The sequence below is a fragment of the Leptodactylus fuscus genome, chromosome 7 (assembly GCF_031893055.1).
Source record: "Leptodactylus fuscus isolate aLepFus1 chromosome 7, aLepFus1.hap2, whole genome shotgun sequence".
Taxonomy (NCBI): Eukaryota; Metazoa; Chordata; class Amphibia; order Anura; family Leptodactylidae; genus Leptodactylus; species Leptodactylus fuscus.
Window position 1 is genome coordinate 97168877 of NC_134271.1, and position 215689 is coordinate 97384565.

Here is a 215689-nt window from a genome sequence, read left to right on the forward strand (position 1 = left end):
GAAAAACAGCTGCAAGGTATAATTGAAGCTGAAAGTCCGCAGAGGAAACTCTGCTGACATTCTTTGACAAGTTCTGCTGGAAAAACCGCCATTTATTTCTGCCACGATTTTTGCCACAAAGCTTTTTGGGCAAGAATCGCTACATAGGTCCCTTAGCCTTAATATTATTATTTCTTTTTCAGACACTTTGAGTATTGCTTAATAGGAAAACCAACAGGTTTTATACCTATTTGCAGTGATTTGATACCTTGTAGCTCACAATCATTCTATCCCCAACTTGCCCTAACATTGTAGTGGGCTTGTGATCTACAGTATGTAAGCAGAGTTGCACTGTAAAGAATGACAAACAATAAACTAGGACAAATGAGATAACTTATTAACTTAATTTTGTTAATTTACAAAAATAACCTATTAACACTTCTATTTTAAAAGAATTTTGACTTTGCAGCATTACCCTAAATTTTTGCACAATACTATATATACCGTATTTTTCGGACTATAAGACGCACCTAGGTTTTAGAGGAGGAAAATAGGGAAAAAAAATTTTGAAGCAAAAACTGGTAAAATATTTAATATATGGGAGTTGTAGTTTTGCAACAGCTGCAAGGCCACATTGACAGGTGACCCTGCAGCTGTACGGGGATGTATAGGGCGTTTTTTTTTGCGGGGCCAGATGTACTTTTTAGTTATACCATTTTGGGGAATGTCTATTTCTTAGATCACCTTGTATTGAAAAAAAAACAGGTGATTTAGAACTTTTATTTATTTTATATTTTTATTATATATTTTAAAGCTTTTTTTTTTTTTTACTTGCTTGATTGCAAGTCCCATAGACGGCAATACAACTGTATTGCCGTCTATGGGACATTCTGTCTATTAGTATTACGGCTGGTCATAGAGACCAGCCGCAATACTAATATGGCAGTGACAGGCCTGGGAGCCTCATTAGGCTCCCGGCTGTCACCCGAACAGGTCGGCTCCTGCGATATCGCCGCGCAGGAGGCGGCCTGCAACGTCACAGGTACGGGGCCGGTGGGGACCGGCCCCGGGGGAGAAGAGGCCACCGATACTGACCCGGCATCCGCTGTACTAGAGAGGCGGATGCCGGGGAGGGATAGAAGCCATCACAGGTGCCGGGGCCTGAGACATCGCTGCGCTCCTCTGCCCTGCATGAAGCCAGCGGGGGGAGGAGTGGAATAGCATCACTCCTCCCGCTGCTGGCTTCATGCAGGGCAGAGGAGCGCAGCGATGTCTCAGGCCCCGGCATCTATCACTTGCCGGCTTCCGCCTCTCTATTACAGTGGATGCCAGGCGCCACATTCAGACTATAAGACGCACCCTTCTTTTCCCCCCAAATTTTATGTGTGTGTTTTGTGAGAAAGCGAAAGGCAGAGTGCTGGAGTCCCACTATATCAGCCCCAGATTCCAGACATATGTGTGGGTCTGGAGTAGGCCTCAGCCCCAGGTGTGGGTCATGGGCTTGTTACTGGCCCATAAAAGGCTGCAGAGCCTGCACTTCAGGGCAGATCCTGGGAGGAGAGGAAGTGGTTGGGTCTGTCCTGACACTGAGAGCCTTGTGACACGGTACAGTGTTTTTTGGTTGATTTTGTGTGGCTGGTAGTAAGCCACATGTACAGTTAGTATTTTCTGTTTAGTTAGCGTTCAGACGAGCAGGATTTTGGTTTGACATTATTTTGCTTGAAGTTAAGGCTGTATTATTTTTTGGTCATTTTTGTGCCTGACGTAAAAGTTTATTTGTTTATTTGTTGTTTTTCTTAAATAAACTGCTTTGCTGCAAGATTTGTGTCCCTGCCTTTGACTGGTTGGGTCCGCACCACAGCGTCTACCGAGCTACCTTCCCAACTACATAGAGAGAAAGAGAGATAATTTTTTTTACCTACATACTGGATATCCACTTTCACTAAGTAGACCATGAAGTGGCTAGTGGGCTTATACACCTTGATCAATATGTATACTAAGAACCTCATGTTCAATATTGTAGAATTTGCCTTCGAAGGACTAGATCAATGTATAACATTGGGATGTGTGGATCATGTCTTCTTCTCTTTTTTTGGCTTTGGCTCAAAAAAAAGCAACAAAATCTGCAACAAAAAAGCTGTCTTTCCGCAACGTGGAGCTAAACCCTAAGGTTGAGTTGAAGAGGCAAAAAGAGCATCATACTACTTTGAAGGAAAAAAACTATGCAATGCTATATTTTTCCTGTGGTGGCGCTGCACAAATATCAAACACCAGCTGCCAGATTCTCCGATGGATTACAGTTGATCACTTGTGACTAAATATTGTCCAAACTGGACATCCCCTTTAACCTCAGTAAAGAAGCTGCAAAGTGCATTAAAAAATGAAATATGTCACCAAGGCTTTACAGCTATATAAATAGGCAAACATAAAAGTCTTGATTTTCTGACAGCTGTACAAGCAAATTAGCAATATTCTTCATCATTTACTGCACAGAAGAGCATACAGCTTCCCGCCGTGTGCAGATGTGGCCAAGCTACAGGGGATCTCTGTGATGTTTATTTCCACTCTACAAACTTGGATGCTTTTCAGCATTTCTAAAATCTCCATCTATTTGCCAAGGTTCAGTACTGGCTGAGGTCCTCGTAGTAAATCCTACATGATCCAGGAAGATCATCCTGTTGAAAATAGAAATGTACAGATAGGCCACTATCATAATGTCAGCTTATGAACATGAAGGGCATTGTTTAGGTTACAAGCACTAGTGTGACAGCCTTCTTATCCAGGTTCAGATACTATATACAATGTCATTTAGTGGTATCATGAGACTATAACATTTTATTTCACAACAGGCTGTAAAGCAATTGCTCTTCTAAAGTGAATGCTTATTGTGATGACATCTAGTGGTCAAATAGGAGAGAAATGGGGTCCGTGTGATCTGTGTGCTGGATAGGGAAATAAACCAGGAAAGAACTGTGAGCCTGTAGTCTGAGGCTAAATAACGGAAGGGGTAGGGGTGTCAATGAATCGGGTAGAGGAAGTAAAAGATGGAGAGTCAGACCGCTATAAAAGAGGTTACCTGCGGACACAGGCAGACCCCACAGACTTCGTACAGGACATTTTTCTCTGCTGATTTCTGGCAGTTTCTGTGGCGGAGTTTCCAACAGAGATGGAGATTCGGATTCAGATGTAAATTTAGCCTTCCATTTTACTTGTTATGGGTGTACTGTCAGGTGGGTGGATTCAGGCAGGAACAGGCAATTAGGAGAGATTGTACTTTCCAATCAGAGGTGGCCAATGTTGAAGGTGGTGAGAAGTCTTTGCGTCATCGTAAGCATCAGAGTCGAAAGAGCATTGAAGGAGGTGTGAAGAAAATGGCCAGGAGACGGGAATGAACACTCTCAAGGGTATGACGCTGCGGTGCTCCGTGAGCTTCATTGGCATAAAAGCAAATAGCAATTTTATGCAGAAACGGCTGCCTGCATAGGAAAAAAGAAGATACAACTAGCATAGCCTTTATAAAGACCAGGGGCGTAACATGCGGGGATGCAGAGGAGGAGTCGCAACATGGCCCAGAAGCCTTCAACATCAGTATTGAGATTGTAGCTACCATTTGGACTATATACTAAGGAGACCCACAGATTACCCTAATCACACTAAAATGGTAAACTCCTAAACTCCTGTAACCGTCACTATCAAGAATTTGCTATAGGGATGAGGTAGGGGGCCCGGACAAAAGATTGTATTGGGGCCCACAAGACTTTAGTTACGCCACTGATAAAGGATATTCCAATGTGGAGTTAGTGAAAAATGTGATTTTTGAATGATAGACTTCCTTTTAAAGTTGCATAGTGCAGGGGTGCAGACAGATTTGGTGTGCAGTAGAAGACCTGGAGACGCAAGGTGATGGACAGTACGATACAGTCTTTGGATGGGTTTCCTCCTGATACTCCGGTTTCTTCCCACAAGCCAAAGATATACTGATAGGGAATGTAGATTGTGAGCCCTATATGGGACAGTGATTGACAATGTCTGAGAAGTGCTGCAGAATATGATGGCGCTATATAAGTAAGCATAAAATAAAAATACAGTGCAGGTATAGGGATGCAAAATAAAAGGACTAGGCATGCAGGGTGATTAATAGTTAGAACTATATAGTGAAGATTTGGAGGGGTGGGTGCAGGGTAATGATTTGGAGGTGCAGAGTGGTAATTTAGAGGTACAAGGTGATAGCTTGAAGGTGCAGACTGCAGGGTTGGGGGAGTGCAGGATTATAGTTTTGAGGTGCAGGATGCAGTGGTTAATGGTGGAAAGTGTTAGTTTGGATGCTGTAAGCTGATGGCTGGTCAGGTAATGGAGGGGGTGTACATCTCCCCCAGACTACTAAAATGGGTGAGATGAGAAAACTCCAGAAGGAATGTTTGTTCTCAGCAGACAACTTTCGTCTGCTGAGCATTTTGGTAAATGCTCAGTATTGGGCTGGATTTTTAGGAATGGCAGGTAGGTTGGTAGTGGGACCTGTGATTCCACCCCCCTCCAGTCCACAGTTTGGGGATGTTCTGGCAGCGACTCAGCTGCAGAGAGTCTGCTCATCAAGGAGGCTTAAGAAGTCAGCTCCAGCAGCAGACTTTGGGGCAGAGTTTGGCTGGAGAGTCAAAGAGAGAGGTCATATTTTTGGAGCTGTGCCCTGAATGATTCTACTGGCTTTTGGAATTCTGTTATTCTAGGTGAGGTAACCTATTCTATGTTTAGTTAGAGCCTAGCTGGACAGGTATTTATTTTTGTACTGTTTCCTTTTGTTGCTGTACTACCTTTTTGAGTGATATTAAATTCTACCTTTGTTTTGGACTAAAGAAACTGGACTTTTGTGTCTATGCCACCCCACCTAGCAACCCCAGACCCTGACAATGCAGAGTGCAGGATGATAGTTTGGAGGTGCAGAGTGCAGGGGTGGTGGTGCAAGGTCATAGTTTCGAGGTTCAGAGTGCAGGAGAGGGGGTGAAGGGTGATAATATGGAGGTGCAGGGTGGGGGTACAGGGTGATAGTTTGGAGGTGCAGAGTGCAGGGGTGGGTGTACAGGGTGATAGTTTGGAGGTGCAGAGTGCAGACTGCTGTGACTGACCCCCTCTTTAACTTTACCTTAACCTACCCTTAGGTGTAACTAAACCAAGAAAAGACTTACAGGACACCAGGCATGGTTTTAAGTGGGTTGGCCCCAGCTTTTATTTAACAGATTTCTTAACAAAAAATCCAAATCAAAGGGAAAACATATCTTCCGTGACAGCTCCCATACGGCCCGTTGTTGATCAGCGGGCCCCTCGTACTCGACCATCTCACCACGGGAAGTGGCATACTCCTGCCACGGAGGGGACAGTGTAAGCAACCTACTACTGGCACTAACCAATCCCACCAGCCAAAAGAAGGGCTTTCTCAAGGCCATCCTGCAGCCCGGCCAGAAAAATGTCCAAACAGAAAGCAGAAGGTCCCTATTGTCCCCATCCAGCTCTGCATGACAGATCGTCACACGAACATGTTTCGCAACCCGCACATTCAGAACCTTGCAAGATCGCTCCAAAGCCTGATGGGAACGAGCACCACGCCATCAAGCTCTGGGAATGATTTCAGACCAAACCGGAATTATGCTATCAAAAAAATTCATCAAAACGTGTAAAATCCTGTCTGATCACCGAAATAAGCTCGCCCAGTTTGACTTTTCCAAGGTCATTCCCCCTGGCATGAACGAACAAAATCAGTGTGCCCGTCACTGACCTGCTGATCTTCGCTACTTCTGCAAGGACTCTAATCCACCTCATGCCGCTTATCCCCAACCAATGTACCGAGATACAAGTGAAAGATCGACCGGACGCACAGCAGCCATGCGCTCCTCCCAGTAAATGAAGGAGTATCCCAGTATCCAGACAGAAATCAGGAAAGTGCCTGAAAAGAAGCAAAAACAAATAACAGGAAATAAACACACACATCAGGAAGCCAGCAGCCAAAAACACGTAACTACTTAGGCAAAAGGCTGATCTCACATAACGCCTAAAACAGTCGGACTTCCAATGCCCCAGCTTCTTAATATACTCAGAGTCCAAACCACAAAGGTCGGCCATAGTGGCCGCCCCGATGCGGAAGCCGTGTGTACCGAAATCACAGGGGTCCAGACCCAAAGCGGATTTAAAGACAGAAGAGAACTGATAACGAGTAAGAGGCAAGCCAGTACCATGAACTAAGAATGTAGGAGATCGACCACAGCGGCCCACAAACTCCCTAATTTCAGTGGTTCTTAACCAGGGTTCGATCGAACCCTAGGCCCTATGCACAGTTCATTTTGTGTACCAGTAAAAAAACATATAATGTCACAATGATTCACGGCTCGATGCTCCGGTAAAAATGTATATACGTGAAACTGGTTATGCACGGATATAGCCTACTGGGTTTAGGCAAAAGACATAATGCATGAGAAAAAAGATATATCCAGCACAACGATAGATCCAGATAAAACTTAGCTTTTAATGAATAGGAACATTTGGTCCCATAAAAAACCCAACACAGACATCGAACGAAAAAACAAATTAAGCGTTATTCAAAAAAATTCATGTAGACATACCGGACTAACAATGACGATGCCACATACTGAACCGCTTACGCGTTTCAGAGCCTGAGCTCCTTGCTCATAGCGATATGAAAAAAACCATATACGATATGTCTTGAATTTGGAAAAAAATCATATTTGATTTATCACTAAAGAAGGGTTCAGTGAATGTGCATAGGAAACTGGTGGGTTCGGTACCTCAAAAAAGGTTAAGAACCACTGCCCTAACCAAAACCACTGGACAGAATGGAAACCCCGCAGGACAGATGGGAACCCAAACACCTTGGCCATACACGTCCGTTTTGGACCGTCTAATACACACCCAGACCTCTGAACTGGAAAGGAAGATGTCCCGTACCTCCAAACCCCCACCTGAGGACCTACTGGACAGAAGGAGTTCACCAATCCTCAAGGCACAGAAAAAAGCCAGGGAAAAGGCGACTCTAAAGAGGAGTACTTCACTCTCATCTTTGCACACTAAAGGAAGAATTTTCAACAAGTTTTGCAGCAATAGAAAGGAAACGGGGCGTCGCATATCGCACCGCCTCGACTCCTTCCTCCAACCTCTCAAAATCTGTCTAACTACAAAGTATCTAGTAACATCGATCCGTCCCAACAATTTAAGCACAAAAGCTATCCCTGCCAGCTTGCGAGTCGCTGCCGCAGCAGAAACCCCCCTGTCCGGAAGAACTGTTAAAAAACCCAGAAGAAGGCGAGACAAGGCATCATCCTCCGCGGGTAAAAAACCATCAGAGTGAGACAAAAATTCCTTCCACACTCCAGTGTGACCCGTCAAGTCACAGGGGTAACCGATTGCTGTATAAGTGCCATGAAACTGTCTCCAATAAAGTCCACAAGACTTCCGGACATGGTACTCCCTCTTCCTCTGCTGATGGGTGTAACAAACGAAAGAGTTGAAAATTAGAACGGGACAGAGCATCAGCAATGCTGTTATGAATGCCCGGAATATGCCGGCCGCGAAACCAGATGTTGGCCTGCAGGCAGCGAACAACCAAATGTCTCAGGAGTACTAACACTTCCAAAGAAGAAGATGATAGGTTGTTCACTGCCTGCACAACCGCCATGTTATCGGACCAAAAGCAGACACTACAATTGCTGCGGCACTCTGGCCCTACAGTTCCATTGCAACTAGGATAGGAAAAAGCTCAAGAAGGGTTAAATTCTTAACCAACTCCCTGTCAACCCAAGAGGAGGGCCACTCGGCTCTACACCATTTGTTACCAAAAATGGCGCCAAAACCGTCGGACCTGGCCACATCCATAAAAAGCGAGAGTTCCGCACCAGACACTAAGTCAGATTGACACACGGCCCTTTCGTTAAAAGATGACAAAAAACGCCGCCAGACCCACAGATCCTCCCGTAACGTTCTGGAGATCTGAATAAAATGATGAGGTTGAGAGGCACCCCTGATAGCTAAGGACAGACGAAAAGGTACGTCCCATGGGGATAACCTTGCATGTGAAATTTAAAAGACCTAGCAGAACCTGCATCCTAGAGCTTTCCGCCTTCTGAACTTCTTGAACCAGCCGGTCCAGCTTGTCATCCGGCAAGCGGAAGACCATGGCAACTGAGTCTATTTCGATTCCAAGGAAAGACAGGCAGGTCACTGGACCAACTTTCTTCTCCTTGGAAAGGGGAACCCCACAGGACCACATTAATCCCTGAAAAGAATGTAACAAAAATTTGCAAACCGGGGAATCAGCCGGCCCTACGCAAAGGAAATCATCCAAATAATGTAAAACGGATTGATATCCTGTCTCGAAGCGCACAACCCATTCCAAAAAAAGACGAAAAAATCTCAAAATACGAACACTAAATCAAACACCCCATTGGCAAGCACATGTCAACGATAAAATTTTTGCACAATGAACAGCCAAGGAGGTGAAAACAAATAGGGAGGATTGGGAGCAACTGAAACGTGGTTCGAGATCCGACTTAGCTAGCATGGCCCCCTTACCCGAACGCCGAACTAAATAAACTGCTTTGTCAAAAGACGTGTAAGAAACAGCCACCACCTCCTTTGAAATACTGCCATTAACTGAATCCCCCCTGGGGTAAGACAGATGATGAATGAGGCGAAATTTACCCAAATCCCGCTGAGAAGCGGCAGGCGGATGGATGGATCAGCCTGCACTTTGGAGGCAGTAAGCTGCACCAGTGGTCCCAGGGGCCCAGGCAAAGCTGGACGGGGAGGGGTAGGGGGAACCATGTCTGTTCTGTCTGAATCCCATGATGTGGCACCCCCCCAACCCCCTCCTCAGTTAGGACAGCAAACTGGGTGTAATCTCACCAACTCCAGGGTCCTGCAGGGGGCAAGGAAAGCCAGTTGGACCTGAGCCAACGGCGTGGAGAGGCGTCCTCCAGGCGCTGCAGTTGTCTTTGCAGGACGGCCTCCTGATGTCTGCCGGGTATGGGTTGCGGCCTGGTGGTGGGCAGAGCTTGGCCTCCCGCTCCTGTGGGAGGCCTGGACATGGTAGCCGGCGCCGATTCCCCCCTCTGGACAGCCGCCCGATGACTGCCGGGTGAAGGCTGCGGCCTAGCCGGGGCCTTGTCTGGATGGCTGTTCCGGCTGGCCGGCAGGAAGCCGCCGGGTTGCGTGTCGAGGGCTGGACGTGGGCGGTACTTCACTGCTCCGGCAGGCCACGTAATGGCTGCCAGAACCCGAAGTAGGCTGTGTCCTAGCAGTGCCACGAGGAGATGCTGGACTGGCTCCTCTCCCAGCATGGCTTCGGGAATCCCTCGCATGCAGCCGACCAGCCACCGGCACACTTCGCTTGGCTCAACGCGCCGGCAGGCGATGGGGTCTTCTGGATGTCTGGGTGCTGTCCATGGGAGTGACGGCGTCTTCATCCCTGACTGGATCTTCTGGAGGGAGCTGGGCGGTTTCCCTCTGCAACATTGCTCTGATCCACTGGTGTCCTCCCACCTTTGCTTTCTCCAAGATAAGCTGTTCCAGGTCAGCCATGACGGGTAACTGGGAGCTGTTTCCTCACATCAGACAAGGACGAAGGGTAAGGGCTAGTTCAGACCCACGTGCCCCCGTAATATATAAGGTATAAATCCAAAACAAATTACCGCAACAAAACACGGGGCGGTTGTATTGATTCAAATCCGTAACCTAGCAACCCCAGCACAGCAATCCTAGCCCTTTTCCTTATAGAAAAAAAAAACAAAAAAACTTGATAGCCATTAAAAAGGTATCAACTACTGAAGACTAACTAATAACGATGACAGATTACAACGTTTTGGAACTCTAGGCTCATTTCTCAAGTAAGAAACGTTGTAATCTGTCGTCATTATTAGTTAGCCATTAAAAAGGTATCAACTACTGAAGACTATCAAGTTTTTTTGTTTTTTTTTTAAATATCTCTTACCCATCGGCTAACACAGTGCGAGAACAAACATTTCCCTTTTCCTTAGGCAGTGCAAGGGCTGCTAGGGGTGGGGGTGCAGGCTGAGCTCAGCCCAGGGGCAGGTCTTATTGCATAACAGGGACAATGTGCAGCTGCTGCAGATCACTGTGGAGGAACAAGCTGAATGAACCAGATCGAGTCGTAGTGTATCGCCTGTCAGGATGGGGCTTCCATGGGCTGCCTGGCTGCTGCTCCCGGCTCTCATGGACCAGGCCCTCTCCCACCCGCAGTGTCTGGACTTTAAGCCTCCTTTCCGTCCGCCTCAGGAGCTCACCTTCTGCGTCCAGTACAAAGATTTTGGCTGCTGCGACGCCCCCCGGGACAGGGAGATCATGGACACCTTCTACCGGGTGATGGGGCATGTAGATGAGGCAGGCTACGAGCTGTGCGCTGCCCATGTGCAGGACATCCTGTGCCAGGTGAGTGCCCCCTTCTGGGCATCAGAACGTTATAAGAACTGCAGCCACTAGCGCCGTAATGAACAATAACACTGCGGTTACTGCCAAGTGATCTGTGACCTGTGCCAGGTAATTGTGGGTATGCAGTCACATGATCTGTGCCAAGTGATGGTGGGTATGGAGTCACATGATCTGTGCCAGGTAATGATGGGTATGCAGTCACATGGTCTGTGACAGGTGTGGGTTGGTATGGAGTCACATGACCTGTGCCAGGTGATGGTGGGTATGGAGTCACATGGTCTGTGCCAGGTAATGATGGGTATGCAGTCACATGGTCTGTGACAGGTGTGGGTTGGTATGGAGTCACATGACCTGTGCCAGGTGATGGTGGGTATGGAGTCACATGGTCTGTGCCAGGTAATGATGGGTATGCAGTCACATGGTCTGTGCCAGGTGATGGTTGGTATGGAGTCACATGACCTGTGCCAGGTGATGGAGGGTATGGAGTCAGATGATCTGTGCCAGGTGATATTTAAACAGTGGTAGGTAATATGGAGTCACATGATCTTTGGCAGGTAATAGTGGGCATGGAGTCACATGATCTGTGCTAGCTAAGAATTTATCTAAGTCAGGGGCATAGTTGGGAAAAGGGGTAGGGGCTGTTCGGGCATTAGCCTTTGGTCCTGGGTGCCATCTAGCAATCAGATAGCTGAACAGAGTATTTAGATAAAGACCTATAGCAGGATACCAAATATTTGTCGTGGGTGATGGAAGGCTTGGCTATGGCAAAGATTTCTTTACTTCTTGCAGTGAGCTGGTGCCAATTATGTTGGCATTATAGAATCAAAAATCACCATTCTCAGAAATGCCCTACTGATATTTCCATGCCAGGGCAGATATAGACTTGGTGTGTACTTGCTGCCATAGCAGTCAGTCAGAGCTGAATTACATTTTTTAGAATTGTTCTGGAAAAATTAAATCTGCAATGTGATTGGTTGCTGTAAGTTTAACAAGGCCTGCCCTATTGTTGTACTGTATGTACTAGTTGTATTGCATGACTCATACAGTAGTACATTTGGGCACAATATTTTATACATTTATATTGAGAAACCTGTGGCCTTTTCCACCATTCATATCCAAAGCTGTTTTTTTTTTTAAATTCTGCTGGTTGCCCTTGGAAACAGACTACGTTTTAGCTCCTGTATGCTGTCAGACATGACATAACATTTATGCTTTAAAACTGGCCATACATATTGGACAAAAATCAGCTAAATCTGCCAAGTTTGGATTATTCTACTAACAATTCAGGGGGTTTCACTGTTGTCCCTTGTGGCAGATGTTGGGTATCAGTTGGCATGCCCCGTCCTTTGATGCTATGGTAGATACACTGCTGTCAGAGGGGTAGTGCCTGATTCCCCTCTACCCATTAAACAAGTATGCTTGAAGCATATCGGGAGATTCTAGGACATAACAGGAGACAAGAAGTGCTGGTATATAAGACTATGAGTATAGATCTATAGATGGGGTCAAAGGTGAAGAATGATAAGAGGGCTGTTACATGTTATAGGGTGACTTGTATGATACCGGAAGTGGTTACCAAGGGACAGATTAATTTACAGTCTCAGGAGATTATATTATGTTCCAGATGAGAGAGATGAGCTATAAGATATAGAGAATTTGTTATATCACATGAGAAATATACCGGTATATATTTCCTACCTTTCTTTACACTTTTCTAAAAAGTGAAAAAGTAAGTCGGAAAAAGGGAGGAAGTTGTGAATTTTTACAGTGCGCCAAAAGTGTACCAGAAAACTGGCATCCTTATTAGAGCAGTTTCCCCTCCCCCCCCCTTTTCGTAATTATTTTTTACTCCAGATAATTTTTCTGAATTGGGGAATGACCTTCTCTCTTATAAGTGAAAGTACCTAATAGGGTAATTCTAAGTAACTTCTAAGGCTGAGTTCAGGCGGGGTTTTTTGGTCAGGATTTTGACGCGGATTCCGCGTCAAAATCCTGACCAGAAAAACTTGTCCCATTGGAAGCCCGTCATTTTTTTTTTTTCCACGACCAGTTTTCTTCTGCTCGTGGGAAAAAGAAGCAACATGCTCTTTCTTCAGGGGGATTCCGCCTCTGATTCAGCTGTGGACGTCTGCCTGAAGACACTCCTTCCCGACTAGGCCCATTCATTTGGGCCTAATCCGGAGCAGAGTTCCGCGACTGGGTGCCGGTGCTTCCCGTTTTTTGGTCCGGTATCTGAGGCGGCCTCCTCGTCAAATTCCGGATCAAAAAACCCCGTCTAAACTCAGCCTTACTCTAGTCTAGTTTCACACCTGCATTCGGGTTTGTGGGGACCCCACAAATGGAAACCTAATCCGCTTAAAAAAAACATGGAAACCTGCTGACCCCACAAACTTTAATGGGGTCTACCAGGTTTCCGCCCAAAAAAAGCGGAGAGAAAAACTTTTCTATCCGCATTTTTGAAGCGGAATGTGAACAGAATCCCCGACCAGAATTCAAGCGCAGGTGTGAACCTGGCCTAACATACCATGGTGATAGTTCCTCACCCATGGAGAGGGTATTTTTTTGGATTGATCTTCTTACTCACAAGCAATAGTGAAAATCAGCTGAGTGCTCTTTACCCTCCGGTCAAAGGTCAGTATAGAGTACAAGCACTTGTCCTTTTGTGAGACTCTGTTAGTTTTGATTTTTGTAACAGAAATCTGTACTGCTGCAAGAAACTTGCATGTCCGGCTAGACTACTGTGTCACCATGATTGATATAAATCTTGATGGGACTTGGCAACAGCCATTATAGACCTCTAGGAACAGCCTTTAGCTAAATTTAGTGCTGCAAAGATATTAGGTTTCAACTCCTTTGTAGCACCCCTGTATATAAAGAAGTCTAATGAATGTATTTGGACGCCCTGGGCCTTGGTCTAAAAATACCTAAGACATCCATATACCTAGAAAAAATTGGGCAGGGATCATGGTGGGCCAGGGTAGACAGATTTACTGTAATTCACATTACAAAGTTTCATAATGCATCACATTCCTGAAAGTAGGTTGTTAATAAAAGAATAACTGGACACCCCTATTAGGCTTGTTTACTTATGCAAAAATAATTGGGTGACAATACTAGTGAGACTGGGAACCATACTGAAATTAATAAACCAATCTGGCCACCATTACACCTTTTACTTAGGGTATCATCCATGGTGGTCATTATAATGGTGGCCAATATAATGGTGGTCATTACCATGTAGCTTTCTCAAAAAGATCCCAAGGTGACAACGTAATAGGCAGGATCCACTGCTCACGTCTAGATGTGATTTTATTACTGTCATGTACGTTATGAATTTAAGTGTACAAAGAATAGGGCGTCTGATTTTGACTCTTTTCCTCCATTTTAGGAGTGCTCTCCATATGCCGCTCACTTATATGACGCTGAAGACTCTAGCACCCCAGTGCGCTCCATAGCTGGACTCTGTGATGATTATTGTGCAGATGTCTGGAAAAAATGCAGATCACTTTTCAGATACATGACACCTGACAAAGAGTTATTGGCTTTAGAAGGGAACATGGCCAAATTCTGCCGCCACTTGGCTCTAGATGACGTTGATTACTGTTTCCCTCGTTTGTTAGTGAACACGAAACTCAACCAGAATTTGGGCTTGGTGACGGCTGACTCAGAGGGCTGTCTGCAGCTATGCCTGGAAGAAGTGGCGAATGGTCTCCAGAATCCAGTTGCCATGGTCCACGCCAATGATGGCACATATCGCTTCTTTGTGGCAGAACAGATCGGCCTAGTGTGGACCTATCTCCCTGATCGCTCCAGGCTGGAAAAGCCATTTCTAAATATCTCCCAAGCTGTTCTGACCTCGCCCTGGGAAGGAGATGAGCGAGGTTTTCTAGGAATTGTTTTTCATCCAAACTTTAAACATAATGGCAAAGTCTATGTTTACTACTCGGTGGAAATTGGATTTGATGAGATCATACGAATCAGCGAGTTCAGAGTTTCCTCGCATGACATGAACACGGTCGATCACAGCTCAGAGAGGTAATTTTCCACACGTGTTCACCAGTCTGATGTGCAACTCTTTCAATTATTAATGAGAACTGCTCTTCTGGGCACAGCGCCACCTGTCTGGAACCTCCATGGTATAATAAAAACATTGAATTTGCTGCCAATTTTTGTGAGACCTATCCCATTACGAAAACCTAATGCCAGGAAAATAATAGAACGTTTGAATATGGGGAGTAATGTTTTTTCTTTCTTTTTTAATTTCAATGCTCTGTGTGTGTTCGTTTTGTGTCCATGTGTCCAAGATTTTAGCAGATGACCCTTGTATTCCATCACTAAATTTAGCAGCAAGTTGTAAATTCTGTAATAGGCGTTTATGATGGAAAATAAAACACTGGTCCTTATGTAACATGTCTCCATAAAAAGTGGTCTTGTTGCTCATAGCTGCCATTCTCAAACTGTCTTAAAGTAGCTGTCTGGTTTGGATGAGTCCATTTTGTGACAAGAGTTAGACCTGGTTCACATCTGTGTCCGGGCCATTCTGTTCCTGGTTCTTTCCGCATTTTTCATGCGAAAACCACATGGACACCATTATAGTCTGTGGGGTCTACGGATTTCCATAGGTAACCGCTTTTTTATGCAGATTAGATTTCCATTTGGGGGTCCCCAAGTGGATTTCCCCGAACAGAAACTCATGCTCAGTTGTGAACTGGGCCTTATAGGCTGATCATTTTTTATCAGGGGGTGCTTCAGATAGACCATTTTTTTTGCATTAAAGGGGTTGTCCAGATTTTTAAAATTGATGGTCTACCCCCTCCAATCAGCTGTACAGAAGTGGCCATGGTGCTTTTTTTTTTTTTTACCTATGAGTATGTCTTTTCGTAGAATGAGAGGAAATCCATGCAAACACGGGGAGAACATACAAACTCCTTGCAGATGTTGTTCCTGGCAGGATTCGAACCCAGGACTACAGCGCAACAAGGCTGCAGTGCTAACCACTGAGCCACCATGGTGCTTTTGTGAGCACCACAACCTCTTCATCATCATTACATACCAGGTCCTCTTTTACTCAGGACATCATCTTTTGCGTAGTAGCTATTCTGAGTATTATACTGCTAGCCCCTTCAAAACAGCTGATTGACTGGGGTCCTGACCATCGGACCCCCACCTAAAATTGATGGTCTAACTTAAGGATAAGACATCCATCAATTTTAAAAACCTGGACAACCACTGTAAAGAATATACCAAAGTGGTCTTATACTTGGCCTAGATTGAGAGCTGTTGTGTGTGGATAGTGAATGAAAGCCCCTCCAAGTGTTTAGACAGTCTTGGGCTGGGGCCCTTGGGCAAAGATCTTAAGGGCCACGCTCTGTCTATACAGAATATTTGCATTTCAACTTGTATAATAATTCTGGTTGTTATGGTACACAGAGCACGAACCATCATTAAGATTGAATTATGGTTATTTTGATTATGGTTGGTTATTTTTTTTACATACAGTATTTTAAGCCATAAGAAATAGACCCTTCAGAATTATCTTGACATGGGGTTGTCTGTTTCTTAACTAGAGTTTGGTCCTACTGGATGATCCTTGTACCCTAATGGGTTAATCTCACCATCTGCTTGTATATACTAAGTGTAATATCTTGAATTTCTTCTGAATATTAGGATAATCTTGGAAGTGGAGGAGCCTGCATCCAATCACAATGGTGGAGAACTGCTCTTTGGAGATGACCACTACCTCTACATATTTATTGGAGATGGAGGCATGGCTGGAGATCCATTTGGGAAGTTTGGAAATGCTCAGAACAAGTAAGAACATTTACTTATATCCTCGGGGAATTTTTGTGCCATGTTCTGTTGCTAATAATTTAGCAGCTATTTGTCCTCCAGATGTAGAACAAATTAAGAATGGCCCAGGAACCAAAATCTAATATATAATGTATTCAGCTATACCCAAGACTAAAGATTATTTGCTTGTTTTGTTTTTTGTTTCTTCATCAGTCTTTACTAGACTTTTTTTTTAGATTTTTACACATTTAGTCCCTGCTTCCCCAAAGTCTTGCTTACATTGAGACTTCTGAAATATTAGTCACCACCCAAACTACCCAAATATTCTTTTTTGGATCCTATGTAGTCCAGTTAAGACAGTATTTCTTCAGATGGTCATGTAGCGAGAACATTCCAGACCTTCACTTTTCAGGACCCCCTGTAGGAAAGTACAACTTTGAGTCATAAAAGCAGCCAACGTGGATCAGAAACAGAATTTCTGTATTTTCTGGCTGGATATTCTTTCTTTATTGTGACAATCCTTTATGCTTTTCTTACTTCCAGGTCTGCATTATTAGGCAAAGTTCTCCGTATTGATGTGAATAATAACAACCACGGACCTCTTTACCGAATCCCACCAGACAACCCATTTGTCAATGACCCATCTGCCAGGCCCGAAGTCTATGCTTATGGGGTGAGGAACATGTGGCGCTGCTCATTTGATAGGGGAGACCCCCAAACAAAGGAAGGGAAAGGACGCCTGTTCTGTGGAGATGTAGGACAGAATAAATTTGAAGAAATCGACATTGTAGAGAGAGGAAAAAATTATGGCTGGAGAGCCAGGGAAGGCTTCAGCTGCTATGATAAAAAACTGTGCGCCAATTCTTCACTAGGTAATGATGCCTACTATGTGGCAGCACTTCTGCTATATGATTCTGATTACATGATCATATGCACAATGTTATCTAAATGGGGGGGTCCTCTAAAAAACTCACAAGATGTTACTATGACATTTCTGAAGCTGGTACCTATTGGGGTCCATGTAATGGGGATTTCAGTGGGAACTGTGTGTAACACTTAAAGCGGTTTTACAAGATATACAGTTTTTCATAAGGAGGCCGTGGAAGGTTTAAAAAACAAAACATAGCCATACTCACCTGTCCCCAATGCTTCGGTGTTTCACACCACAGTCTGGTCCTGCTCCTCCCAGTGTTTCTTCCAGTTGAAGTCCTCACCACAGGTGACTGCTGAGGCCTCAACAATCACATTAGGTGAGGACCTCTGCTGGAAAAAGCACCGGAGTGCCACTGGACCGGACAGCGGCAAGGGGGCACTGAAACACTGGGGACAGCTGAGTATGGGTTGGTTTTTACGTCTTTTTTTTTTCACCTTCCCCAGCCTCCTTGCGGGAAAATTGTATTCCCTGTGCCACCCCTTTTCTGTACTATGGACTAAAAATATTGCTGACATTCCCTGACGACAGGTCATTAATATCAGGTTGGTGGGGGTCTGACACCCCATTGATCAGCTGTTCTCAGGAGCTGATACACAAAGAATGCAGCAGGAAGCAGACAGCTCCTTTCTCTATGTAGTGTCTGAATTGGGTCATTGCAGCTGAGCCCACTTTCAAATGAAGTGACTCCTTTGATTTAGCAGCTAAATTTAAGACCGTGATGGCACTGCCACATACCCCATAGAATGAAAGCAAAAACACATCAGTTTTGCTGTGATTTCTGAAAATACCTACAAAAGTCATGACCTGACCGAAACTTGTAAAAACAAAAAATCTTGAGATTGAATGAATTTGTAGAGCTGTGTATAGCTAAGGCGGGCAGCAATTGTAAAGGAGAATTTCTTCAAACAAAATCTGGAACTGGCCTCCCACCTACAACTTTTCAATTTTTATAAAGCTGATGTCTTCCTATGCGAACAAACGGTCCTTTGGACCCAGTCGAGTGCCAAAGCCCATGTACAACTCCTATATCTACACCCTGTAGGTAGCTAAATCCTTAATAATATAGTGTAATATAACAATTCCAATTAAGCTGAATTGGTCATTGACACGCATGTAGCTAAAGAGGTTGTATACACCAATGGTGAGCAGAGGTCGCCTACAGCAAAAAGATCAAATGGGGGTATCAGTTACCGCTCAGAACCCTTCAACCAAATTCCATACTCCGTACTCTGCTTCAATTCAGTACTCCATTCCCTGCTAAAAATGCAGTTCCTCTGGAGAGGGGAGTCCTAGAGACATCTCACCAGCAAACTATAATGAGTCTAACCCCTCTTAAAGGGGCCCATATCGTAGTAGTCACGTGGTCTGCCTTTGTGATACGTACACTCTTGGTTTCCAGACATTGCATCCCATAGGTTGGAAGGTGTAACAGAAGCATAAGAGTCACAAGCATTAGATAGAAATATTAGAATCAGATTCACATTGAGTCATCATGCTTTATTCATGTCCAGCCGTGTCAAATTATGTAAAAGAAATCTGCAAGGATTTCATGCTGTGTCTTGTAAGCTCCATGGCAACTCCCACTATTTCTGTGAGCTTCTTAGGTCACATCTTAGAATATGCTTGCAAAGTGCTGCAGTTTACTGTTAGATTCTCAACCAAGAACCCTGGTGCATTATGGGTCAGCTCCTGAATTCTTCACCTTTTTGGATCTGGCTGGAGACTAGGTGCATAATGTTACTTTTTAGAATTAGCCCTCTACATTAATAAGTAGTCATATGCCTGGATGTATAAAGCTGTCTTAAATTTGCAGCAGTCATATGAATGTCAGGAGTTTTTATTTAAAGGGAGTGTCTGCTTTCAATAACCAAATGTCAGGATGTATCCTATAAAACCACACATGAGGAGGGTGGATAACAGACTTCCTCTTTAAGGCCGGGGCCCCATGTGGCGTAAACGCCTTTGGGAAAAAAAATGCAGCATTTTACAGTCATAGCAAAGTGAATGGGATTCTAGCAAATTCCACGCCCACTTTGCGGTAAAATACGCGGTGCGGACACATGGCGATTTTTAAAACTGTTGTGTTTTTGGAAATCGCAGCATGTCAATTATATTTACATAAACGTCGACAGTTTCCCTATAGATATAATTGAAGCAGAAAGTCAGCAGAGGAAGCTTCTTCCATCTTTCCGTGCACAGAGCTGCGGGGAGAACCGCAATGCATTGACGCTGCAGCTTTTCCCACATCGCTTTTTTGCTGCGGGATGCCACGTGGGGTCTTAGCCTAAGATCATCTAATTCATTTACTTGATATGATATAGTAAATAACTGTTAGACCTAATTCATATAACTGTAATGGTGGGACCGCATTACAGCATCTTCATTGTGGCTACCTGAATCTCTACATTACAGTCATCTGAATAAGGCCCAAATTATGGTTTATCTGTTATTTTTTTTATCTAGTGATTTATAAATCTAAATTAACAAATATTTTTTCTTTGCAGATGACGTTCTTCCCATTTTTGCCTACCCTCATAAACTGGGGAAATCAGTTACCGGCGGATATGTGTACAGAGGCTGCGAATATCCAAACTTAAATGGCCTTTATATATTCGGAGATTTTATGAGTGGGTATGTGCTGTAAACTTCAGTAATGCAGTGAAAATCCTGTAGTCTGGCATATGATGATCAAATAAATCTCATAATCTGTAACAAGGCAAATTAGGGAATCTCAGAAGACTAGGAACAGGAGACTAAATTTAGGTTATCAGCAAGGAAATTCATGTGGCTAAAAGCAGTCTTAGTAGCAGATTTTAAAGGAATTGACTTAAAGAGGACCTTTCACCACCATCACTAATTCATGTGCTTAGCGCCTTTTAATAGGCACTGCTCCACAGATTCTAGTGCAGTTGAAATTTTCTCTCTAGCCCCCACTGTTTCTGAGCAACAAGTGCAGTTAGTTTTGGTGCCTGATAAGCTCTGTAATGTCAGAATGGCGGTGTCAGGTAGGGGGTGTGCTTTAGAGCTCCAATCAGAGGAAGCCAGTGTCAGAGCTCAGAATTGCATCCCTGACACTGACTTCCTTAGGGTATATTCACATGGTGGAAAAGGTGGCAGAAATCTTTTCCGCCTTGTGAACTTTCTGCGCGGTTATAATGTAACTCTAGGTTCACTCCTGTGCTTTATGGGGGACCCAAAAAATGGAAACTCAATTTGCTTAAAAAGCATTTATCCACGTAAACACATGGGCCCAATAAACTATAATAGAGTCCGCCAGTTTTTTACCCGGTTTCCACCTGACAAAGCAGATTCAGGGACGGAATCCCCGAGTGGAATCCAAGCGCTGGTGTGAATCAAGCCTATTATACAAATGTGGAGAACACTCATCTGCCATTATGTCTCTGGGCTGCCGGGGGTGCATATCAGTACATGCACTAGCGCTTTAACAACAGTAATTCATGGAATACATCCATAATAGATTTCCAGCTTTGTGGAATTGTGTTTTACTTGAATGTGGCAACATGTGCAGGGAATGAAAGAGGCTGTATGATATTTCTGTACATTACTTAGACTTCTTTGGAAATATCATACGGATTGATTTTTTTTTTTTTTTTTCTTTTTTCATTACAACAGAAGATTGATGGCGTTGAAGGAGGATCAGAACACAGGGGAATGGCAGTACCATGAAATCTGCATGGGGATGGGGCAGACATGTATGTTTCCTGGTCTCATCAATAATTATTACCAGTACATCATATCTTTTGCGGAGGATGAAGCAGGTAAATGAGATGAATTGATGCTCTAGCTCGCACATATCTTGCAGATCCATTGAAGTGAAGACTGTCCTGGCCAGATCTCATCCATCTGACTAGAGAATGAGGTTACTTAGTTTTCACCTTCAGCACATATGTCAGAGAGAATCTTTGTCTTTAGGGTATGTTCACATAATGCAATTTGCATTCCACGTGTGAATATCCCATTGCGGCATTCCGCTCCGGATTAGGCCCAAATGAATGGGCCTAATCGGGAGGGGGTCTCGTGCCACGGACACCGCGGCTGAGCCAGTCCTGGAATCCGCGGCAAGAAGGGTCATCTTGCTTCTTTTTTCCACTACTAGCTGGCGGAAGCAAGACGTAAGCAACTCCTATTGAAGTCAATGGGAGCTGTTTTTGGCAGCATATTTTGAGGCGGATTCCGCGTCAAAATCCGCTGCCAAAAAACACTGTGTGAACAGACCCTTAAAGGGGTATCCCCTTCTCCAGGATTATTCTACTACTTGTAGCTTAACCAGTTCTAGACCACTTGTTGACTTTATACGTCTGGACGGTCCACTCTTAACCTTGCAAGGATATATCTCTACACTCTTGCAGGGTTAAGCAGCTACACAAAATTGTGCATCTGCAGAACTGGGGAAAAAAATAAGAGTAAAATTATAATTAAAAAGGCAAATCCTACGCTCACACCACAGGTTCTAGCCCCACTCCTGGAGACACAACATTACATAATACATAATAATTACCATAATGGAGAGGGAAAACCATTTACATTTTTTAGTAGCAATTTGTTTTATTAAATTGCGAAGGTTAAAGATGTGAAAAACAGACATTCCCCCTCTCTTTTTTGTTTACATTTTCCCAGATATAAAAAAAGAATTAAAAATAACATTGAATAAAACCCTATGTGTCACCAAAAAAAAAAAAAGGAAAAATTATTTGGATAACCCCCCAAAAAAAGTAGTTATATCCCTGAAAACTGCATGCACGAAAAAAAACTGAAAATGTGCCTGGTTCTGAATCAGGGAAATTGGCTTGGTCCAGAAGCGGTTAAAGAAGATTTTCCTGAAAAAGCACCGCCATAATACATGACTAACATTTCAGAATTCACTTGAAAGGGCTGACATGAAATACAATACACAGCCTATGGACAATCCCAGATATCCCTTTAATGTGTGTTGTGTTTGCAGTTAGACAGTCATTGGGATCAGTCTTTTAGTGCATTCCCTTGTCCTGTTAGTGGTTCAGTGACGCTTGTTCCTCCTGTGACATGTGAATTCATACTTCAGGACACTGAGTGACAGATAACCCCACCGGGGGTTTGTTCTGCTTCTTCAGGTTTGTGCCTGACACGTTACAGCAGCGTCTCAAGGCTGGTTCTAAATAAATCCACTTTTCAGTGTTTGGTACTTGTGTCTACGAAATGTCTGGAGCTGGCAATGTTATTTGTAAATTAGATTTCTGTTTGCAGTACAAGGCTCAGGGCTTTCAGTTCTTGAAGGCGTTGTCCTTATGGGTATAGGGAACCCCTCTCTTAGAACCCTCTTTATTATCCAAAACAAAAAGTTTCCCCGAAGAGCATTCTGGTACATTTGGTGCTTCCATGCACAGAAAGCAAGATAAAAAAAATGAGTAAGAAAAATGAATTTTTACTACAACAGGGACTATATAGGTATATTATGTATAGTCTAAATGGGTCAACTGCTGACTACAATGATGTACAACCATTACCCTGAATTTTTGTCTTCTCTTTCAGGAGAACTATACTTTATGTCTACCGGTATACCAAGTGCCACATCCCCCACTGGTGTTGTTTATAAGATCATAGACACCTCAAGGTGAAGAGAACCTGAATTGTTAATACAGTGTAATTCCTTTAATCCAGCATCTGATAATGCAAAATGCCTACCTGTGATTTAAAGCAATTGGACTACAGACTGATATGTATTTTGTGAAGTGATACAGTGTAGCAAATTTTCAGGACAGGGGAAAGATTTGCACTGCTAAGGGGCGTTCACACCAGCATCTGCTGTCCGTCATGTTTCCGTCTTAATCCCCAGAGAAACTGAACAGGGAATGACTTGCTGGCGGTCAGTTTTAGGGTGCATGTACATGAGGTAATGCGGCACTGATGCTTGCACGATAACCTCCTAATGTGTTTAGCACTCAAAGGATTGTTGTACTAGTAGAACAAAATTACAAGTGTGAAAAGTAGGGGCTGTTTTTAGCATATTCATAGAATAAGTGATACATGTTAGATCAGTGGGGCCCCGTCATTAGGACCACCACTGATCACTAGTACAGAGCCCAAGGGTGCACTGAAATCCCCACAGCATGTCTGAGATGAGTAGAAGTTGTAAGGAGCAGTGGTCAATAACTCTGAGATCTTATCTTATCTATTAGCATTCTTATCTGCTGGCCCATACAACTACTGCTTATCACAGATCTGCTGGGGAGGAGAAATGGAAGACTTGGATTCCATTTTAAAGGAATACTCTGGCCAAAACTGTTACACCTAATGCGGGGCCTTAGGGGGCAGCACATGAAACCAGGTTTAAAAGAACTGTAGAGAATTCCTGTCATGTACCACTCTCTAAGCCAGGGGTCTCAAACTCAACTCAGCATGTGGGCCGCAGAGCAAGATCCCAGCCAGTCGGCGGGCCGCACCGCGGCAAATTTAGCTCCACCCACTTTTATGTTGACTCCGCCCATTCATTTTTCATGTGCCCCCACACTGTATAATCCTCCTACAGTCACCTGTAAACTATATGTCCCCCCTCCATCTTTCCCCCAGTTACATATACACCCTTCATCTGCCCCCAGATTCATGTCCCCCCATCTCTGCCCCCAGATTCATGTCCCCCCATCTCTTCCCCCAGATTCATGTCCCTCCATTTCTGCCCCAGATGCATGTCCCCCCCATCTCTACCCCCAGATTCATGTCCCCCCATCTCTGCCCCCAGATTCATGTCCCTCCATCTCTGCCCCCAGATTCATGTCCCCCCATCTCTGCCCCCAGATTCATGTCCCTCCATCTCTGCCCGCAGATTCATGTCCCTCCATCTCTGCCCCCAGATTCATGTCCCTCCATCTCTGCCCCCAGATTTATGTCCCTCCATCTCTGCCCCCAGATTCATGTCCCCCCATCTCTTCCCCCAGATTCATGTCCCTCCATTTCTGCCCCAGATTCATGTCCCTCCATCTCTGCCCCCAGATTCATGTCCCTCCATCTCTGCCCCCAGATTCATGTCCCCCCCCATCTCTTCCCCCAGATTCATGTCCCTCCATTTCTGCCCCAGTGTCATGCCGTTCTCCCCCCTCCCTTCGTCTGCCCCCAGTGTCATGAGCCCCTTCATTCCACCTCAATGTTGCTGTGAGAGCCGGGAGGAACGCCCGCAATTGACTGTGCTGTGAAGAAGGACGTCTCTGACTGACTGTCAGAAATGCCCTTCTGACCATAGAAGAGCTACGGTACCGGACCGTAAGCTCTTCACACTGGGCCCACATCGGGAAAGCCGACAGTGCACTGAACTCAGCGCCCTGTCAGCTTTCCAGCAGTATATAGAACTGCCTGTGGGCAAAATGGTGAAAGGTCCTCTTTAACACACAAAAAAACACTTATACTCACCATCCAACGCTCCCCCGCTGCGCTCTGCAGTTTCACTAATAGACCTGTAGGCGCGATGTGGTGATGTGACGTCATCACATCGCGCCTATATGTCCACTAGCCGGAACGTAGCGGCTAGTGGATATAATCATCTCGCAATGTATTCAACTCGGATCCGGCGTTCCTAGGCTTGTGCGGGCCGCACAAAATTGTTCGGGGGGCCGCATGCGGCCCGCGGGCCGCGAGTTTGAGACCCCTGCTCTAAGCCCTGGGACTAATCACAGGGCATTAATTATGCCTAAAAAATCCCTTTAAGGAGAGGCTATATGTTTAGTGACTCCAGCGGGTTACCCACCATGAACTTGCCAGTGACCCTCTGTGATCTACAGTAGCAGCTCTGTGAATGGGATTTATACAAATCTCATCCACATGCAGCGATTAAAACCTACATTGCAAAGTAACCTGCGCTGTGAGTTATAGACTAATGAGTTACGTTGCGGAAACATAGCAAAAAAAATGCAGCGTTTTCCAGTGCTAAAAAAAACGACCTACGCAATAAGAAGCAGGGGATAGCTCTTAATAGAGAAGCAAGGGAGAGAGTGAAAAAATGCAAGATTTCACAAAAAGGAAACAAAATCTGTTAATGGAGTATATTGCAAAATTTATTAACGACACAAAAGCTGGCAGAAAATCAAGCGTTGTTGGATACTTTAGTTACGCATTACACTTGCCATATTCCAATTCGGTGCAATGCAAAGATTGAAAGTACTTTTCAAAAACATGGCTGCCAAAGCTGTCCACAGATTGATTGAGTTGTAATACAACAAACATTCAGGTCTAATTCATTCCAATAGAGTAGAGCTTTTTATTTTTTTACCGTGGACAGCCTCTATAATACACGCTGGAACAAAATCTGCATATATATAACTGTTCCGGATCACACACTAAGACACAGTGAAGGCTTCCATCAAATGTCAGGATGTCCTGTGTGCTAATGAACTACACTAATTATCTCATTAAGGTTGTGACAACTGCTACATTAAAATAGCTAATGCGGCATCTCCCTACACAGTGCACATATTATCATGTACTCAGCCTCCTCATGTCTGCTAATGCTTAGATTGATTATCGGATGATGCAGAAAATGTGCGCTCTCGCAGATGTGGCGGGCTGTGATTATATCGCACGCTTCTCTCTTCTGCTTGTCGGCTGATGAATTTATTGCTCAAATTGTCCGTTGAACGCCAGCATGAATCATTAATATCCTGTAATTAGGAATACACATCAGATGGATAGTTCTTATGTTCAGTCTCTCAGGGCCTCTGATCGTAGTAAATGGCAGCTGATATCCTGGAAGCTTTCTCCTAGGCTCTGAATTTCACGGCTTGATAAATACTCTCTGTCGCCACAGGAGGGCCCCGCCAGGCAAATGCCGATTTCATCCCATACCAGTGAAGATGAAAAGCGCCATTGTGCCCTTTGTACCAAAAGAAAGTAAGTGCATAAATGCGCAAAATTTTTTTATTTTGTTTTTAATTTTTTTATTATTTTTGAATCCGTTTAGGCAACATTGAAGAATGGGTGATGTATATTTATATCAGAAGTTTTATCCGTGTGTAACCCGTCACATTGAACGTGCCATCAGCTGGATCTAGAACAGGAGGAGCTGCTCCTCTATGGCACTCAAATACCCTAGTTGGGTTTGTCCTGATGGCACAACCTCTAAAGTGAACAAGCAACACACAAAGTTGTAAATGAAATTCCTTTTTTCAACTAATGCTGATTTCTACCAAAGTTTTTGGATGAGGCCACACTACCCTATAGTAATGACTCCACACCTGACCGTGCCCCTTTTTCTAGACATGACTGACATATAAAGTGCCATATTACCTGTAAAAGGAGACACTCTTTCAGAACTGCAGGAGGTCCTTACTTTTTTGGTAGCCTCTGGAACATTCCAGGAGTGTTGGGAATGTGTCACTGCTACATTGACAATTCGGGTGGTTGCTCCCATCGGTAAGCTTGTAGTTATGACATCCTGACCAGTTTAACAGAGCTTGGAGAACGCATTATGTTCAGATTACTGTTCAGAGCTTGGTCTAAAGAGGACAGCGGCCATAATGCAAATTGCAGAACTGGTTTTATGCAGATACTGAACAAGAAGGTAGCGTTACACCAGGGATAGGGAACCTTCGGCTCTCCAGCTGCTGTGAAACTACAACTCCCAACATGCTCCATTCACTTCCATGGGGGTTCCAAGAACAGCAGAGCAAGTATGCATGCTGGGAGTTGTAGTTTTGCAACAGCTGGAGAGCCGGATGTTCCCTACTCCTGCGTTAGACCAAGGCCCCTGCAGATTGTTTGCTTTTTTGAGCCAAATCCAGGACTGACTACAAAATTGGAAATATATAGGAAGATTTTATTTCCCCCTTCTATTCAGTTCACATCAAGCTTTGGCTCAAAAAAAAAAAAAAAACCAGTAAAATGTTTAACAAAAAATTCATGGGCCTAGTCTTTGGGGGTTTAAGTTCTGAAACCTGCTGAAAAGCGTAAGCAGCTGTGGACTATAATAAGGGCAGCCGGAGCTCAGGGGACCTTCAGTTTTCACCTTTTTATGGGTAATAGTCTGCTCTCGTGTAGATTTTGTAGTGTGAATTATGTCTTTGTCATCAGCCAGGCTATTGTTATAGAGCAGTACAGAAGACTTTTGCTCAGAGAATGTGGTGCTGGTCCTCTGGCCACGGGCGTATCTAGGTCAGCGCTGCTCACAGAATAGTTCTTGAGCTGTGTTGGTTGTCTTGGCAACAAAGATCTTTTCCATGGAATCGTCTCTATACAAGTAATCTACATGCACAATGACCCATCGGCCCGCTTCTGTGAGACTCTGTGACGCAAGTCTGCTCTCGGATCGGCGCTCTCATCATAGACTCTATTAATAGCACACAAAGTGTACTGCTAGAGGGAGGTCAACGAGGAATTGGACCAGGTCAATTGCAGAACTCTGTGATCTTCTGACGTCCACTTAGTATCATGTTGTATCATGTCCATTTTCCACTAAATCTGAAACATTTGTCATTTTTGTGTTAATTTACAGTCGGCAACACAAAGTAAAATCATTAAATGGAAGATATATTTTGCAACTGTTTTCATTGCTTCACTACATCTAAAATAAAAAATGAGACAGGGTTGATAAATCTTGATTAGAAACCTCCCACCATTTTGTGTATACAGCTGCAGTGTGAACCTATTTGCATCAATGTTTACAGGCTACAAAAAATTGTGTAGTCTAATCTTGGAGTCAGGTGTTACTCCCCATTACTATATGTAGGGAGATTAAAAAGTTTGCATTACACACAACTAGATATTTGAAGAAGAACCCTTTTGCTAGCTCCAGCTCTTTGCACGTTTTAATAGACATGTCTGTGCTTTTTTGACACAGTTGGATTTTTTTTTCTCTAGCCCCCACCATTCCTCGAGCAAACAACGCTGTTAGTTTTATTGTCTGATATGATACTTAGGCTCTCTATATACTTAGGCAAGGGATCTTATACTAAACTCCTATCAGAAGTGGCCTCTGGTGTGCATTGGTTGCACAGGAATGGTGGGGGCTAGAGAAAAAAACAATCCAAGTTTACCAAAATCAGTGAAGCAGCGCCTATTAAAGTATTTAAAGCACCTGATGTGGTGGAAGGCTTCTTTTAAGACTATAAGCATAGTTGTATCTATAGAGATGAAAGGATTATCCATTTTCTTATATTGATAGCCTATCCTTAGGATAAGCCATTAATATTAGATCTGCAAGGGTCCAACACCCGCACAACAGCTGTTTAGGGACAGTATGGTCGCTGGTAATGTTTACTAGGGCATTAAATAACACCTTTAATTTTTCTGGTCTTTCCTTTAGGACATGCATTCAATATTTTATTTGTAAGATCTTTCCCATCTGCAAAAAACAAAAAATTATTAAAGTTTCAAAAAACTGTCGAAGAAAAAATAGAGTCTATACACTGTTATTTCAGTTCTCAAAAGTTCACGTATAAGGAACTAGATTTTGATTCCAAGTTGTGTTCACAATAAGCTAATAGCACATGAATGGCCCATACCACCATATCTGTATACCTGTACAGTGCTTGTCTCATATAATACATAGTTAATATATTTAACTCTTTCTTTTGTCAGAATTGATCATAAAAACAACTCCAACAAAACGGCCAAAAGTTAAAGCTACTTCTAAACCTTCAGGGAGGACCAGGGTCACAGCACAACCTCCTGTCAATCCAACACCTGATTGGGTGGAGCAGCTACTAAAGTTGATGCAGGGCGCTTCAGAGAATCAAAAGAATCCAATGTCCACCACAGCGAGACCACCCACGACAAGACCAGCAAAACCAAAGAAAGGTGGTAAAAGCAATGAAAGAAGAGGCCACAGAAAGAAAAGTAAAGTACAAGGAGGCGATTCCAAAGCAGCTTCTGCGGAGTTACGGAACGGTGCAGTACGATTAGCAAACAGCCAGAGATCTGACCGCGGAAGGGTGGAAATCTACATCAATGGAGAGTGGGGAACGGTATGCGATGACTTGTGGAACATCAAAGCTGCAAGTGTAGTCTGTCGACAAGTGGGGTTCCCACATGTTATAAAAGCCGCCAAACAGGCAGAATTTGGGGAAGGACGGAACCTCCGCATCCTCCTTGATGACGTTGACTGCACAGGAAAGGAGAAGACTCTGTTGGACTGCAAGCATAAGGAGATCGGCAAACACAACTGTAATCACCAGGAAGATGCGGGAGTTATATGTGGCCTCACAGAATATTCTGAAAGTTGATGGGTCTAAAGGGATTTACATCTCTCAGTATAACTCAGGTTGATACATCAAAGCCAAATTTTCTAAAAAGTACTTAATAGTCTAAATTTTCTTAAAACATGTAATTCTAGATTGTAGAATTTTTGCAACATGCTTGTGTAACATTGTATTTGTGATTGCACCAATTTATGGTCAATATCTTTTCTGTACATAGATAAACTGATTTTTAATCAATACCGGAGGTAAACATTGGTACTGCTTTACATTGAAAATGTACCTAGACCCTTAAGACCGAGGCCCCACGTTGTGGAAACGTTGTTTGGTATTTTTCTGTGTTTTTTTTTGTTTTGTTTTTTTTAGCCAAAGCCAGGAGTGGATTGAGCAGAAGGGAGAAGTAGAAGAACTTCCCATATATTTCCCAGTTGCTCTGTAGATATTCTTTGGCTTTAGCTCAAAAAACCACAGCAAAACCCCAAACAAAAAAACTGTTTCCGCAACAAGGGGCCTTGGCCTAACCAGGGGAAGCAGACATGTTGCAGTACTAGTTATTAGAGATGAGCAAATAGTATTCGATTGAATAACTCGCTCCCATAGAAATGCGTGTAAACGGCCAAAAACCAAGGGGTTAAGCGCAGTGAATATTTGATGCGCTTAACCCCTTGGTGTTCAGCCGCTTACACGCATTCCTATGGGAGCGAGGTATTCGATCGAATACTATTTGCACAACACTAGTAGTTATGTTGGATGATTTTAGCTTTTAAGCAGCACCGCACCTCCCATGAGGCGACCTGAAGCGACCGCTTCAGGCGGCGCTATGCCAGGGCCTTGGGAGGGCGGCATTTTTGCTGACCTAAGCCAGTCCAGGACAAACTGTCCTGGACTGGATTAGCGTCACCGTGTCGGCAGCCCGACATGACAAGCGAGCGGTGTATTGGGGCGGCCCTGCTGGACGCAGTGCTGCTCCAGCGGCCGCCCCTCACACTCAGGCAGAGAGCAGGTCCTCTCCCTGCCTGCTCTCTGCCTGCGAACGCCGCTCGCTCCGCTCGACCACACCTCCTTTCCGATCGGCCCGCCTCCTTCCGATCGGCCACGCCCCTTTCCGATCGGCCCCGTCCCCTTAGCTCCGCCCCTCATCCGGGGGGGATGGGGGGGCAGCTTTCTGACGCCGCTTCAGGCGGCAGAAAGCCCAGGTTCACCCCTGCTTTTAAGCTTTTACAATTTTAATAAGAACGACAGGTGAATGTTTTTCCATTAACAAATTAGCTCACAGTGTTTGCAGACGCAAACCTGATGAGTTTTTTGTACAAACACTGAATGAAGCAGCTCTCTCTCACACAAAGCGGGAAATCCCAGCACTACATGAAGCACAAATCAGGAATATACTTTCAATCTATGTATACCTTAGGAATCTTCTTCCCAAAAATAAAGGTACATTTACTCCTACACTCAAAAGAGGCTTCACTTTGGGTAGAAATTCTTATTTTTATTTTTCAAAATTTATATACACGAAAACTTTTTTTATATCATGCTAATTTCAGATTTGCAGGGATCTTTTTGAATTTTTGGCATACTTTACCCAATGGGGAATGGGGTTTTACTATGCCAGTCTTTAAGTGTAAAAGTAGCACATTTCTCCATATTTTGACCTGTTCTCGACAAAAAAAAGTGGGCAGGGCAAAGATCAAGGTGACAGATTTACTATAACTCACTCCAGAAAACATTTAGTATGGTATAGATTTCAGTTTTGGTGCATGGGAACTTGCAGAGCCTCTTTATAATCCATGCATATCTCACATCAGTGGGGGAATACATTAATACTGAGGTACAATTTACCAATCTTAATAACTTTTCCCCATAGTGTTAGTTTTAGGAAGTGTTCCTTTAAATAGTCTACCACTTTTTATGAAGTCTTAAATGTTTTTTATATAAAATATATTTCAAGAAATATGATGACTTTTCCCAGCATTTTTATACATAATGGTAAATCTTAAATGTGATTTATTTTATTAACTGTAAATTTTGAATTGTTAAACTTTGATTTTGATATTTTTTTTCTAATAAATCCAAGTACTCCTGATTTTTGCAATTTTTTTTATCAAGTAAATTTTTTATTGGTAAATTTGAAAGAAGTGTCATGATTACGCTACCCAAAATACGTAATTTGGCTAGCGTCATGTGGTCTACAATGCACACATATCAGTGATCCTGCTCAGTGCTTAACAAGTGTCTTGTGGACCCGCTTGCAAACTTTTGTCTGCCCCCCCCAGTGCCCCCTTTCCCCCACAGCGCTCCCACTCCCGACAGCGGTGGCCCTCACACAGTGTTATATACCGTCCACACAGTATTTCATGCCCAGCAGTATCCCCCCATGCACAGTATTTCATGCCCAGCAGTGCGCCCCCATAGTATTATATGCCCAGCAGTGCCCCCTCACAGTATTATATGCCCAGCAGTGCCCCCCACACACAGTACTATATGCCCAGCAGTGCCCCCTCGCAGTATTATATACCCAGCAGTGTCCCCCTTCCCCCACACAGTATTACATGCCCATCAGTGTCCCCCTTCTCCCCCACAGTATTATATGCTCCCCCAGAGTCTAATAATCGGAGGCCTAGGGAAGGTGAATAAAATTAACAAACACTGATACTCACCTTGCGTCACCTTTCCTGGGCATTCTGGGGCTCCAGCTGTCTGCAGCATCTTCGGCCGCCTTCCCGACATCTTTGCTGAGGCCTGTGATTGGTCCTCAGCGTTCACATGGGGGTCGCACTGACGTAATTATGCTGCTTTGCCCCATGTGACCGCTGGGGCCTGATCACAGGACTTAGGCACATGACAGAAGATGCCGGAGAAGTGAATATACCTAGTTATTATTTTAAGTCACTCTCTGGGCTAGTATCTATTGAAAAGGGGCCCAGCGACATGCCGGGGCCCTTTTTCATTTACAATATGTATAGCGGTATCAGACTGCTTCCCTGACCGGTATCGTAGTGGTACCAGGCCCCGGCCATCTCCAGCTGGCTGTGGGCCCTATACCTTGCCGGGCCCGGTTGCCCAATACTGTATCTGTATCTCTGAACCTATGATTTTACATATAACTCTACTGCATGTTGTATAATTGAATAGCTCACATGCACCATATGTTAATACAAGTAATATTTACAGGTACTAGAGAGGACCTTTCACCACCTCCACCAATTAAAGTTCTTAGTATCTGTTAATAGGTGCTGCTATGCTGATTCAAGTGCAGAATTTTTTTTTCTAGCTCCAACCATTCCCCAGCAGTCATTAGAGAGCTTATATAGTACATCAGGCACCCAAACTACCTGTCATGTCAGAAGGGTGGTGTCAGACACGAGGGCATGATCCAGAGCTCCAATCAGAGGTTTTTAGCTATATAGAAGCTTTGGCTTTTAATTCTTGATTTCAATAAATGATGATATTTCCTCCAGCCATCCTGTAACCCTGCTCTGTGCTGATGATTAGCAAGAACCCTGAAACCTTGCTATCTACAGATGGATGAGGGTGGTGTAAGTTAATTTGCTTACATTTCTTCCCATGGAGCATTGCCAAAAAGATAGGTCTCTTCAGAGAGTAACCCTAACCCCTGAGCAATAATCGATTTAGTATAGTAGTCAACAAAAGAACACTATCAATTTTTACTTCGAAGAGTTTTATTTTGCCAAACTACAAGTAAAGTTGAGTCGTTGCCTTTTTGTCACTCATGGATGACAACTGACTAAAAACTCACGTAACTGAACAGTTCTACATCAGAATTTACATTGATGGAAAGAACTTTCTGAATTGTAACTTTCTACTTAGCATTTTAATTCCATAGGACAAAGTCACTCAGATTTCAGGGCTTCTTCTGCATATTCTGCCTCCCATTGTTTTTACAGAAAATCTGCAGTTATAGTTCATATTTAAAAGTCCAAGCCAAATCTGTTTTCTCTGAGGGCAGAATTCACCTTAAGATTATTATTTTCAACTAGAGGAAAAGGAAACATCGACATCCCTTTGAAATGAATGGGAAGTGGAGTTTAGGTGGATTCTGTGAAGGTTATAAATATATGAATAACAAAAATAATGTTATCCTTAAAACTAAATGCAGTATAATTACTTATGTTTGAAACTGAATATTCCATAACAAGATGGCCCCTATACTTTGCTCAGATGTAGGCCTGACCATGTGGACACAAGGAGACTCTACAGGGTTTCCCATGAGAGGATGGGAGGGCCTGGCACTTCCGCAGAAAATGATATCACAGGAAGCGACATCACAGGATGGGGTGTTGTAGAAGGTCACTGAAAGACACAACGGGAAATGGAACGTGGGGATGGGAAGGGAAAGACAATGGGTGCTGGGGGTGAGTCTCAAAAAGTAAAAAAGAAAAATATATTAATCAACCAGGGGGTTCCCACAGGTGCGCTCAGGTGGGGTCCTTTGAGAAGGTATGCCATGGCACCCATATAGAGCTGAACTTCTGGTGAGTGCAAAGTTCAAAGGTGGAGAGTTCCTCCACACGTGCTACTTAAGAGACTTTCCGTAGAAAGTGAGATATTGTGGGAGCAGATTCGGATGCCCAGTATAAGGGGATCAAAGACTTGGCAATACATAGAAGTTGAAGCCAGAGTCGCTTGGGAGACCTAGGGGGAAGGTGGGCCATAAATTCAAAAATATGCCAACCAGGGTCAGGGGTTTGGAGAGTTTACAAAGCTGGTTCAGTACCTGCTGAACGAGTGACCAATGGGGGGATATCTTTTCGCATTCCCACCATATATGCAAATAGGAGCCTGGGGCCTTATGCCAGCGCCAACACAAAGGGGAAGCCTCAGGATAGAACTTATGGATTACAATGGGCATTTTATGCCACCTGGTGATCAATTTAAAGCGCGACTCCTGCAAGCGTACACATCTAGAAGGGCACATGGAGTTTTTGAGAACAGAGGATCTTTCCTCAGGAGTGAGGGACATTTGAAGTTCTGCCTCCCATTTTTGCATATATGAAGTAAGCTCCATGCCCAGTTCGTGCAGAAGGTTGGCGTCAAGAGTAGAGAGAGGTCTTGGCATACGTTGCTTCCAGAGTAGAAGCTGCTCTAGCCATGAAATAGTGCAAGTGTGAGATTCCTGCCTCAGCGCTCCCAGGTGTAGTGCCTTAATAAATTGATAGGTTAGAAAATTAGTCTGGAAGGAGAGGGGGTTTTGTGTGAACTCAGAGTAAGACGGAAAAGCCCCATCAATTAGTAAGGAGTCATAAGGTAGCCGCTCAACATGCTTCGGCACAATGGGAGCAGAGTCCAAAAACTTTGATTCCGATATGATCACGTCTTGAATGGACATGAGAGGGGAGAATCCTGGCCGTAGAGAAAATAGTCGCTACACCCACTGCTATGAGTCATAGACCGCTGATGTTAATACATTAGGAGCAAGGACTCGCTTAGCTGTGTGTCGGCGGAACCATAATATTGCTGTAAAGGGGAGATCTATAGTGGCTTCCTCCACTGGCACATGCAGCTTCGGATTCTCCCTCTGGAACCAGTCAAGGGTCCTTGCAAGTTGTGCTGCATGATAATATGTTTTGATATATGGTAGTCCAATAGCACCCAACTTCCTACGTCTGGTAAGAGTGTGGAACGCCACTCTAGGGTGTGAGTTATGCCAGACAAACTTTGAAAACAGTTTGTGTAGGGAGGAAAAGAAAGCTAGGGGAGGAGGGCTAGGGAGGGTTTGAAATAGGTATAATATTTTGGGCAGAACCATCATTTTCAGTAAATTTGTTCTACCCATCCATGGAATGTATGGTACGTGCCAAGATTCAATTGGTGAATTGATGTGGGAAAGCAGAGGGGCATAGTTAGATTCGTACCAGCGTCTGGGCGAGGGCGTTAAATTTAATCCTAAATACTTAAAGGGATCCTATCAGTCACACACAATTTTTTGTAGGTAACACGTCGGAATAGTCTTAGGAAAGGCTATTCATCTCCTACCTTTCGTCGTCTTCTCCGCGCTGCTGTTCGCCTACAATCCCGGTTTCTCTCGGTATGTAAATTAGCTCTCTCACAACAACATGACCAATAATACTAGAACCGACGAAGCCAGTGCGTGGCAAAATGCGTGTCGGGGGAGCAGTTCCTTAAACCCCCTTTCTTCTGGGATTTTTCTGCATTTGTGCTGCACTTTAAAGGGATCCTATCAGTCAGACACAATTTTTTGTAGTTACCACGTTGGAATAGCCTTAAGAACAGCTATTCTTCTCCTACCTTTCGCCATCTTCTCTGCGCCGCCGTTCACCTACAATCCCGTTTTTACTCGGTATATAAATTAGCTCTCTCGCAGCACTGGGGGCAGGCCTCAGCTGTGAGAGAACTCTCTCCAGCGCCGCCTCCTCTTCTTCAGCAGCGCCATTTTCAGCCTCTTCTTCCGACGGTGGCTTGTAACTTCTAAGGCCTTGGGCCTTGGGTAGAGCAGACTGCGCATGCCCACAGGCCACGAGAAAATGGCCGCTTGCCAAAAATTGTCTGACTGATAGGATCCCTTTAATAGAGTCGTGACACAATGGAAATGGGAAAGTGGCCTGTAGCTCAGATTTAAGCAAAGGGGTCAAAAGACACATGGCCTCGGATTTTGTGGTATTAATTTTGAAATTAGAGAGGGTACCGAAGGCCGTTAGGGTTGTGGCTATATGTGGTAGAGCAACTGATGGATTAGTAAGGATTATTAGAAGGTTGTCTGCAAATGCTGCTATACTATGACATACCCCTCCACTTACCAAACCCTTCAGCAAAGGGTCCTGTCGTATATTCTGTATTAACGTTTTGATGGTCAGTACATAAAGTAAGGGGGATAGTGGGCAGCCCTGCTTAGTGCCATTTTTAATATTAAACGAGGGGGAGAGGCATCCGTTAACCCTAACCTTGGTGCTAGGTCCAGAGTACAGAGTCATAATCTTCTGAACAAATATGTGAGGGAGACCAAAATGACGTGATGTCACTGTCATAAAGGTCCAGTCTACTCGGTCGAAAGCTTTTCCAGCATCTGTCGACAAAAGAACTAACGGGATCTGAGAATACTCTGAGAATATTGGATCAAGTAGATCACGCTCTGGGTGTTATGTTTGCCTTCACTACCAGTAACGAAACCTGCCTGTTCTGGGTTGATCAGGGAGGGGAGTAAGGACTTTAATCTATTAGCCACTAATTTAGCATATAGTTTAACATCTACATTTAGTAGGGAGATGGGACAGCAGCTACCGCATTGAGTCGGGTCTTTGCCTTCCATAGGGATAATAGAAATATGTGCTTCTATAAGGCCCGGGGGGGGGGAGTGTTTTGGGGAGCAATGAGCATGATCAACAGAGTTACAGACCAGAAGAAAATGGGGGAGAAGGACAGAACTGAATTTTTGATAGTAAAAAGGTGGGAGGCCATCAGGGTCAGGAGCTTTCCCCAGTGGGGTGTCAGCAAGTGCTGCCTGCAATTCTATTAAAGTAGAGGGGTTATAAGAGCGTCCTGCTGTTGGGGTGTGAGCGAAGGCAGGGAGAGAGATTGCAGGAAAGTCTGGATTTTAGCAATGCGATCTTTAGCAAATGTTTTATTCATTACTAGCAAATAGCTTAAAAATGGAAATGGAATAGAAACATAAAGTATACTATGGAATTTTTCCTAAATATTGAGATATTCTCTTTTTCTTGATGTCATAGAGGATTATAGATAGGCGACCTTTTAAGATTTGTTTCATTTTGGGTTTAGCCCAAATGAGTTTGGTTTAATACAAACTACTTCGTTCATCTCTATAGAGGGTGTCCATCGACGTGATGATAGCACATGGTACATATTTGATCAAAATAAAATTTTATTGTCCCTAGTAAAACAACTTATCGTATGCTCAAAGGATAGATGAAATGTGATTGCTTGCTTGGGGATTCACTTCTGGGACCCACCTAGATCATGAGGTCCTGTATCTCCCGTCTCAATGAAGGAGTGATCATATGTGCATGCTGCTCCATTCAATGTCTATGGGAATGATGAAGATAGATGAAGGCTGTCAGTTCCATAGAGACTGAATAAAGCAGTAATGCAGATGTGCAACCATTGCTTCATTCAAATTGCAGAAACAGAACCTCAATCCTAGAGATTAAGGGGAGTTCCAGTTATGAGACCCCCAGAGATCAGATACTTATTATCTATCCTGTGGATAAATTTAGAGCTGTTATTCTGGGACATCCACTTTACTTACCTAGAAAACGTAATTCAGTTTGTTCTGTAGTAATTGCTGCAAATGTTTACATACAAGCCATATTTAGCATTGAGCTAATATAAAATATGATGAGATTTGTGGTGGAGGGAATTAGTTATCACATTTGTTATGAACCTGCTGAAATAAAATGAGCAATTTAGTGTTTCATTACTACAGTACATAATGTTCTGCTCTTAATAATCCACATAAACTTTTATAGCTCATTATTGTACAGTACATCATGACAGAGCCATAGCGACACCTAATGTTGAGAGAAAGGTACTGCACATTGCTATCCCGTCTGTACAGGAATCGCTGAGGTTACCTGGCATGGTTTGTATTATTGTATTGTTTTACCTGAAAATGCCAGGGATAACAGTGAGTTAGCCATCTAACATGCCAGTGTGAAATATCATCTACATACTGTGACTAAATCCTGCAATGCTAATTGATTTGTTTTCCTAATCCTGTACAATCCTGGGTGATGATTTTTTTTGTAATTTTTATTATTATTATTATTATTATTATTATTATTATTATTATTATTATTCAAGCCTCTCGCCTGCCTCGATTGGACAGGCATTCTTCCCTAAGAGACAGAGTTGTAACTAGGGGTTTGGCATGGGGGAATCAAACATATCCAAGTGGGCCCCTTACCCAGGTATACCCTACTTAACAGTGACCATACAGCAGTAGATACTGGCTCTGCTGACAGTTTAAGTAAATACAGTACAGGAAAAATATTGTGACTTACAGGTAACATCTCTGTAATCTTTCACATTTCTCGTCTCTTCCTTCTGGACGACCATCAGGGCCAATTTTAGGCAAAATGGGGCCCTGGGCGAGTTTTCGAGTGGGGTCCTAAATTCTAAGATACCGTACCAACATCACTATTCGGTAACTGAATACAAATACAATCACTTTAAACTATATTTTAATTATATTAAAGAGATTCAGTGTAATATAAACCAAACATTATTTAATAGAACTTTAAGTTCTGCATCCAAATGGCTGGATTCACATAGATGCATAAAAAAAGCAGTGTCTACGCCACGTGGGGCCCCAGGCTTAGGCCCAGTTCACATCTGCATGCAGGTTTCCATTTGGGGAGTCCGCTTGGGCACCCCATTAACAGAAACCTGTACGTATTAAAAAGTAGTTACCGAAGGAAACCACATGGACCTCATGGCTATAATGGGGTCCTTGTGGTTTCCGCTTGATTTCCACACAAATAATGTGGAGAGGAAAGTGGAGCTTGCAAGAAACCAAGTGGAGACCACACAGACGACACTATAGTCTATGGGGTCTGCGGGTTTCCCTAGTAACTACTTTTAATCCTGATTAGGTTTCTGTTAGGGGTGTCCCCAAGCCGACTTCCCAAATGGAAATCTGAACACAGATGTGAATGGGCTCTTAAAGGGGTTTTTGTTACACCAGGAGCAGGCAACCTAATTTTAATATTGATGACACCTACACTAAAGTCATACCACAAACTGTAACATAGGGGTGCTGTCATACTGTTCTCCCAGACACATACGTTTACCACTATTTGCCTGGATATACAGTCCTATGAAAAAGTTTGGGCACCCCTATTAATCTTAATCATTTTTAGTTCTAAATATTTTGGTGTTTATAACAGCCATTTCAGTTTGATATATCTAGTAACTGATGGACACAGTAATATTTCAGGATTGAAATGAGGTTTATTGTACTAACAGAAAATGTGCAATATGCATTAAACCAAAATTTGACCGGTGCAAAAGTATGGGCACCTCAACAGAAAAGTGACATTAATATTTAGTAGATCCTCCTTTTGCAAAGATAACAGCCTCTAGTCGCTTCCTGTAGCTTTTAATCAGTTCCTGGATCCTGGATAAAGGTATTTTGGACAAACAATTCAAGTTCAGTTAAGTTAGATGGTCGCCGAGCATGGACAGCCCGCTTCAAATCATCCCACAGATGTTCAATGATATTCAGGTCTGGGGACTGGGATGGCCATTCCAGAACATTGTAATTGTTCCTCAGCATGAATGCCTGAGTCGATTTGGAGCGGTGTTTTGGATCATTGTCTTGCTGAAATATCCATCCCCGGCGTAACTTCAACTTCGTCACTGATTCTTGAACATTATTCTCAAGAATCTGCTGATACTGAGTGGAATCCATGCGACTCTCAACTTTAACAAGATTCCCGATGCCGGCATTGGCCACACAGCCCCAAAGCATGATGGAACCTCCACCAAATTTTACAGTGGGTAGCATGTGTTTTTCTTGGAATGCTGTTTCTTTTTGGACGCCATGCATAACGCCTTTTTTTATAACCAAACAACTCAATTTTTGTTTCCAAAATGAAGCTGCCTTGTCCAAATGTGCTTTTTCATACCTCAGGCAACTCTATTTGTGGCGTACGTGCAGAAACGGCTTCTTTCTCATCACTCTCCCATACAGCTTCTATTTGTGCAAAGTGCGCTGTATAGTTGACCGATGCACAGTGACACCATCTGCAGCAAGATGATGCTGCAGCTCTTTGGAGGTGGTCTGTGGATTGTCCTTGACTGTTCTCACCATTCTTCTTCTCTGCCTTTCTGATATTTTTCTTGGCCTGCCACTTCTGGGCTTAACAAGAACTGTCCCTGTGGTCTTCCATTTCCTTACTATGTTCCTCACAGTGGAAACTGACAGGTTAAATCTCTGAGACAACTTTTTGTATCCTTCCCCTGAACAACTATGTTGAACAATCTTTGTTTTCAGATCATTTGAGAGTTGTTTTGAGTAGCCCATGATGCCACTCTTCAGAGGAGATTCAAATAGGAGATCAACTTGCAATTGGCCACCTTAAATACCTTTTCTTATGATTGGATACATCTGGCTATGAAGTTCAAAGCTCACTGAGGTTACAAAACCAATTTTGTGCTTCAGTAAGTCAGTAAAAAGTAGTTAGGGGAATTCAAATCAATAAAATGATAAGGGTGCCCATACTTTTGCACCGGTCAAATTTTGGTTTAATGCATATTGCACATTTTCTGTTAGTACAATAAACCTCATTTCAATCCTGAAATATTACTGTGTCCATCAGTTATTAGATATATCAAACTGAAATGGCTGTTGCAAACACCAAAATATTTAGAACAAAAAAATGATTAAGATTAATAGGGGTGCCCAAACTTTTTCATAGGACTGTATGTGTACTTTTCCATTAGAAGCAATGTCAATACATGTGTAACCTACAACCAGAGGTAAATATATGTGACTGGGGGAAGAGCAGGGGCGGATCCACGCCGCTGATTCGGAACGAGTTACACGTTCAGAAACAGTGAGCACATACTCAGTGTGAATGCACCCTTATATTTTTTTTTAGAGCCCTCCTGGGCCTAAAGCAGCTTGAATTGAATATAGAACGCATTTTTAGGGCTAATTTTTTCAAAAAAATCCGGGAGGGGGGGCCCCCCAGACCACCCGGTAAGTAGGACCCCACCAAAGTCAATTGCCCAGGGCCCTGGAAAGCCTGGATCCGCAACTGGGGAAGAGTGAGTAGGATTGTGACACACAATGCTCCTGGTGCCGCATTCAGTCCCCGGCCACCAGTACTTGCACTTTTTTGTAAGTGAAACGCAGGTTAATTTCAGATACTTTTAATTCCTGACTGTGCGGCAACAGCAAAACCACAGCCAGGAATTAATCAGTGTCACACTTACAGCAAAGTGACAGCACTGGTGCCCGTGGACTGCATTTAGCTGTAGCCACATCTGGGTACACAGTGTGTCACCACCTGAAAAGAAACACCCTAAGGCTGAGGCCCCACGTTGCGGAAATGCAGCTTGTTTTTTGCAGATTTTGCTGCATTTTTTTTCAACCAAAGCCAAGAATGGCTACTAAAGGAATGGGAAATATAAATGAAGCTCCTATACTTCTATCTTCTGCTCAATTTACTGCTGGAAACTGAAATCAGAAAACTGCAACAAAAACGCTGTGTTTCTGGAACGTGGGGCCTCAGAATACCGAACGCTTTGACAAGTGGTGAGCAATGAAAGCTTACGGTCCTCATAGACTATAATAGGGTTTGTGTGTTTTCCGCATGGTGTCCACATGAGTCAAGTGGAGAGGAAAGTAGTTCACAAAGTATTTTCCTCTCCACATGTTCTGTGCAGCGGCCGCTGCACAGTGAGTGACCCGACTGTCTGTCAGTAAGAACAGACGGTCCGGCATTCCATAAACATGGTGGTGAAATATTAGGCAGCACAGGGGGACCCTTAAGCTGTGGGGGCCTTGGGCAATTGTCCAGTTTGCCTCCCCCCCATGCCGTCCCTGCAGACATGCCTTGGTCAAGTCACTGAGGCCCATTTATTATGCCCCGATGTGGAGTTAAAAAGTGGAAAAAACCCACGGTTTACACTCTAGACACATGCAGTATATATTGGACACATGTTACACACACATATACTTAATATACACATATCAGTCACACTACCTACATATTACATACAATATAAACAAACATCAATCCAACAGCACTTGTATTTGGAATACTAACCTGCCTAAGGCTGAAGCCCCACATTGCGGAAAAGCAGCTTTTTTTGTGGCAGATTTTGCTGTGTTTTTTGAGCCAAAGCCAGGAGTGGATTCAGCAGAAGGGAGGAGTATAAGAACTTCCTATACGGTATATTACCCAATCCTTGTGTAGCCATTCTTGACTTTGGCAAAATCTGCCAAGGAAATGTTCCTGCTGACAGCAAAAAGATTGTCTATTCCCACTCACTTTACTGAGAGGTTTGGGTGAAATGTACCTGAGGATCGGGCAGGATGATTCTTTTTTTCCACTTGCTGAAAGAAGAGTTTGTCTCCCAATAAATGAATGGGAAGCAAAATTCAACACACAAAATTTCTCTGAGTGAACTTACTTTAAAGTTGTCAGACACATCTAAGAACCATTGCATTTAATCTGTCTCCATTTGTACTAATAAGGCATGTGGCCTTGATAGTATAAAGACATGTTCTCATCAGCCGTGGCTAAAATTTCAAAGTTGAAACCTTTCCAAGTCTCCTCCACCTGAGGGATCCCATTTCATCAGCTCCCCATACATTAAAGTATATAGTGGTATCTCTGAAAATGGACAAAGATTGAACATGACCTACATTTTGATGGTCCGTTACAATGTACCAATAATTAGTCATATAAGTAGCTCCAAATCACTGACATATAATTTAAAGCTGCTGTGTGATGTCTGATAAAAAAATGGATGTCATATGGCCATTAATCACTACCATGTAAATATAGCTTAAAAGGGTTGTCCACGATAAAAACTAATCCCTACACGAATCTAAACACCCTCCCCCACATACTTCCTAAATAATATAATTTATCAAAAATGTATATTTACCCATGTCCCTGGTCAAGCGACCGCCCCAGGAACCTTTGCTGGTTATGCAGTGATGATCCCTTTCCCCATTTCTGGAAACAGAACATCACTACTACTTCCCGCCCATCCAACTCCATCTTACTTACCTATCTTCCTTCCATGCTTCCTCCTGCGGGACGGCTCCTTCCTCTTATCTGACTGCCGGTGTGCGCTATAGTCCCAGCGCTGCTCTGTGCTCTGCAGCTGATAGCCCACCTTTACTGTGTAGTTCCCACGCCTGCACAGTAGAGGTGGATTGTCAGCTCAGAGCACAGGGCAGCACTGGAACTATAGCGTGCGCTGGCAGTCAGAAAAGGAAAGGAGAATCAGAAAAGAAGGATGGGCTGTCCTGCAGGAGCGAGCCTGGAAGGAAGTATAATGAGGTCAGGGGTTGGGCTGAGTAGGTTGGGAAGGGCTAGTAGTGGGCGGGATAGCTAGAGAGACAGGGAGGGGGGGTGTATGGGAGGGAGGGGAGAGGATGGGGGGGAGTGAGGTGAGAGGGGTTAGTGTGGAAGTTAAAATGTAAAGGATGAGGTGGCACTACTGCATGCATACAAGCTATGCTATCGGAGGTCAGGGGTAAATTCCATATAGTTAGTGTGGAAGTTACATAGCAGAAAGCTAAACCAAGTTAACAAATGCAGAAGATACCAGTAGTTCCCAGAGACACCAAGAAATCACTCAAAACACGGCTAAAGGTATATGGGTGCATTTATTACACATTAACAGACCTTTTTTTTAAAAAAAAAACAAAAACATTTTTTGCCTTGAAAACCCCTTTAAGGTCATCTATATCATCCCTCCCCCCGAAGCCCGGGGCACCACTTTAAGTTAAGAGTTTGTGTTAAGTCAACAAAAATTCAAAGTGAAAATGGTGTCCAAAAACACAATTTTGTTAAAGAAACCTATTATATTAACTATTCCTAAAATTACTTCTATAGGAAACTATCATTGTAGCATTGTAAGTTACCATTGTGGTTTTAAAAAATGCCCAATTTTGGTTGCATTAATAGAATAGGAAACAATAGTAAGCCTGGACTTACATGCGTTTTATTAATAATTCTACACATACAGCTATTTTAGGCAGCTTTGGTGTTGGGGTTCTGCATCATGTGTTGGGATACAGTTTTTTAAAAGTGAAATTTACCATAGACTTCTCTTTATGACTTAAAAAGATGCTGCCAAAAATGTATGTAAAAGTTCTGTAGTGCCAGGTTCATACCCACATTTCTATTTTTGGACCGTCAGACCTAAAAAACGATCCATCAAATGACAGATAGCAACAGATGCTGTGGGACCCCTTTGACTATAATGGGGTCCTTTGGGCATCCATTATGTTTTAACAGGAATTGATGGATGAAAAAGTCTTGGCCTTGCAGAACTTTTTCATCTACAATTTCTGCTGTGAACATACTTAATACTGGTAGGTTTGTAAATAAAAAAATAAAAAAACTGTGTGAAATAGCCCTTAAACTCCAAGTATGAGCTTGATCTAGTGGATATGAAAAGAAACTTTGATCCTTGCAAAATAAAATGATATATGTATCTGAACAGAAATATGTATGTGTATATACAGAATATATATTTATGTAGCTATACAAAACATATGCTGAAATCCTATTGGTCAGTTTCTAGTCGCATGACCAGTGGCATGAGGAAAAATGGAATCTTGAGAGTTGTCGGTTAGAGATTGACGGTTGGAGTTGGATGCGGATGAAGAGGAGCTGCCTGCAGCAAAGCGACGAAATGGATAGCGAAGAGGAGGTGAGAAGAGGAAGGAAGAGGAGGAGAAGACTTTTGGACTCATCGGCTGATGAGAAGTCGTCCATCAAGAAGAGCCACAGGAGAGGAGTGAAGAGACTCGGCTCTGAAGAGGAGATCGTCTACCAGAAGACTGATCACCAAGGCCAGGAGGAAGAACAGGAAGAAAAGAAGGTCCTTGAGAGAAGACCTGGAGCCAAGAGAAGAAGACGCATCTTGGACTCGTCAGATGAAGAAGACTCTTCAATCAAGAAAGAAGAGGAAGAGCATCATGACCCCATGGATCCAGGTAAAGAAACCTATACACCAATTTACCATAGGGAAATCATCATGTAGCATACAGTAACTTCTCATGTACACTATGGGGCACATTTATCATATAGGGGTCTGAGATGGGGCTGGTACTTGGGATGTACACTATGGGGCACATTTATCATAAAGGGGTCTGAGGTGGGGGCTAGTACCTTGGCTGTACACTATGGGACACACTTATCATATAGGGGCCTGAGGTGGGGGCTAGTACCTGGGCTGTACACTATGGGGCACATTTATCATAAAGGGGTCTGAGGTGGGGGCTAGTACCTTGGCTGTACACTATGGGACACATTTATCATATAGGGGTCTGAGGTGGGGGCTAGTACCTTGGCTGTACACTATGGAGCACATTTATCATATAGGGGTCTGAGGTGGGGGCTGGTACCTGGGCTGTACACTATGGGACACATTTATCATATAGGGGTCTGAGGTGGGGGCTAGTACCTTGGCTGTACACTATGGAGCACATTTATCATATAGGGGTCTGAGGTGGGGGCTGGTACCTGGGCTGTACACTATGGGACACATTTATCATATAGGGGTCTGAGGTGGGGGCTGGTACCTGGGCTGTACACTATGGGACACATTTATCATATAGGGGTCTGAGGTGGGGGCTGGTACCTGGGCTGTACACTATGGGACACATTTATCATATAGGGGTCTGAGGTGGGGGCTGGTACCTGGGCTGTACACTATGGGACACATTTATCACATAGGGGTCTGAGATGGGGGCTGGTACTTATACTGTACACCATGGGGCACATTTATCATATAGGGGTCTGAGGTGGGGGCTGGTACCTGGGCTGTACACTATGGGACACATTTATCATACAGGGGTCTGAGGTGGGGGCTGGTACTTAGACTGTACACTATGGGGCACATTTATCATACAGGGGTCTGAGGTGGGGGCTGGTACCTGGGCTGTACACTATGGGACAAATTTATCATATAGGGGTCTGAGGTGGGGGCTGGTACCTGGGCTGTACACTATGGGACAAATTTATCATATAGGGGTCTGAGGTGGGGGCTGGTACCTTGGCTGTACACTATGGGGCACATTTATCATACAGGGGTCTGAGGTGGGGGCTGGTACCTGGGCTGTACACTATGGGGCACATTTATCATACAGGGGTCTGAGGTGGGGGCTGGTACCTGGGCTGTACACTATGGGACACATTTATCATATAGGGGTCTGAGGTGGGGGCTGGTACCTGGGCTGTATACTATGGGACACATTTATCATACAGGGGTCTGAGGTGGGGGCTGGTACCTGGGCTGTACACTATGGGACACATTTATCATACAGGGGTCTGAGGTGGGGGCTAGTACCTTGGCTGTACACTATGGGACACATTTATCATACAGGGGTCTGAGGTGGGGGCTGGTACTTAGACTGTACACTATGGGGCACATTTATCATACAGGGGTCTGAGGTGGGGGCTGGTACTTAGACTGTACACTATGGGACACATTTATCATATAGGGGTCTGAGGTGGGGGCTGGTACTTAGACTGTACACTATGGGGCACATTTATCATACAGGGGTCTGAGGTGGGGGCTGGTACCTGGGCTGTACACTATGGGACACATTTATCATATAGGGGTCTGAGGTGGGGGCTGGTACCTGGGCTGTACACTATGGGACACATTTATCATACAGGGGTCTGAGGTGGGGGCTGGTACCTGGGCTGTACACTATGGGACACATTTATCATATAGGGGTCTGAGGTGGGGGCTGGTACCTGGGCTGTACACTATGGGACACATTTATCATAGAGGGGTCTGAGGTGGGGGCTGGTACCTGGGCTGTACACTATGGGGCACATTTATCATACAGGGGTCTGAGGTGGGGGCTGGTACCTGGGCTGTACACTATGGGGAAGATTATTAAAAGAGTTTTAATTCAAAACTGTTATTTGTCCATAGCAACCAATCACAGCTCAGCTTTCATTTTGTATTCTGCTCCTGAAAAATGAAAGCTGCACTGTGATTGGTCGCTATGGGCAACCAAGGCAGCTTTCTGTGTGCTTAGGCAGAAATATCTCCATGTTTCAATGACTGTATTTCTTATATAGAAGTACCTGTTACATTGAATGTAAATGGCTTGGGCCTTTCTCCATCTCTGATCATTGTAAAATGTTTATTATTACCTTTAATGAATTATGTCTTTAATATGCATATAATAAAGATTTTGCTATTGATTATAATTTTGTGTGGTTACTTAAAAGGAATCATAGATTTAAGAGATTTAGTCTTGTGTTTATGGGTATCCTACAATGAGATATAAATACACATATACTGTACATACACATACAATAGCTACACATGTACAGAATAGTAACATACTATACTGCATACTAAGCCAATGAAATGAGCATGGAGATTTCTATTGATGTTGCACTTCCAGTCACAGATGATCTGCCCAGGCCCAGGGAGTAGGGTCACCTCAGAGTATAATAAATTGTGGCCCAGGGTCACCTCAGAGTATAATAAATTGTGGCCCAGGGTCACCTCAGAGTATAATAAATTGTGGCCCAGGGTCACCTCAGAGTATAATAAATTGTGGCCCAGGGTCACCTCAGAGTATAATAAATTGTGGCCCAGGGGAGATTGTTACAAATAATAAATAGTTATAGTCACTTTTCCTGGGAGTCTGGCGTCCTCTTCAGGCTCATGTCATGTACTCCATGGTCACTACTGAGTCCTGTGATTTGGCGTCAGCAGTCACGTGGGGTGCGACGACATAATGTCAGCATGATGACATTAAAGCACCAAGGCATGTGATGTCAGCTAGAGGTATATAGGTTTATTTCTATACTGTTAGGGTCCATTCACATGGAAGAAAATGGAGCTGAATTTGGTGTGGAATTTCCACGCTGAAAAAAAAGCCTCCCATTGACTTCAATGGGTTCCTTTTTCTGCTAGCATTGATCAAAAGCAGAAAAAGGAACCCATTGAAATCAAAGGGAGGCTTTTTTTTTTCAGCGCTGAAATTCCACACCAGATTCTTCACTTTTTTCCTCATTGTGAATGGACCCTAAGAAGAGCGGTGTCAGGCAGGAGCAGGTAAGGGGTGTGATTTTAAGCTCTGACACTGGCTGCCTCTGCTTAGAGATCTGAATCCCAGCCCCCTGCGTGGCACTGCCCTTCCGACATTACAGAGATTAAGTAACACATCAGGCACCAAAACTAACTGCATTTGATGCTTGATGGGGGCTAAAGAGAAAATGCCAACTGTGCTGGAATCAGTAGAGCAGCGACTATTAACAGTTGGTAAGAACTTGCTGGTACAGGTGGAAGTGGTGAAAGGTCCTCTCTAGGACTATTGCTCTAATAGACATTCACTGAACAAGCAAGAGGTGTTCTTAGTAACTCTAATATACAGCCAAAAAATGCTACCTTCTTGTTAGTCTGCTGGATTATACATTATAATCAGCATTACCTAGAAATAAGTGGTCCCAATGTTTGTTTATCAGTAGTAACAAAGGGGCAGACAGATGTCTATACCAATGCTGAGTGAAACAAAGTACAGGTAATCCTTGGGTTACGACGGTCTCGGGTTATGACGTTTCATGGTTACGACTAGAGATGAGTGAGTAGGTCCTTGCTAGTTGGGAGTGCTGGCAGCTTGCATTTATGTGGGAGCTGACTTTTTCTCATAGGAATGCATTGGCCAGCGTTGATTGGCCAGTGTACAGCATTCGGCCAATCAATGTTGGTTCTGCCGGAGGCTCGTCTATGAGGAGGCGGAGTCTAAAATCGGACCACAATGGAGACTGCTGTGGTCCGATCTTAGACTCTGCCTGCTCACAGACTAGCCTCCGGCAGAACCAGCATTGATTGGCTGAATGCTGTACACTGGCCAATCAACGCTGGTCAATTCATTCCTATGAGGAAAAAGTCAGCTCCCTCATAACAGCAAGCTGCCAGCTCTTCCAGCTAGCAAAGACGAGCATGCGGCAAATCAACGCTGATTCTGCAGCAGGTTCGTCCTTGCTAGTCAGGAGAGCTGGCAGCTTGCTTTTGTGAGGGAGCTTACTTTTTCTCATAGGTATGAATTGACCAGCGTTTTTTGGCCAGTGTACAGCCTTCGGCCAATCAACGCTGGTTCTGCCGGAGGCTCGTCTGTGAGGAGGCGGAGTCTAAGATCAGACCACAGCAGTCTCCATTGTGGTTCGATATTAGACTCTGCCTCCTCAAAGACCAGCCTACGGCAGAACCAGCGTTGATTGGCCGAATGCTGTACACTGGCCAATCAACACTGGCCAATGCATTCCTATGAGAAAAAGCCAGCTCCTGCATAAACACAAGCTGCCAGCTCTCCCTGTATATTACGTGATTTAGTGTGCAGCGGCTTGGAACAGAGGAAGACTGTACTGTACTGTATCTGGTACAGCCTTCCTCGGTTCTAATCCGCTGAACACTAAATCACATTGATTCGTTCCTATGCGGCATCATATGGTCCATGTTTCCGACTTACGTCGAAATTTGGTTTACGCCGCCATGTAAATATGTCTAATTTTATGTTTTATTCTTCTTTTCTCTTTTAGGAGACAGCGATGGACAGTCATCCTTCCCCGGCAGCACAATCTCTAACAACATCAAGAGATTAATATTCCATCAAGTGCTTGGCCGGGGAAGTTTCGGTAAGGTAAGAAACCATAAAACTACTCGTTGTTTACCATATAATAGGCACATCTAAGGGCCCCTTCACACTACTGATACGCTGCCTGATTCTGAACGTTAAAACACGGTCAGAATCAGCGCGTATACAGCAGATATCATTCATTTCAATGGGGAGCTGGCATACGAGCGCTCCCCATTGAAATGAATGGGCTGCTTTTTACTCTACCAGCGCTCCCATTGAAGTGAATGGGAAGCGCTCGCGTGTACGGCTCGCCGTGTGAAGGGGCCCAGCGCTCGGCTCAGGCCGAGCCGTACACGTGAGCGCTTCCCATTCACTTCAATGGGAGCGCTCATAGAGTAAAAAGCAGCCCATTCATTTCAATGGGCAGCGCTCGTATGCCAGCTCCCCATTGCAATGAATGGGATCTGCTTTATACGCGCTGATTCTGACCTTGTTTTAACGTTCAGAATCAGGCAGCGTATCAGTAGTGTGAAGGGGCCCTAAGTGTATTTACATCTTTGCATAAAACGAATCCAGCACGGCCAATAGTGGGAAATAAAATTTCTTCTTTATTACAGCATTCCGATTAAACACTTCATACACGCAAAAGAGTTTGTTTAACCCTTTCACTGCCAATCACGTAGCTCTACGTCCTCCCAGGGTGTCACTTGCATAGCCGAGGACGTAGAGGTACGTGCTTAACTTCTGATGCCCATATCTCAGGATTCGTTTGGCCTATGAAGATAATTTTAGATTCATTTTAAAGATGAGAATCTCATCTTTAAAATGACATCAAGATCTTCATGTTAACCTTTACTGTACCAAAGCGATTCACTGTTGAAAACGCTATTGGGGATTTAGATCTCATTGAAGATCTCAATTCCCGACAGCATTTTTAACAGCAATTCGCTAAAAATCTGTAAGGGCTATTATGAAGATCTTGGTGTCATTTTAAAGATGAGATTCTCATCTTTAAAATGAATCTAAAATTATCTTCATAGGCCAAAACGAGTCCTGAGATACAGGACTTTAAATTGTCCCCCCCCCCTCCTGTCTCTGGAAATATTAGTGAAACAGGAAGGGGAGAAGGACTTGCAGCTGCAGCAGCTTGCACAGAGACAGATAGAGAAGCATTTTCTCTAATCTTTGTGGACAACCTCTATGTGACCCTAGGAGGAGGGATTTAGTCCCTATTTCCCCCCCTCCTTTCAATCAGATAGCATACTGATTTGCTGTCTGATTGTCACATACAGGTATAATATAATTCCCCTGAGCTTTACTAGTGGGGTATTCTTATGTTATACCTCCTGAACACAACCAGGAAGGTTATTGGCGCTGTGACCCAGACATTTACCATTGTCCAGGTCGCAGCACCAAAAAAAAAGTCGCACCAAACACTTACACAACACATACAATTCATGAATAAAGTTTACATTTCACCCAATCCCTGTCCATATCTGAGCTTTCTAGAGCTTTCTGTTTGCCGCAACATTGCATGAAGGTGGTTGTATATATGAACTATTAAATTGTGTTTTTATATACGGTATGCTGTGCAATCTCAAAAAAGTTAGATTTTGGTATCACAGTCACAGTTTGGTAGGTGCAGTATAGCTTTATAACATTAGTGAATAACAGCAAAATCCTGCCTATCTTCTGTATTAGGGTTTTTGGGAGTCCGAGCTCTTGTTGTAGTTGATGTTTGCGGTACATATAGTATATATACACATTGTATACACCTTAACTTATTATTTTAAATGCATTTTGTATATGAATCTGAGATTGAACATGAGTTTTAGGTGCAAATATGTGTTTTAGTGCATTTTTTTAAAAAAATGTTTTGTGTTTTTCACAAAGTTGCATGAAGGTGGATGTGGCTATTGATGACCCATTGAGATATATGTAATCTTCAGGTTGTCTACTTTCAAGTTGCATTGAGACAATGCTGCAGGTGTCTACTTTAAGAAAATATATAGGTATGGGGGGGTTGGATGCTTTTTTAATGTTGCAATTTAGCTTTGATTTATCCATCTCAAAACTGTGAAAATTGCTCTGGCTACTGGAGGTGCAAAATTTCCAGAGACCCTTGGCAGCAAAAAGGTTAAACGTCAGACTGACGTGTTTCGGACTGTATGTCCTTTTTCAAAGCCTGAACTCCAATACCATTTCAGTCCTCTTATAGTGAGTCCACTGACCCAACTTATTAGATTCCAATTGACATCATCTGTTATCACTTTAAATCTCCCGTCTGGCTGGACCCACCAGAAGAAAAGAGAAATGAACTTTATGTGATAAAACCGCATTTGTTGCACACAAATACAAATACAAAAATTACAAAATTTAAAAACAACCCTTACAGATCTCTGGTGAAAAAACTATTGTACATTTATTACAATCAAATAATGAGAATTACCTTAAACTACAATCCCTCGTTCTATTCCTACTATCTTCCAGGGAATATCCTTTCACATTCATTTAGAGCATCTTCTTATTTAATTTTTTATTATTACTAGAGATGAGCGAGTAGTGAAATATTCGAGATTCGTTTCGAGTAGCCCCTCAATATTCGACTACTCGAATCGAATATCGAATCCTATTATAGTCTATGGGGGGAAAATGCTCGTTTCAGGGGTAGGCAACGTTCGATCAAATTGAACTTACCAAGTCCACGAGTGAGGGTCGGGCTGGATCCTCCGAGAAGTCTTCTTCATGCAGCGTCTTCGTGGCTTTTTCCGACTCTGAATTCACTCTGCCAGGCATTGGGCCTGGGCAAAGCCGACTGCGCATGCCCGCACTACAAGAAAATGGCCGCTTACAGTCAAAGCGGCCATTTTCTTGTAGCTCGGGCATGCGCAGTTGGCTCTGCCCAGGCCCGATGCCTGGCAGAGTGAATTCAGAGCCGGAAGATGCTGCGGGGAAGCTACACGGAGAAGACTTCTAAAGGTAGGAGAAGAACCAGCGTTGATTGGCTGACTGTATAGCATTCGGCCAATCAACGCTGGTTCTGCATCGAATTTTTCCATTCGAATAGTGAGTAGTATTCGATCGAGTACGAGTATTTCGAATACCATAGTATTCGATCGAATACCTACTTGATCGAATACTACTCGCTCATCTCTAATTATTACTATCAAAGAGCATGGGCAAAAAATAAATAAACTCATTGCAGTTAGTTATTATATATCCTTCCTTCTAAGTCACATGTTCCACTTGCCGACATTTCATTGGATCCCATTGCTCTTACTATTCTACCTACACTAGGGGTGTAGATTCCCTTACTAAACATGACGATGTCACGTGCTCAATTCCCCTGCATCTTATTGGTTTCTACTGCCCATACTGCATATTCTACTCACGTAGTGGGGATTCCCTTACTAAATAAGGCGATATCCGTTTATCCCATCTCAACTGCGCATACCCCATGTGACTTGTGTTCAACACTCTTCTCCACTACCAATCTAATAGATGGAACTACTTCTCCCACACTTACATAAGTATTTTCATGTTACTTAGATTAATGAGAAACATATATTCAACTAGTATGATATATATATGACAGTGATGGCGAACCTATGGCACGCGTGCCAGAGAGGGCACGCAGAGCCCTCCATGCTGGCATGCGTGCGGTCGCCCGGATCGCTCACCAACAGGGAATCCGGTACAGGATTCCCCGTTGATGAGCGATCACTGCCTTCAGTTGTATGTGCAAATGCACATACAGCTGAAAGCTGTCAGGGTAGGCCGCGGATCGCGCGACCGCGGCCTACACTGGCTGCAGAGTTTGACCTCTGCCCCGACGCGGGCACGATGACGTCATCAGCGCCGCCAGTGACAAGAAGGTGGATGCCGGCGGCTCTTCAGGGGTGAGTATGAGAGTGGCTCACTGTGTATATGATGTTGGGGGGAGCGCTTATAATACTTGGTGGGGTGTATGATACTGGGGGGGAGTGTATAATACTGGGGGGGCTTATAATACTGGGTGGGGTGTATAATACTGGGGGGAGTGTATAATACTGGGGGGAGTGTATAATACTGGGGGGGCTTATAATACTGGGTGGGGTGTATAATACTGGGGGGAGTGTATAATACTGGGGGGAGTGTATAATACTGAGGGGGCTTATAATACTGGGGGGAGTGTATAATACTGGGGGGGCTTATAATACCGGGGTGGCTTATAATACTGGGGGGTGTACTAAAGAGCATATAATACTGGGGGGGGGGGCTATTTATAAGCACACAATACTGTGTGTGGATGCCACTGTGGAGCATATAATCCTGTGGGGGGGGGACACCTACTGCGGAGCATATAACACTGGGGGGCTACTGTGGTACTGTGGAGAATATAATATTGTGTGGTGGGCCCACTGCAGAGCATATAATACTGTCTGGGGTCCCCTCACTATTTATATCACACAGTATCTGTTTTATAGCAGACGTGATATTAGTACAGGATGTAAGAATATTACACGGTAACTATAAAACAGATCCTGTGCGATGTAAATAGTGAAAATTAATTGTTCAAAGTACCAAATGCCGAGACCTTTACATTTCAGTACAACGTTGTTTGTATTATTGAAAGCTCTGTAAAGCCCCACATGACTGTAATTTTTGGTCAGTAACTGTCCGCAATTGTGGATCCGCATAGTATTAAGTCTATATTGTCGTGTTGGCACTCCGCGAAAATTTTGTGGGTTTTGGGTTGCAGTTTGGGCACTCGGTCTCTAAAAGGTTCGCCATCACTGATATATGACACGTCATTCTGATAATTCATCCCTCCTGGGAATCTAGTCCCAAGTCTCAAGATCCAGTAAACTTCCCGGATCCGCAGCTGTTGTTCCCAGTTTCCTCCTCTTACTGGACATTTGACCTGTTCTATTCCCTTAAATCTCAATCCTGCGGTATCTCCGGCATGTTTCATGTCAAAATGCTTGGACACTCCTAAGTTTTTGATACTATTTTCCCTATTGATACTCTGTAAGTGTTCCGAGACGTGTACTTTTAAAGCTCTTGTGGTACTCCCTATATAATGTACTTTACAGATTTCACATGAAATCATTTAAATTACATGATTACTGTTGCAATTAATGTAATCCTTAATTTTAAATTTCTTGTTCTTACCTGTATTGTAACATTCATCAGTGGTAATGGCCAACTTACAGACGTATCCACACTTGAAAAAGCCCGCTTTATGTAACCACGTTTTTGATTTATTATTTGTATCGCTGTTAAATAAGCTAGGCGATATATAATTCCCCAAGGTCTTCCCTCTTTTTGATGAGGAATTACATCCATTGTAGACAATGTCTCTCAATAACGGATTTTGTTTGAGTATCTGTAAATTATCTTTGATTATACTTACAATATCATTATACTCCATACTCTATCTGGTCGTAAAATGGACTTTTAGATCTCTATTTCTTTGTTTGTCCTTTTTTGTCCCATAGAACAATTTCTGTCTGTCTGTTTTACATGCTATATATATACACTCTTTTCACAGTCCATTCAGGGTAACCCCTCTGTCTTAAGGGTGCGTTCACACGATGTAAAATGGAGCGTGATCTGGCACGTATTCGGTGTGTCAGAGTTTGATCGCTCGAAAAGATCCCATTGATTTCAATGGGAGTTTTGAGCGTATACGCCGTGTTATTTTGCGCCCGTAATTTTGCGGACGCAAAATAACGTGGCATATATGTTTGTAACTCCGATTGAAATCAATGGGATCGTTTTGAGCGCTGAAACTCTGACACACCGTATACGTGCCAGATCACGCTCCATTTTACATCGTGTGAACGCACCCTAAGCCTGTTTTTAGTTATCATAGCTTCTTTCTCAAAGGCTTCTCTAGTTGTACTATTCCTTCTGACCCTGAGGAATTCTCCTACCGGTAGGGACTTTTTCGTGTGCTTAGGATGCAAGCTGGACGCATGTAGTAAAGTCTTACCAGCCTCCGGTTTGTGAAAATTCTCAACAAAAACTATGCCATTCTTTTCTTCCCCTATCAGGGTAACGTCAAGAAAATGTATTGAGCTGGAACTAATACAGTGTGTAAATTTTAAATTATATGGATTAGTATTTATATAATCCACAAAATTCTGTATATCTTCCTTCTTTCCTTTCCAAACCAATAAGCCGTCGTCGATGAATCGACCATACCGCAGGATTTGACTCCTATAAGGATTCATTACACCATACATATGTCTCTCTTCCCACAATGCCATAACAATATCTGCTAACGAGGGGGAAAAACAGGCCCCCATTGGTGCTCCCCTCGTCTGCTATTAGTACTAATAGTACTGGCTATTGAACAAAAAGAAATTGTGGTGAAGTAAAAATTCAACTACCTGGATTATATACTCGTTGAATTCAGGTTTAAAACTAGAATATGTGTAAAGATGATAGGAAAGTGCACCAATTGCTGTCTCATTAGGGATGGATGAGTAAAGTGCCGTGACGTCACAACTCACCCATGTATAGTCCCCCCTCCACTGAAACCCATCAAAGATCTTCAAGACCTCTTTTGTGTCTTTTATATAACTAGGGGTTCTTTGGACCAATGGTTGTAATAACTGGTCCACCCATTCATATAAACGCCCGTTTAACGAGCCAATACCTGATATGATGGGTCTCAGTGGAGGGGGGACCAACCCTTTGTGCACTTTGGGCAACCCGTGGAATATCAGAACAACCGGATACTCCACGAAAAGATAATTTGCCTCCTTCTCAGTAAAAAAACCCCTTAATTTACTCCCTCTTTCAACAGATCTCATAATTTTTGTGAGAAAATTTTGGTGGGGTCCTCCTTAAACACGTTATACGTTTCTATATCATTCAATATAGTGTATAGTGTACACTGACTTTAAATAATCTTTTGTATCTAGGACCATCACCATGCCCCCCTTATCCGCCATTTTCACCACAATTTCCTTGTTTTAAGTGTACGGGGGCATGAACATGTCAGAGGTATCATAGCAAGACTCAGAAACTTCTGACAAATCGCCAGCTGAAAAGTCCTGGAAGTTACCAAATATTTTAGTGCCCATGTTGCGAAATATCATTAGAGGTCAGCAATAGTGTCCCCTTGTACCTTAGAGTGAATTAAGACTTTTTATCGCCCATATCTGGTGGTCTTGGATACTTTATTGCTAAAATCCTAAAACTGTTAGTGCTCTAGAATGGTAACTAAACTAACTAAATTAATAAATAATAGTTATATTTCATTTTAATATGTTCACGGTTCTGTGCTGACTTATTTTACAATATACAGTATGTTTCAATACACAGCTCTAGTTTTAACCATATGTACAGCTTCCTGAAGACACCACTAGGGGGCGCCTAAAGCATTCTGATTTCTATAACTTCTGTGAAGTTCACATGTAACTGTATAGACCCTTATACAGAGAGCTCCCCCTAGTGGTAATTGCTAGCAGCATTGTTAATACTAGGACTGACTGGGTTTATAGATTCTTCCTGCTGCTAATAGAGAAATGCAGAAATACAAAAGGTGTAGTGTAATGGGGGGAATGGTGTCTTTAATACCAGAAAAAGTGTCATCAGTTCTCTGTCATAACTGTAGCCCCTTACCAGTTTATTAGGTATATTATTAAAGGTTCAGATATTTGTTCAAGATCTCTTTATTATTTATGGCCTATCCTTAGGGAGTGCATGTGGTCTATGTACTGTATAGAGCCTGGAAACAGACGCTTCTGTGCACTGTATAGCAGCTGAATAACTCTGCTCCCATTGAAGCCTTGGGACACTATGGGGTACAGAGCTATCTGCCTGCAGCTCCATGTACTGTATAGTACACTGACCATTTACACCCCCAAACAGCTCATCCTAAACATAGGAATAAATAAATAAAAGAACCATAGACAACTCCTTTCAATATATCACCTTTACATGTTTAGAACTATGGGTGGACAGTGCCTTGTGCTTTTTTATTGCTATGCACATCACATGACCCGGGGCTTACGTCGTGACGCAAAAGGATTCAGGCCTCAGCCATGTGATGTCAGGGACCTCACAAAAGTAGGCCTGAAGCCTGCCTGGAGCCAGTAGAGGTAAGTAACACTGTTTTTTTATGTTTCCTCATCTCCCCTTGGTCTCCAATCATTATACTAGGCGGTCTGAAAAGACCCCCCCCCCCCCCCAAGTATAATGATGGTGTTTGTGGGACCCGCAGCCTCATTTACTGAACCTGGCTCCTGCTCACAGCGGCCCATGCAGAAGGTGAAGTGACGGTGGCCATGAACAGGAGCCAGGATTGATAAGTAAATAGGGCCCGTTACCAGCTGGAGTTACTACAGCTGGTAAAGGCCTATTTATAAAAAAAAAAATAAATAAATAAAAAAAAATGCAGAGGTAGCAGCTGTCGCCTACCCCTAATGGCCCGGGCCCTTCCACTGTTAGCCTGGAAGTTACCCCCTGTAGTTATATGTTTACTTGCCTATGTGTGGCATTTTGAATTTGTAACTATGTGTTCATATTTGTTTGCTTTTTATACCCATGTTTTTCCTTATGACATCATTGAGGTCTATTATTATTTTTTAGCATATACTACAGTCCCTGACAAAAGTTCTGTCGCTTATCCGTGTTGTGGAATCCAAAGCTTATAACCTGACTTTAAATTCATCCATCTGTTTTAGAAATAACTCATATGAAAGCTCAAACCCTCCCAAATGTGTTTTGTTTTTTTTTGTTAAGAAAATAAATTGGCTTCACTGGCAAAATATTGATCATTTAATGAACACAGAAAGGTCTGATTTTGGCAAGACAAAAGTTTTGTCGCCCACATAAAGTAATGTGAAAATCAAACCAATAATTCAGTTCAAATACAAAGATATAACATTCATAACATTGGTGAATTCATAACATTGGTGAATGAAGTTGTGGTGCTATTAGAGCCATATTTAATATTTTGTGTGACTTCCATGAGCTTGAAGGACGGCATCCATGCGATTCGACAATGATTCATACAATTTATTGATGAAGTCATCAGGAATAGAATGCAGTCTTACAGCCTCCCACAGTTCATCAAGATTCTTTGGTTTTGTCTGCCAAGCTTCCTCTTTCATCCTACCCCAAACATGCTCATTGATGTTCATGTCTGGTGACTGGGCTGGACAGTCCTGGAGCAACCCACAGGCTGAGAATCGCTGATATGGAGCCTTGCACACGGAGCACTCCCTAGTGGTATCTGCTACAAGGATTTATTTAATTTGAAGCTGTGTGGCTGGGGTGGAATTTATAGACTTGTCCTGCTAATAGAGAAATGCAGAAATACAAAAAGGTGACATTAGTTTAGCAGCTTCATAGTGCAACAAACAAGAGAAAAAGTGGTTGAGCTCTGTAAGTTAGTACTTTTACTAAAAACACCAGTATGAGTACTACTCTTGTGATAGGGTCAGGTTACTTTATAGAGAAATATTTTTACAAAGTCATAAACTTCATCCAAGCATGCTTATCATGTAGGTAGGTAATGCAGATGCTATGTGGCCTATGTGGAAGGGGTCTGGGGCTGAACATATTCTCCTGCTTTACAACATTGATTCACATTGACCATATCCGAGGCTATTCCTGGCTGTACCCACTTCAGCCAAAGTGCTAAGCAGTAAATGAATGCCTGTGCAGTTACTGAATGTTTTTCACCTTGTCTTTGATGCCTACATATCTACAGTCATTAGAAACATGCCGCCATGTTGAAATGCATTCTTCTAGTACCACTATCTGCACATTCCCCCAATACAGCATTTATACATCTATCAATGTTCTCATTTCTGGACTATAGGACTAGAAGTTCACCCACATGTTCCCATTTTGCATAAACAAAGATCTATGTATAGATGTATCAGTATTTCTATTATTTTCCTACCCCTTACATAGAGATCACCTACTAATCTTTGCTTTATATAGGTGGTGCTGGCGGAAGATAGCTATTCCCGCCAGCAGTTTGCTGTAAAAGTCATCAGGAAGCGAGACCTGCTTGCAGAAGGAGAAGACCGTGTGATGGTGGAGCGACGAGTATTACAACAGGCATCGAGCTGCCCCTTCTTACTTCATGGCAAATTTGCGTTCCAGACCAAGGTAAAATCTTGACACATTAAATACACCATAATGTGCACTGATATAAGTATATATACACACATACATTTATTCACATATTTATGTTTTTTGTGAATTTTTCAGAATTGAAAATATTTTAACCCGTGATTCTGCTTAATCCCTGCTTCTTGCCTATGTAGTTGTCAACCCTTTGGGCATGACTGAACAAATCTTGGGAGTCAGGAAATGCGTCCTGAAATATGGTGCAGAACTTTTGGGTTATTTTCTATTGAAGTCTATGGGACATCTTGCTGGCTCTTGGAGTGGTCCAACTGGCTCATAACATCTACAGTCACTTGCCCACCCCTGCCCTGTGGATGTAAATCTTTATGGGTACTACACAATGGTAAGAAATGTGTCCTTCACAATAATGCCAATTACAACATTACAATGAACGGTATTGTCTTATATATTCTCCAAATTCATATATATCATATACTTACAATATCCCTGAAATCCAGAAAATACACAGAATAACAACATTTTTGCTGTTATAAAATTTAAATTATATTATCTGTGATCTGTAACACAATATAAAGTAATATCTTTATTATTATGTAACTATATTATATCTTAGTGACATCAAAGTAACCCAGTTTGACGCCATCTCACCTATGTCTATGAGGAATAAGAAATAATGTATTAGCGAGTGTGTTAGTAAATGTAGAGATACTACATGCACTATATTATATCACTGATCACTTCTATGTATCTGACAGGATCTTGTACTATTGGGAATGGAGTACGTCACCTGCGGAGAATTCCACCAGCTACTGAAGAAGAAAGGTTGTCTTGACATCCCCACTGCACGGTACAGTATAAATCATTGTGTAGTTGTGTTTTATGACTTTGCCTTGGACTACTACTACTCTTTGCATTCTTCCTTTTTGCCAGATTTTACGCCGCGGAACTTGTATGTGGACTGCAACACCTGCATTCTAGGGGCATCATTCACCGGTAACTATAAATGTATTTTATAACACTAATATAGCACCAACATATTTCACTGCACTGTACACAGAAACATAATCTGTCACATTGGTCCTTGTTCGTGGTCAGGCTCGAAGGGATACAATATAGACATTTACAAACAAAGGGAGAAAATATATACATTAACCCTCCTGATCCTGGTGGCCCACTGTTATGTAGACTATACTTTTGAGTTGTTAGTAGTATATTCCCTGTTCATATAGAAGAAGGCTACATGCAGACACCCAATTCCTACAAAGACTTCTGATTTCATATAACAGCCACATGAACAGACAGTAAAGGAATTAGGAGAAATACAATAGAAATAGAAAAATCACAATAAAACCGTATTGACTTATAGCGATCAATATCACTAGAACTAAATGGAGCATTATACACTGAACATTTAGGAGGAACACTAACAACAATCTATGTATTTTCTTGACAGAGATCTCAAGCCTTCTAACATCCTGGTGGCTGCAACGGGGCATATAAAGATCGCCGACTTTGGACTAGCTCTTGAGAACATCTTCGGAGACCGGACAGCCACCGAATACGCTGGAACACCAGGCTTCATTGCTCCAGAGATGCGGGCTGCGGAGGAGTACAACGCTGGAGTAGACTGGTATGCTTTTGGTCTAATTTTGAACATCATGATTACCGGCAGTTCCAAATACCAACGTGGACTTTTCAAGGCCTCCAGCAAAGAGGCGAAGAACATCATTAAAAAGGTCAGTATATTAATTTCTTGATTTCCATTTCTTATGAAGCTGTAATATACCTTTTAGTAAACCTTTTCTTATTTGCAGCTCCTCCGGGAAGATCCAGCCAGGCGTCTTGGAGTCAATGGCAACATCAGAGCCCATCGGTTTTTTCAGCGTATTGACTGGGACTCGGTGGAAACCCTTAGAATGCGACCACCACATATTCCTGAACCAGTAAGTATAGCAAGTGAAATTGTTCTGGACTCTATACACATTTTATGCACATTTATAGCATATAAATATATATATATATATATATATATATATATATATATATATATATATATATATCTTCCAATATCTTTAAGTTGTTTTCCCAAATTTATAATGAAAAATTACTGGGATACTGATGCATCCTGTTACATTTTATGTCCATTTTTGTGAATTTTGGTAATCTTATTATGTCTGGTATCATATCCTTATCATTACCCAGTTAGTTTTCCTGAGATTTAGTCACTGAGATCATGTGAACATTTTTTCTTGTTTTCTCTTCTAGCCAAGAAACATCCAGGACAGCTCTAGGACATTCGATCTACAGTTACTAGAAGCAGCAGAGGCTAACAACTCCGCCATTTCAGCAAACCACCAGGCGTTATTCAGTGGGTTTTCCTTTACAAACATCAGCTGGAAGACCCCAGACCATCTAGATGCTGGATGGACGGCACCATGAAAGGGAGGTAAGTGTCCCATATTTACTTTTATGTATGGCAATATGATGTGACTGGACATACCAGTCACACCACATGCCCCTTTTAAGTAAAACCTTATGATATTATATGTATAGTGTTACACTATATGTATACTACATAAGAGATAAAGATAAAAATACTCTAATTATATTTACCGGTGACTACCGGTGACTATAGTTACACTTTTCCCTCTCTCCCATGACAACTTATGTCATGAGCGATGTGGAAATTAGGTGTGTGATGGCTGGCTATTAAGGGGCAAAGGAGGAGGCCAGATTTTTTTTTTTTTTTTTTACCTCTTGCTAACATCCACCATACTATATCATGGATGTTAGCAATGACGGCCCTTTAACCCCTTCCCAACATCTGCTGTGCTAGTACAGCAGTTGTATCTTCTTTAAATATACGGAGTTGACCCAGAGGTAATGCTTGCAATCGCGTTTGGATATTATCGCAGACTTAGGGCCCATTCACACTACGGATACGCTGACTGATTCTGAACATTAAAACATATTCAGAATCAGCGCGTATAAAGCAGATCCATTCATTTCAATGGGAGCCGGCATACGAGCGCTCCCCATTGAAATGAATGGGCTGCTTTTTTCTCTACGAGCGCTCCCATTGAAGTGAATGGGAAGCGCTCGCGTGTACGGCTCACTCGGCTCATTCTGAGCTGTACACGCGAGCGCTTCCCATTCACTTCAATGGAAGCGCTCGCAGAGAAAAAAGCAGCCCATTCATTTCAATGGGGAGCGCTCGTATGCCGGCTCCCATTGAAATGAATGGGATCTGCTTTATACGCGCTGATTCTGAACGTGTTTTAACGTTCAGAATCAGTCAGCGTATCCGTAGTGTGAATGAGCCCTAAGTCTGCGATAATATCCAAATGCGATTGCAAGCATTGCCTCTGGGTCAACTCCGTATATATTTAAAGAAGACACAACTGCTGTACTAGCACAGCAAATGTTGGGAAGGGGTTAAAGAGCTGTCATTGCTAACATCCATCATATAGTAGGGTGGATGTTAGCAAGAGGTAAAAAAAAAATATATCAAGACCAAACCAACATCAGCAGATGATCGAAGACTTTCCTGTTCACAAGTATGGCCACCTGGATGGACGGCAGCATGAAAGGGATGTAAGTATCCCATATTTACTTTTATGTATGGCAATATGATGTGACTGGACATACCAGCCACACCACATGCCCCTTTTAAGCAAAACCTTATGATATTATATGTATAGTGTTACACCATATGTATACTACATAAGAGATAAAGATAAAAATACTGTAATTATATTTACCGGTGACCACCGGTGACTATAATTACACTTTTCCCTCTCTCCCATGACAACTTATGTCATGAGCGATGTGGAAATTAGGTGTGTGATGGCTGGCTATTAAGGGGCAAAGGAGGAGGCCAGATTTTTATTTTTTTTACCTCTTGCTAACATCCACCATACTATATGATGAACACGTGCGGTTTTGCTTTCTAACTACTCATCTCTTCTGTTTTCTTATAAAAACAAAAAATACTTAACTCCTAATGTAATAGTAACTGGCATTTAATTGTATTCATGCACATTCATTAATAAATACATTTACCTGAGAATCATGCTTACTGTTCTTTTGTCTTGGTGTCTTGTAGATAAATATACTATACTATAATCAGGAAAAGAACGTGGGCATTTTTATTGTGTTCACGTTTGCATTTTTTTTTCTTTAAGATAAATACTTCTGTAAGTATTAGAAATTATAAGGATCGCAAACCTATTTTTTATACAGAGCCCCAAATTTCCTGCATCCCTAAATTCCATAAATATGAGAGTTGGACAAAATTTTGGCCCTTTCATCCAATAAGCATTATTACTGTGAATCACCATTTAAGATATCCAGTGGCAGGCGTCTATCTACAAAACCCTCATTTGTTGTGTTGGAAAATTTAGGCAGTGGTCAACAAAAACTAAAATGTGTATGGCATGATTGGTTCAATTTGTTTGATCATTTGCTACTTTGCAGTTGGGCAATAATTGATTGGGCGGGGCGTGGCTTGCGCATGGAGCTGGACGGCCGCGAGTAGATAGAGCTCCGTCCCGAGCCGGCCTAATTATCCTGCTCCCATCCTGCATTCCTGGTGCCCTGGACCTCCTGACTTCTGCTCCTTCCCTCCTGTGCTGGACCTTCCGTCCGGGGGCCTCCGTGGCAGCGCTCCTTCCCGGCAACGCGTCTGTGGGGTTTGCGGCCTGCTACCTCTCCACGAGGCTGTCGGCCATCTTCACCACTTCCGGTGCGGCGGAGCAGCGTATTCCTCCAGCCGCGGTCCGGGTCCTACGGCGGCACGTCTTCCAGCCTGCCTGCATACAGGCACAACAGGCTCCTGCTCTCCCTGAGACCCTGGCTGCCTTCGGTTCATCCGTCGGATCCTGCCTCCTGACGTCGGCTGGTGAGTGCGGCCTGTGTTGGGAACCAGCTTCTGCACTGCCCCCCTGCCTGCACTTGTACCGCTGCCCTTCCACTGGTGTCTCCCAGCCTGCTTGCCTTATGACCCTCAGCTAGCTCCTCCGGTCAGTCTGTTGGGGTCTGCTAATTGACTGCTTGATCTGCCTGCTGCCCGCCTGTGCCCCTACCTGCGGTACCTTGGTGTCCCATCCATCTCCTGCTCGCCTAGCCATCCTGCTACTTCTTTATTTCTGGTGTTCCTCCTGACCACTGGGTAGCCTATAATGGACTATCGCTTCTTTTTATATTGACTGCCTGGGTTTGCCTATACTTCCCGCGGTGACTTGCCCTTGCGAGCTGGTACTGTATAACCGCCACCATACCTACCTCCGCAGCACGCAAAAAAGGCGGCAGTAGACTCTCCCAGATGAGTCGCCCGCAGTCCACCTCTACCAATGACCGTCTACAGAGGTTTGCTAGATCTGCCACCCCCCCTGCCCCTGTCTCACCTGCTGCCTCTCCTTCTGGCTCTTCCATGGAGGATACTGAACCCACCCTGAAACAAGTGACTGCTCAGTTGCTGGAAGCGATCCAAGCCGGCACTTCCTCCCTGACTGGCAAAATTGAGGAGGTTAAGATTGACCTCGGTCTGCTTCGCCAAGATTTTCAAACTCTACGGGGCAGAGTGGGCGAGGTGGAAGATCGCATTTCCCAGGCTGAGGACTCTTTACAGCCCCTCCCTGCCAAAATACAGGAGTTGGAGCGGGCGGCAAACCTCTGGACGCAAAGAGCGGACGATTTGGAGAACAGACTGCGTCGCAACAACCTTCGTATCCTGGGTCTTCCGGAGCGGGCAGAGGGCGCTGACCCTCGTTCCTTTGTTGAAAAGTGGCTGCGTGATACTTTTCCGGACGCTCAGTTTTCATCGATCTTTGCGGTTGAGAGGGCCCATAGGGTCCCCGCCAAACCTCCTCCGCCCGGAGCACCTCCACGCCCTCTGCTGGCCCGACTGATCAACAGTACGGATCGTGATGCTACTTTGCGAGCTGCACGTCAGGCCGGGGAAATTAAGTTCAATGGAGCCACGGTGGCGATCTTCCCTGATTTCTCGGCTGCTCTTCAGAAGACCCGGGCATCCTTTGTGGCCGTCAAGAGACGATTGCGTGAGAAGGCTATCCAATATTCCATGGTATACCCGGCCCGGCTTCGTGTTGTTCACGGTGAACGCTCCTTTTTTTTTACTTCACCTAAGGATGCTGAGGACTGGTTATCCCTCCTTCCTGGATCTCCGCGACGTTGACCCTGCGTCCTGGTGGTGAGAGGTCCTTCTGGATCGTATGTATGGCCTTGTGTTTTGGACTTATTTTGCATCGAACTCTTTGACATATCTGTTATGTATCCTTTTGATTCCACTGCACGGGAGGACGTTTCACCGTTTTGCTGATTTGCTTGGTCCAGGTGCCTAGGATGCTCCAATTGTTATGGCTCTGTATTTTCGGCTCTGCTACATGTTTGTGTCTAGCTTTACTGCGCTGATTTTCTTGAGAGAGTGCCCAGAACTACATCGGTATTGGGTGCACTTTCTCCCCCGTTGTTTGTAGCCGCAATGCTGGTATGTCCAGTATTCTAAGATTGTTTGCTCGATCTGTTGCACCCCCTGTGGGTGCGCTGTTGTGTTCTGTTTATGTTCTTATGTACTTTTTGATCTGCCACACGCTGTCTTGTCCTCGTGTCCTGATGTCCCCATCCTGTACTTATTGGGTAATAGATTGTCATGGCGTCCCTTAATATCCTCTCCTGGAATGTGAGGGGTATGGGTAACCCGCGTAAACGCTCCACTATCTTTTCCCAAATCCGACAGATTAACCCCCATATTTTGTGTTTCCAGGAGACCCACCTGGTGTCGGAAAACTCTGGTTGGCTGCGGAAACCATGGGTTCAATGGGCGGCTCACTCCATGCATACTTCCTTCTCCAGGGGGGTGTCTGTTTTGGTGCACCGTAGCCTGAGGTGGGAGCCGGGTGTGGTAGAGAGGGATCCTGAGGGGCGATATGTGTATGTTCAAGCATGGATTGACTCGACCTTGTATGTAATACTGGGTGTGTATTTGCCCCCTGCATCGGATCTTTCTGTGCTTCAAACAGCGGCCCAGTTTGTGTCCAGATTTCCTGGGGCAGTGGTTCTTTGTTTGGGTGACTTTAATAAAGTGATGAATGGTGCCCTGGATCGGTTTTATACTGGCTCAGATCCTCCGCCCTCCTCCCGTCCCACTCCCATGGCCAGGTTGGTCCAGGAGTTGGGATGGCGGGACCTGTGGAGGATGCTGTCTCCCGACTCTAGAGTCTTCTCCTGTCATTCAGCCCATAGACATGCCCTGTCCCGTATTGATTATGCCTTTGGGAATGTTAAAACGTGTTCTATCCTGCAGTCGGCATCTTATTTACCCAGGGCAGTTTCAGACCACTCTCCTTTACTAGTTACGTTAACTCATGGGGACACTGTTAGGACACACCAGAGCAGCCGCATTCACCCCTTCTGGCTCAAATTGTTTTTGCCAAACGATAGGATACCCGATCAGTTGCAAGTTTTCCTGGAGGTTAACTCCCCGGCTGCCCCTCCACCCCTTCTCTGGGAGACCACCAAGGCATACCTCAGAGGCTGTATTAAATCCTCTATTTCTTTCATTAAGAGGGAATCCTCACAGCTGGAGACTAGCTTAGCTACTCAGTGTACCTCCTTAGAGGCGGCCTATGTTGCCAATCCAACTGATGAGACTAGATCCCAGTGGCTAAATGCTGGTAGACAGTATTTACATGTATTGCATGACAAAGCACGTAGATCCATGTTCTTTAATAAACAGAGATTCTTTGAACTGGGTAATCAATCGAGTAGTTTGCTAGCCCATTTGGTGCATCAGAATACGGCCTCCCCTGCCATTCTCCGTGTGCGTTCAGCCACGGGTGACATTATTTCTAATAGCCAGGGCATCCGTGATAGATTTCACCAGTATTATGGTGAGTTATATTGCTCCAAACTTGGGGCTAGTGATCAAGAGCTGTCTGTTTACCTGGACTCCATCCCCTTTCCCACCTTATCTGCTGAACAGCGTGCTTTTTTGGACTCCCCCTTCACGTTGGAGGAGTTGACAGAGGCGCTGTCCGGCATGGCAACGGGGAAATCTCCGGGCCCAGATGGCATTCCTGTAGAGGTGTATTCCCAGTATCGGGATATGCTTCTCCCCGTGCTGTTGGAATGTTTTAAGTCCGCCTTTGATGGCCGCAGTCTCCCGGCATCCTTTTATGATGCTACCATTATATTGCTGCTTAAACCAGACAAGGACCCGCTGGATTGCGGCTCATATAGACCTATTAGCCTGTTGAATGTTGATTACAAGCTTTTGGCCAAAATGCTGGCCAATAGGCTTAATACGGTAGTCCTTGATTTGATCCATCCGGACCAAACTGGATTTATGCCGGGAAAATCCACATCTGATAATCTCCGGCGCGTCCAGGTGGTGACCCAGATTGGTTCGGTCTCTCCTGAGGATTGGGCGATTGCTTCCTTAGACGCAACCAAAGCCTTTGACTCGGTCGAATGGCCCTTCCTCTTGGGTTCCTTGCGTAGATTTGGATTTGGTGATGGCTTCATTACTTGGGTATCCCTTTTGTATCACTCTCCCAGAGCAGCGCTATCCATTAATGGTTCGCTGTCCTCGTATTTTTCATTGGGTAGAGGCACGCGACAGGGCTGTCCACTTTCGCCGCTGCTGTTTGCCTTAGCTATAGAGCCCCTGGCCATACTTCTTCGGAGGGATCCTGTTTATCAGGGAATAATTATTGGTCCCCGAGAGGAAAGAGTCGCGCTTTATGCCGACGACCTCCTCCTTTTTTTGAATCAACCCTCTATATCATTGCCCCGTGCCATGGAGCTAATAGAGATATTTGGCAATTACTCAGGTTTGCGCACTAACTGGGCCAAATCTTCTTATATGCGTATTGGTCGTGCCTCAGCGGCAGTGGAGGGGGGAGTGATGTGTGGGCTGCCAGTAGTCTCCTCTTGCAAATACCTTGGCATAGTGCTCTCTAGAGACCATAAACGGTTCCTAGATCTGAATGTATTCCCACTCCTTCCCCATTTTAGAATTAAGTTTCACACATGGGCTGCGCTGCCTCTGTCGGTGGCGGGTCGGATCAATTTAATTAAAATGATTGTCTTGCCCAAGTGCTTATACGTGTTGAGCCACTCAGCTGTACTTGTGCCTCTCCGATTCTTTAAGCAGCTAGACTCCCTAATGATATCCTTTGTGTGGGGCCATTCCAGATCCAAATTGAAATTGTCTGCTCTCCAGAGACCGAAACAGCTTGGTGGTGCATCTCTTCCCGACCTGTTCCTCTACTATTTAGCTAGCCAACTTCGATTTCTCAAATCTTGGCTTTCCCCGGAGCCTCTACGAGGCCCTGAGGCGCATTTGGCTCATCACCTGGAATTGCGTATCCTATGGCCGGTGTTGGACCACCCTCAGCTGTTCAGAGGCAAGCTCTTACCCTTACATGCTTTGGCGGCGCGGGTCTGGAAACAGGCCCGGGCAGTATCGTCCTATTCTGACGCACCTGCGGAGACCCCCCTGTGGGATAATCCTAGCTTACCCGACCTTTACAAGTTGCCCGATGCTCAATCCTGGTCTCGTTATGGGGTGTCCTTTCTGTCGGATTTATATGTGCAGGGAGTCTTCGTCACATTTGATTCTCTGCAGGTATCCCATGAGATTCCCCGCCATCAATTCTTCCGATTCCTCCAAATACGCCATGCCCTTTCCTCTATATTCCCTACCCAGCCTAGTGCTATTTCTGTGTATCCACTGATTGGTGTGCTACGCTCTCAGGGCCCAGGAGGTCTGATTTCGGTCCTTTACGAGCATCTGATTCACGCGAAAGTGTCCCTGATCGAGGCCCCGGCCCTGTCCCGCTGGCGCACCAATATTCCTGAGCTAACAGATGAGACGTTTCAGGACATTTTGGAATCTCCCCTGTATGTTTCGCCCTCAGCTAACAATAAGCTGATCCAAATTTTCATTTTGCATCAGTGCTACTTGACCCCTGCCCGTCTTTACAAGATGGGTCGATTGCCGGGCCCGAACTGCCTTCGGTGTCCGCATCCTCGAGCGGACTTCTGGCACATGATGTGGACCTGTTCAGTTGTGCAGACCTTCTGGAGAGGGGTGGTTGATCTCCTGATAGACGTCCTCGATCGCCCTGTCCCGTTTTCCCCTGAAGTTTGTTTATTTGGTGTATTGGATGAGGAGTTGTGGCAGCATCACACCCGGATTTTTCTTCGGGAATGTCTGTTCTATGCCAGGAAGGCCATCGCCCTGCGGTGGATGGCCCCGCGCCCCCCATCAGTATCTCAATGGCGGAGGCTGGTCAATTCTATTCTTCCATTTAACCAGATTATATATAAAGGTAGGGGCTGCCCCCAAAAATTCACCAAGGTGTGGGGAGCATGGTGTGATTCTCCTAATACCCAACACTCTGCCTCCTCGATGCGCTCAGCACTAGGCGCCTTCACATAGTAAGATGGTTACCCACCGGATGATGCTGTACTCCCCCTTGTCTGGACTGCTTTACTCTCTGTTCCGTCTTTTGTAGGCGGGGTGGGTTTAGCCTGGGTCGGGATGGCGGTGTGGTAGATCTTTGTTTGTTTAGACTTTTTTCCTTTTCATTGTATTTTATTTTGTATGTTTTGATTATGTGTACTCCTGAGTGTATTGTTTCATTGTTACATCTTTTTCAATAAAACGAGTTTAAAAAAAAAAAATAATTGATTGGGCAGTCTACTTGGATATGTTGATGGTGGGATTGTTCATACAATTGATCCCACCATAGACTTGCAGCATGATAGATGACTTATTTTATCTCCTGTGTATATATATATATATATTTTTTTTTTAAACTGCGATAAAGATGATGTGTGTGGCTCTGGCCTAACACAGGCACATATGTCAAAGGGTTATTAGTTTCAGGTTAGAGTTTCATGGCAATTGGTCAGACAACATCAAGCTGCATAGGTATATGTAAGATTTGTCTGCAGTTTGTTGTCACAGTTAAAGAGGTACTATTTGGCTGTTAAAAATACTATATTGCAGGTATGCATGCAACTTCTATTGAGACCTATGCCTGTAAAGTTGCATGCAATTTGCAACCCGCAACCCAAAATCCAGCAGATTTCACTGTCGGGTAATTACTCAAGAGTTACTAAAAAATCACTGTAGGAGTAAAACATAACTTTTAATAAATACTGATTAAAACAACAAAGACAATAATGTCTAGTCCTCTTGATAAATTTAATTCAGGGGGCTCCTCAGTTCGAAACTATTATCTTTAGGAAGGTATAATAACACATCCCAACCTCACAAAACTGCTTTCCCACTGATACTGATTATATATTCTTTGGTCAAAAATTGCCTGTTAGGGCCCCTTCACATGGCTGATACGCTGGCTGCTTTAGAACGTGTGAACGTTCCGTAGCAGCGGCGTCTAAAGCAGATCGCATTGTTTTCTATGGGAGCCGGCAGACGCGTGCTCGCCATAGAAATGAATGGGCTGCTTTTTCCATTCATTTCTATGGGTAGCGCACGTATGCCGGCTCCCATAGAAAACAATGGGAACTGCTTTAGACGCCGCTGCTACGGAACGTTTACACGTTCTAAAGCAGCCAGCGTATCAGCCGTGTGAAGGGGCCCTTACTATGTAGCTAAGTGGTAGCAGGCTATTCAGACTACCAAAAGGTCCTGCAGTCAACCATTATGGATCTTATGGCAAGGTTGCTGTGATGGCACTAGGCATATACAAAAGAGCCCCACCAGTGAGTCCATATGAGAATAACCTTCAAGCAATAAGTGGACTCCCAGCTGACCTAAGTCTCGTCCGGTAAAACTATACATTCCTCTAAAACCATACATTCCTCAACACGTTTTGCTAATCTAGTGTTGATATAAGCTCATCAGGAGGAAAGATAAGGTAAGTATCCAAAGAAAATAAAGTTCTGCGGTTAGAACCACATTTCCCGTGCCCTTGGTGGTAGGACACGGTATTCTCGTGAAATTGAGAACAGCACCCTATCGAAATGAATGGAGGCAGATTTTAGATGGAATTTGGAGTTGATTTTAATTTGAAAAAAAGTCTCAAAATCAGCTGCAAATTTTGTCATATGAAACTGGTCTGCACTTGTCGTGCACACTTAGTCATGTTATTTTAGATAAACATATGCCTAAATATTATAGGCTATTCAAGTTCTGCTAAACGTTTGTTAAAAGAACCTCCCCCCCCCGGTTTTAATGAATTACCTTTTATACATATATGTAAATGAGCCCTCTGTGCACTGTGGGCGTTTCCCGTGCACCCCTCGCATCATACTCTGTTCACGCCCTCCTGTCTTGGTTCTTTTATATAAGTCTCTCCTCCTGCTTTCCATTCGCAGCCTCTAACTGTCTCTTCCCTGCTTCTGGAAAATGACCTATGATGACGTCACTACTGCTCTGTGATTGGCTTGTCCCTGTGATGATGTCACTACAAGGTCCTTCGTCGTCTAAGTAGTGATCTGTGTAGAGCAGGGGCTGCAGCTCCCTGTGTCTATCACAGGTCTCCATGTGCAAAGTAGATCTATGCTATGATAGACACAGTGAGCTTCAGCCCCTGCTCTGCATAAATCTCTACTTAGAAGATGACAAAGGAACTTGTAGTGACGTCATTACAGGTCCTTTTCCAGAAGCAGGGAAGAGACAGTTGGAGGCAGTGAATCGAAAGGAGGAGGAGGGACTTACATAGAAGAACCAAGACAGGAGGGCGTGAACAGAGTATGACGTGAGGGGTGCATGGGAACGCCCACAGTGCACAGAGCGCTCATTTACATATACATTTAAAAGGTAATTCATTAAAACATAGGGGTCTTTTAACAAATGATTAGCAGGACTTGATTAGCCTTTTTATAGGCTATTTAGGCAAATGTTTATCTAAAATAGCGAAAATCCAGTGATAGAGCCCCTTTAAAGCTGAAGACTAATCAGTTTTCTGAAAAGTGGATGGTGAACGGGCACAGGTTAGTGACAGGTTTGGTCCCCACAACCCCACCAAATTTATTAGAGCTTACACCAGAAATTGGCATGAATGATAGCTGAAAACAATTCCAGCTGCTAATACTTAGTAATACCTTGAATATGATCAAAACTAGTACAAGAAAAGCATGGGCTCCACGTACTCTCTGGTGACATATGTGAGTGACGTCCTGGGTCTTTTCCTGTAACCACTGTGCGGCAAGGACTTATGCTGGAACAGACCCCCGGGTGATACTGAATCAAACAATGAAGCACTGTTTTTTTGTTTTTTTTTAATGTTTTTCCCAACAAATGGATAGTTTCACCCAGCCACACTGAGTACACCCTTAACATTCCAGTCTCCACAAGTCTTATACTGTAGGTGGGGTTTGGAGGTATACAACCTAGCACACTGTATTCCCACCGCACCTGCCTACAGAGTACAGGCTGTCATACAACCATATAGACTGCTGACAGGGTGCAAGGAGTAATCTAGGTTTATAGCCTTTGGACTAGTTCACACGGGGCAAAATGGTCAGGATTTTGATGCAAAATTCATGTCAAAATCCTGCCGCCTCCCATTGAAATGACATTTTTGACAGATAAGAACAAGGCACCTCTACAATATTAAGCTAGAGATTAAACATCAGATTCATGCACAGGCACTGATAACCAGTTATGTTTAATGTTTTCACTGGCAAAATTCAGGATAGAAAGGATAAGGGAATGCATGCAAGAACAAGGTACTTGCTGTAATTTCAACAAACAAGTAGACCTTCTTCAGTTCTCTCTCTCTTGCAGACCCCTCCAAGCTAGCCTGCCTTTGTTGGCTTTACAGAAAGTTCCATGGTCAGCGTGGTTAGTTACTTGATCAGCTTGGAAGTTCCTTGGTTAGCTCCGTCTCCAGTCTTTGCATGTTGTCTCATTCACTATAGTGGACTGCAACCAGTTATATCCTCCCTCGCCCCGGATTAACTCCTCGCCAACTTCTATCATACTGTTATCGGGGAAGGGGGGTTGTTGGCACTGTAAATATGGCTTCTACTCAGGAGCTGTAAAACACAGCAATGCCCACACAATGCTCAGACCTGACAGCAATGCAGACACAATTTTTTTCTAGGCACCACGTCAGAATAGCCTTAAGAAAGACTGTTCTTCTCCTACCTTTCGTTATCTTCTCAACGCCGCCGTTTGCCTACAATCCCGGTTTCTTTCAGTATGCAAATTAGCTCTCCCGCAGCACTGGGGGTGGGCCCTAGCACTCAAACAGCACTGGGGCGTCCCCAATTTTGCAAGAGAACTCTCTCCAGCACCGCCTCCATCTTCATCAGGAGCGTCCTCTTCCTCTCCTTCTTCCGGCGGTGGCATGTAACTTCTAGGCCTCGGGCAGAGCAGACTGCACATGCCCACAGGCCACAAGAAAATGGCCGCTTGCATAGTATTGTAAGCGGCCATTTTCTTGTGACCTGTGAGCATGCGCAGTATGCTCTGTGGAAGGCCCGAGGCCTAGAAGTTACAAGCTACCGCCGGAAGAAGAGGCTGATAAGGACGCTGCTGACGAAGATGGAGGCGGCGCTGGAGAGAGTTCTCTGGCAGCATTGGGGATGCCCCAGTGCTGTTTGAGAGGAATATCAAACATATTTTGACATCACAAGTAAGAAACACAAGAAAGAAAGAAGTTGTGGGAGGAAAGTGTAGAAGGAAAGATAAGGGGAGAAAATCAATCCCCTGGTGTGTCTGCCTTTCTATGGCCAAGGCATTGGGAAATGTCCAAATATGTGAAAAAACAAACACTTGTGGGCTTGTGAAAGCATCAGCATAATATGATGTAAAACAGATGTTAGTCAGATGTGGAGGGGAGCGTTCGTCCATCTTTGTATATGGTCAAGTAATGTACTAACAGGATATGTAGGGCCAGAGTCCCTCATGCAACAATCTCTTGTGAGGGGTCATTCTGCAATAAGTTGATATGGTTGAAGGCACTAGGGAGTACCTTAGTGGGACTTACCATACTATGGCTACCTATACACTTGCTATGAGTTCACACTATCAGTTGTTGTCAATGAAGGGCTCACAATGTAAATTGTTTGTTGGTAGACCACCATAGTTCTAATACTGGTCTGTATTCTGATGTGTGTTCCCAATATTTTGTCTATGTTCTCTCTGTCTAGATGGGGCAAAGATCCCTGTACCTGAAACAGAACTGAAAACTAAATACTTTTCTTGCGTTTTTTGTTAAAAAACTAAAATTAACTGCACATAAACATTATATTTGTATTTTTCAAAAACGTTTTTTAGTATCACAGAATTTATAGAAATAAATCAAAAGGATCTGCAACAGCGTCTGCACACACGATAGAGCTCAACAATAATGCTTTCACTAGGGGCAACACGCTGGCTCAGTGGTTAGCACCGTAGCCTTGCAGTGCTTGAATACTGGGTTTGAATTTCCCCAGGAACAACATCTGCAAGGAGTTTGTATATTCTTCCCATGTTTGCGTGGATTTCCTCCCATTCTACAAAGACATACTGATAAGGAAAAAATGCACATTGTGATCCCTATATGGGGTTCATAATCTAAAAAAATTTAAATAATGCTTTTACTATGCAAGACCCCATTGAACAGTAGGATGATCCGATGAAGGTCACATGAAGGAAAATGTTAATTGTGACCTATTGTCCTATGTTTTGAATTATCATATATTTCCTTTTGCCTAACCAGAGTGATCGACTTTCCTTTGACTGTAATGCCAGGAGCAGCTGTATAACCTCTGTTACATAGGAATTTGTACTGTTATAGGGATGAGAAAGTGTTTGTTCCTTTATATGGGCTGTTAATAATAATAAATTTTATTTATATAGCGCCAACATATTCCGCAGCACTGTACAATTTGTAGGGTTCAAATACAGACAAAGATAAATTACAAATAAAGTTACTTCACACAATGGGACTGAGGGCCCTGCTCGCAAGAGCTTACAATCTATGAGGTAGAGGGGGTGACACAAGAGGTAGCAGGGGCAAATGATATACTGAAAGTGCGGTCTGAGAGATAAGAGGAGAACCAGGAGAGCGCAGTGTCATTGAGGCCGACTGAGCGGAGCATAGTGAGGAGGAGTTAATGGTCAACAGTGTCAAACGCTGCAGAGAGGTCCAGAAGAATAAGAAGAGAGAAGTCACCATTGGATTTAGCCATTAGGAGATCATTGGAGACTTTTGTGAGAGCCGTTTCAGTAGAGTGCAGAGTGCGGAAACCAGATTGTAAGGGGTCAAGCAGAGAGTTAGCAGAGAGATAGCGGATCAAACGAGAATAAACCAGGCGTTCCAAGAGTTTAGAGATGAAGGGGAGGTTAGAGACGGGTCGATAGTTAGCAGCACAGGACGGGTCCAGGGAGGATTTTTTTCAATAGTGGGTTTATAACAGCATGCTTGAAGGAGGATGGGAAAATTCCAGAAGAGAGACAGAGGTTAAATATTTTAGTAAGGTAAGTTGTGACAGGTGTTCAACTGTGAGTGGGGGTAGAGCTTTGGTAAGATCCCCTCAGAGGATTCTGGAGCGGGCAGGAGACTAGGGAGTCTTCTCTGATCCCTGGAGGTTGTTCAGGGAGGGAATAGTGAGGCCGGGCTATACTACAGCCTGTTGCGTAGTACTTCCAGCCAGCATAGCATAGCATAGAGCAAGGCAGGAGAAAGATGGCTGACTGATTCAGCTGATATGGTTGGAGAGCGTCAAGGGTTGCTAAAGGGTTAAAAGTAATCTGCATGTATCAGTTTGTGCCATTTCCTTCTGGTTTCAGCTTTTTTGTGCGGAGAGAAAAGTAGAATGAAAAGTAGATCTTGTGAGACTTTGTCTCTGTAATAAAAAATAAAGATGGACAGCAACCAATCCTTTTTTTTTTTCATTGAAGTCTATGGAAAACGGATTACAAACTGATTAGAAACGGATAGCAATTAGTTTTTGTCCGTTTTGCAATCAGTTTTTCCCTCTGCGCATGCTCAATGAAGTAGAGGGAAGAAAAAAAGATGTATTGGTCAAAAATGGACACAAACTGACACAAGCAGCTAGTTTTTTTGAACGGACACCCACTGACTAACGCAGCGTTCACACTTGCACTTTGACCTGTCCGATATGATTTGGCCTAAATCTCCAAAAAAACTTCATAGGGACAGCTTGCCAGTGGTCAGTTTAAAAACTCTTTCATTTCAATGGGTTTTAAAGTAAACAGCCAGTGACCGAATGCAGCATCTCCACCGTGAAACCGTTTTTCAAGTCAGACATGCAGGACTTTAAAAAAACGGATTCGGGTATCCGCTGTGTAACCATTTGGAATCCTTTTTGTGCCAAACCATTTTTCTCTTAAAATGGTTTGCAATGACGGATACCAGATGCAGATGTGAACCCAGCCTTAGGGAATATATACACAAGACATGCATTCCCATTTTAAAAGTAGAAGCTTTATTTCTAATTTCAGATCTAATCTTGTAACTCATAAAGTATCTGCAATAGCAGAGATACAATATAATAGATAGGATATGAATGAGTGACATACAATGAACAGAACTATGTATAATGTTACCAGTCAGGGCCCCACTTCAGATTCTGAACTACAGCCAAGACTTTCACTGCAATCTTTTTATCAGATACAAAGGTCTGTCCCAGAGACAATCCTGCCCTCCTTCTCCCGTCCAGCCTGGCTGAATAGCATTACATAACAGTCAGCCCGAGGACACAGTTTTTATACAGTCCGCTTAGTGACTATGGATCTGCTGGGCCTCATTTCCTGGGTTCTTCTGTTGTTCCTGGCCCTGGTTGTTATCTGTTTCCTCCTGTACTGTGGATACATCCATTACCAACATCTGAAGTATGATCACATCCCTGGACCCCCAAGAGAAAGGTAAGGAATATAGATGAGCGAACAGTAAAATATTTGTTATTCATTTCGAATAGTCGCTCAATATTATATGCCCTATTATAGTCTATGGGCAAAAATGCTTAGTTTCAGAAGCAGGAACCCACCATTCGACTCAGGAGGACCACCAAGTTCACTATGACACCTCAGGAAATGATGACAACACCTCTAGAATGCAACTGGGACAGCAGGGGAAGCATGCCTGGGGGCATCTAACGCGCCCATGTCCCAGTATTACCTCAATATCACAGCCTATCAACTAGATACTTTCCATACTCAATAGAATCTCTATGAAAGTTGAGAAATACTTGGAAACCTTCTTTACTCTACAATAGTATGGATCAGAAACCACTTTCCCTTCCAACACCAATTAACCAAGCTTCACCAGCATCATCCTGCTGAGATGGAGCCACTAAAGGAAACCTTGCCTTCAAAGGCATGTTCTGGAGCTGCGACTAAGCCAAATCTAAACACAGAGTCCTTTGGAACTGAACAAAATTCACCAGCAGCGTTTTTGGCCCTTAGGGTGAGTTTAGCCTTGCACCAGCACGTGTCCTGTAACATCAGGTGGGCCCTAAGTTCTGCACTTTGCACAAAGTTCTACTTGACCACTGACGCGTGGACAAGTGCATGCGGCCAGGGACGCTACATCTCAATCACAGCACACTGGCTGAATGTAGTTGAGGCTGGGACCGGGTCACAAACTGTGGCGGCCTGCCTTGTCTCCCTGCCCAATATTTCTGGCAGGAGTGCTGAAACACCACCCTCCTCCTCCTCCGCCGTTAAATCGACCCCAGCTACGAGCTGGAAACGCTGCAACACTGGCATGGGGAGATATCAGCAGGCCGTGCTAAAAGCTCATCAGCTTGGGGGACAGACAGCACACTTCCTCCGAGGTGAGGGATGCCATCCTGGATGATATGGCAATGTGTTTTTCCCCGCTGCACCTGGGGCCAGGCATTTTTGTCATCTGTGATAATGGACCAAACCTGGTAGCGGATCTGGAGCTTGCCAGCCTCCAACACAGTCCATGCCTGGCCCACGTTTTCAACTTATTGGTGCAACGGTTTCTAAGATCGTACCCCAATTTACATGAGCTACTGGTTAAAGTGTGGCACTTGTGCACCCACTTTGGAAAGTCTACAGTAGCTGCTGCTAGCCTCAATACACTCCAGCAACGCCTACATCTGCCCGAAGCACCGGCTGTTGTGCGAGGTCACCACACGCTGAAACTCTAGATACCATATGTTGAGCAGGGTGTGTGAGCAGCAGAGACCTTTGATGGAGTTCCATCTCCAAAACCCAGGGTTCATCAAAGTCAGCTCCCTCAGTTTCTGCACCATGAGTTTCCATGGGTGGCAGACTTATGTGAAATCCTGTCCCATCCTTTACACTGGACAAGAAACATTAGCATGTGCTCATCACAATTCCTGATATGACAGCTGCGTTAAGCAGGGTGCAGGGTACAACGCAGACCAGGTCCAAGCACCAGGAACAGGTATTACAATGGCTAGCGGATAATGCTTCCAGCTGATTTTCCACCAGCCAGTCAGCCACTACCTGCAGTCGTGTTCATACCCAAGAGTCTGACCCTCCTTCCTCCCAACATGCCCAATCTTCCCAACAGAGTCATCCCACCCTTGCCCCCTCCCAGGATCTCTTTTCGGGTCCTTTGACTTTCTCTCCATCTGTTGAACTACTTCCCAAATCCCAGGAGCTACCAGACAACTGTGTATACTGATGCCCAAACACTGGAGCATCCACAACCACCTGGCAATTTTGTGGTTGTGGACCTGCAACCAGCATTTTCCATCCTCAGTGATGATGATGAGACACAGTTGCTATCAGGGCAGGCTGTTGTCATGTGCGGTTTGTAGTAAGAGGAGAGTGAGCAATTGGAAGAGGAGTTGGTGGACGACGAGGCCACCGACCCTAAACGGACAGGGGTGATGTCTAGGTGCAAAAGCAGTGTAGATATGGAGGTAAGCTAAGCAGGAAAAAAAGGTGGCTAGAGGCAGAGGCATGGATTGGGGTGATGTCTAGGGGCGAAAGCGGTGTAGATGTGGATGCAAGTGCAGCAGCAAAAAAGGTGGCTAGAGGCAGAGGCATGTCCAGAGGCAGCAAGGCCAAAGATTTTCCGTGTACTAGCCACTCATGCAAAACTCGCTCATGTTGCCAGACTTATGCGAGATCTCTCCGTGTCTTTGAGGATTCCACCAAGAGAGTCAGTTGTGACGACGCACTCATGAGTGTTACAATCCCGCTCCTGTGTGTAATACGAGAATCCCTCATCGCCATCATGGATAACGCATTGTACGCTGAGGAGTCGGGCATAGGAGCAGAACCTACCAGCAGGATAGTCAGTGCACACTCATGTCTGCTTATAGCAGCGTATATTGATGGGGGAAGAGGAGGATGACGAAGTTGTCACACAGGAGGCTAGCGTCACCCCCTGGCCAAACTACCGCCACTGAGGTGCCTAGTGTCGCCAGTTACATGACAAATTTAGTGCGGTTTGCACACTTTGCAAGTCTAAACTGATAAAAACTTAGCACATGAGAGGGAAGAAAAAAACGTGGTTTTTATACACATAGTGTGATCCCAAATAGAGGTCCTACATCAAAAATAACGAGTCTATACCAAAAACAAATATAGAGAAACAAAAAAAAAAAAGTAAACAGACACTCAAAATAATGAGGTCATAAAAGACCAAGATTCATCCTACTAATATTATAAATGTGAAAGTTTGCGTGTTTAGATGTTTGGATGTTTGCGAGTTTGGATGTTTGTTCCTCAATCACGCTAAAACGCCTGGACGGATTTGCGTGAAATTTTCCACAAACGTAGTTTTCGCTTGGGATTGAAACATAGGCACTTTTAGTGCCGCTAAACAACATACTTACTTGCCAGGAGAGTCACAAAAGCAGGACTACCAACCCCAGCTGTAGAATCACACACACTTCTTTGCATTTCCAGCCACAAACTACCTGCACACTCCTTATTGTCGCCTCAAGGGTAGCCCTAACCCCACTCAATGTCATTTACATGTATTTGCTGACCTTACACAGTCACGTTACAGTAATATACCTCAGCAGCCTACCAAAGCCGACGCTCCTGGACCGCCATGTTTGCTGAACATCAGCGCGACACTGCTTGGGCAGTGAGACGAACTACACTGCACTGAGGAGGCCGCACGCACACTTCCTGCGTACAGGTCACTACAGCACACACACAGCCTGGGCCGCACACTGCCATTCCACAGTCATCCCGACCCTCAAATTTACCTTACCTGGCTTGCTTTTTCCACGATCCTCCTGCTTTCCACGATCACCACGCTCAGCGGTAAGTTCGTAGCACACATTCTTCTATGGACAGCTGCTCCATATATAAGCTGCCCTGCTCTTTGTCCTGAGTCCTGAGTTCACACATCTGTGTCCACCCAATTCTCAAATCACCGCAGATGAAGTCGCGGGTAAAAGCTAGTAATGAATAAAATATACAAACTTTAATATTACCACATTAAAAAATTATACAAAATATATGATGCAAGTGGCAACAGTAAATATACAAAAATGAGCACAGCAGAAGTGTCCAATGGTGCCCTAAATAGATTTAGATAGATAATTAAACAATAATACTATTTAAGGCTGTATTCACACAGAGTAACGCCAGGCGTTTTTTGTGTGTTTTTTGCACATAGCGCCACGTTAACGCCGCGTATATGCCGCGTTAACGCCGGTCAACGCCACCACAAAATAGCGCGGCGTTTGCACTATGTGCAAAAAGCACACAAAAAACGCCTGGCGTTACTCTGTGTGAATACAGCCTAATTTTACTAATTTAATTACTTGTGCTCTAGAGCTCTGCTTGCTGTCATTCATTCTGTTCACTCCCAGTAGATGAGATCAGTCCATGGTCATTTAATAAACAGTCCATGGTTATGTGACGAGCACATAAGTACACAGACATATTAAGGCTGCATGCACACGGAGTCATACCGGACTTGTAAAAATACTCATTCACAGCCGTACACGCGGGCGCTGCGGACGGTTCTCGAACACTTCCCATTCACTTCAATGGTGAACTCCGTGTGCATGCAGCCTAATGGTGGAAATCTGAGGAGCTGTAATGTCCAGTCTCACCTTTCCCTCACTTTACGGATTATCAACTATGATTCCACCTGGGATCTATTAAAAACATAAAGGTGGTCAATGAGAGCTTAAAGGGGATGGCATTAGGAAGTCCTAGTAGCCAGGCCTCCACCAGTCATCATACTGTACATCTCTTTCTATTTGTGCAAATTTCCAAAATGCTTTTGCCACAATGCTTTTGCTTTTTTTATTTTTAAAAAATAATTGTACTTTAATATAAAAAAGCTTTGTGTTTTATGGAAAGCACCATGTAATCTCAGCCTTAAATGTTGAGGAATAGGGCAGGACGGCGCTCACAGGTCCAATAGATTTTATTAATAAGAATTGCAATAAGAAGTGCAATTCTTCTTATTAATAAAATCTATTGGACCTGTGAGCGCCGTCCTGCCCTATTCCTCTGCTGTTTCCCCGGTTGACACAACCAGTGCCTTTGAGACGTGCGGCTCCCCATACCTGGTATCATATACACCTTAGTACGGAGTTGTGAACGCTCTCACAACCAAACCAGGTGAGAGGTCACCAGGTCTGATACATTCATTACAATTATCTAAAAAGGTGAATAGACTAGCTACACTATAAAGTGTGCTCGGTGTTTTTCTATCTTTTACAGCCTTAAATGTTAGCTGTGAACTCTCAGATATAATGTGTAATGTAAGTTTACTGTGATTTCTTTGCCATTCCAGCTTTTTCTTTGGACATTTGCCCACCATACTGAAGTTAGAAAGCAATAACCAACTTGTATATGACTTGTTTTTGGAATGGTGAGTTATGTAAGAGTTCAATCCTTTAAATACATTGGGAGCAATAACTATTCAGAGTACCTGAGTCAAAAGAAAGAGGAAAAATAACACCTACATTTTGTATGTTCACTCTCCTTTGCCCCAGACCTAGTTTTGGCTTTGAATAATGCAAGCCAAAATCTGATATGTAGATACAGCCTTGATAGACACATTATGTGGTGTTTTGCACCGTATCAGTGTTGATTTACAACCATCTAAACTCCATAGTTTTGTGGATATGTCAGTTTTGATTAAATACAGTACATCAACAGTCTAAGGAATTATTCACATGTCTGTTATTTACATACGTGTACTGTCCATATCTCATACACATTGATTTTGTTCTAATTATTCCCATTCTATTAGCGGCTCATTACATATAACAATTTTGGCCTATTTTACTATTCTATATGTCCTTTACAGTCTATGGGTAAGTGAAAAAAGTACAGTATTCACCCGTTTTCTGTCTGTATTTCACTTTACAAACTCGGTAAAAAGCATAGCATTTTTTTCTAAAAATGGTTTATTCTTTTTTCACATACATGACAAACAGATGAGCCACTGACACTACACATTCAGAAAATCAATATATCTGTTTGCTGTCGATAGAAAACAGAAAATAGAACATGTACGTAAAAAAGGACCTATGGGTTGTATTATGAATCTGTGCTTCTACTCCCTTTTTTCCCACTCTTGTGTTTTGCATTTTTTTGAGGCGTTTTAGTCATTTTCATTGGTGTAGAAAAACAGCACATGCTTTAAAGCAAGTAAAACTCTAAGGTCCATGTGCAAGCCTAAGTATCTACAGTACATACTGTATACTGTATCTCTGATGGAGATGGTATTTATTATATTAAGGGATTTTTTTCCAGAATTATTCATTGATGTTAACTGTTCTTTATCAAACAACGCGAAGATGAGAAAATCTTTCTCTTACTGCACATTCAGCCTGACCTCAGCCAGGATGATTGTGGGCTGACTGGTGGCGGACCAGCACCCTCATTCTCCTTTTTCACTGGAGACTGTCCTCAGCTATTTCTGGCACTCCCATTGCCTTCAGTGGGAGCGCCGGAGAAAGCCAAAGTACAGCTGTTCACTATCAGTCACTCCCACATTCGAGCCTGGGTGCAGTCAGGCTGAATGCGCAGTAGGTGAAAGGTTTTGCCATGTTTGCTTCATGGGATAATCCCTTTACGATAGATCACCTATTGGAGAGCAGCAGGAATCCAACACCTAAGAAACCCACCAATCAGCTGTTAGAAGTGCCAGAGGTGTTCTTTGCATGTGATGTCATGTTCATATGGCTGGTGCGCAATTCAGTTCCATTCAAGTGAATAAGTTGAGCTTAGTAAGTAGTGTAGAGGCACTAAAATGCTGCAGCCTCTTTAAACAGCTAATCGGTTTGTCAGACCCACAACAATAAAGTGTCTTCTTGTGCCCCCATACACAATGTATTGCTTTATTGTACCCCAAACACAATATAGTCCCCCCTTGTGGTCCCCCACACTCTATAGAGCCTTCTTGTGCCCCCATATACACACAGTAAAATGCCCAAAAAAAGGAAATACTCACCGTTCCCTCTGAACAGGTCTTCTCCAGTTTCTGCTCTCAGTGGCTCAGAGTAAAAGCTGCCATGTCATCATCATACCCGCCTGAGTTACAGCCAGTGGTAGCAGAGACACTAGGCGAATGGTTGATTGGGGACTGATGGCTCCATTGCTTTATCATTATATCAACTCTGTAACCAGGACATTGCTGCCCAGAGTATTTACCAACTCTTGTAGGAGTCTGAGAGGTCTGGCGATTTTTTTGGAAGCCTCCCAGACGAGTGTTGTTAGAGTTGGCAAGTATGAGCAACAACTGCAAACTGAATTATATGAATCTGATTGAAAATACTGAATTTAATTTAATTTTTTTAAAAACTCCAGGACTGAGAAATATGGCCCAGTTGTGCGTATCAATGTTCTACACGAGGTAGAAATTCTGACAACCAGTCCAGAAGCAGTAAAGGTAAGAACATTGCATCATATATAATAGAGTGCTTTATGCAAGGGTAGATTAAAGGGGCTCTATCAGCAAAATTATGCTGTATGAGCCCCACATATGCGTGAAATAAAACCATAAAAACATATATGTAAATCATACCTATCGCGCACGGTGGGAGGTCCTCCACAGTCCAAAGTCATCATGCTGTCACGCCTTCCTCTTCTTTCTTCTTCCAGCGACACCCTTCTGTCCTCGCTCTTCACTGCCTTCATCTTCTTTTCTTCGGGAATGAAGAAGTTGACGAGCGTACTGCACATCTGCAGTACACTCGCGTACTTCTAAGGGGTACTTAGAACTACAACAAAAATGGTGCCAGCGCGTGCGCAGTAGCGCTCCGGAGGGAGCACTATTGCGCACATGCGGGATTTGAACACAAGAAGATCAGAAGATCAAGGCGGGGAACAGCCAGGACAGGAGGACATCGCTGGAAAAAGAAAGAAGAGGAAGGCGTGACAGCAAGATGACTTCGGACCATGGAGGACCACCCAGCGTGCACGATAGGTATGATTTACATATATGTTTTGATGGTTTTATTTTAAAACGGGGGGGGGGGGGGAGGTTTAAAATAACATTTGCGGTGCCTGAAAGGCTATTCACATATATGTGGGGCTCTTACAGCATAATTTTGATGATAGAGCCCCTTTAAAGCTGCCAAATGTCCTTGACTGTATGTAGATTGTGGGCCCTCACAAGTCCAAACTTTTTAAAGTGATCTGCCTAGAAATGGTACCAGAACCAAAATTACTCCATTGAACATTGAAATGGATAATGATGTTAAGTCTGAGAACATGAATCAAGATTCTTATACTTTATAAGAATGTATGTTATGTGTTTTGGAAATACTAATTTTTCCTACAGTTCTGAGACAAAGGACTTTGAATCCAAGATGGAGTTTATATCCTGTCTTCTGCCTCGTGGTAGAAGAGGCAGAAGTCTTCAGGTTACAGCAAGGAGGTGGTGCCCAGCTGGATGTCAGAGGTCTGAAGCCAATGAGAGATGGACAACACTCAGGAATGCCAAAAGGATGCATTAACCACTCCCTTCTTTGTTTCTAAAGTGTGTGGACTTTCAATAAAAGAGCCAGTAATGCTGAGCTGGGCTAAGGAACTGAGCATGGCTGGTTTGATACGGAAACTCAGTGTCTATCTCATTCTTAGCAATTGTGCACAAACATGCTCATTTAATTTGGACTGACTGATTGATCCAGGATATAGCCGAATACGGCTACGACAATGATATATAAATGAAAGGTTTTCTGTTTGTATATGTTCATGTGCCATTTTTATGCCTGTTTTTATGATCCTTTAATAGCTCAGAACGACAAACATTAGTGGGCCTCTTTCAGAGATTTCATAGGTGCCCACCCACCTAACCGTGTTCCCACAGACCTCCGTCAGGCTGTAGTGAGGTCTCCAACTCTGTTCTTCATGAACCTCCCTGCTGTAGACCTAATCAGCTGAAGCTTGAATGATGGAGCATGGAGCTCATAGCACTATTGTGTAGTGCCCATATATGTAGGAAAAGAGTAGTTGTACTGTGCCCATATATGTAAGATAAGAGAAGAGACACTCCATAAAGCCCAAATATGCACAAAATTGCAAAAAAAAAAAGAGTCTGTGTGGGCACAGTTTATGAGAGGTTATTTTTTTGCATTTTGTTCATGTTAAAATATATTTAAATATTTTAATGTAATTTTTGATATCTTTTTTGATCATTCATTACTATATTACACTGCAACACTTCTGCGTGTTAGGCCCAGTTCACATTTGTGTTCGGTGATCCGTTTGGGGAGCCCGCATGGGAACCCCCCATCCCCGAATGGAATACAGAACGCATTGGCAAGGGGTGCACTTATGAAAGCACACGGACCCCATAGACTATAATGGGGTCTGTGTGCTTTCCGCACAGTGTCCGCATGGAACATGCAAACATAAAAGTACTTCATGATCTACTTTCCTGTCTGCATGACTCGTGTGGAGAGCACACGGACCCCATTATAGTCTATGGGGTCCATGTGCTTTCACTGCTCACTGCTTGTCAATGCGATCAGTAGTCCGTTCGGGGGGGTCTCCATGCGGACTATCGAATGGATTACCCTACACAGATGTGAACCAGGCCTTAAGCTTGTTAGCTGTATGGTGGGGACACTACCGTTTTTTAATATCCCACGCTGTCATCCATCACAGGATGAAAGAAATGGACATTAAAAGACAGATGCAGATTAAACCCCTCTGTTTGGTATAAGATAAGATAAGATAATCCTTTAATAGTCCCACAATGGGAAAATTTCAGTGATACAGTTTCATAGATGGTACAGTGATGAAGGAGCCCCCAGTTTTGCCCTACTTTATGAGACTCTTTATAAGACCCTGGATTAAAGACTATATGTTTCTAATTTCTGTTATACATAAAATGGCGTGTAGCTGTTTGTTGAACTAGCTGACTCATGGATCTATGCTGGCTCAGTAGCCTTATGTTAAGATAAGATAAACCATTTGTGTGCTAACAATTGCTAAGTAATCATTGCTATTAGACACACTGTGAGAAACACAATATTGCATAACTCATCTAAAGCATTTGAAAATATATGTTAACCAATTGTATTTGTGGTTACATCTTGTTACACCCTGTCAAAAGAGTATAAATAAACAAGGCATCCCACCCATCTTTGGGAATGCTGAGATACCCTACATCTGCTTGTTGGCTTCTGTTATTCCCCCATTCACCTACAACATGTGATCTCATCCCCTGTGTGACAGACCACCTGTCCTGGTCTGCCACTACATTACCTGGTGGAGAATGCCACGGGCTCCACAACAGCACTCCAGCCATGGACATCGATACAGAGACCAGGACCCAGGAAGACCGCGGTAAGTAACCCATTGTGTTACTGCCTGTCTCCTGATCTCTAGTGGTAGGTATCTGTGGTGGGGGTGGGAAGTGGTGATTCTATAGTGTTCTAGGTGAATGATCTTTCTCTTTCCTCTTTTGCTGCTTTATATGTGCTTACAGTGTTTTTAGGCATGTAAATGCTCGACTGTGTGAGTGGCTGAGATAAGCTGAGCCCAGGTAGGGTCTGTTCTTCTACCACTGAGTTATGCAGAAAGTCTGAGAAAGCAGCCTGGCTTGTCCGGGGGCTTGTCTTGGAGGCCTAGGACTCAATAGTGGGGAGAGGTTGACGGACCTATCCTGGAGGAGGCTGTGAGAAGTGGCAGTGTATAAAGCTGTCCAGCAAGATTGTATAGGGCCCCTGCAATTCCTTGTTGGTACCTGGAAAGGTGCCAGAGGTCAGGGAATAATAATATATGTTGTCTCATGAGTCTATACATGTATGACTAACGTATAAGTGGACAGTGTATGTGAACGTATGACACAGGATTAAGGCTGATCTCGACACCTTGGAGTTACGCAAAAAGTCTGGGTATTTTGCTGACTGGCTTGTCCGTCCTGATGCCCAGAGGCCTATGACTCCCTGGTGGACAGGTAACAGCAGTTTCATCCTGTGGATGTTGAGAAGTTTGTCACTCAGTTCGTCACTCTGTTTGTCACTCTGTTTGTCCTGTCCTGCCTGTCCCATACGTATGAAATTTATGACATAGGTTTAGAGTGGTTTCTTACCATGATTTTTTGTTCTTACTGCTACCTTTAGTTGCTTTCTGTGCCATAGAAGGAACGTAGAGGGGTTCAAGGGGTTCCCAGTGGGGAACGCCGGTGGGGACGTGTGAGTTACTCTGTGTGTAAGCAAGGCTATATAGTAGCTTTGCCTCCAGTGGATTAGTGCTGCCTCGGAGGTGTGTCCACAGCACCACTGGTAGAGATTAGTGTTGTCTCGGAAGTGTGTCCACAACACTGTGGTAATTCAATAAGCTGGCCAGCATTTGAGTAGTGAATTACCTGGAGCCGCCCACGGGATGGGGGCTACACAGAGTAAACGTCCTAAGCAGAAAAATGGGCCTCTGCGATAGATATTGTGCAATGTGCAAAAGGAACAGAAGCAACTAAAACTTGCAGGCAAATGATAGATATTGGGGGCAGGAGTAAATGAGACATAGGATGTACAGACATGGCAGACATTCCTCACTAACTGTAAGGGTTGGTTAGAAGACCATGACAAACTTGACCAGGCCACAATGTGGTATGACGTAGCCCGGGCAATGACAATGACTGGACATAAAGCTAAAGATGCTGATAAAATGAAATTAAGTCGCCAGGAAATAAGCCTGTACATCCTCACAACCCATTTCACGACGGGACTATCAAACTGACAATTTTATAACACAGGCCCAAGTCTCTAAGCAGACAGTAGCCGACTATGCCACAGCTTTAGGATAGCTCTGGCTTGACAGTGAGTGTGAATCAAATGACAGTAGGACGTGAGACTTAAAAACACACATTCATGTATGGATTAAAAGTGCCCATACAGGATGCTGTCAAGAAGGCCCGCCCCGGTGGCGGACCTGCCAGTTCCCTGATCTAGTGGCCATAGCTAAGGGAGCTGGGCTCAGAACTACAGACTAAGAAAAGACTGTAATGGTTAATAAACCCTTCAGACCGAGGGATAGATTTCAGAAAAACAGAAAGAGACAGGCCCCACATGATAAAAGTAAGGTAGAATGTTGGACTTGTGGGTTGAAGGGACACTATTCAGCCAAGTGTCACCAAAAAGGTCAGGGTACTGGCCAGGCCTCCCAATGAAGTGAAGGCAATCCTGTAAGTTCAATCAATGTTCACCCGCTCTTTGACACCCCCCTTGTGCACCCTTGTGTCCTTAGCAGCACTCTAAAGCGTTGTACTGTTCTAAATCCAGCTGCCCTATTGCCAGTGGATTTAGAAAAGGAGGGGGAGTCAGATGAAGCCAGTTACACTGATCAAAGTGGTGAAGATCATGATTGTTTTTTTTTTGTTTTTGTTTTAAGTCCTATTTTATTAAATTTTTACAAATTTTTTACAAGTACAACTAGAAAACAATATCAGAAAAGTAATTGAGAACAAAAATCCACAGTCTAAACTTGTAGTCAAAAAGCATAAAACAATACTACATTCTGAGTCCAAGAAAAAGAATACAGCAATTATACAGAACAACAAAAATAAACATATCAAATCGAGTATCCTGATGAATTGTTCTTTTATACAATCCACTTATTGTAACCTAAAACAAAATACAGGGAATTAAAAGTTAAGTCACATAATCTCCGGGTAGAAGACAGAAAATATTAGGGGGGGGGGGGAGGAGGGATCAAAATGAGCAAATAAAACAGTATTTCCATCCACAGTATCCAACAGTGCAGTTCAAGACTCAAATCTACACCTACTAAATATGTCTTTAGCAGGTCTAAGATTCAACAAAGAGGTTTTCTTATATTGCAGCCACGGGGACCATACTTTCAGAAATTTATGATGCGAGAAGTTAGCCCAACTCGACAATTCTTCGAATCGCGCTACCAGATCCATGGTCGACAGAAATTGTGACATTGGTGGCGCTGAGGTCTGTAACCAGTACAAAGGAATGAGACACTTGGCGATTTCTATCATGTGGGTCTCTAGGTTAGATTTAGAGGGGGTGAAAGTAGTTGACGGTACAGATAGGCAAACTAATGCTGGTGTCAGTTGTAATGTCTTAGACGTAACCTCTGAGATCACGTTTGATATTTGTGTCCAATAACTTTCAATCTTGGAGCAAGACCACCAGATATGTGATATTGTGCCAGCTTCAATCCCACACCTCCAACAAAGATTTGAGGTAGCTAGGCCATGTTCAAAAAGCCAATATGGCGACTTATACCACCTGCTGAGCAGTTTGTAGTGCATCTCCTGCAACCTTGTACATGCTGTGAAACCATGGGAATGCTTTAGAACAAATTCTCTTTCCTCTTCTGAGAGGCTAATGTTAAGGTCTTCCTCCCATGATTGCAGGTATTTTGGACACATAGAAACTGCCATTGCCTCTACATACTGCTTACAAACTTTAAGAGAGCACAATAGGCGTCTATTGGCAAAAAGAGCCTTTTCAATTGGGAGAGATTCTCTAAACAAGTTGGACCTATCAGGGATATTTTGGAGCACTTTACTAAAGTGTGCACAATGTAAGAAAGACAACGGGTAATTCGGGATCATATCCTGTAGCTCTTGTGGAGTAATCGGGGACGTTAAAGAGAAGAGATCTCCTAGTCGTTGACCTTCTAATCTAGACCAGAAATCTTCATAAACAGAGGTATCTCTGGATATCAAATACGGGGTGAGTTCTGCTGGTAAAAGCTTTTGTCGTTCTTAAATGAAGTCTAGTAGACATGTCAAGCCAGATCATACAGGGTCCCAGTAAAAGGGGGTCAAAAGGAATCTTGCGAAACATCTCGCGAGTGGGCAGCCAAATCTGTCGTATCACCTCCCTCCCGTGAGTGGCTACTACCAATTTGCGTAACATACAATCTTTAGCGGGAGAAGCTAATGAAATCCAAGCATTTAAATGATTCGCCTTGTACAAAGTATCTACAGTCCTATGAAAAAGTTTGGGCACCCCTATTAATCTTAATCATTTTTAGTTCTAAATATTTTGGTATTTGCAACAGCCATTTCAGTTTGATATATCTAATAACTGATGGACACAGTAATATTTCAGGATTGAAATGAGGTTTATTGTACTAACAGAAAATGCGCAATATGCATTAAACAAAAATTTGACCGGTGCAAAAGTATGGGCACCTCAACAGAAAAGTGACATTAATATTTAGTACATCCTCCTTTTGCAAAGATAACAGCCTCTAGTCGCTTCCTGTAGCTTTTAATCAGTTCCTGGATAAAGGTATTTTGGACAAACAATTCAAGTTCAGTTAAGTTAGATGGTCGCCGAGCATGGACAGCCCGCTTCAAATCATCCCACAGATGTTCAATGATATTCAGGTCTGGGGACTGGGATGGCCATTCCAGAACATTGTAATTGTTCCTCTGCATGAATGCCTGAGGATTTGGAGCGGTGTTTTGGATCATTGTCTTGCTGAAATATCCATCCCCGGCGTAACTTCAACTTCGTCACTGATTCTTGAACATTATTCTCAAGAATCTGCTGATACTGAGTGGAATCCATGCGACTCAACTTTAACAAGATTCCCGGTGCCGGCATTGGCCACACAGCCCCAAAGCATGATGGAACCTCCACCAAATTTTACAGTGGGTAACATGTGTTTTTCTTGGAATGCTGTTTCTTTTTGGACGCCATGCATAACGCCTTTTTTATAACCAAACAACTCAATTTTTGTTTCCAAAATGAAGCTGCCTTGTCCAAATGTGCTTTTTCATACCTCAGGCAACTCTATTTGTGGCGTACGTGCAGAAACGGCTTCTTTCTCATCACTCTCCCATACAGCTTCTCCTTGTGCAAAGTGCGCTGTATAGTTGACCGATGCACAGTGACACCATCTGCAGCAAGATGATGCTGCAGCTCTTTGGAGGTGGTCTGTGGATTGTCCTTGACTGTTCTCACCATTCTTCTTCTCTGCCTTTCTGATATTTTTCTTGGCCTGCCACTTCTGGGCTTAACAAGAACTGTCCCTGTGGTCTTCCATTTCCTTACTATGTTCCTCACAGTGGAAACTGACAGGTTAAATCTCTGAGACAACGTTTTGTATCCTTCCCCTGAACAACTATGTTGAACAATCTTTGTTTTCAGATCATTTGAGAGCGGGCTGTCCATGTTCGGCGACCATCAAACTTAACAGAACTTGAATTGTTTCGTAGAAAGAAATGGTCCAAAATACCTTCATCCAGGATCCAGGAACTGATTAAAAGCTACAGGAAGCGACTAGAGGCTGTTATCTTTGCAAAAGGAGGATGTACTAAATATTAATGTCACTTTTCTGTTGAGGTGCCCATATTTTTGCACCGGTCAAATTTTGGTTTAATGCATATTGCGCATTTTCTGTTAGTACAATAAACCTCATTTCAATCCTGAAATATTACTGTGTCCATCAGTTATTAGATATATCAAACTGAAATGGCTGCTGCAAACACCAAAATATTTAGAACTAAAAATGATTAAGATTAATAGGGGTGCCCAAACTTTTTCATAGGACTGTATATCAGGGAGTTGTATGCCTCCGTCCACTTTCTTTTGAATTAACAATCGTCTGGACAGTCTCGGTCTCTTATACTTCCAGACATAAGAGTAGAAAGCTGCCTGTAGCATACGGAGGTACTTAGCTGGAAGGGGAATAGGTAGCATCCTAAAAGTGTATGCTAGTTTAGGTAACACATATGTCTGAAGGACATTCCTACGTCCTATCCACGATATATAAGGTAAATCATAGGAGCGGAGTAACTCCGTAATCTCCTTCAAAAAGGGGAGATAATTTTTCTCATAGAGAGCTTCGATATTGGCTGTCAAACGGACACCAAGGTATTTGAGCGTGTCTTTTGCCCAAGAATATGGTGAGTTTTCTTTAACTCGGGTCAGCAAGTCTGGTGGGAGTGATACATTAAGGATCTCAGATTTCGCAAAATTTATCTTGTAGCTTGACATATCACTAAACTTTCGCAAAAGGTTCGTTAAGGCCAGAAGACCATCAAGGGGGTTTGTTATCAGAAATAAGACGTCGTCCGCGAACGCCACTGATTGCAAGGTATCCCTACCCACAGATAAGCCCTCAATGTCTTTCGACTGTCTCACAGCACATAAGAGTGCTTCTAGCGTCAATACAAATAGGGTCGGAGAAAGGGGGCAACCCTGTCTCGTCCCATTCGCGATCTCGAAATATTGAGATAGTAGTCCATTTACCCTAATCCGGGCGTGGGGTTGTGAATATAGTGTCATGATTGCCGAGACAAACGCAGGAGGTATGCCATATTTACGCAGTGTGAGAGACATAAATTGCCAGTCTACGCGATCAAACGCTTTTTCAGCGTCGATTCCAAGGAAAAGTAATGGTACCTTCTTTTTGTGGGCTAATTGGATGGCATGAAGTAATCTTCTAGAGTTATTTCTACCTTCACGCCCTTTCACAAATCCTGCTTGTTCCGAATCCACAAGATCCGGTACTAGAGGGCGTAAGCGTAATGCCAGAACTTTGGCCCATAATTTCAAATCGACATTTAAAAGCGAAATGGGTCGGTAATTTCCACACATCGCCGTGTCACTTCCCTCCTTTGGTATGAGGGTAATTTGCGCCTCCTGAGTCTGTCTCGCCATGGAGCCCCCTGTTAACAGATCATTGCACAAAGTTGCAAAGCACGGGACCAGAGTGTCTCTAAAACATGTATAATATGATACCAGTAGACCATCTGGCCCCGGAATTTTGCCTTTGGGAAAGGATGCTAGAGCTAATCTAATCTCTTCGTGAGATACCGGATCAAGTAGGGATGTCGCTGTCGCATTATCTAAGCTAGGCAAAGATAGACTATTCAAAAATTCCTCAATTTCTTTTTTGCGGACCATTAACATATCAGCACTCTCCCCTGATCGTAAATTGTACAGTTTCTCATAAAACAATCTAAACTCCTCCGCTATCTCCTCTGAAGTGTGTAAATGAGACCCTGTCGGGGTAGTAATCTTAGTCACAAATGACTTTTCTTTCGCCTTTTTGATAAGGTGACTCATGAACTTGCTGCCCTTGTTGCCGTGAGCGTAAATTTTGTGTTTGAAAAATAACTGACTTTTAGTGGCTTGTCGGTGAAAAAGCCTATTTAGTTGTTCCCTGAGAGAAGTAAGTGAGTCCATTAAATCTCTGAGTCTCCTTTGTTTGTGGATTCTCCCTATCACTGAGATTTGAGATAAGATGCTATCTGCCTCCTTCCTGATTCTCTTCTTTTCTGCTGTGGCCCTAGAGATAAAAATACCCCTGACAAAAGCTTTGTGGGATTCCCATGTTATACCCATAGACACCTCAGGGCTAGTTTTAAGTTTAAAAAATTCTTTAAGTTGAACATTTAAGTCAGCAGTAAAAGTCTTATTTTCTAACAAGTGATCAGTAAGACGCCATGCCCATTGTAGTGGTGTTAATTCCGGGAAAACTATGGAAACTGTCACTGGGGCATGATCTGCTATAGAACTACACCCAATTTCTGCTTTAGAAACGCCAGAGGCCAAATCTGAGGAAGAGAACACAATCTATGCGATGGTAGGAGTTATTTTTCGGGGCAAAATGAGTATAGTCTGTACCCGTCGGGTGGGCTTATCTCCACAAATCAATGAGGTTTAACCTCTGAAGAGCTACATGAATTCTTCTCAAAGCTCTTTAGGAAAAAAACGAGCGATGCGTGGTCGAATCCAATAGTGAATTAAGAGTGACATTAAGGTCTCCCCCCAATATGACATCTCCTACTGCAAATTTCTCCAAAGTAGCTAAAGTCTCAACCAGCCATTTCACCTGAGAGTGATTAGGGGCGTATATATTCGCTAGAGTGACTTGGCGAGATGCTATATGCCCTCGCACAAAAATATATCTACCCTCTGAATCTGTTAACTGTTGAGTTAATCGAAAAGCAATCTCATTGTGGATTGCTATAGCAACTCCTTTCGAAGCAGAGGTGGCATGTGAGCTATGAAACCACATAGGAAAGGAGCATTTAGGTAGCGAAGGAACTTTAGTTTGTTTCCAATGGGTTTCCTGCAGCAATAATATATTTGACTTCAACTTGCTCACTAGCTGCAAAACTGAATGGCGCTTCTGCGGTGTCAGCATCCCATTTACATTAAGCAAAGTCACTCTGATCGATGTCATGGTTGTATAACACAGTAATCAGTCAGGAGAAAGAAAAAGGATATGTATGTATAGGGGTGGGGGGGTGGGAGAGGGAGGATAGACGTAGAGAGATAGGAATGGAGTGAAAAAAGGAGGGGGGGAGGGGGAAAGAGAGGAGAGGAGAAAATTAAGTAATAGGTTACTTGGACCCAAAATCAATACCTGAAGGTTTTATAAAGCACTTAGTTAACCCTTTAGGAACAATCTAATGAAAACAAACGTTAGGTAAAACAGTGAGTATAACAAGTAACTGTGGAAAAAACGGGAACGGTAAGTAAACTGTCTGATCGGAGATAAGCCTGTCACCGCCTCTCTAAAAAGCTATGACCGCTAGAGAACTGCTATAATACGAACTAGAAAAAGAAGTAGAAAGCAAATTGAAGAGTGCCATCAATTTCAACAATGCAACGTAAAACTCTATACTGTGAAGTACCAGCGTCAACCTTGAGCGAAGGGAACATAACTGCAACTTTTGCCAAATGTCTCAAAGTCCGCAACCAATATCAAGGTAACTAGAAAATAGGAAATAGGAAACAAGCCAGGAACTAATCGAACAGTCTCTTAAAGTGAAATCAAGCAATATTCCATCTTATAAGGCCACAGTCCGTGGTTAAATTATTGCGAAAAAATGGAGCGGTATCTTGAAAAAAGTCTCTTGGACTTGGGCGACTTGTGACTAATAGAAGGTAGAGGCCCAAAAGGCTCAGGGAGTTCTGGAAATTCTGGTATATCCGGGGTCGGCATCCAGGAAGGTGTCTCTAAGGGTTCCATATTTAACGTTCTCCAAACAGTAGAAAGGTCTCCAGGTGTAGCAATTGCATAACGTTTGCCATTGATATTCATGGAGAGGCCAAAGGGGTATAGCCACGCATATTGTATCCCCTTCGCTCTCAGGACTTCCAACAAGGGTCTCATAGCACGGCGTTTAGCCAAAATGGATGGCGCTATGTCCTGATACAGTGAGATTTCATCCTCACCCACAAGAATCTTCTGTTTCTGTCTGGCTGCTGATAAAATATCCGCGGTGTCAACATATGACAGGAGCACGCAAATGATATCTCTGGGCGGATCGCCATTTTGTGGTTTTGGTCTCAAAGCCCGATGTATTATTATTATTATTTATTTATTTAATTTATATAGCACCATTAATTCCATGGTGCTTTACATTTGGGGGTTACATACAATACACAAAATATACAGGTACATATCATACTAACAGTGATCGGCTGGCACAGTGGGGTAGAGGGCCCTGCCCGCGAGGGCTTACAATCTATGTATGCGTTCAATCACTATTTTATCAGCTCTCTCTTGGCCCAGCAGATCGGCAAATAATTGTGTCGCCATTTTAGCTAACTCCTCAGTAGCCCATGACTCATGGTACTCCTTTCAGACGAATATTGCGTCGTCTCCCTCTATTCTCTTGATCCTCAATCAGTAATAAAGATCTGTCTATATACTCCTTGTGTGCTTTAAGCTGCGCTGCTGCTGCTGATGTGTGAGAGAAATCGTATTACAGGCCGACTCCAGGCCATTAACCCTTAGACCCAGGGATTCCATTACTCCCCTAACCCCTTCCCGACATGCGCCGTAATAGTACGGCACATGTCGGGTCTGTAACTATGGCGACCGCCCGGGAGCCGGGCGGCCGCCATAGCCGCCGGGTGTCTACTGCTTTAAGCAGTAGACAACCGGCTCTAATGCCTCCGATCGGTCCCTGGACCGATCGAGGCATTAACCCCTCCGGCGCCGCGGTCAAAGGCGCCGGAGGCGCCATTTTCCCGGCAGCGCATGGGCGCCGCCATTTTGGCCGGGATCGCCGACTCCTGGAGCATGCTCCAGGGCTGACGTCCCGTTGGCATGACAGCCGGGAGCCTTGTACAGTCTCCCAGGCTTGTCTGCAAATCCTCTCTTTTGCAGGCTGGTCTATGCAGCCTGCAAAAAGGATGCTTTTTTACAATGCATTGCATTGCATTGCATTAGCATTGTAATGCATTGCATTAGTGATCAGACCCCCTGGGGTTCAACACCCCTAGGGGGTCTAATAAATGCAAAAAAAAAATAAAAAAAAAGTTAAAAAAATATAAAAAAAATATAAAAAGAATTAAAAGTTCAAATCACCCCCCTTTCCCTAGAACACATATAAAAGTAGTTAAAAACTGTGAAACATACACATGTTAGGTATCCCCGCGTCCAAAATCGCCCGCTCTACAAATCTATAAAAATATTTTTCCTGTTCGGTAAACGCCGTAGCGGGAAAAATAGTCGAAAGTGCCAAACCGCCGTTTTTTTACTGTTTTGATTCTGATAAAAATTTGAATAAAAAGTGATCAAAGCAATAACATTTCCCGAAAATGGTAGAACTAAAAAGTACACCCAGCCCCGCAAAAAAAGACGCCCTATGCATCCCCGTACACTTACGTATAAAAAAGTTACGGCCGTCGGAATATGGCGACTTTTAGAAAAAAAAATTTCAACACAGTTTTGGAAAAATTTTTAGGGGTGAAAATGTAAATAAAACCATATAAATTTGGTATCCCTGGAACCGTACCGAAACACAGAATATAGGGGACATGTCATTTTGGCTGCACAGTGAACGCCGTAAAACCAAAGCCCGTAAGAAAGTCGCAGAAATGCATTTTTTCCTCAAATCCACCCCATTCTGAATTTTTTTCCTGCTTCCCAGTACATTATATAGAATAATTAATGGTAGCATCATGAAGAAAAATTTGTCCCGCAAAAATTAAGACCTCATATGGCTCTGGGAGCGGAGAAATAAAAAAGTTATGGGGTTTAGAAGGAGGGGAGTCAAAAACGAAAAACAAAAATCAAAAAAATGCCATCGGCGGGAAGGGGCTAATGTCTGCTAATTGCTCCATAACAGGGTTAAGTGCTGCAGCCAGAGTCTGGTGGAAGAAGGCCCCAGACACTGCTACTGTACCTTCATCCATCATGTCTGGAGCCATCACAGCCTCCCCCTCTGAGTCCTTATCAGCTTCTCCCGCATGGGGGATAGTCGACGCCATCTTGGGAGATCTCCCCGGGGATAGCGTGGTCTTCTTCTTGAGATAAGACTGCATATCTCCCTGCTGTTTAAGCCGTCTGGTGCCACTCGATTGTTCCTGGCTCTTGTCTTTGCCGTATTTTACCATTTTGACAGCACAATGTGGGTGAGAAGCGGTGAAAACAGGCTATTTACTGTGGAGCTCTAGGAGAACACAGCCATCAGTGCTCACGGTCAGACTCCGCCCCTCGTGAAGATCATGATTGTTGTGAACTGATGATGGCAGAGACAAGAGGGTTATCATCAAATGTCTTTGAAACTTCATTAACTAATCCTGATGCTGACTATTTTGTAGATGGCTCCAGATGGTGGAACGATGACCAAGGATGTTTTGTCACCGGGTATGCAGTAATCCAAGATGGTAAGGTAGTTGTACAGAAACCAATCCCATCCTGTGCATCAGCCCAGGAAGCGGAGTTGAATGCCCTCATTGATGCTTGTACTTTGGGTAAAGGACTGAGAATTAACTGTTACACAGATTCCAGGTATGCCTTTGGGGTAGCACATGACTTTGGTGTTATCTGGAAAGCAAGGGTTTTTGACTTCATCGGGTAAACCAATTAAAAATTCAGACTCAGTCAAGAGTCTTTTACAGGCTCTTGAGATATACAAGGAGGTAGCCATAATTAAAGTGCCAGCCCATGAGAAGAAAGATAACCCACAAGCTGTAGGAAATGCTCAAGCAGACCAGGCAGCTAAACAGGCAGCAAATCTGCCACTCATGTCATTGACTTTGCCTACTGCGCCAGATTTTTCTCTCTTGCAGGAACTGCAGGCTCAGGTAACGCCTCAAGACAAAAAGGTATGGATGGAGGTGAGGGGGCCGTAGAAGCAGGAGGACTCTGGCAGGTAAATGGCAGAACCTGTCTGCCTCGGAGCTTATATCCTATGATGGCTGGTTTCACACATGGCACAACTCATTTGTTGGAAGGAGCTATGAGTGCACTGGGATTAGGACATTGGTTTGCCAATGATAAATATGTTCAGGGTTGTCTTACATGTGCCAGACATAACCCTGGGAGGGTTATAAAAACCTCTAAGAAACATACTCCTAAACCCTTGTACCCGTTTCAAAGAGTGCAGGTGGATTACATACAGCTACCCAAGGTTGGCACATATGAGTATGTCCTTGTAGCCATCAACCTGTACCACCCCTGCTGGACGAGAAAAGCTTAGCCCTTTTGAAATTCTATTTGGTTCAGCACCAAGGACAGGATTATATTTTCCCAACAGCTACAATTAGAATACTTTACCTTAACCTCATACTTGGTGGAGTTACATGAACACCTGTCAAAAGTGCATTCACGTGTTTCCTCTTCCATACCAGATCCTAACTTTCTTGAAGGCACACACCCTTAGGTTCCAGGAGACTGGGTGATTCTGAAGAGGCACACGAGGAAAGGGGCTCTTGAGCTGAGGTTTGACGGTCCATACCAGGTACAAATGATCACACCAACAGCCAATAAATTGGACGGGAGGTCAGTTTGGGTCCATGCCAGCCACTGTAAGAAGGTGCTGAAGACAAACAGTCCTGAACAAGGAAATAACTCCACTGACACTGATCTGCCGAGTGTTGATAGCAACCTGGATTAAGTTATCCACCAAAAATGCATGTGTTGGTTTCCCTGTTCTTTTATGTTTTATGTCTCCAAGCACAGGTGGGTGAAGGAAAGCAGACCAATTTCATTTGGATCCTTCACCAGCAAACTGCCAAGCAACTGACCCAATATCGATGAACGATCTAAATCTTATGGACTACAGCCATGATGTCCAAATAGATGTGGACTATACTGCTCATAATGCCATCTCAGATCAGAGAATTTACTTAGAGATTGCTGGTCTAGCTTATCCATCAACTATGTGTTTGGGGCCAATGTGTGTGAATCATGTAGCTAAGATTCAAGGTCGTCTAATCAACTTGCCACCGGTACACGTGGGGGAGACAGACTGTAGGAATGTGACTCTAACATTTAATATGGAATTCAGTGGCAGTCCTTGTGAAGTAGCAAATGGTGTTTGTAACAGTTTGTGTTTCTGCCCAGTTATGAAAGCTGCTTGTACCCCTGAGTGTGCCTGCCCAGGACAAAAAGAGGATGACCAGTGGAGCTGCGAAACCAAGTTTTATGATAATGTGATTTGGTTCCAACAGTGGGTAGGACGCTACAGTAGGATGATCCCTAAGGTTCTGAAGCAAGGACTTTATTACATTTGAGGTAACAAGGCTTATTCATGGCTCCTTATGGGAACTTGGGGAATTAGCTCTATAAGGAGAGTTGTACCTGCAATCAGAACACGCACAAACATCTCATTCACTAGTTCAGTTGAAACATATAGTGATAGAATTAGATTAAAGTGAGAACTGTTTACAAAGACAGATAAAGCTTGGATGTGGTTCCCAGCCTGGGCAGGTTGGAGAATAGAATTAGCAAATAAAGTGAATAAGTATGCTAGCATCATGGATGGAATTATTAATGAGACTACAAGTTCTATCCATGCTCTTAATGAGGAAGTTATTAATGCTTTGTATCTCTCTTTTTAGTCAGTAAAAGAAAATTATGTCCAGAGATGACCGTCTGATAGCTTCGCTCGACTACTCTCTCTTCTGATGACCCTCCAGATGTTTGAGAGGTGTGGAGGACCTCATCTCTGGAAGAGGATCCCAAAAATGTATCACTTTGGAGGGATAACAGTACTGAGACACCCTGCCAAGTCTGGTGCAATTTTGGCGTTGTCATCATTTAGATAGATGGACAGATAGATAGAGATTGTGTGTTTACAATGTGTGATGCAATAAAGTGTGTGAATGCTTAGATGAAATGATCACTAAAGTAGGCAGTCAGTAATGGATACAAGTATCCCACAGTCTATGCGGCCTATCCATATACTCTGTGATACATGGTCTGTCTAAGGGGTCATTTCTGGATAGGAAGGAAAAAAAGCTAGTTAGATGGGAAATACAAACAACGCCAAAGATGCGAGAACTCCCACCACGAGAAGAAGATCCGTTTGTGCCCTCAGAAATTGAAACAAGAGGAGGGAAATGATGAAGGAGCCCCCAGTTTTGCCCTACTTTATGAGACTCTTTATAAGACCCTGGATTAAAGACTATATGTTTCTAATTTCTGTTATGCATAAAATGGCGTGTAGCTGTTTGTTGAACTAGCTGACTCGTGGATCTACGCTGGCTCAGTAGCCTTATGTTAAGATAAGATAAACCATTTGTGTGCTAACAATTGCTAAGTAATCATTGTTATTAGATACACTGTGAAAAACTCAATATTGCATAACTCATCTAAAGCATTTGAAAATATATGTTAACCAATTGTATTTGTGGTTACATCTTGTTACACCCTGTCAAAAGAGTATAAATAAACAAGGCATCCCACCCATCTTTGGGAATGCTGAGATACCCTACATCTGCTTGTTGGCTTCTGTTATTCCTCCATTCACCTACAACATGTGATCTCATCCCCTGTGTGACAGACCACCTGTCCTGGTCTGCCACTACATACAGTAGTATCTGTCTGTATTCACGCACAAGTAAAAAAATAAATAAAATACTATGAAATCTTTCTTCATTTTTATTACTTTTCTGACAAAAGTAAAAGTTCTGTATGCATGTCATTTTCATCTATTACAAATGTGAAAAAACTTAAGAAGAAAGTGTCCATCATGTTTTTTACATTATAGTCAATGGGAACGAAAGGGGGAACAAAAGAACGAGGGGGCTCTGTTTGTGTCCCTTATTCTATCACCGTTAATGTCTGCTGTAGTAATACTATGACAGATTACAGCAAGGGACTGTAATAACGGTAGTGTGAACATAGCCTGAGGCTGACCAACACCCTTTTATAGCTAAACAAGACAGGGTGAGGGAAAGGGAAAAATACAGCCCCCTTCTTGGAAGAAACCAGTCCAGCATAAAGGTAAGTCTCAATAATTGTTCGTGATGTTGACCAAGAAAAAACTTTTATAATTGTACAGCGGAGTTTTACTCACAGCCCTAGAAGAAGATAGCAGCGGTGCCCGGATGTGACCCCTCGGCTCGGGGGGCTAGCAGCATGCAGAACCTTGATGATAAAAACAATCCGGCATCCAGCAGCTTTGTATAAAAACTCTTCAAAATTTATTAACGTCCATATTAAAAAGTGATACACATGCACATACGAATCACAACGTCACTCCATATTCACGGAAGGGAAACACAAACTGACGCGTTTCGGAATATTTTCCTTAGTCGTAGCTGTGTGCCTAACTGAATACAAAGTGCTTATAAAAGACCACAACTCCGTAATCCGTATACTATACACCTGATGTATGGGCTTGATTAACCTTAAACTGAACGAACAATCTCTGCAAAAGCAAAATATAACTATAAAAAAAAAAAAAAAAAAAATACATAGTACCCAAATTTAAACCAAGACTTGATAATGATACCATATATGAACAAACCAGGACCAAAATACACAGACAAATCAAAACCAGACAAAGTTATCCCAACGTCAAGTAATTAATGATGAAAATAAATACTGTAGAAACAATGTCATTTTCAAAATGATACATAAACATATTACTCACCTCATGTGGGAATTGCAGATCAACTACATGTACGGACCAAGGTAAACATAGGCCCCGCTAGCTCTAAAGGAATTACGCGCATGCGCAGACCAAATTTGGAGTGCGCATGTCACCAAAAGACCGGACAGTATGCCTCAGCACGCACGCGCAATAAGCTCACTGCGAAAACCGTGCATTCCACATCAGTTCAACTTAAATTCCACACTATGTGTATAGAAAAAACAAGTGTGCATTACAAACATACATAATGATATTGCATTAGAAATTAGCACATAAAAAGAGGCACTATATCCGGATGTTCAAATTCAAGGGTATATGTACTATTATGAAGCCGGCACCATTAACATGCATCTCATAAGGATGACAAAAATATGCCATTATTAATATCTAGAATCACAAAGAACAAACCCAATATATAAAGGATAGATCGTGCCTTTTATTTAGACCTTTAGGAGATCTAGTATCTAATTTTAAGATCCATTCGGCTTCTTTAATTTTCAATTTGTATTCTCGATCTCCTCCTCTGATCGGTCTGGGTATATGATCGATAGCCTTGAAAGAGAACCTGGATGTGTCGCCATTATGCACATGCAAAAAATGTTGGGATGCCCCCGTTAATTTGGTAGGATTTTTACTACTTATGCCATAAAGATGTTCTGCAATTCTCACTTTGAGAGGTCTGGTGGTGTAACCTATGTAGTGCTTGTCACAAGCTTTACACGTAATCATATATACTACATGGTTAGAAGAGCAATTGAGAAAATTGTTTATACGGTAAGTTTTATTTGTATTGGAGAAAATTCTACTTTTGTCCGCATACTGACAAACACTGCACCGGGCTTGACCACACCTGAAAAACCCCTTTAAGGATAACCACGTTTCAGAAGTGTGAGAAACCCTTGTGTCCACGAAGAGACTAGGTGACAAAAAATTGCCAATAGTTTTGCCCCGTTTCGCTATGTATTTACAACCTTGTGCAACTAGAGACCCTAAAACCGGGTCCTGATTTAGAATGGGTAGATTTTTCTTGATAACATCAATTACTTGTTGATAATTATTACTATAGTTAGTTGAAAAATAAATTTGTTTCCTATTATCTCTGTTGTCATTGCATCCCTTTTTTTTTTTATTTCAACAAAGACTCTACTTTTGTTAGAAATAATTGATGAAGCCCGAGTCAGGGTCCATTGCGGATAACCCCTGGCTCTGAATCTATTTTTTGTGTTCACAATATGTTTCTCCAAAGTTTTAACATCAGTCTGGTTTTGATTTGTCTGTGTATTTTGGTCCTGGTTTGTTCATATATGGTATCATTATCAAGTCTTGGTTTACGTTTGGGTACTATGTATTTGTTTTTTTTTTGTTTTGTTTTTATAGTTATAGTTTGCTTTTGCAGAGATTGTTCGTTCAGTTTAGGGTTAATCAAGCCCATACATCAGGTGTATAGTATACGGATTAGGGAGGTGTGGTCTTTTATAAGCACTTTGCATTCAGTTAGGCACACAGCGAAGGAAAATATTCCGAAACGCGTCAGTTTGTGTTTCCCTTCCGTGAATATGGAGTGACGTTGTGATTCGTATGTGCATGTGTATCACTTTTTAATATGGACATTAATAAACTTTGAAGAGTTTTTATACAAAGCCGCTGGATGCCGGATTGTTTTTATCATCAAGGTTCAACACCCTTTTATATCCTATCTGACAGAATCCAAGGTTGTATAAAGGGGGTGCACATAGAAGCTTTTATTAATAGTGACATTGTGCATTGCGGGATGGCTGATCGGATTGACCATTCCTCTGTTAAACTGCATAGATGCTGCTATTAATAAAAGGATGGAATCAGAGTTACCTCCGATCTGCAGTATGCATAAGCTAACCCCCTCTGCAGATGGTTTCTTTGTACTGTCTATTTCTCAATGTTACTCTGTTGTTCTATTTCATAATTTGCTGCTCCTCTTTTCCTTTTGCTAAGGGCCACACTTTATCTAAAATCAGCCTTGATCACATCTATCAGAAACAGCCCAAACACTATACTGTATTTTACAGTACTTGCGGTGAGTGCGGCGATACTGTATTCTGTACTGATTCTGTATGTTTATTTATTGTAGGAATTTTTGATGTCTCCAAAATACAAGAAGGATTGGTTTTATGATCGTATGTTTTGCATTTTTGGAGTCCGGTAAATAAAGCATATTTTACCTTTAATTTAATTGCTTGTATTAGTTTTCTATAGCACATATGCAAGCTGAATATTACAACTTTAAAAATACATTAGAATTCACTATCCTGGCAGTAAGGGTGTACAAACTATAGGGGCAGCTTATATGGCTGCTATACGGCTTTGAGAAGCAGAGGCTCAGCCCTCTTCTTTTTTATCATATTAATATCATACTAGGCTTTACCCTGTTCCCATACATAACTTGTATAATACTGTACATTTGTATATTCACTTTTATACATTTCAGATTCATGGGAAAAGGCCTAATAACTAATCAGGATTATGATCAGTGGCACAAGCAGAGGAGGATTATGGACCCAGCCTTCAGTAGAATGTAGGTTCCAGATATTATAACTTTAAACATACAGGATACAAATTACCTAACTATTAACGTCTATTGGCAGAACAGAGGAATTTCCTCTGTACAAGATGGAAAAACAGAGAGAGAGACAGAGTGTAAAGCTAGTAGTTGTAGTTGTTTGAAACAAATGATCTTCCTGTCCTTACTGCGCACACAGTATAACAGGAGTCTGAGGCCAAGGGGGGCGTTCACACTACCGTTGGTGTCCGTTATGAAGATGTCCGTTTAAAAGAAAAAAAAACGGACACCTATCATAACGGACACTAACTGATGCTAACTGATGTTAATGTGTCCGTTTTTTTAACTGATCCATTTAATGGATCAGTTAAAAAAAACGGACACATTAGTATCAGTTACCATCAGTTAGTGTCCGTTTTTTATACTGTCCGTTTTTTCTTTTTTCCTGTTTATGCTTTCTGAGCATGTGCAGAAAATAACCGGACAGAAAATAACAGACTGTAACTGATGGCCATCAGTTACTGTCCGTTATATGTCCGTTGCCCATAGACCTCAATGTTAAAAAAAAAAAACGGACACTTTCTGTCCGTTTTTTCAAACGGACAAAAAAATCCTGCATGTGTGATTTCTCTGTCCGCTTGAAAAAACGGACATGGTTGTTAACGGACCCTTGACGCTGGGTTCACACCTGCGTTTGGGGTCTCCGTTCTATGGTTTCCGTCTTCTGCATGCCAGAAGACGGAAACCATAGACCGGGTCCGGCCGTGCGCGGCGGTGAGCGTTTTAGGCTCTCCGCCACGAAACCGGATTTTTTTATCCGGACACAGAGTACTGCATGTCCGACTCTGTGTCCGGATTATAAAACCCGGTTTCGCGGCGGAGAGCCTAAAACGCTCACCGCCGCGCACGGCCGGACATCTCTCTCACCCATTCAAATGAATGGGTGAGAGAGACTCCTGCAGGTTTCGGTATCCTGCCTGTGTTTTAGGCAGGAAACGGAAACCTAAGTACGGAGTGCCGGGCGCAGATGTGAACGAGCCCTGAGGACACAAACGGACACAAACTGACAACAGATTAAATCCCATTGAAATGAATGGAAATTGTAACGGACACAGCTAGTGTCCGTTGCTAAAATCTTGAACGGACAGTAGCAACGGACACTGTTGAGCGGACACCAACGGTAGTGTGAACGCCCCCTAAGACAAAAATGCGCTGTGGGAAAAACCGCAGTGGCAACGTATCGCGGTTTTTCCTGCAGCGCTTTAGACAAAAAGTTCGCGGAGTTTGTAAATTTCATAGCATTGTGATCATACCGACCTACAGAATAAAGTATAACTGTCAAAAAAGACAGAAGCATCTCAATATATATAAAAATATAACAATTTTTATTAAATAGTTCTCAAATGATAAACATTAAATACAAATACAAAAAACAGGGGATAGTTGCTTCAAATATACACCGGATGGTAGTGGTAATGAATGACTTATAAGTCCAGGGTCAGTATGCTGTATGTGTTGTGGGGAAATTACATACCGGTAGGTCTGCAATGCTGTTTGTAATATAAAGAGTGTGTACCAAGGCAGGTCTCACACAAAGCAATGGTAATCAGCAAGGAGACATAATAAAAAAACACTCTATAGAGATTTACACAACAGACCCTGGGACCATAACAATAGTGTAGATACCTACCACCCGTGTGCGCGCCCCACGGTCTGCAAACAGCATTGCAGACCTATGTAATTTCTACACAACACATACAGCATACTGACCCTGGACTTATAAGTCATTCATTACCACTACCATCCGGTGTATATTTGAAGCAACTATCCCCGGTTTTTTGTATTTGTATTTAATGTTTATCATTTGAGAACTATTTAATAAAAATTGTTATATATATATATATATATATATATATATATATATATATATATATATATATATATATATATATATATCTCCCTATATTATAAAAATGAATTTCTGTCTGTCTGTCTGTCTGTCTGTGCTCTAATGCGAACCAAACGACTGGACCGATCTTCACCAAATTTGGTACAGACATACTTCAGGTATCCGGGAAGGTTTAAGACAAGACTCCAACTCGCTCGGACGTACCGTTGCTGAGATACAGCATTCCAAACACAGTGCCCCCCCCTTAGCAAATACAAACCTGCAAGTCTTTCACTCATATTCCAACTGCAATACACACGGTTACTCCACATGCACAATACAACACTGATATACACTGAGATACACGCATCAGAGGATTAGATACACAGATCAGCAAACAGTATCACACTCCAGAAGATTAGATACACACGTCTGCACACAGTCCCACAAACCAGAGGATTAAATACGCACTTCTGCACACAGTTCCACACACTGAAGGATTTGATACGTGCGTCTGCACACAGTTCCACATGCCGAAGGATTAGATACACGCGTCTGCACAAAGTACCACACCCCGGGGGATTGGATACATGCGTCTGCACACAGTCCCACAAACCAGAGGATTACATACGCGCTTCTGCACACAGTTCCACACACTGAAGGATTTGATACGTGTGTCTGCACACAGTTCCACATGCCGAAGGATTAGATACACGCGTCTGCACAAAGTACCACACCCCGGGGGATTGGATACATGCGTCTGCACACAGTACCACATGCCAAAGGATTGGATATACGCATCTGCACACAGTTCCACATGCCAAAGGATTGGATATACGCATCTGCACACAGTTCCACGCACCAGAGCATAAGATTTGCACGTCTGCACACAGTACCACATGTCGTCGGATTAGATACGCGCCTCTACACACAGTTCCACACTCCAGAGGATTAGATACGCGCGTCTGCAGACAGTTGTACATGCCATAGGATTAGATACACATGTCTACACACAGTTCCACACACCAGAGCATAAGATATGCACATCTGCACACAGTACCACATGCCGCAGGATTAGATATGTGTGTCTACACACAGTTTCCCACGCCGTAGGATTAGATACGCGCCTCTTCACACAATACCACACAGGGGAGGATTAGATACGTGTGCCTGAATACAGTACCACACTTTGGAGGATTAGATACATGCCTCTGCACACAGTACCACAAGCCAGAGAATTAGATACGCATCTCAGCACTCAGTACCACACGCCAGAGGATTAGATACGCGCATCTGCACACAGTACCACATGCCGTAGGATTAGATACACGCGTCTACACACAGTTACACACGCCGTAGGGTTAGATACGCGCCTTTTCACACAATACCACACAAGGGAGGATTAGATACGCACATCTGCACACAGTTCCACACACCAGAGGATTAGATAAGCACGTCTGCACACAGTACTACATGCCGTAGGATTAGATACACGCGTCTGCTTACAGTTTCACATGCCAGACGATGAGATACGCACGTCTTCACACAGTTTACACGCTATAGGATTAGATACATGCGTCTGCATACAGTACCACATGCTGTAGGATTAGATACGCGTGTCTACACACAGTTCCACATGCTGTAGGATTAGATACGCGCCTCTTCACACAGTACCACACTTTGGAGGATTAGATACATGCCTCTGCACACAGTACCACATGCCAGATAATTAGATACGCGTCTCAGCACACAGTACCACACTGGGGAGGATTAGATACGCGCATCTGCACAAAGTACCTCACGCCAGAGGATTAGATACACCTGTCTGCACACGGTACCACAACGCCAGAAGATTAGATACGCGCATCTGCACATAGTACCACATGCCGTAAGATTAGATATGCACGTCTGCACACAGTTTCACTTACCGGAGGATTAGATACGTGCCTCTTCACACAATGCCACACAGGGGAGGATTAGATACACACATCTGCACACAGTACCACACGCCGGAGGATTAGATATGTGCATCTGCAAACAGTACCACACCAACAAGGATTAGATACTTGAGTCTAAACACAGTACTACACGGGGAAGGATTAGATACAGCTTTACTCCAGGTATCCATAACAACTGATCATAGGTTTTTCACTGATATCCAAAATGAGATACACATAATCACATGACGCTTATGGACATACACACAAAGCACATACAAAATACACCAGTGCAAAACTGGACAATTCTTATGGGGCCACTACACAAACATAAAATGTAATATACCCGTGCGAAGCCGGGTCCTCCCTCTAGTATATATATATATATATCTCCCTATATTATAAAAATGAATTTCTGTCTGTCTGTCTGTCTGTGCTCTAATGCAAACCAAACGACTGGACCGATCTTCACCAAATTTGGTACAGAGATACTTCAGGTATCCGGGAAGGTTTAAGACGAGGCTCCAACTCACTCGGACGTACCGTTGCTGAGATACAGCATTCCAAACACAGTGCCCCCCCCTTAGCCAATACAAACCTGCAAGTCTTTCACTCATATTCCAACTGCAATACACATGGTCACTCCACATGCACAATACAACACTGATATCCAAACTGAGATACACGCATCAGAGGATTAGATACACAGATCAGCAAACAGTATCACACTCCAGAAGATTAGATACACGCGTCTGCACACAGTCCCACAAACCAGAGGATTAAATACGCACTTCTGCACACAGTTCCACACACTGAAGGATTTGATATGTGCGTCTGCACACAGTTCCACATGCCGAAGGATTAGATACACGCGTCTGCACAAAGTACCACACCCCGGGGGATTGGATACATGCGTCTGCACACAGTCCCACAAACCAGAGGATTACATACGCGCTTCTGCACACAGTTCCACACACTGAAGGATTTGATACGTGCGTCTGTACACAGTTCCACATGCCGAAGGATTAGATACACGCGTCTGCACAAAGTACCACACCCCGGGGGATTGGATACATGCGTCTGCACACAGTACCACATGCCAAAGGATTGGATACACGCATCTGCACACAGTTCCACGCACCAGAGCATAAGATTTGCACGTCTGCACACAGTACCACATGTCGTCGGATTAGATACACGTGTCTACACACAGTTCCACACACCAGAGCATAAGATATGCACATCTGCACACAGTACCACATGCCGCAGGATTAGATATGTGTGTCTACACACAGTTCCCCACGCCATAGGATTAGATACGCGCCTCTTCACACAATACCACACAGGGGAGGATTAGATACGTGTGTCTGCACACAGTACCACACTTTGGAGGATTAGATACATGCCTCTGCACACAGTACCACAAGTCAGAGAATTAGATGTGCGTCTCAGCACACAGTACCACACGGGGGAGGATTAGATACGCTCATCTGCACATAGTACCACATGCCAGAGGATTAGATACGCGCATATGCACACAGTACCACACAGGAGAGGATTAGATATGCACATCTGCACACAGTACCACATGCCAAAGGATTAGATACACACATTTGCACACAGTACCACACACCAGAGGATTAGATACGCGCGTCTGCACACAGTACCACATGCCGTAGGATTAGATACGCGCGTCTACACACAGTTCCACACACAATAGGATTAGATACACGCCTCTTCACACAATACCACACAGGGGAGGATTAGATACGTGTGCCTGAATAATGTACCACACTTTGGAGGATTAGATACATGCCTCTGCACACAGTACCACAAGCCAGAGAATTAGATACGCATCTCAGCACACAGTACCACACAGGGAGGATTAGATACGTGCATCTGTACACAGTACCCCACGCCAGAGGATTAGATATACGCGTCTGCACACAGTAACACATGCCGTAGGATTAGATACGCGCGTCTACACACAGTTCCACATGCCGCAGGAGTAGATACGTGCCTCTTAACACAATACCACACAGGTGAGGATTAGATACGTGTGTCTGCACAGAGTACCACAAGCCAGAGAATTAGATACGTGTCTAAGCACACAGTACAACACGGGGAGGATTAGATACGCGCGTCTGCACAAAGTACCACATGCCTCAGGATTAGATATGTGCCTCTTCACACAATACCACACAGGGGAGGATTAGATACGTGTGTCTGTACACAGTACCACACTTTGGAGGATTAGATATATGCCTCTGCACACAGTACCACAAGCCAGAGAATTAGATACGCGTCTCAGCACTCAGTACCACACGCCAGAGGATTAGATACGCGCATCTGCACACAGTACCACATGCCGTAGGATTAGATACACACGTCTACACACAGTTATACATGCCGTAGGGTTAGATACGCGCCTTTTCACACAATACCACACAAGGGAGGATTAGATACGCACATCTGCACACAGTTCCACACACCAGAGGATTAGATAAGCACGTCTGCACACAGTACTACATGCCGTAGGATTAGATACACGCGTCTGCTTACAGTTTCACATGCCAGACGATGAGATACACACGTCTTCACACAGTTGTACACGCTATAGGATTAGATACATGCGTCTGCATACAGTACCACATGCTGTAGGATTAGATACGCGTGTCTACACACAGTTCCACACGCCGTAGGATTAGATACGTGCCTCTTCACACAGTACCACACTTTGTAGGATTAGATACATGCCTCTGCACACAGTACCACATGCCAGATAATTAGATACGCGTCTCAGCACACAGTACCACACTGGGGAGGATTAGATACGCGCAGCTGCACAAAGTACCTCACGCCAGAGGATTAGATACACCTGTCTGCACACGGTACCACAACGCCAGAAGATTAGATACGCGCATCTGCACATAGTACCACATGCCGTAAGATTAGATATGCACGTCTGCACACAGTTTCACTTACCGGAGGATTAGATACGTGCCTCTTCACACAATGCCACACAGGGGAGGATTAGATACACACATCTGCACACAGTACCACACGCCGGAGGATTAGATATGTGCATCTGCAAACAGTACCACACCAACAAGGATTAGATACTTGAGTCTAAACACAGTACTACACGGGGAAGGATTAGATACAGCTTTACTCCAGGTATCCATAACAACTGATCATAGGTAGAGATGAGCGAACAGTGTTCTATCGAACACATGTTCGATCGGATATCAGGGTGTTCGCCATGTTCGAATCGAATCGAACACCACGTGGTAAAGTGCGCCAAAATTCGATTCCCCTCCCACCTTCCCTGGCGCCTTTTTTGCACCAATAACAGCGCAGGGGAGGTGGGACAGGAACTACGACACCGGGGGCATTGAAAAAAATTGGAAAAAGTCATTGGCTGCCGAAATCAGGTGACCTCCATTTTAGACGAATAGTGGATTTCAAATCCGGGTCATATGAGAATGTGAACTTTGTGACTATGAGACAGGGATAGCTGTACAGGCAGGGATAGCTAGGGATAACCTTTATTTAGGGGGGAATGTTATTAAAAATAACTTTTTGGGGCTCTATCGGGTGTGTAATTGTGATTTTTGTGAGATAAACTTTTTCCCATAGGGATGCATTGGCCAGCGCTGATTGGCCGAATTCCGTACTCTGGCCAATCAGTGCTGGCCAATGCATTCTATTAGCTTGATGAAGCAGAGTGTGCACAAGGGTTCAAGCGCACCCTCGGCTCTGATGTAGCAGAGCCGAGGCTGCACAAGGGTTCAAGCGCACCCTCGGCTCTGATGTAGGAGAGCCGAGGGTGCACTTGAACCCGTGTGCACCCTCAGCTCTGCTACATCAGAGCCGAGGGTGCGCTTGAACCCTTGTGCACACTCTGCTTCATCAAGCTAATAGAATGCATTGGCCAGCGCTGATTGGCCAATGTATTCTATTAGCCTGATGAAGTAGAGCTGAATGTGTGTGCTAAGCACACACATTCAGCTCTACTTCATCGGGCTAATAGAATGCATTGGCCAGCGCTGATTGGCCAGAGTACGGAACTCGACCAATCAGCGCTGGCTCTGCTGGAGGAGGCGGAGTCTAAGATCGCTCCACACCAGTCTCCATTCAGGTCCGACCTTAGACTCCGCCTCCTCCGGCAGAGCCAGCGCTGATTGGCCGAAGGCTGGCCAATGCATTCCTATGCGAATGCAGACTTAGCAGTGCTGAGTCAGTTTTGCTCAACTACACATCTGATGCACACTCGGCACTGCTACATCAGATGTAGCAATCTGATGTAGCAGAGCCGAGGGTGCACTAGAACCCCTGTGCAAACTCAGTTCACGCTAATAGAATGCATTGGCCAGCGCTGATTGGCCAATGCATTCTATTAGCCCGATGAAGTAGAGCTGAATGTGTGTGCTAAGCACACACATTCAGCACTGCTTCATCACGCCAATACAATGCATTAGCCAGTGCTGATTGGCCAGAGTACGGAATTCGGCCAATCAGCGCTGGCTCTGCTGGAGGAGGCGGAGTCTAAGGTCGGACCTGAATGGAGACTGGTGTGGAGCGATCTTAGACTCTGCCTCCTCCAGCAGAGCCAGCGCTGATTGGCCGAATTCCGTACTCTGGCCAATCAGCGCTGGCCAATGCATTCTATTAGCTTGATGAAGCAGAGTGTGCACAAGGGTTCAAGCGCACCCTCGGCTCTGATGTAGCAGAGCTGAGGCTGCACAAGGGTTCAAGCGCACCCTCAGCTCTGATGTAGGAGAGCCGAGGGTGCACTTGAACCCTTGTGCACCCTCAGCTCTGCTACATCAGAGCCGAGGGTGCGCTTGAACCCTTGTGCACACTCTGCTTCATCAAGCTAATAGAATGCATTGGCCAGCGCTGATTGGCCAATGTATTCTATTAGCCTGATGAAGTAGAGCTGAATGTGTGTGCTAAGCACACACATTCAGCTCTACTTCATCGGGCTAATAGAATGCATTGGCCAGCGCTGATTGGCCAGAGTACGGAACTCGACCAATCAGCGCTGGCTCTGCTGGAGGAGGCGGAGTCTAAGATCGCTCCACACCAGTCTCCATTCAGGTCCGACATTAGACTCCGCCTCCTCCAGCAGAGCCAGCGCTGATTGGCCGAATTCCGTACTCTGGCCAATCAGCACTGGCTAATGCATTGTATTGGCGTGATGAAGCAGTGCTGAATGTGTGTGCTTAGCACACACATTCAGCTCTACTTCATCGGGCTAATAGAATGCATTGGCCAATCAGCGCTGGCCAATGCATTCTATTAGCGTGAACTGAGTTTGCACAGGGGTTCTAGTGCACCCTCGGCTCTGCTACATCAGATTGCTACATCTGATGTAGCAGTGCCGAGTGTGCATCAGATGTGTAGTTGAGCAAAACTGACTCAGCACTGCTAAGTCTGCATTCGCATAGGAATGCATTGGCCAGCCTTCGGCCAATCAGCGCTGGCTCTGCCGGAGGAGGCGGAGTCTAAGGTCGGACCTGAATGGAGACTGGTGTGGAGCGATCTTAGACTCCGCCTCCTCCAGCAGAGCCAGCGCTGATTGGCCGAATTCCGTACTCTGGCCAATCAGCGCTGGCCAATGCATTCTATTAGCTTGATGAAGCAGAGTGTGCACAAGGGTTCAAGCGCACCCTCGGCTCTGATGTAGCAGAGCTGAGGCTGCACAAGGGTTCAAGCGCACCCTCGGCTCTGATGTAGGAGAGCCGAGGGTGCACTTGAACCCTTGTGCACCCTCAGCTCTGCTACATCAGAGCCGAGGGTGCGCTTGAACCCTTGTGCACACTCTGCTTCATCAAGCTAATAGAATGCATTGGCCAGCGCTGATTGGCCAATGTATTCTATTAGCCTGATGAAGTAGAGCTGAATGTGTGTGCTAAGCACACACATTCAGCTCTACTTCATCGGGCTAATAGAATGCATTGGCCAATCAGCGCTGGCCAATGCATTCTATTAGCGTGAACTGAGTTTGCACAGGGGTTCTAGTGCACCCTCGGCTCTGCTACATCAGATTGCTACATCTGATGTAGCAGTGCCGAGTGTGCATCAGATGTGTAGTTGAGCAAAACTGACTCAGCACTGCTAAGTCTGCATTCGCATAGGAATGCATTGGCCAGCCTTCGGCCAATCAGCGCTGGCTCTGCCGGAGGAGGCGGAGTCTAAGGTCGGACCTGAATGGAGACTGGTGTGGAGCGATCTTAGACTCCGCCTCCTCCAGCAGAGCCAGCGCTGATTGGCCGAATTCCGTACTCTGGCCAATCAGCACTGGCTAATGCATTGTATTGGCGTGATGAAGCAGTGCTGAATGTGTGTGCTTAGCACACACATTCAGCTCTACTTCATCGGGCTAATAGAATGCATTGGCCAATCAGCGCTGGCCAATGCATTCTATTAGCGTGAACTGAGTTTGCACAGGGGTTCTAGTGCACCCTCGGCTCTGCTACATCAGATTGCTACATCTGATGTAGCAGTGCCGAGTGTGCATCAGATGTGTAGTTGAGCAAAACTGACTCAGCACTGCTAAGTCTGCATTCGCATAGGAATGCATTGGCCAGCCTTCGGCCAATCAGCGCTGGCTCTGCCGGAGGAGGCGGAGTCTAAGGTCGGACCTGAATGGAGACTGGTGTGGAGCTATCTTAGACTCCGCCTCCTCCAGCAGAGCCAGCGCTGATTGGTCGAGTTCCGTACTCTGGCCAATCAGCACTGGCCAATGCATTTCTATGGGGAAAAGTTAGCTTGCGAAAATCGCAAACTGACAGGGATTTCCATGAAATAAAGTGACTTTTATGCCCCCAGACATGCTTCCCCTGCTGTCCCAGTGTCATTCCAGGGTGTTGGTATCATTTCCTGGGGTGTCATAGTGGACTTGGTGACCCTCCAGACACGAATTTGGGTTTCCCCCTTAACGAGTTTATGTTCCCCATAGACTATAATGGGGTTCGAAACCCATTCGAACACTCGAACAGTGAGCGGCTGTTCGAATCGAATTTCGAACCTCGAACATTTTAGTGTTCGCTCATCTCTAATCATAGGTTTTTCACTGATATCCAAAATGAGATACACATAATCACATGACGCTTATAGACATACACACAAACAACATACAAAATACACCAGTGCAAAATTGGACATTTCTTATGGGGCCACTACACAAACATAAAATGTAATATACCCGTGCGAAGCCGGGTCCTCCCTCTAGTATATATATATATATATATATATATATATATATATATATATATATATATATATATACAGTCCTATGAAAAAGTTTGGGCACCCCTATTAATCTTAATCATTTTTAGTTCTAAATATTTTGGTGTTTGCAACAGCCATTTCAGTTTGATATATCTAATAACTGATGGACACAGTAATATTTCAGGATTGAAATGAGGTTTATTGTACTAACAGAAAATGTGCAATATGCATTAAACCAAAATTTGACCGGTGCAAAAGTATGGGCACCCTTATCATTTTATTGATTTGAATACTCCTAACTACTTTTTACTGACTTACTGAAGCACAAAATTGGTTTTGTAACCTCAGTGAGCTTTGAACTTCATAACCAGATGTATCCAGTCATAAGAAAAGGTATTTAAGGTGGCCAATTGCAAGTTGTTCTACTATTTGAATCTCCTCTGAAGAGTGGCATCATGGGCTACTCAAAACAACTCTCAAATGATCTGAAAACAAAGATTGTTCAACATAGTTGTTCAGCGGAAGGATACAAAAAGCTGTCTCAGAGATTTAACCTGTCAGTTTCCACTGTGAGGAACATAGTAAGGAAATGGAAGACCACAGGGACAGTTCTTGTTAAGCCCAGAAGTGGCAGGCCAAGAAAAATATCAGAAAGGCAGAGAAGAAGAATGGTGAGAACAGTCAAGGACAATCCACAGACCACCTCCAAAGAGCTGCAGCATCATCTTGCTGCAGATGGTGTCACTGTGCATCGGTCAACTATACAGCGCACTTTGCACAAGGAGAAGCTGTATGGGAGAGTGATGAGAAAGAAGCCGTTTCTGCACGTACGCCACAAATAGAGTTGCCTGAGGTATGAAAAAGCACATTTGGACAAGGCAGCTTCATTTTGGAAACAAAAATTGAGTTGTTTGGTTATAAAAAAAAGGCGTTATGCATGGCGTCCAAAAAGAAACAGCATTCCAAGAAAAACACATGCTACCCACTGTAAAATTTGGTGGAGGTTCCATCATGCTTTGGGGCTGTGTGGCCAATGCCGGCATTGGGAATCTTGTTAAAGTTGAGAGTCGCATGGATTCCACTCAGTATCAGCAGATTCTTGAGAATAATGTTCAAGAATCAGTGACGAAGTTGAAGTTACGCCGGGGATGGATATTTCAGCAAGACAATGATCCAAAACACCGCTCCAAATCCTCAGGCATTCATGCAGAGGAACAATTACAATGTTCTGGAATGGCCATCCCAGTCCCCAGACCTGAATATCATTGAACATCTGTGGGATGATTTGAAGCGGGCTGTCCATGCTCGGCGACCATCTAACTTAACTGAACTTGAATTGTTTGTCCAAAATACCTTTATCCAGGATCCAGGAACTGATTAAAAGCTACAGGAAGCGACTAGAGGCTGTTATCTTTGCAAAAGGAGGATCTACTAAATATTAATGTCACTTTTCTGTTGAGGTGCCCATACTTTTGCACCGGTCAAATTTTGGTTTAATGCATATTGCGCATTTTCTGTTAGTACAATAAACCTCATTTCAATCCTGAAATATTACTGTGTCCATCAGTTATTAGATATATCAAACTGAAATGGCTGTTGCAAATACCAAAATATTTAGAACTAAAAATGATTAAGATTAATAGGGGTGCCCAAACTTTTTCATAGGACTGTATATATTGAGATGCTTCTGTCTTTTTTGACATAGTTATACTTTGATCACTTTTGAAGCTATCTTTTCTTTTTGTGCCTTGTGTTGCATGTACAGTCCTATGAAAAAGTTTGGGCAACCCTATTAGTCTTAATCATTTTTAGTTCTAAATATTTTGGTATTTGCAGCAGCCATTTCAGTTTGATATATCTAATAACTGATGGACACAGTAATATTTGAGGATTGAAATGAGGTTTATTGTACTAACAGAAAATGTGCAATATGCATTAAACCAAAATTTGACCAGTGCAAAAGTATGGGCACCTCAACAGAAAAGTGACATTAATATTTAGTAGATCCTCCTTTTGCAAAGATAACAGCCTCTAGTCGCTTCCTGTAGCTTTTAATCAGTTCCTGGATCCTGGATGAAGGGATTTTGGACCATTCCTCTTTACAAAACAATTCAAGTTCAGTTAAGTTTGATGGTCACTGAGCATGGACAACCCGCTCTCAAATGATCTGAAAACAAAGATTGTTCAACATAGTTGTTCAGGGGAAGGATACAAAAAGTTGTCTCAGAGATTTAACCTGTCAGTTTCCACTGTGAGGAACATAGTAAGGAAATGGAAGACCACAGGGACAGTTCTTGTTAAGCCCAGAAGTGGCAGGCCAAGAAAAATATCAGAAAGGCAGAGAAGAAGAATGGTGAGAACAGTCAAGGACAATCCACAGACCACCTCCAAAGAGCTGCAGCATCATCTTGCTGCAGATGGTGTCACTGTGCATCGGTCAACAATACAGCGCACTTTGCACAAGGAGAAGCTGTATGGGAGAGTGATGAGAAAGAAGCCGTTTCTGCAAGCACGCCACAAACAGAGTCGCCTGAGGTATGCAAAAGCACATTTGGATAAGCCAGCTTCATTTTGGAAGAAGGTCCTGTGGACTGATGAAACAAAGATTGAGTTGTTTGGTCATACAAAAATGTGTTATGCATGTCGTCGAAAAAACACAGCATTCCAAGAAAACCACTTGCTACCCACTGTAAAATTTGGTGGAGGTTCCATCATGCTTTGGGGCTGTGTGGCCAATGCCGGCACCGGGAATCTTGTTAAAGTTGAGGGTCGCATGGATTCCACTCAGTATCAGCAGATTCTTGAGAATAATGTTCAAGAATCAGTGACGAAGCTGAAGTTATGCCGGGGATGGATATTTCAGCAAGGCAATGATCCAAAACACCGCTCCAAATCGACTCAGGCATTCATGCAGAGGAACAATTACAATGTTCTGGAATGGCCATCCCAGTCCCCAGACCTGAATATCATTGAACATCTGTGGGATGATTTGAAGCAGGCTGTCCATGCTCGGCGACCATCTAACTTAACTGAACTTGAATTGTTTTGTAATGAGGAATGATCCAAAATACCTTCATCCAGGATCCAGGAACTGATTTAAAGCTACAGGAAGCGACTAGAGGCTGTTATCTTTGCAAAAGGAGGATCTACTAAATATTAATGTCACTTTTCTGTTGAGGTGCCCATACTTTTGCACCAGTCAAATTTTGGTTCAATGCATATTGCACATTTTCTGTTAGTACAATAAACTTCATTTCAATCCTGAAATATTACTGTGTCCATCAGTTATTAGATATATCAAACTGAAATGGCTGTTGCAAACACCAAAATATTTAGAACTAAAAATGATTAAGACTAATAGGGGTGCCCAAACTTTTTCATAGGACTGTATATTTGCGACCTACAGAATATGTTATATGTCATTTTGTTTGCATAGTGAGTGCCATAAAAACAAAACCCAAAAATATTCATACAAATGCAGTTCATTTCTAGTTACAATCCTTTCTCACATTTTTGCAGCCTCCCAATACATCGTACATAAGATAAAATGGTACAATTACAAAGTACAATTTGTCCTTCAATAAATGAAGCCTTAATGCAGCTCTGGGAACAGAAAAATAAAAACTCTATGGCTTTTAAAAAGTGGAGAATATAAAAACAAAAATGTAAAAATGAATGGCTGTGGTGGGATGAGGTTAAAAACTACATGCTTTACCTGTTTGCTGGCAAAAGACCTATGGTAGATTTCAGATATTTATTCCAGTTTCTGCCCTCACCCCCTCATACTAAGCCTGACCATTAACACTGTCACTTTTAAAGAAAGTGGTATTTGGAACACAAAACAACAACTAATTGAACTTTTTCACACAAATACAGATATGCACCATATATTGTGACTTTTTTTATACCAGGAACTTTTTAAAAATAAATTATACACTTTAGAGCAGAGAAAAGATCAGTAAACACTTCTGTAAGAACTACTTGCCTACCCTTATATGATCAGTTACTACATCAGAAACTGATCCTGTAAGAGCAGCCAGAGTCTAAAAGTGTCTGTGCTGTTAATTTTGTGGACTTAAAGGGGACCTTTCACCACCTCCACTAGTTCAAATTCTTATCATCTGTTAATAGGTGCTGCTCCACTGATTCCAGAGCAGTTGGAATTTTTTCTTTAGCCCTCACCATTCCCGAGCAAAAAGTGCTGGTAGTTTTGGTGTTTCATGTGCTATTTCATGTATATCAGGCACCAAATCTAACAGAATTAATGGTTCAGGAAGGCTGGGGGCTAGAGAGAAAAATCCAACTGTGCCAGAATCAGTGGAGCAGCATCAATTAATTGACGTAGAGAGCTGGACTTGTTGGAGGTAATAGAAAGTCCTCTTGAAAAGGACTGTCCACTTTCATATGTGGGTGCAGCATGAAGGAAGGTGGTCCCAGTTACAAGTACCGCAAGTGGTTCTTTGTTGTCAGGGTGCACTCCTGCATATATAGATTTACTTTTTGTTGAATCATACTTTCACTATATTGTTCCAGCTACTTAAAGGGATTAATGGGACCTTTCAATGAGAAAGCAGAGGATCTGATGGAGAAACTGGCAGAAAAGGCAGATGGAAACTGTCATGTTCAAATGCACAGTATGATCAACAAAGTCACCTTGGACGTGATTTCAAAGGTAATCCTAATAAATCAGTGATTTTACTTCAACAGCCTTTAGGCTTTATGGTTATGATTTAACACAGCATATACCAAGGGCAAATAACCATATTCAGAGACTGATTGGGACAATCTTCCATTCAGATGCATCTGAGGACCATTTGCATCCACATCATACATCGTATCATGCATGTTTATGCTGGGTTCACACCTGCGTTTGGGGTCTCCGTTCTATGGTTTCCGTCTTCTGCATGCCAGAAGACGGAAACCATAGACCGGGTCCGGCCGTGCGCGGCGGTGAGCGGTTTAGGCTCTCCGCCGCGAAACCGGATTTTTTTATCCAGACACAGAGTACTGCATGTCCGACTCTGTGTCCGGATTATAAAACCCGGTTTCGCGGCGGAGAGCCTAAAACGCTCACCGCCGCGCACGGCCGGACATCTCTCTCACCCATTCAAATGAATGGGTGAGAGAGACTCCTGCAGGTTTCCGTATCCTGCCTGTGTTTTAGGCAGGAAACGGAAACCTAAGTACGGAGTGCCGGGCCGCAGATGTGAACGAGCCCTTAGAAGGATCAGTTCTCCAATACTGAGAACTGAGGGCAATGATCAAACACCATTACAGCCAAGAGAGCCTATAGAAAGCTTCCAGGCCTGTCATTACTAGGCTTCTACTGCAGGCTGCAATATGGCCATTGGCAGGGACTAGAGATGAGCGAACACTAAAATGTTCGAGGTTCGAAATTCGATTCGAACAGCCGCTCACTGTTCGAGTGTTCGAATGGGTTTCGAACCCCATTATAGTCTATGGGGAACATAAACTCGTTAAGGGGGAAACCCAAATTCGTGTCTGGAGGGTCACCAAGTCCACTATGACACCCCAGGAAATGATACCAACACCCTGGAATGACACTGGGACAGCAGGGGAAGCATGTCTGGGGGCATAAAAGTCACTTTATTTCATGGAAATCCCTGTCAGTTTGCGATTTTCGCAAGCTAACTTTTCCCCATAGAAATGCATTGGCCAGTGCTGATTGGCCAGAGTACGGAACTCGACCAATCAGCGCTGGCTCTGCTGGAGGAGGCGGAGTCTAAGATAGCTCCACACCAGTCTCCATTCAGGTCCGACCTTAGACTCCGCCTCCTCCGGCAGAGCCAGCGCTGATTGGCCGAAGGCTGGCCAATGCATTCCTATGCGAATGCAGACTTAGCAGTGCTGAGTCAGTTTTGCTCAACTACACATCTGATGCACACTCGGCACTGCTACATCAGATGTAGCAATCTGATGTAGCAGAGCCGAGGGTGCACTAGAACCCCTGTGCAAACTCAGTTCACGCTAATAGAATGCATTGGCCAGCGCTGATTGGCCAATGCATTCTATTAGCCCGATGAAGTAGAGCTGAATGTGTGTGCTAAGCACACACATTCAGCACTGCTTCATCAAGCCAATACAATGCATTAGCCAGTGCTGATTGGCCAGAGTACGGAATTCGGCCAATCAGCGCTGGCCAATGCATTCTATTAGCCCGATGAAGTAGAGCTGAATGTGTGTGCTAAGCACACACATTCAGCACTGCTTCATCAAGCCAATACAATGCATTAGCCAGTGCTGATTGGCCAGAGTACGGAATTCGGCCAATCAGCGCTGGCTCTGCTGGAGGAGGCGGAGTCTAAGGTCGCTCCACACCAGTCTCCATTCAGGTCCGACCTTAGACTCCGCCTCCTCCGGCAGAGCCAGCGCTGATTGGCCGAAGGCTGGCCAATGCATTCCTATGCGAATGCAGACTTAGCAGTGCTGAGTCAGTTTTGCTCAACTACACATCTGATGCACACTCGGCACTGCTACATCAGATGTAGCAATCTGATGTAGCAGAGCCGAGGGTGCACTAGAACCCCTGTGCAAACTCAGTTCACGCTAATAGAATGCATTGGCCAGCGCTGATTGGCCAATGCATTCTATTAGCCCGATGAAGTAGAGCTGAATGTGTGTGCTAAGCACACACATTCAGCACTGCTTCATCAAGCCAATACAATGCATTAGCCAGTGCTGATTGGCCAGAGTACGGAATTCGGCCAATCAGCGCTGGCCAATGCATTCTATTAGCCCGATGAAGTAGAGCTGAATGTGTGTGCTAAGCACACACATTCAGCACTGCTTCATCAAGCCAATACAATGCATTAGCCAGTGCTGATTGGCCAGAGTACGGAATTCGGCCAATCAGCGCTGGCTCTGCTGGAGGAGGCGGAGTCTAAGGTCGCTCCACACCAGTCTCCATTCAGGTCCGACCTTAGACTCCGCCTCCTCCGGCAGAGCCAGCGCTGATTGGCCGAAGGCTGGCCAATGCATTCCTATGCGAATGCAGACTTAGCAGTGCTGAGTCAGTTTTGCTCAACTACACATCTGATGCACACTCGGCACTGCTACATCAGATGTAGCAATCTGATGTAGCAGAGCCGAGGGTGCACTAGAACCCCTGTGCAAACTCAGTTCACGCTAATAGAATGCATTGGCCAGCGCTGATTGGCCAATGCATTCTATTAGCCCGATGAAGTAGAGCTGAATGTGTGTGCTAAGCACACACATTCAGCACTGCTTCATCAAGCCAATACAATGCATTAGCCAGTGCTGATTGGCCAGAGTACGGAACTTAGCACACACATTCAGCTCTACTTCATCGGGCTAATAGAATGCATTGGCCAGCGCTGATTGGCCAGAGTACGGAACTCGACCAATCAGCGCTGGCTCTGCTGGAGGAGGCGGAGTCTAAGGTCGGACCTGAATGGAGACTGGTGTGGAGCGATCTTAGACTCCGCCTCCTCCAGCAGAGCCAGCGCTGATTGGCCGAATTCCGTACTCTGGCCAATCAGCACTGGCTAATGCATTGTATTGGCGTGATGAAGCAGTGCTGAATGTGTGTGCTTAGCACACACATTCAGCTCTACTTCATCGGGCTAATAGAATGCATTGGCCAGCGCTGATTGGCCGAATTCCGTACTCTGGCCAATCAGTGCTGGCCAATGCATTCTATTAGCTTGATGAAGCAGAGTGTGCACAAGGGTTCAAGCGCACCCTCGGCTCTGATGTAGGAGAGCCGAGGGTGCACTTGAACCCTTGTGCACCCTCAGCTCTGCTACATCAGAGCCGAGGGTGCGCTTGAACCCTTGTGCACACTCTGCTTCATCAAGCTAATAGAATGCATTGGCCAGCGCTGATTGGCCAATGTATTCTATTAGCCTGATGAAGTAGAGCTGAATGTGTGTGCTAAGCACACACATTCAGCTCTACTTCATCGGGCTAATAGAATGCATTGGCCAGCGCTGATTGGCCAGAGTACGGAACTCGACCAATCAGCGCTGGCTCTGCTGGAGGAGGCGGAGTCTAAGATCGCTCCACACCAGTCTCCATTCAGGTCCGACCTTAGACTCCGCCTCCTCCAGCAGAGCCAGCGCTGATTGGCCGAATTCCGTACTCTGGCCAATCAGCACTGGCTAATGCATTGTATTGGCTTGATGAAGCAGTGCTGAATGTGTGTGCTTAGCACACACATTCAGCTCTACTTCATCGGGCTAATAGAATGCATTGGCCAATCAGCGCTGGCCAATGCATTCTATTAGCGTGAACTGAGTTTGCACAGGGGTTCTAGTGCACCCTCGGCTCTGCTACATCAGATTGCTACATCTGATGTAGCAGTGCCGAGTGTGCATCAGATGTGTAGTTGAGCAAAACTGACTCAGCACTGCTAAGTATGCATTCGCATAGGAATGCATTGGCCAGCCTTCGGCCAATCAGCGCTGGCTCTGCCGGAGGAGGCGGAGTCTAAGGTCGGACCTGAATGGAGACTGGTGTGGAGCGACCTTAGACTCCGCCTCCTCCAGCAGAGCCAGCGCTGATTGGCCGAATTCCGTACTCTGGCCAATCAGCACTGGCTAATGCATTGTATTGGCTTGATGAAGCAGTGCTGAATGTGTGTGCTTAGCATACACATTCAGCTCTACTTCATCGGGCTAATAGAATGCATTGGCCAATCAGCGCTGGCCAATGCATTCTATTAGCGTGAACTGAGTTTGCACAGGGGTTCTAGTGCACCCTCGGCTCTGCTACATCAGATTGCTACATCTGATGTAGCAGTGCCGAGTGTGCATCAGATGTGTAGTTGAGCAAAACTGACTCAGCACTGCTAAGTCTCTGCATTCGCATAGGAATGCATTGGCCAGCCTTCGGCCAATCAGCGCTGGCTCTGCCGGAGGAGGCGGAGTCTAAGGTCGGACCTGAATGGAGACTGGTGTGGAGCGATCTTAGACTCCGCCTCCTCCAGCAGAGCCAGCGCTGATTGGTCGAGTTCCGTACTCTGGCCAATCAGCGCTGGCCAATGCATTCTATTAGCCCGATGAAGTAGAGCTGAATGTGTGTGCTTAGCACACACATTCAGCTCTACTTCATCAGGCTAATAGAATACATTGGCCAATCAGCGCTGGCCAATGCATTCTATTAGCTTGATGAAGCAGAGTGTGCACAAGGGTTCAAGCGCACCCTCGGCTCTGATGTAGCAGAGCTGAGGGTGCACAAGGGTTCAAGTGCACCCTCGGCTCTCCTACATCAGAGCCGAGGGTGCGCTTGAACCCTTGTGCAGCCTCGGCTCTGCTACATCAGAGCCGAGGGTGCGCTTGAACCCTTGTGCACACTCTGCTTCATCAAGCTAATAGAATGCATTGGCCAGCACTGATTGGCCAGAGTACGGAATTCGGCCAATCAGCGCTGGCCAATGCATCCCTATGGGAAAAAGTTTATCTCACAAAAATCACAATTACACACCCGATAGAGCCCCAAAAAGTTATTTTTAATAACATTCCCCCCTAAATAAAGGTTATCCCTAGCTATCCCTGCCTGTACAGCTATCCCTGTCTCATAGTCACAAAGTTCACATTCTCATATGACCCGGATTTGAAATCCACTATTCGTCTAAAATGGAGGTCACCTGATTTCGGCAGCCAATGACTTTTTCCAATTTTTTTCAATGCCCCCAGTGTCGTAGTTCCTGTCCCACCTCCCCTGCGCTGTTATTGGTGCAAAAAAGGCGCCAGGGAAGGTGGGAGGGGAATCGAATTTTGGCGCACTTTACCACGTGGTGTTCGATTCGATTCGAACATGGCGAACACCCTGATATCCGATCGAACATGTGTTCGATAGAACACTGTTCGCTCATCTCTAGCAGGGACCCATCGTAATAAAAAAAAAACAAATGGATAAGCTGCTGCCCTGTACCTTTGGCATTTTTTGTAACAACAAATGCCACATCCTCTAATTACCAGTTCATAAAATTCTAACAAAATAGTGAAGCATGTGGCACTATTTTCTCCAATAAAACACCAGGTTTGCTATGCTGCACCCATCCTTAGTTTCAAAAGTTTTGTTGAAGGTATACAACAAATCAGAGCTTGATAATATATCAGCAAAGAGATCCCCACACATGGGGCAAATCATATAAATTCAACAGGGAATGAAAGGAATAAGGAAGGGTAACACACGAGTGGCCCACAGTGATAAGAAAGTATATAAAATGCAAAGCAGCAAAGTGATAAGCACACACTGTTACACCCCATAGTGGCCCCTACACGCACTATTTTTCCCCATAGTGGGCCCCTGCATACATTATTATGCCCCATTGTGGACCACCCATGAACAATTATTATACTCTGAGGTCCTTTCAGAGTCAGAGGGTGTTCCTTACCACCCAGCAATGAGGCAAAGCTGTGAGGAACGCCCAACCCAGTACAAGTCTGTGACACAAGGGCAGGCATGTAATGCTGGTAACTCAGGGGCAAATAACTCACGTGGTAATATATCACTACCCTAAGAAGAAAACATAGTTGAATCAAGGTATCTGGGGAAGAACACATGAACTCCAGGGGAGAAGTACACATGTAAACTGGAGATAAAGAATATAGAAAGTGCATAGAACCATCTCTCTCCTCTGTTGTATCAGCCATACTATCAATACCTTGCTCCAAATCTGAGGTGCATTGAGCTATATCCTGATGCTCCTTTTTTAATAGCAAGCACAGTTGCCAAAAGTTCAATATTAAAGGTGTTCTGCATGCCTGCAGCAGATCAGTGTAGAAATTACAGAATTGCTGGTGTAGGGAAAGTGCTGGACTCAAGAAAAGGGAGACTACAGGTGAAGTACTTGGAGGTGTAGGCACCATGATGGCCACATGGTCTGTCTGATGCAGAACAAGATTGGCAATGGAGCGATGAGGCATAGTATTAAGTGGTCTCTTACAAGATCTTGTTATGCCCAGGATAAAAGTACAGCTGTATGGCAGGTGGTGAGCATAATATTTTGATGTTAATCTGTGCTGGTATGGAGCTCAGCAAGACATGACTTCTCAGGCCAAGCACCATGCATACACCCCCCTCCACCACTCCATATTTTACATAGGACTTCTGCATATATCCTCCATTTTTTATTAATGGACTCCCAAGTCTGCTCACAGAGTCCCTTCATGCTCCCATACAGTAGCAGTGCCTTTCTTGTATGGTAGAGAGGATGGATGAGCTTCACATTGATTTGCATAAACCAATCACCATTTATTCGTAAAGTACTCATACTTTACGAATAAATGGTGATTGGTTTACGCAAATCTGTGTGAATTTCATCCATACTTTCTACCATATGGGGTGGGACCCTAACTTCACTTGTTCGGGACGGCGACTGTATCCCTACAAATATTATAAATAGTGCCTGTGAAGAGGTAAACTGTTTTGTGTTATGTTTCCATGTGATTTCTTCTTTGTAACCATAGTGGTGGTACAGGAGTCCCCAGGTCTGGTAATATCTCTGTGTGAATGTTCTGTTACTGCTTCTTACTCCTTTCTTTCCTCATTAGGCTGGCCACCTAATGCTCTATTTTCCTACTATTTCTTGTCTTACCATCTAGGAACAATGTACTAACACTAAGGAACTGTTCACATTAACATGGATTTATAAAGTTTTTTTTTTGCATATTTACCGGCAGTAGTGGAGTTGCACGGGGTGTGTCTGCCCTAATCTTATAAGAGGCAAGTCTGCAGCAACTCCAGGGTTTTATAGGGAAAACTGCAGAGGATTATCGGAAATGTCTAAGGTATAAAATGATTCCAATTCCCAGAAAGCTGGGGGTGTGTTGGTGAAGTTCACATGATGGATAGTTTGTGAGACTACAGCAGCCTGAGGTACAAGGTGTTTGTTGTACACACTATGGAGATTGTCTGAAGAATTATTTTTTTTGTTAAAACTGGACTTCATCGATCAAGGTCCGATTGATTTTTTGAAAAATCCCATGCTTCACAGTGCCTTTCTTGTGTAACCCAGTATAATGTTCACAAAATGTTCCTCACACAGTATAATGCACCTTTAGATGCCCCCACAGAGTATAATGCCCTCTTAGTGGTCTCCGCACAATATAATGTCCCATTCTCCTCACATATTAGAATGCTTCCTTGTTTCTCCACCACAGTATAATGCATCTTAGTGCTTCACAAACAGTGAAATGCCAAAAAAAGGAAAAATAATAACATAACCTGTTCCTTCATAGCAGGTCTCCTTTGCTTTAGTCAGTGTCTTTAGAGATGACAATGTCATTACATGGTGCCTACATTTGCCCAAGCAGCTAACAGCTCTGACATGATAAATGGTAGGGCAGGAAGCTGTTTCAGTATCCAGAGGAAACAGATAGAGGAAGTCAGAACAGCACTCAGAATGGTTGGGTACCTGGGATATTTAACTCTCTTCCAGTATTTTTGGAGGTCTGCACATTTTTTTAGGAGCCTCCAGAAAAATTGGAAAAGTTGACAAGTACAGTTTTAACTTGACCAAACTAGTACAGCTGTTACGTCATGGACATGGTCCAAACTGCTCAAAACAGCCCTGGGATTTTCATCTGTGATTAAATTGGATAGGATCAGGCTATAGTTATAGGGGGTCGCAGGAGCTCAGATGCCCTATTGCCATGTAAAAAGAGACCACTAATTTAACTGCCACATGGTAGGTGATCCCTAAACACATAATATTTTAGCCTAGAAACATCATGTTATGGTTTTGGATGAGATGGATTATAACAAGTCTTTATCTTCACTAGGTTGCCTTTGGAATGGAGATGAACTCTTTAGAGGATGATCAGACACCATTTCCACAGGCTATATACTTGGTCCTGAGGGCTATGGTGGAGATGAGAAATCCTTTTATCAGGGTATGTACCACTTTGTTATGATATTTTGAGATTTTTTTAAAATTATTTCCATCTAGATATTACAAAACTACCTAACCCATTCAAATTGATGCACTAATGTATATGGGAAAAATTATTGGAACACCTACAGAAGTTTTTATGATATCTCATTCTATAGCCATAGGCATTGATCATCCCTTTTCAGCAAAAACAGCTTCCCTGTTCTGACAAGGCATTCTGTGTCTGTGGGAATTTTTGCCATTCATCTAAAAGAGCATTTGGGAGGTCAAACTGATGTTGGATGATAGAGCCTGGATGACAATCTCTGATCTAGTTCATTTCAGAAGTGTTTGATGAAGCTGACATCAAGATGTTGTGTGGGCCAGTCAAATGTTTCTGTGCAAAACTCATGAAACTCACACTTATGTTATGAAAAATACTATGTGCACTCATGGACAGTCATGCTTTTATCAGAAACTTAAGACTTAGGCTAACCGCTGAAAAACAACCCTACAGCATTTTTGCAGTAAAACAAGTAATATTCTCATACCATTCGTCAAACCCAGACTCATCCATCTGACTGGCAGTTAGTTTTCTAGCTTACTACAATCCTGCTATGGTGTTTTTGTGCCGTGCTTGATTTGCTGTGTTTTGACCTTTACTTGTCATTGGACTTTGTCCCTATCTGCTGCCACTATCTTCTATTAGTTGCTGATTATGGCCTGTCCCTAAAAGCTGAATCTGCACTGCCACCCCTGACCTCCTGCCTGTTTACTACATGAGGTCTGCCAGCACTGACTATAATCCTGTACTCTGACCTTGCATGTACATTGCTAACTCCATCTCTGTAGAGTTGACTGTCACAAACCCCAGGATTACTCCCCTGCAGTTGCCCCATAATAAAGTCTAAGGGCCCCTTCACATGGCTGATACGCTGGCTGCTTTAGAACGTGTAAACGTTCCGTAGCAGCGGCGTCTAAAGCAGATCGCATTGTTTTCTATGGGAGCCGGCAGACGCGTGCTCGCCATAGAAATGAATGGGCTGCTTTTTCCATTCATTTCTACGGGGAACGCACGTATGCCGGCTCCCATAGAAAACAATGGGAACTGCTTTAGACGCCGCTGCTACGGAACGTTTACACGTTCTAAAGCAGCCAGCGTATCAGCCATGTGAAGGGGCCCTAAATCTGTGTAGGGGGCTGAAAGAGTGAAGGCAGGTAAGGCCACTTAAACAACATTCTTAGGAGTGTCCCAAATTGAAATACTTTTGGTGATGCAGTGGGTCCACCTCCACTGTCCATTACAGCAGCTGAGTAGAGATGGAGGAACCGATTTGTCAGAAACTGGGTTGAACCTAAATATTATAAACTGTGCGGTTTTTAATGAAGCTCAACAATTGGCAATTTGTCTCAGACAAACTAAAATGGTCAGCACCACATGTATTTTGCAGTAAAAACACAAACAGGCAAATGTCTTGTGAGTCACTGTAACATTCTAGCGCATCCTGACAGTAAATAGACAATGGTAGGTGGACACCTTACAGTGCTGATATCATATACAATATATAAGTTTGTGTGGGTTGGAACACGCATATCAGTGATGGTGGAAGTAGGGGATGTATATGCTATTCATCACTGCAGGATACAGAGCACTGAGTACAGAGTGTTGCAAAGCTTGCAATACAGCTAGGAGTTAGGAGAATTAGAACACAGTTTAGTCAGATTTAATCAATTACAGGCAGATTAATGACAGATGTTGTAGATAGGAGTGTTATACTTTGTCATAGCAGACAACTCCAACAAAGAGTATTTGTCTTTTTCTCTCTCTTGAGGATCCTGCACACCCATTCATTATATAGACAGCCTAACTGATCTGAAAGGGAGCCATGTAATTCCTCACTTCTCCTGTGGTGGTTCTGCAGAGGAACTGAGAAATTGCTGCTAGGTTCTAAACCAGACTACATGCATTGCAGGAGTACCAGATCTGTAAACACCACTGATCTCCTAATTTTCAGGGAAAGCTTCTTACTCAATTGAATTGCAAAAACAGTCAATTATTTTAATTCTTCTCATCCAAATTGGTTGATCCCAGAAAAACCAGAGTTGCCCATCTGTAGACAGCAATGTTTCTGAGTGCTTGTTCATCATTACAGGATAAGGGTGCTGGATTGTTGGATGAGATGCCTTGGACACAAGACAAGGGGTACTGCTTCTCATTGTCCATTATCTAACTCTGGCTTTACTGGGACGGGAGAATTGAAATATTTCTCCCATGGAGCATTGCTTGAATAACAGTTTCCATATACTACTGTGTCTCTTTGATGCAAAATAGTACCTACCTTGTTGGTAGGTACAACCCTTCTTGTTGGTAGCTGTTCTGTCACATTATTATTCATATGGCTTTTATTACTAGTACTCATGGGAAAAGCGAGCCTTTGTAAGAGAAGTCCAGGAAAGTGCCAGGCTGCTCCGGAAAACAGGAAGGGAATTCATTGAGAAGTGACAAAAAGCAATTCAGGATGGAGCAGAGATTCCTGATGATATCCTCACACAGATACTCAAAGGAGCAGGTATGCCACAAGATGGTAGTCAAAGTTATGGCTTACATGCTGCTTAATACTAAACTATGTAGTCTCCTGCTATTTAAAACCCCCCTGGTCAAATGGGAGGAACATGGGTACCAAGGAAAAACAAAAAAATGATGGGTCAGATTATGCAAATGCTCTAATACTTTAGGAGTAAGACAGAGACAGCATATCCCAATATTAGACATTGATCTATGTTTCTCAGAAAAATATGTATACATTTTGATCAAAGTGTGGGTTCTTAGCCAGACCACAAGGGTGCTGTTGAGTTGCTCTTCCTGTGGGCACTGTGCTGTGGGGATGACAATTGCCATGCAGCACTGTACCCAATAGGGTAGGGACCCTCTATACAGAGGATGCAGTTAAGCGGATAGTGGGCTCATACACGTTGGTCAAAATAGATAAAAGAGCCTCATGTTCGTTTTTGTAAATTTTGCTGAGAAGCACAAGATCAATGTATTAGAGCAGGATTGAAGTCTATGGGTCAGACTTATTAAAAACTAGCAGTTACCCGCGACTTCGTCCGGGGGTTGGCAGTGGCGCCGAACCGCTTATATTTCTTGTTCTCCCAGGTCTGCCCCCAGTTTCTTGTCCCCCCATCTCTGCCCCCAGTTTCATATCCCCCCCTTTATCTGCCCCCAGTTTCTTGTCCCCCTATCTCTGCCCCCAGTTTGTTGGCCCCCATCTCTGCCTCTAGTTGCTTATTCCCCCATCTCTGCCCCCAGTTTCTTGTCCCCGTTTCATCTGATCCCAGTTTCTTGTTCCCCCTCATCTCTGCCCCCAGTTTGTTGCCCCACCATCTCTGCCTCCAGTTTGTTGTCGTCCCCCCCTATCTCTGCCCCCAGTTTGTTGTCCCCCCATCTGTGCCTCCAGGTGCTTGTCCGCCCTTCATCTGCCACCAGTTGCTTGTCCCCCCTTCATCTGCCCCCAGTTTCTTGTCCCCCCATCTCTGCTCACAGCCTCAGGCCCCCCCATCCCTGCTCCCAGTCTCAGGCCCCCCCCCTCTCTGCTCCCAGCCTCAGGCCCCCACCATCTCTGCTTCCAGCCTCAGGCCCCCCCATCTCTGCTCCCAGCCTCAGGCCCCCCCCCTGCTCCCAGCCTCAGGCCCCCCCCCCACTTCGTACCGAGTGTAGTTGGACTTACCTTGCCACGCTCCACCGCTGCTCTCTCCGCTTGCTTGCTGTTCATCAGAGTCGAGCAGCTGGCTGCGTGTGGCGTATAGGAGGCAGAGCGAGGGCGTCAGGTTGCTATGACAGCCGGAGCCTCGCTCTGCCTCCTTGGCCTGTCAGGCGTGTGCTTCTATTGCAGCCTAGGCAGGTAGACTGCAATCCAGGCGCCGGTATCATAGAGTGCATTGCCGAATACCGGCGCCTGTATTGCAGGGTACCTGCCATGCGCAGCCAGCCGCCGGACACCTTTGTGCAGCGAGCGAGCGGAGAGCACATCGGGGGAGCGTGGCAAGGTGAGTTGAACTACACTGGGGCCAATGAAGCTGGGGAATGTGGTTCCCCCCCCCGGGACACCCCATGCCCTGTACCCACTGCTCTTACCTGTAGTATGTCGGGTGCAGCAGCCTCCTCCATCCGAGAGCTGTGTAGGTGGGCTGGGATAGCTGCGGCGCTGGGACCATGTGGGCTGCCGCCATCTTCCTTAGTGTTTCCCTGCTGAATCGGCACACCCACCTTCAGCCCCAACCTATGGTGCCGCAGCCCTGGCTCCAGAGCCCGCCCACAGCCTGCCATGCACCAATAGGAGGTGCTTGCACAGACCAGCGCTGGCAGAATGCCAGCTTTTACAGCCGAGCCCGGAGGATTGTTTGGAGGGTCACTGTGGCGATTTGGGGTGAGTGAACCAAATTTAAAGTAGCCTACTACCTTTTCCTGGCAAATATGTGTGTGTGTGTGTGTGTGTGTGTGTGTGTGTGTGTGTGTGTGTGTGTGTATGTGTGTGTGTGTGTGTGTGTGTGTGTGTGTATGTGTGTGTGTGTGTGTGTGTGTGTGTGAAATTTCCCCAAAATCCATTCAGCCGTTTGGCTGTGATTGAGGAACAAACATCCAAATTCACAAACTTTCACCTTAGTCTAGTTTCAATTGCCCATAGAAGTAACCACATCACAGCTTTCATTTTGTATTCTGCTCCTGAAAAATTAAATTTGCTTTGTGATTGGTTACCATGGGCAACTAAGACAGTTTTGCTTTTATAGAGTTTAATAAATATTTTCCTATGAAACCAATGAAAAACAGATGAAACTCGGATGATAAAAATGGGCACACTGATTCAACTCGGGTATTTGTAAACAGATGTCATTGTTGTATAAGTGGAAGATACAAATTGGTGTCTGGAGTAGGCGTTAAAGGGGTTGTCCACTATCAGACCAATAATGAGAGACAAAGGTCATTGCTTGTATAATAAAAACTTATAGAATTTTCCAATATACTTTCTGTAGCAATTCCTCACAGTTTTCTAGGTCTGTGCTTGTTGTCATTAATTCTGCTTACTCCCAGTGTATAAAAACCAATCCATGGTCATGTGATCTATAGTCCATAGTCATGTGACGAACACAAAGGTACAAAGCTTATTACAGTCACAGCACTGTGATCAGAAATTTGGTAACCAGGTGACTTAGTGACAAAATTTTTGTACAAACTTGGATTAAGCCAAATGAGAGAAGAGATCTAAAAAACCATGAGGAAATGATACAGAGAGTATATTGGAAAATTGTACACCATTTTATACAAATAATTACATTTGGCTCTTAATATTGGTCTGAAACTGGATAACCTTTAAGGCTAGGTTCACACCAGTGTGCTATTCTTTATACGGGGATTCTGTTCCCCTCTCCACATGAAAAATGTGGAGAAAAAAGTGCTGGGGTCCGTGGGTTTCCATAGGCAACTGCTTTTTTAAGCATTAAGGGGACCCCTCGAACGGAAACACAAACATGATGTGAACCTAGCCTGAGCTGTCTTGTTCGGTTTGTCTTTTGGTAAGAAACAATGTGTCCATTGTCTCTCTGAAGAGTTGTGCTCCTTTGCCCATTTCTGAATGGTGACAATTTCCTTTGAGATGCTTGAAATCTGTTCAGGTTAATTTGTTACTTCCTTTGTTGCTCTATCACTGCATACATAGACAAATTTGGTGTTCAGATCCAAATTCCATCATATCTGGTATTTAACAAATTTCCCTAAATTTAAATTTATAGGGTTTTTTGGTTTAGAAAACCATTTTTAGTAAATTGCATGATTTCAGACTCTATTAGCCAGTAGGTGGCTACAAAAAGTGTTCTTTTACTCTGATGGATCCACAATGGTCATGAATTAAACTCACAGTTCATTACTTTTAATAAGAGTCATGTGATGCCTCATTTCCCCAGAACACTTGTGGCCATCTTCTTCACAGATTACAGAGGATTTCACTTTTATCCTTCTAACAAACTGACAGTCTGATTTTGACCAAAAGTCTAACATGATGTCCTTTCTACACAGCTCGGGAGGGTGACTGTGATATGGAGGATCTACTGGATAACTTTGTTACATTCTTTATAGCAGGTTGGTAACATTTGTAATTAATTTTGGAACATGATGAAGTGTTCCTACAGTCATATGCCAGTAAATAATATTTGAAGAAGCACTACAATTTTTTTGTGCTTATTATTACGTACTTATCCCCCCACTATATTTGATTCAGCAGGTATTACCATATTTAGTTATTCCTTTCTATCTGAATCAGACCCTCAGACCCTGGTTTCATGTATGGTGTTCCACACAGGCTCTCCACAGGGGGAGACAGAAACTTCTATCATTAACTGTCGCTAACTACTGATGAGCAGACAGCTCCTGTCACACAGCTATATTGAACGAGTTTCAGCCCTCACGTAAAGTAATGACCACGTTGGACGTTGTGCTTCATAATTGTATAATTTAATATTCTATATGATGTTCTGTAAAAAAAAATTCAGAATGCGTAGGTTTTAGAAAAAAAACAGCATTTGTGCCATTTTGTTATGAGCATTATGTTTATGGCATTCACTGTGCAGCCAAAATGGCATGTTAGTTATATTTTGCTGGTTTTTATGATTACAGCAATACTAAGCATATATAGTTGTTGTTATGTTTTAATATCGTAACTAAAAGCAAATCTTTGGAAAAGATGTATTTTTTAGCCCCCTTTGCGGGCTTGAACTTACAATAACTTGTCCTATAGACTACAATATAACTGTATTGCAGTGTATGGGAAAATTACTGCATAACTGTAGAGGCCTACCACATAACAGACCTGGGAGCTTTCATAAGGATCCTGGCTGTGATAGCAACAAAATGGTTTCTAAAATGTCGCCTTATGGGAGCCATCCTTGACATATGAGATACCATAAGGGTGGGGGACTCAATGAAGGGGATATAGGGGAAGGTCAGTCATCAAAGCAGGAACAAATACCTGCAATTAGAAAGAAATCTGAACACAGGCATTACTGCAAAGTCTCCACTGTGTAGCCGATGCTTATGGAGCCTGCTCTAACGCTGAATGGGCACCATACATTCACCGTACTACTTTGGTGGATGTAAGGAGTTAAATCAAGACTATTTTCAAATTTTCTTAATATAATATTTTAGACACATTGCAATTGGTTACAAATTTGCACATACCTTATAACATAAAAAGTCTAAAGTGTATATTTTTGTGTTCTTTTCTAAGGACAAGAAACAACGGCCAATCAGTTAGCATTTACTATAATGGAACTGGCGTGACACCCAGAAATACTGGAAAAGTGAGTGATGCCTTTATTATAAGGCGATATCTAACTATTGGTCTGGGAGCCACATATTGCTCTAAGGCCCTCTACATGTGGCTTTCCCATTGTTGGCACTTGTAGATACTATTGTGCATTAGTGTCACCAAAGTGGTTAAAATTATGAAACATACCGAGAACTTAGTTCTAAAGTTACGGAAGAACTTCTATTTTTCAGCTTTTATTTTTTAATCCTCGTCATCCAAAAGCCGTAACATTTAGTTTTTTTCATTCACAGAGCAAGAGGAGGGTTTTAATTTTACAGGACGAATTTTGCAATGGTACCATTTAATATTCCATACAATGTATAGAATGGGGTCGAATTAGAGAAAAACTGCATTTCTGTGTCTTTGTTATGGGCTTCATTGTTATGGGATTCACTGTGCAGTCAGTAGGGTGGCGCAATTACATCGATACCAAATTTACATACATTTTTGTTTTAACACATTTTTCAAAAATCCAAAACGTAAAAAAAAAAAATCTTGAATTCTTGGAGTTGCCATGTTCTTACACCTAAAAGTTTTTCTATTTCCATATATGGGGCTGCATAAGACAGGGTCAGATGTACTATTTAGTATACCATTTTGGGGAATGTGTTTTGATCACGTCTCAAAAAAAAATAAATGGTGGTTCACTCTTTTAATTTTATTTTTCCTGCAAAGTGATACATGGGAAGATCAGTCGTCAAAGCAGGAACAAATACCTGTGATTATAGAGAACTCTGATCGCAGACATTACTGCCAGGTCTCCACTGTGTACCTGATGCTTATAAGAACTGCTCTATCTCTGAGCTGGCTCCATAGTTAAAGTGCTGACATCTGCCATACTATTTTGGCAGATGTAAGCAAGGGCTTAAATGAAGAATATTTGCAGATTTGCTTAATTTAATATTTTAGACACATTGGAGTAGATATTTTTATGTTTGTAGATTGGGAATTTTTAGGGATACCTAATATAGTCTGGATTTGGCCTCAAGTAGCCAACTGGTCACACACTTTAAGTACTAACTGTACAGGTGGCTTACTACCAGCCACACAAATCAACAAAAATAGCACAATACAGTCTTAAGAGATAAGAAACATATCTTATCTTAAGATAAAATACTTATCTTACTGTCTTATCTTAAATCAAGAAAAATAGTGCAATACAGTCTTACCAGACTCACAGTGTCAGGACAGACCCAGGCACCTTCTCTCACTATGAGGATCTGCCCTAAAGTGCAGGCTCTGCACTCTGCAGCCTTTTATGGACAAGTACATTGTACTCTTACATACCAGAACTATAATTATTCAGTAACTAAATATTAAATAGAATTTGTGAGAATCCTTATCAGGTGCCTCTACTACTAAAGTATAATAATCTGCTTGTCATAGTCATAATATTTGTAATGAAATTGATTTTCCATGGCTTCTAAAAGCAAAAATATGTTAACCATTTAGGGTCCAGGCTGAAGTGGATGAAGTTATTGGTGCCAGAAGAAACCTAGAGCATGACGATCTCGGAAAGCTACAATATCTGTCCCAGGTGCTTAAAGTTTATGATGTGTCTAGGATGGTGTTTGTAGCAACATGACATAGTGAATGGCTGTGTTCACAGTAGCCTGATGGCTAAGGTTTATAATGGAAGCCATAATTTTGATTTCTGTCCAAGTGGCATATCTAAAATCTTGTGCGGACTCCTACCCCCTCCCTACAGTGTATTCCTAATAGTGATGGTTACATGTGCTGCAGCTTAATCTCAGATGCTTGAAAGGTATACAGCTTTAGTACCACAATTACAGTTATCAAGAATTTGGTCAGTGAGCAGCGCAGCGCCCGGCATGTCAACAATACTGGGAACTGTATACTCTGAGAAACACATGATCTGCAGGGTCCTAACAGTCTAAGAGATGTAAGATATCAGTGGGAGTCCAACACTCAGGGCCCCTTCTGATGAACGATTTGAAGGTACAGGGGTGATTTTGCAAGTGCCCTCACTATTTACATTTGCATAGTATCTGTTTTATAATCACCATGCGTAATATATGTAATAATATTGCATGGCTACTATTAAACAGATGGCGTGTGATGTGAATAGTGAAGGGCCCAACACAGTATAATATGCTGTGCAATGGCCCACACATAGTATAATATGTTCCATAGTGGCCCCCACACAGTATAATATGCTCCACAGTGGCACCACTGATCCTGAGATGACACCCAAAGAGACCATAAATGGTTAAGCTAAGTCTAGCTAACTCCTCACTGTTCTAATGGTTTTCTCCAAACCCCCCCCCACACACACTTTTTCTCTAGCCCTAATGTTACAATCTACCTAAAACCTCCTCTTGTTATAGAGGAAGAATAGTTTGCAGAAATCTAAAAATGATCATACCTTGCATACCTTGCAAACTTACACTTCATCCTGGCACCATTTAATATTGTCTGCAATGTAATAGAAAGCTGAATAAAATCAAGTTGTAGTATTTTCTTACAAGTTTTGGTTTTAGACAATAAAAAAAACACTACACATATTTTGCAGATCAGTAAGATCACGGCTATACCAAATTTATATACTTTTTTAGTGTTTTAATAATTAAAAAAAAAATAAAACATTGAAAGAAGCTAAATTTTTTTGTGTTGCTGTGTTGACAAATCAAAATATTTTCTGTTTACGAGGCTTTCTTGTAAAGGTGTATTTTTTTATGGGACAAGATTTAGTATTTATTGATGTCATTTTGGGGAATGTGTGATGGCTTTCTATTAAAAAAAAATTTGGTAGGTGAAATGGCAAAAAAATGGAACTCTGGTTTCGATTTATTTTTTTTACCATTATGGTATACACCATATGGGATAAATACATTTTGATATATTTATAGTATGGGAATTTTGTGATGTGAGGATGCCCGATGTCTGTCTGTTTTTGTTTCTTTCCATCTACTGCCTGTCTGTGGCTAGCTTTACTGTTTCTTGATCCTTTTCTTAATGCCAGCACATTACACTGATACGCAAGGTTTTGTTGTTTTGAAATGATGTATCGGAATGGTTTTTTTGCCCAGATTCCGAAAATGACCTTCAAAATTCCGTATCACATCAGGTTTTTTCACAAATGATGGAAATGTGAAAATTAAAAAAACATAATTTTTTAATCACATTGATATATGACAACGTTTGTATCTTGTGAAAATCTTATCTGGAGGGACGCAATGATTGTGTAAGGGGTAGATAAACATAAATACATACTCAAACAAGATGTTAAGCAATTTGAAAACAGTTTCAGACCGTGAGGTCTGAAGGATCCTCAGAACACAGGAGTGTAAAATCCAAAAAACTTTATTTCATGCCCTTAAAAAGTTTTTAATCCATAATGGACAGTTCACACATAACAAAAAGTCTTAGAGAAGACTAGAGATGAGCGAACACTAAAATGTTCGAGGTTCGAAATTCGATTCGAACAGCCGCTCACTGTTCGAGTGTTCGAATGGGTTTCGAACCCCATTATAGTCTATGGGGAACATAAACTCGTTAAGGGGGAAACCCAAATTCGTGTCTGGAGGGTCACCAAGTCCACTATGACACCCCAGGAAATGATACCAACACCCTGGAATGACACTGGGACAGCAGGGGAAGCATGTCTGGGGGCATAAAAGTCACTTTATTTCATGGAAATCCCTGTCAGTTTGCGATTTTCGCAAGCTAACTTTTCCCCATAGAAATGCATTGGCCAGTGCTGATTGGCCAGAGTACGGAACTCGACCAATCAGCGCTGGCTCTGCTGGAGGAGGCGGAGTCTAAGATAGCTCCACACCAGTCTCCATTCAGGTCCGACCTTAGACTCCGCCTCCTCCGGCAGAGCCAGCGCTGATTGGCCGAAGGCTGGCCAATGCATTCCTATGCGAATGCAGACTTAGCAGTGCTGAGTCAGTTTTGCTCAACTACACATCTGATGCACACTCGGCACTGCTACATCAGATGTAGCAATCTGATGTAGCAGAGCCGAGGGTGCACTAGAACCCCTGTGCAAACTCAGTTCACGCTAATAGAATGCATTGGCCAGCGCTGATTGGCCAATGCATTCTATTAGCCCGATGAAGTAGAGCTGAATGTGTGTGCTAAGCACACACATTCAGCACTGCTTCATCAAGCCAATACAATGCATTAGCCAGTGCTGATTGGCCAGAGTACGGAATTCGGCCAATCAGCGCTGGCCAATGCATTCTATTAGCCCGATGAAGTAGAGCTGAATGTGTGTGCTAAGCACACACATTCAGCACTGCTTCATCAAGCCAATACAATGCATTAGCCAGTGCTGATTGGCCAGAGTACGGAATTCGGCCAATCAGCGCTGGCTCTGCTGGAGGAGGCGGAGTCTAAGATCGCTCCACACCAGTCTCCATTCAGGTCCGACCTTAGACTCCGCCTCCTCCGGCAGAGCCAGCGCTGATTGGCCGAAGGCTGGCCAATGCATTCCTATGCGAATGCAGACTTAGCAGTGCTGAGTCAGTTTTGCTCAACTACACATCTGATGCACACTCGGCACTGCTACATCAGATGTAGCAATCTGATGTAGCAGAGCCGAGGGTGCACTAGAACCCCTGTGCAAACTCAGTTCACGCTAATAGAATGCATTGGCCAGCGCTGATTGGCCAATGCATTCTATTAGCCCGATGAAGTAGAGCTGAATGTGTGTGCTAAGCACACACATTCAGCACTGCTTCATCAAGCCAATACAATGCATTAGCCAGTGCTGATTGGCCAGAGTACGGAATTCGGCCAATCAGCGCTGGCCAATGCATTCTATTAGCCCGATGAAGTAGAGCTGAATGTGTGTGCTAAGCACACACATTCAGCACTGCTTCATCAAGCCAATACAATGCATTAGCCAGTGCTGATTGGCCAGAGTACGGAATTCGGCCAATCAGCGCTGGCTCTGCCGGAGGAGGCGGAGTCTAAGGTCGGACCTGAATGGAGACTGGTGTGGAGCGATCTTAGACTCCGCCTCCTCCAGCAGAGCCAGCGCTGATTGGTCGAGTTCCGTACTCTGGCCAATCAGCGCTGGCCAATGCATTCTATTAGCCCGATGAAGTAGAGCTGAATGTGTGTGCTTAGCACACACATTCAGCTCTACTTCATCAGGCTAATAGAATACATTGGCCAATCAGCGCTGGCCAATGCATTCTATTAGCTTGATGAAGCAGAGTGTGCACAAGGGTTCAAGCGCACCCTCGGCTCTGATGTAGCAGAGCTGAGGGTGCACAAGGGTTCAAGTGCACCCTCGGCTCTCCTACATCAGAGCCGAGGGTGCGCTTGAACCCTTGTGCAGCCTCGGCTCTGCTACATCAGAGCCGAGGGTGCGCTTGAACCCTTGTGCACACTCTGCTTCATCAAGCTAATAGAATGCATTGGCCAGCACTGATTGGCCAGAGTACGGAATTCGGCCAATCAGCGCTGGCCAATGCATCCCTATGGGAAAAAGTTTATCTCACAAAAATCACAATTACACACCCGATAGAGCCCCAAAAAGTTATTTTTAATAACATTCCCCCCTAAATAAAGGTTATCCCTAGCTATCCCTGCCTGTACAGCTATCCCTGTCTCATAGTCACAAAGTTCACATTCTCATATGACCCGGATTTGAAATCCACTATTCGTCTAAAATGGAGGTCACCTGATTTCGGCAGCCAATGACTTTTTCCAATTTTTTTCAATGCCCCCAGTGTCGTAGTTCCTGTCCCACCTCCCCTGCGCTGTTATTGGTGCAAAAAAGGCGCCAGGGAAGGTGGGAGGGGAATCGAATTTTGGCGCACTTTACCACGTGGTGTTCGATTCGATTCGAACATGGCGAACACCCTGATATCCGATCGAACATGTGTTCGATAGAACACTGTTCGCTCATCTCTAGAGAAGACATGGTGACACAAAAAGAGTTAGAAAAAAAGTGAATTAAAACACTAGAACCGCTGACGCGTTTCAGGACTAGTTCTTAATGTCCCTTAATCATAGCGGAATGTTGCCTACACTAAGGGAGCGTTCACACTACCGTCGGTGTCCGACATGTAGTGTCCGCTCCTAGTGTCCGCTCAAAATCTGTCACGGACACTAGGAGCGGACACTAGATGTGTCCGTGACACCTGTCATTCACTTTAATGGGCATCGGGTGCGTTCTTTTGCACTCCGTGCCCGTCCTTCCCTGTCCGCAAGAGAAGATGTCCGACTTCTCAAGCGGACAGAGGAACCCTGCATGCACCCGATGCTCATTAAAGTGAATGACAGGTGTCACGGACACATCTAGTGTCCGCTCCTAGTGTCCGTGACAGATTTTGAGCGGACACTAGGAGCGGACACTACATGTCGGACACCGACAGTAGTGTGAACGCCCCCTTACATAACTAATCCAACCTTTATATACTAACAACAGGCTGAAAATTCAAAGCCTTTGATTGCCTAATCCTCTACGATCTGTCCAGCAAGAAAACGCCTACATAGAAGGAAATTAACCCTTTGTCCAACCTCTCTATCGAAAAATCTTTAGTGTTAGCCTAAGTATCAACCAAAAAAACAAGAAGAGACAGTTATATTTTGAACAGAATGGAAGCCTAAAAACCTCATGTTAGGGATATCATAAGGAAAACAGAAATTAGAACTATAGCTGTGTAAGATCGCCACTTCAAAAGACGTGGTCAACCTCTCTTCAGTAGAACTTACATCGTATGAAATCAAATTTTTGAGTAGAGGTTTAAACTTTGAACCTGCAAAGCCTTTTAATATCTTTGAAACTATTATGGACACAAACAAGTTTATGAGGACACTTACCATCAGAAAACACTTTTTTGAAAGTGAGAAAATAAGAAGGGTTAATAACATTGAGGATAGGAAATCCTTACCCTTATCTGCCAGTTTCAAAGAACATGTGTCTGCACAGGTCTTGATAGATTTAAATTATGAAAATGATGTAGTTATTAAAAATGTTGAAAGAGTTGAATTGGATAGGAGAAATATAGATTTTTACCCAGTGGCAACGAGAAGCTCTCATTTTGGTGTTTTTCAGCAAAAAGTAGAGGAGGAGTTAGTTGATTTAGAGAAAAGCACCAGAATTAGAAAGAAAGGTAAAAATAAAAATAACTTGACTAAGAAAGAGTGGAATGCCTTAAAAAATTTAAAAAAAATCTAAAAATGTTGTAATTAAGAGGGCTGACAAGGGGGGGAAGGTGGTAGTGTTGGACTTTGCTGATTATGCAGAAAGTTGCTTGAAGATTCTCAGTGACACCAATACTTATTGTAAATTAGAAAAGGATCCTACCCAAGAGTTTGGGTTATCTTTGCAAGATCTGATTGGTGAAGGTTTGTCACTGGGAGTCTTTAATAAACTAGAAGGAGATTTCCTTTTTAATAAAACACCTACTACTCCAACTCTATACGGCTTACCCAAGCTGCATAAAAATGAAAGACCTATCCCCCTACGCCCGATAATTTCGGGACAAAACTCCCTCAATGAAAGGCTCGGCATTTGGCTGGATAAAATCCTCCAGCCTTTAGTGTTTCGCACTATGGGTTACAGTGCCGCACCTCCCATGAGGCGACCTGAAGCGAGCGCTTCAGGCGGCACTATGCCAGGGCCTCAGGGAGGGCAGCATTTTTGCTAACCTAAGCCAGTCCAGGACAAGCTGTCCTGGACTGGCTTAGCACGGAGCGGTGGTTTGGGGAGGCCACTGGAGCAGCGCTGCTCCAGCAGCCTCCCCGCACGCTCAGGCAGAGTGCAGGCAGCCTCCGGGCCTGCTCTCTGCCGCCGAACGGGGCTAAGCCCCGCCCCCTTTCGAGATGCCACTCCCCTCCACTAAGCCACACCCCCGCTCCGCCCCCTCCTCCGGCGGGGGGGGGGGCGGCTTTCTGCACTTCGCTCGGGCGGTGAAAGGAGCAGGTTCACCCCTGATGGGTTATTTCAAGGACAGCTGTGAGGTTCTGCAGGTTTTTGACAGATTTAAATGGAGAGATGACATGTCATGGTTATCCTGCGACGTGTGCTCTCTCTATCCTAGTATCCCTCACGGGGGTGCCCTGGATGCCTTAGCTTTCCATTTATATAAGTACAGTCTGTACACCCCCGCGATGAACGAATATATTCTGTCGGTTACGTTATTTTTATTAAAACATTTTGTTTTTTGGGATGCTTTTTATTTGCAGATTAAGGGGGCCCCTATGGGAGCCCCCTTTTCACCTTCGTTAGCAAATTTATTTTTATCCTTTTGGGAGGAAAAGCAGATTTTTCCCCCGATTAATTCCGTTTTCTGGTATGGGCGCTACATCGATGACCTACTCATTGTGTGGGTCGGAGATGTGGCGCCCATACCAGAATTTATTTCATTTTTGAACAGTAATGATTTTGGTCTTAATTTTACTCATCAACATGAATTTTCAGTTATTAATTTTTTAGACGTTACCTTGCGAGGGTGTGCAGACTTAGAACAAGTGATTACTACACTCTATCGGAAACCCACATCGGGTAATACAATCTTAGGGGCTGACAGCTGTCACCCGAGGGCAACTATCCAGGGCATCCCCATGGGTGGAGTTTATAAGAGCAAAGAGAGCTTGTAATCTTGAAGATGATTATGAAAGAGAAAAGAATGAGATAATTAGAAGATTGAGCAATAGAGGGTATGACAAAAAAAGTCCTGGAGAGAGCAATTAAAATAACAGATTCAAAAAGTAGGGACAGTCTTTTTGCCAACAAAGAGAACGATGATACCTTTGACAAGGATTCAAAATTAATTTTTTTCAACAAATTATAGTCCTCAGTTTTATGAAATAAAAAGGATAATAAAGAGAAACCTACCAATCTTGGAATTAGACGATACTGCTAAGAAAATTATTGAGAATGGGATTCAATTTGTCCCAAGAAGAGGAAATCCTCTAAAAAATCAATTGTCCCCTAGTTTTTTATGTTCACCTAGTGTAACGAGAATAGATAATTGTGAAAACAGCTTTTACAAATGTAAAAAGCCGAAATGTAAGAGCTGTCCCTTTACTTTTGATACAAATGAATTAATTAGTTTTGCAACCAAATTTAAAGTACGATATGATTCTGTTCAAAACTGTAATTCCAGGTATATAGTCTACTGCATTAAATGTCTTGAATGCAACTTTGATTACATAGGCAGCGCCACTCACCCCCTGAAAGTAAGAGTAGCTGAACAAATAAGGGATAGCAAGAAAAACAACATGGAAACAATTTCAGGTGTGTCTAAACACTTTGCGAGTGCACACGGAGGTGAAGTAAAGAGTCTGCGGTTTTGGGGAGTGGAAACCATAAAAGAAAACATCAGAGGAGGAAATAGAAAAAAGATCCTCCTAAAAAAGGAGGCTCTATGGATCCTCAGGTTTGGTTGTAGACAACCAACTGGTATGAACGCTAAATCAGACTTAGCGTTTGTTTTTTAGATAATTTATTCTTTAGAGAATTTATTGTCTATATATCTAAAAAAATAATAAACAAAAAGATTAAGATATTATTATCATGAAGATTTCTAAATTAATGTCAATAGCGTGTCAATTTTTTGATATTTAGATAATTAATGATTAGAATCTCTTCTCATATAGGGTCATTGCAAGAATCCAATATACTTGAATCCGTGACACAATAAAATAGCGTGAGCAAGCCATAGACTGTTATGAAACCTTTTTCTGAATGTAAGATTTGTAGGGTAGCGTGAGAGAAAACCTATGTACCATTAATTTAGCCGTGTGAACAGGTTCCAATAGGTAGACAGGTGCAATACAACTTTATCTCTATTTATTTGCGAATGAAGTTAGTAAAAGAAACTTTCTAGTTCTATAGAATAATACCTCAAAGTGAAACGAGCTCGAATCTCAAGGTATTTTTCCCTACTTTTTTCTTTCTTAATTTATATATAAGGGGAGAATCATTGGGAATGATATTGTTATAGAGTCATTTTTAGGACTTTTTGAAAAACCTAGTTTTGGATGATATTGATAAATTTATTACAGCCTAGCATAGTGTTTTAGCTATGAATAACTGGGGTAGAATACCTTTGACCTGCAAGTTAATTACCTTGAGGTCATGAAATATAGCGATCTTACACAGCTATAGTTCTAATTTCTGTTTTCCTTATGATATCCCTAAGATGAGGTTTTTAGGCTTCCATTCTGTTCAAAATATAACTGTCTCTTAAAGTTTTTTGGTTGATACTTAGGCTAACACTAAAGATTTTTCGATAGAGAGGTTGCACAAGGGGTTAATTTCCTTGTATGTAGGCGTTTTCTTGCTGGACAGATCGTAGAGGATTAGGCAATCAAAGGCTTTGAATTTTCAGCCTGTTGTTAGTATATAAAGGTTGGATTAGTTATGTTAGTGTAGGCAACATTCCGCTATGATTAAGGGACATTAAGAACTAGTCCCGAAATTCATCAGCGGTTCTAGGGTTTTAATTCACTTTTTTTCTAACTCTTTTTGTGTCACCATGTCTTCTCTAAGACTTTTTGTTATGTGTGAACCGTCCATTATGGATTAAAAACTTTTTAAGGGCATGAAATAAAGTTTTTGGGATTTTACACTCCTGTGTGCTGCGGATCCTTCAGACCTCATGGTCTGAAACTGTTTTCAAATTCCTTCATCGTTGGACTCCAAAGGGTCAAGGAGCATAGGGTCGTGCACCACAGGAAGTTATTGGATGGAAGACGGGTGAGCTACTTTTCTTAAATAACTTTTGTATGTGAAGATATTAAGCACTATATACCAAAAAATTATTTTTTATAGTGTATATAAAACTTAATGAAAGACAATTACACGTCATCTGACAGACTTTATTCAGAATATTGTAAATAAAAAAAATTTATGTAAAAAAAATAAATAATGTAAAATATTCTGAATAAGGTCTGTCAGAAGACGCGTAATTGTCTTTTATTAAGTTTTATATATTATTATTTTTTGGGTATATAGTGCTTAATATCTTGTTTGAGTCGATCAAGGCTTTGTCGGCACTGTGTGAACTTTTGATTGTATAAGTTTCCGCAAAACTTTTTTGAATAAATACAACAATGGAAATGCAACTTATTTATCTGTATGACGTCATGATTTGCTGCACTAACAAAAGCGGAGAATGAGAGAATGTTATCTTGGTACGGCAGTATGACTCATACCTCACGCTATCACTCCCTTCTTTCTATTGGTCACGTGGCGCCATTCTTGGGAGATCTAGTCAGTGCGAAGAAGGGAGTGGTCGCGTTCGGTTGTTTCTTTGTGGTGTGTGCAATGGCTTCAGGTGGTTGTGTTAATCATCCAGACGTATTCTGCTACATATGTGGCTGTTATACGACAGGAAAAAAACGAAGGCAAAATATTACGCCTTTCGTCAAAAATGCTTATTTCCAGTACTTCGGGAATAAACTAGCAGATCAGGACAAAGTTTGGTCGCCTCACAAAGTGTGCCGTGCATGTGTGGAGGGGTTGAGGAACTGGAAAAGTGGAAAAAGGGCATCAGTGCCATTCGGTGTACCCATGGTGTGGCATGAGCCAAAAAATCACAGTGACGACTGCTATTTCTGCACAGTGAAAATCATGGGCCATACCAGAACCAGTAAGTGTAACATTGTGTATCCCAATATCCCATCTGCCATAAGACCAGTGCCCCATAGCGAATACATCCCTGGGCCATCCCCGCCCAATGTCAAGCCCTCAACAGACACCGATTCAGATGGTGATACAAGTGATGGGACGTATCAACTGGACAGTATGTTAGGTATGTTTGGTATGTTTGCTTTTAAATATGTATTTGTTTATCTATTCCTTACACAATCATTCCATCCCTCCGGAGAACATTTTCACACTTTACAAACGTTGTCATATAGCAATGTCATTAAAAAATTACGTTGTTTTCAATTTTCACATTTCCATCATTTTTGAAAAAACCTGATGTGATACGGAAATTCGAAGATCATTTTCAGAATCTGCGGAAAAAATCCATTCAGATACACCTATTCATTTGAAAACAACAGAAAAAAGTTGAAAAATTGCGTATCAGTGTTATCATTATGACTCTCCGATAGTTCTGGAAAAGGAATATTTAAATAAGTTCTCCTTAATGAGAAAAGGAAAACTTGGTCTAGCACCACCTTTTGGAAGGTAGCTCTCTATACATCAATGCCCAGCTTTCTATGACACCTTGTCACACTGATTTGGTTTAAAACCAAACCAGAAGGGCAAGATTTTCCTTTTTCATCAAGGAGAACGTATTTGAATATTCCTTTCCCACAAGTTCTAGTAGAGCATGCATGGTCTGTAGGGTCTACACACAACAAGGTGGCCTGTCTGAGACATAATATTCTGTATCTTCAATAGTCCAGAATTTTCTCAAGATGTATACATATACACAAGGTTTGTTATACAATTTTTCAGTGTTATTTAATTATATATTTTCTATTTTTATTCATTTTATCTTTAGTTTAACTCATACATCATGGGAAGGATGCAGCAGTTTTTTCCAGACCCTCATGCCTTCAAGCCAGAAAGATCCCACCCAGATGCTCCCAAGTAAATATTTCTATTTCCTATAAATATCCTCATTATTTATAGATAGAAAGTGTTAGGGAGTAGAGATGAGCGAACACTAAAATGTTCGAGGTTCGAAATTCGATTCGAACAGCCGCTCACTGTTCGAGTGTTCGAATGGGTTTCGAACCCCATTATAGTCTATGGGGAACATAAACTCGTTAAGGGGGAAACCCAAATTCGTGTCTGGAGGGTCACCAAGTCCACTATGACACCCCAGGAAATGATACCAACACCCTGGAATGACACTGGGACAGCAGGGGAAGCATGTCTGGGGGCATAAAAGTCACTTTATTTCATGGAAATCCCTGTCAGTTTGCGATTTTCGCAAGCTAACTTTTCCCCATAGAAATGCATTGGCCAGTGCTGATTGGCCAGAGTACGGAACTCGACCAATCAGCGCTGGCTCTGCTGGAGGAGGCGGAGTCTAAGATAGCTCCACACCAGTCTCCATTCAGGTCCGACCTTAGACTCCGCCTCCTCCGGCAGAGCCAGCGCTGATTGGCCGAAGGCTGGCCAATGCATTCCTATGCGAATGCAGACTTAGCAGTGCTGAGTCAGTTTTGCTCAACTACACATCTGATGCACACTCGGCACTGCTACATCAGATGTAGCAATCTGATGTAGCAGAGCCGAGGGTGCACTAGAACCCCTGTGCAAACTCAGTTCACGCTAATAGAATGCATTGGCCAGCGCTGATTGGCCAATGCATTCTATTAGCCCGATGAAGTAGAGCTGAATGTGTGTGCTAAGCACACACATTCAGCACTGCTTCATCAAGCCAATACAATGCATTAGCCAGTGCTGATTGGCCAGAGTACGGAATTCGGCCAATCAGCGCTGGCCAATGCATTCTATTAGCCCGATGAAGTAGAGCTGAATGTGTGTGCTAAGCACACACATTCAGCACTGCTTCATCAAGCCAATACAATGCATTAGCCAGTGCTGATTGGCCAGAGTACGGAATTCGGCCAATCAGCGCTGGCTCTGCTGGAGGAGGCGGAGTCTAAGATCGCTCCACACCAGTCTCCATTCAGGTCCGACCTTAGACTCCGCCTCCTCCGGCAGAGCCAGCGCTGATTGGCCGAAGGCTGGCCAATGCATTCCTATGCGAATGCAGACTTAGCAGTGCTGAGTCAGTTTTGCTCAACTACACATCTGATGCACACTCGGCACTGCTACATCAGATGTAGCAATCTGATGTAGCAGAGCCGAGGGTGCACTAGAACCCCTGTGCAAACTCAGTTCACGCTAATAGAATGCATTGGCCAGCGCTGATTGGCCAATGCATTCTATTAGCCCGATGAAGTAGAGCTGAATGTGTGTGCTAAGCACACACATTCAGCACTGCTTCATCAAGCCAATACAATGCATTAGCCAGTGCTGATTGGCCAGAGTACGGAATTCGGCCAATCAGCGCTGGCCAATGCATTCTATTAGCCCGATGAAGTAGAGCTGAATGTGTGTGCTAAGCACACACATTCAGCACTGCTTCATCAAGCCAATACAATGCATTAGCCAGTGCTGATTGGCCAGAGTACGGAATTCGGCCAATCAGCGCTGGCTCTGCTGGAGGAGGCGGAGTCTAAGATCGCTCCACACCAGTCTCCATTCAGGTCCGACCTTAGACTCCGCCTCCTCCGGCAGAGCCAGCGCTGATTGGCCGAAGGCTGGCCAATGCATTCCTATGCGAATGCAGACTTAGCAGTGCTGAGTCAGTTTTGCTCAACTACACATCTGATGCACACTCGGCACTGCTACATCAGATGTAGCAATCTGATGTAGCAGAGCCGAGGGTGCACTAGAACCCCTGTGCAAACTCAGTTCACGCTAATAGAATGCATTGGCCAGCGCTGATTGGCCAATGCATTCTATTAGCCCGATGAAGTAGAGCTGAATGTGTGTGCTAAGCACACACATTCAGCACTGCTTCATCAAGCCAATACAATGCATTAGCCAGTGCTGATTGGCCAGAGTACGGAATTCGGCCAATCAGCGCTGGCCAATGCATTCTATTAGCCCGATGAAGTAGAGCTGAATGTGTGTGCTAAGCACACACATTCAGCACTGCTTCATCAAGCCAATACAATGCATTAGCCAGTGCTGATTGGCCAGAGTACGGAATTCGGCCAATCAGCGCTGGCTCTGCCGGAGGAGGCGGAGTCTAAGGTCGGACCTGAATGGAGACTGGTGTGGAGCGATCTTAGACTCCGCCTCCTCCAGCAGAGCCAGCGCTGATTGGTCGAGTTCCGTACTCTGGCCAATCAGCGCTGGCCAATGCATTCTATTAGCCCGATGAAGTAGAGCTGAATGTGTGTGCTTAGCACACACATTCAGCTCTACTTCATCAGGCTAATAGAATACATTGGCCAATCAGCGCTGGCCAATGCATTCTATTAGCTTGATGAAGCAGAGTGTGCACAAGGGTTCAAGCGCACCCTCGGCTCTGATGTAGCAGAGCTGAGGGTGCACAAGGGTTCAAGTGCACCCTCGGCTCTCCTACATCAGAGCCGAGGGTGCGCTTGAACCCTTGTGCAGCCTCGGCTCTGCTACATCAGAGCCGAGGGTGCGCTTGAACCCTTGTGCACACTCTGCTTCATCAAGCTAATAGAATGCATTGGCCAGCACTGATTGGCCAGAGTACGGAATTCGGCCAATCAGCGCTGGCCAATGCATCCCTATGGGAAAAAGTTTATCTCACAAAAATCACAATTACACACCCGATAGAGCCCCAAAAAGTTATTTTTAATAACATTCCCCCCTAAATAAAGGTTATCCCTAGCTATCCCTGCCTGTACAGCTATCCCTGTCTCATAGTCACAAAGTTCACATTCTCATATGACCCGGATTTGAAATCCACTATTCGTCTAAAATGGAGGTCACCTGATTTCGGCAGCCAATGACTTTTTCCAATTTTTTTCAATGCCCCCAGTGTCGTAGTTCCTGTCCCACCTCCCCTGCGCTGTTATTGGTGCAAAAAAGGCGCCAGGGAAGGTGGGAGGGGAATCGAATTTTGGCGCACTTTACCACGTGGTGTTCGATTCGATTCGAACATGGCGAACACCCTGATATCCGATCGAACATGTGTTCGATAGAACACTGTTCGCTCATCTCTATTAGGGAGCCTTCACAAGGAGTAAACACTCTGCTCATTCTGAACGTAAACTCATTCAGAGTGAGCGGTGTTAAAACAGATCCCATTGATTTCTATGGGTGCCGGCATACGCGCTTATCACATTGAAAGCAATAGGTGAAAAAGCCTCCCATTGATTTCAATGGGGAGCACGCGTATGCCGGCACCCATAGAAATCAATGGGATCTGTTTTAATGCCGCTCACTCTGAACAAGTTTACATTGAGAATGAGTGGAGCCTTTACTCCGTGTGAAGGCTCCCTTAGATTTGGAATATAAATCTGTTTTCCCTTAGTCTCATCAGCAGCACAACATATGGGGAATCGTCTGCTCTGGGCGCTGATAGGACAGGTGCAAATTTTTATGAGCACCTGAATACCATGTAAAGGTGGCCAAACTGAACCCCCTTTGTGTAGGGCCTCAACCTAAAGGTTTCTCCACAGATTACAACTGGCTGGTTGTCCATGCAATGACAGGCCAATTGATTTTTAGTGGAACCTTCTTAAAAAATGGATGGTCAAAAGCAAACAACCACTTTAAATTCTGGTTGCCAAGGTCCAAGTGGCACTAACATTTCTGCAGACTAGAAGGTGACAGTGTTGGTCAGGAGATAAGTCAATAATTTGCAGTATTGTAACCTCTTCCTTGTAGATGAGAGCTTCCTTACATTTTTTTCATATTACCTAGATTTCAGTGCATTTTCTTTTTACACACAGGCCATATTATTCATATTTCCCATTTTCTTTGGGACCACGTACTTGCATTGGTCAAGTCTTTTCGCAGGTAAGTACTGAACGTCTATCTAGAGTAGATATTGAGTTGTCAGTAGTGACACACTAGAGCAAATTACTCGAGGTATAAATCAAATCAAGTATAATCATTTCTGTCTGCTTTGTGTGTACACAGATGGAAGCAAAGGTTGTCATGGCCAAGCTCCTGCAGAGATTTCAGTTTGAGCTGGTGGAAGGACAGAGCTTTGCCATTATGGATGCCAGCACCCTGCGGCCTATGGATGGCGTGATCTGTAGGCTAAGACCCAGAACCAGCTCAGGAAAAGCCAAGAAAATTGACTAAACTAACAAAAAAATTTCTGTCATGGTCAACTTGCAACAGTTTCCTCTACTGGGAGCATTAAAAGTCACATCATAATTAGTGGTTTCTCCTCATGTGAAAGTCATTGTGTAGTCGTAGCCATATCAAGCATATGTCTACCATACGGTAAACACAGACATTCATGACTACAGACAGCTAATACTGTTTCATTATACTCCCTTTCACCTAACTTCTACTTCTTTCTAAACCCCTAAATGTATGTAGAGAAGATACATAAGGGCTAGTTCAGACGTGGGGCGCCTGCGCGGGCTTTGACACAGAGAGAGATGCGGCGAGCCGTGTCTCTCTCTGGTCAAAACCCGGCTGCCACGACCATCACGATCGTGGCTTTCCCCTCCTATGTCGGCTCAAATGAATGAGCCGACAAAGGAGGGTGCTGCCGCTAGGCGGAAGCTGCGGTCCAGCGCGCCGCGGCTTCTACCTGAAGAAAGGACATGTAATTTCTTTTCTCCGCTAGCAGCAGCCCACCGCTAGTGGAAAAAAGAAGCCCGGCGGTCTGCATAGACCACCATTGTAAAGGGGCGGATTTTGAAGCGAAATCCGCTGTCAAAATCCGCCCCTTTGTTCATGAATACAGGTTCAGACAGGGTGTATTTGTAGTCTGTTGCCATGAAAACACATAAACTAACTAAATCTAAACTAACTAAAGGCTCGTTCACATCTGCGCCGCCACTCCGTACTTGAGGTTTCCGTTTCCTGCCTAAAACAGAGGCAGGAGACGGAAACCTGCAGGAGGCTTTCTCACCCATTCATTTGAATGGGTGAGAAAGCTGTCCGGCCGTGAGCGGCAGTGAGCGTTTTGCGCTCTCCGCCGCGAAACCGGGTTTTATAATCCAGACACAGTCGAACATGCAGTACTCTGTGTCCGGATAAAAAAATCCGGTTTCACGGTGGAGAGCATAAAACGCTCACCGCCGCTCACGGCTGGACCCGGTCTATGGTTTCCGTCTTCTGGCATGCAGAAGACGGAAACCATAGAACGGAGACCCTGAACGCAGGTGTGAACCTAGCGTTAGACGTACTTATTTAATAAGGAGGTGTGCCTACATCATAACTGGGCATCCCAGTGAAACTAGTCTAAAAAAGGCACCCCTGCAACAAATATGGCCAAAAAAGAAGTAGACGATAGAAAGCAGCATAGATAATACAGTAATATATTTCAAGAAAAAACACATAAGATAGAAAAGATACTAGCAACTAAGAAGAAAAAGAGAGACTTCAGGATTATTTAGTTCTCTGTATGGAGTGATCTCTGCTTAGCCTGATGTTGATTATATAACCTGACCGCGGTTGGGAGGATGGATCTCCACTATCGCTCCTTCTCACTCTTGTGAGAAGCAGAAGCAGTCGCTGACAGTACTGCCCAATGCTGTCATGGTCTCATACATGAGATGGGAGTTATTCTCCAACATGGAGCTGACCATGGACAGTGTCCTTCTGTCACCCACCACCTGCACAGGATCCAGGGGTCTCCCTGATTGATATACTGCTCTCCCAGCAGGCCACACCGAAGAAGATGGCTGATGCTACCACAGAGTTGAAAAAGGCCCTAAAAAGTGCCCCCTGGACTCCGAAGGCCCTCAGCCTCCTGAGCAGGTAGAGTCTGCTGTGACCCTTTCTGTGCAGGTCCAGTTTATTACTGAGGAACAGACCCAGGTATTTATAGATACTTACAGTGGCAGTGTTATTGTCCATGTACATTGAACAGATTTACAAAGAATATCTAAAAAGACAATGCCAGAGTTGCCATTTTTTGTCTTTCAGTCAATGTGATTAAAATGTGTTATGTCAAACAAAATGCCATCAATAGAAACAAAAGATTTTTTTCATTACTAGAATGAATGAATAATGCTAGGTTCATACTAGCGTTAGGCTTTCTGTTCTTCGGTTGCGCTGGGGACCCAAAAAACGGAAAGCTAACCCACTTAAAAAGTGCTTACCCACAGAAACCCATGGACCCACGTAGACAATAATGGGGTCTGCCGGGTTTCTGCCCTAAATAGGTGGAAAAATGCAGAGAAAAAAGTCCTGTATGCATTATTTTTTGGCAATGAATATAATAATAACTTCCCCAACTGATAGCTATATAAAACTGTATGCACCAAAGGGTGAACTTATTTGGTACTTCTGTTTGCTAAAATTTTCTGGTGTGTTACTTGGCACAAAATTTGCCAAACTTATCTTAATGGCGCATGACACATAGAAAATGCAGTGCACATACTGACAAAGCAACTTATAAGTTGGAGTGTAGTTATCTGAGTGGCGGGCAGACATTTTCAGGAAGTTTCTGTGTGTCAAGATGTCACCAGAAAGTAGAGAGCAGCATTGGAACGGAGTGGCAAGAAATCTGTGGTGGTAAGTGTCGCTGTTTTTTCAGTCCTTCCATTCCAATCATTCTCGTGAAGAAAATTTTCTTGTTTGATAATCACTTTAATGCCTTTACGCAAAATCATGTACATGTATGTTGGGAGCGGTGGATGTCAGCTTTATAATATAGCCAGAACCCTCCACTAACAGTTGCGATTGGTGCTGACACCAATCGCAGCTGTTAACACTTTAGATGCCATGTTAAACGTGACTGCAAAGTTTTTAATATTTTAAAAGGTATCAAAACATTATAAATACTATATAAATTGGATATCGCCGTGATCGTACTGACCCACAATACAGGTAACATGTCATTTTTAACAAATAATGAATGAATTCAAAATTAAACCCATAAGAAATTGGTGCAAATGCTGAATTCTGACTTTTTTTTACAGCTTCCCAGTACATTGCACAAGATATTGAATGGGGCCATTACAAAGTACAATTTGTTTCGCAAACAATAATCCATCATGTGTTTCTGTGAACTAAAATCATGGCTCTTGGAATGTGGGTAGGGAAATACAAGAATCCTATTAATATTATAAATGTGAAAGTTTGTGGGTTTGTGTGTGGGCATGTTCGGATGTTTGTTCCTCAATCACGGAAAAACCGCTCCACCGATTTGGCTGAAATTTTCCACAAACATAGTTAATACACCCGATTAAACAATAGGCTACTTTTCGTCACAATAGCGCACATACGTTTGTGCCAGGACCCCCACAAAACCCAAACTCACACCACCATCTCTGCAATCTCACACACTTTGGACCATAGCAAGCCACAAAATTCATACTGCCCTCTACAGCCTCGCCCCTAACCCCACACAATCTCATATACATACACTTTACCACTTTGCCCCTCACCTTAACGATACTCCAGGAGGCTCTCTTTAACGCTCCGGAGCAGCCATGTTTGCCGACCCCCACCGCTCTGACAATCCGCGACACCCCCCACCCATGTCAATACCCCTAGGCGGTCTAAAAAATGCAAAAAATTTTTTTAAAAAAAGTAAAAAAAAAATAAAAAAAAAAATAAAAAGGATTAAAAATTCAAATCACCCCCTTTTCTCTAGAACACATATAAAAGTACTTAAAAACTGTGAAACACATACATATTAGGTATCCGCGCGTCCTAAATCGCCTGCTCTACAAAGCTATACAAATATTTTTCCTGTTCGGTAAATGCTGTAGCGGGAAAAATGGTCAAAAGTGCCAATCCGCTGTTTTTTCACTGTTTTGATTCTGATAAAAATTTGAATAAAAAGTGATCAAAGCAATAACTTTTCCCGAAAATGGTAGAACTACAAAGTACACCTGGTCACACAAAAAAAGACGCCCTATACATCCCCATACACGCATGTATAAAAAAGTTACGGCTGTCGGAATATGGCGACTTTTCAAAAAAAAAAATTTTAAACACAGTTTTGGATTTTTTTTAAGGGGTCAAAATGTAAATAAAACCATATAAATTTGGTATCCCCAGAATCGTAAGGAAACACAGAATACAGGGGACAGGTCATTTTGGCTGCACGGTGAACGCCGTAAAACCAAAGCCCGTAAGAAAGTCGCAGAAATGCATTTTTTCTTCAAATCCACCCCATTCTGAATTTTTTCCCTGCTTCCCAGTACATTATATAGAATAAATAATGGAGGCATCATGAAGAAAAATTTGTCCCAGGAAAAATTAAGACCTCATATGACTCTGGGAGCGGAGAAATAAAAAAGTTATGGGGTTTAGAGGGAGGGGAGTCAAAAACGAAAATGAAAAAATGCCATCGGCGGGAACTTCAAATACTTCTGTACCAAAGTCACTATGTAAAGTTTCTCACAACACCGTATAGCAGCTCAAATACAAATTACATTTAACACAAAAGTCTCATGTATTGTCTGAATTACAGCAAAAACAAGATACAAAGTTACATTTCATATCCCATACCTTATACACACTACGAAAACCTTACCCATGCCTGTCTATACCCACTTCTACAATCACCGCAGACGAAGTCGCGGGTACCAGCTAGTGTAAAAATAAAAATTGACTCGATCCTGTAGGGGTTTGTATTGCAGTGAGGTCCCTTCAGTGAAGCCTGTGAGCAAACACAGAAATATGCATTTTTAGAAACACTCATGTATTTGTTAGTAGAAATCTCCCCTGACTCTAAATCTTCAGTATCTCTGGTGCAGGAAGGGTTAATGCACACAAGGGGTTATTGACGCCTCTCATCACAAATGGGCTATTACAAAGGTGAAGTCACTACTTTCCCTGCTCGGCCAAAGTACAGACCCTAGGGAGGACTGTGTCTCTGACCGTTCCAGCTGTTGCAGTATTTGTCCTTCTTTCTCTGTGTTGATATGTAAGGGGAGTGCGGTGGTTGTTCAGGGCTGTTTATAGATGATCTATCTATGATGATCTAGCTAGCTATAGACCTATCTATAGCTAGTATTTGGGGGGTTTGGTATTGTAGAGCAGAACATGCCACCAAAAACTGTGAACGGATACCATTGCACGGACAAATGCAATTTTCTTTATTTCAACAGAAGTATTGTGCTTTGTTCAGATGCCAATTTACAAACTTAAGCTTTGCTGCCATGTTCTTTTTAGAATGGCTTTTTCTTGGCAAATTTTCCACACAACTCATATTGTTCAGTCTTTTTCTAATTGTACTCTCATGAACTTGACCATTTAACACGCTGAGGCTTGTAAAGTCTTAGATACAGCTCTAAGCATTGCACAGTCTGACCTTCAACTATCTTGAATGTTTTCCACTTATGAATAATCTTTCCTACTATAAATTGATGGACTTCAAATTGTTTAGAAATTCCTTCCCAGATTGAAGCACAACAATTGCTTCTCTAAAATCACTGGTGACGTCTTTCCTCCTTGGCATTGAGTGAGCACATATTTACATAATAATACAGTGTAATTTGTTGTGTGTTGTGGTTTATCTGAGATTGTATTTACCGTCTAAGAAATAGATTTTTTTTATTATGTCAGGATATTAATTATAGGTTTAGAATAGATTTATAATGCAAATCTATATATATTGTGAGAAGGTGGAATCTCGCTATATCAGCCCCAGATTCCTGACTTATGTGTGGTCCAGTGCAGGTCTGGAATAGGCCTCAGCCGCAGATGTGGGGCATAGGCTTGTTATTGGGCCATAAAAGGCTGCTGAGCCTACACTTCAGGGCAGATCCTGAAAGGAGAGGAAGTGGCTGGGTCTATCCTGTAACCCTGAGTCCGGTGAGACCAATTTGCGCTTGTGTTTTTCATGTCAAAAAAGGAAAAAACACGGCACCGAGCCGTTCCTTGTGTAACACCCTCAATACATAGAGTAATAATAGGAAGACAGTACAGGTGACTGCTCACCTGATTTGGTTGTGTGTGACACAACAACTAGTGTACGTAACAACCAAGAGACCAATTTGGTACTGGAGGGCAGCTGCTAGTGGCCATCACAGGGATGTCAGAACAAATAGAAGAATAGACCAGCCTTATGGAAGACAGGCAGTAAACCAGCGCTCACCCACAATAGGATTCAGAAGACATCTTTATTTGGCATGACGCGTTGCGGGCATTGGAGCCCTTTCTCAAGTGCAATATCAATCCTGCCCCAGTGGATAAATGCTCCACTGGGGCAGGATTGATATTGCACTTGATATTGCACTTGAGAAAGGGCTCCAATGCCCGCAACGCGTCATGCCAAATAAAGTTGTCTTCTGAATCCTATTGTGGGTGAGCGCTGGTTTACTGCCTGTCTTCCATATGGCTGGTCCAATTTTCCATGTGTTTTTCATGTGGTAGGTAGTAAGCCACATGTATAGTTAGGTTATAACTCCTGTTTAGTTAGTCGCTTGGACGAACAGGTGTTTTTTTTTTTTGTTTTTTTTTGCCTGAAGTTAAGGATGTATTTTGTTTTGCTTATTTGTGTCTGAAGCAGGGGCGTAACTACCGTAGAGGCAGCGGAGGTGGCTGCCACAGGGCCCGGGCCATTAGGGGGCCCGGTGACAGCCGCTACCACTGCTTTTTTTTTTTTTAATAGGCCGTTACGGGCCCTATTTACTTGCCGATCCTGGCAGGGCCGGGATCAGCAAGTGACACCACAGGCCCCACAAATACTATCATTATACTCGGGGTCTTTGCAGACCCCCAAGTATAATGATTGGCGGATCGGGAGAGGTAAGGGAACGTAAAAAATACTGTTACTCACCTCTCCACGATCCTGCCAGGCCTCCTTCATACTTGTCTGACGTCTCTGACGTCACATGAACCCGGCCTGCTTCCTGGGTCATGTGACGTCCGACGTCATTAAAGAAGGACGAGAGCGGTGGCCGACAGCATAGGAGCCGGGGGACAGGTACGCAACTGTTTTTTTTAATGTTTTTATTCCCCCGGGTCTACGATTATTATACTCTGGGGTCTGAAAAGACCCCAGAGTATAATAATTGTTTATGGGTGTTCACAAATGTCAAAAGTTCGCCACGGGGCCCCGCCATTCCTAGTTACACCACTGGTCTGAAGTCAAGGTTTATTTATTTTTCCTGGGTTTTTTTGTAAATAAACCATTTTGCTGCACATTTTGGTGTCCCTTTCTTGACTGTTTGGGTCCGCACCACTGCTTCTAAAGGAGCTACTTTCCATATATATATATATGTGTGTGTGTGTGTGTATATATATATATATATATATATATATATATATATATATATATATATATATATATATAATATATATATAATATATATGGTATATAGTTGGCTTGGCTCAACTGCTTTCTAATCCCCCACCAATTATGATATCTGAGGCCATATTTTCCCGGCTGGGACTTTTTTTTAACAGCTTGGTTTGTCAATTGCAAACATTTCTTCAATGGAAGCTGCAAAGTAAGCAATGGATTTTTAATGCTAAAACATAACATTAACAAGACATACAAATTAAATAACCTGTATCAATAGCAATAACAACACAATATTCATTTAATGAAAGGTGCCGCAAAAGGACGGCCCGTACACGGGCGGATATCCGCGGCCCCCCGTGTGCAGCCCATGCTTTTAATTCATGGCAGGCAGGTTGCAGCACGGTTGTCTGCAACTGGCCTAAGGCTGAAGCCCAAGAATGGCTGCAAAGGGAATCAAAAATATATTATACTTCTACCTTCTGCTCAATGCACTCCTGGCTTTGGTTCAAAATCCCGTAGCAAAAGCTGCAACAAATAAAGCTGCATTTCTGCAACGTGAGGCCTCAGTCTTAGGGTCCATTCACAGGGAGAAAACGCTCGCTCATTTTAGCAAAATACACGTGTAAAGAATACACATGTAAAAATAAGACTCCCATTGACTTCAATGACATTTTTTACTGTGTAAAAAAGCGTCAAAAAACGTGTCGTGTTTTATGGCGCATTTTTTACATGTGTAAAAAATGTCATTGAAGTCAATGGGAGTCTTATTTTTACACGTGTATTCTTTACTAGAGATGAGCGAACACTAAAATGTTCGAGGTTCGAAATTCGATTCGAACAGCCGCTCAATGTTCGTGTGTTCGAACGGGTTTCGAACCCCATTATAGTCTATGGGGAACAGATACTCGTTAAGGGGGAAACCCAAATCCGTGTCTGGAGGGTCACCAAGTCCACTATGACACCCCAGGAAATGATGCCAACACCTCTGGAATGACACTGGGACAGCAGGGGAAGCATGTCTGGGGGCATCTAACACACCAAAGACCCTCTATTACCCCAACATCACAGCCTAACAACTACACACTTTACACACTCAATACCACCTCTCTGACAGTAGGAAAACACCTTGAAACATGTGTATTTGGCACTTGCAGTGAGGAGAGCTTGTCACCAGCAGTGAATTTGGCCCTTGTAGTAAGTTGAGGTTGGCACCAACATTTGTTTTGAAAATCAGGGTGGATTGAGCCTCTAACCAGCAGAGTTTGGGCAAATTCATGGTGGAGGGAGCCTCTAAAAACCCCAGTTTGGACCAATTCATGGTGGAGGGAGACTCTAAAAACCCCAGTTTGGACCAATTCATGGTGGAGGGAGACTCTAAAAACCCCAGTTTGGACCAATTCATGGTGGAGGGAGCCTCTAAAAACCCCAGTTTGGACCAATTCATGGTGGAGGGAGCCTCTAACCAGCCCAGTTTGGACCAATTAATGGTGGAGGGAGCCTCTAAACAGCCAAGTTTTGGGAAATTCATGGTGGAGGGAGCCTCTAACCAGCCCAGTTTGGACCAATTCATGGTGGAGGGAGCCTGTAACCAGCCCAGTTTGGACCAATTCATGGTGGAGGGAGCCTCTAAACAGCCCAGTTTGGGCAAATTCATGGTGGAGGGAGCCTCTAAAAAACCCAGTTTGGACCAATTCATGGTGGAGGGAGCCTCTAATTAGCCCAGTTTGGACCAATTAATTGTGGAGGGAGCCTCTAACCAGCCCAGTTTGGACCAATTAATGGTGGAGGGAGCCTCTAACCACCCCAGTTTGGGCAAATTCATGGTGGAGGGAGCCTCTAACCAGCCCAGTTTGGACCAATTAATGGTGGAGGGAGCCTCTAAACAGCCAAGTTTTGGGAAATTCATGGTGGAGGGAGCCTCTAACCAGCCCAGTTTGGACCAATTCATGGTGGAGGGAGCCTCTAAACAGCCCAGTTTGGGCAAATTCATGGTGGAGGGAGCCTCTAAACAGCCCAGTTTGGGCAAATTCATGGTGGAGGGAGCCTCTAACCAGCCCAGTTTGGACCAATTAATGGTGGAGGGAGCCTCTAAACAGCCAAGTTTTGGGAAATTCATGGTGGAGGGAGCCTCTAACCAGCCCAGTTTGGACCAATTCATGGTGGAGGGAGCCTCTAAACAGCCCAGTTTGGGCAAATTCATGGTGGAGGGAGCCTCTAAACAGCCCAGTTTGGGCAAATTCATGGTGGAGGGAGCCTCTAACCAGCCCAGTTTGGACCAATTAATGGTGGAGGGAGCCTCTAAACAGCCAAGTTTTGGGAAATTCATGGTGGAGGGAGCCTCTAACCAGCCCAGTTTGGACCAATTCATGGTGGAGGGAGCCTCTAAACAGCCCAGTTTGGGCAAATTCATGGTGGAGGGAGCCTCTAAACAGCCCAGTTTGGGCAAATTCATGGTGGAGGGAGCCTCTAACCAGCCCAGTTTGGACCAATTAATGGTGGAGGGAGCCTCTAAACAGCCAAGTTTTGGGAAATTCATGGTGGAGGGAGCCTCTAAAAAACCCAGTTTGGACCAATTCATGGTGGAGGGAGCCTCTAATTAGCCCAGTTTGGACCAATTAATTGTGGAGGGAGCCTCTAACCAGCCCAGTTTGGACCAATTAATGGTGGAGGGAGCCTCTAACCACCCCAGTTTGGGCAAATTCATGGTGGAGGGAGCCTCTAACCAGCCCAGTTTGGACCAATTAATGGTGGAGGGAGCCTCTAAACAGCCAAGTTTTGGGAAATTCATGGTGGAGGGAGCCTCTAACCAGCCCAGTTTGGACCAATTCATGGTGGAGGGAGCCTCTAAACAGCCAAGTTTTGGGAAATTCATGGTGGAGGGAGCCTCTAAAAAACCCAGTTTGGACCAATTCATGGTGGAGGGAGCCTCTAATTAGCCCAGTTTGGACCAATTAATTGTGGAGGGAGCCTCTAACCAGCCCAGTTTGGACCAATTAATGGTGGAGGGAGCCTCTAACCAGCCCAGTTTGGACCAATTAATGGTGGAGGGAGCCTCTAACCAGCCCAGTTTGGACCAATTAATGGTGGAGGGAGCCTCTAACCAGCCCAGTTTGGACCAATTAATGGTGGAGGGAGCCTCTAAACAGCCAAGTTTTGGGAAATTCATGGTGGAGGGAGCCTCTAACCAGCCCAGTTTGGACCAATTCATGGTGGAGGGAGCCTCTAAACAGCCCAGTTTGGGCAAATTCATGGTGGAGGGAGCCTCTAAAAAACCCAGTTTGGACCAATTCATGGTGGAGGGAGCCTCTAATTAGCCCAGTTTGGACCAATTAATTGTGGAGGGAGCCTCTAACCAGCCCAGTTTGGACCAATTAATGGTGGAGGGAGCCTCTAACCACCCCAGTTTGGGCAAATTCATGGTGGAGGGAGCCTCTAACCAGCCCAGTTTGGACCAATTAATGGTGGAGGGAGCCTCTAAACAGCCAAGTTTTGGGAAATTCATGGTGGAGGGAGCCTCTAACCAGCCCAGTTTGGGCAAATTCATGGTGGAGGGAGCCTCTAACCAGCCCAGTTTGGACCAATTAATGGTGGAGGGAGCCTCTAACCAGCCCAGTTTGGACCAATTAATGGTGGAGGGAGCCTCTAAACAGCCAAGTTTTGGGAAATTCATGGTGGAGGGAGCCTCTAACCAGCCCAGTTTGGACCAATTCATGGTGGAGGGAGCCTCTAAACAGCCCAGTTTGGGCAAATTCATGGTGGAGGGAGCCTCTAAAAAACCCAGTTTGGACCAATTCATGGTGGAGGGAGCCTCTAATTAGCCCAGTTTGGACCAATTAATTGTGGAGGGAGCCTCTAACCAGCCCAGTTTGGACCAATTAATGGTGGAGGGAGCCTCTAACCACCCCAGTTTGGACCAATTCATGGTGGAGGGAGCCTCTAACCAGCCCAGTTTGGACCAATTCATGGTGGAGGGAGCCTCTAAACAGCCAAGTTTTGGGAAATTCATGGTGGAGGGAGCCTCTAACCAGCCCAGTTTGGACCAATTCATGGTGGAGGGAGCCTCTAAACAGCCCAGTTTGGGCAAATTCATGGTGGAGGGAGCCTCTAACCAGCCCAGTTTGGACCAATTAATGGTGGAGGGAGCCTCTAAACAGCCAAGTTTTGGGAAATTCATGGTGGAGGGAGCCTCTAACCAGCCCAGTTTGGACCAAATCATGGTGGAGGGAGCCTCTAAACAGCCAAGTTTTGGGAAATTCATGGTGGAGGGAGCCTCTAAAAAACCCAGTTTGGACCAATTCATGGTGGAGGGAGCCTCTAATTAGCCCAGTTTGGACCAATTAATTGTGGAGGGAGCCTCTAACCAGCCCAGTTTGGACCAATTAATGGTGGAGGGAGCCTCTAACCACCCCAGTTTGGGCAAATTCATGGTGGAGGGAGCCTCTAACCAGCCCAGTTTGGACCAATTAATGGTGGAGGGAGCCTCTAAACAGCCAAGTTTTGGGAAATTCATGGTGGAGGGAGCCTCTAACCAGCCCAGTTTGGACCAATTCATGGTGGAGGGAGCCTCTAAACAGCCAAGTTTTGGGAAATTCATGGTGGAGGGAGCCTCTAACCAGCCCAGTTTGGACCAATTCATGGTGGAGGGAGCCTGTAACCAGCCCAGTTTGGACCAATTCATGGTGGAGGGAGCCTCTAAACAGCCCAGTTTGGGCAAATTCATGGTGGAGGGAGCCTCTAAAAAACCCAGTTTGGACCAATTCATGGTGGAGGGAGCCTCTAATTAGCCCAGTTTGGACCAATTAATTGTGGAGGGAGCCTCTAACCAGCCCAGTTTGGACCAATTAATGGTGGAGGGAGCCTCTAAACAGCCAAGTTTTGGGAAATTCATGGTGGAGGGAGCCTCTAACCAGCCCAGTTTGGACCAATTCATGGTGGAGGGAGCCTCTAAACAGCCCAGTTTGGGCAAATTCATGGTGGAGGGAGCCTCTAAAAAACCCAGTTTGGACCAATTCATGGTGGAGGGAGCCTCTAATTAGCCCAGTTTGGACCAATTAATTGTGGAGGGAGCCTCTAACCAGCCCAGTTTGGACCAATTAATGGTGGAGGGAGCCTCTAAAAAACCCAGTTTGGACCAATTCATGGTGGAGGGAGCCTCTAATTAGCCCAGTTTGGACCAATTAATTGTGGAGGGAGCCTCTAACCAGCCCAGTTTGGACCAATTAATGGTGGAGGGAGCCTCTAACCACCCCAGTTTGGACCAATTCATGGTGGAGGGAGCCTCTAACCACCCCAGTTTGGACCAATTCATGGTGGAGGGAGCCTCTAAACAGCCCAGTTTGGGCAAATTCATGGTGGAGGGAGCCTCTAACCAGCCCAGTTTGGACCAATTAATGGTGGAGGGAGCCTCTAAACAGCCAAGTTTTGGGAAATTCATGGTGGAGGGAGCCTCTAACCAGCCCAGTTTGGACCAATTCATGGTGGAGGGAGCCTCTAAACAGCCCAGTTTGGGCAAATTCATGGTGGAGGGAGCCTCTAAACAGCCCAGTTTGGGCAAATTCATGGTGGAGGGAGCCTCTAACCAGCCCAGTTTGGACCAATTAATGGTGGAGGGAGCCTCTAAACAGCCAAGTTTTGGGAAATTCATGGTGGAGGGAGCCTCTAAAAAACCCAGTTTGGACCAATTCATGGTGGAGGGAGCCTCTAATTAGCCCAGTTTGGACCAATTAATTGTGGAGGGAGCCTCTAACCAGCCCAGTTTGGACCAATTAATGGTGGAGGGAGCCTCTAACCACCCCAGTTTGGGCAAATTCATGGTGGAGGGAGCCTCTAACCAGCCCAGTTTGGACCAATTAATGGTGGAGGGAGCCTCTAAACAGCCAAGTTTTGGGAAATTCATGGTGGAGGGAGCCTCTAACCAGCCCAGTTTGGACCAATTCATGGTGGAGGGAGCCTCTAAACAGCCCAGTTTGGGCAAATTCATGGTGGAGGGAGCCTCTAAACAGCCCAGTTTGGGCAAATTCATGGTGGAGGGAGCCTCTAACCAGCCCAGTTTGGACCAATTAATGGTGGAGGGAGCCTCTAAACAGCCAAGTTTTGGGAAATTCATGGTGGAGGGAGCCTCTAACCAGCCCAGTTTGGACCAATTAATGGTGGAGGGAGCCTCTAACCACCCCAGTTTGGGCAAATTCATGGTGGAGGGAGCCTCTAACCAGCCCAGTTTGGACCAATTAATGGTGGAGGGAGCCTCTAAACAGCCAAGTTTTGGGAAATTCATGGTGGAGGGAGCCTCTAACCAGCCCAGTTTGGACCAATTCATGGTGGAGGGAGCCTCTAAACAGCCCAGTTTGGGCAAATTCATGGTGGAGGGAGCCTCTAAACAGCCAAGTTTTGGGAAATTCATGGTGGAGGGAGCCTCTAACCAGCCCAGTTTGGACCAATTCATGGTGGAGGGAGCCTCTAAAAACCCCAGTTTGGACCAATTCATGGTGGAGGGAGCCTCTAAACAGCCCAGTTTGGGCAAATTCATGGTGGAGGGAGCCTCTAACCAGCAGAGTTGGTGGAAATCAGGGTGGAGGGAGCCTCTAACCAGCAGAGTTGGGGGAAATCAGGGTGGAGGGAGCCTAGTATTAGCAGAATTGTGCAACGCTTATGGTGGATGAGTATGAGGATGCGGAGGAATTGGAGAGGTTGAGTACAGACATGGAGTTTCATGTTGGGGTGCTTTATACAGGTGGGCACAAAAATGACGGCTCTACCCAGTGGTGGTTCATTTTTATCAAAGTGAGCCGGTCGGCACTCTCAGCTGACAGACGGGTGCGCTTGTCAGTGATGATGCCACCGGCTGCACTGAACACCCTCTCAGATAGGACGCTGGCGGCAGGACAGGACAGCACCTCCAAGGCATATAGGGCAAGTTCAAGCCACAGGTCCAACTTCGACACCCAATACGTGTAGGGCGCAGAGGGGTCGGAGAGGACAGGGCTGTGGTCGGAAAGGTATTCCCGCAACATGCGCCTATACTTCTCACGCCTGGTGACACTAGGACCCTCCGTGGCGGCACTTTGGCGAGGGGGTGCCATCAAGGTGTCCCAGACCTTAGACAGTGTGCCCCTCGTTTGTGTGGACCGGTGAGAACTTGGTTGCCTACTGGAGGAACTGCCCTCCCTGCCGCCAACGTCACATGCTGGAAACATCTCCATCATATTCTGCACCAATTGCCTGTGGCAAGCATTGATGCGATTGGCCCTCCCCTCTACCGGAATAAAAGACGAGATGTTGTTTTTATACCGGGGGTCAAGGATAGCAAAGATCCAGTACTGGTTGTCCTCCATGATTTTGACAATACGCTTGTCGGTTGTAAAGCACCCCAACATGAACTCAGCCATGTCTGCCACAGTGTTAGTTGGCATGACTCCTCTGGCCCCACCGGAAAGTTCAATCTCCATTTCCTCCTCATCCTCCATGTCTACCCATCCGCGCTGCAACAATGGGACGATTCGAAGTTGCCCGGAAGCCTCCTGTATCACCATCACATCATCGGACAACTCTTCTTCCTCCTCCTCCTCCTCCTCCTCCTCCATTAAACGCAGTGAAGCGGACAGATGTGTGGACCTACTCTCCAGCTGTGACGGATCGGATGCTATCCCTAACTCCTCTGTGTGATCTGAGTTATCCCTGATGTCAATCAGGGATTCTCTCAGAACACACAAGAGCGGGATTGTAAGGCTCACCATCGCATCCTCAGAGCTCACCCTCCTTGTGGACTCCTCAAAGACCCGTAGGATGTCACAAAGGTCTCTCATCCATGGCCACTCATGGATGTGAAACTGAGGCAGCTGACTTTGTGGCACCCTAGGGTTTTGTAGCTGGTATTCCATCAAAGGTCTCTGCTGCTCAACCACTCTATTCAACATCTGAAACGTTGAGTTCCAGCGTGTGGGGACGTCGCACAAAAGCCGGTGTTGTGGCACATGCAGGCGTTGCTGGAGAGATTTTAAGCTAGCAGCGGCTACTGTCGACTTGCGAAAGTGGGCGCACATGCGCCGCACTTTCACCAGTAGCTCTGGAACATTGGGGTAGCTCTTTAGGAAACGTTGCACCACTAGGTTGAAGACGTGGGCCAGGCATGGAACATGTTGGAGTCCGGCAAGCTCCAGAGCTGCTACCAGGTTCCGGCCGTTATCACAAACGACCATGCCTGGGCCCAGGTGCAGCGGCTCAAACCATATTGCCGTCTCATCGAGGAGGGCATCCCTCACCTCGGAGGCAGTGTGCTGTCTGTCCCCCAAGCTGATCAGCTTCAGCACAGCCTGCTGACGTCTACCAACGCCAGTGCTGCAACGTTTCCAACTCGTAGCTGGGGTCAATCTAACAGCGGAGGAGGAGGCGGTGGCGGAGGAGGAGGCGGTGGCGGAGGAGGAGGCGGTAGAGGAGGAGGAGGAGGGGGGTGTTCTTCTCGTGTCCCTGCCAGGAATGTTAGGCGGGGAGACGAGGTACACCGGGCCAGTTTGGGAAGCAGTCCCAGCCTCAACTACATTCACCCAGTGTGCCGTCAGTGAAATGTAGCGTCCCTGTCCGCATGCACTTGTCCACGCGTCGGTGGTCAAGTGGACCTTTGTGCAAAGCGCGGAACTAAGGGCCCGCCTGATGTTGAGTGACACGTGCTGGTGCAAGGCGGGGACGGCCCACCGGGAGAAGTAGTGACGGCTAGGGACGGCATAGCGAGGTGCCGCAGTTGCCATCAGGTCCAGGAAGGCGGGAGTTTCAACAAGCCGGAACGCCAACATCTCCTGGACCAGCAGTTTAGCGATGTTGGCGTTCTAGGCTTGCGTGGGTGGGTGGTTAGCAGTGTATTTCTGCCGCCGCTCCAATGTCTGAGAGATGGTGGGTTGTTGTAAAGAAACGCCTGATGGTGCCTTTGATGGTGCAGGAGAAGGAGATAAGACAGGACCAGGGGAGGATGAGGTAGAAGTCAACAAAGTGGCGGAGGCAGATGAAGTGGTGTCCTGGCTCGTCCTCTGGAGTGCATCGCCAGCACAGTCAGCAGTGGCAGTGGCAGAGGCAGAGGCAGAGGCAGTGGCAGTGGCGTGAACGGCAGGCGGCCTTTGTCCTGCCGTTGCTGCCTGCCACTGATTCCAGTGCTTGGATTCCAAATGACGGCGCATTGAAGTGGTGGACAGGTTGCTCTTCTCAGAGCCCCTAATCAATTTCGAGAGGCAAATTGTGCAGACAACACTATATCTGTCCTCGGCGCATTCCTTGAAAAAACTCCACACCTTCGAGAAACGTGCCCTCGAGGTGGGAGTTTTTCGGGGCTGGGTACGAACTGGAACATCTTGGGAGATTCCGGGTGTGGCCTGGCTTCGCCTAAGCTGCTGACCTCTGCCTCTGCCTCTAGCTACCCTTTTTGGTGCTGCACCTGCCTCAACATCCACACTACTTTCCCCGCTTGACATCCCCCCTGTCCAGGTCGGGTCAGTGTCCTCATCATCCACCACTTCCTCTTCCAACTCCTGTCTCATCTCCTCCTCCCGCACAATGCGCCGGTCAACTGGATGCCCTGACGGCAACTGCGTCACATCATCGTCGATGAGGGTGGGTTGCTGGTCATCCACCACCAAATCGAACGGAGATGGAGGAGACTCTAGTGTTTGAGCATCTGGATACAGATGCTCCTCTGTTAGGTTCGTGGAATCGTGACGTGGAGAGGCAGGTTGAGGGACAATGAAAGGAGCGGAGAACAGCTCTGGGGAGCAGGGACAGTTTGGGTTATTGTTCTGTAAAGCTTCGGAATTTTGGGAGGAAGGAAGACAAGACTGTTGGGTAATAGGAGGAGAGGAGGCAGAGTCTGACTGGCTGCTGGACAATGTGCTGTAAGCGTTCTCTGACAGCCATTGCAAGACCTGTTCCTGGTTCTCGGGCCTACTAAGGTTTGTACCCTGCAGTTTAGTTAATGTGGCAAGCAACCCTGGCACTGTGGAGTGGCGCAATGCTTGCTGCCCCACAGGAGTAGGCACGGGACGCCCTGTGGCTTCACTGCTACCTTGCTCCCCAGAACCATTCCCCCGACCTCGCCCACGGCCTCGTCCACGTCCCTTTCCGGGAGCCTTGCGCATTTTGAATTCCTAGTTAGAAATTGGCACTGTATACCAGTAGTAAAAATTGTGGGTGCACGTAACCCCAATATATTCTTTGAATTACCAGTCAGAAACTGGCACTATATGGCAGTAGCAAGAAATGAGGGTATTTGTATTCCCAATATACTCTTTGAATTCCCAGTCAGACAATGGCACTGTATACCAGTAGTAAAAATTGTGGGTGCACGTAACCCCAATATATTCTTTGAATTCCCAGTCAGAAACTGGCACTATATGGCAGTAGCAAGAAATGAGGGTATTTATAACCCCAATATATTCTTTGAATTCCCAGTCAGACAATGGCACTGTATACCAGTAGTAAAAATTGTGGGTGCACGTAACCCCAATATATTCTTTGAATTCCCAGTCAGAAACTGGCACTATATGGCAGTAGCAAGAAATGAGGGTATTTGTATTCCCAATATACTCTTTGAATTCCCAGTCAGACAATGGCACTGTATACCAGTAGTAAAAATTGTGGGTGCACGTAACCCCAATATATTCTTTGAATTCCCAGTCAGAAACTGGCACTATATGGCAGTAGCAAGAAATGAGGGTATTTGTATTCCCAATATACTCTTTGAATTCCCAGTCAGACAATGGCACTGTATACCAGTAGTAAAAATTGTGGGTGCACGTAACCCCAATATATTCTTTGAATTACCAGTCAGAAACTGGCACTATATGGCAGTAGCAAGAAATGAGGGTATTTATAACCCCAATATATTCTTTGAATTCCCAGTCAGACAATGGCACTGTATACCAGTAGTAAAAATTGTGGGTGCACGTAACCCCAATATATTCTTTGAATTCCCAGTCAGAAACTGGCACTATATGGCAGTAGCAAGAAATGAGGGTATTTATAACCCCAATATATTCTTTGAATTCCCAGTCAGACAATGGCACTGTATACCAGTAGTAAAAATTGTGGGTGCACGTAACCCCAATATATTCTTTGAATTCCCAGTCAGAAACTGGCACTATATGGCAGTAGCAAGAAATGAGGGTATTTGTATTCCCAATATACTCTTTGAATTCCCAGTCAGACAATGGCACTGTATACCAGTAGTAAAAATTGTGGGTGCACGTAACCCCAATATATTCTTTGAATTCCCAGTCAGAAACTGGCACTATATGGCAGTAGCAAGAAATGAGGGTATTTATAACCCCAATATATTCTTTGAATTCCCAGTCAGACAATGGCACTGTATACCAGTAGTAAAAATTGTGGGTGCACGTAACCCCAATATATTCTTTGAATTCCCAGTCAGAAACTGGCACTATATGGCAGTAGCAAGAAATGAGGGTATTTGTATTCCCAATATACTCTTTGAATTCCCAGTCAGACAATGGCACTGTATACCAGTAGTAAAAATTGTGGGTGCACGTAACCCCAATATATTCTTTGAATTCCCAGTCAGAAACTGGCACTATATGGCAGTAGCAAGAAATGAGGGTATTTATAACCCCAATATATTCTTTGAATTCCCAGTCAGACAATGGCACTGTATACCAGTAGTAAAAATTGTGGGTGCACGTAACCCCAATATATTCTTTGAATTCCCAGTCAGAAACTGGCACTATATGGCAGTAGCAAGAAATGAGGGTATTTGTATTCCCAATATACTCTTTGAATTCCCAGTCAGACAATGGCACTGTATACCAGTAGTAAAAATTGTGGGTGCACGTAACCCCAATATATTCTTTGAATTCCCAGTCAGAAACTGGCACTATATGGCAGTAGCAAGAAATGAGGGTATTTATAACCCCAATATATTCTTTGAATTCCCAGTCAGACAATGGCACTGTATACCAGTAGTAAAAATTGTGGGTGCACGTAACCCCAATATATTCTTTGAATTCCCAGTCAGAAACTGGCATTATATGGCAGTAGCAAGAAATGAGGGTATTTGTATTCCCAATATACTCTTTGAATTCCCAGTCAGACAATGGCACTGTATACCAGTAGTAAAAATTGTGGGTGCACGTAACCCCAATATATTCTTTGAATTCCCAGTCAGAAACTGGCACTATATGGCAGTAGCAAGAAATGAGGGTATTTATAACCCCAATATATTCTTTGAATTCCCAGTCAGACAATGGCACTGTATACCAGTAGTAAAAATTGTGGGTGCACGTAACCCCAATATATTCTTTGAATTCCCAGTCAGAAACTGGCACTATATGGCAGTAGCAAGAAATGAGGGTATTTGTATTCCCAATATACTCTTTGAATTCCCAGTCAGACAATGGCACTGTATACCAGTAGTAAAAATTGTGGGTGCACGTAACCCCAATATATTCTTTGAATTCCCAGTCAGAAACTGGCACTATATGGCAGTAGCAAGAAATGAGGGTATTTATAACCCCAATATATTCTTTGAATTCCCAGTCAGACAATGGCACTGTATACCAGTAGTAAAAATTGTGGGTGCACGTAACCCCAATATATTCTTTGAATTCCCAGTCAGAAACTGGCACTATATGGCAGTAGCAAGAAATGAGGGTATTTGTATTCCCAATATACTCTTTGAATTCCCAGTCAGACAATGGCACTGTATACCAGTAGTAAAAATTGTGGGTGCACGTAACCCCAATATATTCTTTGAATTCCCAGTCAGAAACTGGCACTATATGGCAGTAGCAAGAAATGAGGGTATTTATAACCCCAATATATTCTTTGAATTCCCAGTCAGACAATGGCACTGTATACCAGTAGTAAAAATTGTGGGTGCACGTAACCCCAATATATTCTTTGAATTACCAGTCAGAAACTGGCACTATATGGCAGTAGCAAGAAATGAGGGTATTTATAACCCCAATATATTCTTTGAATTCCCAGTCAGACAATGGCACTGTATACCAGTAGTAAAAATTGTGGGTGCATGTAACCCCAATATATTCTTTGAATTACCAGTCAGAAACTGGCACTATATGGCAGTAGCAAGAAATGAGGGTATTTATAACCCCAATATATTCTTTGAATTCCCAGTCAGACAATGGCACTGTATACCAGTAGTAAAAATTGTGGGTGCACGTAACCCCAATATATTCTTTGAATTCCCAGTCAGAAACTGGCACTATATGGCAGTAGCAAGAAATGAGGGTATTTGTATTCCCAATATACTCTTTGAATTCCCAGTCAGACAATGGCACTGTATACCAGTAGTAAAAATTGTGGGTGCACGTAACCCCAATATATTCTTTGAATTACCAGTCAGAAACTGGCACTATATGGCAGTAGCAAGAAATGAGGGTATTTATAACCCCAATATATTCTTTGAATTCCCAGTCAGACAATGGCACTGTATACCAGTAGTAAAAATTGTGGGTGCACGTAACCCCAATATATTCTTTGAATTACCAGTCAGAAACTGGCACTATATGGCAGTAGCAAGAAATGAGGGTATTTATAACCCCAATATATTCTTTGAATTCCCAGTCAGACAATGGCACTGTATACCAGTAGTAAAAATTGTGGGTGCACGTAACCCCAATATATTCTTTGAATTCCCAGTCAGAAACTGGCACTATATGGCAGTAGCAAGAAATGAGGGTATTTGTATTCCCAATATACTCTTTGAATTCCCAGTCAGACAATGGCACTGTATACCAGTAGTAAAAATTGTGGGTGCACGTAACCCCAATATATTCTTTGAATTACCAGTCAGAAACTGGCACTATATGGCAGTAGCAAGAAATGAGGGTATTTATAACCCCAATATATTCTTTGAATTCCCAGTCAGACAATGGCACTGTATACCAGTAGTAAAAATTGTGGGTGCACGTAACCCCAATATATTCTTTGAATTCCCAGTCAGAAACTGGCACTATATGGCAGTAGCAAGAAATGAGGGTATTTGTATTCCCAATATACTCTTTGAATTCCCAGTCAGACAATGGCACTGTATACCAGTAGTAAAAATTGTGGGTGCACGTAACCCCAATATATTCTTTGAATTCCCAGTCAGAAACTGGCACTATATGGCAGTAGCAAGAAATGAGGGTATTTATAACCCCAATATATTCTTTGAATTCCCAGTCAGACAATGGCACTGTATACCAGTAGTAAAAATTGTGGGTGCACGTAACCCCAATATATTCTTTGAATTCCCAGTCAGAAACTGGCACTATATGGCAGTAGCAAGAAATGAGGGTATTTGTATTCCCAATATACTCTTTGAATTCCCAGTCAGACAATGGCACTGTATACCAGTAGTAAAAATTGTGGGTGCACGTAACCCCAATATATTCTTTGAATTACCAGTCAGAAACTGGCACTATATGGCAGTAGCAAGAAATGAGGGTATTTATAACCCCAATATATTCTTTGAATTCCCAGTCAGACAATGGCACTGTATACCAGTAGTAAAAATTGTGGGTGCACGTAACCCCAATATATTCTTTGAATTCCCAGTCAGAAACTGGCACTATATGGCAGTAGCAAGAAATGAGGGTATTTGTATTCCCAATATACTCTTTGAATTCCCAGTCAGACAATGGCACTGTATACCAGTAGTAAAAATTGTGGGTGCACGTAACCCCAATATATTCTTTGAATTCCCAGTCAGACACTGGCACTATATGGCAGTAGCAAGAAATGAGGGTATTTGTATTCCCAATATATTCTTTGAATTCCCAGTCAGACAATGGCACTGTATACCAGTAGTAAAAATTGTGGGTGCACGTAACCCCAATATATTCTTTGAATTACCAGTCAGAAACTGGCACTATATGGCAGTAGCAAGAAATGAGGGTATTTGTATTCCCAATATATTCTTTGAATTCCCAGTCAGACAATGGCACTGTATACCAGTAGTAAAAATTGTGGGTGTATATAGCCCCAATTCTATTGCTAGGGGACTTGCAGGGTATTTCTGGGGTGAAGGTGGGGGGGCACACCGTTGGAACGGGTATCGGGGTATATATCGGGTATACGGGAATACACTGACAGTGTATTCCATTCAGGATCCTGGGAAAGCTGGGTTGCGGCGATTGAGCCCGTCAGTGCCACGTTACACTGACAAGCTTCTCCCTGGAATTTAGCTCTTACAAGAGCTGTTGGTTGTCTTCTCCTTCCTATCCTAGCCTGTCCCTGCCTACCCAGAATCTAAGCCCTAGCTAGCTGGACGGAAACCTCCGTCCTCGGTGAATTGCAAGCTCAGAATGACGCGAAGCTGGGCGTCGCTGTTCTTTTAAATTAGAGGTCACATGTTTTCGGCAGCCAATGGGTTTTGCCTACTTTTTTCAACGTCACCGGTGTCGTAGTTCCTGTCCCACCTACCCAGCGCTGTTATTGGAGCAAAAAAGGCGCCAGGGAAGGTGGGAGGGGAATCGAGTAATGGCGCACTTTACCACGCGGTGTTCGATTCGATTCGAACATGCCGAACAGCCTAATATCCGATCGAACATGAGTTCGATAGAACACTGTTCGCTCATCTCTATTCTTTACACGTGTATTTTACCAAAATGAGCGCGCGTTTACGCCATGCGAGTGGGCCCTTTGACCTCCTTACACAATACTACACCTGTTCATGTTAATCATTGACTTGAATTGTTCAGGATTTAATCACCCTTAGTTAACCTACAGTGCAGTTACCTCAAGGACTGTTTTAATGTATATGTGGCGAATAGACTTTTTCCAGGTTTACATTACTTGGGGCTTTATAGTTTGTTTTCTAATTAAGTCTAATAATATTGTTAATTGTATAATATAATATTAATTACAATGTCATTATATGGCTATATATTTCCTAGAGTACTCATCCACTGATGTACGTTTTTCTTCATGCCCTATGTGTTTAGTTCAATCATGGCATAGTTTTAACAGACTTCAACCTTGACCTAGCACTAAGGTATTATATACCAGGAAACTCTGTAAGGTCTTGCTAACCAACCCTGAGATACAATAACTATAGAGAAATTTCAGGAGTATTTTCTACATAAAGTGAGGGATTTATCAAGCTCAGAACTCCAGAATTCTGGCATCAAAAAAGTTGCAAAAAATAGAATTTTGTAGATTTCTGTGCTCAAAAATTTTGCAACTCTCTCATTTTTACTCTACCTACTCACTAATGAAAAGTGAGTTGGAAAAGTGGATGTGATTAGCCTATGAAACTGATGTAGATTTATCAAAAAGGATTTCACAACCTCACTCCAGTAAGAGGACAGTACAGAACATGGAGAAACATCTCAGGACAGAAGTGTTAGCCCCCTTGAAGTCGACTGTTTTTGTTGCAAAATATGGAACAGGTCCTATTCCTGTCCAATTTTGCAGCCCTGCTTCCGTGGCATCTATTCATTTTTTATGCATAGCACATTGATCAACTCATTTCTATGACACGGTCATGTCTGCAGGCCGACAGTTTGGGTTGCGAAATATGCCACAGGTTCTATTCCTGTCCAATTTTGCAGAGCTGCTTCCGTGGTTTCCATTCATTTAATGAAAGGGGCCATGGAGGCACGGGTGGCACACGGGTGACGTTCGCATGTCCACCATGCGCCACCCGTGCCATTCATTCACGACAGCCAGCTTTAGACTGAGAAAAGCTATACATTTATCAAACATCAAGCAACGGTTGATACATTTTGAGAAAATTATGGAAATGCAGATTCCAGCTAAAATGGACTTAAACCATTTCCCCACATTGGTCATAATAGTTCAGTGGATGCTGGCTCTTTAACTGTAGTTTTATAGTTCTATACAGCAGAGACCTGGTGCTGATACAAACAATCAAAGACAACTCCTTTTCACTTTGTATAGCCTCCAACCCCCCCTCTAGGTGCCACCCATTACGAGTCCTCTTTACCCAGGTACCTTTGCCAGTGCAGGATGGCTTCCATACGTCCATGCAGGATGGCTTCCATCCGTCCATGCAGGATGGCTTCCATCCGTCCATGCAGGATGGCTTCCATCCGTCCATGCAGGATGGCTTCCATCCGTCCATGCAGGATGGCTTCCATCCGTCCATGCAGGATGGCTTCCATCCGTCCATGCAGGATGGCTTCTATCCTTGTGAAGGTTCCATAGCCTGTCTAAACTATATATATGTTGAGGCTTGGATTTTTTTTAGGTTTTTAAAACATAACAAAAACTACATAAATGACCCACAGAATATAGGTGGCAAGTCACTTTGACTGCACAGTGAACACTGATAAGAACAAAACCTATAGAAAAGTGGTACAAATACAGTTTTCCTCTAATTTCATGCAATACTGAATTTCGTTCCAGCTTTCCAATACATTGTATGGAATATTAAATGGTACCATTATAAAGTACAATTTGTTCTGCAAAAATTAAAAAGAAAAATTAAAAAAACATAAGTTATGTTTATTGTAAGTCAGAGAGTAAATATGAAAATTGAAAAATGTCTGCAGCAGGAAGGGGTTTACATTCCCCTCATCATTCCCCACTATAGAAGTGGATATATATGCTGGCTTGCACCTAAACCAGTTATTAAAGGGTTTTCCATCTATTAGGCCTCACAGATGAAATAAATAAATAAATAAAATAAATCAAGGCAATAGACCTATGTAGAATATAACATTGCAAGACTAATATTAGCTTATAGGACACACTCCTCTAAGCATCGACAAGAAGGGACTTGAGGTTGGAACTAAACACAAGCCATGTATTTTTGTTTAGCCAATAAACCAGATAAAGCTTTGGCACACAAACACTGTGAAAGGCAAATACTCTACAAGTCTACAACATCCAGGTTAGACCTGGCCGCATGTTCTGTAACTCTGATATGATATACTACTCATTTGATAACTAATGCCAGAAACCTTATAAGGCCCCCATAAGGTACCAATAAAACTTGTTCTGTTCCAACACTCATAGAATACAACCTTTAAATTTTCCAGGTTCTTTTATCTTGCACTCTGATTAACTGAATTTCTGATAGATGTCTAAATATGCCTCACAAATAGAAAGCAAAAAATTACAATTGTTACTACTCTTGCATGTAGGATTTTGGGGCTTCTTTTTGACATTATTGCTTGTTCCTGAGAGTCTAGACTGAAGTGGTTGGTTATTGGCTCCAAAAGACCTTGAAAATGATAATCTTGGTGTAGGAATCTCAGTTGGCTTTAAGGTTTCCATGCCAACTTGTGAAGCTGCTGCAGTTTTCAGGGCTCCCCTATGCTGATCAAATTAGCAGCTGAGGAGGGATATTTAAACCCTGTTCCTGCTCATCCAGGTGCCTGCTATTTGGTAATACTTTAGTGAGGCTTCCATACCCTGATTGTTTATGCCCCCTTTAATTAATAGTGCCCCTCAATGAATAATTCCCCTTAGTTAGTAATTACAATAATAATAATGTACCCCCTGAAGTCAATAATTCCCTTGAGTGCCACCTAAACTGAATTCCGCCGAATTCCGCTATTATTAATTATTATACAGAAAAGGACCTATCCAACCAACTTCTTCAGAAGTATCAAATGGATAAAAGGATCCGCGCTTACCAACCGTAGTTCTTGTTGCATTCGTTTATTAAGGCCTCACACACAATGCGTTTCGAAACCGGAAGCTGGTTTCTTCTTCAGGTGTACAAAGGACATGGCTATTATTAATTACACCCTCTTATGTCTCCTTGTATAAATTATGCCCCCAATGATCTCTTACATAAATATTATACCCTAAAGCCAACCTTGTATTAATAATACCAACAATAAGGAATAGGGAAAGAGAGGGAAAACACAGCCCACTTGCAAAAAAGTGAAAAAATATATGTACTTTCTAAAAAACTCACATTCCTTGCGGTGAGACCGGGTGCGTGGACTGAAGCAGTTCTGTCGCCCCAGAACGTATCCAAGATAGGAAAAGTCGAAGCATAGTCCAGCAGCCACGAATATAAAAATCCAAATTTTATTTAATCCATATGAAAGAATTTGAACAGAGATGTATTCAGATGGCAAAAGTAATTCCCATTAGGTGAAGAAAAAGTGTCCTGGCTATATAGATTAAATAAAATTTTAATTTTTATATTTGTGGCTGCTGGACTATGCTTCGACTTTTCCTATCTTGTATTAATAATGCCTATTAGTAACCCCTTTTTATGGTTAAACTCCAAATTTAACCATATACTGCGCTGACATTCGCTTTTATGTATTTTAACATTTTAAACATACATGGCAGTTATATTGAAAAAAGCAATGGTTTCATGTGGCACCAACAGTGTGGTATAGTGGAATGTGATGGACCAGGCCGCAGAACATGTCTGGCTAAGTGGTGGTAGCTGTGGTAACATGAGTGAAAGTATGGCATGGAATATAATGATGGACCAGGCTGCAGAATATGTCTGGCTACGTGGTGGAAGTGGTGGTAGGTGTGCGAACATGAGTGGCAGTGTGGAATGTATATTTTTGGCATGTAGGAGGGAACTAGAGTACCGGAAGAAATCCACCAAAACATGGGTAGCAAATACAAACTTGCCGATGTTACCTTTGGTCAGATCCAATCCCAGGAACCCTAGTGCTGCAAGCCAAAGTGCTAAGGCCAGCTATCACTGATCTGCATATTCAGAGGAGCATCCAAAGAAACCAGCACCAATAAACTCTTAAAAGAAGTATAAGTAGCTCTAAAAGTATAAAAATGAAGCGTTAGAAAACCAATTTGAGTTAAGGCCCCATGTTGTGAGCCACAACAAAAATGCACTGCAGGAAAAACTGTGGCAGTCACCACTGAGGCATGTGAGTGTGGGGAGCTTTAATGGCATGAAACACTATTCCAAAATTATGATGTAAGCAGACCCCATGTGACCAGTGATTCACATTCACGCCTGTGGCAAATGACAGCACAAGAAGCCTAAAGCATAGCTTGAAAAAGACAGCAGAGCATCATCGGAAGCCAGGAGAGGTGAGTATAAGTGTTTGTTATTTTTACTCGCCTCCCCTGGGCCCACTGCTGAAGGCTGTGCAGTGCTCTGCTATAGATATGGTAAATGATCTGGGCACCACTTTTGTTTTGTTTTAAATTCTGATTTTATTGAAATCTTTTATACAAATTTTTACATAAAGTTCACTTGAAAGTTTCATAGTCAGATACTTGGTCAAATATAAAAGCAATATAAATCAACAACTAATACAAAACCAGTTGCAATGTGAACATAGTACTTAGCATAACAAAACAACTTAGATACAACCAGTACGGTAAGCTTAAAGAAAACTTTGTTGAGCTTACAATTGAGGTGTGCAAATAGCACTCTGAAAAACTTGAGTCGAGGATAGTTGTTCCTATAGGTGGGGGGAGGGGGTGAAGGGGGGATAGCTAACGTTACAATTAGATGTGGGGAGAAAGGGGCCAGGAAGGGGAGGATTAAGGAAGGGAACATGACTAGCAGTACAGGACATAGCTAGCATTAAGTTGTGTAGGATCAGACTCTATGGGTTAGCAGCCAAATCCTCACAAGTGTTCCACCAGGGGACCAAATTTTAAGATATGATTCTCGGGTACGGGACTTCCAGTGCATCAATTCTTCATATCTTGCTATTTGGTGAACTTTTTCTCTCCAAAGTTGTGTTGTGGGGGGGTTGGGTTGAAGCCAGAATAACGGCACTAGCGATTTAGCTGCTTCGATTAGATGAGTAGTGAGATTCATTTTCGAAGGTGATTATTGGGGGGAGGGCCTAGATAAAAGGACCATTTCAGGCGTCAATTGGGTTCGCTTTCTGATTACTTTAGAAATTTGGGCCTCAATTCCCGACCAAAAGGGTCTCAACACATCGCATGACCACCAGATATGTAGCATACTTCCCGTTTGTGTCCCGCACCTCCAGCATAATTTCGATTCAGCTAAGCCATGGGCCTGTAACCACTCTGGGGTTTTGTACCTTCTTGCTAAGATCTTAAAATGTGTCTCCTGCAACCTTACGCATCGTGAGAATCCATGTGAATTCTTCAGAATTACGTCAGATTCTGTAGTTGTGAATTTAGTATTTAATTCCTTTTCCCATGAGGAGAGATAAGTAGGTGTAGGGGGATCTCGTAGGCTTAATAGGAGTGTTTTCAAATGGGAAAGCTTCCTAAACATTGGGTTACCAGAGGTTAGTTGTACTTCAAAGGGGGTCAGATTCCTAGTGGATAAACCAACTTGTAGGAGTTCAGTCATCCAGGCCTTAAAATTTTCATAGTGTAGAAAATTAATTTGAAATGTGGGAAGTAGTTGTTGCAGGTCCTGGTGAGACAGTGGTAAACCGTCTACAACTAGGTCAGTTGCTTTAAAGTCAGCCAGCTGTGACCAGAGTCTTTGGTCTGCGCAAGAATGCTTTCGCAAAATCGCCGGCACCGAAGATGCAGGTAAGATGGGAGATAATCCTGGGGACAGTAAGTGGCCGTGTTGTGTCCAAGTTTCACAGGGGCCTCTCAATAACCAACTTCACCAACTTATTGTCTAGGGCCCAAAGAGAGTGCTTGAATGTCGGTCCAAAGTTGGCTAGTTCCAGAGATGTTAAAATCTGATCTCCTGTGGGGTAGGTCATTGACATCCATCTAGATAATTGGATGGCCTTATAAAATGTCGATAAATCTGGGAATGCCAGACCACCATTGTGTTTAAGTCTCGTAAGTAGTTGGTACTGTCAGATCTCAGGTCACAATCACCAATGCCTTACTACTGGATTTATACTTTTATATCCTTATATACATATATCCTTATGTTATGTTTGAAATACTAATTTTCCTTGCTACTGAAAGAATCTAGCTTGAAACGATAAGATGCCGCCGACTCCCAGAAGGTTATTGAATTCCTTAGATTGTAACCAAGACTACGGCCCGCTATGCGTCAAAAAAGTCAAGAACCAATCCTGAAGTGCAGGTCCTGGGATGTCAGAAAAATTTCATGTTATATTATGCATTAACCCTTTCTCTTCCTTTCCTGTATAACTATGTGTGACGTGAAATAAACGCAGTTCAGTGCTAGCCGGAGGCGATATAGCATGAGAGCTGAGTTCTGAAGCAGCTTGAGTCTGGTTCATTTCTTAAAGCGATGGTGCACACATGCTAATACTGATTTGGACTGACTAATTGACCCGTGCTGTCAAATTCGACTTTAACAGTACGACAATCTCGGTGTTTTGTTTGACCAAAGGTATTTGGTCGCAGCAGACTTCAAAGATTGGAAAAAAGGTTTCGGCAAATAAATAGGAAGCATCTGCATGAGGTACAAAACTTTGGGGACTATGTAGGTTTGAAAAAGATTTCATCTACCTATCCAGGAGATAAACGGGAGATCATATGAGTTGAGTAAAGTCTTAATATCCTTAAGTAAAGGGAGAAAGTTCATCGAATAGAGATCATTTATATTTGGAGTGATCTTAACCCCCAGATATTTAATGAAGTCGTTTCTCCATTTAAACTTGGAACTAGCCCTAATTTGGTCCGCATGTGTTTTCGAAACTGAGATGTTAAGGATTTCTGACTTATCGACATTAATTTTGAAATTTGAGATTTCTCCATATCTAGATAACAAGTCGGAAAGTTCTTTGAGTCCTGTTTCAGGGTTTGAGATTACAAAAAGTATGTCATCGGCGAATGCCAGTGAGTGCAATTCCTGACATCCTATGGAGAAGCCAGATATTTTAGGATGTTGTCTGGCGGCACATAGCAGGGGTTCAAGGGAAAGTATAAATAGCGATGGAGACAGGGGGCAACCCTGTCTTGTGCCATTTGTGATGGGGAAGTAGTCCGACAGGGATCCATTTACTTTAATGCGGGCATGGGGCTGGGAATAAATAGAAAATATAGCTTCTATGAAAGCGAGTGGAAAGCCAAAAGCTTTTAGAGCATTTCTCATAAATAACCAACTAACTTGGTCAAATGCTTTTTCAGCATCTGTACCAAGTAGAAGCAGTGGGGATTTCTCTCTTTTAGCTAAGGCGATAGTGTGTAAAAGTCTAATATAGTTGTGTTTCCCTTCTCTACCCTTAACGAATCCGGCTTGTTCCACATCTAACAAAGAAGGTAAGAAATCTCGAGTTCTCAGGGCCAGAAGCTTCGCCCATATTTTAATATCTAAGTTCAGGAGGGATATGGGTCTATAACTGCTACAGATTAATGGATCTTTCCCTTCCTTAGCTATTAACGTCACATGTGCTTCCTGAGTTTGTTTTTGCATAGGGACTCCCTGAAGTAGTGAGTTGCAAAATTTTGTCAGATGGGGCGTTAATTGAGGCTGGAACGTTTTATAATATAGCAATGGCAGGCCATCCGGGCCAGGGCTTTTTCCCAAGAGTAAGGTCTGTAAAGTTTTAATAACTTCATCATCAGTGACTGGTCGCAGTAGCTTTTGCCCATCTAAATCGGATAGCTGTGAGAGAGAAATCTCTTGAAAAAATTTGTCAATTATCTCTTGCCTAATCAATGTTGAAGTGGTAGTTTCTTCCCTTTCTAGGTTATATAGAGATTCATAATAGGAATGGAATATTGAAGCTATATTGTCTGTGTCATAAACCACATGGCCTTGTGGGTTTTTGACTGCAGCTATATGGGCACGGGCTTTTTCCTTCTTAATTAAGGCCGACATTATCTTGCCTCCTTTATTGCCATGTGCATATAATTTACATCTGGAGTATAACAATTGTTTAGCAGTCGCAAAGTTTAGGAGTCGTTTTAGTTTTTCTCTTAGGGTAGCTAGGTCCTCATGCACAACAGCAGAGGTGGATGTCTTATGTACTCGTTCTAAAGAAGATATTTGTGCCAACCACAAATCCATTTCTATCTGCCTCTCTTTTTTGAGTTTAGAAGCCTTTGCAATGAGAAGACCTCGTATAAAGGATTTGTGGGATTCCCACACTAGTGTGAGGGAGGTGTCTTCGGTGCCATTGATTTGAAAGAAGATATTCAGATCTCTAGCTAAATCTGATTTGGTTTCTGGTTTATCCAATGTGGACTCATTCAAGCGCCATGACCATTGTTTCGGGGTCAGGTCGGGGAGGGAGAAAGTCGTGGTGATTGGGGCATGGTCTGAAATGCAAATCGTGCCAATGTCTGAGAGTGAAATATTATTGATTAGGGAATGTGAACAAAATATATAGTCTAACCTCTGGTAAGTTTGGTGTGGGATAGAAAAGAAAGTAAAATCTTTGTCTCTAGGTTTAGTCAGTCTCCAGGAGTCACATAAGTGCAATTTTTGTAGATTCAGATGCAGGCTGCGAATAGTTTTTTGGGAATGCACAGATTTCCCTGATGAAGTGTCTAATAATGGATCTAGAGTCACGTTTAGATCTCCACCCAGTATTATTTCACCCTCTGCAAAAAGAGAGAGATCCGACAGGGCTGAATGTATCCAGTTAATCTGACCGTGATTCGGTGCATAAAAGGCTGCTAACGTAAGAATGCGATTTGCAATTCTGCCCTTCAGAAAAAGGTATCTGCCATCTGCGTCTGCGTGGTGATTTATACATGTAAAGGGAGTTGATGCGTTAATCGCAATAGCTACTCCCTTAGTGGCTGTGTCAGGGTGGCAAGAATGAAACCATTGGTTATATTGAGAACGTGGCATGCAAGGTATCTTACCCTGTTTGAAATGCGTTTCCTGGAGCATCAGGATATCTGTTTTATGTTTTTTCGTGAATCTCTCTAGCCTTTTCTGGCGTGTTAAGGCCATTGACATTATAAGAGGTGATTACCAGAGGGTGGTCTCCTCTGGGTGTCATCATTTCAGATATTAAATACTCTTATGTTAATAAGGGGAAACTATGAGGATCTGGCCGCTTAAACCGTGTTGGACAAGAAGAGGGAGAAATGGGAGGGGAGAGGGGGGGAATCTGGGGGGTGTAGAGGGGTAGGGGGTGAGGGTATACCTTGGGGGATGAAGGTATATAGGGAGAAGTGAGGGGTTAGGTTAGGCCAATAAGACTATTCTAGAGTGACGGTTGTACCTACAATAGCTTAGACCTATAGTATCTGGTGAACAATAGCAACTTATAACTCTAAAGTCGTATTAATCCAAAAAACAAGTGAACTGGTATGAGAACGAAGTAAATCCTGATCGGAAAACAAGCCAACCGAGGCCGCACAAGAATGTGTAGTAAAGAGCTAATTGAGCCCATTAGTGGAAACCATGGGAGAGACTTCCACTAAAACAGTGTGAGATATCTAGGCATACATGCAAAGGGGAACATTTTTAGAGGGAGAGGGAGGTAAAGAGAAGTGTTGGAAGGGAGAGAGGGGAATAAAGTCAGAGATGGGGGGGGACAAGGCAAGGGAAGTGGAGGGGGAGGGAATACTAGAAGAGACAAAGAGGGAATAGTTCTATCTAAAAAGGGAGAAGAGAGAAGAGAAAAGAGAAGGAATAGCGGCAATTTCTTAGAAACCGGCAGTATAATCTTTACAACAAGAACCTTGACACCTTCTCAAAAGACTATATGTCATAGATTTGCATAACCGTTCGGGTAATGCATGTCAAAGTACACATTGAGAAATAGAACAGAACTGCAACACTTAGGTACTATAAAATGTCTTAGGTAAAACCAGAAACAGTGCAAATGTTTAAAGTGAAAATTAAAGGATATATGCAAAATCCATCATGGAGTGAGAAGTCTCCTTCTCATGGTCTGCTTCTTTGTCTTGGGTGACCTATGTCTCTGCGAGCCCATCCAAGAAGAGAGATCTGGTAAGTCCTGTAGAGGTTGAAGATCTCGTGATGGCATCCATGACGGAATATCTATGGGTTCCATATCTAGAATATCCCACACTGCTGGTAGATCTTTAGGTGTGTATATAGTCAGCCTTTTCCCTCCGCACATTATAGCTAGACCAAAAGGGTAAAGCCAGGCGTACTGTATATTCCTTGTGCGCAATTCCTCCAGTAGAGGTCTGAGGAGACGCCTTTTAGCTAGTATAGATGGCGCTACATCTTGGTAGATGGAAAGTTCGTTTCCCTCTATAGCTACTTTCTCTGCTGTACGTGATGCACTTAAAATGGCTGCTGTATCAGTGAAGGACAATAGTCCACAAATTATGTCCCTGGGAGGGTCCCCTTGCTTGGGTTTGGGTCTTAGGGCTCTATGAATTCTTTCAATAACTACCTTAGCCGCTCTCTCAGGTCCTAGTAAGTCAGAAAATAGAGTCATTTTGGGAAGGTCGTCTGGGAGAAAAGTTTCTGGGAGACCTTTTATTCTGAGATTTCTCCTTCTGCTTCTATTCTCTAGGTCTTCAGTTAGAGTCAAAGACCTATCAATAAGATCCTTATGTTGTTGTAGTGTGTCTAAGACATCATCAGAATTGGAGCGTATAGTGGCATAAGCTTCCTCCAAGACTTGCACTCTATGTCCTACAGACTTTACTTCAGCTTTTATTTCGGCAAGGTCAGTGAGCACTGGATTTAAAGCTTTTGCAAGTGCCTTGGCTAGCGGTTTTTGTAAGAAGGTTTTAGAGATATGTCCCGAGTCAGACTGCTCACCTTCCACTATGCTTTCAGGCTCAGATTCGTCTCCGGTCTCCATTTCCGCCCTGCGCTCAGGCGCCATCTTGGAAAAAGCATGAGGAGAAGGTAAGTTCTTTTTTCTAACGAAACGTTGCAGGTCTCCTTGCGATTTTTGTATTTTCGGGGTGCTGGGATGTTCCCCTATCTTTTCCCTTCCAGGTTTCACCATTTCGGCTCTCACAGGTGTGGTGCTGCGGCTCTCTGGAGGCTTAATGTGACGGAGCTCTAGCAATGTGCTTCCATCACGGCACGCGGTCAAGCTCCGCCCCCCTGGGCACCACTGTTCTAGCCTCTGGCCTCCAAAAAGTTGCAAAAGCATTACTGTTAATTCTTTCTGTATATAAAAATACATGAAAATGCAGTGATTTTCCATTAGTTTAATTAACCCTCAGAGCTGCTAAGTAATAACAGCTCTGGTTCCCTGATACTTCTCCTGGCAGCTCAGGCTGACAAGAAATAAAATACAGTGAAAGTAAAGCTTTGGCAAAGTATTCCTGAAAAAAACTTTGCCCAAAAGTGAAGTGCCCCCTGACCTCCACTGCTTACTCTCATGAACAAGGTTCTTGATTCCCTCCTTACTCTGCCACCTAAGTAATAAAATGTTCATCAGTCCAGGTCCTGTCTGCTCACTTAGTATAAGGAGATTACCCCTTCTTCTTCCCATATCCATGGAGATTGTGTATTTTTCACTGTGTTGTTTGATATTTGCTATGCAAGAGAAGCAATGGTTAATTTTCCTACACATGGTCTCAGTACCTCCTCACCTCCACTCTGCTTCCTCCATGACCTGCAGTAAATATTTCTGTCTCTTTGCCTATCTTTAACCTCTTCCATCCTCTCTGAGCAGTATCCATGTTAATAGGAATCCTCCAAAAAGCTTATAGTATAGTATATCCTCCAAAACTAGTACAGGGGGTTAATAAATCTATAAGACTCCTTAATGAATAATTACAATTGAAAACTATAAACAATAAATAAACACTAATAAAATAATACACATAATAAAAACATTAGAAGTACTAAAGCTTTATTAGGTTAAATATTTGGTTATCACAGAGGCGTAGCTAGGGGTTCAGCACAGGGAGAGGCGAACATGTCCAAATGGGCCCTCAATTTAGGTATATCAATATTATCATTAGAAAGTGACCGTATAGTGGTATATACCGGTTCTACACAGGGCTCTGAAGACCATTTAGGTGAATACAGTGCAGTAACATTTAGTGCCTTGCAGGTGACGTCTCTGACTAATCGTTCACATATTCTCTTCCATCTGGACTGCCATAGCCACTTATTTCAATCTCTGTAATGTTTGCAGCACAGACATATTTGGCTCCTTACTTTGCCAGGCACCTGACCCACATTGTTCTTACCTGCACACCCATCCTGCTGTTACCCCTAATTATAAAATATATACCCCCTATAAATAACACCCCAAAATGCATCTTTAAATTAATAACTTCCCTGTGTACCCCCTTTAAATAATGGGGAAGGGAAGTTACATGGGGCTTTAGCCTTAATGAAGCCCAAGTCCCACCTTAATTAAATTAATTGCCACCTTATATCATGCTGCTGATTCCCCCTGACATAAATACTGTGCCCCTAATGACCCCTTATATAAATGACCACCCCATTATGATCATAATGCCCCCTAATGACCCCTCATATAATTGATGACCCCTAATTAACCCTTATATAATAACCTCCCCCTTGTATTAATAATGCCCTTGTAGCCCTTATATAAAAGACGCCCCCCTTATGTGAATAATACTCCTTTATATAGTGTCCTAATTCTCCCTAATGAATCCTCCCTGATAGTTATAATTCATTTAATAGAAAGTTATAATCACCTGCCTGCAATCCTTTGATTAACAGAGCCGCGGGATCCTCTGTGTCCATGCATAGGAGGTCTATGTCTCGGTGCAGGATGCGCAATGCTGTGTCATGTCATTGTGCCCTCCTGTGCCAAGAAGCAAACGTCCACTGTCTGTTGTCTTGGTGTCTTGTAAACCATAGGCCTGTATTGGCTTGCGGTCTACAAGGCAGTTATTTGCAGGATGCATTTTAACAAGATCAGTGTCCTCAGATACCGGTCTAGTTAAATGTAAAGCATGTATTAATGGCATCCCTGGGGTGAGCCTCACAGTGTCAGTGGGCCTGGGGCAGCAACCCCTCTGCCTTCCCGCCAGCTACGCCACTGGCTTATCAGTGTAAAATCAGGAACAGTTTGTCAGGGTTTTTCGGAGCAAAAATTTGAGTTCAGTCATATATGATAGCTATGCTCCAGACTCTAGCTATGGTCTGACCTGTCAAATTTGTCATGAGTTTCAAAGCAGGATATGTGAAGTTTATCAAGGTTTTCAGAAAAGGAATGTGTTGTCTGACATAGTAAGCTTGGCAGAAGAGGTTGTCAGATATGTGTTAGTTGGCAGAGCAGATCCTGGCGTCAGACTTGGAAAGGTTGTGAGAATTTCACATTTTTGTCACAGTATAATTTGTATAAATGAAGGTTGTCAAGGTGACCTGTAAGAACCAGTTGTCAGCAAGGCCGTCCTCAGGACTGCATTGCATAATATATTAATTTGCATGATTTATTCAATGCAACTTTGATATTACCTTTAACATATATTACTAAATACAACTTAGTTTACTCAGCAAAGTTGCAAAATAGCCATGACTGTTCTACATGCTGGTTAAACATTAACTAAAGAACAATAAGCATTTTCTGAACCATTAGACATTGGAGGGCATTTTCGCAGGTTGCAATGTTGCACTTCTCCAATTCTGAACTACTTTAAAAGCGTTCACACTTGCGCCCCTGTGCGCTCTGTGTCATTCCGCCCAGTTTCCATCCTAAGCCCTGGAGCAACTGGACAGAGGATGGCTTCCAAGAGGTCAGTTTTAAAACCCATTCATTTGAATGGATTTTAAAAGCAAACCGCTGGTGTCCGCCTGCGGCCTCTCTGCAGGGAAACCATTTTTTTGGGCCGGACACAAAGTCCCGCATGTCCAACATTGTGTCCGGCCAAAAAAAAACGGTTTCCCCACAGAGAGACCGCAGGTGAACACCGGCGTTTTGCTTTTAAAAATCCATTCAAATGAATGAGTTTTAAAACTGACCGCTGGGAAAGCTGTCCCCTGTCCAGTTTCTCCGGGGCTTAAGACGGAAATCCACCAGGGACGCAAGTGTGAACGCCCCCTTACAGTGGTTGCCAGGAGTATGATAAATGGTGTAAAGAATGAGTATGGGAGTAAATGAGAGACAAAATGCAAATCATTATTACAATGTAAATTCCAAGTATTAAAGAGGCTTTCCCGGCTACAAATATTGATGACCTATATCAGATTAATGGAGGTCCTACACCTGGCACTCCCATGGATCAGTTGTTCTCCTAGAGAAGAGATCAGGAAGCAGACAGCTCAGTTCTCTCTGTAGTCACCAGACCAGGTACTGCAGATCAGATCCCATTCACTTGAATAGGCACTAAACTGTAGTTACTCAATTCACCCACTACAAAGAAAATCGTGCTTCCTGCTGATTGAAAGGAGTGCTGGGTGTCAGACCTCGACCGATCTAATATTACTGAGCCATGTTTAGGATAGGTCATCAATGTTTTTTGGCCGAGTGGAGCCTTCAAATAGTACATTTCTGCAATATGGTGGCACTAGTCTTCTCTGGGGGTCTTACTGTACCTGTATATCTCATATTTCTTATAGATGGCATAGACCATCTATCACCGGGGTCTGTGACCTTGCACAATAACTAACTGTTACTATCTACAACTGTTACCTACAGCCGGTCATCTGTCAAGTGCCTTGCCACTGAAGATTTACATTCCTTGTACATTCATCCACTACCTCATTACAGAAGAGTTCAATGAGTACAAAGTGTATGCGCACTTTATCACCAATATACGGCTTGGATAACCTGCAGGGGTTGGTGTCTGGGTGGTAGCTTGGGAGGAGACAGACTGTGGACTGTGCTGTGTTGGCTGTATTGGTCATAGCAGAGCAGCCATATTATATCCAACCTGGGGCTGACGAGTAGCCATCGCTGCCTGACTACATTTTGTGATTCTTTTGGTATTTCCCAATCAAAATGGAGTTGTCCCAAGAAGTAGTTGCAGTTTTTTGCAGCTGCATAACACTTCAAGAACATACAGATACATCCTGTAGGATTATGGGTAGACCTTATGGATGTAGTCAATGTGTGGTCTGCAAGTGGTTAAAAGTTTGTTCCAACTTATTTATTTTTTTATTATTTAATAATGCTGTTGAGGGCAGGGCCACTTTAACTACAGGGCCAATGGTGCACATAATGTCCCCACATTATATTGTGATGGCAATCTGGAAAGGGAACATTATACTGGGGGCTCAACCTGAAAAGGGGACATTATACAGGGTGGGTAAACTGGAAAGAGGACATTATGCTGAGGAAGGGCGACCTGGAATGGCCGCATTATACTGTGGGAGGCATTATAATATAATGTATAATATAATTATAATATAATATGGAGGAGGGCATTATAATATAATGTCTGAGGGGCGACCAGGGTGGGATGAGTTCATGTATAAGTTGCCACTGGGGGACCTATTAATGTCTGATGCTTTTGCAGTGGCAGTGTGATGGTCCACTGAGAGACCCATAAACATAAAGAAAATTACTCACCTCCCCCATATCTCATTTCTAACAGAGGCAGCTCTGTTATTCAATTTACAAGTCCCCTTACTGTTTGTGCCAGGTGACCTCTTCAGTCAATCCCTTGCCTTAGCGGTCACCTCTTCACAAATGACACATGACGTTTGAGAAGAGGTCACTGCTCAGGATTGTGATTGGCTGCAGTAGTCCCCAGGTACAATCATGATGTCAGAGAGCTACCTGGGGAGAGGTGAGTAATGTTTTTGGGCCCCTCAGCAGCAGTATTAAATAATAAAAAATAAATCAGAACATGCCTTTAGCATTCTGTAGCAAATAGCTTTTTCACTAAGTATAACAAGCAAAAAAATAAATGTGCACCCAACAACAAAAAAACTCAAGAAAAGATAAAACTGCAATGACTTTGAAATTTCTATTAAGAATGTAACTGAGTAACTCACAAAGTATCTACAGTAGCATAAAAGCAATTTATAAGTTACAAGGATATAAAGCGGTGATATAAACGCAGAGCACTGTATAATGTTACTGGGCTGGGCTAGGCAGCTCACTAATCTCTTTGTGACATGCAAGAGTCTGTACAGGGTGGAATAAACACATAAGAGAAGTTGTACTGTTCCCCTCCTAGAGGCGGGCCACAGTTCTGGCTTCAGCCCCCACTCCAGCCTGGCTGGATAAGATTGCACAGCAGTCATCCCGAGGACACAGTTATTGTTCATTGTAGAAGTAATACAGTCCGCTGCTGACTATGGAGCTGCTGGGCCTCATTTCCTGGGTTCTTCTGTTTTTCCTGGCCCTGGTTGTCATCTGTTTTATCCTGTACTGCGGATACATCCATTACCAACATCTGAAGTATGATCACATCCCTGGACCCCCCAGAGCTAGGTAAGGAATCTTTTCACAGCGTCTGTGTGCAGGTTTTACCTGTATAAGTATGGAGACTTCCTTCCCTAGAAGCAATGGTTTCTTTTACCTAAAAGTATAGTATACATAACATTCATGTACCTCTGTATAAAGTCAGAGACATATGATGAAATAAAGGAGCCCTATTTTGTCTCTGAAAACTTCCCCTCCCCTTTCCCTCTTTCTTCACCCCCTGATTTATTGTAAAATTAAACAACTTTGGAGTTCTCAGCGAGGGAGGGGGACGGGATCCCTGTCATAGTATTCTTCTCCTTGGCTGTCCATTTAATCTTATATATTGTCTCTACACTTTGTTTTTTACCTTGCTATCGAGTTCATTGACTTATATTACTGGTAGTACTCTAGGGCCGGCGTTCCTGCTTTTTGGCTTTTTGGTTTTCTTGTGTGAAATAAAGAATATTTAAAATAAAGAAAAACTAAACAAAAAAAATAGAGCTGTGATATTGCCATGGTAATAGTGGAAATCTGAGAAACTGTGATGTCCGCCAGGATCTTTGATTCTTCACCTTTCACTCAATTTTTCTAAGGATTATATAGAGTCTTTGGGCCAATCTGGAATCTACAAAAATATAGTCAGTGAGAGCTGATGGGTTATGGCAGTGGGAAGGGGATTCCTAGCAGCCAGACCTCAACCAATCATCATACATACTCTAATAAAGGGGTTGGCCAGGAAATCTAGATTTAGGAAATAAATATCAGGTTGGTGTGGTGCAAACAGGTGACTCCCACACAGATCAGCTGCTCGAAGCCACTTCCAACACCCGTCCTATACACTACACAGAGAAAGAAGCAAATAGCTCTGGTCCCTGCAAAATGGCTGGGAGACGCTACTGCAGCTCGGTTCCCATTGACTTCAATGAGAGTTGAACTGTATTTACAGCATCAAACCACTATACAGGCCACAGAACCAACTGCCTGCAGCTCTATGCCCTCATATAGTCTATACATGGGTGCTGGAAATGGCTTCAGACATCTTATCAGTGTGGGAGCTACGTGTCAGCCCTCCACCAGTCAGATATTTATGGCTTATCCTAGACCATAAATAAAAATTCCTGGACATCCCCTTTAATGAAGTGCAAATTAGTTGGGAAAACTCACAGACTTTCATGTTTTCTACAAGTTTAATGTGATTTCTTTTGCAATTTCAGCTTTTTCTTTGGACATTCATCCACAATATTGGAGTATATGAAAAACAACAAACTTGTATATGACTTGTTTTTGGAATGGTGAGTTAAGCATTGAATCTAATAATATAATTATAGTACATTGGGAATAAGGACTGGTCAGAATATGTGAATTAAGAAAAGGATTTGTACCTGTCTGTTATAATATATAATCTCTTTATGCTTCACACCTAGTATAGGCTTGAAAGACTTAATATAAAAACTGGAATGTACAAAATACAGGTGCGACAAACAAATCTGTATAGGATCAGGTCAGGCACCACTTCTACCCAGGGCCGCTTTAACCATAGGGCCAAGGGTGCTCTTGCATTGGGCCCTATGGTAGTGGGGGCTTCCTTAGGACAGTCGTGCATATCCTGGGCAGTGGGTCCGGGTAATACAGTCCATGGTCATGTGATGATACACAGGTGTACAGCTCATTACAGTAGCAGCACAGTAATCAGACATCTGTCTTGTAAGGAGCTGTACACCTATGTTCTCATCACATGACCAGGGACTGATTTATGTTTTTTCCAATGGAAGTAAAGAATGAATGACAGCAAGCAGAGATGTAGAAAACCGTGAGGAATTGATTCTGGAAGTGTATTGGAAAACTGGATTGAACTAAATAACATTATTTGCCGAATCTGAACAGTCCCTTTAATCATAAAGCAACAGCTGCACCCCTTGTACATTGCAAGTGTCCCTCAGTATTGCTACAAAATTCAAGATGTGGATCCACAGCTGTCCAATGTTTTTGGTAGTTTTAGGACTTAGCAGCTCCTGACTATCTGTTATCAGACAAGCACAGATGACAAACATGTCGTAAAATGCTGATTTCTCACTTTCAGGGCTGAGACATATGGCCCAGTTGTACGAATCAATGCTTTACATGAAGTAGAAATTTTGACAGTGAGTCCAGAAGCAGTAAAGGTAAGAAAATCACATTGTAAGCACATATGAATCAAAATTAAAGGTCCACGAGGAGTTACCTTTTCAGGAAGGATATATGAGACATAGTTACTATTAAAAAGAGCTATTTTAGGCTAAGGCCCCACGGGCCGTAATTGCAGTGCTTTCAACAGAAAGTTTGCAGAGTTTTCCTCCGCGAACTTTCTGTTACAATTATATCTATTGGAAAGCCGCCGGCGTTTCCGTAGATATAAATGACATGCTGCAATTTGCAGAGCCGCAACAGCTTTGCAAATCGCAGCGTGTCAGCACTGCGTTTTTTTCCGCAAAGTGGGCATGGGATTCTATTATTAGAATCCCTTTTTTAACTAAGTAGACTTTGGAACAGGAAGAGGCTACAGAAAAATGGAAATCTCTACTCCCAGAACCTGCAGCAGGATGACAACGGGAGCAGAACTGCAGTAACAGCACCCAGCCACTATACAGGTCACAGACCTATCTGCTTCCAGCTCCGTGTACTGCATAGTATGGGGAACAGACATTTCCAATTGGGTATTGCATTCATGTTTGGGGATGATATATCCTATATAGTGCCAAAGTAGTACACCCCACAGTGGTGAGTGCGGATATACTGTATTCTGTACTGATTCTGTATATTTATGTATTGCAGGAATATTTGATGTCTCCGAAGTACAAAAAGGATTGGTTTTATGATAAGCTGTTTAATATGTTTGGAGTACGGTAACTACAATATGCTTTTCCTTTCTTTTAATTGCTTTCATTCATTTACCATAGCAAGTATGTTCATTAAATGTACAAACCTGGATGCTTCAATTTAGAGCCATCTGAATTCACTATGCCATCCGCAAGGGCATACATACTATAGAGGCAGCTTGTTTGGCTGATATAGAGGTTTTAGAAGCTGACGCTCACCCCGGTTGGTTCCCTTAGTTGCTGCATTCTTAGAATATTTCATTCTGTAATCTGTGCATAATAATTAGGTCTGTTGGCAAATAGAAGCCTGAGAGCCTGTGCAGAATAAACTGTGCGAGTGAGGATCTGGCACAAGCAGTGCATATTACACTTAGTACATACCCTGTAACAGACATAAAGCAGTTATCTTCGTTGCCTGCCTCAGTTCACAGTACAGGTATTTGTCAAGAAATGGTTTGGAGGCACTTTCAAAACTCCTCTAGTGAAGGCGCATGCTTAGACCTGACAGTCGAAAGCCTATTGCAGCCTAGCACAGTTTCAAATGTACAGCAGACAGTGTTTACACCAACAAGACTTTTGGATTAACCACTCTGGTGTGACTTGCTGGCTGGGCCTAACTCATTTTGTCTAATGGGACATAAGGACAGGGATTATTTTAATGAAACACTAATAGGATCAAGGTAGGGTTTGTTACATGGCTGGTTAGCTGTAATTCATAGGCGTAGTTCATGGGAGGCAGGAGGGGCATGTTTCCCGGGTGCAATTATGAGAGAAAGCTAGAGGGGTGCCAAGTCTTGACTGCTTGACACAGAACACTCCTGTGAGCCAAAATAAAATGTTCTTTTCCGGAACACAGAGACACTGGAAGCAAGGTCTCTGAAGGGTTGATAGATGCACAAATGGAGTAGGTAAAATCAGTTACTGCCTGGTATGCTGTGGATCCAGTAGGTGGCGCTGCCTTCTGTGACTATTGGTATGAAGCACCACCAGCTATATACATGCAAACCTGGCAGGTTATGGATGCATATAGGAAAGGCATAGTTAGCTACTACTAAAACAATGCAACACTTAAAAACGCCAAGGCCCTGGGTGTGTTAACTGCCAGGAGAAGTCCCCCAAATCCACAACATACTTGAATTAAACCACTCCATTTTAGTCTCAACCCTGAAGGGCTGGACAGCCCATACACCTCTGTGCAGCATGTAATGTTATCATTAAGGAAGCCAGTTTAGGAAATAAGAGATTTTAATGCCTGAGGGATTTCAGCTGGAAACAGTATGTGTGGTAACAGCAAAATTGCTCAGCCTGGAATTATAGAATTATTACATGCAGATGAAATTAATCTAGGGCAGGATTATATACCAAGTGTCACCACCCTAAAGCCCACAAAGATAACAGCATGCTGCAAGTATAATGGTTCCAAACCACCTGACAGATTGCTTCTAAAGCTTGGCTACTAGGGTTGAGCGATCGGGAGCGGAAAAAATCGGATTCCAATCGGCGATCGAGTAAATTTCATGATCGCGATTGGAATTCCGATCCCGATCTTTTTAGGTGGGATCGAGGTCGGAGGTTATTTCCCACAATGCTTTGCTACTGGCCAAGCATTGTGGGAAAAGCTAACAGCTAGCTATGTTAGCTAGGTCCCATAGGAATGAATGGATGCAGCCGCCATCATTCTAATGGGAGACTAGCTAACATCTCTATATGCTGATGTGTTCCGTCCGTAAGAGTCCACATGAGGACCCCTAAGGACGGAACACAAGCGCAACTGAAAGTGCTGTGCAGTTCAAGCACACGGGCGCCATAGACTATAATGGGGTCTGTGTGCTTGAACTGCACAGCGCTTGCAGTTGCATTTGTGTTCCATCCGTAAGAGTCCATGTGAGGACCCCTACGGGTGAACCGGGCATAAAACACTTACCTGAAGTGCTGCTGCTGGTCTGGTCCCCTTGTTCTCGCACCTCCTCTCGCCTCGCTGCCCCCGCCTCCCAAGTTAGTGTTACAGACCTCCCCTCCCAGTACCCGCCCACACTCTCCTAAGCCACAAGCCCCGCCTTCTTCCTAGGTCTGTAACACTAACCTGGGAGGCGGGGGTCAGCGAGGCGAGAACAGGAGTGAGAATGGAACGGACCAGCGGCATCGCTTCTGTGCAAGTAAGTGGACACTAGGGGGGGACTAAGTAGCCAGAGGATTTTTTTTTTTAATCACTACACAGCATGGAGTCTAACAATTAAAGCGTTCAATTTTTAGACTCCATGCTGTGTAGTGAATAGGATCGTTTTTAAAATCTGACCTTCGATTATTAAAAAAAATACCATTGACTTGCATTGGGATTGGAATTGGGATTGGGTTCAAATAGAAAATGATTGAAAATCGGATTTTAAAAACGATCCTGAAATCTCAAGATCGGCTCAACGCTATTGGCTACATTGTGTGTTTGGCTGTGTCATGTTGCACTACCTAAGTCTGTAGTAATGAGGGTGAATGCATTTGACTTGTGACCCACAAGGAAAAACAGCTTTGCAGGTGGATGAAGTCAAGCAGATCACAATGTGACCACTTTCAATAGCTGCAATACAATTGTTACATATTGCAAAGCCAAAGTCAGTATTACCCGAGTTGGATGAAGAGGAGGGGGTGCCAAAATGAAACTTTGCTCCGTTTGCAAGAAAACCTAGTTGCGCCTCTGTGTAGTTACACAAATATCTGACAGCAGATATCACTAGGTACCATCAGCATTGGTGATGGCTCCTGTCTGGCAAAGGTCAGATCAGTGGGAGGATTTCTTGATAGAATTTCTTAAGTACATTATATCAATGTCCTAAATAATAAGCTTTACTTGTTCTCGTATATAACTTGTACAATACTGGGTATTAGTAAATTCAATTTTATACATTTCAGATTCATGGGAAAAGGCTTATTGAACAATCGGGACCATGAACAGTGGCACATGCAGAGGAGGATTATGGACCCAGCGTTCAGCAGAACGTAAGTTCCGGCATACAGGATGCTAGATAGATATACCATACAGGATATGAGAGATATCCTGAAAAAAACCTACATGTCGGGTTTTGCTGTCTGCTTGAAAAGTCGGACATGTTTAGGAACGGACAGTTAAGGACAGGCATGGAGTGTAAAACAGCTCACCCGATCGCCATTTAAATGAATGAAAAATGTCACAGACACAGCTAGTGTCCGCTCCTAATGTCCGTGCAAGATTTTGAACGGACATTAGCAGCGGACACTACCTGTTGGACAATGACGGTAGTGTGAATGCTCCCTTACTAAAGTATATCACAAAATGTATTAATGACACAAATACTGCCAAAAAATCTAAAGTAGTCGAAAGTTTAGTTATGCTGAAAGCGTAACTAAACTTTTGAACGACTTTTGATTTTTTCGCAGTATTTGTGTCATTAATAAATTTTGTAATGTTCTTTACTAGAACATTTTGTCTCCTTTCTGTGAAGTCCTGCATTTCTTTATACTTCCCCTTGCTTCTGTATTGCTCATTTGAGTTACTAAGAGTCACCGGTCTCTTAGAAATGCTGGGGCATGTAGATGCGTCGCAGATCTAGACCAGTCAGAGATTAGATTTCTGTTGTGAGTTAGTCCCCGGCCCACAAAGATTTACGCCCTGCTCTGACCACTGTCTAAAAAAAGTGGCGAGTAGGGTTCAAAAACTGAGATCCGCTATGGTGTGCCAAAAATGTGGCAAACTGAGGTGCATTTTTTGCCCCTTTCTAAGCGCAATTGCCTTAGTACTCGTAAATGTGGGCATATGATGTCAGTACTGAGTACTAGAGTCAGTGCATTGGAGGTCTGGAAGGAATATTTGAACATCACTAGGCACTGGATCGAACCATCGCATATCCAGAATTAATGCTCAAGGCATTGTGAGCTGTAAACATGGCCCTAAATATTAGTCTCTAGATTGCTATAAATATGAGATATAGAGATGACATTTGCTTTTTGTTGAGTTGTATTTTTTGCTATTCCAGTTATTTGAAAGAATTAATGGGACCTTTCAATGAGAAAGCAGAAGAACTGATGGAGAAACTGGCTGAAAAAGCAGATGGAAAGACCCATGTTGAAATGCATCCTATATTGAGTAAAGTCACCTTAGATGTCATTTCAAAGGTAATCCTAATAAATAATAAGTCAATGGTTTTATTTCTCCTTAGCCTCAGGACCTCATACTTAGTATTGATATATGTAGGGCATCTGTTTTGAATGGGTTGGGATCAGTGACATAGGCATAGCTATAGGGGTTGTAAGAGTCCAGATGGCCCTTTAACACATAAGAAACCCCCAATATAATAAATGGCACATGATTATGGAATATAATGAAGTATAATGAACTTTTCTCTTGACTAGGTTGCTTTTGGAATGGAGTTGAACTCCTTGGACAATGATCGGACACCATTTCCAAGGGCCATTTCGTTGGTCTTGCAAGCTATGGTGGAGATGAGAAATCCTTTTATTAGGGTATGGATTACATATGTTATGATAACTAATAAATCATCTGTCTCCTAAACCCAACATATCAACCTAGCCCTGCAGATATAGAGGTTAGGATCATATGAATCAAACAGTGTTTTCTCCTTGTCAATCTGCCCCTGCCACCAAGATATTGCTGTTTGTGAATATGCAGAATAGCTCTTTGGGGCGACAAGAGCCCGACCACTTACTTCTTTGCAGAAATTGCAATTCACCGTTTGATTCAGTTGACCTCTCTTCTGGATTACTTTTAATTCCCCTTTATATATTTCTATGAAGAAATTACAAAATTCCCTAAACTATTCAAATGCACACTTTATAGTCAATAGGATAGTATTCTAGTCAGTGGCGTAACTAGGAATGTCAGGGCCCCGTGGCAAACTTTTGACATGCCCCCCGACCGACACCAGCGCCGAAGACCTCGACCGACCCCCTCCTACGCATTCCTGCACACAGTATTATCTCCCATAGTGGCCCCTGCACACAGTATTATACCCCATAGTGGCCCCTGCACACATTATTATGCCCCTTAGAGGCCCCTGCACACACTATTATGTTCCTCAGTGGCCCCTCCACGCAGTATTATCTCCCATAGTGCCCCCTGCACACAGTATTGTACCCCAGAGTGGCCCCTGCGCACAGTATTATGTCCCACTGTGGACACCCATAAACAATTATTATACTCTGGGGTCTTATTATATCCCAGAGTTTAATAATCGGAGACCCAGGTGGTGCTGCTACGGTGGTAGTTACGCCACTGATTCTAATATGACAGTAGATCTGCTTTAACACAGACATTGAAGAAACATTCCAATACTATATTGTAAATAGGTTCATTGAACACCAGAAAGAGAATTTATGCATCATGCGCCCACCCCTCATATCCTGAACAAGGCATAACACATTGGGGGGAAGTATTACATTTTACTCGACAGTGTTCTGTATTTTATTCTGTATAGTAGTATTCTGTGCACTGACAGTCTGTAGTTGCAGCAACCAGACATGATGGATACTTGTCAAATTACAGCATCCAGAACCTTACATGACCATTGTGCTACACCGACACATAGTAATCATAGCTCTTCAATGCAATAACACAGTTCATTAGCATTATGTGGCCACATCAAATATTCCTTTCTCTTTGTTAAAGGGAGTCTGCCTTGGTAAATTGGTTATAAACTTTCTACAGTTTCCAAATATACCTCTGTTATTCAGCTTTTCAGCCCCATTTCCATGTAAATTTCAATTTTATTAATATGCAAATTAGGGTTAAATGCTTTAGGGCAGTGATGGTGAAGCTATGACATGTCACATGCCATACACCAAGACATTGCAGTTACACAATTGTTATTGCAATAAGTAGCTGCCAATCATTTTTTGTCACCTGTCCACACTATTGTCCTGGCCTCCCAGAGTAAAGCAGCTACAAAGACTGTCCATCTCCGTTCATTACACAGACAGCCCAATTGATTGCCATGCTGCGTATTCTCTGTGGTGGCGGCACAATATATTTGAGCAATTGCTGCTGGATTCCAAGACAGATTATATCTGATTGCTAGGAGTCCTGTAACTATCTCTGATCTACTTATTTCTAGGGGACCTGCATAACAAAATTGAATTGTCAAAATCAGCCAGTCCTTTTAACCCTTTTACTTCCCATTATTCATATACTGCTTTTATTTGCAGTTCTCATGGGAAAAGCGAGCTTTCATAAAAGAAGTTCAGGAAAGTGCTAGGCTGCTCCGGAACACAGGAAGAGAATGCATTCAGAGGCGGAAAAAAGCCATTCAGGATGGAGCAGAGATTCCTATGGATATTCTCACACAGATACTCAAAGGAGCAGGTATTCTTGCTAAAAGCTGGTTATGGAGGAGTATGGCTTACAGTCTTCTCAATACTTAATTCTCTGTACCTCTTTGGTTTTGTGGACTTTGCGTATGTGGATATCATTGACTTGTGTCCATGGCCAGATATGACAGCCAGCCCAAAACTAGAGAATAAAATTGTAAAGAGTTGCAGAGTCACAGGATCAGCACTGAAAGCATAGCACCGTCTCAATGACTGACAGCTCCCTTTCCTATTCATGTCAGCACTAGTGGCTCTGAAATCCACACAGCCCTGCTACACTACACCTTCCTGGAAACTCCTGATATGCTACATCAGTGCTACAAAACTCCCTGAAAATAATGCCATGTCTGAACCTAGAGAAAAGCTTCAGAGTTGTTTTTTTCTTTGTTAAAAACAAGGATGGTTCCCTAGAGCCCTGCATAGACTACTATGGGTTACATAGTTAAAGGGGTTGTTCAGGATATTTTATTATTGCTGCAGGAGGCCATGGAAGGTAAAAAAAAAAGAGATTCTTACCTGTCCCTGGTGCTTCTTAAATTCGGTACACACTAACAAGATATTGGAGCAAGCCCCTTTGGCAGATTTATTGTGAATTTATTAAACATTAGTGAGCCACAAATCACACAGGACAAAGATGAACCCCCTAGTGCAGACCTGGGCAAAGTCCGGCCCCCGGGCCATATCCGGCCCTCTGATTTATTCAGTCCGGCCCGCACAGCTTTGACTAGGGAGGCGTGTCTTAGTGCCGGCCGAAGATGGAGATGTGGAGCGTGTCATAAAGTACTGAGAGATGTAAGGTGAGCTGCAGGGGGGAGAGAGAGAGGGTGTGTGCCTGTCTATATGTGTGCCTGTCTGTGTGCCTGTCTATATGTGTGCCTGTCTATGTGTCTGTCTATATGTGTGCCTGTCTATATGTGTGCCTGTCTATATGTGTGTCTGTCTATGTGTCTGTCTATAGGTGTGCCTGTCTATATGTGTACCTGTCTATAGGTGTGTCTGTTTGTCTATATATGTGTGAGTGTGTCTATATGTGTGTCTGTCTATCTGTATGTGTGTGTCTTAGCAACCTAGGGGCAGAGATGGAAGGGGAATGTTATACTAGGGCAGAGATGGCAGATGGAGGGGGGGACATAAAACTGGTGGAGAGATGGAGGGGGGGGACATGAAATGGGGAAAATAAAGGGGGATATGAAACTGAGAGAGAAATGGAGGGGGGGGACATAAAACTGGGGGTAGATGAAGAGGGCACAGACGGGGGGGACATTAAACCGTGGAGGCAGGTGGAGGGGGACCTGTCTGCCTCTAGTTGCCCCCAGTTTAATGTCACCCTCCAGCTACCCCTACTGTTTAATGTCTGCTTCCAGCTTCACGATTTTAATATCCCCCTCTAGTTGCCCCCAGTTTCATGTCCCGCTCCAGCTGTCAATTTATTGCCCCCCTCCAACTACCCCACTGTTTAATGTCCCCCTCCAACTGCTCCAGTTTCATGTCCCCTCTAGTTTCCCCCAGTTTATACTGAGGCACCAGGTGAGGGACTTAATACTGTGGGGCAGTTGGAGGGGACATTATAATGTGGGGACATATAATGTACGGGTGACTGTAGGAGGATTATACTGTGTGGGGGGGGGCATGGAAAGATGATTGGGAATGGGCGGAGTCAACATAGAAGTGGGTGGAGCTAAATTTTACCGTGGCGCGGCCCTCTAGCATAGTTTCAATTTCTTATACGGCCCCATGGGAAAATTAATTGCCCACCCCTGCCCTAGTGGGTTAGATGCCAGGCCTGGCTGGCGTAACTATGGGTTGAAAAACTGATTGCCAGACACTCATAACAATAACCCACAATTGATAAAGACAACAATAACCCACAGTTGAAACTCAACATGACACCAGTGAACCTTACATGTAGAATGCTATTATTACTTCAAATGCAAGGAGTTCAAAACTGCAGCTGTTTTTGACATGTTCTACTGGGCCATTTTTGAAACAATCTTATCTCCTTTGTCCACTTAGTATATTGGATTTCCATTTCGCCTTTGGTGTGTACTCTTGGTCAATGACATCCTAGAGGATGAACATACAATGATTGTGTTGCAGTCCTTTCTCAAGCCATATAGTTAATTATGACAATATTACTATTGTGACTATATCACATTTTTCCCATGAAGAGGGGATTTCTTTATAAAATGGATAGATTGATATAGTTGGATTATTTTGTCTACTCCTAGAGAAACGTATGTTACAAATGTAACAAATTTGGGGAGCATTAAGGGAATTCCTAAGGGTATCATCCTCTTCACATGAGCTCTTGAACCTGCTTCAGATGTTAATGAAGCCATCCTATTGGTGAAACGCATGTTGGGTGTGAGCACCATTCCCTCCCTGACATTCAGCATGGTATTTGAGTCCATTCAGTATAGTATAGTATTAGGTATGTAGTCACTCTGCTCTTGTTTGGCACAATAGTGGAGATGACTTTGTTGGTAATCTACATTATTACTACTGTGATACTATTTGTATGTATTATAACTGCTGAGTTTTTATTAGCCTATTTTTCATTCATACATTGCATGTGATATATTGTGGCAGGGTGGTATATATCTATGCATTTTGATATTTATAATATATTACCTAGCATTTATATTCTATCTATGTGGCGGGTGTTTATTTTGTCGATACTATTGATAGTGACTTGCAGTGATGCATTTATGGGGCTCATCCCTTGCTGTATTCTACAGTGAGAGGGTTAGGTATCATAGTTGTTGTCTCCTCAGCAACCGTTGTTTGTAAGCTCTTCATATATTTATATATTTGTATCAGCATATCATTTTTGTACATGTATTTTACATCAATATTTGGTATTTTTGCTAGAGACTTGGTGTCTCCATATATTGTTTCTTTGGGTTTATACTTCAGATGTTTGCCTGATATATGATAGTTGTGTGCACTTCTTTTATGCACGTAAGATACCTCTACTTATATAGTTTAGGGTTTCTTGATGCCATGCCATCCATTTTATGCCCAAAAATGATGACAAGTTTAACTCATTAAGATCTCCTGTTTAGTATCTCTTTTTGCCTAAAAGGAATGGGTAACAAGGATTGTGGCAGCCATTTTCATTCTATAGAGTTGTCCTCCATCATATATTCATGAATGGAAGGGTTGACAATTCCTTTGAGACCACTGAAACCCGGTTAGTTTTTTAAAGTGTTACCTCCTTTATAGCTCCACCAAGGGGTATCTAGGCACATTTGGTGTTCAAGGAACTGACCCTCATCCCACACCCTTTAAACCAGTAAGTGTCTACAAACAGATGATCACTGGATAGTTTAAACAGTTAAACACCTAGTGGGCACCTTATTTCCAGGGGACCCTTCTATTTTACTTTAGCCATTTTCTTTTATATTTTGATAAGGTGGAATAAACCGATCAGATGATTCCTCTGTTTAAAGGGGTATTCCCACGTCGCATACTCACCAGTCTTCACTACTGCAAAATCTTCTTTCTTCCTGGGTTCTTGCATCATTTGGTGGGCGGGGTTTCACATGCATCCTGCCGTTTAGCCCCACCCCCAAATTTGTGTGTAGCGCCGCCCACCCATATTGGACTATGAAGTACAAGCAGCAACTCCATTCTGTGTTACATACAGACACTGCCTGTCTCTGCCATAATGAACTCAAATGAGTTAGCTAGCCTGATAACTGGGAGAACAGAAGACAGTTCAGAAATGAAAGAAGCTCCTCTCCCCTATCTGAGAGCAGGAAACTAGGTCACGTGGTGCAGACCCAGGAATAGCTAGATACACAGGCTCGCTCCTGTGCACTTAGCCCCTCCTCCCTCCCCCCTGAGAGCAGCAGATACATCACTTGACTTTTGAGCAGATAAGTCAAGGACTGTGTCAACAATGAATTGAATAAAGTAAGATAGTGGACAAACAAAACAGTTTTGCTGAAGCAGTGTATTTAGGAAAAGTCTTACATCCACATTAACAAGCAGTATAGATAGGATCCTTGTGATGGGACAACCCCTTTAATGACCAAAAGGTTAATACAATGCTCTCTATTCACAGCTCTGGAGGGTGATTATGATATGGAGGATCTACTGGATAACTTCATCACGTTCTTTATAGCAGGTAAGTAACATTTTCACAGTAACTTAACCAATTTTACTTGAGTTACTGTATTGTTTATTGTTAACCTACAGACTGTAAAAGAAGTAGCGGTGTGACAGATGGCTCCAAGATCGGACTGCATAGAGTTACTGTATACTTAAAAACCATGGGGTACATACCATATTTGCACATAGGAGCCATATAAATAAAACTGAAGGAAATATCTAAGACAATCTGTCTCATTTAATATCTTAGATGTATTGAAGCAATGAAAAAGCATCTAGTTGTAAATGTCTATCTACTTTTTAAAGTAAAAGGCCTAGATAGCTATGCAATTTTTTTCTACATTATTCTCTGTATTTTTTTTAGGACATGAAACAACGGCCAACCAGTTAGCATTTACAGTACTGGCACTGGCGCAACACCCAGAGATACTAGAAAAGTGAGTAATATTTCTATAATATAGTATTCCCTAACCAGTGACTCAGGAGTCACATTCACATATGGTTCTGGGGCCCTTGACATGTGGCAGCTGTACAGTAGATACTATTGTGCAGAGGGCTAACTTGAAACTCCTGGGCCACAGTGTATCTGTAATGGAGATTCTGTCTACCTTCCTCCATAGTAATCTAATTTATATCACAGAGGTCGAGGGTTCGGTTTCTGAATGTAGATACACCAGGGCATTCCAAAAAATTGACATGTGTGAACATTCTCTAATACAAAGGGATTTTTACTGCATAATGATCTACAGGTCAAAGTCATAAATGTTTGTAAAAAAATGTTTGTTTTTTTTATATGGTTTTTAATAGTAATAATATGTTAACCCCTCAGGGTCCAGGCTGAAGTGGATGAAGTTATTGGTGCCAAACGAGACCTCGAGTATGACGATCTCGGCAAACTACAATATCTGTCCCAGGTGCTTCTATGTAAATAGAGATTTATGATGTGTCTAGGTATTTGTAGAAATAAAATGAATAGCTGTGTTCACATATGATGGTGATTGTTGTACCCCATTAACATATAATGGGGTGCATCAGGGATTCATCATATTCTTATAATATGATATCATTATTTAGAATAGTTCTGTTTTTTGCTATGCCGCTTCCCAATTAATCTCAGTCGTTTTGTTCATATTGTGGAGTCATATGCACAGATCTCATAAATCATATCCTCCCCACCAGGGCTGAAATCTGATTCCAGGTATAATTTTGTTAGTTGTCTGGCATAAATGCTAATAAATATGAATGGTTCGGTAGCCCCACCTATGCCATGGCCCCTTTTAGGAAAGTGGCGAGGATGTAGTAAAGGAGGAAAAGCTGCAGTTTGTTTAGCAAAACCTGACTTGTGCAAGAAAATGAGGCTTTTGCATGTCTTGGTGTACAAGACATGATAAAGATGCCCCAAAGACTCTGGTTTGAATCTATGGACATAGTCTTGGGAAGATTCAATGGGATCATGCCGACGTTGGGGGAAGGGGGGCAAACTGGGCAATTGCCCAGGGCCCCGACAGCTTCAGCACTTCACCACCATTAACTGAGCCAGGCTATGAACGATGGTCCAGACTGTCAGGCTAACAATGAGAATGGACGGTGACAGAGCTAGGCCGGGCAGCTATGGAGTAGTGATAAACCTTTATTTACTTTCCCTATTGTAGTAGTAGCGTAGCTGCCAAGCAGAGATTTGGGGGAGGGGCTTCCTAGCTGTGTTATTTGTTGCTCCACCTCCAGTCCAGCAGGGGGCGCAGGTGCAGTACTGACCTGCACATTACTTAGCACACAGACAGGGTCTACTGCCTCAGTCTCTGTTCCTGTACAGTGTAATAGATGAACAACATGGCAGCTATAAGCTTTACAGCCAGAGAATACAGGTGAGTCTGCTGTAGCCAGATAGATTCAGTAACAGATAAAGGGGTTTTTCCCTAAACCAAGTTATCCCTTATACATAGAATAGGGGATAACCTGCAGGTCAGTGGGGATCACTGGATGGAGCAATGGTTCTTGGCAGTAATATTCAGCTTCATTCATTTCAATGGGAGTGCCAAAGATAGCACTGTACTTCAGCTATCACCAGCACTCCCATTGAAATGAATGGAGTGGTGCCCATACTGCCAACCATCACTCCATTCAGCAGTCTCCTGATCAGTGTGGGTCAGATCCCCACTGACCTGCAAGTTATCCCCTATTCTATCTATAGGAGATGACGAAACCCCCTTTAAATAATAATTGCAATGTGATGTCCCCTGCACTTAAAGCATCTTAAAGGGTACCTGAAGGTAATGGATACTGATGACCTATCCACAGGATAGGTCATCAGTATCTGACAAGTAGGTGTCTGACACCTGGACCCTGCTCCGATCGGCTGTTTCAGCTGCCTGAAGCTGGATACAAGGTATACATCTAATAGCAACTAGGCCCTGTTGGGAATTTTTGGCCAACAATACCAGTACTTGACATGATCAGTTGCTTTAGGCCAGTCATCAGCCAGTTGGCACAGACTCACTATGGCTGATTTATAAAAACTGTCATAAAGAAAACTGGTCTTAGTTGCCCATAGCAAGCAATTACAGCGCAGCCTCCATTTTATAGTGCTTTTGAAAAATGGAGGCTGTGCTGTGATTGGTTGCTATGGGCAACTAAGACTATTTCTCTTTATGACACTGCGATTTTATCATTATCGGACAGTTTAGATGTAAAACTTACAGATGCCCGGTGTCCTCTGAGATGAGTCCTTTGATGGACTCTGGCACACGATCTGTGCGGGCAGTGAAGCATGCTGTGCATGCAGCTGCCAATGGATAAGGGGACAGAATAAATCTCCACAGGACCTTTACTGGTTTTCCTCAGTTTGTCTGGATTCCTCCCAACCCCGCTGCTTGTAGCGGCCAAATGTGAGAGGTGGAGGATCCTAAATGGGGGTTCTAACATAGCTAGAGAGATGGGGTACTTCTAGACTGGGCTGTTCTGGTGGTGTCAAGAATCTGACTGGCCATTAAGAAGCGGCAATGCTAACTGGAGCTGCTCCTGCAGCACTGCACTCCTGAGCTGCCTCCCAAAGGCACTATAGGAAGGATGTTGCTCTCATGTCAGCAAGATGGAGGCAAGCTGCGCTGTTCACTGCCCCAATCATGTGGACTGCCTTTTTTCTTGAAGACAACCTGACTTTTCTCATTCTAATGGTCCTCTCCAACACCCATTTACCCCACCACCTTTACGTTAATCCAAACTTCAAGATACGTCTAAAACCCAGGGGTGTAGCTATAGGTAATTGCAGAGGTAGCAGTTACTATCGAACTATGGGCCCTGAGGCCCCAAAGGTCCATCTGCCTCATGAAATATACCACTATTCTAAATGCCATAATGTAGGTAGGGGCCATGTTACAGATTTTCCATTGGGACCCAGAAGCTTCAAGTTACACCTCTGCTAAAACCCTTTCCAACACAGTGATGACTACTCCTCCCCTATACTGCACTGGGTCTATTTCTGCATTTCATCTTCTCTTACCTCCACCAAAAATGCTCAGTTTGCCCAAGTGTGTTATTTCAGTAGTGGGAGTGAGTGTGAGTGTGAGTGAGCTCCTGAAACCCATAATGAAGGAATGTATGCTCTGCTATTATTACAGCACTCTGCACTCTATGTAGGAAGGATATTATTCAGAAATCTGTAAATTATCTTAAATAATTGCCACATGTTTTGTAGATCATAAATTACCTTTTTGATATATTTTCTAGGTTCTTAAAGAGACCCTGCGATTATACTCTACAGCTCCAGGTACTACAAGAGCAATTGAAGAGGAAATTACCATTGAGGGAGTGAAAATCCCACCAAAAGTATCTTTGATGGTATGACCCAGTGTTACCCAACTTGGGAATTTCTTCTACCAAAAAATTTTTTGCCAAAAGAAGAAAAATAGCAGTTGTGATGTGGCATTTAGCACAGTTTTTGAATTTACAGCTGAAACATATTAAATAAATTAGTTTCACCTGTAAACTTAAAAAACATCACCAAAGACCTCATCAAAAATTAACATTTTACCATCCCCATGCTCCCTTAGTGACCCTTACTTAGTATCATCAAAAATAAAAAATATACGGCTCACCTCTGATATAGCCAAAATCCACCTATGTGATGCTGGTGCCTGGAACTAATACCTTGGTCTTTGAGGCATACTTGATAGATTCTGCACAGAGGGTAAAATATTCTGGCTCACAGAGAAAAAAAATTCCATAAATATTAACTTTTAATGCTCCATTTAAAAATTTAAAGCTTTTCTGATTGCATTGATTTTATTTTGTCATGTATTATTTTTTTTTTAAAATGGACCATTAAATGTTAATTTTTATGGAATATTTTTCACTGTGAGTTGGAATATTTTATTCTCTGTGCAATATCTTACTTAGTATCATGTTCATAATATCAGTGGTCCAACACACAGGATATGGCTAAGCTTTGGCCCAACACATTAAAATGTTCCCTAGTGGTCCCCAGTCATCTAATAACGCTCCCCATTGGCCCCCTGTCATCTAATTATTCTTCCCTGTGGCCCTAGACATCTATTAGCGCTCCCTAGTGGCTCTGACCAAATGATCAGACTACATAGGATTTGCTTGTAGTATAATACCATGAAGATGTATAGAGCTTCATAGGAATTTTCAATCAAAACAATAATTGCTTCGTTTTCCATTTTAGATTTGTTAGGGACATCAATGGGTCCTCATAATAGAGTATGTTGCAGAGTTCCGAATTAATTAATTAACAGGCCTGGAGAATTACACTTGATACACCACCAGCAGTATATGTGTGTGTGAATTCTCCAGGCCTGTTAATTAATTAATTCGGAACTCTACAACATACTCTATTATGAGGACCCATTGATGTCCCTAACAGATGCATTAGAATAAAAAATGCTGTGAAAGTGCACTTAGCCTTTACTGAAAATTTCACAAAAAATATGTTCCTCATGTAACTTGTAAGCCTTGCATTTGCCATCTTTCTTTTGAGGAAACAAGGCTAGGACAAGCCAGGTTTCAAACTTGTCTGATCCTGATTTCTTCCTCTAGTGATAAGTGGTGTCAAGAGAGTATTGCAGCTGTTTATCTTCTTCTGATGGCCAACAATGGCCAGCTTTACTCTTTCTCCATCATTTACTTAAAGGGGTACTCCCACGTCGCATACTCACCCGTCTTCATTCCTCTAAAATCTTCTGTCTTCCGGCTTTGTTTCGTCATTGGTGGGCGGGGTCACATATGCAAAGCCAAGCGGCGAGATGCCGCCGGCCCTGCGTGCGCGCTCATACACCAGTCTACCCTTTACAATGCAAATACAGACCCGACACCCTGCGGGTCTGTATTCGCATTGTGAAGGTTAGACTGGTGTATGAGCTTGCATGCAGGGCCAGCGGCATCTCGCCACTTGGCTTTGCATATGTGACCCCGGAGCGGAGCGGAACAGCATCGCTTCTGCCGCTGCTGTCTTCATGCAGGGCAGAAGCATAGCGATGTGCCTGTGCCGGCGTCTAACAGTCCCCAGCATCCGCCTATTACAGCGGATGCCGGGGAGTTAGACGCAGGCACAGGTGAAGCCAGCAACATCTCTATGCTTCTGCCCTGCATGAAGCCAGCAGTGGCAGAAGCGATGCTGTTATTCCGCTCCTCCGCCCCCCCCCGGAATAACAGCATCGCTTCTGCCACTGCTGCCTTCATGCAGGGCAGAATCATAGCGATGTTGCTGGCTTCACCTGTGCCGGCGTCAAACCCTGTATTGGCGGCCCCTTCCCCCAAAGGGTAAACTTACCCCCTCCCCTCCAGGCTCGCTCCCGTGCACTTAGCTCCTCCTCCTTCCCCCCTCAGAGCAGGCAGACATATCACTTGACTCAGGTCAGGGCTGTGGCCACAAAAAAATGAATAAAGTGAGATAGTGGCCAAACAAAGCAGTTTTGCTGAAGCAATGTATTTAGGAAAAGTCTTACATTCACATTAATAAGCATTATAGATAGGATCCTTGTGACGGGACAACCCCTTTAATGCTATCTTATCAGTAGGACCCTCCATTGGTTCATACAAATGTTTTCCATTCCCTTTTTATCAATATTTAATTATATATTGTATATTTTATATTTTCATTCATTTTCAGTTTAACTCATACGTCATGGGAAGGATGCAACAGTTTTTTCCAGACCCTCTTGTCTTCAATCCGGACAGATTCCACCCAGATGCTCCCAAGTAAATATTTCTATTTCCTACTTTCTGTTTTATTGAAAGAGTTATTTGGGATAGAAAATACATTTTCATATTCTGTGGGAATTGAGGTGGGGGACTATCACTGAGAGCTTGGCTACAAAGAACCAACATGCCTATTAATTGTATAAACATCTCATTACGTGGACACTTGTAAGGCTTCATTTCATTTGTGGTGGTGCGGCAGGGAAACTGAACACTTGCTATTAGGTTTCTTTACAGATTAGGTGATTACTGGTTGCACAAGCAATGGGAGGCTGTTTGTTTTTTAGGGGATCTTTCTAACAAAAATGGATTTTCCAAAGCAAACACCCACTTTAAAGGGATATTTCAGTTACAAGTTACCTCCTATCCAAAGCGAAGGAGTTCATTTGCAGACCAGTAGTTGTCCCACCACTGGGACTCCCATCTCAAGAACCAGGGTATTTTGTACCCCAGTTATGAACAGGGCACCTGGTCGTACAACACGCACAATTCCATTTATTTGAATGGGGACTACCATATGCTTACTCAGTAATTTACGTTGGTCCCCATTCAACTGAATGGAGCAGTGCACACTGTACAACCAGACATCTTGGTCATAACTGAGGTACAAAACATCCCAGTTCTTCAGATCTGTGGGGTCCCAGCAATAGGACACCCACCTATCAACAAATTGCCGATCAACAAATTGGATAGGAGGTAACTGGAATTCCCCATTAATGTCTGTTTGCCAAGATAAAAGTGGCAGTAACATTTCCGTAGACTGGTGGGTGACTAAGTTGGTCAGGAGAAGAGTTAGTAAATCTGTTGTTATAACCACTTCTTTCTGCACTTTTTGCTGCTCTCTACATAAGAATCATAATATATTTTTTACATTTCCTAGTTTTAAGTGAATTTTCTTTTCACACACAGGCCATACTTTTCATACTTCCCATTTTCTTTGGGACCACGTACTTGCATTGGTCAAGTCTTTGCACAAGTAAGTACTGGACGCATCTAGTAAATATAAAGATGCCAGTAGTGACACATTGAATAAAATTAATAGAATGCAAGTAATTCTTTCTGTATTGTGTGTGTATACAGATGGAAGCAAAGGTTGTCATGGCCAAGCTCGTGCAGAGATATCAGTTTGAGCTGGTGGAAGGACAGAGCTTTGCCATTATGGACTCGGGCACCCTTCGACCCATGGATGGCGTCATCTGCAGGCTGAGACCCAGAACCAACTCGGGAAAATCCAAGAAGGTTGACTAAACTAACATCAAATTTTTGCCATGGTCAACATGGAACATTGGTAGCCATAAAAGTTGTATAACAATTTGCGGTTTGCCCTCAAGTGAAACTCGTTGTGTAGCCTCAGCCATATCAAGTACATATCTACCTTTACAACGAATTCTTTATTTGGTACTGCATTGTGTTAGTTTTGCAAATGAGTTTGTGAAATTAAGGTAGAATATGGATAGAAGGATATATGAATGAGGATTCAAGGTCCACAAGGTTTGTTTGTAGTTTACACATTGTCTTCATAGGAATTGTATACACAAATTGTTAGGATATGTTTAATTGAACTATGTACAAAGTTGCTATATTTTTTATTATAAATGCATCTAAGCAATAAAAATAACTGCTTAAGTGTACATATCTTTTAAATAATAAAATTAGGCCTTTTATGATAATAGGGAATATCACTATCAACGATTACCTATTATATTTCTGGTTTCCTATATCTAAACTCCCTAAATCCTCAATCATACACGGAGAAATGTAGGTGATTTTTTTTTTTTATTAGGTGATTATTCATATACAATTTCATAATGTATTTAAACATCAGAAATACTATATATCTGTGCCTTAAATAACCATTGAATTATTCACAAATAAATCAGATTTAGCATACATGCTTTAATTGAGAACTTGACTCAATGACAACCAGAGTTTTCCACAATAATGCCGTGTAAATCCAATGCATTTTCCAGTTCTATTATTTTAATTTCTGACTTGAGTGTCTAATATGGTTGCTGAATGCTCCTTGTAGTTTTCGATATATATTACCCTCCTACTCTGACTACTTTGTTATATATCTGAGCTATATAGAGCATTGCGTTCCCTACCTGTACCATAGTCTATCCCTTGTATGCTCGAGATGATTTGCCTTTTTTTCCTCTGTATTTGTGGTCTATCCGGCCTTGTTTGTTACTTACAAAACACTTTAATAAAAAACTATTGGCAACCAAAAATTTTCCTGTTCAGTGCAACACAACATTCTGTGACAAGAGCTTTATCGCCCTATGTGATCTGCCATTGATTATATATGACCCTCCAGACAATTTTCTACCGCCTGCAGGTGATATATGGTTATTGCCATAAGTCAGTGGTTTTCTTCCTCACCAGAAAAGGATCATGGCTCACTTAGAGATGAATCTAGGGGCCAAGTAATAAAGTTGCGTTTCTATTTATGATTTGGGTCGACAGGTTGTAGCCTGATTTACATATGACCAACATGGACTCCACAATTAGAAATGTGAGTGCTGTGGGTCATTGTTTTTACATATCCATATACCAGAAGTAGACTGAGAGTTGAATGAACTTCAAGGTGATAAAGGTCAGGGTTTCTTAATCTTGCACATGCTATACTAAAACCAGGATAACTTTGGGCCATATTGTTTGGTACAGCTGTTTCCTAGATAAGATAAAACAAGTTTGACAATTAGAACCTGTCAGTCACAAAATGCCCTCCAAACCAATATTACAAGGGGACTTTAAGAACGCAATGAGCAGACTCATCTATCAGTCTATAAGCAAAGAGGGAAAGGAAGGAGGAGAATTAAAATAAACAGTGATCCCATAACAATTAGTGAACCCATAACGGTTCAAATCATCAGAACATGAACTACAGAACGTCTTAATAAATATATATCAAGAGATCTGACAGGAGGGAAGGGGAGGAGCTAATGATGTAAATGCTCTGTGTATGACGTGTCTTCTGTTCATTGGAGCGCGTTGATCGCGCTTGCACAGTTTGAATCCGGTTGATTGACAACTTCAGTGGCATAAATAGACTTGGAGTGTTAGATGCTGATTTAGCACACAGATGGATTGAGAAAGCGCTAGGACCGCGAACCGGTTGTTCCCCTTTCCATGCCTAAGTGTCATTGCTCTCTCCCAGCTTGTTTTTTTTAACTGTAATTTTTATTGAAAATTTTTTATGAACATATAATAATAAAAGAACAAAGGTCAAGAAGTAAGGCACATACATGGCCAACAATATAATCAGCAATGTGAAATATCAAACAGTAATTAAGGACAGCGGGCAAGACAGACACAATAAAGGGGAAAGACAAAGGAAGGAAAGGGAAGAGGATAAGAGGACATTCCATACAGCCTGGAATGCATCTAGAGTGTGATTGAGGGAGGCCATCAAATACTCCATACTACGTACATCCTTAATTCGAGCCACCA

The 215689-nt window shown here is 43.5% G+C and overlaps 2 protein-coding genes and 1 long non-coding RNA gene across 6 annotated transcripts; 2 read left to right on the forward strand and 1 right to left on the reverse strand.

Annotated features, from left to right (window-relative positions):
• Window positions 1-2365: 2365 nt before the first annotated feature.
• Window positions 2366-10408, reverse strand: LOC142213947 (uncharacterized). Its single transcript, XR_012717251.1, has 2 exons — window positions 10281-10408; window positions 2366-2654 (listed from the first exon to the last, which is right to left on the reverse strand). It is a non-coding gene; the product is annotated as an uncharacterized LOC142213947 (long non-coding RNA).
• HHIPL1 (HHIP like 1) lies at window positions 10114-31289 on the forward strand. The gene is made up of 9 exons (XM_075282573.1): window positions 10114-10425; window positions 13814-14460; window positions 16093-16236; window positions 16759-17087; window positions 19654-19780; window positions 20783-20928; window positions 22679-22760; window positions 25941-26023; window positions 28709-31289. The coding sequence occupies exons 1-9, from the start codon at window positions 10168-10170 to the stop codon at window positions 29350-29352; spliced, it is 2460 nt and encodes an 819-aa protein (XP_075138674.1). The 5' UTR covers window positions 10114-10167; the 3' UTR covers window positions 29353-31289.
• A 46164-nt stretch (window positions 31290-77453) lies between these two features.
• On the forward strand, window positions 77454-214464 carry LOC142213953 (cholesterol 24-hydroxylase-like). 4 transcript variants are annotated; one of them, XM_075282586.1, is made up of 15 exons: window positions 77454-77603; window positions 82453-82530; window positions 84477-84558; window positions 105071-105141; window positions 105428-105514; window positions 199558-199696; window positions 199934-200044; window positions 201743-201899; window positions 205974-206036; window positions 206385-206457; window positions 206850-206934; window positions 209747-209857; window positions 212148-212236; window positions 213146-213212; window positions 213317-214464. In XM_075282586.1, exons 1-15 carry the CDS (start codon window positions 77467-77469, stop codon window positions 213482-213484), a joined length of 1518 nt encoding a protein of 505 aa, XP_075138687.1. In that variant the 5' UTR covers window positions 77454-77466; the 3' UTR covers window positions 213485-214464. The 4 variants fall into 4 exon arrangements, with proteins under 4 accessions (XP_075138687.1, XP_075138686.1, XP_075138688.1 ...); XM_075282585.1 differs by lacking the exons at window positions 82453-82530; window positions 84477-84558; window positions 105071-105141; window positions 105428-105514 and adding exons at window positions 193913-193990; window positions 194779-194860; window positions 195510-195580; window positions 198458-198544; XM_075282584.1 differs by lacking the exons at window positions 77454-77603; window positions 82453-82530; window positions 84477-84558; window positions 105071-105141; window positions 105428-105514 and adding exons at window positions 192448-192725; window positions 193913-193990; window positions 194779-194860; window positions 195510-195580; window positions 198458-198544.
• The last annotated feature ends 1225 nt before the right edge of the window (window positions 214465-215689 follow it).

Coding starts and splice junctions, on each gene's coding strand:
- LOC142213953 (XM_075282586.1), top strand. CDS start 77,467: ATGGATCTGCTGGGCCTCATTTCCTGGGTTCTTCTGTTGTTCCTGGCC. Junction 82,531..84,476: donor TATGACTTGTTTTTGGAATG/GTGAGTTATGTA, acceptor TAAAAACTCCAG/GACTGAGAAATATGGCCCAG. Junction 206,037..206,384: donor CATCACGTTCTTTATAGCAG/GTAAGTAACATT, acceptor TATTTTTTTTAG/GACATGAAACAACGGCCAAC.
- HHIPL1 (XM_075282573.1), top strand. CDS start 10,168: ATGGGGCTTCCATGGGCTGCCTGGCTGCTGCTCCCGGCTCTCATGGAC. Junction 19,781..20,782: donor TTCGGAGATTTTATGAGTGG/GTATGTGCTGTA, acceptor TCATTACAACAG/AAGATTGATGGCGTTGAAGG. Junction 20,929..22,678: donor TTTTGCGGAGGATGAAGCAG/GTAAATGAGATG, acceptor CTTCTCTTTCAG/GAGAACTATACTTTATGTCT.